Consider the following 284,881-nt stretch of genomic DNA (forward strand, 5'->3'; position numbering starts at 1 on the left):
CATCCCTTTTGATTTTTTTTAAAAAAGATTTATTTATTTATTTGTGGCTGTGCTGGGTCTTTGCTGATGTGCGGGGGCTTTCTCCAGATGCAGGAGCAGGGGATACTCTTCACTGCTGTGTGTGGGCTTCTCATTGTGGTGGCTTCTCTTGTTGCACAGAACAGGCTCTAGGCACACACGCTTCAGTAGTTGCAGCTCTAGAGTGCTGGCTTGTTAATTGTGGCACATGAGCTTAGTTGTTCTGCAGCATGTGGGATCTTCCCAGACCAGGGATTGAACTCATGTCCCCTGCATTGGTAGGCAGATTTTTTAACCCCTGGATCACCAGGGAAGCCCTTCTTGCTCTTTTTTCAGGTAACCGCAACTCTTCCCCCACTTGCCATTCTCAAATGGGTCTGGTGTAATTGCCAACTCCCAAACCCTGTACCCATTACCAGGGGTTTGGACCCATGACTTAGGCTCAGCCAAGAAATGAGTATCCTTTCCCTGGTCACAGTAATTGTTTCAATGAGCATGTGACCCAAGCCAGGCCAATCAGATTCCTTCCCTGGGATTTATTATATAGAGCTAGAAGGGAGAGCTCCACCTTTGGATTTGCTAAACTGGGCTGATGTGCAGAACTCTCTGTGCGACACCAACACACACATCAAAGTTAAAAGTGAAAAAAAGACTGAAGATACTATTTGAGTCCTTAGATCTAGCTGGCCTTGAGGCCAGTTCCACTTCTGTTCTTCCCTGTCAGTGTCCCTTTATAGCTTAATCTAGTTTGAGTCTGCTGCTACTGCTGCTAAATCACTTCAGTCGTGTCTGACTCTGTGCGACCCCGTGGACTGCAGTCCACCAGGCTCCTCCATCCATGGGATTTTCCAGGCAAGAGTACTGGAGTGGGTTGCCATTGCCTTCTCTGAGTTTGAGTCTAGCTTCTGTTAATTCCTTTCTCAAATTCATGGATTCTTTCCTCAGCTGTGCTACCTATTGACAAGCCCATTGAAGTAATTCATCTTTGATATCATGTGTTTTTTATTTCTAGCATTTCCTTTTCACTTTCTTTTTATTTTTTATTTGGCTGCGCTGGGTCTAAGCTGCAGCACATAGAATCTTCGATCTTCATTGTGGCATCAGAATCTTTAGTTGCAGCATGTGGGATCTAGTTCCCTGACCAGAAACTGAACCCGGGCCCCCTGCATTGGGACCATGGAGTCAGCCAGGGAAATCCCTCCATTTGGCCTTCTTATAGTTTCTGTGTTTGTGCCAAAATTCCCCCTTTGTTCATGGAAGCTGCCAACTTTTTTCCAACAGACTGTTTAACATAACTAAGTTGTTTCTATTTTTAAAGTTCCTGTCTGATGGTTTCAATGTCTGTGTCATTTGCGAGTCTAGTTCTGTTGATGTATCTTTTGACAATGGATTTGATTTTTTTTTCTTTGTTGACTTTTTGTATATTTTGTAAATTCTTATTGAGTGCCTATCCTGTGTAGAACAGCAGAGACTGAGGTCAGCAGTATTTGTGCCTGGAAATGGTCACGCCTCTTCTGTCCGCAAGTTGGTCTGAGGGGTGGGTGCAAGATGGAATTAATCTAGTTAGGAGTCAGGCAGGGTTTGGATTTTGTTGTTGCTGTCATTATCTCAGTGCATCACAGACAAATCCTTCTAGTGATGGCTGCTTAGAGTGGAGACCACGTGTCAGAAGGTTTTTCTGTATTCCTGCTCCACCCCCACCTTTTCGGCCATCCCAGCGTGCCAGCCCCTCTACTCGGAGGAGATGCCCATCACTTGCTCTTTGGTGCTAGGCTCAGGGGGGTTAAAGCAGGGTCTCTGACATCCTGCTTCCGCTTCAGTCTTAGGCAGGTCCTATGTGAGTTTCGGGAGTGGGGCTTTCTCAGTATTTCTGATCCTGCTCCCAGTGATAGCCAAACTCCACCTCCTACCTGTGGTTGGTTTTGGGTCAATCTTTCTCCCCTTTCCCCCAACAGAGCAGACATTGGCTTGAATTTTCAGCCTGAGATAGTTCCCTGCTTCTCCCCTTGGAGTAGAGGGCTTTTGCTTCTGTTTTCCCCCCAAAATCAATGGGTTTTCAAGAGTCAAAGAAGGACAAGAAGGTTTTTTACCCCTCACCTAGAAGTAGATGAGGGCTTCCCTGGTCGTTCAGTGGTAAAGAATCCACATGCCAATGCAGGAGACATGGGTTCGATCCCTGGGTCAGGAAGATACCCTGGAGGAGGAAATGGCAACCCACTCCAGTATTCTTGCTTTGGAATTCCCATGGATAGAGCAGCTTGGTGGGCTACAGTCCATGGGGTTGCAAAGAGTTGGACATGACTTAGCGACTAAATGAAAACAGTAACAACTTAAGCAAAATTCTGTTGCCCCTCCCTCAGTAACTTAAGGCTGTTGCTTATTCGGAAAAAAGGATTGTGGGAGCAGCTGAGGCCCTTTGCCTTCCCCCAGCAGCTGCCTTAATCAATATATGCTTGCACTACCAAAGAGGAAAGCTCTCTCTCATTTCCTGCCCTGCTCTCACTTTTCTCAGGAACCTCAGCGGGGAGTCGGTAGAATAAAGCGTGCCTGTGAGTATATAAACTCCCCTGTGTCTGGAATGGTCTCCAGCTACCCTAAACTGACATGCTAGCCCATGACACCCTAGCTTTTAAACATTTGTTAAAATTTTTTTGGTTTCATCTTATCCGCTTATAAGACAGCCACCCGTTTCCTGCGCTCTGCTAAAGTTGAAACAGTTCGTGTGTGTGTGTCTCTCTCTCTTGAAGAGGCTTTACTTGGTTGCCTGGTGACCTCAGCTTTCTGAGGGCTCAAGAAAAGCTGTGATTTTGTAGATTATCTGGCTATTCCTCATTGTTAAGGTGGCAGTGATGTTTTCTTGCAGCATTGTTCATCCTCAGCAGAAATACAAGTCCTCAAGTCACTGTCACCTCTTAGGGAACTGCAACCACCTCACAGCTGATGCCTGCACCCAATTTTGTTCCTCTCCGTGCTACACCCAGCATAAGTATTAAAATTTTGTAACCATCAGAAACTAAAAGGGGCTGCAAATTAGCTATAAAATCTGAAACCTAGGTTATGGTGTACACACGTACTCAGTGTCCAACTCTTTGCGACCCTACGTGCTGTAGCCCACCAGGTTCCTCTGCCCTTCAGATTTTTCAAGAAAGAATACTGAAGTGGGTTGCCATTTCCTCCTCCAGGGGATTTTCCCAAGCCAGGGATCAAACCCACATCTCCTGTGTCTCCTGCATTGGCAGGCGAATTCTTTACCACTGAGCCACCAGAGATGCCCAGGTTATGGTGTACCAGTTATCTATTGCTGAGTAACAATCCAACCCAAGCCATGGTGGCTTAAACCATGACATTTACTCTGTTCATGAATCTATAGGGTTTGCAGGGACAGCTTGTCTCTGTTCCACTTGGAGTCAGCTGGGGTGGTTTGAAGGCTGAGCCTAAACTTGTTTGAATCACTGGGGTGGGAAGACTCAAACAACTGGGGGCTAAACTGTGGGAGCCCCTCTGGCTCTCTGCCAGGCCTCTCTTGTATGGAGGCTTCGAGGTTGCCAGACTTCTCACATGCTGGCTCAGAACTACCAAGGAACATTTTGAGAGAGAAAGAGAGAGATCCCAGGTGAAATGTTTTTATGACCTCGTCTCAGAAGTCACATTATTTGTGCTGCGCTCTATTAGCAGGGCAGTTACATAGGTCTAACCAGGCTCCAGGGGAGGGAATATTGACCCCACATCTCAGTGGAAGAGAGTCCACACCACACTGTAAGATGAACGTGTGGGATGTGATATATTGATATGGCCATCTTTGGAAAATACAAGCTGCAGTACATGATTCTATTTGTTCCGTAGTAGTGAAAAAATAACTTCAAAGAAATCAAGCTAGAAAATAAAACACAGAAAGACCACAAAGCCATCTGATTGCATTATTTCATGTCGACAGATCATTGCCAAGTGTGAATTTGTGTTCCCCTCATCAATTTAAGCTTCCCTGGTGGCTCAGACGGTAAAGCGTCTGTCTGCAATGCAGGAAACCCGGGTTCGATCCCTGGGTGGGGAAGATCCGCTGGAGAAGGAAATGGCAGCCCACTCCAGTATTCTTGCCTGGAAAATCCCATGGACGGCAGAGCCTGGTAGGCTACCTTCCACAGGGTCAGAAAGAGTGGGACACGACTGAGCGAGACCTCCATCAATTTAAACATGTCAAACCCATGGCAACTATAACCATCTTTCTAGATGCAATTCTGATCCTGTCACTGCCCCTCTTAAAATGACCCTTTAGCTCCCTGTTACTCCCCAAATAAATTCCAAACTCCTGAACATGGCTTACAAGCCCTTCACACCTGGCCTTGTTTATTAATTTCCAACCTCACCTTTGATGCTGCCTCCCTTGTCCTTTATATGCCAGCTACCCTGAACCACTAGCCAGTATCCAAACTTTCTTTGGCCTTTTGTACTTGCTGTTTTCCTCTTCTGGGACTTTTCTCTGCCATCAGGCTCTTACGCCTCTCGTCTCTCCAGCTGCTATTCTTTTTTCTGGACTCAGCTTCCCTAACTTGATCTTCCTCCTACCTCCCACCTAACTGGCCTAGGGCTCTCATCTCTCCTTCCCATATGCTCTCAAAGCATTCTGTGCATGTGCTGAGGCCCTCCAGCACCAGTTAACCAGGCTGCATCACCCCCTCCATCGACTCACGTGGGAAGATAGTTTTATTTTATTCCCCACTGTGCGCAGTGCTTGAAGCATGGCAGGGGCTCAACAAATATTGGTTAGAGAAATGAATCTGTGCCTTAAATAGCCCAGTAGGTACAAGTAAACAACCCTCCCACAAGCCTGAGCTAGCTACGACAGGGTCCTGCTTGAATGTTATAACTGACATAGGGCCAAAGCTGGTTGGGAGAGTTTGGAACTTTCAGGAAAATATCAGCCGCTTTATATGGCTGGAGCTGTTCCTAACTTTGGGGGACTCATTCCAAGGCAAGGCCAGGGAGTAGCTCCAGGACATCTTTCCTCTTCTCACAACAGTCTTGGTGGGCAGGCCTGCCTGACAGGAACACACCTCGGCAACAGCTGGTAAGATGTTTGTTTACTTGCTGTGCTCCATCCAGAGCCTATTTCTGGAGCAGGTACTGGACGCAAGCCTGTGCCATTCCAGCACTGATCTTGCCAAGCCCTGAGCCAGGAGAGACAGCGGCAGTCACTTACCTTATCTCCCTGGCTCCAACCCAACCTTCTCTGGATATACCCAGTCATGACCTTTTTGCCCTGTTGGGAATTGCCCTTCTCTGCCACTAAGGTTTAGCAGTAAATATTGCTTCATGTGCTCTTTCTGTTTCATTAAGGACAAGAGGAAGGAAGAAAGTAAGGGTGATAAGAAAGGCTCTCTCAACTCATAAATTTTACTGATTTGAGGAAGTCTTAAGTGGAGTTCCTTGGGAGTTCCCAGGGTCAAAGGAAACAGATCAGCATTTTTAGCCAATAGAATTTTTGCCATGGTTAGTCTCATTTCTGAAAGGGAACTGGAATACTAAGAGGTCATTTGACTAATTTAAGTAAGCCACAGCATGGATAAAGATAGCACCCAAGACTCTTGGTTTCAAGTTTAGGACTGATACATCCATTGCCTAAGTTAAATTTATATTAAAAAGGTAGCTTTGGAAACTAATACCAAATTTTTTTTTTTTTGGTAAATAGTTTCACCTTGTTTTTAGACCAATCACTTAAGTTGTCAGCTCTAAACCAATTAAGAAACCATAGTTACAAACCGCTGGACTCTATTCTGTGGAAGCCTGTCTCTGCTGAAGAGTGAAGTAAAAGGGCAGTCAGAGATCCAGGGCCTTCCCCTCACACCAGCCCCCGGTTTTCACCCTGGGCTAAACACCTTTCAGTCCTACAGTTCCTTCTCAATTCCTATAAGTCAACTCCACCTTTTTTAACAGTAAGATTCCTGTTACTTAGGTCGAAAATGGGAGGAAGGGAAAAGGCAAAGTTGGAATCCTGCCTGAATGAGAGTAACACTGTTTTCTGGTTCAGAAGCGTTCTCTAACCATCGATGAGCAGCTGCTCTTTGGGAGAATATTTCAGACCTCACTGCTTTTCTTCTTAAATTGTTGTTACTGATGAAGAATAATTTTGTTTATCATGCAAGGAGAAGGAAAAAAAACTTTTTTTTTCCTTTCCTTTTTAAATTTATCCATCCATCTGAAAGCCGTCAATCAGATGGCTCTGTAGGAAGAGTAAGGGCTGGCACCTGAACCAGGCAGAATCCTTTGCAAGCTTAGTCCAGGACCAGATGATTGTCAGTGTCTGGCTTCCTCCAAGTGTCTGGGGAGCAGAGGGTCACTCACTTTGTCAAAGACATCCTACTAATAAAAGGCAGTAGGAATAAAGTTAACACCAGTAGTCAATGGCAGGAAAAAAAAAGGAAAATCAATCAGGAAATTATGACAAAACTATTCATACAACCTGGTTGGTTCCCATCCTTTTGGACAAGGCAAAACTTCTAATCTACCTGATTTAGAAATGAGCAAATGTTCGCTGGAGATTTTTGTGGCTACCTGTTTATCATTAGGGATTTAGAACCTATTACCCAAAACGAAGCTCCACTGGAGCCATAACCCCAGAGATCCTACCCTCACAGCACTGAAGTTTGGCTTGTCAGAGGGCACGTGTTAAAAAAGGAATCTGCCAGGGCTTCCCTGGTAGTCCAGTGGTTGAGAATCCGCCTGCCAATGCAGGGGACACCAGTTCGATCCCCACTGTGGGAAAATCCTACATTCTGTGGGAAGATCATACATGCCCAGGGGCAACTAAGCCCATGTGCCACAACTACTGAAGCCCACGTGACCTAGAGCCTGTGCCCCCCAAGAGAAGCCACTGCAAAGAGAAGCCCACGCACTGAAACTAGAGAGTAGACCTCTTCTCTGCAACCAGAGAAAGACTGCTCACAGCACAGCCATAAATAAATAAATAAACAAATCTTAAAAAAAAACACAAAACACAGTAATCTGGCAGAGGTTATCAGCTCTCCTGCACTGACGTGCGTTTGTCTTTAACTCCTCACTGCCTGGAAGCACTTCTCTGGCAGGAATCGGGTTAATAACACCACACACACGGCTAGTCTGATGAGAAGAGTTTTATGTGGGCGATACAAACTGAACAAGAACACCATAAACAAGGAAGGAAGCACAGGCTCAGCCAGGAAAGTGGCCACAAGGAGCAGGCGTGGAATTATTCAGGAGTGGTTTCAAATACCAACACCATATTTACATGTCTAATTTGGAACCTGGCTCTTTTTAAGCATCAGAGGAAGTCAGGGGAGAAACCATGCATGAGATTAAAAATATATATACATGTATACACAGAGACACCAACATTTTCACACTTCTTTTGTTCATTTTCCCCACAAGAAACAATCAGACGAAGGAAAAGCCCAGCCTCTTTTTCCTAAAGTCCCTATATTTATTATGGAGTTGGCAGAGAAGCCCCAGCTGGGGCTTAGATTCAAGGAGGCAGACTTCACTCTCTTTGACCCTACACACCCCCAACAGTTTACCAATGGAACACTTGGAACATGGGTGGGAACGTTAGGAAGAGGCAAGAAAAAGTACAGCTCATTTAACTTATGCATTATACACAAGGGCATAAGTTTTTCCAAATACCTTCACACTTCATCCTTTACTAGGTTCTTAGCAGACTTCTCACCTGCAGCAACAGGGCTCAGACAAGCTGTGAGACATAGACTAAGGTGGTACTTTGATCCAGTGAACACTGGGTCAGTCACTTTATTCAAGACAGTCACACATGCCAGGCCCTGGCAAATCCTCAGGGGGCTGTGGCTTCGTGCTTGGTGGAGTGGAAGGCTGGGCTTTTTCCCTCCCTAGATACCTCCTTGCTGTCGCCGTCCCCGCCAATGAGTGCTCCGCTGTTCCCTCCGGACCCAAGACAGCTGCTGGGCGTGTATGTGTGTAATTTATTGTTCTGCTGCTGTTGGCTCATCCCCCGGCGCTGGCTTCTCAACCTGTGACTCTGGAGGAATCAGATACTGGATCTCCTCTGTACTGATGGCCACCTTATCTGGCTGGAGCCACCTCTTGAAATGTTCCAAGGTGCTAGGAAAGAAGAGGAGGGAAGTGTGACTGCATCAGACTTCACTGACTAATTACTTAATGATTATCTCAGATACTCCAAGACTGCCTTCCCACCCACCACCAATTTCTTCCTGCAGTTGTTTTTCAGTGCTAACACGGGGTGGGGGCACAAATACTCCTCTGACAGCTGTGCATCCTGGCAGCTCCATGGTATAATTTACCCCCTAGTGGGCACTTGGGCGATACGCAGCACTAGGCCCCCCTTCAAATGCAGTTTCTGAAGACTTGATGAGAACAGCTGAAGAGCCTATGCCTGTCTGGTCTTCCTCCAAACTGGAGAGAAGAGAAATTTTCAAGAGGAGGAAACATTTCAAATAAATACCAAATTATTGCATGTTAAGTTGCTTCAGTTGTGTCCGACTCTGTGACCCCATGGACTGTAGCCCGCCAGGCTCCTCTGTCGATGGGGATTTTCCAGGCAAGAATATGAGAGTGGGTTGCCATGCCCTTCTCCAGGGGAATCTTCCCAACCCAGGGATTAAAGCCACGTCTCTTATGCCTTCTGTATTAGTAAGGCAGAAACCTGAGCATCTTGGTATCTCTGATACCTGAAGTAGTCTGAGGCTCAATTATACTTACAGCACTTAGTTGCACTAACTATGGTTTTTCAGGTGTTTTTGTTTATTTAGTTCATTCTATAGCAAGATGCCAAGATGGAAACATCTGAATAGCAATGTCCCCCACAAAGGAATGGGCACTACTCCAGGGGTCTCTTTTTTGTTTGGATCTGTGGGAAGGAGGAGGGCTTCCTTGGTAGCTTAGCTGGTAAAGAATCCACCTGCAATGCGGGAGACCCCAGTTCGATTCCTGGGTCGGGAAGATCCCCTGGGGAAGCGGTAAGCTATCCACTCCAGTATTCTTGGGCTTCTCTGGGGGCTCAGATGGTAAAAAATCCACCTGCAATGCGGGAGACCTGGGTTTGATCCCTGGGTTGGGAAGATGCCCTGGAGGAGGGCATGGCAACCCACTCCAGTATTCTTGCCTGGAGAACCAATCCCATGGACAGAGGAGCCTGCCAAGCTCCTCATGGGGTTGCAAAGAGTCGGACATGACTGAGCGACCAAGCACAGCACAGTGGAGAGGGGGAAGTATCCCCGCCTACCTTCCTTGAGCATCCAGAATCCTTCCCTAAAGGTATTAGACATTCACAGTAAAATACAAATGACTAGAAATAATGTAAAGCTCATTCTATGCTCTTCAACAGCAAAAAGTCATAAGCCAAGAAATAAGGCCATAACCAGCAGATTTCAGACACCTACAATGGGGGAATCATGTTGTGGACAGTATAATTTCCCAGCCCATTGCTCCCTTGCCAAAAGCACATGATGAGGAGGGGTCACCTATCTGGTCTTCACATACATGAAGAAACACACAATTCCACTACAAAATGGTCTGTGCTTAAAACATACACTTTTAGGTTTAAAACCAAATGCATATCTGTTTCCTGTGCTTGTTCTGAACAGAAAGAAGCATTCCCACAGATGGAGGCTCGGGACCATACTATGTGGGTATTTAATCTTCATCTACTACACGTTTCATAAAATAGTTCCAATTATTTCTACAAGGAATTATTTTAGGTATTAATAAATACACAGAAACATGAACTTGAGTCTCGGTGCTGATCTGATTTCAGAGAAAAAGAATTCCTATTTGAGAATTATGCAAGAGAAAGTTGTCATTGTTTCTCAGAACTAGAGAGGAAGGAAATACTAATATTAGATGGGAGAGAATATAATACCAAATTATTAGTGGCTCAGGAACCTGTGCATCTTCATCTTTTGTGTTTGAGTCAGTTTACTGGGAAAAGAAAAGAGTAAATTTTATATTATTTTCTGAACCCTTGGATGGAGCTGGCCTGACCTTAGATGCCATCCTTATTTCTGAAGGATCTGGGGCCACCTTGAGTATTTGAGATAATGTAAGTGAAAATACTTTGCAAGTTAAAAAATAAAATGTAACTATGAAGTTCTATTTACATACTGTCCATGATTTCAGCAGCTGTATTCATCTGATACCATGGGACTCTGAAAACCAATGTTAATGATAGGTTGTAAACTTAGGTTAAGTCATAGTCCCCTAAAACCTTGCGTTAAAATTCAGGTTTTTATTTCCCTCATTGACTTTAATTTTGAACAATTTCTTAGTGAATTTTAAAATTCTGTTAGGAAGAATAATATTAGGAATAACTAACACTTTGTACTGACCCTGTGCCAGGCACAAGTTCTAAGTGCTTTATACACAGTAACTCATTTAAGGCTTATAACCACCTTATGAGGTAAGAGCTACTACTCTTGCTTCACAGAGCAGGAAGCTGAGACACACATGGGTTACTCACCCAGTAAGTGGCAGAGCGCCTGTGCCCGGTGGCAAGCACCATGCTCTTTGTGACAGAATGCCCTCTCCTCCTTTCTGCATCTGGCCCACCTGCAGACACTTTCCCTTTGGTACAAAACCAGAGCCCAGAGGGAGCTCAATGGTCTTTCAACTCTTAAAGCACATTGTCACTTCTGCTCATCTGGCTCGTATGCTGCCTCATTTTGTTAGATGTCTTCATATATATTCTTCTCACCCCAAACTAGTTCCAAGGACCAAAAGAAGGGTCTAGAACATCATTACATCTCCCCCTTCATGCCCATGACATCCAGCACAGTGCCTTTACACCAGAGATGCTTAAGAAATTCACGCATTTATGTTACACAAATTTGAGTGTCTACAATATGACAGAAACTCTCTAAGACAGTGGAGATTCACAGGTAAGAAGACTTGGTTCCAGTTGTTGATTGATGACTAGTTTCTCAGGTGCAGTGTGTACTTAAAAATGAAGATGATGGTCAACTCTGTTGAACCTATGATCAAGATGTAGGTGGAGAATTTGCTTTTTGGCAAAAATATCCTTTCTCAAAAATTTACCTCTGGACTAAGAGCAAATAAGGCAACCTTAAAAAGGATGGTATTTAGCTCAGAAAAGTTGCTGTTGATATCAAATTATATCTGGACTCAGATGTCACTCTCCCTGACTTCTTTAGAGGAAGAGAAATGCTTTCGGTGAAACAGACTATCACCTGGAGCAGGACTAGGAATCAATTACCTCTCATCAGAATCAAGTCCATCCACAAAGAACTCAGATGCTAACTTCTCCTGGAGGAACCGGTCCCAGCATTCCTTCTTTGCTTGGGCCAGGGTTCGAAGCATGTCCTTGGAAGTCACTTCCTGATTTAAACCTTTGATTCTTCTCAGTTTCTTCTCTAAAGAGACAGGAAGTTGAGCTTAACAAGGAAATTGAATATGAAACAAAAGTAATCTAAAATGCAAAATGCCAAAAATTCTTATTGATGAATACAAGCACATTGCTCTCATTTTTTTAAGGACAAATGTACATTTTTCTTTTTCCTTCACAACATCTTCACTCTACATTGTATCAAACAAATGTTTAACTCCAGAAAAGGGAAAACCATAGCTTCTCATAAATAAACTGATGGCATATTTTCTTTGAAATCACAGAAGCCCAGCAGGTATCTCTCCAAGGAAAGCATGTTTTCCCTGGCATGTGATGTGTATACTGTTGTCTTTTTTCAACTCCTGAAAATAGTTTCTCTGAGGAGTAAATGGTTGGTTTTTTTTTTTTTGTAACAGTGTCATAAAGTGGTTTTCAAACCTCATGAGAAAGAATCAGAAAAATGGAGAGAGATTCAACGGTTCATTAGACACTAAAATTAACATGATGAGAACACAATAATAAGAGACCTTTAAGATCACGATGTGTGATTAAATTCTTGATTAAAGAAAAGGAATCTCCTAACAGTTTTTTCTGAAAGTTGTTCTACTTGTGGCCTGAATGTTGGAGACTTAATAAAAACAAACATCTTATAATCCCTGTGAGAGCAGTCCATATGGCTTCCTGACAATTCATGTTTAGTTACTCTTTGCAGTTTAAGTAAGAACACAAGAAAGAGGGACTTCTCTGGTGGTCCAGTGGCTAAGGATCCAAGCTCCCAATGTGGGCGGCCCAGGCTGAATCTTTAGTCAGAGAACTAGATCCTACATGGTGCAACTAAGGTCAAAGATCCTGGGTGCCTCACTTAGACCTCGTGCAGTCAAATAAATAAATATCTAAGAATAAAGAATCCAGAATATTACTCAACCATTAAAAAGAATTCATTTGAATCAGTTCTAAGGAGATGGATCAAACTGGAGCCCATTATACAGAGTGAAGTAAGCCAGAAAGATAAACACCAATACAGTATACTAACGCATATGTATGGAATTTAAAAATATGGTAATGATAACCCTATATGCAAAACAGAAAAAGAGACACAGATGTACAGGACAGACTTTTAGACTCTGTGGGAGAAGGTGAGGGTGGGATGTTCTGAGAGAACAGCATTGAAACAAGTATACTATCAAGGGTGAAACAGAACACCAGCCCAGGTTGGATGCATGAGACAAGTGCTCAGGGCTGGTGCACTGGGAAGACCCAGAGGGATCGGATGGGGAGGGAGGCAGGAGGGGGGATCAGGAAGGGGAACACATGTAAACCCATGGCTGATTCATGTCAATGTATGGCAAAAACCACTACAATATTGTAAAGTAATTAGCCTCCAACTAATAAAAATAAATGGGGGGGGGGGGAGAATAAAGAATCCAAGAAAGGGTATCACCATTTGTCTTATGCCTTAATTTAGTCTTGCCTCCAACTATAATAAATGGGTAAATGACGGCTTTTTGGTGCGGATAGGTGGCCATAAAGCCCAGGACCAATAGAAACTTTATGATTCACAATCTGATTTTCATTTCTAAGCAAGCTGCATCAACTAGAGCCCACTTATCAAAACAAACACCTTTTGTTGCTACAAGTTACCATCAAAAGCTCACCATGTGAAAAAAAAAACAAAACCAACCTACAGTTGATAAATGTTAAATATTTGAGGAGTTTTTTCTCTCCAGGAGGATGTAAAAAGGATTATGTATATCTCACGTTGAATTGGTTAAAAGTTTTTAATTGTTGCTCTTAGTGGATTCTCTGATATAAGTTTATTTGGCAATAAAAACAACCTTTATATTGTCAGACCTTGTCAAGGTGGGAACTAGTCTTTGGGGCTGGAAAAAGTCTCCCCCTTTCCATGGGCTGAGTCCCTAGTTAGGTGTGATCAGGCAGAAACAGGCACCTTGCATCCTCCAAACCTGTCCTCCATTGTTACCCAGGCTCTGCCATAGGTAACAGAAATGCCTCTTTCTTTCTTCAGGGAAGGACATTTTAATCATCATGTTAACTGATTTTAGAAAAGATGAATGGAATTTTAACTTTCTGAACCAGTCTTCACCAATCAAAGATGTGACTGATTCCATGAAAGATTCTTCTTTTCCCAGGACACAGAGCCACAACAAGCCAGAGGATCTGGTTCCCCAGCTTCCTCAGACTGTTGCTTCTTCTCTTTACCATCACTGAAGACAGATTCTGGCTGCCATAACACAACTGTTAACCTCTTTGGCCATTGCTGCATTGATGACTATCCTATTTCTGGTGGCTTCCCAACAAATTTCACATTACACCCTCATCTTTTTCACTAGCCATCATTCCACATGTGTTTTTCTCATATCTTTTTTTTTCTTGCATATCATTAACCAAAGGCCTTTTGTTTTTCCAAGACATTTCTTAGCAATATATAAACTCTATTCTGACTCTTCTTTCTGTCCTTCCTCAAAAGCTTCTTCCAGAACTGTCTTTTCTTCTTCAAATAATTATTCCCAGGTTTGGCTTGTGACACGTTGTGATGGGTCTCATGTTTCATAAAACAGGATATCACAATTCTGAAGTTTGGCGATCCTGTCCAAGACTGGATATTTGTCTTTCCCCTTTCAAGGGACAATCTGAATCTCTTTCCTGAGTTAGGAGTCTCTCTAAATACTTACGGCCACACAGATAAGTTGTGTTCAGGAAATATTATAAAAGTGAAATGGCTAACAAGAGGAAGAATGAACTTTATTGTAAATATGTTGTTGTTTAGTCGGGAAGTTGTATCCAACTCTTGCAACACCATGGACTGTAGCCCACCAGGCTCCTCTGTCCATGGGATTTCCCAGGCCAGAATACTAGAGTGGGTTGTCATTTCCTTTTCCAGGGGATGTTCCCGATCCAGGGATCAAACCTGAGTCTCCTGCATTGGTAGGCAGATTCTTTACCACTGAGCCACCAGGGAAGCCCATTATATCTATATACGCCCATCCCAATAATCATTCTATTAAATATAACAGTTTCTCAAACTGTAGCATCAGAAATAAAAATGGAGCTCTGGGGCCATGACCTTTTTCTTTCAGGAAGGCATAAGCTTTGACACTTTTAGGTAACCTGAATACATGAGCCACTAAGAGTAGGTAAGAGTGTTCTATAGAATGCCAACAAATAAAGCAAAATTTAGATGAAACAGAGGCCACAAATGACAAAGACTGTTTTAAGGGATGTACTGGGAAAAGGGGGCTCCTTCCCAAAAACCGAAACCCCCTGTAGAATTACATCTGACAGATACATGTGGTAAGGACAAAAACAAAAATTAAGAGTAGAAAACCAGATTTGATTTAATAGAACTTCAACATGCTTCGTTAAAACTTCCAGCTTCAGATTTAAAACAACAAACAAAAAAGCCATCTAACTTACCTAAAGATGCTAAATACACTTCTGAATCCTGCAAGGGAGCCCAAGGCTTTACAGCTGGCTGTGCTGCGAAGTGTGGGGCCTCCCTCTGGCCTGTGCCTGCAGGGTAAGAATCCATAAAGGAGTCTGAGAAGGCATTACTGGCACTGTCCTCTTGGTCAGGATGTGGCAGGCAGGAACAGATTTCAGCCCAAAGATCTGGGCCAGATCTTGTGGTTGTAGAGTCAATGCTTTCAAACATTTTCATTTGGAATCTGAGCTGAAAAACAGAACCTCAAGTGAATAAGAACTGACTTGGGAAGAAGGTTATAGCCTTTTAATTAGTTTCTCCTAACAAAATTTAAAATGTCTTCTATTACATTCTTATGTTATAGATAAAAAGATGACAAAAGGGTAACTGGGTTTCTCTTCTGACTTTGCACTTGGGTTGTTTTCATAATGAAGTTTGTCTTTTAAAATAGAATTGCTATAAGCCAGACACAAAAGACTGAATGATTGAACGATTCCATTTTCATGAGGTCTCTGCAGTCAAACTCACAGAGACAGAAAATAAAACGGTGGTTGGGATGGGGATGGTAATGGGAGTTACTGTTTAATGGTGACAGAGTTTTAGTTTGGGAAATTCTAGAAATGGATGGTGGTGATGGCTGTGTAATAATGTTAATGCCCTGAACAATACATCTAGAAATGGTTAAAATGGTAAATGTACATTATGGATGTTTTACACATACGCGAGCACACACACAGAGGTATTTCTACAACATTTCCAGTGAGGACAACCGTCCTGCACTTTCCTCCAAAGATCTCCAAGATGCAACCACTTTGTCCTCAACCAATTAAGTTTTGAATGGAAAAAAAAAACAAAAACAAAACAAAACAAAAACCAAAAATTCCATTAAAAAAATTAAAAAAATAAAGACTTAACAGCAAAAAAAAAAAAAAAAATTAAATTTTGTTTTCAATAGGACACAGACTAAAGGTCCTGCACAGTTCCATACACAGTACACCAGGATAATAAAAATGTTGCTGATGAAGCCTGTCTGTCAGAGTACTGGCCCATGGGCTCATTGTATGGAGAAGCTGAGTTATATGCCTCATGTTCTTATTTAAAAAAACAAAACAGAAATATAGACATTTTCATCATTTTACAGATGAAAAAAATGAGGATCAGAAGCATAACTTGCCACAGACACATTACTGGTATAGAGTGAAACCCCTGATTGGAAACCAGACCCCCGCCGCTCCAAAAGCCATGTTTTTACCCAATAAAACTCAGCCTCTTTGTGACTATACTGAAAATAACATGAGCAGAGCTAAGAGGGAACAGCGACGCACAAAACCTGGGGGCTTTCATAACTATCTAGTCTAGAAGGATGAACTGACACCTTTCAGGAGGGACCTCTGAGATTAGGAAGGCTGCTTAGGAAAAGATCTGAATAATTTCAGGAGCGAGAACCCAGGAAGCTCAGGGCCCGGAAGTAAAAGGCCAGATGTCACGGAGGCCCAGTATGAACTGATGCCAAGGGTCACAATGAGGCTCCACTCCCATCCCGAAGTCGTTTGAACCCACCCACACCAAAACTTTGCTAGCATCAGAGCCCCGGTCACCCGGTCCCCACTAGAAAGTACCGTCCAGAACGGAGAAAGAACCCTCGTGTCCAGATCCGGGGCCTCAATCACTCCAGCCTCAAGGACTGGCTAGGCGGGACGACTCAGGCCCCGAGGCACCTCTGTGGTATCTCGGAATGCGGCCGGAGCCAAGGATAGAAAACGCTACGCAGCCCTGCGCCTCTTCCCCTTACCACGACTGCCAGCCAGCAGCCCGCAAACGCTCAGCTCAGCTTCTTTGCAGGCAGCAGGGAAGAAGTAGGGAGGCGGAGTCTCCAGGTGACGGATCCCGGGAGTCCTCCAACCACCGCCCAACCTAGCGATGTTCTGTGCGTCGATTGGTCGAGAGGAGCTCAGCTGGGTAAGGAAGTGAGCCGCATAGCGCTTCGGAAACGATGGGCGGACTGTTGTTGCCTGGATACGATAGAGAACACACCCTCCGCCCCTGTTTTCCAGGGGGCCAGGTTGATTCCACCTATATCAGGGCGTTCCAGCCGCGCGGACACCGCTTTCCACGTGTTTCCTGCTCGGATAGGGAAGCCCAGTCTCCAAGCCCTGACTTTTCTTGGTTCCCTGAGCAAGTTAGTCTCCTCAGCAGTTCTCTGGACTGGTGTTGGTCCCCGAAAATTTCAGACCTTCGACACGTAAATTAGAGAACTTATGCACCTTGAATGGGGGACGGAGGCGATTACTTTCCTTACTCCCACAGGAGATCCATGTCCTTTTCACCAGTTATGACGCTGTCCCACATTAATTTAGTCAATAAGCATCAAGCTCTGCTGTGTTCCAGGCATTGTGTAAAGAGGGAATTCAAGACAGGTAAGACTTGGTATGGATCCCAGCTTTATGGCTTAGGAGGAAGCGCCATGGAGACAGACACGTTTACAAATCACAGCAAAGAGTTAGAGAGATATGACGGAAATGTGGCCAGAGTACATAAAGGAGCCAGTGGTCATGGGAGGTGCGTGTCAGAAAGGCGGTTTTTTGTTTTTTTGGTTTTTTTTTTTTGAGAAGATGACCTTTGATATCCTTGAGGGTTTCTCTGAGACATAACCCTCCCAACCTGATCTCCAATTTCCAGGGCTGATTACTGTCTCACAAAGATATATGTGAGAAAAGACAGTAGCCACCCATCTGTAGAGGTAGCTTGGCTGAGGGTATAGTCTCTAGATGTGTCTGAAGCTACTCAGTGTGGCTATGGTGGTGATAACTACCACCATGTGAAAGGCAACTACAGGGTACTCTTTTACTTACATTTATGACCATTCTGAGAATATGCAAACAGAAGGAAGTGGAAAGCAAGAAAGTTAGAAAACAAAGGAGCAAATAATAGGCAAGATTTTGCCAGTGCTTATTCACAGAGAATATATGAGGATGGGCAGTTTCCCAGAGTCCTCCAACTGCTGCCTGACCTGGGGACATGAATCTTGTAGCATCTGATTCATGGAAAGGATGACTGTCATAGATTTATGGGTGCTTCATTGAACTGCTGCATAGCCTTTCAACTCACTTATGAAGTTTTCTCTAATTTCCCGCTCACCAAAGAATACCCTCTTGATTTCAAATTTGGCCACCCGTATCTTACATATCTTGATATACCAGTATGAGGGTTCCTTTAACGTTAGGCACAAATAGTGGCTGATGTAAAATTGAATACACCTTTCAACTTAAAGTGACAATTGTAAATTAACAAATGGTCACCTCTTCTGATAGGGCTGCCCAGGTGGTGCAGTGGTAAACAGTCTACCTGCCAATGCAGGAGATGCAGTTTCAATCCCTGGCTTGGGAAGATCCCCTGGAGAAGGAAATGGTAACCCACTCCAGTATTCTTGCCTGAAAAATTCCATCAACAGAGGAACCTGGCAGGGTACAGTCCATGGAGTTGCAAAGAGTTGGACACCACTGAGCACAGCACACCCTTACTGATTCATCCATGTCGTTTGAGTTTAATTAGTGTGTGTGCTGAATAAATCCAAACCAGATCCCGGACTTGCAAAGCTGAAACCATAAGCCCTGATGATCTTCCTCTTCCCAAGGACTGCTCACACTTGGAAGCCACATGACAGCAGTCAATATCCTTCTATCTTAGGTATCTGTTTTCCCACAGTGTGATTAGTACAAATATGTTTTTTATTTGTATTCTCAACCAGTCTAGGCCTTCACTGAGGTCAGGAACCATGTCTTTTTTACCTTTGTATCTCTGAAGCCAAGTAATGCTTGGCAAATGTTAAAAATTTATTTGGTGTCTGAATGTTTAAATTAGAAACCTTTTGGTCAAAGACTACACTGAACTGGACCTAGACCTTGTGATTCACTCTTCAGTCTCTTCTCCAAGTGGCAACCAGGGTAATCTTTTTGGAATGAAAATTGAATCATCATCACACACACACACACACACACACACACACACACACACACTGGATCATCACACACACAAACACACACACCAGAAATTCTTTGATAATTCCCCATTGCTCTTAAAGGCTTAAATTCTTATCATAGTAAGTTAGCTAGAGTTCTTAGTTCTAACAATAGAGCTCATTCTAGCCAGTTTAAGTAGTAAAAGGGATGAATTAAAGCTGCTCTGTATAATAAAATTTCTGTAATGATATAAATGTTCTGTATCTGAGTTGTCCAATAAGATATCCACTAGTTTTATGTGATTCTTGAGCACATGAGATGCAGCTTCTGTAACTGAATAACTGAATTTTAAATTTTCTTTCACTTTAATTAATTTAAATAGCCACATTTGGCTAATGACTATTCAGTTGACCACAGGATTAAAGTATGTTAAACAGTTCACAGAATCTCAAGAGGGGCCAGAGTCAGACTCAGGGTCTATATAGCCAGGAGTTTCTAAACCTCAGTGAAGGACTTCTCAGGGAACACCGCAGTGCCACTCAATGTACATACTGCAGCTGGGCACTGGACACAGGAACTTCCCCCATGTTAGTCCCCAATATAACTCCATATAGCAATATACAAATCCCTCGAATGCTATCTTGTCAGACATGAATTCCACACTGCCTGCTTGCTCTGCTATTATGCCTCTGAACCAAAGGCCCTGCCTGATCAAAGGAGCCCAGGTGATGGATGCCCAAGTTGCTAGGGAGTCTGGGAAGGCCAGTTTCTAGATCCTACCTCTTGGAAACAGTATTTAATGTAGGAAATTCCCCACACAAAGAAGAGTGTTGAGAACACGCTAGATGTCCAAAGGGTATGAGAACAGTCTACTTTGCTTGGTTTATGTCAGTGCTTTCCAAACTTTAATATGCAGTCAGATCATCTGAGGATCTTGTTAAAATGGAGATTCTCACTCAGGGGCTCTGAAGGGAAGAGGAAAAAGATTTTGCAGTTCCAACAAGTTGCTGGATGTTTCCCACGTTGCTAATCCACAGACCACATTTTGAGCAGCAAGGCTTTATACAATTCCACAAGGACTCCCTCTCTAGACCTCTCTTATAGCTTTCTTCTTGTCTGTGTTTCAGACACATTCTGAAAGACACTCTTTCCAAAAACAAACACAAAAAACTTTATTGAAATATAATTCACACTCCATAAGATTCACCCTTTTGTCATGTGGCTGGTTCTCAGAGGTCTTGGCTTATCTTGATTTGGCTGTTTCTGAGCCTGTTCTCCAGCTTTCTTATGAATCCTATGAGGCACCAATATCCTTTCAATAATTCCGTCTCTTATGAAGTTAACTGGAGTTGGTTTCGGTATTTTGCATTTAAGAATTCTGACAAATACATCTTCTGATCCACTTGGAGCTTTAATCTCAGGACAGGACCATGTGGGAAGGCAAATGGGAGATCTCTAGTCCTCATGCTGTTAAGGAGAAGGACAAATGTAAAAATATTTTTTCTGGGGTGTGTGTGCTTAATTACATATATGACAGCTTTGTTGAGTTACAAAAAGTGGAAGTTAGTCGCTCAGTAGTGTCCGACTCTTTGGGCGATCCCATGAACTGTAGCCTGCCAGGCTTCTCTGTCCATGGAATTCTCCAGGTGAGTGTACTGGAGTGAGTTGCCAATTCCTTCGCCAGGGGATCTTCCCAACCCAGGGATTGAACCCGGGTCTCCTGCATTGCAGGCATATTCTTTACTGTTTGAGCCACCAGGCAAGCCCTTATTGAGTTCTAAGTCACAAAACATGCTTACCCTTTAAAGTATACAACGCAGTGCTTCTTAGTACATTCAGAGTTTAGCAATCTTCATTTTGTTTTGTTTTGAAATATTAGTAACTCTTTCAAGAGTTTTTCCAGAGTAAAGGAACTTCGAGTATATCGACAAGGAATCTACACTTTTAATGAGTCATTCTTACAGCTCTCAACTCATTCAGCTACCTCCTTCATGCCTGTTCTCAACGCGGTCCCGCCTCGGCACTAGGTCTCACTGATTGGTTGGTGCTGAGTGACGCCCTCAGATCGCGACCCAGAGGCCGCGGCCGCTGGGTCATGTGGCTGGGAGGCCGGTCGTGGCTACCGGTTCTTGGGCAAGTGTGCTCCAGTCTCCGGTGCCTCGCATTTGCCAGGACTTGGGGTGCCTGTAGGGGACCCATGGCGGAAAGACTCTCGACCGGGGCTGAGGCAGCGAGCGGGCTGGGGGCTCCAGCTCAGCAAAACGGAGATGCGGGCGGCGACGCGAGGGGTGAGCAGCCCCCTGGGCACCCGGAGCCGGCGGGTTCAGAAGTGGAGCCGGTCTCGGGGGACGCGAAGCAGCCCTCAGGAAACGGGGAGCGGGCCCCGGCTGCAGCCCCGGGCCCTGGCAAGCGGAAGAAGCGGCGTGGCGCGGTTGGAGAGCGCGTTGTGCCGCCCCCGAAGAAGCGGCGGGCAGGGGTTAGCTTCGGCGACGAACACTTTGCTGAGACCAGCTACTACTTTGAAGGCGGCTTGCGCAAAGTGCGGCCCTATTACTTTGACTTCCGGACTTATTGCAAAGGCCGCTGGGTGGGCCACAGCTTGCTGCACGTCTTTGGCACGGAGTTCAGAGCCCAGCCCCTGGCCTACTACGAGGCCGCTGTCCGGGCGGGACGCCTGCACCTCAACGAGGAGCCGGTACAGGACCTCAGCATTGTGCTCAAGGTGGAGTCCTGATGGGGCCTGCCGGAAAGGGGGCATGTTTTTTTCGGTTACTTGGGCATAGGTACCGGAGTAAATTCGGGGTCATTCTGAAGTGTTCTTGTTTTAACTTGTAACACTCTTTTACCGCTCCATTTCCGCAGGTAGACTGCCCATATGTTTCAGATCTCAGCCCCCTTATCCCTTCCATCAAAGCGACTTTGCTGTTTCCGAGGCACAGAAGTTGGAATTCTTGTGAAAGTGAAAGTTAGTCGCTCAGTCGTGTCTGACTCTGCGATCCCATGAACTGCCAGGCCTCTCTGTCCATGGAATTCTCCAGGCAAGAGTACTGGAGTGGGTTGCCAATTCCTTCTCCAGGGCATCTTCCCAGCTCAGGGATTGAATCCTGGTCTCCTGCATTGCAGGCATTCTTTACCGTTTGAGCCACCAGGGGAGCACCAGGAATTCTTACCGCTCCTTTTATGCAGTCCTGTGGCACTGGCACTGATGACTTTCTGCCTTGCATTGTAGATCTCTGTACAAATAGTAATAATCGAGACTATCATTTATATCTCCTGACTGTGTGCTGGGCACAGCATTAAGCATTTTATGTACTTTAACATTTAATTCTAATGACAACCCTGTGGAGTAGATACTGCCACCTCATTTTACCCGTGAGGAAGTCGAGGAAACTAAGATCAACCTCATAGAGGTAAGACACAGTGCCACCTCCAACACCTGTGTTCTTATAAGTGAAGTGAAGTGAAAGTCGGTCAGTCATGTCCGACTCTTTGCAACCCCATAGAGTATATACAGTCCATGGAATTCTCCAGGCCAGAATACTGGAGTGGATAGCCTTTCCCTTCTCCAGGTGATCTTCCCAACCCAGGGATCGAAGCCAGCTGTCCCACATTGCAGGGGGATTCTTTATCAGCTGAGCCACAAGGGAAGCCCGTGTTCTTATAACTTCCACTTGATGTATTTGTCCTAGAGCCTGATAGGATAGAACTGTGAAATGACAGAGATTGAAACTAGAATTGTGTAGCCCAGTGCTTTGACCCTACTTTAAATTTCTATCACAGCTAAGAGGTACCAGACACTGTCATTAACTGCCTCACCATGGTTGTGAAGGGATGCAAGGCATTTGGAGAATGAGTGGTTTGAATCAGTCAATTTTGAAGCACAGGTCTGGACTGATGCTCACATTTTACAGATAAGGGAACTGAGGCCTAGAGAAGTTAAGTGACTTCCGTAAGAGCATGCAGTAAGCCTGTAGCAAATCCAGGTCTACAGCCGAAATCTCTGGACTTAACAGCTTGGTGTTTGTTCAAGGTCACAATGAGTGATGGTGTATGGAGGATTTTCCCCTTCATTTTAGAAGACTATATTGTTAAATATAACTTTCTTGTAGAGAAAATATGAATAATCAGTACAGCAAAATCCATAATCACACTATCCAGAGATATATGACATTTTAGGTGTATCCTTCTAGCTTTCTCAATGCCTGCTTCTGCCTGTGTGTCTGTGTGTTTACAAAATAAGAATACACTGTGTATATTGCCTTTTCTGCTTAAGGATGTACTGTGACCATTCTTTCATCCAGTAAGGAAGATGGGGGGAAGTTGTGTGTGAAGTTGACTGATCATAGGTGGCTGGACCCTGGGCTGACCAGTTGCCTGTGTCATTGGCAGGACAATGACTTCTTACGGAACACAGTGCATAGGCATGAGCCACCAGTTACAGCAGAACCCATCCGCCTGCTAGCGGAGAACGAAGATGTGGTGGTTGTAGACAAGCCTTCTTCCATTCCTGTCCATCCCTGTGGCCGCTTCCGACACAACACTGTCATCTTCATCCTGGGCAAGGAGCACCAACTAAAGGAGCTACACCCATTGCATCGGCTTGATCGCCTTACCTCCGGGGTCCTCATGTTTGCCAAAACAGCAGCCGTCTCAGAGAGAATTCATGAACAGGTTCGGGACCGGCAGGTGAGCCAAACTGAGTTTGCCTCTTGCAGGCCACTTCTAGGCTCACAAATGCTCTGCATTGAAAGGGTATCACCGAGTTCTAGATCTGAAGTGAGCCTCTGTGTTTATCTGTTCAAGCTTCCCATCTTCAGGAAGGTCAGCACTTAAAGTGCCAGAGACACGTTATTTTCTCTGAAGTTTCAAAAGATCTTTAGAGATAACATATAGTACCTGTCTTGGTAATTTGCTGTTTTGAAAATTTTAAATGCTGACAGGCTGAGCAAGGTTTTTAAGACTGTGGAGAGAGTCTCCTTGGTGGAAAGATTCTGGATAGAGTTGTAAGAGGTTTGGGTAGAAGAGTTAAATAGTGGTGATTGTGGTCTTGAGACTTGTAATTCTGGATCTGGTTATAATATATTTATTGTTTACTGTTTACCAGGCTCAATACCAAGTATGTTAGAGCCCAGCTGACTAAATCCTTGGAATAGCCCTGTTGAGATAAATGCTTTTCTAAGCAAACATTTTCTAGACAAGGGGTTTTAAAGAAGCTGAGTACTGTAACGTGCCTAGGATTGTGCAACTGGCAAATGGTGGAGCTGGGCTTTGAGCCCTCTCTGTCTGATACGGGTGCATTTGTCATCACTGAAAAGGGTTTGGGCTTCACACACTGACTTTCTCCCTCTTCCCTCCTGTGTAGCTGGAGAAGGAATACGTGTGCCGGGTGGCGGGGGAGTTCCCCGCCGAGGAGGTAACCTGCAAGGAGCCTATCTTGGTGGTGTCTTACAAGGTAGGGGTGTGCCGTGTAGATCCTCAGGGCAAGGCCTGTGAGTCAGTGTTCCAGAGACTGAGCTACAACGGCCATTCCAGTGTGGTACGGTGCCGGCCACTTACAGGCCGCACCCACCAGATCCGAGTCCACCTCCAGTTCCTGGGCCACCCCATCCTCAATGACCCCATCTACAACTCAGCCGCCTGGGGCCCCTCACGAGGCCGAGGCGGCCACATCCCAAAGACAGATGAGGAACTACTGCGGGACCTTGTGGCAGAGCACCAGGCCAAACAGAGTCTGGATGTGTTAGATCTCTGTGGGGGAGACCTGTGCCCTGGACCCCCAGACTCTACAGCACCTTCCTCAGAGCTCAGCAAGGACTGCCTAGAAGAGATGGCTATATCTGCCCAGAAGATGGATGGAGCAGTTGAGGCAGCCCCTCGGGATCTGGACGGGGTGCCTGTGGCATCAGGGAAGGCAACCAAAACGGGTGTTGTGAATCAAGAGACAGACCCACTCTGTTCAGAGTGCCGGAGAGTGCCACAGGATCCCTCGCCCCAGGACCTTGTGATGTTCCTGCATGCCCTGAGCTATAAAGGGCCAGACTTTGAGTACCATTCACCAATGCCTGCCTGGGCACGAGATGACTGGCAAGAACACTGAGGGCTATGGCCAATGGAGGGATTATTTATTGGATTGGAACACGAGTGGGCCATGAAGTAGGAGCTGACTACATGGGCTGGTACTCAAGAGTTTCCCGGGGGTGAAGTTGCTCTTAAAGGACCTGCTCATACTTGCTAACTTCTTCCTTCCTTTCCCTCCAGCTAGAGTTTGTGAACTTTCTGCTTTGTAAATAGAGCTCTTTTTCTAATACCTTGTGTGTCTAGTTTTCTCACTACTTGTTTCTTTTTTTCTTTTTTTAATTGAAGTAAAATTCACAGCACAGTTCCCATTCTAAAACACAATTTAGTGGCCTTTCTTACATTCACAGTGATGTGCGGCCCTCACCTCTTAATTAGTTCCAAAACATTTCATCACTCAAAAGGAAACCCATACTCATTAAACAGGCAATCCCCATTTCCTCTTCCACCTAGCTCCTGATTCCATTAGCCAATCTTCTGTCTTTAGGGTTTTGCCTATTCTGGACATTTCATACAAATGGAATCATACAACAGGTGACCTTTTGTGTCTGTCGTCTTTTGTTTAGCGTAATGTTTTCAGGCTTCATCCAATTTATAGCATGCATCAGTAAGTAGTTCATTCCTGTTTAAGGCTGAATAATATTTCATTGCATGGATATACCACATTTTGTTATACCCATTCATTGGGCATCTGGGTTGTTCCCACTTTTTGGCTATTGTGAATAGTGCTGCTATGCACATTTGTGTACAGATTTCTGTTATAATACATGTTTTCTGTTCTTTCAAGTATATACCAAGGAGTGGAATTGCTGGGTCATATGGTAATTCTTTAATTTTTAGGGGAATCACTAAACTTTTCCATAGTAGCTGAACCATTTTACATTCCCATAGGAAATACACAAGGGTTCCAATTTATCTCCATCCTCACCAACACTTGTTATTTTCCATTGTTTTGATTATAGTCATCTTAGTGGGATTGAAGATTGTTGTGGTTTTGATTTGCATTTCCCTTGGGACTAACAATGTTAAACATCTTTTCATATGCTTGTTGGACATTTGTGTACCTTTGGAGCAATGTCTATTCAGACTTTTTGCCCATTTTTAATTTTGATTGGCTTATTGTTGAATTATAAGAATATATATTCTGGATATAAGACCTTTAAGAGATATATAATTTGCAAATATTTTCTCCCATTCTGTAGGTTGTCTTTTCACTTTATTGGCAGTGTCCTGTGACTCGCAAAAGTTTTTTTTTTTTTTTTTTTTATGGTGAAAACACTTAATGTGAGATCAGCCCCTTAACAAATCAGTGTGTACAATATGATACTGTTAACTATAGGCACAGTACAGCATCTCTGGAACTTAATCATCATGCATAACTAAAACCTTATACTTGTTGAATAGCAGTTCCTTATTTCCCCCTGCCCCCAACCCCTGACATCACCATTCTACTCTCTGCTTCTGTGTTTATTTTAAATACCGGAAAAGAAAAACTCCCTTTTCTTTATTCACCGAATACTCTATACTTTTAAAATACATGGTGGTTTCCCCACATCAGGCATTTCTCTAACACAGGCTGGGTATCCTACAATCTGACTCACCTCTGACACCATCTACCCAGAGATAGGGTCAGATCCCACAAATTGAGGACTCAGTCCCACAAAACTTGTCCCCACTTCAAATGACAATGGCAGGTCCAGATTGTTACCTGTGAATCAAAGATTCCCACAACCCCCTCCTCGGGTTCAACCATTTATTAGGATAACTCACAGAATTCAGGAAAAGTTTCCTTTCTTGATTTGTGGTTTATTACAAAGGATATTAAAGGCTAGGAAAGACCAGCAAGATGAAGAGAGATGTAGGGCAAGGTTTGGAAGGGTCTGAGCAAAGGAGCTGCTGACTCCATAGAGTTCAGGTGGGTCACCCCCCGGCATGTGGATGCTTCTTGTTCACTGACTCAGAAGCTCTCTGAACCTAGTCATTAGGGGTTTTCTGGGCCAATGACCTTTTATTTAGCCCAAAGAGAAGTATGAAAAACTTTCTACTCCACAGTACCACAATCAGAAAAGGAATTACTGCCCTTGTTTCTAAATCTATGGATTACCAGTCATGTCCTCAGGTCTTGCCATCATCATTAATTTCACCCTACGGAAGTTGAGTTTGACCCAGTTTTACTTCATTCTGAAGATCTCAAATTGAAAATTTTGAAATTTGAAATCTCGGGCATTGCTCATTCTCACTATGATGAGGAAAAGTTTAACTGTTCCTTGCTGTCTATTCATAGCTATCTTTGCAGAAGTTACAAAGCATGGGCTATAGAAAGTGTTATTCCCCATTTCCCCAATTCTATTGGCATTTATTCATTTGTCTTCCCCAAGCAAGTTTACTATAAGCTAGATTTCAATCTTTGCTCTATTGATCTTCAATATGACATACTGTTTAGTTTTCAGCTTACTAGGCATTCCCAGAAGTTATTTTGGCAAGGTAGATGTTTTCATATGATAGCATGAAGCTAAGGGAATGATTTGAGAAAAAAGTTTTGAGTTGGTGTTGCAGACTCAGAGAATTCCTGGATTCATTCTTGAACCTCTTCAGGCCTTGTTGGAGCTTCCCTCATAGCTCAGTCAGTAAAGAATCTGCCTGCAGTGCAGGAGACCCAGGTTCAATCTCTGGATTGGGAAGATTCCCCTGGAGAAGGAAATGACAACCCACTCCAGTATCCTTGCCAGAAAATCCCGTGGACAGAGGAGCCTGGTGGGCTACAGTCCATGGGGTTGCAAAGAGTCGGGCCCGACTGAGCGACTAATGCATCACATCACAGACCTTGTCATGACTGTCTTCCCAGAGATGGTTCCCAGTGGGATTACACTTCCTAATGGTAAGGAATAGAAGGATTTAACTTACATCATTGCCTACCTCTCAAAACCAACCTTTGCAAGTCTTACAGCCCTGGGTCTGGGTTTTTCTTGTAAGAGTTTAAGAAATGAACTGGAGGCGTGCACGTGCACACACACACACACACATACACATTTCACTTCTTCCTTCAGAACTTTGTCTGTGAGGGAGGCTGACACATAAGGGCCTGCCCAGGCAGCAGACCATCACCAACTAAACACTGGACAATTTTTTCCAGAGCACCTCATTCTCCACTGAGAATGGGTCTTCTTGAAGCTGGACTCTGAAGATTCATTTCCTGGCACTGAAATAATAAAGAGATCTGGAATATCTTGGTAATGCAATTTGGCTGTACAATAGTTCTTTCTTTTCTGGTCTTCCAGAGGTTGAAGGGTCCTGCAACAGTTCAGGATAGGACTTATGAAGAACTAGTGCTGATGGAGAATGATTTCCTTGATCTGTGGCTTGTGACAAATTTGGGGCAGCAATGGGAATCTTTCAAAGTGTATTAGCAGATCAGGCAGAACTATCTTGTCCAAGTCTTCAGTTGCAGCTCCTCCAGTAGATGGCGCCTCTAACTCTTACTGCCTTCATTTATTATAAATTTCTTTTTCCATTACTAATCCAAGTCCCCACACCACCACCCCTGGGCTTTTAAATAATCTGGCATGTTGTTAATCCTTTTTTTTTTTTTCCAGCTGTGACTCCAGACAGAATCCAAGAGGAGATTTACAATCTTTTCTCTGGATTTTAGAGCTTATTCTACCTTTCTGTGTTAGCCTTAATCCTTTTGAGTCTTGTAGAAAGAGGTAAAATAAGCACAACTCTTATACATCAAAAGATCACAGAAATGCAAAAAAACTGGGACCATCATAGCAAGACTTACTGCAATTTCATATGAAAGAAACCACAAATGAACTAAGCATGAAAACAGTAAAGAAATGAGGAATAGAAAAGTGAACTTCCACTCATGATTTCTTCTTTTTAATCTCAAGACACTTGCAGTGCTTTATAGTTTCAGAATTTTTACAACTGAAGATCTTCCTTTGAGAAAACAACCCACTCACTTTTTATTTATAGAGACTGGACACATTGATAGACCTTATCAATTTTCCGTAGGATGTCATCACTGTGAGAAGCAGGTAAAACTCAGAAAAATGATGCAAACGTGCCACTCTTTGGAGAGGTCAAAGTACCAATGAACGATTTAAATACCATCTGGCAAATGCTGAGGAAGACACACGGAGCTCCAGGAACATCTAGGAGGGGTACAGAGACCCAGAAGCAGAAGAGCACGGACTAGGCGAGAGAAATCTAAGAAGGAGCTGCAGGTTGCAGGGCTAGGAAAGTCTTCCTGATGGGGAATGACGTCAAAGCTGAGATCTGAAGGAGGAGCAGGAGCCAGCCAGGACGGGGTTGATGGGAAGGAGGTGCTGGGCAGCAGGAGCATAATCCAGGGAGAGGAGTAAGTAAAGCGTCTGCAAAGGTGTCCGGGAGACAGAACAAGGCCTCATTTAGGGGAGGGGTTTTAAGACTGATGTGTTGAGGACACTTCAGAAAATCCCTCAGGAGCTCTTAACCTTTTCTTGTGACACAGATCTTGGGCAGTCTGGTGAAGCCTATGGGTCCCTTCTCAGAATACTGGTTTTAAATGCGTAAGATTAAAAATAATAATAATGCATGATTAAATTTGTTGTAATATAAAGTCAACCAATTATGTTGGAATACAGTTATCAAAATAGTTTTAAAATCTGTGATTTAATTCCAGATGAAGTCAGAAAGAGAAAGAGAAATACCATATGATATCACTTACATGTAGAATCTAACCTATGTGTGGAATCTATGACACAAATGAATTTATCTACAAAACAAACAGGCTCACAAACATAGAGAACAGAGTTGTGGCTGCCAAGAGGGAGGAGAGGACGGAAGGATGGATTGGGAGTTTGGGATTAGCAAATGCAAACTATTATATATAGAATGAATAAGCAACAAGGTCCTACTGTATAGCACAGGGAACTACATCAATATCCTGTAATAAACCATAATAGAAAAGAATATGAAAATGTATGTGTATATATATATATATGAATTATTTTGTTATACAGCAGAAATTAATAAATTATAAATCAACTATAATAAAATTAAAAATAAAAAAATTGGTGACCTAATAATACAATGCATACACTTCCTTATGAATGCTTAAGTTTACAAGATCTAATGGTAGGTCCAATAACTACCAGTATCTTGAAGTACTATAGCAGTAATGAGCATAAAACAATAGCAGTAGTGCATATTGCTAATATGATACAACAATATCTGTTATTTCAGTTGGTGACAAAAATCACAGGCAAGGTTAATATTACTGTATTTTGTTGCTTACCTTTATTAATAGAAGGACATGCTTTCAATTAGAGATTAATGAAGATAAAGCTGCAATTTTTTTTCTCTCAACCAAATGACCAATTCAATTCTATCCATGGACCCCTTGGGAGTGTGTGGAACCCAGGTTGATATGCTTTCAAGCAACAGGGTGGTAAATGGATTAGAAAGCCAAGTGCTTGGGTGACCCTCAGCCCTCAGCTCTGGGAGCTATCTACATTCCTAAGGGATTTGGATTGATGTGGGAGGAGTCACTGGAGCCTGATTTCCACTCTCAGGGCTGAAGATATCTGCCCAGTGTCAGGTTCTGGGGTACCTTTTACTTATTTTTTTTTTCTGGGGTACCTTTTAATGCAGAGAGAGTGTGTAAACCATGACCACAAAGGATTGATGAGTGCTTTTTACTAATTTCCAGCACCATATAGGGTGATGGTTAAGGGCCACCAGAATTTGATAGACTTAAGTTAAATGCCTTTTCTGGAATTAACAAAAGCTGTATAACCTTGGACAAGTTTATCTTTCAGTGTCCTCATCTGTAAAATGTAGTAACAAACATGTCTATCGTGATCTATTGTGAATTAAAGTGCTGTAATTCATTGTGGTGCCTGTAGATAAATACTGGATAAATGACGTTTGTTAAATGTGAGTTGAAAGATTCTGCCTGATGACCTTTCAGGAGAATCTCTCTTCTTTTTCTATTCCCTCTCTGCTTAAATCCAAGAGAAGAATTAAAACTTTCTTCTCTGGGAAGGCAGCTATGTCTTCACCTCTGTCTTCTAGATAACTACCAAGTTTCCAAGTGCTGTCAACATCTTTGTTTAACGTTGAGTACTTTTCTTGAGCTCCTGCAGCCTGCCGGGGACTGAAAGAGAACTCACGGTAGCTTTTGAAGTAAAATCTGATATTTCATAGTAACGACAGGTATGAAAAACGCTGGGGTCAGAGTCCAAGATAACGGAAGTTCCTCAATCAGGAGCTGGGTTAATTAATACTGAGCAGACCACCATTGGAACATATATAAATAGCCATAATCGTGGAATTCTATGCACTGTTTTTTGCTACATTAAAAATACACTAAATGCATTATTTAATTAAACTCTGATTCCCAGAAAATGTCTCTTTCCCTCCTTTTTCTTTCTACGTGAGGTAAGAATGCTCCAAAAGCCGTTTTTCAAGAGTCAAACTGGACGTTTCAAAGTCGACTAGTAAATCACACTTTGCAATGAATAATCACCTCTTTCCATTCTGCAAGGAAATTTACCGTCATCGGTTCAAATCAGTGGCCAAAAACAAACAAAAAAGAAAAACCTACATCCGACGAGGATGGGATTCGAACCCACGCGTGCAGAGCACAATGGATTAGCAGTCCATCGCCTTAACCACTCGGCCACCTCGTCCCAGAAGTCTACTCCTTCCTGGTAACTATAGGGAGTAAAACTAGGGGGATGTGACGCAATGCTATGGGAGCCGCCATTTTGTACGGAAGCAAAGCTCCGATCTTTTTACAGCAAGAAATAAAAAGAAGATGGCCGCTCCTATGCAGTGAGGAATCTGCAGTGGGGAGAGATAAAGGAAAATTCCGTAGAAAATGAGATAACCTTGAAATAAATAAAACTGGCATACAAACTGGGAAAAAACTTTGATTGAAGAAATCTTAGGGAGGGTCTGCAGCCTAAGGGGCGGGGCCGACGCGTTGAGCGGCTTTGCGCCTGCGCTTCAGCTAGGCGGTTAGATTTGAATGCTTTACTGAGGTCCTCTAGGCGTTATGAGCAGACGTGAAGGGGTGGGAGTGAGCTATCTGAGAAGCGTGCGGACCACAAACAAGTCTGAGGAGAATTTGTGAAGCCGTTGGGGCTTCACAAATGAAGCGGCGGGTAACTTTCGTCCTGGTCTTCGCCCGCGGGATTTAGGTTTTGTTAGAGCGGATTGAAGGCCTCACGCTGGGAGGAGAGGGACGCGCCTACAGCCAGACTGCCTCGGAACTCTCTGGGCTCAGGTACGGACGCTTCTCTCCCGGTGCAGGACTCCCTCTTTTTTCACCTCGGCCTACACTTGGGCCACCTCTCACCCCCCTAGCAGTCTCCACACCTGGGCCCCACGAGCGGCCCTAGGTCGCTGGCCCGCGGCTCTCCGCGTCCCGCCCCGCCATCTTCTGTCAGGGCTCCAGGACTGTCCCTAGAACCTACCTCCTTTTCCCTTCTTTGGGGAACTCACTGGTGTTTGCATTTCTTCTTACTCAGTCTTTTCTTAGCTATAAATGAAGTGACAGAAATGTGATTTTGAACTCTCGGTTTATGGTTTATTTACAGTGTCTGATCCGAGTGCTAGCGGCACTGAGCAGATTTTGAGTTTTCTGCGGATGTAATAACATAAATAAAGCCAGTATTGGTACGCCACAAAGTTTTTAAAAAACCTTCGGTGCATTATTAAGCCAGAGTTAAGGAATCTTTTCTTGCTGTTTGCCTTAATAGTAGAGTTTAAGAAAAAAGTTCTAAAAATATATGTTTTGTCGATTGGAATCTTAAAGATAGTTTTATAGAGATATGACAGAGAAGACCAAAGCAGAGCTTACTTTAGGTATTAAGATTGAAGTTTTCAGTTGAATTGGATCAGTCGAATGAATTCCTCAGATATGTATTGGATTCCTTGTTGTCTTGTGCGAGGGTTGGGAGGAGATGATTCAGTCCCTCATCTAGAATTTACAGTCCAGAACGGGAAGGAATTAATATACACAGATAACTGTAAAGCAAAACACTGTAAAGGATTACAGGACATTCTAAAGGAATGTGGGAACCAGACCAGCTTATTTGGTGCTTTTCGGCAATGGAGACAGAGGAGGCTTCTTGGAGAAAGTGGTATTTGAGGTGGACCTTGAAGGAAAGAATGATTTGAGATGAGAAGTTAATGTACCGTAAAGGTTGGATTCCAAGTGGTATGACTTTTCTTGACAATGTGAATGGCTGGAAATGTTTACAAGGTGACAAATAGATGTAAACTGAGTGAAAAATACTTGGATTGGTAATATTAATGATGTGTTTGATGCTAAGTAAGAGACAGTAAAAGATACCCTAGATATTGGTAGTAGGACAGTGCTGTCCAATAAAACGTCCAGTGTTAAAGGTAATGTTTAATTTCTGCATTGCCCAGCATGGTACTCATTAATTTCATATGACTATTGAGCACCTATTAGCATCAGGGTGGCTAATTGTGACAAGAATGGTATTTAAAATTTTATTGCATTTTAATTAAATTTAAATGATATAGACTTCAGATCTGTACTATCTGATATAGCACAGGTCTAGAGTCTATATCATTGGACACTATGAAATACATTAACTGTTGTTCAGTGGCTCAGTCGTGTCTGACTCTTTGAGACCCCATGGACTGGAGCAAGCCAGGCTTCCCTGTCTTTCACCATCTCCCAGAACTTGCTCAGAGTCATGTCCATTGAATCGGTGATGCCATCCAATCATCTTTCTCAGCGTCAGAGTCTTTTCCAATGAGTGGGCTCTTTGCATCAGGTGGCCAAAGTATTGAAACTTCAGCCTCAGCACCAGTCCTTCCAATGAATATTCAAGGTTGATTTCCTTTAGGATTGACTGGTTTGATCTCCTTGCTTTCCAAAGGATTCTCAAGAGTCTTCTCCAACACCACAGTTCAAAAGCATCAATTCTTCGACGCTCAACTTTCTTTATATCCAACTCTCACATCCATACATGACTGCTGGAAAAACCATAGCTTTGACCATGTGGACCTTTGTCGGCAAAGTAATGTCTCTGCTTTTTAATTACACTGTCTAAGTTTGTCATAGCTTTTCTTCCAAGGAGCAATCGTCTTAATTTCATGGCTGCAGTCACTATCCGCAGTGAATTTGGAGCCCAAGGAAATAAAATCTATCACTATTTCCATTGTTCCTCCATCTATTTGCCATGAAGTGATGGGACCAGATGCCATAATCTTAGTTTTTTGGATGTTGAGTTTTAAGCCAGCTTTTTCACTCTCCTCTTTTCACTTTCATCCAGAGGCTCTTTAGCTCCTCTTCGCTTTCTGCCATAAGGGTGTTGTCATCTGAATATCTGAGATTATTGATATATACATAAATTGAAAGAAAAGATATTTTATTCTTAAATAATCACAATTATTTGATTAGATATGTGCACCTGTTTATAACTGAAAATAGTGTCCAACTGCTTACCGCTCAAAAGTCAATAAAGAGGCAAGGTTGGTGGAAAGGAAAGTTTGCTTCTTTTTGGATGCTGGCACCGGGCAAGGAGGGCAGACTTCTGTTCAAACCCCAACTCTCCCCCACTGATGATCAGTGGGCAACAACTTTTATAGATATAGGGAGAGGCTACTTGCAGAAACAGCACAGTTAGCTCTGACAGTCATCTTGAAATTGATCATGTGGTGGTCTGATCAGCATCATCTTGATTGTTTTAAATACAATTGATCTTAAATTCTAGGATGGGCTTGTTCCCCGTTTCTTTGAGGCTAATTCTCTGAACAGTGGCAGCTTTTGTCACGGCTACAGCCTAGTCATCATGTAGTTCACTTCTTCCACCTGGTGGGGGTTTCAGTATCTATAAGAGCTCACAGGATATGGCCTAGAATAGTATCTATAGCCCTTGAGAAGGAATTAAAGGACCTTTACTATGCTTGAGGACTAAACTATTATTACGTGGTCTCTTTTGCGGTTTTCCTTTGTTTCTGCATTTTCTCACTTCTCTGATTATGCTTATTCTTTGGGTAAAGTTTTTCCGTAGACAAAGGCAGGTGGAGAACATGGGGAACAAGGTCCATAGTATCCTTCTCCATTTCATGTTGAACACTACACAACTTTCAGATCTTAGAATTGGATACGGCCATGCTCATTTCAGGGACCACATTGATCAAAAGTACTTGCTTTATATCACAGCAACTGCCAAAAATCCAGCTTTGCAATAATATGTAACCAAAACTAGTGAAAGGTCAATGAGTACTCTTTTGAACTAGCAGTAGGTAGATGTTGAGAATTGTTTCCCTCAGAAATTTAAAACATTCCAGAACCCCTTTGTGAGTATGCTGTAGCACCCCTCTTTACATGCCAGGTGCACAGTTTTGGAACCAATTAATAATCAATGAATGTGATGATGATCAAAAGTTCAACCATAAGAGCATTTTACACATGAAGCTTAATGTGAGAGTCTGGAGTCTCCTATTTCTGTTGGAAGTGGAACTTACAGATATGTAATAAATAGAGTATTTTTAAAAGAGGACATCAGTAAGCTTTGACTCTTATCACTTAAGTGGTAACTAAGTCTGGCAGAGAGACAGGGATTATGCACAGTGACTTCAAACCATGAAGATGTTTAAATGATTCAAGGCTATGGTTTTTCCAGTAGTCATGTACAGATGTAGAGCTGCATAGTAAAGAAGGCAGAGTGCCAAATAATTGATGCTTTTGAACCGTGGCACTCTTGACAGTCCCTTGGAAAGCAAAGAGATCAAACCAGTCGATCTTTAAGGAAATCAACCCTGAATACACTTTGGAAGGACTGATGCTGAAGCTTCGATACTTTGACTACCTGATGCGAAGAGGTGATTCATTGAAAAAGACCCTGATGCTGGGAAAGATTGAAGGCAAAAGGGGAAGAGGCTGACAGGGGGTGAGATGGTTGAATGGCATCACTGATTCACTGGACATGAACTTGGGCAAACTCTGGGAGGTGGTGAGGGACAGGGAAGCCTTGTGTGCTGCAGTCCATGGTGTGAAGAGTTGGACACAACTTGGTGACTGAGCAACAAGAGTTTGATAGTACTTTAAGTTTTAACTGTGAATTTTGAATATAGACTTGAAAATATTTCCAAAAGGAGAAAAAAATATGGAAGGCATTGATCATAAGGGTAACTTTAAAGCATTATTAATATTTATTGAGCTCGTATTATTTACTAAGCACTGTGCCAAATTCTCAAAATGTGACAGTAAACGTTAAGAGACACCAGCCCTATTCTCATGGAGTTTACTGTTCAGGCAAGGATATGTTGATGCAAATAATAGTCAATCTATAAATAAGAACAGAAGAGAGTTTTATTTGAGCCAAACAAAGAACTATAGCCTGGGAGACAGCCTCTCAGTTTGGAGGAACTGTTCTGGAGAAGCATGATTTTCAGTACAGCTTTTTATCTTGTCAGAACAAAGAACATCAAATATAACAAGGGTTCCTTCCTTCGGTGTTTCTTAAAGAAAGATTAACACATACACAGCCAGTCAATATGGTCTTAGAGCCTGGGAAGGGAGCCTTATCGTCAAAGGAGTACTAGCATTGACGTCCCAGAAAGGGAGGCTTTTATGTCTATCTTCAAAACAGACATTCTTTACTTCTGGACAGTGTACCCTCTTCTTTAATGGCTAAAACACATGTATAGTGTATGTTAGATAAGCTATAACACTGGCTGTTCTAATTAGAGTAAAGTCCAAGCCAAATCATGTGTAATCTGGCTTGATTACAATGGCTTCACCATACTTCAATATGTGAAAATTTCTTCCATCAGTTAATTTGGGAAGATAAAAGGAATAATAAATTTACATAACAGACTTAAATTGCAGTTGTGGTAATGCTACAAAGGAGACACATATAATGATACAAAGAGTACTTTTCTTGGCTTTCTTGCCAAGAAATAATAGCAAATAAAAATTTGATGACTTGAGAAAGAGCTTTGTTTGTGTGGGAATAGAAATGCCAATGTATCTAGCATAGAGCAAGACACAGTGGTATGAGATTTAAGTATGAAGTCTGAGAGGCAAGCAGGATCCAGATCTTGTAAAGCTTTGTAGGTTCTGGTAAAGAGTTTATTTTCAGTACAATGGTAAGCTTTTAAGGGGTTTTGCATAGGGAATATCTTAAAGGTGATTTATGTTTAAGAAGATAACTGCCTACTATGTGAAGAAAGGACTTCAAGGGGATAAGAGTGAAAGTAGGAAGACCAATGAGATGGAAATTGTAATATTCTACTTGAGAGATGAGGGCAGCTGGAATTATGGTGGCACTGAAGATACAAGGGAATGAATTTGGGATATATATTGGAAATAGAACTACTAAGACTTAGTGCTAGATTGAATAGAAGTGGAAACATTTATCATACTTGGTTGATCTTGAAAAGTTTTCAGTTTTACTGTTAAGTTGATGTTTGCTGTTTTTAAAATAGATACTGTTTGTTAGATTAAGGAATTTACTTCCTGTTCCTAGTTTGCTAATTTTTTTAATTTGAAAGGATGTTAAAAATTGTCAAACTTTTTTAAATCTGTTGAGATAATTTATGATTTTTCCCTTTTAATCTGTTAGGATAGTAAATTGTAAAATTGATTTTCTAATGTTGAACCAATTTTGCATTTCTGGAATATAACCGACATGACCATGATACATTCTTCTTTTCACAAATTGCTTCTTTTTGCTATTTTTTTTAAGACCTTATATTTATTGTAGTAAAATTAGCATGTAATCATTACTTTGTTGTACTATATATATCTGGATATGGAGTGTCTGTGTATGAGATGGAGATGGTTGCAGGTAAGAGAGTTTTCTTTAAAACAAAATAATTAAAGTAGTGCAGCTAGTTGCTTCTGGGAAAGAGGATAGTATGTAGTATCTTAAAACTTTAAAAATATTATTTTAAGTAGATATGGCTATAATCTGTGAACGAGAGACAGGTAAAACCAGAAAAATGGATAAACAGGCTGAGAAAGTGAAGGAAGACAAAAGGAGAGAGAGATCAAATCCTAGGTGATTCCCATTGCCTTATATACCTATATTAACAGCTAATTAAATAAATTGATACTGAAAAATAAGCAGACTTTTACTTCAAGTTCAGGTTCATTATGGAGTTTTGTTCTTTAATTTGGCTTCTGTTATATATGATGAAAGCATGTAAAATAAGATATCTTTAAAGCATCTGTTTGGATTTTTGTTTCGGTTTTTTATGTATTGACAAAAGTGTACAAACATTGATCCTGAAAGTTTATGTATATGATATTAATTTAGTATTATGGTTGTTGTTGCTGTTCAGTTGCCAAGTCATGTCCAACTCTTTTCTACCCCATGGACTGCAGCACACCAGGCTCTTCCATCCTCCACTACCTCCCAGAGTTTGCTCAAATTCATGTCCATTGAATAGGTGATGGTATCTAACCATCTCATCCTTCTCCTTTTGCCTTTAGTCTTTTCCCAGCCTCAGGATATTTTCCAGTGAGTCAACTCTTTGCATCTGGTGGCCAAACTTCAGCTTCAGCATCAGTCCTTCCAGTGAATATTTAGGATTGATTTCCTTTAGGATTGACTCATTTGATCTCCTTGCTTTCCAAGGGACTCTCCAGAGTCTTCTCCAGCAGCACAATTCAGAAGCATCAGCTCTTCAGCACTCAGCTTTCTTTATGGTCCACCTCTCACATCTGTTCATGACTACAGGAAAAATTACAGCTTTGACTGTATGAACCTTTGTCAGCAAAATTATGTCTCTGCTTTTTAATATGTTGTCTAGGTTTGTCATGACTTTTTTCCAAGAAGCAAGCATCTTTTAATTTCGTGGCTGCAGTCACCATCTGCATTGATTTTGGAGCCCAAGAAAATAAAATCTGTCACTGTTTCTATTTTTTCCCCTTCTATTTATCATGAAGTGATGAAACTGGATGCCATGATCTTTGTTTTTTGAATGTTGAGTTTTAAGCCAGACCTTTTCACTCTCCTCTTTCACTTTCATCAAGAGGCTGTTTAGTTCCTCTTTCTGCCATTAGAGTGGTATCATCTGCATATCTGAGGTTGTTGATATTTCTCCCAAAAATCTTGATTCCAGCTTGTGATTCATCCAGCCTAGGGTTTTTCATGAATTACTGTGCATAGGAGTTAAATAAGCAGGGTGATAATATATAGCCTTGTTGTATTCTTTTCTCAATTTTGAACCAGTCAGTTGTTCCATGTTTGGTTCTGTTGCTTCTTGACCCACATACGGGTTTCTCAGGAGACAGATAAGATGGTTTGGTAGTCCCATCTCTTTCAGAATTTTCCACAGTTTGTTGTGATGGATCATCGAAAAAGCAAGAGAGTTCCAGAAAAACACCTATTTCTGCTTTATTGACTAGCCAACGCCTTTGACTCTGTAGATCACAATAAACTGTGGAAAATTCTGAAAGAGATGGGAATACCAGACCACCTGACCTGCCTCCTGAGAAATCTGTATGCAGGTCAGGAAGCAACAGTTAGAACTGGACATGGAACAACAGACTGGTTCCAAATAGGAAAAGGAGTACATCAAGGCTGTATATTGTCACCCTGCTTATTTAACTTATATGCAGAGTACATCATGAAAAATGCTGGGCTGGAAGAAGCACAAGCTGGAATCAAGATTGCCGGGAGAAATATCAATAACCTCAGATATGCAGATGACACCACCCTTATGGCAGAAAGTGAAGAGGAACTAAAAAGCCTCTTGATGAAAGTGAAAGAGGAGAGTGAAAAAGTTGGCTTGAAACTCAACATTCAGAAAACTAAGATCCTGGCATCTGGTCCCATCACTTCATGAGAAATAGATGGGGAAACAGTGGAAACAGTGTCAGACTTTATTTTTTGGGGCTCCAAAATCACTGCAGATGGTGATTGCAGCCATAAAATTAAAAGATGCCTACACCTTGGAAGGAAAGTTATGACCACCCTAGATAGCATATTAAAAAGCAGAGACATTACTTTGACAACAAAGGTCTGTCTAGTCAAGGCTGTGGTTTTTCCAGTGGTCATGTATGGATGTGAGAGTTGGACTGTGAAGAAAGCTGAGTGCTGAAAAATTGATGCTTTTGAACTGTGGTGTTGGAGAAGACTCTTGAAGACTCTTGGACTGCAAGGAGATCCAACCAGTCCATCCTAAAGGAGATCAGTCCTGGGTGTTTATTGGAAGGATTGATGTTGAAGCTGAAACTCCAATACTTTGGCCACCAGATGCGAAGAGTTGACTCATTAGAAAAGACCCTGATGCTGGGAGGGATTAGGGGTAGGAGGAGAAGGGGACAACAGAGGATGAGATGGCTGGATGGCATCACTGACTCAATGGACATGAGTTTGAGTAAACTCCGGGAGTTGGTGATAGACAGGGAGGCCTGGCGTGCTGCGATTCATGGGGTCGCAGAGTCGGACACGACTGAGCAACTGAACTGAACTGATACAGTCAAAGGCTGTATCACTTTAGTCAGTGAAGCAGAAGTAGATGTTTTTCTGGAATTCATGGTAGAAATGCTCAATGTTGAATCAGATTCTCTAGATACTCTGTTTTTTGAAATCTGCAGCGGAATTTTTTCTTACCCAGGAGTACAGTTCTAAAGTTAAAATGCATAAAGTGATAATATAGTTACGGATAGGTAAGAGCTAAGGCCAATTAAAGAAACTTCAGGTTATACATCTTTTTCACACTCTTTCCAAGACAGACAGATGAGTGGGATTTTAAGCATAATCAAATACACTTTATTTTTTTATGTAATTTTATCGATTGATTGATTTTTTTGGCTGCACTGGTCTTAGTTGCTTTGCGAGGTAAATGGGAGCTTTTCTTCATTATGGTGCATGGGCTTCCCATTGCGATGGCTTCTTTTGCAGAGCACAGGCTGTAAGCTCATGGGCTTCAGTAGTTGCAGCTTGCAAGCCCTAGAGTGCCTGGGCTTCAGTGGTTGTGGCACATGGGCTTAGCTGCTCAGCGGCATGTGCAGTTTTCCTGGACCAGAGATTAAACCCGTGACTCTTGCATTGGCAGGCAGATCTTATTCACCCACCACTAGGGAAGTCCCAATTACAGTGTTTACAGTGTGATTTTTATGTTTGTTTGGTTTTTTTTTTGCTGAGTAAAGTTAAATTTTCATAAGATTAATATGCATTTTGTGCAGATTTTATTAAGCTGTATTTTGATGACTGATTGACTAGATTTTGAGATTGAATTATTATGTAATCCATAAACTCCTATAAACTAGGACAGATTTTTATTTGAAGCATTAAAGTCCCTATCATCCCAATCAGTATTAGTCACTGATTTCATCTTGAATATGAGAATTTTCCAAGAGTGGCAATTATAACAGAGTAGTGTAAAGTCCTCAAAATTTTTCATATTTCGTATTCCTATAATGAAAATTTTTCCTCCTTTCCCTTTTTTTGGCCCTCTCACAGAAAGTAATCCTAAAATCACAATTCTGTTCTTAATCTCTTCATTCATTACAGTTTCTCTTCCTTTTTTCTCACCTTTTCTCTTATTGTGTATTTGTTACAGAAAAATTTTTCTTCAAAAATGGATGGGATATCTTCAGAGGCTAATGAAGAAAAGTAAGTTCTTGAAATGCAGCTAAAAACATTAACTCCTTATCAGAGAAAGATATTTTTCCACTTGGTAAGACATATTGATAACTTCTGAAATGTTTTCCCAGTCTGCTCCAGGGAAAAGAAGTAAATGTTACAGAATCACAGCACTTCTTGTCATATCTTTGTATAAACTCATCTAGAGTCAAAATTGAGACAGATTTAGAGACTACCTCCCATCTCTTCAGTTTAAGGATGAGAAAATTGAGGCCCAAGGAAATGATTTATCTAAAGTTGGCATCACAAACTAGCAGCTGTTTACAGCCTATAAGCATATGTATATATGACAAAGAAAAATATTGTTTAAACATTGTTTTTTAGTTTTTGAATTAGTTGCCAAAATTTCATACAACAGTTAGATTTTCAGTTTTTTCTGAAAAATCAAGTGTTACGACACTGGGCTCATATTCTTGGTTGGCAGCAACTAACCTAGTGGAGTACATAGTAGCTGTAGCTGATCAAACCAGGCAGGAAGGAACTCTCTATAGTCTCAACACCACTTATTTTTCTTAACATCTGCTAAATTATCTGTTTGGCTTTTTCAGTATTCAAAACCTGGTCTAAAAATCACACAGCAGTAAAACCAGAGCTAGAGGCTTTTGATTATGATCCATTTATCTTTTGGGTTTTTTTTTTTTAGCCCATACTGCTTCTTATAGACTCTTAGTTCCCTGACCAGGGATTGAACCCATGCCCCCTGCAGTGGAAGCTCAGAGCCCTGACCACTGGACCACCAGAGAATTACCTTTCTTTTTTTTTTTTTCCTTAAAGTCCATATATCTTATAATCGTACTTATATTTATATGGTAAACTATGTTGTGCTGATTGTTTTTCAGGAAATAGTTGTATGATATACCGTATATATTTTAAAATGCTGACTTCCTAAATACTGAATTTAAGTCTTGTAATATAAATTTTATTAAGTGAAAGTGATAACTGATTTATAAGCATGGAAGGGATATTGTAATGATGGGTTTTAGAATTCAGTCTTTTACCACTGTGTATGTAAATTTTTTTTCCCTTTTTCAGTGGCAATGTGGAGAGACCTGTTGGAAGACGACATTCTTCAGTAAGAAACACTTATTTGAGCTATTGTTACCTTTTATTGATTGATGACTATATACAACAGTAATTTTGTTTTTTTTTTTTTCCTGTGACTTTATTTATTTTACTTTATTTTTTTTTAGTGGTTTTTGCCATACATTGACATGAATCAGCCATGGATTTACATGTGTTCCCCATCCCGATCCCCCCTCCTGCCTCCCTATACGACAGTAATTTTGAATGACATCATCATCCCAACCCTCCTGGCTTCTATTACTCTCTGGATAAAGACTCAAATATTTTACCTGAATACACAATTCTGTAGATATACTAAAATTCCTATTTTATGGATTTCATGGTAATTTAATACGTCATGTTCTATGTAAATTATTCTTTAATAAAGCTGTTTAAAAAATATATAAAAACTACTGTACAGAGCTGCAGCAAAACACAAAATAATCCAGCTAAAATCTATTTAAGCACAAAACTTTTTAAGTTATGAAATTGAAAAAAATCCAAAGATAGGGATGATATTCGGCACAAGTTAACTGACAAGGGGTTCCAACAATAGCACCAGTGGTTTTGTGGTACTTTTGCCGTAAGTGTCTCTGCCACAGGCACTCTTGCCACATTACTAATTGGCAGCAGTATTATCATCGTGGAAGGGTTTTATAACACAATACAAAGCTCAGTTACAAGTATGTATCCTAGTGTTTGAAAACTGATAACCTATCTTAGTAGAAGAAATTTTTAGTGAAAAACTATGATGCCAAATGAAAAGAATGAATCAATAAATTTTTTTAAAGATGTATTAAATATACTATGAGCAAAAGATAAAAGGCAAGTGCTTAGGTACAACCCACAAAATAAAATCAGTTATTTATGCAGTATTGCCATGAATTTACACACATTTTAAATGTATTCAAGTATTCTGTATCTTGCAATAAAGTCTTTAACTTTGCTATTCATTTTTCATGTTTCATTATGTCCTTTTTAATGTCCCTCTTTTATCTTTTATAGCAAAATTGCATTCTGGTCAATTAGTTATGCAGCAAAAGTGTTTGTAGGACAGATGTCTGTGCAAGGACACTTATGGTGAAAGTACTGGACCCAATTAGTACTTGATTTCCTTTCATTTTTATACTCTAATCTCTTCCTCTGGGTAATGAACAGCTCTCTCTCTATTATTACCACAATACAGCTAGCTCTCCCAACTTCCAGGTTCAAGTTCTACATAAAAAATAATGTCTGTTTCCTCAGGATTAAAAAATAAATAAATAAACCCAGAATACTCAGGGTTGAATCATGTTGGCTCTATTATTTTGATATGGGTCAAGTCCTCATTCCCAAACCAGACACTATTGATGAAAGAATGTTTGTGCAGATTGATCTTGGCCCCGGGTTACCTGTTGAACCCTAGAGCTGAAGTAGAGTTTTACACAGACCACATGGGATTAGAGTAAGCAAAATAACTGGGAAATGTAGGCAAGGAGAACAGAATGGAGCCAAATATTTAAAACAGCCACAAAGTACAAAGCAGTTTGAATTTGTGGTGTTTTAGAGGTTTCTACAGGAATTTTAGCATCTTTTCCTTTCTGCTCATGATATAACTTGAAGTGATTTCAAGTTATATCATGAAATAATAATAGATAATAGCAGACTTTCTTGAATATTTCTCTTCTAGATTTTGAAACCCCCAAGGAGTCCTCTTCAGGACCTCAGAGGTGGAAATGGGAATGAAACTATTCAGGTAAGTTTCTGGTACAAAATATGTCATAGATGATTATTTCCAGTGATACTTTCAATAAGTAGAAAATTTTCTAGCTATTGAAGGGAGAGCACCATAAATGATTCTCAGTTGAATATGTACAAGTAAGCATTCCATGGCCCTCAGGTTGTAATCCAAACATGTACAAGTAAGCATTCCATGGCCCTCAGGTTGTAATCCAAACATTTGAGCAAGCTGGCACTCTTGATTTTTAACCCCTATTTACTTTTCCAGACTTATTGCCACTCATACATGTATCTCACCCTTCAGAATTGCTTACCATTCCCCAAACAGACATGAACTGTCAAGGCTGCGGGTATTTATATGTGATGTTAGCTCTGTTAAGATGGCTAGTCCCTCATCCTTCATTTACCTGCCAGTATTTTATTAAAAATTTTTCCGAACACATGGAAAAGTAGAAAGAATTTTGTAGTGAATGTTCATATAGTTATTACCTAGGTTCTACAATTAATATTTTATCATACTTGGTTTATCATATATTTGTAGTCCTCTTTACCCCATGATTCCCGTTTGATCTCTAAGACTCAGCTTCGGTGTCGCTTCTATCAGAAAATCCTCCCTTAACATATTCTCTTGTAGTTGTTTACTAATGTCTGTTATAAATTAAGAACTCTCTTAAGATTAACTTTGTTGTGTGTTTTTTTAGTGTATTATATGTGGTATATAATTCACTTTCAGTACATTTTGTTGAATGATGAAATGTGTATAGCTTTGGAGACCATTTAATTCTGAGCACTTACCCTACTTTATAGCCTCTGTAAATAAATTTTTCTGTTTCTCAAGTATAATATCAAGCCTTTGCACATGATCTGAATCGAATGCTTTCCTTCTGTTCAATCCTTCATCTGACTACTAACTAATCCTTCAGATCTCAACTTAAATGTACTTCCTCACAGAAATCTTCCATAATTCTCAGGCTAAATTATTTTTAATGTAGTTTTTGTTCATATCACTTATTACCTTTTAATTTTATATTTGTGTAGATTTTTGTTTTAATGTCTGTGTTCCCGTTAATCCCCAGTAGAGCAGGGACTGTATGGTTTCCTTTACCTTTCTTTTGCTGTCACTCAGCATGGGATTTGGTGTGTGTGGTTTTTTTTTTTTTTAGTTTAATGAATGTTTGAATGAGTAAATAACGGATCCATAGATTCATAGAGCTTTAAAACCAACAGGACCTCAATAGTAATCTTGAACCTTATTCCTTAATTTTATAAATAAGAAATAGGAGGTCCAGAGAGGTTAAATGTTTTGTCTAACCCCACACAGTTAGTGACAGACTTCAGATTGGAGCTGTAATCTCTTTAGTGCTCTTTCTAATATACCACACAAATTTCAGGGTTTTTTAAAAGGTAAGAAATACATTAGTATTTATTATGTCCATATTGTTGTTATTATTAAGTTCAAGGCCACCTGTGGTGTCTGCCAGGATCTTAACAGAGAGGATGAACATTCCTGGTTCTTTGTAAAAAGATTTATGCTCAGGTATCCAGAGCATTAGGAAATCCAGAATTAGGAAAGTAAAATTCTCTATGGATTTCATTTGGTTTTGTGTTTGGTATCTATATGAGTAAAACTGTTCATCCTTGTTAAGGAAGATGAAGGAAAATAAAAATACTGTAATGAAAATATGTTCAGCATCACTAATCATTAGGGAAATACAAGTCAAAACCACAGTAAGATATCAATTCATATCTGTTAGGATGGCTACTATTAAAAAAAAAATAACAGTCGGCTAGGATGTAGAGTAACTGGAACCCTTATGTACTATTGGTGGGAATGTAAAATGGTGCAGCTGCTATAGCAAATAATGATTCCCCCAAAAACTAAAATAGATTTACCATATGATCCAGCAGTTCCACTTCTGGGTATATACCCCAAAGAATTAAAAGCAGAGTCTTGAAGAGATGTACACCACTGTTCATAGCAGTGTTATTCACAGTAGCCAAAAGGTGGAAGCAACCCAGAATCCATTGACAGATGAATAAACAAAAGGTGGTATTAATGGAATATTATTCAGCCTTAAGAAGGTAATTCTGATACATACTACAATGTGGATGAACTCTGAGGATATGATGTTAAAAGAAAGGAAAAAAAAAAAAGCCACAAAAGACAAATACTTCTATGAATTACCTGGAGTAGTCAGAATCATAGAAACAGATAGTAAAATTGTGGTTGTGGGGAGGTTGGAGCATATGAGGGAGTTGTTTGTTGAGTATAGTATCAGTTTTGCAAGATAAAAAGATTTCTGGGGATTGGTTACACAACCATATAGATGTATGTAATAGTACTGAAGCGTACACTTAAAAACAGTTAAAAGAGGCTTGAGTATGTTAGGTCAAATACTCACAGAAGGACAAAAACTTGATGATTCCACTTACATGCAAAGTCCAAAATAGTCACATTCATAGAATCAGAGAGGAGGGGAGTGGTTGTCAGGGACTGAAAGGAGAGGGAAATGGAGAGTTGCCAATCAATGGGTATAAAGTTATACATGATGAATGAATTCTAGAAATTCACTGTATAACACTATGCCTATAGTTAACAACATTGTATTATACACTTAAAAATCTGTTAAGAGAGTAGATCACATCAAGTGTTCTTACCATAATAAAATTAAAAAATTTTAAAGTGATTTTATGTTAATTGTATTTTACCACAATTTAAAAAATTCTTTTAATCTTAAAAATAGTATAGTAAGGTTACCATGATAGGCAATATATCACTTGTTTCCAGTCTTTCTTCTACTGGATAGCAAAATTATCATTTATTTAAAGGAGAGAGAAAAGGTTAAGGACAGTAATCACCTTCCTTAAATATATGTTGTTTGTGTCAGTAAGCTTATTATTATTCACATTGAAAATCATATTCATGTTAAGTGCTTCTGTATTGGAATTCTTTGAAGGATCAAATTATCAAAATTAATAATATCACATTAATTTAAAATAAGACCTGGTATCTGTCTCATCATACTCTTGGAGACATACTTCTTAGTGGTTTCATTAAGAACTTACCATACATTCTCTGCTCTTAGGAATCCAACGCTTTGAGAAATAAGAAAAACTCTCGTCGAGTCAGCTTTGCAGATACTATAAAGTAAGTTGAAAAAAATAAATGTTACAGGTAATACTTTTTTGTGTGTTAACACCAAATATGTTGGTACTAACTGATTTGGATAATTGGTATGTCAATTAGATAGATGTTAGAAAATTGTTATTTAAAAGTCTGTTATGCTTAAAAGAAACACTGAAAGCATCCCCTCTTAAAGTCCAGAAGGAAAACAATTACGTTTCACTGCTGTTATTTAACATTTTTTTTTGAGGTGCTAAACAACAAAAATAGAAAAAAAATGGGGTTATAAAAATTTTAATATATTTCTTACATAATAATAATCAGAAGATAAATGTCTTTTTTTCTTTATATTACACTTTGTTGCTGTAAATTTAATAATAATAGCATATAAAGAATAAAACATCACTGAAGAACACTAAGTTAAGAACTGTACAGGGAACTCCCTGGTGTGGCCAGAAAACAAAAGAAGAATTGAACAAATGCAGACAGGTCCCTAAATAAAAAGGTGTGACATCATGAAGATGTCACTTCTCCCTAAGTTATTAATCTAATGTGATTCTTGCATGTAGTATTTTTATGATTATATTCTTGATGCTCATCAATATGTTTGTATTTCCTCACTGAAGAGTTATTTGAGAATTTTAAAATTCATATCTCGTAAAGGCATTTTGTGGTCATTTTCAGTTATATTGTGGTGAGAAAATGCTAATCAGTATTATTTTGATTTTTATTGAAGTTGTGTGATCTTATATATGATCAACTTTTGTGAATGATCCATAAGTACTTGGGAAAGAAGATAATATTTTGAATATTAGGGTGTAGAATTTGGCATATCAATTCTATCCATTTACTACCTTTTATTATTTGGGTCTTCTTTAATCTTATATAGTTTCAGTCACTCTAATTTCCATGAATTATGACAGGTAAATTTGTCTCTAATTGATAGTGCATCCCACTCTAACTCTCTTTATCCAGTAGTTTTTCTTTGTAAATGTTTATTCTATGTTCATTGGTGCATATTATCATTGTTAATCTTTATTTAAGATTGTACTTTCTGGCATTACAAACTAATCATCTTTGCTTTGTTTATTGCTTTTTGATTCAAATTCTACCTAGACTGCTGTTAAGATTTCTTTCTCTGATAGATTTTTGCTTTCATATTTGTGGTACACCTTTTTATATTGTCTGACCATGTATGAGCAATTGTAAAGTTAGTCTGTTCCCTCCCTTCCTTGTACTATTTGGTATGCTTAAACTTCAGTTAAAACTTCATTGTTTTATATGATATCCTTTGGCATTTATAAAGGATGAGGTAGTTAGCCTACTTCTTCCCCTCATTTTTCCCCCATCCTCATTCCTTTCTTAATTTTTTTTTGAAACGTTTATCATGTCTCTTTGTCCTCTTCCCTCTCTTGTATCTCTCTCTCTCTCTCTCTCTCTCTCTCTCTCTCTCTGGGTATTTGGCATTAGGGAATCTGTCACATTTGTGTATCAGTTCTATTATATATATTTAATTGTTCATATCAGTTCTGTCACTATAGTTGCCCTAATTATCTCTTGGTTGGTTGAAGCTTTTTCCCTTATGTTTGAGGGCTCATTGGAACAATATTCTCTGAGTTCTTGGGTACTCAAACTGTTAGTTACAGTCTTTATATTTGACAGTTTAGCTGAATATAAAATCTTCAACTCACTTTCTCTTTAAAGAACTTGTTAATGTGGTTCTGTTCTTTAGCATTGAATGTTTCTATGAACAAGTCAGAGGAGAGTCTTTTGTTATCTTTGACGTTTATTGACTTTACCACAATGCATCTTCATTTTGATTGCTTTGGGTCTTGAATCTTGAATCAACCTTTTAATATTTTTCCTATTCCATTATGTAAATTTCATTCAGTTCACTTCAGTCGCTCAGTTGTGTACGACCCTTTGTGACCCCATGGACTGCAGCATGCCATGCCTCCCTGTCCATCACCGACTCCTGAAGCTTGCTCAAACTCATGTTCATCCACTTGGTGATGCCATACAACCATCTCATCCTCTGTCGTCCCCTTCTCCTTTTGCCTTCAATCTTTCTCAGCATCAGGGTCTTTTCAAATGAGTCAGTTCTTCACATCAGGTGGCCAAAGTGGTGGAGCTTAAGTTTCAGCATCAGTCATTTCAATGAATATTCAGGACTGATTTCCTTTATTTTTTAAAATTTTTATTAGTTGGAGGCTAATTACTTTACAATCTTCTAGTGGTTTTTGCCATACATTGACATGAATCAGCCCTGGATTTACATGTGTTCCCCATCCTGATCCTCCCTCCCACCTCCCTTCCCATCCCATTCCTTTGGGTCTTCTCAGTGCACCAGCTCTGAGCACTTGTCTCATGCATCCAACCTGGGCTGGCAATCTGTTTCACACGTGATAATATACATTTTCAATGCTGTTCTCTCAGATCATCCCACCCTCACCTTCTACAGAGTCCAAAAGTCTGTTCTATACATCTGTGTCTCTTTTTCTGTCCTGCATATAGGGTTATCATTACCATCTTTTTAAATTCCATATATATGCATTAGTATACTATATTGGTGTTTATCTTTCTGGCTTACTTCACTCTGTATAATGGGCTCCAGTTTCATCCATCTCATTAGAACTGATTCAAATGTATTGATTTCCTTTAGGATGAACTAGTTGGATCTCCTTGCAGTCCAAAGGGCTCTCAAGAATCTTCTCCAACACCACAGTTCAAAAGCATCAATTCTTTGGCACTCAGCTTTCTTTATAGTCCAACTCTCACATCCATACATGACTACTGGAAAAACCATAGCTTTGACCAGACAGACCTTTGTTGGCAACGTAATGTCTCTGCTTTTTAATATGCTGTCTAGGTTGGTCATAGCTTTTCTTCCAAGGAGCAAGTGTCCTTTAATTTCATGGCTCCAGTCACCATCAGTGATTTTGGAGCCCCCCAAAATAAAGTCTGTCACTGTTTCCACTGTTCCCTATCTATTTGCCATGAAGTGGTGGGACCAGATGCCGTGATCTTCTTTTTCTGAATGTTGAATTTTCAGCCAAATTTTTCCTCTCCTCTTTCACTTTCATAAGAGGCTCTTTAGTTCTTCTTCATTTTCTGCCATAAGGGTGGTGTCATCTGTATATTTGAGGTTATTGATGTTTCTCCCAGCAATTTTGATTCCAGCTTGTGCTTCATCCACCCTGCATTTCTCATGATATACTCTATATATAAGTTAAATAAGTAGGGTGACAATATACAGCCTTGACGTACTCCTTTCCCAATTTGAAACCAGTCTGTTGTTCCATTACCAGTTCTAACTGTTGCTTCTTGACCTGCCTACAGATTGCTCAGGAGGCAGGTCAGGTGGTTTGGTATTTCCATCTCTTTAAGAATTTCCCACAGTTTGTTGTGGTCCACACAGTCAAAGGCTTTGGTGTAGTCAATAAAGTAGAAGTAGATGTTTTCCTGGAACTCTCTTGCTTTTTCTGTGATTCAGCAGATGTTGGCAATTTGATCTCTGGTTTCTCTGCCTTTTTAAAATCCAGCTTGAACATCTGGAAGTTCTCTTTCACGTACTATTGAAGCCTCACTTGGAGAATTTTGAGCATTACTTTGCTAACTTGTGAGATGAGTGCAGTTGTGCAGTAGTTTGAACATTCTTTGGCATTGCCGTTCTTTGGGGATTGGAATGAAAACAGACCTTTTCCGGTCCTGTGACCACTGCTGAATTTTCCAAATTAGCTGGCACATTGAATGCAGCACTTTCACAGCATCATCTTGTAGGACTTGAATAGCTCACCTGGAATTCCATCACCTCTACTAGCTTTGTTCGTAGTGATGCTTCCTAAGGCCCACTTGATTTCACATTCCAGGATGTCTGGCTCTAGGTGAGTGATCACACCATCGTGGTTTTCTGGGTCATGAAGATCTTTTTTGTACAGTTCTTCTGTGTATTCTTGCCACCTCTTCTTAATATCTTCTACTTCTGTTAGGTCCATACCATTTCTGTCTTTTATTGAGCCCATCTTTGTATGAAATGTTCCCTTAGTATCTCTAATTTTCTTGAAGAGATCTTTAGTCTTTCCCTTTCTATTGTTTTCCTCTATTTCTTTGCATTGATCACTGAGGAAGGCTTTCTTATCTCTCCTGGCTATTCTTTGGAACTCTGCGTTCGGATGGGTATATCTTTCCTTTTCTCCTTTGCCTTTTGCTTCTCTTCTTTTCTCAGCTATTTGTAAGACTTCCTCAGACAACCATTTTGCCTTTTTGCATTTCTTTTTCTTGGGGATGGTCTTGACCACCACCTCCTGTACAATGTCATGAACTTGCGTCCATAGTTCCTCAGGTACTCTATCAAATCTAATTCCTTGAATCTGTTTGTCACTTCCACTCTATAATCATAAAGAATTTTATTTAGGTCATACCTGAATAGCCTGGTGGTTTTCCCTACTTTCTTCAATTTAAGTCCGAATTTTGCAAGAAGGAGTTCATGATCTGAGCCACAGTTATCTCCTGGTCTTGTTTTTGCTGACTGTATAGAGCGTCTTCATCTTCTGCCACAAAGAGTATAAGCGATCTGATTTTGGTATTGACCGTCTGGTGATGTCCATGTGTAGAGTCTTCTCTTGTGTTGTTGGAAGAGGGTGTTTGCTATGACTAGTGTGTTCTCTTGGCAAAACTCTGTTAGCCTTTGCCCTGCTTCATTTTGTACTCCAAGCCCAAACTTTCTTATTACACCAGGTATCTCTTGACTTCCTACTTTTGCATTCCAGTCCCCTATGATGAAAAGGACATCTTTTTTTGGTGTTAGTTCTAGAAGGTCTTGTAGGTCGTTGTAGAACTGTTCAGCTTCTTCGGTATTAGTGGTTGGGGCATAGGCTTGGATTACTGTGATATTGAATGGTTTGCCTTCAAACAGAGATGATTGTATCATTTTTGATATTGCACCCAAGTACTGCATTTTGGACTCTTTTGTTGACTATGAGAGCTACTCCATTTCTTCTAAGGGATTCCTGCCCACAGTAGTAGATATAAGGTCATCTGAATTAAACTCGCCTGAATTAAATTCACCTTCCGGTGAGTTTTAGTTCACTGATTCCTAAAATGTCGATGTTCACTCTTGCCATCTCCTGTTTGACCACTTCCAATTTACCTTGATTCATGGGCCTAACATTCCAGGTTCCTGTGCAATATTGTTCTTTACAGCATCGGACTTTACTTCCGTCACCAGTCATATCCACAACTGGGCGTTGTTTTCGCTTTGGCTCCATCTCTTCTTTCTTTCTGGAGTTATTTCTCCATTCTTCTCCAGTAGCATATTGGGCACCTGTCAACCTGGGGAGTTCATCTTTCAGTGTCGTATCTTTTTGCCTTTTCACTAGGGACTCAATAATTTATAAATACAAATAATGTTTATAATCTTTGCTCTTCTTCTGTGTTATAGTCTCTCTTAATTCCTTTTATTTTCTTTTACTTTGTTAAGTATTTCTGTCCTTTATCATATTTTCCAAAGTAGTTACTCACTCTGTGTCTCTTCCAGTTTCACCTTCTTTCTGCTGATGATTGTATTTTTTCTTCTGCTTCTTTCATTAATTTCATCTATTTGTGTGTCATTTTCTGTCTTCTTATCTTTTCCTTGAATTCTTGCATTTCTGCCTTTCAGAGAGATGATTGCTTTGTTATGCTTTTTAAATCCATAGTAAACTGCGTACAGTTTTCATCGTCTTTGGGACATTTTTCTGAGTTTTTTTATACATTAATAAAGTATATTATGCTTTGCTTTACTTTAATCTTTGGTGTCTTTATGGATTGTATGCTTTTTCCTCATCATTGAATATGTTGGGTATTCCTGAACCAGTTATTTTCAAGACATTTCTGTGGAGGAGGAGGGGATATAGTGGTATTCCAGGGTAGCTGTTTTTCTATAAATAGGCTCTCTTTTTAGCTATCATAAAGATAAACTGTCTATTTAATATCACCACCTTCAAATTTTATTTTCTGTATAACTTAGACAGCTTTAACTTGGCCTATAGTGAGATGAGCTCCTAGATCAATTTAACCTTGAATTTAAACAGTTTTGGATGAGACTTGATTGTTTCATGTCCAGAAATCTTCTAGGAAAGTCCTGGGCTTTAATCTGCATTGTTTCCCATTCCTCATTTGTTCCTCTGTCTCCTCTGAATTCTTTACCTTAACAAACCTTTAGGATCAGGTAGATTAAAGAAATTCAGTTCTGCAGTTGCCACATAAAACATGATTTTACACTAGGATGCCCAGGATTTCAGTTGTGGGACTGTTGGGAAAATGTTTTCTTCTTTTCCTTAGAGGAAGAGTAAGTAGATGTTGGTAAGGGGTGAAGTAGAGGGTTCCCTCTTAGCAGACACTGTGTGACATCTTTCTGTTAACTGAGTAGTTCCAAACAGTAGGTGCCTTCTGAAATATAAATTTGTTGTTGTTGACTGATAGTAATTTTAATTGTTTTACTGCTCTTTTCTGTTCATCTTTTATCTGTAAGTCAATTAATGACTTTCTGGATAAACATGTGTTGTCAATATTTTATATGTATTGAATTCCAGGGTGGGGAGTGGAAGAGACATTATAAGATTTGATATTACTGGGGAAGGCTAGCTATTGCCTGCTAGTAGGTTCCCTTGGTGGTATATTCCTTGGTGAAGTTGCCACTATCTTCTTAGATCCTGCACTTGGTTTTGCAGACTCTGATTTTTTTTTTCACCTGTACCAAAACTGGGTGGATCTTTTACAAATGGGCTGGTATTAAACAGATTCACTGGAGATTTGTTTATAAATAAGAATGCTACTACTAAATATGGGCTTCCCTGGTAGCTCAGATGGTAAAGAATCTGCCTGCATTACAGGAGACCTGGGTTCAATCCCTGGGTCAGGAATATCCCCTGGAGAAGGGAATGGCTACCCACTCCAGTATTCTTTCAGAGAATTCTGTGAATAGAGAAGCCTGGCAGGCTACAGTCCATGGGACTGCAAAGAGTCGGACACGAGTGAGTGACTAACCATTTCTTCACTTCACTACTAAATATATCATGAGAAACAAATCAAATGAACCAGAAGCCTTACATCAATACATTCCTCAAAGCCATTCTACCTAAGAAAGTAAATTATACTGTAAATATGGCTTGCTGATCATGGAATCTTTACTATTAGTTATGAATCTGAACTATTAGTTATGATTCAGAATGTTTAAAGGCACCAGGCTATGAAACCTAATGAATCTACCTCCACAGTAGATACATACACACCTATTATTGCATGTCTTAAAAGATTCTATTTGTATACTCCTTGTATACTCCCTGAATAACTGCAGCCTAGGTTTGATTTAGTAACTCATTTTCTCCAGTTTGTTTCAGACTGACTTTTCCTTCACATGTTGTTGCTGCTCTTGTTGTTGTTGTTGTTTTGTCGGCTTGCAAGATCTTACTTGGTTCTCTGAGGAGAGATCGGACACGGGTGATTTTACTTAATTGCGTGCTAAGTCACTTCAGTCGTGTCCAGCTTTTTGCAACCCTATGAACTGTAGCTCACCAGGCTCCCCTGTCCATGGGATTCTCCAGGCAAGAATACTGGAGTGGGTTGCCATGCCCTTCTCCAGAGGATCTTTCTGACTCAGAGATTGAACCCTCATCTTTTAATGTCTCCTGAATTGGCGGGGGGTTCTTTACCACTAGAACTGAATATTAATGTAAAAATAACTATTTTAATTTTTCTGTTAAGCATTTGTACTGTGTTAGATATTTTTGTGTAAATTAACCTTTTTTCTTTTGAGTTACTTCCTTGGAATTATATTCCTAAAAGTAGAATTCCCAGGTTTAAAAGAAGCAGCAATTACATAGTCATTACATTTTTGTTACTGGTTTTAGTAACTTTAGTAATATACCTGTTTTCCTCAGGCACTATAAAGATTATATTTTAACACTTAATTTTAGCTGATTTGATTGATTTTATTGTCTTAGTTATTTTAATTTGGTTTTTATTTGTCATTACTATTTTTTCTATACTTTGTTCATTTGGGCTTTTTTTCTTCTCATTTTGAAATGTTTTATTTTTCATTTCCTCATCTACTTAGACAATATTAAAGAAAATATTTTAAAGTTTTTGTGTGATTGAACTCTTTAAATTTTGTTATTAAAGCATGTGTCTTTCTTGGTTCATAAATAATTTTTGCAACATATTGTACCTTTGAAAGCTTTCCCTATATCATAGATACTATATAGGTTGAAAAAAAATGAGAGCAAGGGATAATATAATTAAGATAAATTTACAGGAAAATGGAGGAAAGAACTATTTTGCAATTTCAGTTAAGTGTCTCCATATGTTTGCTAAATATGCTTTATTTAGTAAATATGTTTTATACATTTACAACTTACTCTTTACCTACTTAATATGTGATATTCCAAGATTTGGATCTTATATATAAAATAGATAACTAATAATAATGTGCTGTATAGCACAAGGAGCTCTACTCAATACTCTATAATGGCCTATGTGGGAAAAGAATCTTAAAAAAAAGAAGTAGATATGTATATAGGTGTATATATATATAATTGATTCATGTTGCTGTGCACCTGACCCACAGCATTGTAAATCAACTATACTTCAGTAAAAAATAAAAATTTGGATCTTGAGGTGTCTAAATATATTTCTGCATTTTCTTGTTTATATTTCTTTCATTTTTTTCCCTCTGACTTTTTACATGTAAACTGGGTTATTCATTGTAAGTTTTCATTGATAACTTCCCTCTTAGTGTATAATAGCAACCTGTTTAGTTCTAATACTTTTTTGCTATGAAACTTAATGTGTTGAATTACTTCATAGTTATCTTCACTTTTCTGTTGTTTGTCCATAGATAATTTTTCAGCTGTGGAATATTTTAATTTGTAACTTGCAGGTTGTAGACTGAGTTTAAAATTTTTAAAAATTTAGTCAATAGCCATTTTTAATAGGGTAGTTCAACCTATTTACATTTGTTAAAATTAGTATGCCTATTCTCTCTGTATTATTGGGTAAATTTAACTTTATTGTTGCAGATTTTTGGTTTTGTTTTTTGATTTTTATTGGAATATAGTTGATTCACAATGTTGAGGGTTTTGTTTTTAAACAAGAATGGGTATTGTAAATGCTTTTAGAGCAATTATTGAAATAAGAGTTTTTAGTAGTTTAATCTTTAATATGATAAAATAAATTTTTGGATGTTGCATTATCTCTGCATTCCGGGATAAATCCAGTTTAATCATAAAAATAACTTTGCTAGAGTTAGTTTGCTAATATTTTGGGTTTTCTGCACTAATACTCATATATGAGATTGGCCTATAGATTTTGTTATGTGGTATTCTTACTTGGTTTTACTACTGAGGTTCTGTGAAGTTTTATAAATAATCAGAAAGATTTATCTTACTTATCTCAAAACATATTGTAAATTAACATCATAGTGTTCTAATCAGAATTTGAAGATTTTGGGGAGTTCCCTGGTTGCCGAGGGATTAGAATTCCAGGCTGTCACTGCTGTGGCCTGAGTTCAACCCCTGGTGGGCGAACTGAGATCCCACAAGCCATGCAGTTCAGTCAAAAAAAACAAAACTTGCAGATTTTCAGTAATCTTTATTTTCTTTTCTAGAATATTCCAGACAGAGTCTCATATGAAAATAGTGAAAAAGTCAGAAATTTCAGGTAAATTTGTTCTGCAACCTCTACTAAGTCTGTTTTCTATATGATTATGCTGTGGTTATGTAACCAGATAACTGGTATAACTTAATATCTATCTTATTGCTTAAAAAGTGTAACTTGAGCTGTGAGGGGCCAAATGTAAGGTGTGGCATTAGTATTTTTTTATTGTTGTTAATGTCCTTATGTAATTTTTCTAATACTTTATTACTGTATTTTTAAAAAACTTTAATAACCTTTTCTCTATTTATAGAAACAGAGGCAGGAGAAAATACCCTATTTATACAGTAAGTAAAAAAAGTGTGATGCAAATTATACTTTAAATGTTTATTTCTATTATTTAAAAGTGCTTTTAAAGTTAATATTCTTTTTTTTATTTTAATTCCCTTTTGTGTAATACTTAAGATTAATTCTCAAAACATGTTATTAACATAATAATTTAATATAGTGCCATGGCTGTTGAGTATAGCTTATCCTCTTATGAGGGATGAAACATTCTACTTTCATATGTAAATCCTTAAAATACATCTGCTAGTGGAAAACAGTAAATACCAGGTCTTCAGATTTTTTTCATTAAATGTTTTTCTTATTATAATATTAATTCAAAAATTAAATAGCCATAGAACTTGAACAGATGGAAAGATGTTTATCTTCCTCTTTAGCGAACTATAACTTAGGCTATATTGAGATATAATGTTTACCTAATCAATTAAGAATCTAGGTAAAAAGTCATTCATTGCTAGTAGGTAAATATTATAGAGGGCTTCCCGGGTGGCACTACTGGTAAAGAATCTGCTTGCCAGTGCAGGAGGCACAAGAGACTTGAGTTTGATCCCTGGGTCGGGAAGATCCTCTGGAGAATAATATGGTACCCCACTTCAGTATTCTCACCTGTAGAATCCCTGTTGGATTACAGTTCATGGAGTCAGACATGACTAAGCATCTGAGCATATACTGTAGAAGACAATTGGCAGTGTTATTCCAAATTTTAACTTCACATGCTCTTTGGCACAGAGATTTCATGTAAGATACGAAAGATTCTAAAGGTCTATCACTAAGAAGTTGGTTAAATAAATACCAGTTTTTCCATGTAATTGACTAGAATTGAGCTAGAAGGAAAAGATTCTCTGTATATACTTATACAGAAAAATCTCTAGGCCATATTACTCAGGCTTCTCACAGATAAACACTATTGATAATTTTGGATGTCCTTGCAGAAATTTTATATATATATCTAACTACATGTTAATCTTTAGCTTTAAAAAAAAAAAAGACAAAAATGGGGTCACTTAATGTCTTGTAGCACTTTCCATGTTGTTACATATAGGTCTACCTCAGTCTTTTATAATATGCTGTATGTCAGCACCAGTGTTTAGTCAGCTCCCCATTGATGGACATTTGGGTTGCTTCATTTTACTTACCTTTTTTTCCTAGAAAATGAGCTGCTTTAAAGGTCATTCTTTTCCCAAAAAAAGGGAATTCCCTGATGTTCAGTGGTTAGGACTCCATGCTTCCACTGCAGGGGGCATGAGTTCAATCCTTGGTTGAGGAGCTAAGATCCTGCAAGCCACAAGGCACAGCCAAAAAATTTAAGGGAAAAAAAAAAGGAAATAAAAAGCAAGCAGCATATGTTAAGCATATTTTTATGGTGTTCTTGATATTTAAATTTCTGAAAAAATTTAATGGTAAGTTCCTTTAATTGCCTTGTCATTTTTTCTGCCAGATTAGCTGTGCTCAGTTGCTAAGTCATGTCCAGTTCTTTGCGTCCCTGTGGACTGTAGCGTGCCAGGCTTCTCTGTCGATAAGAGTTTTGAGGCAAGAATAATGAAGTGGGTTGCCATTTCCTTCTTCAGGGGATCTTCCTGACCCAGGGATCAAACCCACATCTCCAGGGGCATCTCCTGCATTGGCAGGTGTATTCTTTACCACTGATCTACCTGGGAAGCCCACTTATTAGAAGAGTCTTTTTTAAAAGATGTCTTTGAAGTTTTCTGCCAGTCATCCTATGAAAACATTTCACCTTCCCTCCTCTTTCAACTGTTGGGATTCTTGGTAATTGTCTGGAGTATAGATTTTTAAATTACTTATTAATTTTTAGGAATAAGAATCCAGAAGATAACTACTGTGAGATAACTGGTGAGTATGATCAGAATACTTTTCTTCTCATCATGTGTTTTTCTCTTCATCTAGATTCCTTAAAAAGTAATATTTAAGAGTACCATGAACAAAAAATGTAGAGGGTGTATTCATCTTTACACAAGCTCTTTAATTTAAAATTTAACTGACTTAACTAATATTTCTCTCAAACCTGCTATTCCTCATTTCTATGTTGAACTCCCACTCAGTCACTCACTCAAGTCAGGAATTGAGTCGTTTTTTAACTTTTCCTTCTTTCCATATATCCTTTTTGACCTATCCTCTTTCAGTTCTGTCTTTGAAGTATCTTGCCTATCTGTTACTTATCCTCTGTACCTTCTGCCAGTATTTGAATTCAAATCCTCACTTGAATTATTTTTTGGACTATTGTATTTAGTTTCTTATCCTTCTAATTCATTCTATGTATTTTGAAATCTTATTGTATTACTGCCCATACTAAAATTGTTCAAAAGACACTATTTTGCTTACAGGATAAAACCCATACTCCTTAGCATAAACTTAGAAAGCCTTTTATAATTTCACTTGTCTTTTTCTCCAACTTTATCTCCAGCCCTTTACAGGCATATTTTGCTCTGGCCCATAAATAACTACTTGCATTTTCCAGTGTGGTCTTTTTTCTGACTGTGTCCATTTGTAAATGCTATTTCCTTTACCTAAAGAGATCTTCCTAATCCAATTTGTCTAACAGTCTTCTCATCTTTCACTTAACTTAGCTTTTCCCTTAGCTTAAGTGCCATTCAAAGTAGCCAGTCCACAAACTGTTACAGTCCATGATAAGAAAGAAACTTGCACTATGGTAGTAACCTACTGTTTAGTTAGTGATTTTTTTTTCTTAGTAAAGCTTTACTGATGAAAGGAATTTTACAGTGGCTGCAAGCTCCTTATATTAAATTAATTGATATTAAACAGTTCACAGACTGACACCATACATTAAGTGGTACTGGCTTAAATTGAGCCTTCTCTATCAAAACCAAGCAGTTACTCTGATGTGTGCTCTCAAAATACCCTTTTTATTTTTCAGTCTACTGTAGAATTTATCATATTGTATTTTAGGTATTTCTTTTTGGCTCTTTTATTAATCTAGAAATTCTTTGAGTCCAGAAACTTTGTCTTGTTTTTTTGTGCTTTGGCATATAGTTGAGTTTTGGGGCACATATATGTTCTGAATCAATATTTGTTAAATAAATGACAAGAATGCAAGCTTGATATGTAAATAAGGCTTTAATAAAAAGCACATAATTACTTCATTATATTCAGTCACTGTTGCCATAAACTATTGAAAATACTCTAAAGATTTGTCTTCAACGTTAAGTGTTTTTAGATATATTTCTTGTTTTATTATAGCATCTTCAATCACTTCCTTTTTTCCAGTTTGTCCCCCAAAACTTTATATTTCAGTTCTAAAGTGTCTTGAATCTAATCTCTTGTTTCTGTTCTTACTCTCTGTTGCCCTAACACAAGTTCAACTCTCTACAGTATTACATCTGAACTATTAGAGTAGCTTCCTCATTGGTTCATCTTCTCTTGAATCTATTTTCTTCCCTTGAATTATTTTTATAAATGTACATCTCATCTGGGAACATCTAGATTCCTTAGCATAAAATAAGAGATGCTTAAAATCTTACCCTAACAGGGACTTCCGTGGTGCTCCAGGGGCTAAGACTCCATGTTCCCAATGCAGGAGGCCCAGGTTTGATCGCTAGTCAGGAAATCAGGTCCCACATGCTGCAACAAAGATCATGTGTGCCATAACTAAGACCCAGTGGAGCCAAATAAATACATTTTTTTAAATAAAAATCTTACCCTAACATTTCAGTCTTAGCAGTTGGTACTCTTTAGTGTGTAACTTCTACTGTCCAGGAAATAAAAATGGAGATGTGAAGGAGGAAAAAAATTAATCCATACTTTCCATCTTTAGAATCCCACCTTTAAAAATTTCTACCATGTTCTAAAAATATTTCAGTATGCAGAGAATACAGTAATCACTGGTCTGTCTGTTTCTAAAGTGGGACAATTTGAAAGTATCAGTAAAATTTAATACCTAAGTCTTTAGGAAGGACTTAGTAACTGAAAAAACTTTAGTAAATACTTGTAACTGATGAAACTCCTACGAACAGAAAAATTAGGCTCTTGGTGATAAATACTTTTGTCATGACTATAGTTTTTCTTTTTACTCAATAGGAATGAACACATTGCTTTGTGCTCCCATTCAGACCCAGATGCCCCAGAGAGAGGTATGAGTTCATTCAAATGCCTTCATATTTTAATTTTGTTTGATAGTTGAAACTTTTAAAACACAAAAAAATTTAATGTTAATGACATGATTTAGAAATTACTTACCAGAATGGACCAACATAGACTGGAAAAGCTACCTACCTTTCCAGTTAACTTGCTCTTCAGTTGCTAAGTCACGTCTAACACTTTGCAACCCCATCAACTGCAGCACACCAGGCTTCCCTGTCCTTCACTATCTCCCAGTTAACTAAGTATAGTTAAATCACTTCTAGTTTAAATAATACAGAAATATGTTAATTATATCAGGAATTCTCAAACTTTATGAGGCATATGGATAATCTCAGAATTTGGTTAAAATATAGATTCTTATCCCCTAGGTCTGGGATAGGTCCTGAACTTCTATACTTCTCTCCCAGGTGATAGTAATGCACTGGTCCACAGACCATATTTTGAGTAGCAGAGTTAGACCATGTCTTTACAAGTAAAACCACTGCATTCAAAGGGAACTCAACCCCGAAGAACTTAGAGTGTACTATAATTTAGCCATCATGCACTTACTCCTTCTAAGTTTTTTTTTTTACTTAGAATGAGAATGACCTATCTAATATAATTTTCACTTCAGTTACATTTGGTATTGTCAGTCTTTTCATTTTTAGTCATTCTAGAGGGTGTATAATTAACCTTATAATTAATGGTTAATTATAATTAACCTTCAAAAACTGCAAGTATTCATAGACTTTAAAAAAAAATTTTAATAATAAATTACATGCTGCTCACCACACCAATGATTCACACAAACCAATGTATCATGAAACCATCATTTAGGATTGCTCATATAATCTTTCTGTATAGTACATGTTATAAAATACCCTTTCAGAAGTTTGCACTTTATCTGATCTCTTATATTTTGCTTTTGCTGTAGATTTCAATTACAGAATACAGCCATGAAAGGAAACATGCAAATGACCAAACAGTCATCTTTTCAGATGAAAACCAGATGGACCTGACAGCAAGTCACACTGTGATGATTTCCAAAGGCCATTTAGATTGTACCAAAAGTGAGAAGTCCACCAAGATAGATACTACATCATTTCTGGCTAACTTAAAACTCCACACTGAAGATTCAAGAATGAAGAAAGAATTACATTTTTCTGTAGATCAAAACACTTCTTCAGAAAAGAAGATAAATTTCAATGACTTCATAAAAAGATTGAAAATAGGAAAATCAAATGCTTCTCCTTTTATAGGACCTGATAAAGAAAATTCTGAGATGCCTATTCATTCCAAAGAAGCAAATAAGACCACTTCTGTCCATCAAATGCATGTATCTCTTGGTGTAGATGAAAATACCAGTAATATGACTAGACTCCTTAGAGAACAAGATGATGGAATGAATTTTACCCAGTGTCATACAACCAATATTCAGACTTTTGTTCCCACATCCAATGAGGCCAGCTTACGGGAATTTAAAGGTGATGATATTACAGTTTATGGCAATGACTTCATGGACTTGACAATTAGCCACACTGTACAGAAGTTACCTTCAACAGATAATCTGTCTGAAATAGAAAATCAAACTCAGGATGTCATGATGGATGTTTCAACTTGTTATGAAACTAAAGCACTAGAACAGAAGACAGTCTTTAAGGATAAACCAAATGATGCTTTCCAAGACCTTTCCTTAAATCCTAAAGGTAACATACATATGATCAGAAGTCATATTGCAGGGACAGAAATTCAAACAGTCACACAGGCTACCAACCAGGATATCAGACCATTGGCCATGATCCCAGAATCTAAATGTTCTGATCCAACTATTCAAGATGATAAGACATTTTTCTATTCTAGTTGTAATGATGCCATGGAACTGACCAAGTGTCACTCAAGTATGAGAGAGGAGAAGAATTTGGTAAAGCATGACAGTAATTATTCTAAAATGTATCCCAATCCAGATGGCAACTCTCTTCTCAGAGAAAAAACTGTTTATTCAGGAGAAGATAGCATGGACATTACCAAGAGTCACACAGTTAAAATAGATAATCAAATTTTTAAACAAGTTCAGACAAATGTACAGAAAGCAACTGCACCAGTATCTGAAAAAGAAATGATGATCCAAAATCACATAATTGTGTCAGAGAATTGGGACATAAATGTAAATTGTCGTTCCGTTCCTCTTGTATCTAAGGAAAGATTACAGCAGAGCCCGGAAAATCCTTTATTTATTTCATTGACTGACAAAAGGACTGAAATCTTCATAGATGAAGATATGGATTTGACTAAAAGTCACACAGTTAATTTAGGAAGTCAGTTTCCTCTTGCATCTTGCAATGTAACATCTGAGAATACCAGTAAATCTCACTGTCACAGCAAAAGCCTTTCAAATGAATGGGGAAAAATGACCAAAGATCATATTGACCTATCCCAACAACAAAACATAATATCTAAGAACATCCCTGCTAATACCTGGGAGAAAGAAAAAAGTCAAGTTTTGAAGATTTCACCCTATCTTGATAAAGATTCTCCTCAGTCACCTGATATTAACCAGGACATAGCAACAAAACATAATATAGTATACTTTTGTGAAGATCTTCACAAACAGGTACCACTGGGAAATAACAGAAATACAATTTCATGTGAGCAAGCTTTGTTTCCTACTACAAAGCCATTATTTTCATCAAGAGGACAGCCTGCCATCAGAAATCATAATGTTGTTAACAGTCAAACAGTAAAATCTGTACTAGGCCAGAATTCTAAACTGCCTGAGCCACTAAGGAAAAGTTCAGGTAATCCCATTCCTGACTGTTCTGACAAGACAGTTATTTGTTCAGAGAAGGAAGAAAATATGGATCTAACCAAGAGTCACACTGTTATTACTGGATTTAGTCCTTCTGAAGTACTAGAACTAAGTAAGACTAATTTAGAAAACACTAACAGCCAGTTATCAACAGTAAACAGACAGAAAGCTCTAAAAGTTGAAAAATGTAATGAAAGTCCTATAGAAAAAATGGGAGTGTTTATTTCTAATGGTATCATGGATGTGTTGGAGGACAAAAATGTGCAGAAATCCGGAATTCTGAATGAAAAACAAGATGTCAAAATTTGTGGAAGAAAAAGTCTTGGCAGACTAAAAGTTGATAAGACTGTTGTATTTTCAGAGGGAAATGAGAATGATATGGATATCACCAAGAGTTGTACAGTGGAAATAAGTCATAGACCTTTACTAGATGAACATGATTCCCATTTGGTGCCTTTGACAGGAAATTCTAACACTGTTTTGTATGCATGTGGGCAAGATGACATGGAGGTCACCAGAAGTCACACAACTGCTATAGAATGTAAAACTGTCTCACCAGATAAAACAACTACTAGGGCTGTGGACAAAACTGTAATGTTTGTAGATGATCATGATGAACTAGAAATGACAAAGTCCCATACTATTTTCATTGACTGCCAAGCAAAGGAGAGAACTGTGCTTCCAGACAGACCAAACTTTGAACTATCCAAAAGAAAAAGCCTCGAAAAATCAAAAGTGACCCCTACTTCTACTGAGGAGAGTGTTTTTTTCCCGCAAAATGTCAAAAGGGATCATTCAGTCGCAAAAGTCAGCCAGCTAACACTACCAGGGAAATGGTCTAATCATGGTCCTTTAGAGAAAGCTGAAGCATTTATAGCTGATGATAACATGGAAGTGTCTAAATCAACCATTTGGAAAAATGACAGAAATGTACAAAAGCCTGTATTTCTGAATGAACCTCTATCATGCAAAAATCAGAGAAGGAAAAGCCTTAGACTCAGAAATGACACGACCATTGCATTTTCAAAGAATGATAAAAATGATATGGATGTCATCCAGTGTTGTACAGTGGAAATAAATAACAAAAGTGTCCTGGAAGATAGAGAGGACTCCCATTTGCTGCCTTTGGAAGGAACTTCTAATACTGTTTTGCATACATGTGGACAGGATGATATGGAGATCACCAGAAGTCACACAACTGCCTTAGAATATAAACCTCTCTCACCAGATAAAATAACCACTAGGACTACAGACAAAACTGTTATGTTTGTAGATAATCACAGTGATCTGGAAGTTACTAAGTCCCACACTGTTTTCATTGATTGTCAAACCACGGAGAAAATACTTAAAGAGTGCTCTGCATTTGGAATAGCAAAAGAAAAAACCTTGGGTGTTTCTTTTCCACAGGATGGTAATTCTATTCAAGAAGTCACTAAAAAACAAGCACTGGCTGTAGAAAACAAAATCATTCTTCACAGTGAGCAAAAGCATAATGTGATACCCTTTGTTCCTACTAATACATTGTCTGGCCGTCAAGGTGAGACAGATGTCAGATTCCATAGCACTTCTGTAGATGAAGAAGTCATGAAAGTTGTAGGCCAGGCCTATACATTGGAAAAACCCAAAATTGAAAGCTGTCAGTTAAATAGTACAGATAGAAGAAATGTGGATTTTACAAGCAGACCTGCAACTGCTGTTTGTGGATCTGCTGATAATTATTCTTGTTTACCTAATGTTACTTCGTTTTTTGGTAATTTGGAGAAGAACGTCATGTCCTTATGTGATAAAGATGAAGATTTAAAAGCCAGTCATTGCCCAGTGCAAAATGATCTTCCTTATGCAAACAATTCAGCCAGTGATGATGATTTGAAATCTGAGGGACTGCCTCTTTCTGCTCCTTGCTTGTTAGAGAAGGAGAAAGTTGTTCAAACCAATACCCAAGGACAGTTACATTGTGTCCCCAAAATGCTAAAAGATCAAGATCTGATTAAGGAGCCCCCAAATCTAATATCAAATGAAACTTTAGTATATGGTGAAGATTTGGGGGAGATGACTAAACTTAACTCAAAGCCAGTGTCTTTTAAACTTCCAAGGGATCAAATGGAGCCCTCTGTTCATAAGGCAGAACAGAATTTAAAGAAGACTTTTGTTGATGATGTTTGTGTTGCTTCTCAGCATCATCTATTAACCCAACTACCTCCATTACCTCAACAAGGACAGAATATTGTCAATAAAGATGAAGCAATATTGTCTAAAGCTGGAAATAATTTAAATATTGTTAGAGGAAATTCCTCTGAACCCACATGTGAAAACGATTCCACAATGCTCTATAATGGGAAACAGTTTACTGTGGCCTATAGAAAAGAACCAAAGAAAAATATTCAAACAGCTAAATGTAATACAGCTATAGATTTCCACAGTAACTCAGCCTTGACTAAGCAAGTTACTCAGACTCTTATCAATCCTCGAGAAGCATCAGATCCTGTAATTGCATCCAGTGTTGCAACTTGTAGTGTCAAACCAAATCTGAATAACTTAAATGGAAAAACTGAAGAATTTTTAGATTTCCAACCAGTTCATTTACCACCTTCTCCAGAACAGTTACTTAAATTAGTAAATAAGGCACACGGTGATATGAGTATAGTGCAAGCTACAGAAATACATAATGTTAACATAGTGTCTAGCAATGTTAAAGATGATAGAGATGAAGAAAATAAAGTTCCACGTAATGGAGCTGAAACCACCTCTGTATCATTAATGACAACTGTAAAAGATAAAATGAGGAGATGTTCTTTGGGAATATTTTTGCCCAGATTGCCAAACAAAAGAAATTGTAGTGTCACTGGTATTGATGATCTGAAGCAGGTTCCAGCAGACACAACTGATTTAAATCACTTAGAAACTCAGCCGATTTCCAGTAAGGATTCAAGCATTGGAATTGTTACAGCTAAACTGAACTTAAGTCCATCTCAATATATAAATGAGGAAAATCTCCCTATATGTCCTGGTGAGATTAATTCCTCAGACTCTATCAGCATAGATACTGAGGAAAAGGCTTTGACTGAGACATACCAAAAAGAGACTTCACCCTCTGAAAATAAAATGGAAGAAACCTGCAATAGCCAAAAAAGAACCTGGGTACAAGAAGATGATGATGATATTCAGAATGAGAAAAAAATCAGAAAAAATGAAATTGGGTTTAGTGATACTGCCCAAGATCAGGAGGTAAGCCCTGTCTTGAACTAAGAAATGTTCTTGATTGTCCTTTTTTAAATTATGAGTATTCTTGAATTTTAATTTTAGTGTTAGGTAAGCAGGAATTGATTATTTCCAGTTATAGGCCTGGAGAAATATTCCTGTATAAAATCTTAAAGAAGTTAATTGACTAACAGGTAGACTTAAACACAATGACAAATGGTCACAAAAAATGAAATGGGAAGTAGAAAAAATTAATATTGATTGTGTAATTATACATATTCTGTCACTTCTAGGGGCTTACCTGGCAGTCCACTGGTTAAGACTTCACCTTCCAATGCAAAGGATGCAGGTTCAATCCCTGGCCTGGGAGCTGGGGTCCCATATACCTTGCGACCGGAAAACTAAAACATAAAACAGAAACAATATTCTAACAAATTCAATAAAGACTTTAAAAATGGTCCACATCAAAAAAAATTTTTTTAAATAAATACATATTCTGTCACTTCTAGTGATTTGTCATTGTGACTTTGCCTATAAAAATCTTTAGGCAGGGTACATGGAGTTTGATAAGTCATCTTCAGTGTTAAAATGTTTGGAGGATAAAAAGATTTATTATGCAGATTGCATAAAGAAAAGATGGACTGAATATTCTTGACTAATAAAAATAAGTAGAAGCTGAGAGTCCATTTCTTTTGAGGATGGGAGAATGCTTAGATCAAACCCAGTACCTCAAGGTGAAGTAAGATTTTGTGTTTATTTAAAAACACTGATTTGGATAACTTGGGGAGAATACAGGCTTCCCTGGTAGCTCAGCTGGTAAAGAATCCTCCTTGCAATGCAGCGGACCCCTATTCGATTCCTGAGTCAGGGATATTCCCTGGAGGAGGGATAGGCTACCCACTCCAGTATTCATGGGCTTGTAATTTAAACTGAGTGGAGAAATAAAGACTAGAAAGTATCATAAATTCATAGAAACAAAGTTTAAATTCTGTTAAGTTTGTAAGTAAGCTTAGAAGATGATTTCAGTTACATGAAAATGGCAGATAGAAGATGGTTTCAGATAAATGAAAATGACAAGTCTGTAAAGTAAAATAGTTAAAATGGTAAAACCAGGACTATGTGACTTATTTAACTTCAACCAAAGGAGTCTTGGTCATCTGGGGAAGGAAATACTAAAGCCTAGAAATAAATTTTTTCTCTGTACTCTAGATAGGGCTATCTTGTATAGTCAGTATTCTCTTCTGTTTTCTACAGTGTGGTAGCCCTGACCCTCATGTCTAATAGATGAATAACTGGATAGGTCAACATTTGGTAGCTCATAGGATCTGGTTATAACCTGGATACCGCTGAGAAAGAGTTTTCTTATATAGTATAATGCATGATGTTATTTCATTATATTTTTAAATAAAATTACTTTGAACTCTAAAAGCCTACTAAACTGCTTGTTACTTATTCTAATTCTTTACTAAAGTATTTTATATGGTTACAGATAAATTTAATGTTAGAAGTATTTCTCTTAGCACTCAGCATTTAGTCATTATAATTAATAGTGTCATAACTTTACTCTTATGATCTTCCTTTATTGATGATTTCAGATTTCTGACCTCCATGCTGAAGGAGATATGGATAAAAATGCTAACAGTGTATTGATAAAAAGCCTGAGCAGAACCCCATCTAGTTGTAGCAGTTCTCTGGATTCAATCAAGGCTGATGGGACCTCTCTGGACTTAAGCAGTAAGATTTTAATGAAGGCTAAATAAGAGAAATCATCTGTTACTTGACTAATAATACATGTATTTCAGTTCAGGAGATATTTGAAATTTGTATAAGCTTTTTGGGAGTTATAAATAGTTGATAAGTAAAATAATATTTAGCTTATTTTTAATTCTTAGTTGTTTTAATAAATTGAGAAGTGTTATAGTACAAGAGTGATTTTCTTAAGAAGCTTAAAATTAGTAGAAAAACATATATGGAGCCTTAAAACTAATATACTTTACCCTACAAATGACTGTCTTCCCAGAAGGATCCTAGCAGATAGCTTCAAGAGCATGAACCACACATAAACCTGAACAATAATTAAAATTAAGTTTACAATTTAACTTGTTCATCACTTGAATTTGCTTTACTTTTAGCACACCTTGGTAGTCAAATAGAATCACAGTTTCTCAGAGATACCGTTTGTGAAGAGAGCTTGAAGGAGGTATGAAAGTATTTCTCTTTTTTAAAAATAATTTTATTTATTTATTATTTTGGCTGTGCTGGGTCATCTTTGCTTTGTGCAGGCTTTTTTCCAGTTTTGGCAAGCAGGGGCTACTCTCTGGTTGTGGTGCACGGGCTTCTCATTACGGCAGTCTCTCTTGTTGAGCACAGGCTTGAGGATGCGCAGGCTTCAGTAGTTGTGGCTTGTGCGCTTAGTTGCTTCGCAGCATGCGGGATTGTCTCGGATCTGGGATAGAACCTGTGTCTCCTGCATTAATAGGAGGATTCTTTACCACTGAGCCACCAGGGAAGCCCCTATTTCTCAAATGCAACTGATTTTCTCATTTTATTTTCTCTTGTTTAATTTTTTTGAATTATGAAATATTTCAAATATACAGAACACTAGTTTTCATTTTTTTTGTTAAGGACAGGACATGGCAATTATGTGGAGTAGAATCACAGTTGGAAGGCCTACATTTTGTTGTTTTTCCCCCAATTTTACTATTACTGAATAAACTTAAGAATATTAGATGAAATCTGCTTGTGTATAGGCTACATCAGAATAATATTTACACAAATATGCAAAGTACTTTAAGCTATATAGAAACAAAGGAGGTGGTTCTAGTCAAAATTGCTCGTACAAACTTTGAGCAGTGGTCAAAGTTTGAGCAATGGTCAAGTTTTACCTTGAATGGTCATCCTTTATTGATGATTTTTTTTCTTTTTCTTTTCTTTTTCTTCTTTTTTCTTTCCTCAGAAACTCAAAGATGGAAGAATAACAATAAAGGAGTTCTTTATACTTCTTCAGGTCCACATTCTGATACAGAAACCCCGACAGAGCAATCTTCCAGCCAAAGTAAGTACAATTCCTTGGCAAAATAGTCATCTCAGTTAAAATATATTGTAATTGTTTACTAAACTGTATCAAAGCAAGTGTTTATTAAAAAACAAAAAAAGAATCTAAGGAAGCAAATTTTCCTACAGAAAATTTTGCTATGGAAGGTACTTTTGGGGTTAGCATAAAAATTGATTTTTTAAAAATACAAATTTTTAAAAGGTGGAGGTTTTTTTTCATTTCTTGCCATCTGTTTTGTTTTTTATACTTTTTCCTGAACATATGCTTTCCCCCATTATTATAGAAACCCAAGTATAGCAGAGGTTTTAATAAACATTTTTCAATATAAAAAATATTTAAAATCATAGAATACTTAAATAATGCAACCAAGAAACTTAGTTTAAAAGATTAATAGAAAACTCATCATTTACATATAAAATTACATAGTATTTTTTTTAACTTAAGTCTGTTGAACATTTACAAAAATTAGGTATGCCCTTGATCACAAAGAAAAACATGAGAAATTAAAAATGGAGATTTCCTGGACATCATCTGATCTTAATCCAATAAAATTAGAACTATTAAAAACACAAACATCTTGGAAATTAAGAAACACATTTCTAGATAATTCATATCAAAGAGGAAAGCAAAACTATTTAGAAAGCGAAGGAGAACAATCTATAGGATATACAACAAAGCATACACTTAGCAGGAAATTAAAAGCCTCAGATACCATTGTTAGAGAATCTAAAAATTAAGGACTATTTAATACTTTAAGAAATTGGAAAATGAACAATAAAATGACATCTGTAAAAAAGGTAGGAAGACAGAATTCAGGTGAATAGTAAATTAATAAAATTGAAAACAAAAACTAGTAGAAAAGATAACAGATCTAAAAATTGGTACTTTGGGGGGATTCCCTGGTAGTCCAGTGGTTAGGACTCTGTGTGCTCTCTGCCAAGGGTTAGGGTTCCATCTCTTGTCAGAAAGATAAAATGAAGCATTTAGTGCTTCATTTATTGGTGCAATGCAGCTAATAAAATAAAAACTGGTACTTTGAAAAGACAATTAAAAAAACTCTTAAAGAGCTTAGTTAAGTCAAAGGAAGGCTTCTCCCTGTGGTCCAGTGTATAAGAATCCCCCTTGCAATGCAATGGACACCGGTTCAATCCCTGGTCTGGGAAGATCCCATGTGCCTCAGGGCAGCGGAGCCCCTGCGATGCAACTACTCTGCAATGCACTACTCTAGCCAGTGCTCTAGAGTCCATGAACTATTAACTGCTGAGCCCATGTGCTACAACTACTGAAGCCCATTAACCTTGAGCCCATGCTTCCCAACAAGAGAAGGAAGCCACTGCAATGAGAAGTCCATACTCGACAACTAGAGAAAGCCTGTGTGCAGCAGCAAAAACACAACTCAGCCAAAAATAAATCTAAAAAAAGGGGAGAGAGAAAGCTAAAATACATATGATTGAGAAAGACACATCCACAGATTAAAGGGAAGATTAAAAGAATTTTTTTAATCCTTCAACTGTGATGACAACTTTTAAGACCTAGATGATTTTTTAGAAAAATACAAATTACCAAAATTAACCCAAGAACTGGATAACTCTCATTGACTACCATTGAATATTTGTTTTGGCTATACCACCTGACTTGCAGGATCTTAGTTCCCTGACCAGGGACTGAACTCACACCCTTTGCCATGAAAGTGAGGAGTCCTAACCACTGGACCACCAGGAAATTCCCACCATTGAAATTTTTAGTTTGCAATTTACCATTAAAATTGTCACTAGGGCCAGATGACTTCTAACTTTTAAAGACATTTATGACAAAGATGCCCCTGTAGAATAGTGGCCTTTCCTATAAATGGTGCTGAATCAGTTGGCTATCTACAGGAAAAAAATGAACCTTGATCCATACTTCACATTATACATTAAAAAAAAAAAGTCAATCCTATACAACACCAAAGCACAAATGCCAAAATTAAAAATTGGACTTCATCAAAATTTAAAAATTGTGTGCAAATGATACCATCAAGAAAGGGCATACGCAACCCACAGAACAGGAGAAAACATTTGCAAATCACACATCTTAGCCGTGTATCCAGAATATTTAAAGAACTCTTAGAACTCAAAAAAATAACCCAATTGGGGATTTCCCTGGTGGTCTAGTGACTAAGGCTCAGCGCTCCCAACTCAAGGGGCCTGGGTTAAATTCCTGGTCAGGGAACTAAAACCCATGTGCTGCAACTAAGACCCAGTGCAACCAGATAAATAAAAATAATTAAAAAAAAAAAAAGATAACCCTATTAAAAAATATCAAAGGATCAAAATAGACATTTCTCCAAAGAAGATATGTGAATGGCCAATTAGCAAAACAGTGATAAAGGAAGTACAAATTAAAATAAGTTACCACTTCACACCCACTAGGATGCCTATAGCTGAAAAGACAAAATAACAAGTGCTGGCAAGGATGTGAAGCGGCTGGAATTTTCATACATTGCTGGTAGACTTGTAAAGTGGGGTAGCCACTTGGGAAGAGCTGGATATTTCCTCAAAAAGTTAAACAGAACTTTTATATGATCCACCAATTCCAATTCTAGGTATTTACCTAAGATAATTGAATATGTACCTCTGCACAGAAACTGGTACATGAACATTATTCATAATAGCCAAAAAGTGAACTGATTAGTGGTTACTTGAGGCTAAGATAGGGGTGGAGGAGCAGAAAGGTTGCTGTCAGGTTAGAAGAGTGGAGGATATCTGGGAAGCTAATCTTTGAGGGATGAATCAAGGGAATATTAGTATGAATTAGTATGACTCTTCCCCTTTGGTCTCAGGCTTTGTAGAGGTCAGGAAAGGCAGTGTTAGGGAAATATATCTGGGAAAGAACCATCAAGAGGGTAGGACAAATCAACCATACTTCAGTAAAATAAAAAAAAAAAAAAGACGGTAAGAAGAGTTCATGCTATCTCAGGAAAGAAATTTAAAAATCCCAAAGTAGGGACTTCCCTGGCAGTCTAGTATTTAAGACTTCATGCTTCCAGTGCAGGAGGCACAAGTTCCATCTCTGGTTGGGGAGCTAAGATCACACATGCTGTGTGGTGCAGCCAAAAGAAGTATTTAAAAAAAAAAATCCAAAAGTAGGGAAGGGCCAAAGAAATGGGTATTGTATGGGCTGTGGAAAAGGAGGTTCACAACTATGGGCATCTGTTACAGGATTTAGATGACCATGAATCTCCTTTAGTGTGGAACTGGGGAGGCATTCTTGAGGCAGACAGGGAGGTGTATGTTTGGCACCCATGTGTGTATGCAGTTGCAGGAGTTCAGCTGGTAGCACCAGCTAAAGATACTATGTAGAGATACCATATCGCTATATTGTGTAAGAAGAACTAATAACATAGTATTGTAGGTCAGTTATTTTTCAAAAACAAACAAACTCATAAAAAATGAGATCAGATTTGTTGTTTACCAGAGGTGGGGATGAGGAGAGGGGGAATTGGATGAAGGCAGTCAAAAGGTACAAACTTCCAGTTATAAAATAAATAAGCACTAGGGATGTAAAGTACAACATGATAAATATAATTAACACAGTTGTATGTTGTATATGAAAGTTGTTAAGAGAGAAAATCCTAAGAATTGTCGTCACAAGGAATATTTTTTTCTGTTTCTTTAGTTTTGTATCTGTATGAGGTGATCATTCAGTCAGTTCAGTCACTCAGTCGTGTCCGACTCTTTGCAATCCAGGGACTGCAGCACACCATACTTCCCTGTCCATCACCAACTCCCAGAGCTTACTCAAACTCATATCTATCTAGTTGGTGATGCCATTCAACCATCTCATCCTCTGTCATCCCCTTCTCCTCCTGCCTTCAATCTTTCACAGCATCAGGGTCTTTTCCAATGAGTCAGTTCTTCGCCTCAGGTGGCCAAAGTATTGGAGTTTCAGCTTCAGCATCAGTCCTTCCAATGAATATTCAGGACTCATTTCCTTTAGGATGGACTGGTTGGATCTCCTTAGAGTCCAAGGGATTCTCAAGAGTCTTCTCCAACACCATAGTTCAAAAGCATCAGTTCTTCTGCATTCAGCTTTCTTTATAGTCCAACTCTCACATCCATACATGACTACTGGAAAAACCATAGCTTTGACTAGACAGACTTTTGTTGGCAAAGTAATGTCTCTGCTTTTTAATATGCTGTCTAGGTTGGTCATAGCTTTTCTTCCAAGAAGCAAGTGTCTTTTAATTTCATGGCTGTAGTCACCATCTACAGTGATTTTGGAGCCCCCCCCCCAAAAAAAAAATCTCTCACTGTTTCCATTATTTCCCCATCTATTTGCCATGAAGTGATGGGACCAGATGCCATGATCTTAGTTTTCTGAATGTTGAGTTCTAAGCCAACTTTTTCACTGTCCTTTTTCACCTTCATCAAGAGGCTTTTTAGTTCTTCTTCACTTTCTGCCATAAGGATGGTTATCTGCATATCTGAGGTTATTGGTATTTCTCCCTTCAATCTTAATTCCAGCTTGTGCTTCATCCAGCCCGGCATTTCGCATGATGTACTCTGCATATAAGTTAAATAAACTGGGTGACAGTATACAGCCTTGATGTACTGGTTCCTGATTTGGATGGTTCCATGTCTAATGTTCCATGTGATAGATGTTCACTAAACTTGTGGTAATCACTTCATGATGTATGTAAGTCAAGTCATTATGCTATAAATCTTAAACTTAACACAGTGCTATATGTCAATTATATCTCAATAAAACTGAGAGAAAAAAAGGTTCTATGTTAGTGTCCCATGACTTCCTGCATGCCCAAGGAGTGCTTCATACCAAAATACTCCCTTTCAGTGCAGCTGTGAAACTACTGCAGGTACCCTTACCAGGCCTGAAATATCTAAGAGCTGATAGTGCATAAACTGGGCACTTAATCAAAATAGATGAGGCAAGGGAAGGGAGTGACTTGTGCATGTAGGCCTGGATGCAGGGAGCAGCAGTTTAACCCATGTGTTGCATTCCAGCATCGGCAGTTGCATTCAGCTGTATCCACAGCGCATAAGCCTGATATCCTCTGCATTTGGCCTTCCTGGTGAATCTGGGAACATAGTCCTGTGTTTCACTTTGTGGTTATGAAGGTTCAAGAGAAACCTTACTCTTTAAAGAAAAAAACTTAGCTGTTATAGGAATTTTCAAACATATACAAAAGTAGATAATAGTTTAATGAACTTCGCATGTATCTATCACCAAACTTCAAAAATTGTCAACTTCTGGGACTTCCCTGGCAGTCCAGTGGTTAAGACTTTGCCTTCCAATGCAGGGAGTACAAGTTTGTTCCCTGGTTGGGGAGCTAAGATCTCACATGCCTCAGGACCAAAAAACAAAAACATAAAGCAGAAGCAATGTTGTAACAAATTCAATAAAGACTTGAAAAAAATTAACAGCCCTTGTCTCTATATTTCCCTACCTCCCCATCCTGTTGTTTTGAAGGAAATCCCAGGTATCATCAATTTATCTGTATTTCAGTGTGTATCCTTGAAAAGATGAGGACTCTTTAAACTATGTCCAAATATGATAATCTTATCTTTAAGTGATTAATTATTCAGTCAGTATTAAATTTCCCTAATTGTCTGCATTATTTTCCAGTTTGTTAAACTGCAACCCAAATGAGATTGATAGCTCTTTCTTAATTATCTTTTAAAGTATAAGGTCCCCTTTCATAACCCTCTCTTCCCCCATCTCCCATCTTTCTCCCTCTTTTTTTTTTTTTGAAGGAAACCAGATTTTTCCATACTCTGCTAAGTATGTGTTTTGCCCATTATGCATACCCTAACTTTCATTTTAATGTGTCCTGTCCTTTGTATTTTCTGTAAATTGGCAGAGGCTTTATCAGATGACATGTTTTTGTTTTCCAAGTTTACTTTATACTTGTCCTTCCATCAGGCGTTAATGTCTGGTGATGATCACCATTAAGTTATCGTTATCTAGATCTAGCAATTTATTAGGAGTTGTAAAGTAGTGATATTGTAATTTTGTTCATTTTTTCATATTATGTCCAAATACTTATTGAAAAAAAAATTCCTTTATCAAGTATTTGGCTCCTATATGAAAGTCAGCCATTTTCCCAAGGAGGCCTGATTTCTTTGAGAAGTATAGAGCTTTGATTTTTTTTTTTTAATATAAATTTAGCCCTAAAACTACTTTTTAAGAAAGAGAGTCATCATCAGTAATCATTGCCTTTAGCACCTTTTTATACTTTGACAACATGTTAGAAAACGAGTTACAGATAGAGAAATGAAATTAAAACCTCATTTGTATTTCCTTTTAATTTATCAACTGAAAGGAGAGAATGAGAGGAAACTAAAGTTTGTTAGATTATTTAGCAGGCCCTGAGCTTTGATACCTTTTTAAAAAAACTTTTTGCTTTGATCTTAAGGTCAATATTGTGCCTATTTTATAGATGAGGCCAAAACCTAGAATGCTAAAATGACTTATTCTGTGCCATACTGCCTATAAATACTGGACATTTGTAGGGTTTTCTTTGGATTTTATATGTAATAGGCTAACTTGGTTTTTCTAACACTGCATTAGGGACATCAGAAAGTCATTGGGTTAGAGCTATAAGACATTTTTTAAATGTCCAAAAGACATTTTAAGACATTTAAAAAAATAACCAGATTTTTTTACTGCTTCATTTTATGTATGCCAGAAAAGTCTGAGTTCAGCCTGGGACAAAAGTAAGGATCAGGGCTAGTGAATGAAAATAGAAAAGAATAATCTTGGAAACTGGCATCTTTTATTTTTTTCTTTCAATAAAGAGGTTTTTTATAAGTTTGAATGTTCAGATATTGATAGTTTTAAAACAATGTGTAAAACTCAAGCAGGATCTCTGTATCAATCTAGAAGGGTGGGATAGGGTGGGAGATAGAAGAGAGGTTCAAAAGGGAGGGGATATATGTATACCTATGGCTGATTCATGTTGAGGTTTGACAAAAAACAACAAAATTCTGCGAAGTGATTAAGCTTCATTTAAAAAATGAATTAAAAAAACCTAGCCAATGTATAACCATTTTTCTCTCCCACCCAGGTTTATTGAGGTATTTATGCAAATAATGCATAAACATTTTCAAATCATTTTTAGGCCTATGTGTAGAACTTCCACAGTTCCTCTAAACATCTGTGGGAAATGGACTTTGATGTCCAAGACTTTATTTCACATTCCAACTGTAGCTTACTAGGTATACGGATTTAAAGTTTTCCATTTTTCCTTTGTAGAACTTGTAAAAGTAAGCACTCACGTTTCAAGCACTGTTTGAGACTCTTTAACAGTCCTTGCACATGGTTTGGTCCTCACAATAGCAGTTTTAAGGGGTTTTTTTTTTGTTTGTTTTTTTCCAGTTTACTGTAAACACATCACCTACTCTGGAAGACCTGATGTTAAGTCAGTATGTTTACCGACCCAAGATACAGATTTATAAAGAAGATTGTGAAGCTCTTCGCCGGAAGATTGAAGAGTATGAAAGTTTCCATTTTTGTGTGTGTGTGTTGTTGGATGGGTGAATAATCTGTGTGACAAGATTTTGATTAGAATAACACTGGCATAGGAAAAGCTGACAGCATTAATTGGCAGTGTAATATAGTATATGGGAAAGAATTTCAGGTTTGTAGTCAGATGGAAGTTCAATTCTTGGCTACTTATGTAAGTTATTTAACCTTCATTTTCATGTTCATCAATTGAGGATAATAATACCTACTTAGTAGTGTAGAAGTGGTGTATATAATGAGCAGTAGAAGTAGTATATATAAGAAGTTTGCATGCCATTCTTAGCAAAGAGTGTGTCCTTAATAGGGATTCCCAGGTGACTTAGTGGTAAGGAATCCACCTGCCAAGCAGGAGATTCACGTTTATTCCCTGGGTGGGGAAGATCCCCTGGAGAAGGAAATGGCAACCCTCTCCAGTATTCTTTCCTGGAAAATTCCATGGACAAAGGAGCCTGGCAGGCTGTAGTCCTTGGGGTCACAAAAGAGTTGAACATGACTTGGTGACTAAACAACAACAACAAAGGTCCTTATAAGCAGTAATTATTAGATTATGATATCATAAATTCCGAAAGAACATGTTTAAAAGAAGATAGTACCCTTTAGAGATTTATATAGTGCCTAAAAGTAAGATTGCCTTTGGGTTTATAGTTTTATCACATTTACTCTTAATTTACATTTATAAAAGAACATGGTTTTAATCAAGACTGTTGCTCAGTGGTTTGGTGTAAGTAGATGCAGCAGACTAATTTAAAAATTAGGTATATCTAGATTTTCACAGGTAAACCAAAACTTGCAACTCAAGGCAGTGTTTATATCATACTTATCTAGAACTGTCAAACTGAATGTGAACCAGTTTAACAAACAGAAAAGAAATGAAGTAATCTTTTAAGAATCATGTAGTTTTAAAACTTTTGGTGGTAAACACACTGTAGTGTACATAGATGTCAAAATATAATGTACACATGAAACATATAACCAGTGTTTTAAACCAGTGTCTTAAACCAATGTTACCTCAATAAATAAAAATAAATTAAAGGGAATTATAGTTTTAAAGGGCTTCCTTTGTGGTTCAGCTGGTAAAGAATCCACCTGAAATGCAGGAGACCTGGGTTCGATCCCTGAGTTGGGAAGATCCCCTGGAGAAGGGAAAGTCTACCCACTCCAGTATTGTGGCCTGGAGAATTCCATGGACTGTATACTCCATGGAGTTGCTAAGAGTCAGACACAACTGAGTGACTTTTACTTTCACTTTTCATAGTTTTAAAACTAGAAAGTTAGGATGCTATTAAATTATAGTACTGCAGATTTGGCTGTTTCCAGCTTGTTCATTGAACGAACGAATTGATCCCCTACTGAGTGCCAGGCGCAGTACTAAATCCTGGGGTTCATCCCTGCACAAGACAGGTTTCTTACCTTCATGTTATTTAAAAGAGTTGGGTGTCTCAGGGTTTGTCTAAGAATGTTTTATTTTGAATAAAATAGATTCATTGCATACAATGAAAAGTTTGTTTAGATGTGCTCTACTGTTTGATTTTGTACCTATGTGCCTGTTTATAATATCTTCTAACTCTGATAAAATTTTATTCCCTATACTTATTAACAAGGTAACTTTGCTACTTTTATTAATGCTAATCTATAAAGGTGAGATAAGACTGAACTGAAAAAAAAAAACTGAAAAAAAAAAGACTGAACTGAATTGGAAACTTTAACTTAATAGTTAACAACTTTCCAACAATTATGCATTCACAAGCCCTTAAAGGATTCTTTATAAGCAACGTACTGAGTTGACCAAAATGTTTGTTTGGTTTTAAGTAAAAATAAAAGACATATTTTTCATTTTACCAAGAACTTTATTGAACAGTGTATTCATTAACCAAGTAAGCTTCTTGACCAAAACAGTATTTTCATTTTGGAACAAGTTGATGCATTGAGATCAGAGTTCTATTTGGGAGGGAAATTTTTTTGAATCATAACATTCTTGAACTGTTCTACAAGTGTTGAAATAGACTGGCCACTATTCCTGAGTGAATTTCCCTCTTTATGTAGAAAAGAACTAGGAAGAATTAAGTATGCCTGTAGATCTAAATTGAATCATTCGGGTTGACTTCTGAACTCTGTGCTAATTAACTTTTCTCTATTTAGATTAAAGCTTTCTGCACTGAACCAAGATAAACTGTTGACTGATATAAATAGAAACCTGTGGGAAAAAATGAAACACTGCTCTGATGAGGAGGTACTTTTGTCTCATTTTCTGAATGGGAATCAGTATAGACATTACAATGTTTATTGTGAAATTAGTATCTGTTACTTGATAATTCGACTTCGCTGGTAGCTCAGCTGGTAAAGAATCCATTTGCAATGCAGGAGACCTCACTTCAGTTCCTGGGTCGGGAAGATTCCCTGGAGGAGGGCACGGCAACCCATTCTAGTATTCTTGCCTGGAGAATCTCCATGGGCAGAGGAGCCTGGAGGGCTACAGTCCATGGGGTCACAAAGAATAGGACACAACTGAGTAACTAAGCACTCATACACACACACACATACACACACACACACTTGATAATTAGTAGTGAGTTCTTTACTTCTCAGGTATAATATGTCAGTAAGGTTTTATTACACATGAATGATTGTTAGTATAGAATCTTACATTTCTTACATGATCAATTTAATATATGAAATACATTTGAAATTTAAAGTTCCCTTCTTGTTTGCTTTTCACTTAGATTTAGATAGGGAAGAAATAGACTTTAAATGATTAAACGAGCAACTCATTTTATATTTGCCCTGATTGAAGTTTTATTAACTAAGAACATGTCTATTTTCTAATTTGTAGTATAAATGAATTTTGTACTGGAATTACTCAACTGGAATCAAAGTTGAAATCTTTGGTTCTGGACTTAAGCTATTAAGTGAAATTAAATTTGCAAATAAGAAGCCTTAGGAATCCTAGTCTAGGATGGGCAAATCTTAGCACATAGCAGCCTTCCCAGACCATTTGCTTTTCTAACTCATTTGTTTTAATGCAGTGTAATCTTTGACTTTACAGCTGAAGGCCTTTGGAATTTACTTGAACAAAATAAAATCACGTTTTACCAAGATGACTAAAGTCTTCACTCACCAAGGAAAAGTGGCTCTATACAGCAAGCTGGTGCAGTCAGCTCAGGTAATCTGAGACCATTAAGAGCTTAGAAAGATCTATTAAAGTTACTTTATAGTGATTGTGGAATATGAAGAATGTTCCTTAGGAGACATGTGAATGCGAGTTGGGCAAAAACTTAAAATTGTTCATAAGAAGTGAGGTTCAGTTTAACAAAAGTTGTAAATCCTGGCATCTTGAGTAGTTCTAGAATATATTTACTAATATGGGTATATGTCTAATCTCAAGTTATACATATTGAAATAAAACAATATAGAATTATGATCTTCCTTTGCTAAGGACTGTGCTCTGGTGTTATCTTCCTCATAGTCCATACTCAGCTATGTATGTATATGCATGTATTTTTAAAAAATGGCATTTTCCAAAATGATCATCCTTGAAGAAAGGTCCTACATAAAAAAACTTTTCATTGGCAAATAAGTCTGGGAAGTGTTACATACAGTGTCCCCCTTTTGGAGAAATACAATAGCTAACGTATTAAAGTCTAAGATCAGAAATCTTTTTTTTTTTGTCTAAAAAGAAAAAATGCTATATTTATATTTGATCTGTTTCCCAAATTTATTTAACCATAGATCATTTTTATAAACTCTAAGTTATATATATTAACATCTTATATTAATAGAAATATAAAATAAAGTATAAAATATGAATTGATATTAATCTGTTATGTATGCTTAAAAAACTTTTTTTAAGACAAGACTTGAAGCTTCGATCTTTTAGATTTGCCTGTTCATGGGACTTCCCTGGTGGTCCAGTGGTTAAGACTCTGCACTTCCACTGCACAGGGCATGGTTCAATCCATGGTCGGAAACCAAGATCCTGCATGCTGCACTGCATACCCAAAACAAAAATAACAACAAACAAACAAAAAGATTTGCTTGATCATAAATTAGACGTAGCAGTTATGTTAGCAGTTTGAACCGTTTATAATGTTATAATGTTTGTTTTGAGGTTTAACTTGACAGTCTTATGATATTGTGTGTTTAGAGTGAGAGAGAGAAACTTCATAAAAGGATAAATGAGATGGACAACATACTTAAGAAGATTGATAACTCTCTCACCGAGGTGGAAATAGGTAAAATATCTTGAATACTTTTTCAAAAGAAAATTCAATTGTATCTAAATCCTTCCCTACTTTGCTAGTAGCACTATGCTGAAGCCTGGTATTTAGCAGCTTGAGACATTAAATTATAGAAACTCCTTTACTGTGGTCATTCATAACATAATCAAGAAATACCAACAATAATAAGTCTCTTTGGAAAACTCTTCATAACCTAGACCATAATCTTGTGTTGTTTTTTAATAAACGAACTTATTTATCCTTTTAGTTTGGTCTCTCATTATCCTGACTTGTTAGTTTTGTCTTGAAACTGCTTTTTCTTTTTTTTTTTTGAAACTGCTTTTTCAGAGATCACAAAATTTCACATAATCATCAAATTTGGTTGCTCTCAGTCCTTAGCCATCTAGATCTCTTTCAGTATTTGACACCGCTGATGATTATTTTCTTCCGAAACGTTCTTCTCCCTGAACTCTATGATATTGCTCTATCTTGATACTATTCTTTTCTCCTAACTGTTCCTTTTAGCTCCTCTGTTGTCCCTTATCTAACTAACCCCTTGTGTAGCATTCATCTATTCATTTCTATATTTTCTCCCCTAATACTTTCATCTGCCTTAACAATTATTTTTATCTGAATGATTCCCAAATTCAGTTAAATTCATCCAGCATTTGTTCAGCACCTACTACCTGCCAGATACTGTGCTTAGTGTCAGAAAAAATATATACACAGACTTTTGCCCATTTTAAAATATTTATTTATTTAGGCTGCTATGGGTCTTCACTGCAGTGTGCAGGCTTCTTTAGTTGTGGCATGTGACATCTTAGTTCCCTAACCAGGGATGGAATCCGAGCCCCGTGCATTGGAAGCTTGGAGTCTTACCCACTCGACCACCCGGGATGTCCCAGATTTTTGCATTTAAGTGACTTGTAATCATTTTGCATGAGGGCATCTCTTTCTTTCTTTTGAGTTCCAGACTTAACATTTCCAGCTTCTTGCTGAACCTTTCAACAAAAGTGTCCTTTAAGCACCTTAAACATTATGTGAAAAAATGGAAGCTATTGTCTTCCATTTTCAAAATAATATCTGAAAATTTGTTGTCTATGATACTTCTCATTTGTATTAACAGTGTCATCATTCTTATAAATTGTAAAACGCTCATGACTTTTATTGTCTTTGAGTTTCTCTTATCAAATCCTGTTATATCCGCTTCAGTATCTTCTGTATTCTTCCCCATTCCCATTAACACTATCATTAATTCTGACATGTGCTATTTCAGATCTTCTAACTAATCTCTCTACACTCTTAATTTCATCCTATCTCTTTCCAGTCCAACCTGTACATTGCTGCAGGTTTAATAATTATAAAGGACAGTATTCATTATGTTCAGTTCAGTTCAGTCACTGTCCTGTCCCTATTTGCCACCCAGGGACTGTAGCACACCAAGCTTCCCTGTCCATCCCCAGCTCCTGGAGCCTGCTCAAATTCATGTCCATTGAGTTAGTGATGTCATCTTAACATCTCTGTCGTCCCCTTTTCCTCCTGCCTTCAATCTTTCCCAGCATCAGGGTCTTTTCCAATGTGTCAGTTCTTCTAATCAGGTGGCCAAAGTATTGGGAGTTTCAGCATCAGTCCTTCCAATGAATATTCAGGACTGATTTCCTTTAGAATTGACTGGTTGGATCTCCTTGCAGTCCAAGGGACTCTCAAGAGTCTTCTCCAACACCACGGTTCAAAAGCATCAATTCTTTGGCTCTCAGCTTTCTTTATAGTCCAACTCTCACATCCATACATGACTACTGGAAAAACCATAGCTTTGACTAGACAGATCTTTGTTGGCAAAGTATTGTCTCTGCTTTTTAATACGCTGTCTAGGTTGGTTGTAGCTTTTCTTCCAAGGATCAAGCATCTTTTAATTTCATGCATGCAGTCATCTGCAGTGATTTGGAGCCCAAGAAAATAAAGTTTGTCACTGTTTCCATTATTTCCCCATCTATTTGCCATGAGGTGATGGGACTGGATGGAACCCATGATGGGACCGGATGCCATGATCTTCATTTTCTGACTGTTGAGTTCTAAGCCAGCTTTTTTACTCTCCTCTTTCACTTTCATCAAGAGGCTCCTCAGTTCCTCTTCAATTTCTGCCATAAGCGTGGTATCATATGCATATCTGAGGTTATTGATATTTTTCTCGGCAATCTTGATTCCAGCTTGTGCTTCATCTAGCCCAGCATTTTGCATGATGTACTCTGCATATAAGTTAAATAAGTAGGGTGACAATATACATCCTTGACGTACTCCTTTCTCAACTTGGAGCCAGTCTGTTGTTCCATGTCCAGTTTTAACTGTTGCTTCTTGACCTGCCTACAGATTTCTCAGGAGGCAGGTAAGGTGGTCAGGTATTTCCATCTCTTTAAGGATTTTCCACAGTTTGTTGTGATCCACACAGTCAAAGGCTTTGGTGTAGTCAGTAAAGCAGAAGCAGATGTTTTCCTGGAACTCTCTTTTTCTATTATCCAACGGAAGTTGGCAGTTTGGTCTCTGGTTCCTCTGCCTTTTCTAAATCCAGGTTGAACTTCTGGAAGTTCTTGTTCACATACTGTTGAAGCCTCACTTGGAGAATTTTGAGCGTTACTTTGCTAACATGTGAGATGAGTGCAATTGTGCAGTAGTTTGAACATTCTGTGGCATTGCCTTTCTTTGGGATTGGAATGAAAACAGACCTTTTCCAGTCCTGTGGCCACTGCTGAGTTTTCCAAATTTGCTGGCATGTTGAGTGCAGCACTTTAACAGTATCATCATCTAGGACTTGAAATAGCTCACCTGGAATTCCATCACCTCCACTAGCTTTGTTCGTAGTGATGCTTCCTTAGGCCCACTTGACTTCAGACTCAGAGTGTCTGACTCTAGGTGAGTGATCACACCATCGTGGTTATCTGGGTCATGAAGATCTGTTCTGTATAGTTCTTCCATGAATTCTTGCTACCTTTTCTTTCATGTTACTACCCTGAAAAACTTCTGCCTTTCCATTTATTACAAAATAAAGTCCAAACTCCTGAGCTTGACATTTAGTGTTCTCAACCATCATTTTCAGATATTCCCTTCTTACATGATTTTTACTATTATTCCCTTACACATCCTAAATTCCAACCAAATCTTGTCATTTCTATGCAGTTCTGCCACTTTGTGTTTGCCTAATACATTCTCCTTATATTTTTTACCAAGGGATAGTGTTCTATCTCTTGAGCTGCTTTGGCTATTTTATTGTACCTATCATGTCTAATTGTAATTATAGTTAATTCTATATAGTTTACTTTCCTAATTAATTTGTAAGCTCCATGGGGACAAAGATCAGCTTTTATTTTTCTCCATATCCTTCAAAGTTCTTAGCACTATGCTTTGCACAGAAAAAGTGCCTGGTGCATATTTTCTGCATTGAACTGGTAATAAATATGTGAAGTCCATAGTCTTAGACTATCACACCCCTTTGTTCATTACCTTGCTTTTTCACTTCATGGAAAAAAAAATAGAAACCATTAAGGCCAGAATTTCTAAACTTTCTGCTACAAAACAAATGAAACTTTTATATATCTGTATCCATTCTTTCATCCTTCCTTTCTTTTCCCTAAGATCAATCTCTCCACCTAAACTTTGAATTGCAGCCTCTCTTCTCAGGAATCTTATTGCACTGACTTCCCCTTATCTCTTGTATTTACAACCTCTCTGCCTCCTCCACTGAATATATTCACTTCTCACCTTTAAAAGTACTCCTCCACTGAATATATTCACTTCTCACCTTTAAAAGTACCAACAATCACACTCTTTCTCTAGCTGCCACTGAATGGCTCTCTTTTTCTGTCTTTCTTCATTATTCCTTGAGCAAATTACTAAGTACTATCATGTGCCTTGTATAGTGCTTGGTGTGAAGACTACTGTAGTGATTAAAAACAGAACTTTATGCCCTTGTGGAGTATTTATTTTTATTTGTCAACTCTCCCATTACTATCTTTTAATTCAAACATTCATACATTAAGAAAGGCTTCCATACTTTAATTTTTTACAGTACTATACAGAGCTCCAATACTATTTCAGTTTCAAATTATAGGAGATCACATTCAAATATGTTTGGATTTGACAATTTGCTTTTACAATATTGAGGAAAGATTATAAGCATTAAATAGTTTTATGGTAACTGCTATGGAAGAGTAGTTCCGTGGTGCTGTAAGTTCCTGAAGTAGAAATCTTAACTGTCGGGTCAGGAGAGGCTTCCCTTTGAGGAAGTGGCATTTAAGCCAAGATCTGAAGAATAAGTCGGGGCTAAAGTGAGAAGGGAGGGAAAAGCATACTGTTCAATATGAATAACACAGACAGAAGCCTTTCTTTGGAAAAGAATATACCAAGTAAGAGGATCTAAAATAAGGCAAATGTGGCTAGAATAGAAAGAACAAAAGGGAACATAGTCTGAGATAAAGCTGGAGATGCCAGCTTTAGGGACCAGGTTAAGGAGGGCCTCTTAAGGAGTTTTGACTTTTTCTGAAACCAGTGAATAGCCATTTGAAGGGTGTTAAGCATTGGCTGTAAATTAAGAAGTTAAGCAGTTATTAGATGGTATGGTTAATAAAGGACAATAACTTATATAAATGGAACTTGGTAGTGGTGAAGGAAAAAAGTAGATTCAGAAAATATTTCTGAGGTAAAAGTCTAAACTTGGTTTGGATGTGGAGAGAGAGAAGGCTTTTAAGGATGATTCCAAGGTATCATAAATAAATACTTAAGTATGTGTGTGTGCATTTATATATGTGTATGTGTTCCTGCTTAGTCCATGGGGTTGCCTAACAATAATTTTGATGTATGCAAATTACGTATAAACAATTTCCATCTGCCACTAGAAGCAAGTCTTCTTATGAAATTATTATTGTATCTCAATGCTTTTTTGTCAAGGAAAAGTGGGTTAAGATAAATGCTTGTGAAATATTCTTAACACGACATTTTGGGACCATCTCTTCTTTTCATCTCTGGTTGTTTAATTATTTTTGACTGAGTTATTTTACTCCATGGTCTACTTTAGAAACTAAGAATTTGGAGGATGAACAGAAAGACAGTCCTGTGGAAGAACTGAATTCTGAAGTGAGAGCTGCAGAGAAAGGTAACTGATTTAATTAGGGAGATAAATGGGGAAAAAGTCTTCTATTCTGAAGTTTTTATTTAAATGAGATTAATGAGATAGATTTTTCAATAAAACATGATTTTTATACCAGTATTTTAATGTATACATTCTGATAAATTTGTTTTTGTTTTTCTTTTCAAAGAATTGGAACAGCTGAAAACTGAGGAAGAAAAGCTTCAAAGGTTAGCCTTCAGTTTGAGTGTTAGAAAATATGCTAACCTCCACATGGTTAAGTGATTTCCAACCTCCAGAAACTGACAAGGTTGAGAACATGAATATTGACTAAGGTTGAGCCAGGACGTCTACTCCACTTTGAACTTGACCTTGGAGGCCATCTTAGCAGTATACTCTAAGCATTTATTGCTTACAAAGCATTAATCCAAGGTAGTAGTTCTCAAGCTTGTGTAATATCAGGATCCTGTTAAAGAAGATCTAGCATTAAACTGCTTTTATATGACAGTTAGGTGTAAATAAATATAAAGTAAGGTATGTGTTTCTTATACTCTGGATCTTATTTAACTGTAAGACTCAAAGAAATCAAATACAAATAATGACAAAGCCAGTAAAATTCCAACTGGAAACATTAACTTGATAGGTGATAATAATTTAGCTAAAATTAAATTGATGCTAGCAAAATGACTAACAAAATATAAATTCTGTTTAGCTCTAATAAGCTAAACAAAACCAAATGCATGCACCAAAATTATGGCATGTTTCATTTTTTTTTTTTTTAATTTTTATTAGTTGGAGGCTAATTACTTTACATCATTACAGTAGTTTTTGTTATACATTGAAATGAATTAGCCATGGATTTACATGTATTCCCCATCCCAATCCCCCCTCCCACCTCCCTCTCCACCCGATCCCTCTGGGTCTTCCCAGTGCACCAGGCCCGAGCACTTGTCTCATGTACCCAACCTGGGCTGGTTATCTGTTTCACCCTAGATAATATACATGTTTCAATGCTGTTCTCTTGAAACATCCCACCCTCGCCTTCTCCCAGAGTCCACAAGTCTGTTCTATACATCTGAGTCTTTTTCTGTTCTGCATATAGGGCCATCGTTACCATCTTTCTAAAGTCCATATATATGTGTTAGTATACTGTAATGGTCTTTACCTTTCTGGCTTACTTCGCTCTGTATAATGGGCTCCAGTTTCATCCACCTCATTAGAACTGATTCAAATGAATTCTTTTTAATGGCTGAGTAATATTCCATGGTGTATATGTACCACAGCTTCCTCATCCATTCGTCTGCTGCATGTTTCATTTTTAAGGTGGGCATTCTTATGGTCTACATTATGCTTACATTTTTAACATCAAAATGAAAAGTAAATTTTTTTGAGGTTAGTTTTTGTTAATTTATTTTTAATTGGAGGATAATTGCTTTACAATATTGTGTTAGCTTCTGCCATACAACAATGTGAATCAGCCATAAGGATATATGTTCTAGTGAGGTGGACGAACCTAGAGCTTGTTAGAAAGAGTGAATTAAGTCAGAAAAAGAAAAGCAAATACCATATATTAATGCATGTATATGGGATCTAGAGAAATGGTACTGACGAACCTATTTGTAGTGTGGGAATAGAGACATAGAGAACGGACTTCAGACACAGCAGACGAAGGAGAGGATAGGATGAATTGTGAGACTAGCATTGAAACATGTACATTACCATATGTAAAATAGATCGATAATGGAAGTGCTGTATAACACAGGGAGCTCAGTGTTTTGTAACAACGTAGAGGGGTGGGATGGGGTGGGGGGAAAATGTAAATTTTAATAATAATAGACCCACACTTCTAGTTTAATGTTTATTTTAAAAAAACTAAAAATGCAGAAATATACGTCATTCACCTCACTGGGGAGCCATTTAGCACATGGCTTGTTGTCATAAACTTTTATTTTAACAATGTCTGAATTCTCTAGCAGTGACCTTATCTTTCTGTGAATACCTGGTTTGATTTGCAGAGATGTTTTAGAGCTGGAGATACAGAAAGGGCAGATCCTTGCTCAATTAGAGTTTGTGCAAAAGCAAACAAAGAGAACTGAAGAGCTGCTGGATCAGTTGAGGTAAGGGAAAACATTAATTAAGGTAGCATTAATTTGTGTTTTATCCTGTACCTTTGTGGTTGTCTCAATCCACAAGTGCAGTTGACATGTGTTTGTAATGTCTATCACTGTTTTTAACCTATAATGCAATGTATTCTCAGAAAGAAGAATTAATATACTCAACAGTAAGCTGAAAGTATACAAGGTGGGAGAGCTATGAAATTTGTAATGTTAAAATATTTAATATTTTATATTGCCTAGACTTGGCTTTTCTCTGATATATAACTCAAAATTGAGTCAGTTCTTATTTCTTTCAAAAGCAGAAGTTTGTACATTCACAGTATTGAAATTAAAATAATGACTGTCTCCCAAGCCAGTAGAAAACTCCAGTAGTTACTGATGGTACTATTCAGATGGTAGAAGAAGTTAACTCTCTTCTTTTATCTTAAAAAATGTTTTTTTGTCTTCTCTTTCTTTAGCTTGTCTGAATGGGATGTCATTGAATGGAGTGATGATCAAGCTGTATTCACCTTTCTTTATGACACAATAGAACTCATCATTACCTTTGGAGAGCCAGTAGGTAAGTAGCAAGAATAAGATAATTCCTCTGTAGATAAATGTATGGATAAACTTACTAAAGATTCATATCTTTGTTTTAATACAATATTAACATGTATTGACATGATGAAAGTACTGCTGAAAATCTTAAAAGAGGCAATCACTTTAATTAGTGATAATAGAATTTTATTTTATTAAATAAAAAGTTAAAAAATTCAGCTAGTGAAAGTTGCCCTTTGTTGAATTACATTAGATAATAGAAATTTTACCTATTCAGAAAAATGGATCAACATGCTCTTCACATCTATTTACTCTGATTTCTTTTTTTCCATCTGTCTGTCTGTTGTGATAGAGGATTTGCTCTAATGCTGATGATTCTTGACTGGGTTTTTGATGTACATAAGTTAACCCAAAAAAGTAATTGGAAATTCTCTGTGTATTGATTGGTAGGTTTATCAAAATAGGTAAACATCACTAGATGGTAACTTGATAGCCTCCTAGCTATTTTGTTATAATCTCCTGTCAGTATCTTTAGGTCTCTTCTCTTGAAACAGCTTCAGCATGACCAGCCCTGGGTGAACATGGCCAAATTGAAACTTTGATTCTTTATAATTTCTCAGCCTCCAAGCCCAATTCTCCTTAAAAGTTCCTGGGAATTCCTTGTCTGTCCAGTGATTAGGACTTGCACTTTTACTACCATGGCCCCAGGTTCAGTCCCTGGTTGAGAAACTAAAATCCTGTAAATCGTGTGGAACAACCCCCCCAAAAAAGTTCCTTTTCTAAATGAATACTATCAACTTCTGTTCAGGTCCTAAATTAAAAGTTAAGAATCACTCTATACCTCTTTCTTTTTTACCTGGCATATCTAAATTATGAGTAAGACTTACTGATTCAGATTTAACATTCATCTACTTTTTTGTGTCTCTTCTGCCAAGAGACACCTCCAGTCTATACAATAACACTATAGGTAGTCTTTCTGGAACTTTTTCTTTTCCCCTCTATTTCTTTCTCCTTCCTGTAGCTGTAGTAATTGTTGAAAATTTTATCATGTACCTCCTACTCTTAGACTGATGATCAAAATGCTTATAACCTGTAAAGCCCTGAATGAAATGAATTTTTCCTTCTTTTCCTGCCTCATCTTACACTGTTCTCTGCCCATCAACCACAGTGAATTTCTTTCGTTTCTTTAAAAGATCATGGTCTTTCATGCTCAGTCATATTCCATCCTACCTGAGGACATTCATCCCGATGTTTCTTTTTTTTTTTTCCATTTATTTGTATTAGTTGGAGGCTAATTACTTTACATCATTGCAGTGGTTTTTGTCATACATTGAAATGAATTAGCCATGGATTTACATGTATTCCCCATCCCGGTCCCCCCTCCCATCCCGATGTTTCTTATGCCTGGAAACTTTTGCCCTGTCTTAGTCCTTCTGGGTTGCCATTTTAAAAATACCATAAACTGGGACTTTCCCTGGTGGTCCAGTGGTAAAGAATCTGCCTTCCAGTGCAAGGGACGTGGGTTCAATCCCTGGCTGGGGAACTAAGATCCCACACGCCTTGGGACAGCTAAGTCCATGCACCAAAACTACTGAGCCACCGGCGCATTCTAGAAGCCACGTACCACAACGTACCACGTACGTAGTTGCAGGCCTGTGTGCTGCAACTAGAGAAAACTTTTACATACCATACACTGAGTAGCTTATAAACAACAGAAATTTATTTCTCACAGTTCTGGAGGCTGGAACCTCAAGATATGGGTGCCAGTATGGTCAGGCAAGGGCCCTCTTTCAGGCTTCAGACTCTTCATTGTATCCTCACGTAACTAGCTAGCTCTTCAAGGTCTCTGTTTTAAGAGCACTAATCACATTCATAAGGGCTCCATCCTTAGGATCTAAGCACCTCCCAAAGGTCCCACCTCCTACAACTATCACAGTGGGCATTAGGTTTTCAGCCTATGAATTTTCAGACCATAGCACCTCCTCTTCACTAAGTAAATGTCTACTAATAGTCCTTAAGAGCTCAACTAAGTTATCACTTTCTCAGGAAAGTTTTCCTTGACTCTTCTTTTACTCACTCCCTCTGCTATTTGCCCTCCTGGTATATGTTCTCATTGCTTCATGCAGTTTTCTTTATTGTGCTTATTACAGTTTGTAGTTCTTGGTGTGTTTATTAGTGCAATTATCTGTGTGTCCCCCTGAGCTGTCATTCTTTAGAGCATAGGTTGATCATGTTTGTTTGTCTCACTAGCATATCCTCAGTGCCTAACACATAGAAAATATTCAGTGGAGTGCAAAGAATCAGAATCTTAGAGACAAGAGATAACTCTTGTGTATGGAAGAGCAGTCAGCTCTCCTAGCTACCTAAAATTCATTGCTGTTATTTAGTCGCTAAGTCACATCCAACACTTAATGTGACCCTATTCACTATAGCCCGCCAGACTCCTCTGTCTATGGGATTTCCCAGGCAAGAATACTGGAGTGGCTAAAATTACTGTGGCGCTAAAAGCATAAATTGTTTTCACTGTATTTGTGCAAAGATAATAGGTATGGGGAGGTTGTAGTCATCTTCTTTATATGATTCCTAAAAAGAATATTATTTTTGCACAGAAGTTAGGGTTCAAAGGAGGAGGCCCTGATAAATTTACAAAAATGTCCCACACCTTAAATTTCCTTAAAGACCTGACAGTTAATATAGTTCAGTGTTCTCAGGGGAAACTTTACATACACAGAGAATAGTATGACTCAGGGATAAAGCTTCAACTGTTTATGAAAAAACCCTGCTACCCAGAAAGAATAGGATTCTAAAGTACTGAGTTGTATGTGGCTTTAAATCAGATGTTAAAAAGAAATACTGTTCTTATGCTGGTTTTTCCTAGTTGGTCTCCCTTTCCTGGACAAGGCTTATAGGAAGGTTGTTGATCTGAATTTTCAATCTCTATTAGATGGTAAGTTCAGAACATTTAATCTAACAAAACTTTGTTGGAAATTTATTTAATATTAATTAAATTATTTAATAAGTGTAAATTGTTCCTTGAGAACTCTTTTACATACTAACTTAAATATAAACAAGAATAATAATTAGAAATGTGTATTGGACCAAAACCTGCTTGAGAATTGTTCTAAATATTGTGTGGGCTTTAAAAGAAATTTTAAAAAATTATTACTAAATCTGGAGTAATAGCTATTTCCATAATTTAAAAATTACCATTATGGGTACTTACTCTGTATCAGACATTTTTTTTACTTACATCAACACTATTCTCCATTTTGCAGTTAGAGAACTATAGCTCAAAAGCAGTTAAGTATTGTGCTTAGGATCACTCAGGTAGTAAGGAGAGCCAGAATTTAAACTCAGGGTTATATTACATTTAAACCTACACATTTATGTCAGTTCAATGTCTTATGTTCACTGTATATGATGACTTATGTGTTTGAGAATAAAATGGAGATGATAGTTGGATACCTAGTTGTTTGAAGGTATTTCTACTTAATATTTCTAGTGTGTGTGTACATATATAAAATACATGAATAATAAGTAATACTCTGCTTTTAATTTTCTTTTTTTTTTTTTGCTTCCTCAGAGGATAAAGCTCCTCCTTCCTCCCTTTTAGTTCATAACCTTATTTTCCAGTACATTGAGCAACAGGAATCCTGGAAGAAGACATGCACAACACAGCATCAGGTACCCAAGGTAAATTCCCACTGAAATATTTAAAGGAAAATTATGTCAACTGTCCCAAAAAGCAGAACTGAAATTTTATGTATGTAATAGTGAATCCTGAAATGATATATATATATAATAAGATATACTAAACTGTTTAACTTTGGGGGATTCTTTATAAAAGAGTCACTAAACCCTGAAATGTTTTTATACTTCCATCTTTTCTTTCTCTGTTTTTCCCAGATGCTTCAAGAAATCTCACTGGTAGTGAGCCATTGCAAACTCCTTGGAGAGGAGATTGAGTTTTTAAAGCGATGGGGACCAAATTATAACCTAATAAGCATAAATGTGAAAAATACTGAGTAAGTGTATTAGTTTCTGTAGAGCTGCCATGACAGAGTACTACAAACTAGATGGTTTACACAACAGAAATTCATAGTCTCACAGTTCTGGAGGCTGGAAGTCTGAGGTCAGAGTGTCAGCAGGACCAGTTCCTTCTGATGGCTGTGAAAGAGAATCTATTCCATGCCTCTCCTAATTTCTGGTGATTTGCTGGCAGTCTTTTGGCATCCCTTGTTAGTAAATATGTAATCCCAGTAGCTTCTTTTATCTTCACATGACATTCTTCCTGTATGTATGTCTGTGTCCAAGTGTTCCCTCTTTGTTAGGACACCAGTCATTTTGGATTAAGGGCCCACCCTACTCTGGGGCGATCTCATCTTAACTAATTAATTCTGCAATGATCCTCTTTACAAATTAGGTCACATTCTGATGTACTAGGGGTTAGGGCTTTAATACATGAATTTTAGGGGACACAACCCATGACAGTAAGTAGTTAGTCAAAAACTTATTAAAATAATTTAATTAATAGTTTCATGACTAATGATGAAAATACAACCATAAGCTTGCTTTGTTCCAGATGTTTTACCCTCTGTTCATTTGATAAGCAATGATGTATACCAAAGGTTCATTATAAAAAGAAAATGTATTTGTGTTTCATTCTATTTTTGTTTTGTATGTTTAATTGAGGATCTTGTCTTTTACAGATTGAAGCTTTTATTCTCCAGCTCAGCAGCATTTGCAAAGTTTGAGATAACTTTGTCTCTCTCAGCCCACTACCCATCAGTCCCATTACCTTTTTCTATTCAAAATCACCTTGGAAACATTGGGTGAGTAAACAGCAAGCAAGAAAGGGCTCCCAACTACTTTTTTACCTTTGTTCTTTCTTTTGAAAGATTTCTCAAAGTGGTCAGAAAATGGATAGACCATAGTGAAAGCCAGAAGTCACCTCTCTCTCTGATTTCATTTTGAAGAATTTGTTCTTTTAAAATCAGTGACCTTCATTGCTATCTCCAGTGAATACTGGAGATCATTGGTCTATTTTTTAATACTTGCTACATTTTATGGTCAATCCTTCCTAAAACAGGAATCGAGAAGAAAAAAAAATCCTGCTTAAGTTTAGCCCAGATCATATCTGAACAACTTTTATGGCCTTAAAAACAGAGTAATCACTTTAAAAATTGTGTAGTCATAGTGCTTTTCTCAATTAGTTTGTGGAACAGACTTAAAAGTACTTCATTTCTACTCTATGTTTTGTGACTTTTTGTATACACTGTGGACAGATTGCAAGGTGATAGAGTTTAGAATATGTGCACCCCAAATCTGTCAGCAAACACCAGTAGTTTAGTTTTTATAGCCAGAGAAAGCAGCTAAGTCACGATACCTCACAATTACGTACATAATTGGTACTTAGACCTTATTTTTAGAATCTCAGTTCAAATTGGACAGTCTGATTATTTCCAGAAATGGCTGTTTGTGCTTCCTAGTAGATTCAGAAACCCTACTCAAAAATATGAATTTCACTGAAATGAAGACAAGTTTCCAGAAAAATTAATTAACCTTTTGTTCTTTCCAGCCAAGATGAAGTCATTGCCATTCTATCTAAAGTGCCACTGGAAGACAACTACCTAAAGAATGTAGTCAAACAAATTTACCAAGATCTGCTTCAGGACTGACTGCCATTTCTACCACTAGAATCATGGATTGCAGTTATAACAGTCAAGCACAGTAACACTTAATAATAATACTGTGTCAGCATTTCAGTTACTGTTTAATATTCATCTTTAGGTCATAGACGCCTAGTAAAGTTTCTTCTGATGGAAATTTCTCCCATTAAGAATTAACTTTTAAGTATAAGAGGAGGGGTCACCACAAACAAAAATATTAGCCATTTTCCCATATCTAGGGCTGTGATTTTTAGGTTTCTGGCTTCTGCCTACTAGATATGTCCAGGGTAGTCAAGTCTTATCTACAAACCACTCATCCTCCCTTTTTCTCCATTCCAGAGATGTTATTAAGAGAAAGCAATAGCACTCAGCTGTTGGAGTGGTTGCCATCTTCTCTTAAACACCTTGTGTTCTTTTATATAGTGTCTACTAGTATTTTCCTAATAAATATAATTTGTAGGGAAAAATTAATTTTTGGTCTGGTACATATCTGTAAATATATTAATACTGTTTTTGTGTTTGTGATATAGTAAAGAGATGTATATAGAAGTACATAGAGATGTATAGAGAGACATCCCTCTACCTGGGCAGTTTCAAAACATCTTCCTGAAGTATGCTTTACAATAAGATTCTCAGTCTCCTTCATTTAATAACAGCTTCAAACAATATCACACCCAAAACACAGGTTTATCAAGTTTTGGTAATGGTAATGAACTTTTAAGTATTGGTTTCTGAAGCCAAACACTTTCTTATACACAAAAATAGGCACATCCACTGATATTGAATAATCAGTATTATCTGTAAGATAGACAAATGTGAAAAAACTTCATCCAATCTTTAGTCAACTCCTAATCATGATAGTTTTTGTTTCCCTTATATATTTCTCAAGTATATTTACATTTTTAAACTAATTTGTCTTAATATTTTGCTTTATATTTTGGGATCAGGTTAAAGTTTTATGGGTCCCATGAATGTTATCTGCCCTCTTGATTGGCTTTTACTCCTGAACTACTAGTCAAAATAGTAAATGGTCTTTTAAGCTTCAAAAGTCAACATAAAACTCATTTGCCATAAAAATCAATATTTAAATGTTCCCTATTTCTGTAAACTCCTTGAAAAAATTTTAAGGTCATCAATATGGTGTTTCCCCGAAACTTCCCATGAAATTTGTTTTCTTACTGGAGTTGTTTTATTTCTTTCTGTAAACCTAAAAAGTAGAAGTTTTGTTTTATGCATTTTGGCAACCTGGAATGACCAGTTCCAAGGATGATTTGGCTTGTAATGATAATCTCTGCTTTCTTGGGTTTGGAGTACATAATTGTATTATTTATCTAGTTATTTGCTTTTCTATTTGTTCAAAGTATTGGCTATTTTTATAAAATTCTTTGGAAGTTTTTTCACTAGTGATTGGAAGCAGATTATTTTTTGCACGATTAAAGTAAGTTCATTATGTAAGTATTTTTAAAGCAGTATCTCTTTATGAAGTTGTTTTTTTTTTTACCCTGTATCTGATATATCCCTGAAGATATGCCTAAGCAAGCTCCCTTGAGGAATACTCACCTATTTGAAAACTCAGATAAGATTAAAGTATGTCAGGACCTTAATAAAAGAACCAGGTACAAACCGTAGTTATCCCTGTGTCTCTAAGGCACAGTAAAAGAAAACTATTTTGAAGTCCCTTAGGAAACTATCATTTCTTAAGAATTAATGTAGTGGTTCTCAAAGTATAGTCCCTAGACCAGCAGTCCCCAACCTTTTTGGCACCAGGGACCGGTTTCATGGAAGAAAATTTTTCGACAGATCAGGGGCCAGGGGAGGGGTATGGTTTAGGCAGTAATGTGAGCTATGGGGAGCAGCAGATGAAGCTTGCCCACCACTCACCTCCTGCTGTGCAACCTAGTTCCTAACATGCTGCTGACTGATAACCAGTCTGTGCCTGGGGGTTTGGGACCCCCGTTCTAGACAACCTCCCTTAGCTCTTCACAAGTATCCATTGTTGTTGACCTAAAGTCTAGACTGCCAGATATTTCTCCAACAAAAATGGATTCAGGATCAGAAGAAAACTGCAATTCATGGTCTGCAACCATGGTGGGCCACATGCAATTTCCCACTCTACAAGGAAAGAAAAACACTTATAGAAAGGAAAGGAAAGCCAGGAGTAAACAAAGGCTTTTCATTCGCTGAACCCGTCCCAGAAAAGGAGTCTTTCTTCTTTTTGTTGGACTCTGCCAACAGTACAGGCCATGAGAATTCCCCTTTCTGCTCTTCTTCCTCTACTTAATTGAGGTTTTTGATTATTAATTTTTTTAAATATGAAATCAAAACAAAACAGAAAGGCAGGGAAATGCTGCTAGATTGCAGGAGACTAAAGAAATTTTGAAAAGTAATGCTTGATCCTTGATTGAACCTTGTATTAAATTCATAAAGGATATTTTGGGGACATGGAAATTTGAATATTAAACTATATATTAGATGATAGTTTTGTATCTGTTAAATTTCTTGTGTGATAATGGTATTATGTAGGAGAATGCTCTTATTAGGAAACACATGTCTGCAATTTACTTTCAAATGATTTTTTAATATATATAATTTTATTTATTTATTTTTGGCTGTGCTGGGTCTTTGTTGCTGAACAGGCTTTTCTCTGGTTGCAGCAAGCAGAGGCTACTCTAGTTGCAGTGCATTGGCTTCACTGTGGTGGCTTCTCTTGTTGGGCAGCACAGCTCTGGGGCGTTTGGGCTGCAGTAGTTGCAGTGTATAGGTGCGATAGTTGTGGCTCAGTGTTCTAGAACACAGGCTTAGTAGCTGTGGTGCAGGGGCTTAGTTGTTCCATGGCACATGGGATCTCCCCAGTTCACGGACTGATCGAACGCGTGTGTCCTCTATTGGCAAGAGGATTCTTTACCACTGAACCACCAGGGAAACCCTCAAATGTTTTTTAAAAGTATGTGTGCATGTATGCATGTGTGTTAGAGATGCAGGAAAAATGAGAGAAAACATACAACAACATGTACATAGGTGTTTAAATGCACTGTTCTTTCAACATTTCTTTAGGCTTCAATTTTTTCAAAATGAAAAATTGGAGATGAAGAGAGGTTTGCTTGGGGACTTCCCTGGCGGTCCGATGGTTAAGGCTCTGCATTCCCAATGCAGGGGGCACAGGTTCTATCCCTAGTCAGGAAACTAAGATCCCACATGCTACACAATGTGGCCAAAAAAAAAAGGTTTTCTTGGTGGCCAGGCATGAGAGGTAGTACAATTCTAAGATTTCATCGAGGCTCTAGTAAAGACTGATGAATTGTTTTTGTTCCATAAGGAAGTATATCTTCCTACAGCTGTTTCTGATGCCAAATTTTATTATTATTTTTTTTTTTTCCAAATTTTATTTCTTTCCTCCCTAGACTATGCCAAATTCTTTCTGGTGATGTTTCCCCATCCTTTAACAATTTTCCAAAATGAAAAATTGTATTGTGTTCTTTTTTAAAAATTGTGCTTAAATCACAAGGAAAGTAAACATTTCTCTTTTATTCTGTCCCTAGACACTCAATTTCCCTTTTTAGAGACAACCAGTATTACCTGTTTCTTATCTGTTGTTCCAAAGCTGTCTGTATACAAAAGTAAACATGTATGCAAGTAGGTATGAGAGTGTAAATATATATTTTTTTTCTCCTTTTTTACACAAATAGCCCATCAATACACACTGTCCTTCACTTTACCTTTTTCACTTAAGGACATATCTTGATAGGTTCAGATCAATACATAAAGAACTTTCAACACATATTTTTGCTTTTAGTTAAATTGTAGACCATTGGATGGATGTACTATATCTATTGATAAGCATGTAGGTTGTTTATCACCTGCTACTGTAAATTATGCTGAAATTTTGTATATGTGTAAGTTTATCTATAGGATAGCTTCCTAGAAATGGAGCTGTTAAGTCAAAGGCTAGTTGCATTTGTAACTTTAATAGATGTCAGCAAACTGCCCTTTAAAATAGTCAAATCAATCCTACTAGGAATGAGTACCACAAACTTGCTAATACAGTGTGTCCCAAGCTTTTTGATGGTTATCTCATATGTGCTTTAGAGCAATTTGTATGTCCTTTTCTGTGAATTGTCTATTGATAATCTTTGCCCATTTTTTCTGAGTTATCTTTCTCATTGACTGTAGAATATGTTTATAAAAGAACTCTTTTTAACATAGGTTGCCAAGTTTCCCCCATTTGTTGGTTTACTTGACATTATTTATGATGGGTTTTGCCATTTAGAATCTTAAAGATATATATAATGATGAAATAAACATTTTAAGGCAAGACAAGAAAAATTTTTCACTGCCCTTTCAGGCCTCCTCCCTTCCCTCTAGTGTGCAGTGCGCATCTGCATTATGCATTAACCAAACCTCCCCAACAGCAAAATACCTGTTCAAACATAGAGACCAGTTTCTCTTCTGGAACCAGCCATGTAGTCCTTAGAAAAAAACATTCTTTTCTCAGTCCTGTAAGAGGTCTCAATGAACTACCACCTACCTTGTATATGTGGACATCTTTGGTGAACTTATGTATAAAGATTATGACTGGTATGACTGGTACAGAACAGACTTGGTCAGGTGACCTGGCAACACCTAATGGAAGAAAGTTCTTATCTTAACTACTTAATGACTCTATTAATGTTACTAGCCATGTTACTTGTATTCTGCCTATTTTATAAGATTACTGGGTTGTTTAGTTGGTTTGTTTTTTGTGTGTATGCTTTTTTTTTTTTTACATTACAAAATGTGTGACTGAGCCTCCAGTAAAATAATAATGACTAGGGGACTTGAAATGATTGACCAAATATATAGTTGGTGGCTCAGGCAGTAAAGAATCTGCCTGTAATAACAGGAAACCCAGGTTTGATACCTGGGACAGGAAGATCCCCTGGAGAAGAGTGGCAACCCACTCTAGTATTCTTGCCTGGAGAATTCCATGGACAGAGGAGCCTGGCAGTCTACAACCCATGGAGTCACAAAAAGTTGGACATGACTGAACGACTAACCCTTTCACTTTTCAGGGGACTTGAAATGATTGGCCAAATGTATAGTTCAATAAGATCAATGTTTATAATAGTGTAGGTATGGGAATAAGCCATTTCCTGGGCCATAAGAGACAAGGCAGACAGGCAATCCAGAGGCTTTGGGCAACTATTAATTGGCCTGAGTCCAGTAATAGCACAGTGAGTGGCATATCAATGAACTCCTCGCCTGACCTGGGGATGAATATTCCTAATGCTGTGGGACAAATTGGTCATGAAATGCCTCCCAAATCTTTGTCAAAATTAAGACACAAAAGGAGGGTTTTGTAAAAGAAAAAATGTTGGCCACCATCCAGTTCTATAAGATGCGAGTCATTAGTGTAGGATGACACACAGTACATCCTAGAAAGGAATTCAAGGCGAGGAGCAAGATGAGGCATTTCATGCTCTGGCAGAACTGGCCCTCAGATATTTTCTGGAGAAAATTTTATGAACCCAGTTTCTTGCATCTTTCCTTACTTAGAAAAGTGCTAACACCATTAGCTAAGATATCTATCCTTTTTGAATAGTAGTCAGCTACCAAGATGTGTGCTTGGTTGCACATACCCCTTCGTCAAAAGTCACGTGTATACCTGGCTTTCCCCTTTATTTCTATGGAACCTGTAAAGCCCATGGTTTCTCTTAGAATTTTTATGGTTTAACACTTTACATTTATATCTTTGATCCATTTAGAAATTTATCCTAACAGAGTATGAGATAAGGATCAAAATTAATTTTTTTCAGATGGCTATGTGGTTATCTCAGCCCCATTTAATGAACACCATTTTTTCCCCAGTGGTTCATAATTTCTCTCTTCTCATATACTAAATTTCTCTATATATTCATATTTATAGCTGAGTACGGTAGACAGAATAATAGCCCCCTAGAGATGTCCACATCTTAATTCCTGAAACCTATGAATGTAACCTTACATCACAGTAGGGACTTTGCAAATGTTCTGAAACATCTTGACATGTGGAACGATCCTGGATTAGCTGGGTGGATCCAGTGTAATCACAATCATCCTTATATGAGGGAGTCAGGATGTCAAGAGTCAGAGAAGGAGATGTGATGATGGAAACTGAGATCACAATGATTGTTGGCTTTGAAGATGAGGGAAGAGTCTACGGCCATACAACCCTGAACGCGCCCGAACTCTTCTGAAGATGGAGGAAGGGACCTCACACCAGAGAAGGCAAATGCCTCTGAAAATTGGAAAAGGCAATTTTTGGAAAATTCACAAAAGGTCCTCTTCTAGGACCTCCAGAAGGAACACAATCCTGCCAACACCTTGATTTTAGTTCATTGAAACCCAGAATTTAGGAATTCTGACATCTAGAATTATAAGACAATACATCTGTTGTTTTAAGCCACTACATTTGTGGTAATTTGTTACCAGCAGCAATAGGGAACTACAACTCTGGGATAACTAGTCTGTGCCATTGACGTACTCTTGTGTACAAGTACATTTTAATTATTATAGTTTTATAATTTAGTTTATTGGCTGGTTGGTTCAGACCCTTTTATTTCAGGATGTCCCTGGCTCTTCCTGCTTTTTATTTTACCAGATAAAAGTGAGAATTAACTTGTTCGGTTCCAAAAAATTCTTGTTGACATTTTTACTGAGATCATGTTGTATTAAATTTAAAGATCAACTAATGGAGGACTGCTATCTTAAAGATGCTGAGTCTTCCATTACAAGAAGATAGTATGCTTTTCTATTTTGTGTCCTTTATTATCTTAAAGTTCCTATTAATGTGTACTTTTCTTGTTTATTCCAAGACATTTTATATTTTGTTACAATTTAAAACTATCATTGTAAAGTCAAATTTGTACAAAAAATTCAAACCATACACAAAAGAATATGGATGAAGACAAACTCATTCATATCTTACTAGAGAGCATCCTTCCACATAGTAGGGTTTTTTAGCCATAAAAAAGGGCAATGACTATTGGATAGGCAACTGCCAGTGATTGACACAAATCCCACTGGGATTTCTATTGGAAATTCTGCCATAAAGGTGGTGTCATCTGCATATCTGAGATTACTGATATTTCTCCCCAGCAGTCTTGATTCCAGCTTGTGCTTCATCCAGCCCGGCGTTTCACATGATGTACTCTGCATGTAAGTTGAATAAGCAGGGTGAAAATATAGAGCCTTGATGTACTCCTTTTCCTATTTCGAACCAGTCCATTGTTACATGTCTGGTTCTAACGTGCTTCCTAAACTGCATAAAGGTTTCTTGGGAGGCAGATAAGGTGATCTGGTAATCCTAGCTCTGTAAGAATTTTCCACAGTTTGATGTGATCCACAGAGTCAAAGACTTTAATGTAGTCAATGAAGCAGATGTTTTTCTGGAATTCTCTAGCTTTTTCTCTGATACAGTGGATGTTTGCAATTTGATCTCTGGTCCTCTACCTTCTCTAATTCAGCTTGAACATCTGGAAGTTCAAGATGTTCACATACTGTTGAAACTTAGCTTGGAGAATTTTGAGCATTACTTTGCTAGCATGTGAAATGAATGTACTTACATGCAGAGTACATCATGCGAAATGCCAGGCTGGATGAAGCACAAAATGAAATTAAGATTGCTGGGAGAAATATCAATAATCTCAGATATGCAGATAACACCACCCTTGTGGCACAAAACAAAGAGGAACTAAAGAGCCTCTTGATGAAGGTGAAACAGGAGAGTGGAAAAGCTGGCTTAAAACTCAACATTCAAAAAACTAAGATCATGGCATCTGGTCCCATCATTTCATGGCCAATACATGGGGAAACAATGGAAACAGTGACAAACTTTATTTTCTTGGGCTCCAAAATCACTGCAGATTGCAGCCATGAAATTAAAAGACACTTGCTCCTTGGAAGAAAAGCTTTGACAAACCTAGACATTATATTAAAAAGCAGAGACATTACTTTGCCAACAAAGGTCCATGTAGTCAAAGCTATGGTTTTTCCAGTAGTCATGTATGGATGTGAGAGTTGGACCATAAAGAAAGCTGAGCGTGGAAGAATTGATGCTTTTGAACCGTGGTGTTAGAGAAGACTCTTGAGAGTCCCTTGGACTGCAAAGAGATCTAAAGATCACTCTTGCACTACTCAAATTGATCATTTGAACATGACATGGGATTTCCTTTTCTGTGCTCCAGGTTGATTATGCTGATGAGATCATATTCTTGAACAAATGATCTGATTTCTGCTGATTAAGTTTTGGTTTTATTAGAAGTTGCCTCCTTGAGATTTCAGATTGGTCACTTGTAATTTAGGATATATATATTCAAAACTTCAATTACACATTAATAGATATTTTCATGAATTGCTAATTGAACTGTTAGTAAGAAATCTACTTTGTCTTACCTCCAGCTTAGTTGGTTGTCTTGGAGGAAAGGAACATAAAACTACTCAAATTTGTTTAAACTGAAAAAAAAAAGATGATTGGAATGTAGGGAGATTATTGTAATGTAGAGCTATCTCATGGACCTCAAGAGCATTAAGTGCTACTGGGCCCCTTAGAAATTGGAAAGATCTGGGAAGCAGTCAGATTTCAAAACAGTTTCTGTTTGACTCTCTCCCACTTCCTTATCTCTCAATTTCTTAACCTTTCTGCAAATGGGTTTTCTCTGGTTTGGTCCACACAGCCACAGGAATTGTATTTTAATGAAAGGTCAAAGTCATGTATCATCACACAGCCAAGATGGGCTGTGGGTTTGCAGGTGTTCTAAGGAAAGTATGTGAAGAATAGACATGAAGGTGTGTATCTCTGGTATGCATGGCAGGTCACTATTATCCCCAATTACTATCTAGAATCACTAGTTAGGTTAATTCTACCTCCAGAATGCTTCCTGAATTTGTTCTGTTATTGGTCTAATGCAAACCTTCATCTTGAGAAATGGAGTTATTTCCTGCCATGTCAATTAACAAGGATCTCACCAGACTCTTGCATCTTCCCAGACATGGAAAATCACCAAATTTCTTAACTTGGGATATCTGGTTTCCTTTAACAATAATCTCTGATATTCAGTCTGCCTGCCCTTTGTTGTAGAACTTCTATATAACCTGGCTCCTCCCCTTGCCTCCTCTGAGCAGTTCTCTCAAGGCTACTTGAGATGCTGCCTCCTGGGGATAAGTCCTAAAAATTCCAGCCAAATAAAACAACTCTCAACCTTTAGGTTGTGACTATTTTTTAAATCGACAATCTCTTGCCTGAAATATTTTAAGCACTGCCTAACAGTTTCTGTTGTTTTTACTCTATCCTGAAATCTGTCCTTCAATGCCACAGGGTAACCATGTGAGGATCAAATAAAAACTTCAAATTTTAAAGCACTCCACAAATACAAAGTGGTGCAGAACAAAAAACAGGTCTAAAGCATGAGATTCATCGTATTAAAAACTTTCAGATGTACCCATTACCTAAATAAAGATAAAAGTTCTATAATGGTCTATGTCTCTTCATGCTGCTGCTGCTGCTGCTAAGTTGCTTCAGTCGTGTCCGACTCTGTGCGACCCCATAGACGGCAGCCCACCAGGCTCCTCTGTCCCTGGGATTCTCCAGGCGAGAACACTGGAGTGGGTTGCCATGTCCTTCTCCCTACGTCTCTTCATAGAAGTGACATAAACGTAAACTCTCAGCACCTGGTAAGACACTTTTCCTCCCTCATCAGACAGTACTCCTTAACCACACTGTTAATTTCCATACCCACACTGCGTTATTTGCTTTATGTCTTCTATCTCATCTCCGCCCAGTAAACGCTAATCACCCTTTAAAACTGGAATCAACTTTTAATAAACTACGAAAAGATTTACATTCCTTTCTTTCTCTCCATTAGCTCTTTGTTCCAGTTTCACCCATGTACTTCAGCGTCATCAGTTCCACCATCTACAAGAGCCTAGAAAGCGCCTGAACTCCGTAATTGGTCTGAGTTAGAGGCTCAGCGCAACCTGAAGGGCCAAATCCCCAGGTTAGACCCTTAAGAAACAAATTAAGAGCTCTCGGGGCTGTCCGACTCTTTGTCACCCCCATGGGCTGTAGCCCGCCACTCTTTGTCCATGGGGATTCTCCAGGCAAGATTGCTGGAGTGGGTTGCCATGCCCGCCTCCAGGGGATCTTCCGGACCCAGGGATACGAACCCACGTCTCCCGCCCTGTAGGCGGATTCTTTACTGTCTAAGCCACCAGTTCCCAAGAGCCTGGCTGTTTCGGAGAGGGGCTGAGGAGCTACAGCTGCGTCGCCCGCCCGCGGTGCATACTGGGATATGTGGTCTCGGGCGGCCCACAACCTCTTGGGAGTTGTAGTCCTCGATCTGGTAAAGGGTGAGAAAAACGCAACTCTCAAGTTTTGGATTAGTCCTGAGGGAGAAAAAGAAGACGGAAACCCATAACATCCTGCAAGCTAAAGTTCCTTGAGCCCAACTCGGTCTCACGAGTGGTCGAAGCGGCTGGAAGGCGGGCCCGAGAAGGGTGGGGAGACGTTACGTTGACGCGGGCGTGAACTTGTCCTGTAGGATTTGGCGGGATTTCCGAAAGCTGTACGCAGAGCGCGCGCTGCGGCTTGAGACCGAGGCGTAGGAGGAGGCGAGTGGCGCCTTAGGGGCGAGGTTGGAAGCTGAAACTCGTCTGGGTTTCGTGCAGAAGGCCGAAGCAAGGGAGTAGAGAAGCGGGGCACAAGCGAGGGGACCTACAGTCCGTCCGGGATCGGGCGCGGGCGGGCCCAGCAGCCGGTAGTCCGAGTGTGCAGCCTGCCCTAGCGAAGCACGGCAGGTCCAGGTGAGTGTGAGACGCCGCCCCGGCCCCTTCCCACCGCCCTGTTAGCCCCGGCATACGCCGAACCCAGGCTTAGACCCAGATTCGGGCCCCAGCTCCGTCGCAGGCTTACGGGCCCCTCCGTTTCTCCGAGTGAGAAACTCGGAAATGGCGGGGCGAAGCCGGGACGTGTCCGGGCTGCTTCTGTCGAAGGGGAGAAGTTCGCTGAGGGGAAAATAGAAGCGCACTCTAGCGTTTAGAGCTGGGAGGAACCTTGGGAGGCCTTCATTTCCAACACCTACTTAATGGGCGTCCGCGAGGAATCCAAGATCCAGAGACGTGTAGTGACAGAGTCACAGCTCTTAAGCCAGAGCCACGGTTTCCAGGTTTCTGGTCAGTGCGCTTTCCGTCGCACAAAATTTTGCTTACCAGAGTACCCACCTCCAATTGCCAGTAAGATAATTGGCTTTTTCTAATGCGGAAGACCGTTCACGTGATGTCTAAGTAACGATCTGTAGTGACGGATGCTGTTTTTTTCTTAAACTTGTAAGCCAAGTGTAGTATACAAATAGAAAAATGCACAGATCAAAAGTGTATACAGCTCCATGAGTCATTACAAAATGAATATACCACTCAGGTCAAGAGAGAATGCTGTCATCACCCGGAAGCCTCCCTTGTGCCCCCTCCTCTAATACTCTCCCTTCTCGCCAGAGGTAACCACTGTGTTGACTACTAATACCATTGATTAATTTTGCCTGTTTCTGAATTTTATATAAAGAAAGACTGTTTTTGTGTCTGGCTTTGCTCAACATTCTGTAGATTCTTAAGTGTCTTTGCATTTAGCAATACTTTCTATTCACTTGTATTCCTATTCATTATACCTATGATGGATATTTGGATTTTTTCTAGTTTTTAGCTTTCAGGACAGAGGTGGCTGAGAAAATTCCTGCATACAGTTTAGTGCACACGTGTATGCTTTTCAGTGGGTTAATAATAGAGTGGCAGAATTCCTGGGTCAAAGCATTTGTCTGTCTTCACCTTCCATGTTTAATACAGTACCAGTACACTCAAACCAGCGGTGAATGAGTGTTCAGTTGTTCCACACGTTTGCTAATAGTTAATGTTGTTGATCTTTTAAAATTTTAGCTATTACCTTGTGGTTTTAATTTTAATTTTCCTGATTATTAATGTTGAGTGTTTGTTGATACGTTCATTAACCATCTGAATATCTTCCCTTGTGAAGTGCTTGTTCAAATCTCTCTTGCCTATTTTTTCTTGGGTTGTCTTTCTTGCTGATTTGCAAAAATTCTTTATATATTCTCGTATCAGCTCTGAGTTATATTTGTGGTAAATATTTTTCCCCCTCACTATTGTTCGACTTTCCTTCTTGCAGTGCTGTCTTTTGATTAGATGTGCTCAGTCACTCAGTCATCTGGCTTTTTTTTTTCTTTCCCAATTTTATTTATTTAGCCACACTTGGTCTCAGTTGCGGCATGTGGAATGTAGTTCCCCAACCGGGATTGAACTCGGGCCCTCTGCAATGGGAGTGTGCAGAGTCTTAGCCACTGGACCACCAGGGAAGTCCCAGTCCTCTGACATTTTGTGCCGCCATGAGCTGTAGCCCTGCAGTCTCCTCTGTCCATGGAATTTTCTAGGTGCATTTCCTACTCCAAGGGATCTTCCCAACCCAGGGATTGAACCCACTTCTCTTGCATCTCCTGCATTAACAGACAGATTCTTTACCACTGCACCACCTGGGAAGCCATAGCTTTTTTTTTTTTTTTTGGCTGCACTGGGTATTAGTTCCTGTATGTGGGATCTAGCTCCCTGACCAGGGATCGAGCACCAGCCCCCTGCATTGGGAGCTTGGAGTCTTAGCCACTTGACGATCAGAAAAGTCCCAGCCATAGCCTTTTTTTTTTTCCCCAGCCGTAGCCTTTTAATGGATAGAATTTCTAAATTTAAATATAGTCCAGTTTTTCAGCTTGTTGCATTTTGGTTATTGCTTTATGTATACAGTTCAAGCCATCTTTTTCATAAATTATGAAGGAAGACACTTTAAGTTGCCTTCAGATGATTCTGATATTTGGAATTATATTGGAATATACTCATATTATGCTAAGCATGCCATCTAAGAGAACTACACCTGAACCAGTCAAGAACAAATGGTCACCTTCTGTCAAGCCTCTAAGACTGGAGATTCCTTACCTGTTATTTTTTTAAGTTAAATTTATCTTGATTGTTAAATTGTCCAGATTATTTTGATGTGACTTAAGCATATTTATCCTTGTAGACATCAAGACTTGTTTGCTTTTACTAACACCTCATGAAGATAATTACAATTTTTTGTTCTCCATTCTTTCAATCAGTACAATCTTAACTGTTAAAATAATCTGACTTTTGGTATTGGCCTTATATGGAAGATTTCAAACTGAGCAGGATACTTCCATGTTACTTATTCATTTGTGCATTCAGTGAAGTCTGGAATTGGTTAAAATGGTGATCTTTAAATTTCATACACTTTTATTAAAATAGAAGCAAAATGTGGGACTACAAACTATGATTCTTGCCTAAGGTGGGAAGAATTCTCATCTCAGTCCACTGTTTCGGTATCAGGAGTGGAGATTTATGGCAATGATTCTGTACCTTCATTTTGCCCCTTTGCCATCACCCCCAAACCCTGCTTGCTTGGAAGGGAACAGTGGAACTGAAACGGTTTAACCCTAAATCAGTTTTGGGGTTTTTTTAAGTAGAGTTCTAGAAAATCTGCATTCAGTTGCCGAATATTTAACAAACACCTAACATTTATGATGTTATCATGAGTTATATACAAATAAGACTTGGCCCTTACCTATAAGAAATATGAAGCAGGAGAACTGGGGGACATAGTTTATCTAGTTAAGCTGTCTAGGTGAAAGGGAAAGCTGGTGAGGGATTTCTTTTTCCTGCCATGGGTAAGTCAGTGATTAAACCAAAAGCCTAGTAGTCTTTTTTTTTTTCTTAATATATATATTTTATTGAACTATAGTTGACTTACAATGTTTCAGGTGCACAGAAAGGTGATTCAGTTAGACATATAAATATATATTATTTTTCACTTTATTTCCCATTGTAGTTTATTATAAGATATTGACTATAGTTCCCTGTGCTATACAGTAAACTTTTGTTGCTTATTGCGTATCTATTTTTTTTAAATTAGAAATCTAGCATTCTGTTCATACTAAGTCAAACAAGTAGAATCAAAATGCCATAAATTTTTTAGCTAGATATAAATTCATAAATTTTCTAAAATATATTATGCATACTAAATCTCCCCAGAGGAAAAACCTAGTAATTCTTTAAGAGATTTACTGTAAAACTATGTTTGCACGTCTGTACTTTCTCTAGTGTTCTTCCTGATGGCCATCTGTGTTTTTCAGTATTGCACACTGAGCAGTGGCTATGGAGATGCAGCTTGAAGCAAATGCAGATACTTCAGTGGAAGAAGAAAGCTTTGGTCCACAACCTATTTCTCGATTAGAGGTATGTGCTTGGTTGCTAATTTTAAAATTATAATGTTGGATAAGATTGTTCTACCTACTGGGAGGAATCACAACCTTTACATAAACTGAAATCCAAATTAGAGTTTTCAGGAGGGTCGTCAAGGATCCTATGGGAAGACTTAAGACAGTTGCTAAACATGTCTGCCAGGTCCCTTTTTTGTCAAGAATTCTTCCCCTACTTTTTCTTTCTTAGAACCTTATGTCAGAAACTAAGAAGCCCTAGGATCCCATGGTAGAACCTGTGCTGTTTGTACTAAGTATGAAATTACCATCCAGGGAATTGCAGTGGCCTGGGCCAGCTATGCAGGAAGTGGAGAGGAGCAACATCTCTCCACCAACCTGGATCTGTGATGAAGTTACTAAGAAGACAGCTGTCATAGACAGACTGGCTTGGGGTTAAGATGTGAGAGTTCAAGACTGCACAAGAACACCAAGCACCAAACCTGGGACCTTTCACTGTTTCTGCACATTGTACAGAGGTCCCAGAGTGAGTACCATTGACTTGGGCTGAAAGAATTAGGAGAGTATACTGAGAAAGCCTTCATTCTTGTCTCTTTATGCATATTCCTCCCATCCCCCACCTAAGCTTCAGCTTTTCAGAAGATACTTAAACAGGTTTGTTAAACACATTGGAGAATTCAGAGTCATAACTTTTGGTTTCAGTGAGCATCCTTATAACCACACATGTGAATTGCTTATTGCTTAAATCTTTATAACAGACCCGGTTCCTAGGGGTAGGTACTATTTCTCTCCCCTCTCCCAAACCTTCCCTGACCCCAGATACATACATATCTCGCTAATAATGCATGCTTTCCCCAAAGTCATGGTTTTGGTGGCTAATAAAACCAAAGCTGACTTTGTTTATAGGGAGAAGGAAGTGCCTTTGGGTGGTTTGTTTTTGAGAAGTGGCATGTAAATCCCTGACCAAAAATTTTTTTCCTCATTCTTAATATCAGTTGTTAAAGCAGAGCTTTCCAGTTATTGGGCAACAAAGAATGTATGCTAAGATATGCTCCCCTTAGCTCTGGGACAGTCTTATCTGTTTACCCAGCTTAGTGTAAAATTTATTATTCTTTATGTGTGCTTGATGTAGAAAACTTTGGGAAGCACCAGTTTAAAGTAGCCTTTTAGGGCCCAGGTCTCAAAGTTCATTTAGAGTTCCAGTCAAAAGCTTACAGGTTTGATCCCAATTCATGAGAGTCTTTTAATATACATAGTGCTCGTTTAAAACTACTGGTTTTGATAATGAATGAAAAATTTAAAAAAAAAATGAAAGTAAAGTCACTCAGTCATGTCTGACTCTTTGCGACCTCGTGGACTGTAGCCTTCCAGGCTCCTCTGTCCTTGGGATTCTCCAGGCAAGAATACTGGAGTGGTTTGCTGTTTCCTTATCCAGGGGATCTTCCCAACCCAGGGATCAAACCTAAATCTCCCTTGTTACAGGCAGACTCTTTACCATCTGAGCCACTAAGAGAATACCTTTGATGATGAATAGATTGGTAATTTGTTATGAGATGCATCATATGTAGGGCATACTTTTAGAAGCTTTTGCATATAATATCACAGTTAAAAACAGCCTTGTGAAATAAGTAGGGCCAATATCCACATTCAACAGATGAGGGAACCAAAGCTTAGATTTATCCGTAGTTTTCTTCACTTGCAGCAATGTGGTATAAATGCCAATGATGTGAAGAAATTGGAAGAAGCTGGATTTCATACCGTAGAGGCTGTTGCCTATGCACCAAAGAAGGAGCTAATAAATATTAAGGGGATTAGTGAAGCCAAAGCTGATAAAATTCTGGTAAGTACCGCTTGTGTGACCAAGAGAGGCAGCAGTGGGAGTGGTAAAGAGTATACAGTGAAAGACTGTAGTCTTCCTTCTTCCATCCCCTGTTGTGTCACCCTCTTCCTCTTTCCAGAAGTGACTGTATTACCAGCTAGTTATCTTTCTCCTTGCATAAACTGGGATTTTTCCTAGAGAACTGCAATATCATGGGGGTGTGACATAAATACTGCCAAATTGACTACCAGTTTGCACTCCTATCAGCCATGAGTGATGTGTGCCTTATCATTTCTGGATGTTATAATTTCATGTCTTAGAAATATACTCATTAGTATGTAGCCACTGAAAATAGTTTTGAAGAACATTCATTGACATATGAAAATGTTCCTGATATAAGAAAGCAGGTTAAAAAATGTGTTTGTGTGCTTATGTCTTTATCTTTTTAAATGTGTGTATTTATATACATATAGCATATACACTGGGGATAACTACAGTAAAATACTAACACTGTTGTTTCTGGATGGTGAGAATGTGAACAGTTTATTTTTGCCTCAATTTTCTGAAGTTTCTGCAGTTTCTATAATAGACTTGTATTACTTTTTTTTAATATATATATATATATTTATTTATTTGGCTGTGCTGGATCTTAGTTGCAGCATGTGTGATCTAGTTCCCTGAACAGGGATCAAAACCAGACCGCTTGCATTGGGAGGATGGACTCTTAGCCACTGGACCACTAGGAAAGTCTCCTAAACATGTATTACTTTAAATAGAAAAGTTGATTTTATTCCTTGAATATTAGAGTCATGTTAATTAGGCTGCCAGTGTGTACAGTCTATTAATTAACTAGTCATAAGCAAGATTCTTTAATCATAAGAAAGTGTGATTACAAATCATTAATGCTTAGTTTTTTTAACTTTAGTAAATGATGTAAAAGTGATTTTACAGGCTTAACCAAAATAAGATAATAATCCTTTATATTATATTGCACTTTAACTTTTTTAATTGAAATTTTACTTTAGACTATAGTTGGTTTATCGTGTTATGTTTCAGGTGTATAGCTAAGTGATTCATATGTCAATACATATACAATATTTGTTCTTTTTAGATTTTTTTCCAGTACAGGTTATTGTAAAATATTGAGTAGAGTTCTCTTATAGCACTTTAACTTTGAAATCCCATCTCTTTTGTATACACAGTATTCTCACTTGCCTTGACACTGGGAGAGAGAGGTAGGACCAGTGTTATCTCTGCCTTACACATAAGGAAACTTAGACCCAGTGGTTCAGTTATTTATCCAATGTTATGTAGTTGATCACAGAACTAAGACTAGAATCCAGTTATTTTCATCCTGATATACTATGATACTTTCTTATTTCCCTCCAATGTCTTGCAGCTACTATTCATTTTTCTTACTTCATATATTCCTTTAGCACATATAGTACCCAATGATTACATTTTATTTCATGTATTTTATCCTTTGGTATTTATAGGCTATACCTTGGAGATAATTGCAGGTTAGGTTCCAGACCACCACAACACAGCAAATATCACAGTAAAGCAAGTCACACGGGTTTTTTGGTTTCCCGTTGCCTATAAAAATTATGTTTACACTATTTTGTAGTCTGTTAACTATACAATAGTATTAGAGCTACAAAAGCAGTGTGTATACCTTAATTTAAAAATACTTCATTATTAAAAAATGCTAACCATCATCTGAGCCTTCAGCAATTTATATTCTTTTTGTTGGTGAGAGTCTTGCCTTGACATTTATGACTGCTGACTGATCAGGGTGGTGGTTGCTGAAGGTTGGGGTGGCTGCAGCAATTTCTTAAAATAAGACCACAGTGAAGTTTGCCACATAGATTGAATCTTCCTTTCAATTGTAATATGCAATGCTATTTGATAGCATTTTAAATTTTTTGTTTCATGTTTTGGCTGCCCTGGGCACTTGTTGCTGCCTGAGGGCTATTATGGTTGCAGTGCAGGGACTTTTCATTGGCTTCTCTTGTTGCGGAACGCGGGCCCTAAGTGCATGGGCTTAGTTGCCCCATGGCATGTAGAATGGTCCCAGACCAGGGATTGAACCCGTGTCCCCTGCATTGGCAGATGGATTCTTAACCACTGGACCACCAGGGAAGTCCTATTTTATAGCATTTTATCCCCAGCAGAAATTTTTCTAGATTGGCATCAGCCCTCTCAAACACTGCCACTGCTTTATCAACCAAGTTTATATCACATTCTAAATCTTTTGTTGCCATGTCACCAATCTTCACAGCATCTTCGCCAGTAGATTCTCTTTCAAGAAACCACCCTTTGCTTATCCATAAGAAGAAACTCCTTATCCATGAAAGTTTTATCATGATATTGCAGTGTTTCAGCTGCAACTTCAGGTTCCAATTCTAGTTCTTTTGCTATTTCCACCACATCTGTATTTACTTCCTCTGCTAAAGTCTTGAATCTGTCAGAGTCATCCATGAGAGTGAAAATCAACTTCTTTCAGGCTCTTGTTAAATGACAGTTTGACCTTTTCCCATGAACCACAAATTTACTTTTTTTTTTTAATACTTTCTTTTTTAACAAATGTACTTAATAGCATCTAGGATGGTGAGTCCTTTCCAAAAGATTTTCAACTGATTTTTCCCAGATCAATCAGAAGAATCACTGTCTGTGACAACTGTGGTCTTACAAGATGCGTTTCTTAAATAATAAGATTTGAAAGGCAGAATTACTCCTTGATTCACAGGGTGCAGAATGGATGTTGTGTTAGCAGGCATGAAAACAACATTAAATCTCATTGTGCATCTCCAAAGCCCTTGAGTAACCAGGTATGTTGTCAGTGAGTAGTAACAGTTTGAAAGGATCTTTCCTAAGGAACTGGTCTCAACAGTGGGTTTATTTATTTATTTTTTTTTTCATTTATTTTTATTAGTTGGAGGCTAATTACTGTACAATATTGTAGTGGTTTTTGTCATACATTGACATGAATTAGCCATGGATTTACATGTATTCCCTATCCCGATCCCCCCTCCCACCTCCCTCTCGACCCGATCCCTTTGGCTCTTCCCAGTGCACCAGGTCTGAGCACTTGTCTCATGCATCCAACCTGGGCTGGTGATCTGTTTCACCCTAGATAATATACATGTTTCAATGCTGTTCTCTTGAAACATCCCACCCTCGCCTTCTCTGAACAGTGGGTTTAAAGTATTCAGTAAACTATGTTTTAAACAGGTGTGCCATCATCCAGACTTGTTGCATTTATAGAGCACAGGCAGAATAGATTGAGCATAATTCTTACGGGCTCTAGGACTTTTAGGATGGTAAATAAACATTGGCTTCAACTTAAAGGCACCAGTGGCATTAGCTGCTGAAAAGAGAGCCAGCTGATTCTTTGAAAACTGTTGAAGCCAGGCATTGACTTCTCTTCTGTAGCTATGAAAGTCCTTAATGGCATCTTCTTCCAATATAACGTTCTTTTGTCTACCTTGAAAATCTATTTAATGTAGCCACTTTCATTCTTTATCTTAGCTAGATCTTCTGGATAATTTGATGCAGCTTCTACATTAGCCCTGGCTGCTTCACCTCGCTCTTAAATGTTACAGAGATGGCTTTTTTCCTTAAACCTCATGAACCAATCTCTGCTTGCTTCAGACTTTTCTTCTGCAGCTTTCTCATCTCCCTTAGCCTTCCCTGAATTAAGAGAGTAGGACTTTGCTCTGCACTAGGCTTTGGCTAAAGGGAATGTTATGGCTGCTTTGATCTTCTACCCAAACCACTAAAATTTTCTTCATATTAGCAATAAGGCTATTTCTTACTATTCATGTATTCACTGGGGTAGTGCTTTTAATTTCCTTCAAGAAGTTCCTTTACATTCACACCTTGGTTAACGGTTTGACACAAGAGGCCTAGCTTTCAGCCTATTTCAACCTTTGACTTGCCTTCCTCACTAAACCAAAGCATTTCTGGTTTTTTTCTTCAGAGTGACAGACGTGCAGGTTCACGCCTTTCACTTGAACACCTGAAGGCCATTGTGCTGGGCTGTGCTTAGGTGCTCAGTCATGTCCGACTCTTTGCGACCACTTAGACTGCAGCCCGCCAGGCTCCTCTGTCCATGGGGATTCTCCAGGCAAGAATACAGGAGTGGATTGCCATGCCCTCCTCCAGGGGATCTTCCCAACTCAGGGATCGAACCCAGGTCTCCCACATTGCAGGTGGATTCTTTATCATCTGTGCCACCAAGGAAGCCCATTGTAGGGTTATTAATTGGCCTGATTTCAGTATGGTTGTGTCCTAAGGAACAGGGAGACCTGAGGGGAGAGACAGATGGGGATATGGTCAGTGGGTAGAGCAGTCAGAACACACACATTTATCAGTTAAGTTCACTGTCTTCTATAGGTGTAGTTTGTGGGACCCCAAAATAATTATAGTAACATCAAAGATTGCTGCCCGCATATCACCACTATGTAGTTACAGAGTTTGATTAGCTTTGCTGTTGAAGTTTTCTATAATGTAAAGCAGGTATTTAATTTATTAAATTATATTTTGTAGTTTTGTATTGATGGCTGTTATAGTTTCACAGAAATTTTCTCTGAAAAAAATCATCTTCAAAAGCTAAAGAATCTTCAAAAAATGCTTCCTGCAGCTTCAGTGCATGTAGTTCTACCACATAACCTAGTCTGATGGACAATATCTGAGATTTAATATCTCATACAATATTATATATACAACCCAGTAAATTCTGTTTTATCAGGTATTATACTAAGAGCTATGAATTTTTAAGCACTAGCAAGGCTGTTATTTTATAGTATTAATTCATTCAGGGCTCAAATATCATGAGTAATTCTTAATTTAAATCCTTAAAGATGTTGCCATCTATGGAAGTATGAAGTTGTCATTTATTAGATTGCTCAAATAAATAAATTTGTTGAAGTGGTGACATAATTGAATAAGTAAGAATTCTGAATACCTAATACCTCTTTGAAAGATTATGATATTGTTAAGCCAGTAGGTGTCCCTAAAGTCTGTTTGTTGTTTCTTTCTGGGTATCTGTTTTTGTGACTCAGTCAATCCTGCCCTTTGCTTATGCCTTGTCAGACATTTAAAAAAACTCTTTGTCAGACATTGAAAATTCTTAACAGGTATAAGACAGATGAAAGCAAGCTTATTATATAAACAAAAGAAGTCAAGTTCTGCCAGACTAGGCAGTCGGCATGGTTTTTACTTCCAATTTCATACTGGTTATAATATGTTCCTTTAAGAGCTCATAGACTAGAAAATGTAGGGGTTAAATGACAAGAAGGGATAACATCTCCTATGAGTTTGATATTTTCCTTCCACATGTTTGAGTAAAATTTTTGAACTTACTGTAAAGTTGAAAGGACGTTACAGTGAACACTCATTTACCCACCACCTGGACACAACTATTAACATTTTAATATACTTGTGTTATCATCTATCTGTTTATCTCTCTAGCCATCAGTACATCTTGACTCTTTTTGTGCTTTTTAAAGTTGCAGTATATTTCCCCCTAAATATTTTAGCATTTATTAAACTAGAGTTCCATATTGGCTTATAGTTTCTTCTCCCCTTTCTTTAGTATTCTTATTTTCTAATTTTCATTGATCTTCATTCATCCTAAAGATTGGTAGAAGTTATGGGAAAAAGAAAGAAAGAAATTCTCAAAAAAATAATGTAAGGTTTCCCAGAGCTAAAGGAAAACAGAAGTCTAAGGCCCCACAAAACATCAAAGACCCTCACCTGGACCCCTGAGTGTGAAATTTTCAGTATACCAGTTGTAAAGAGGAGACTGAACGATTTCAGAGAAAAAAAAGTAAGTGACCTCTAAAGGAACAAAAATCAAAAAGATAGCACGTCTCTTATTAGAAATCTGGGTGGTAGAAGATAGTAGAGCAATCCCTTCAAAATTCTGAGGGTAGATGATTTTAAACCTATAATTCTATTGGTAACAATATTACTCACCCAGTGTTAGGGCAGAATACAACAGTTTCAGAAATACTAGAATTCAGAACATTTTGCTCTTATCTATTCTTTCTTAGGAAATTATCGATACTTGAGGATATGCTTTACTAAAATCAGGGTAGAAAACATAGGATCTAGGTTGGAGTGGCTCTATGTCAGGTAGCCAGTGAAAGAGAGAGCAGAGAGCCCCGTTTGGAGAAGGAAAGGATGTCTTTAGGGGAAAGGAGTCAGTAGAATACAGTAAGACTGAGAGACTGGAGATTTTGAGAAATGATAAAGTCAGAGAATACTAGAGAAAGATATGGCTCAGACATAAAAGCAAGGTAAAATGGAGCATGATTTTGAAACTAGTGGCATTTAAAGAACTTTATTTGAACTTGACAGATAACTTTGAGAGACATCAGTTGTTAACATTGGAACCTTAGTGAAAGAATTGTATTTCTAGCACACCATTTGGTTCTGCAATAACTATAATACAAATGTTATAATCAATTTTTAAGTGAAGTATTAATATAGAGAAGTTTAGAGAATAAAGCAAGTCCAGTATTCACCTTTTCATTATTTTTTTCCCCTTTGTAGAAAGTTTTTAAATTACAAGTTTAATCTCTACTTGCTGTAGATTTATCCAGATTTTTCTCCTCCCTCCCTCTTTTTTTCTCTTCCCACTTTCTTTCTCTTTCTCTTCCTGTTTCTCTTCCTTTCTTTTGATTTCCTTCCTTCCTTCCTCCCTCCCTCTTTTCTTTCTTTGTTTTGTTAGACTCTGTTTATTTTACTGAATTTAGATTCAAGTTTGGCTAATTAGTTGGGGCCTGGACTTGGATTCTTTTTCTACTTCAGTGAGTTTTGATAGTTTGTGTCTTTCTAGGGATTTCTGTGTTTCTTGTAAGTTATTTAATCTGTTGGCGTAGATTTATTTTTGTGAGGGTTGTAGTAATGTCCCCTTTGTCATTTCTGATTTTAGTGATTTGACTCTTTTTAAATCAATTTTGTTGATTTTTTTCAAAGAAGCAACTTCTGGTTTTAATGATTTTTCTCTGTTGTATTTCTATTCTCTATTTCATCAGTTTCCACTCAAATTTTATCTTCTTCCTTCTGCTTGCTTTATGTTTAGTTTGCTCTTTTTTCAATAACTTAAGGTGGGAAGATTAGGCTATTGATTTAAGATCTTTCTAATACAGGTGTTTACAGCTATAAATCTCCCTTTATGTACTGCTTTTGCTACATCCCATAAGTTTTGGTGTGTTTTGTCTTCATTTCACATATCTCAGTGAATCTTCTAAATTCCCTTGTGATTTCTTCTTTGGTTCATTGCTTATTTAGGACTATAATGTTTAATCTCCATGTATCTGAAAGCTTTTATTTTTAAATTTTGGAATCAACCTATAGACTGATCATTAATGGCTTATCAGTGACTATAAAGTAGTATTAAATGTTCTCAACCTGACAGGGTAAAAGAAAATGTACAGTTGACAGAGATGGAAAAGTAGGTGAGGGAGCAAAGATCAAAGGACAAATGTCCTCATTTAACAAAGTAGAAAGTTAAGAGATACATTCTATGGTTGATGGAACAGGAAACAAAGGTTTAAATATATTGAACTTTGTACCATATTGTCAGGCCAACTGTGTATGTGTTGGTTTATCAGTTTGTTGTTTTTAACTACATGAATGTATTATTTGAATTGACAATTAAACAATTGCCCTTCTTCTTGGAGTCTCTAAATTAGTTTATCCTTTATTTGCCAGAGAGAGAAAATAATCCTAGAACTAGAACTTACGAGTGTTTTGATAACTTTTTAAAGAGAAATCATTCTGGAAATTTTGTTAGATGTTATCTCTTCCCACTACATGCCTGATTCTTGTTTTACTAAGTGTATTTCATTAGTTTGACATTTCTTATTTTTCCCCAGACTGAGGCAGCTAAATTAGTTCCAATGGGTTTCACCACTGCAACTGAGTTCCACCAAAGGCGATCTGAGATCATACAGATTACTACTGGCTCCAAAGAACTTGACAAACTGCTTCAAGGTATCGTAATCTCTTATCCTATGTCGTGAACTACGGTTAGATTATAGAACATAACTGAAATATTTGGTTCATGTTTGTTAGATAGAATTAAGAATAAAGGAAAGTATTCACATTGAAGAAGTAAGACTGAAGGGTGAGGTTTAACTTTAAAAATACTAAAATTATCTGCCATTTCATTAATTTAATCTCCAATTAATAATTGCATTCTTGAGAGTCAGCTCCCTCTGCCTAAAGAAATAATATAACCTTTTAATCTACCACAAAGTAGAAATCAAATATTTGATCATTTAAGTTTCTTTTTGCGGGGGGCACAAAATAGCATGTGTTCAGGAATCACACTCAGATTTGAGCGTTTGTTTTCCCTCCTGTTCCCCCTCTTAGCATTTACTGGCCTTATTACATGGTGCAGATTACTTATTATATTCTATGCCTCAATTTTCTTATCTTATTGAAGAAGATAAGGGCTTATCTTTGACCTCATAATGAGGTAAAAAAAAATATATACCTTATATTATTGGAGTTAAATGAATTGATAGCACAATGTCAGATATACAAAAGATATTTAGTAAACATTGGATATTATCTGTAATTTATTTTTTAAATGACTGCTTATTGACTTGTGATGGTATTGTTCTATATATTGGTTATGGTGATACTTACGTGAAGCTACAAATGTGATAAATTGCATAGAACTACACACACACACAAATGAGTGCATATATAGCTGGAGAAATCTGAAGAAGCTCTGGATTGTATGGATGTCAATTTTCTGATATTTATACTATAATTATATAAAGCATTAACATTGGGGGAAGCTGGATGAAGAATTCATGGAACCTCTATATTTCTTTGCAGTGGTCTATGAATCTAGAATTATTTCCAAATGAAGTATTTTTAAAATTACTGCTTGTTGAAGATTGGATCTCTAAATTATGTAAACATCTTTCTGATGAGCTACTGGGGTGTTTCTATGGTTATGTTTCTAACATTTGTATTGTGCTAAGAGATGTTTCTTTTTTTAGGAGGAATTGAGACTGGATCCATCACAGAGATGTTTGGAGAATTCCGAACTGGGAAGACCCAGATCTGTCATACATTGGCTGTAACATGCCAGGTGAGCTGTTGGGGCTCTGCCTAATCATAGCAGCAAGAATGAGTTGATTCCTGTTACTGGCAAGCATCTGTTAGCAAGGACAAAAAAAGTACATTCTCTGTCTTCAAAAATGCTAGGGGGACTTTCCTGGCAGGTCCAGTGGTTAAGACTCTGAACTTCTACTGCAGGGGGCACAGGTTCGATTCCTTGTTGGGTATTGAACCTGTGCATGCTGCATGACTCAGCCAAAAAAGAAAAAGAATGCTATAGCTAGTTAGAAGACAGATTGCTACTGTAAGACTTCCAAACAGCTTAGAAACTTTCAGATTATTAATTTCACATACTTTCTTGCTATCTACTAGGCCTCTCCTGGCTTTTGCTGCCCTCTTCACTAGTTTAGATTTATGATTCTTCATTAAAGTAATTCCTTTACAGATACCCTCATATTTACATTCCCCATCTGAAGAGATGCCATTCTTAGATGAACCCTATCTATGTTTTCAGTGCCTGATTTCCCCAATAGCTGATCATACTAGAGAAAATCTTAACATAAAGCTGACCTCACTTTAAATTTAAGATGACAGACTTTAGCATTCAATACTGCTTGGCAGATCTACTGAAAATTTTTCATTCAGGCAACATTTTCCCCCACTCAGTAAGAATCTCGTAATTTGTCCTTTTTCCTCTAACTTTCATGCTTCTCTTCAGCCTCACTCTTAGCCAAATAATCTAAACTGTTCTTCACATCAAAACTATAAACTCACATAGCTTTTATAAAAATTTTATTTTATGAAGTATAGTTGATTTACAATGTTATGTTAATTTCTGCTATCTAGTGAAGTGATTCAGTTATACTATATACATTCTTCTTCATATTCTTTTCCATTGTGGTTTGTCACAGGATTTTATTATTTATTTATCTGGCTGCATTAGGTCTTAGTTGCAGCATGCGGGATCTTGTTTGTTGCATCATGTAGGATCTTTCATTGTGTCACACAGACTCTCTAGTTGTGGCACTCAGGCTAGGTAGTTGCATTGCACAGGTTCCAAAGCATGCGGGGTCTAGTTGTGGCTCATGGGCTTAACTGCCTCACAGCATGTGGGATCTTAGTTCTCCAGTGAAGGATCAAACTCATGTCCTTTGCATTGCAAGGTGGATTCTTAAACCACTGGATCACCAGGGAAGTCTCTTGTCACTGAACATTGAATGTAGTTCCTTGTACTGTATAGTAGGACCTTGTTGTTTATCCATTCTGTATAATACTTTGCAACTGCTAATCCCAAACTCCCAATCTATCCATCCCCACCATCCCCCTCCCCTGTTCTTTATGTTCTGTTTTGTAGATAGGTCCATTTGTGTCACATTTTAGATTTCACTTGTAAGTGATATCATATGGTGTCTTTCTCTTTCTGACTTAGTTCACTTAGTATGATAATCTCTAGGTCCATCCATGTTGCTGCAAATGGCAGTATTTCATTCATTTTTATGACTGAGTAGTATTCCATTGCATATATGTATGCTAATCCATGGAGTAGTATTCCATTGTATATATACACATCTTCTTTATCCATTCATCTGTCAGTGGACATTTAGGTTATTTTCATGTCTTAGCTATTATGATAGTGCTGCTGTGAACACAGGGGTGCATGTATCTTTTAGAACCAAAGTTTTGTCTGGGTATATGCCCAAGAGTAGGATTGCTAGAGCATATGGTAACTCTCTTTTTAGTTTTTTTGAGGAACCTCCATACTGTTTTCCATGGTGGCCACACCAATTTACATTCCCACCAACAGTGTAGGAGGGTTCCCTTTTCTCCACACCCTCCTCCACACCCAGCATTTGTTACTTGTAGGCTGTTAATTAGGGCCATTCTGACTGGTGTGAGGTAAATCCATGTATCTATAGCCACCCTTTCTTATCTTGGGTTACAATAGAGGGTGTCTCTTTTCCTCTCAAAGGCCCTACCAGTGTGATCTGGTTACCATGCCTTGCCACCTTTCCAAGGACTCTGCTCCTTCTGTTTTCTGGTCTACCTCTCTATTAAATTATTTTCATTGTTATACAAGCATACCTTGTATCTCCTACATTAGGGAAAAAACTTCCCTGGACCCCTTCTGTTTCTTCTTTGTTTGCTTTGCTCGGATAGATTTGGAAACAGACACAGTGAGTTAAACAATTCCTAAGATCATATCACATTTAAGTAGTAGCTACAGGAATCAAACCCAACTTCAGAGCCCATGCTCTTAAAACTCTTTAAAGTAGTACCTGGCTTGTAGTAACTGACTTGTTCTCTACTGTACTGCTAGTGCCTAAGTCAGTGCTCAGTAAATACTTGAATGAATGGAGATGATTGAATTAGATGTCCTAAGGCATACCTGATATATTGTAAAATTAAAAATACAGGGGAAGTAGCATAAGTATTTAAGGAAGAAACAGGATTCCATCACACTAGAGTAATCATTGAATACTTTATGGAAAAAAGAGATTAGACCAGGATCTTGAAGAATGCTAAATTTGACCAGGTAAATAAACTAAAAAGCATTTAACTATAGGGAATGGTATGAACAGAGCAGGGGACCATAACATAAGACAAAATAAGCCCATTTACCTTTGGACAAATTGTAGGAGACAGACAGACCTTTGAGAAGGACACATCAAGACCATTTTACCACCATGGAATATTACTCAGCCATTAAAAAGAATTCATTTGAATCACTTCTAATGAGATGGATGAAACTGGAGCCCATTATACAGAGCGAAGTAAGCCAGAAAGATAAAGACCATTACAGTATACTAACACATATATATGGACTTTAGAAAGATGGTAACGATAACCCTATATGCAAAACAGAAAAAGAGACTCAGATGTATGGAACAGACTTGTGGACTCTGGGAGAAGGCAAGGGTGGGATGTTTCAGGAGAACAGCATTGAAACATGTGTATTATCTAGGGTGAAACGGATAACCAGCTCAGGTTGGGTACATGAGACAAGTGCTCGGGCCTGGTGCACTGGGAAGACCCAGAGGGATCGGGTGGAGAGGGAGGTGGGAGGGGGGACTGGGATGGGGAATACATGTAAATCCATGGCTAATTCATATCAATGTATAACAAAAACTACAAATTTTACAAGGTCTTGACCAAAGTATAAGAAGTATAGACTTGATTCTATAGAGAGTGGGGATCATTCAGCATTTTTCAATGGAAGAGAAGCATGAGCAACTTTTCAGAAATATTCTGGTAGCAATTTAATGAACTGAAAAGAGAGGCAAGAGCTAAGGATAGCTGAGGTATAATTATTATAAGCACTAGCTGGTCAGGACTACACTAAAATAATGACACTGAAGGAATATAGACAGAAGATATAAAGTATAGTGCTTAATGATTGACAATAAAAATACCCTTCAGCCCAGCATATTACTTTGGCAAACTCTAAAAAGTATTTGGGAGAGAGAGACAGTTTTGATGGAAAGATGAGTTTCAAAATTAGATGTGGTAGGTTTGAGGTGATGAGATGACCAAGTGAAATTTTCTAACAGTATTTAGAGATGTGGAACTAAGTTGTCTACAGAGAAGTAACACTGGATTTCTGAAAATAAAAGATCTGTGAGAGAGAGAAAAATAGAAGAGTAAACTTTTCACTGTTTCCCACCTCCAAGCCCTGTTTTGAAGAGCACTTTTTCCTCTTTCAGGAGGGTCCCAATTTTTCCTCGCCTCAAGGGCGGGCTGCTTACCCTCAAAGCAGTGACTGGCTGGCCCACAAAGTACTCTGGAACCTGACCCATTCCCATGGGCCAACTCTTGTTTTAATCTTTTGAGGTTTTATTATAGTTTTAGGTATTTTGAACCAAATGGCATTACAGATCTTCCTTGACACATCATGGGGTAAACCCTGATAAACCCTGATATCACATCCTGATAAACCCATCAGAAGTTGAAAGTTTCACATGTCAGCTCAGTCGTGTCTGACTCTTTGCGCCCCAGGGACTGCAGCATGCCAGGCTTCCCTGTCCATCACCAACTCCCAGAGCTTACTCAAACTTGTGTCCATCGAGTTGGTGATGCCATCCAGTCATCTCATCCTCTGTCCTCTTCTCCTCCTGCCTTCAGTCTTTCCCAGCATCAGGGTCTTTTTCAAGGAGTCAGTTCTTCGCATTAGGTGGCCAAAGTATTAGAGTTTCAGCTTCAGCATCAGTCCTTCCAATGAATATTCAGGGTCGATTTCCTTTAGGATGGACTGGTTGGATCTCCTTGCAGTCCAAGGGACTCTCAAGAGTCTTCTCCAACACCACAGTTCAAAAGCATCAATTCTTCGGCACTCAGCTTTCTTTATAGTCCAACTACTAGAAAAACCATAGCTTTGACTAGACAGACTTTTGTTGGCAAAGTAATGTCTCTGCTTTTTAATATGCTGTCTAGGTTGGTCATAACTTTTATTCCAAGGAACAAGCATCTTTTAATTTCATGGCTGCAGTCACCATCTACAGTGATTTTGGAGCCCCCCAAAAATAAAGTCTGCCGCTGTTTCCGCTGTTTCCCCACCTGTTTGCTATGAAGTGATGGGACCAGATGCCATGATCTTAGTTTTCTGAATGTTGAGTTTTAAGCCAGCCTTTTCACTCTCCTCTTTCACTTTCATCAAGAGTGAAAGTTCTCTTAGTTCTTCTTCACTTCCTGCTATAAGGGTGGTATCATCTGCATATCTGAGGTTATTGATATTTCTCCCGGTAATCTTGATTCCAGCTTGTGCTTCATCCAGCCCAGCATTTCTCATGATGTATTCTGCACATAAGTTAAATAAACAGGGTGACAATATACAGCCTTGACGTACTCTTTTCCCGATTTGGAACCAGTCTTTTGTTCCATGTCCAGTTCTAACTGTTGCTTCTTGACCTGCATACAGGTTTCTCAGGAGGCAGGTGAGGTGGTCTAGTATTCTCATCTCTTGAAGAATTTTCCACAGTTTGTTGTAATCCACACAGTCAAAGGCTTTGGTGTAATCAATAAAGCAGAAGTAGATGTTTTTCTGGAACTCTCTTGTTTTTTTGATGATCCAACAGATGTTGGCAATTTGATCACTGGTTCCTGTGCCTTTTCTAAATCCAGCTTGAACATCTGGAAGTTCACAGTTCATGTACTGTTGAAGCCTGGCTTGGAAAATTTTGAACATTACTTTGCTAGTGTGTGAGATGAGTGCAATTGTGCGGTAGTTTCACAGGTCAAATATGCATTTAATGCACCTAGCCTACTGAACATCATAGCTTAGCTCAGCTTACCTTAAACATGCTCAGAACACTTACATTAGCCTGCAGTTGGGCAAAATCATCTAACACAAAGCCTGTATTGTAATAAAGTGTTGAATTTCTCATATGTAGTTTATTGAATACTATACTGAAAGTGAGAATCAGAATGTTTGTAAGTGTACCAGCTGTTTACTCCCCAGCTCAAGTGGCTGACTGGCAGCACAGTGTGGTTGCCCAGTACCATGAAAGTATCGTACAGCAAATGACTCACCTGGGAAAAGACTGAAATTCAGATTTTTGGTTTGTACTAAACTCGTATCACTTTCACACCATGGTAAAGTCGAAGGATTGTAAATCAAGCCATAGTTAAGTTGGAAACTGTCTAGATAGATTACACTCACTTCTCCCAAGGACACAACTTACCCATGGAGTTAGAGAATAACTGAAAGGAAATATGCCTTCTTCAGTCAGTATGACAGAGGGAACTTCGTGGTATCTTAACATCCAGTGTGAGTTCTTATCCTCTCAACAAAATAACATTCATTCTTGGAACTTATAAATTTTAACATCAAATATAAATTGTTCTCTTTTGTGTATTTTCCCTTATGAAACAAATTATGAACTTTTATAATTTATTCTGTATTTAAGAGCACTTTATAATAATGTTTGTTACATCACTGTAGTGCTATGTTATAAAGATGCTATGTGCCATTAAAAAATATGGATTTTTTTTAGGACTCTGTGTCTTGGATAGAGATCACATTTAGTGAAACATATATATCTGCAGAGGCTTATGAGACTGATTCTCTCAAGTCACCCAAGAAAATCTGTCCTCCTTTTTTTTCCCCCCATTTTACAGATAATGTCCATTAGTCAACACTGCTGTCTTGAAGTGGTCATTTTAGATAGGAAAATATTTTCATTCTGCATGAATAAAAGTTTATCTAATAACAAGAGACCCAACTTAATGGTCTCCTGTTTTTCTCATCATTTTTCTTTCTCATTTGTCATTTTGATTGTGTTTCTCTCCTCAGTAACTCTGCTGATCTTTCTCATTACAACCAAAATGTCACTACTTACAGCCACATTAGGATTCCAGTATCAAGTACACATAAGCTATGTTGATTCATCTCATAAATAACTCCAGGGAGAAAAGAGGGGGATATAAGAACTTTTAGGATAGAGGGGAAGCATTGAGAAGAGGAACAGTGGTACAGTCAAGCTGCAGGAGCTACAGTTATTGCCCAAGCACCATTAGAAAATTTTAGCCAAAAGGAAATAAAACTATTTAAAATATCACTCAGATATGGGTCATCTGATACGATATGTGACCTTTATAAATAGAAATGTTTTCCCTATGTTGTTTTGACAGGGATTCACATGGAATAAATATTTAGAGTACATTACACAATATCTGTAGTTGCCATTGGCAACTCAGCGTAGCATGCTGATGCTCTTAAGTTGTACAGACAGACTCCTATCTCGGGAATGTTTATTAGTAGTCAGATAATGCCTGTTAACAATAAACTGAAGCTAAATTCTAAAACATACCCTCTCTATAAAAACAACTGAGCATTCACAGTTGGCTGAATAACTGGATCTTTGATATTTTTGTCAGAGAAAAAAAGTTCTAATTCATTAGTAATGGAAAGGATTACATGTCACTACCCTAAGAGCTGGAACCAGAGGTATAGAGAGGCTGTTAGATTAGTATTTAAATCTAAATCACCTCTTATTTGTTCAGATTTTCTTGACTTAATGAAGTGAAACCCTGTTATGTATCAGATCTGTCTAATAGTGAAGTTATATAAAGTTAAGAGTCATACTTAGGTTATAAAAATGAAGAGCCTGTGTTTGTTCACAGTACTAGAATAATTTTAAAATCCTGAAAGGACAGTATTAAGTACCAATTTTAAATGCACATGCCCTTGACAGAAAATGTGTCTTACAAAACTTTTTGCATACAATCAAGAATATATGTAGAAAGAATTTACACCATAGCATTATAAAATGGTGAAAGTTCGAAACAACTTGCATCATTACGAAATAAGAGTTAAATTATTGTTCTTGTGGTTGTTCAGTCACTAAGTCATGTCTGACTCTTTGTAACCTCATGAACTGCAGCACGCCAGCCTTCTCTGTCCTTCACTATTTCTGTGAGTTTGCTCAAACTTATGTTCATTGAGTCAGTGATGCCATCCAACCATCTCATCCTCTGTCACCCCCTTCTCTTGCCCTCAGTCTCTCCCAGCATCAGGGTCTTTTCCAGTGAGTCAGCTCTTGGCATCATGTGGCCAAAGTATTGGAGCTTCAGCATCAGTCCTTCCAATGAATATTCAGGGTTGATTTCCTTTAGGATTGACTGGTTTGATCTCCTTGCTGTCCAAGGGACTCTCAAAAGTCTTCTCCAGCACCACAGTTCAAAAGCATCAGTTCTTCAGCACTGAGCCTTCTTTATGGTCCCACTCTCACATCCATACATGACTAATGGAAAAACCATAGCTTTGACTATATGAACCTCTGTCGGCAAAGTGATGTCTCTGCTTATGGTACTAAGCAGTTATTGCAAATAGCTACCTTGGTGGTCAGCCCAGCAACACGAGATGGCTGAGGTGACACTGAAAGGGTGAGGTGGAGGAGACAAAATGAGCAGGGGTGTACAGCACATAATTTTTCCCCCTGTGACTGGGCCAGCAGTCCACTTCTCTGCTGGGACCGTGTCCATATCTGCTGTCAGTCTGCCAGTCTGCCAGACATTCATGGCCTCCCTTCTGCCCAAGGAGGTCTATATAGCTGGAAAAGAACTCCATGCTAGTACTAAAGATGCAAGAAAGTGAGAGAAGGGAGAACCTCATTCATTTTAATTCCTGTGGACTTAGCCCCCTGAATGTCAAGATTTTCTCCTCCCCAAAAACCGAGGCAGTTTCTGCTTTCTGAAGACATTCTTCTGTTGTATATATATATCCTTTGTTCTTTGCACGAATTCCTATGGTTTGAAAAATTTTATCTGCCAACCTACCAAATGACAACATAATCATTTTCCCCTTTCCAAATTAACGAAGCCTTCTGTGAGTATATGCCAAAGTCAGTGCCCTAGAGGTGGAGGATAGCTTGAGTCTTCCAGATGCCTTCTATATGTGAGGCACTGTGCTAAACACTTAGCATGAATTATCTAATCTTCAAAATAGTGCCATAGGTAGGTTTTATTACATTTTACATAAAATGTAAAAACTGAGAATAAATATTCTCAGGGTCACATAGCAAGTGGCAGAATCACATATATAAAAAGTATTTGTATGAAAATGCACAGAAAATGATCTGGGAGATGACTCCTGGGAGATGGGAGTTTTTAAAGAAGAAATTTTCCTTTTTTTTTTTTATTCACTCTACTTATTTCTGTATTGCTTGAATTTTTAATACAAGCATGTAGTACTTTTGTAATTTTGAAAAAAAATCCTTTTTCTCAGAAATAGGAAAAGACAGAATTTTGGCACTACCAGGCACTTAATGTAAACCGTTGTAAGGGATTTTCCTCAGAATTTAAAGGTTCCAAAGTAGATTTCAGGGGTGGAAACTAACATTTAGCAACATTCACTTAAAATTTGTAGAACTTAGTATCTGGTATGGGATAGGTAGTCTAAAACGGATTTCCTTGAACAGCTCATGAGACAGTTTTCCTGGCACTCCTCTCCATTTTCTTTCTTTTTTTTTAAACTCTGATTATTTTTCCTTTTCTACATTTGTTTATTTTCAATATCTTATGTGTATTATTGGAGCAAACACCTATTAAATGTGCTAGGGATATCCCTGGGGTATTTGCCAGTCTCCTTCAGCAACCCAAAGGAATGAACTCTGCTTGGTAAATATGAGCTCTGCTCATTTAAGTGTGGTCTGGATATGATAAAATGAATTGGGTATTGGATCAGAGTCTCTTGCTTATTAAAGCTAAGTAAATGATCTTCCAAATTGCCTTGAGAGACTTGATCATTCTTTTGCTGGTATACAATGATAGAAGCTTTTTTTTAATTGGAAGAAGTGTATGTGTTTAAAAAAAGGAATTTTATCACCTACTTTGGTATATATTTCCAAGCACTCTTCAACTCTGTCCAAACTCTAGCCTCACAATTAACTCTATACCTATTACTAGATGTACTTCTCTCAGAAGTGAGTGTCTCCTCCCTAGATCTTATTGTCACTTTAAAGTATTTTTTGTTTTGCTTTACTGGGAGTGGAAGCAATTATAGGTCCATCAGGAGGAAGTTGTTCAGTTATATGAGGTACAGTGTCATTTCTACTGTTCTTTTTCTCTCTAGCTTCCCATTGACCGAGGTGGAGGTGAAGGAAAGGCCATGTACATTGACACCGAAGGTACCTTTAGGCCAGAACGGCTGCTAGCAGTGGCTGAGAGGTAGGTTACTGGATCAGACAAGAGAAATATGGCTCCATCTGTCACTGTAGTGATTGCCAGGGTTAGTCTGGCTGAAGAGTGTCTTTTCCTCTCTCTTATTGCTCCATATCCCAGAGTTGTTTGTGTGTTTCAAAAGAATAACCTTCCTTAGAAAAAAAACACACTTCTTTAGTCAAAAACCTGTGAGTTCCTGTCAAACTGGATAAAAAACAAGGTCAACTATATGCTGCCTTCCAGAGAACCAGTTTAGATTCAAAGACACAAATAGACTGAAACTAAAAAGATGGAAAAAGATATTGCTTGCAAATAGTAACCATAGAGGGCTGGAGTAGCTATACCAATACCAGACAAAACAGACTTTAAGACCAAAAAAAGCATTAATTGAGGCAAAGAGGATCATCTTATAACTAAAAGGTCAGTTCAGCCAGACAATATAACAAATATATATGCACTTAATAGAGCCCCCAAATACATGCATAATTACTGGGGACTAATACCTCACTCTCAGTAATGGATAGAGCATTTATCAGATGCCCTGATAAAGAGCATCTACCAAAACCTACAGCTGGCATTTTAATAGTGAAAATCTGAATGTTTTCTCCTTAAGATTGGGAATAAGGCAAGGATCTCCACACTCACCACTTATATTTCCCATTGTACTAAAGGTTCCAGCCAGTGCAGTCAGGCAAGAAAATGAAATAAAAAGCATCCAGATTGGAATAGAAAATATAAACTATCTTCATTAATCAATGACATGATCCTATGTGTAGAAAATCGTTAAGAAGCTGCTGCTGCTGCTACTAAGTCACGTCAGTTGTGTCCGACTGTGTGTGACCCCATAGACAGCAGCCCAGCAGGCTCCTCTGTCCCTGGGATTCTGCAGGCAAGAATACTGGAGTGGGGTGCCATTTCCTTCTCCAGTGCATGAAAGTGAAAAATGAAAGTGAAGTCGCTCAGTCATGTCCAACTCTTAGCGACTCCATGGACTGTAGCCTACCAGGCTCCTCTGTCCATGGGATTCTCCAGGCAAGAGTAATGGAGTGGGTATTAAGAAGCTACATACACAAAAAACTACTAGAACTAAATTAGTTGAAAGGATGCAATCTCAATATGCAAAAATCCATTGTATTTCTATATACTAGCAATGAATAATTCAAAAATTAAGAAAATAATTCCATTTACAGTAGTATCACAAAGAATGAAATAGTAATAAATTTAACAGAAGTCCAAGACTTGTACACTGATAGCTAACATTGCTGAAAGAAACTGAAGAAGATCTACATAGAGAAACATGTCACATTCATGGATTGGAAGATGTGATATTATTAAAATGGTAATGATCCCTCAAATTGACCTACAAATTCAATACAGTGCCCATTGAAATTCCACCAACCTTTTTTCCAGATATTGACAGGCTGATTATAAAATTAATATGGAAATATCAAGAAAAGCCAAATATCAGAAAAGCCAAAACATTCTTGGAGGAGAAAAAAAAGAACAAAATTGGAGGTCTCAGTTTTCCCAATTTTAAAACTTACTATAAATAATAGTAATCAAGACAGTGTGGTGCTGCCATACGGATAGACATATGGATCAATGGAATAGAATTGAGAGTTGACAATAAAAACTGTGTGACATTTAAACATAAACTTGCCATATAACCCAGCAATTACATTCTGGTTATGTACCCAAGAGGTATGTAAACGTCCACACAGAGACTTGTTTGTGGATGTTTATAAGTATTATTAAATAGCCAAAACATAGAAACAACCCAATTGTCCATCCACTAATGAATGAATAGATAAAAGGTGGTTTATCCATACAATGGAATACTATTAAATAGCTAAAAGGAATGAAGTAATGATACATGTTATAACATGGATAAAGCCCAACAACATGCTAAATGACAGAAGCTAAACAGAAAAGACCAAATATAATTCCATTTATATGAAATTTCCAGAAGGAAAATCTGTAGAGACTGTAGACTCATGGTTGCCTGGGGCAGGCAGTAGGAACAGAAAGTAACTGCAGATAGATTGGAGAAATCTTTCTGAGCAATGGAAAAGTTCTAAAATTGAATTATTAAAGTCACTGAATTTTATACTTAAAGCACATCGATTTTATGATATATAAATTATACCTCAGAAGAGCTGATAAAGAATTTGTACATTTTTTCGTGACCTCCCTAGTGGTCCAGTAGCTAAGACTGCACTCCCAATGCAAGGGGGACTGGGTTCAGTCCCTAGTCAGGGAACTGTTAATAGATCCCACATTCTGCAACTAAGACCTGGTGCAGCCAAATAAGTAATAATTTACTTTAATTAAAAAAAGAATTTGTAATTTTCCTACATCCCCTAATAGAACTTTCAAATAAACTTTCAAAATTGTTTTCCTTAATTTTCCCTTGTCAAGGGTCAAATATGATAATTTGATCCCTACCACACATTTTACTGAAACTTAGTGATTAAATGGAATTTAATTGCATGTTGAGATGTTAGACTCACATTGGAACCTGCCATGCTAAGTTAAGGAGAATTCTCTAGTTTTATAATTGTAACAGAATTCTCTTTCCCATTTTACAATTGGAGGAGTCCAAGTCATCAGATGTACACCACTGAGGCATAAAATTAGGTTGGAACAATAATTGTAGCCCTTTGCTTCTTCTTACAAAATCCCTGTCAGGAAAAATTACTTTCTTGCAACCTGATTTTAGTTTACTAGAGATTAATATATTGAAATGTAGATTCCTTCCCAAAGTTGATTTTGGTGTTCTACAGAAAAGTATGCTATTTTATTAGTTGAAGAGTTCTTTTGGATTAAGTCACTAAGATTTTGTCCAGTAATATAAATGAGTGTTCAGATAGGATATATGAGATAATAGAATGTTATGAGGACTGGGACTTTGACCATTCACTGTATGCCCAAGCCCTGGAACAGAGCATTCGATGTTTGTTAATGAACTAATATTTACTAGAGCCATGTTTATGGCTGCTTTGTCAACTAAAAGAAAAATGTTTAGAAATTTAATTCATTTTAATCACTTCTATCAGGAACATTTTTATAATTGAGTTTATACTTAAGTATATTGCATTTAAATTTATATATCTGAGAAAGTTAAGGACAGGGCCTCCTAAGATAATTAATACCTAATTTCCTTCCACAAGAGAACAACTCTTATTGATAAATTTTTGCCATGCTCTGTTGAAGAATATTATCCAGGTGACTAGCTCAGAGGTTTCTAAGACTCTAGTCCTCCCTATAACTTCATTAGCATCACCTGGAAAATTGAAATGCAGATCCTCTGATTACACTACAGATCTACGGAAATAGAGACGATCAAGAGACTCTGAGGATAGGGTCCAGCAGTGGTGTGACAAGCTCCCCAGGTGATTGGGATGCTTGCTGAAGCTGGAGAACCATGGCCACAATTGCTTGCTAGAGTGTCCCTACCTTTTTGGAATGTATTTAAAATACTATGAAAGAGAGAAGGACAGAACTCCCTTGAGGCAATACAGCCGAGTTTTTCAATCTTACATGTTAATCACCTGAGGTTTTTTGTTTTTACTATGAAAATTCCCATTTTTTTCTTCCAGTTTTATTGAGATATAATTGACATACAGCACTATATAAGTTTTTATATGTGTATAGAATACTTGATATATAGTTGATTTTTTAATATTTGGTTGCATCTGGTCTTTTTTGCTTTTTATTTATTATTATTTTTAAAATATTTCATTATTTGGCTGTGCCAGGTCTTAGTTGCAGCATGTGGGATTTAGTCCCCTGACCAGAGATCAGACCCAAGCCCACACATTGAGAGATCAGAGTCTTAGCCACTGGACCACCAGAAGTCCCTGCATCTGGTCTTGGTTGTGGCACAGGGGTTCAGTAGCCCTGCAGCATGTGGGATCTTAGTTCTTCAACCAGGGATTGAACTTGTGTGCCCTGCATTGGAAGGTGGATTCTTAACCACTGGACCTCCAGGGAAGTCCCACATATAGTTGATTTACAATATTATATTAGTTCAGGTGTATAACACGCTGATGCAGTATTTTTATAGATTATACTCCATTTAAAGTTTTTACAAAATATTGGCTATATTACCTGTGCTGTACAATATATCCTTGTGGCTTATTTATTTTGTTAATATATATAATAGTTTGTACCTCTTAATCCTTTACCCCTATTTTGTCCCTCCCCACTGGTAACTACTTGCTCCCTATATCTTTGAGTCTGTTTCTGTTTTGTTATATTTATTACATCCCACATATAAGTGATAACATACAGTATTTGTCTTTGTCTGACTTATTTCACTAAGCATAATGCCCTCCAGGTCTATCCATGTTGTTACAAATGGCAAGATTTCATTCTTTGTTATGGCTGAGTAATATTCTATTGAATATATATACCACATCTTTATCCATTCCTCTGTTGTTGGCAGGTTAGGTTGCTTCCTTATCTTGGCTGTTGTGAATAATGCTCAGAACATGGGGATGCATATATCTTTTTGAATTAGTCTTTTTTTCTTTAGATATATACCCAGCAGTGAAATTACTAGATCATATGATAATTTACTTTCCTGAGGAACCTAAACACTATTCTCCATAGTGACTGTACCAATTTATATTCCCACCAGCAGTGCATGAGGGTTCACTTTTCTCTACATCCTTGGCAGCACTTATTTTCTTTTGGAGAACAGCCATTCTGACAGGTGTCAGGTGATAAAATCATTGTGATTTTGATTTGTATTTCCCTAGTGATTAGTGATACTGATCATCTTTTCATGTGCCAGGTTATTTGTTAAATATGCAAATTACCATGACTCTTCCATGAACATTGTAATTCAAAGTTTGGTTTAGGTCTGGGAATTTAGTTTTTTTACAGGTGTTCCAGATTATTCTTACCCTTATGGAGGTTCTGGAAAAACTAAGAGAAGTTGCTTATTTCCAGCTAAGCTTTTTTCCAAGCTGTAGGAATTGAAAATTCTCTACTACTTCAAGAATATAAGCACAGAGATCCCCACAATCACCTTTATGAACTCTGCTGAAAGAAGGGCCAGGATGACTCTTGTTTTTCTAGTAATGTCTGTATTCTGACAGCAGAAGGTAGTTTCCATTCCTGATAGTAGATTGTATCAATGTTTCTTGAGGCAAGACTAGAAGGTTTATCTAGTATAGTACTTAGGCCTCTTCGGTCCTTTGTCTATCTTATAGTTATGATTTAAATACAGAAAATTTTATCTTTTTATTCCCATTTGGTCATGATCCTAAGGTAAAACTGTCTTCGCTTCATCTTCTTGTCTCCATGCCTAGACTCAACAAATTTATCGTCATCAATCCACTTTAAAAAAGAAAAACAAAAAAACTAGCTAAACTTCCATTTGTATTGATAATAGCAAAGAATAACTGGTGAACTGTCCAGGAAAGTGCAAAGACTGGGTTTGCCAAATATGATGAATCCATTGTAAGATGTAGAAAATTCAGTTGGTAGAGTGGCACCTCCTGATGTCGAGGCTCAGCTTATTGCAGGATTATTTCAAGGGCTAGAACATTCTTTTGTTTTTCTATTCTTTTGGGTAGGAAAACTGAGAGGAAAACTGCTAAAGCTAAGTCTCAGAAGAGTAGGTTTGACACAGTGTATGCTTTTGTAATGATCAGAATCTTTACACAGAGTAGATTGCTTCTCTTAAAAGATAAACTCTTAAGCATAGAAACTTTTGGATCTCAAGAAATTATAGCACATAGATTTTATTTCAACAGGCTATCTTTTGAACTGTTACATAAGGGAGTCGGTATTATACTTTTGAACTATAATGATTTTAGGTAACATATAAAAATATTACTTGAGTTAAAGTGATGACATATGATTCTCTTTTTGTTTGGATTATGGTTAAAAACTTCGTATTCAGCAATAAAGTACTGGCATTTAGCTGAGTCTTCATAGATGAATAAATCAAACCACTTTTGAAGAAATGGGATCCTATTAGGATACATTTAATGAGAAGTTGTCTAAACTGTCTTGAGTATTTATATCTTAGGTAGCAGTTACAAAGGTAAGGAAATATAAATTGTTCTAAGAAAGGTATTTTTTAATGCAAAAGTGAAAAATCATTATTGAAATATAAGATGAATTAAGGTATTACTTATTTAACCCTACTAGATCTGTGTCACAGATTCTATAACTTGTTACTAGCAAGAAAAAGGGAAGAATAGATGGAGTATACTTATTTCTCTTAAGTATAGGACTCTTACAGTTTTGAGTCCTTAGGTTTTTTAATTTAGGAGGTTTTATTCCTATACAACAATAGTTTATATGATTTTGTTTAATTGATCTTTGAGTGATTCACTGTTTTTGTTTCAGTCCTAAATCTGTCATGCTACACTTTGTTTTTCCAGAACATGGATTGTTTCCTTCTATTTGGAAATTTCTCACTCTAGTTCAGGAGTCCTCAAAGAATAGGTTTGGTTTATTCTGAAGTCCTGCCAGATCTACTCTAATGCAGTTGCTGTTCTCTCTTTCTCTGTAGTTGCACTGGGCTTCCTAATAGAAAGGGAATTATATTCTTTAGCCTTCTTACTATCACTTCTTACCTACCCATTCAGGTAATTTCATTGCCTTAGTTTTGTATGCAGCCTCAAAATGCTCTCTCTTCTAGATATGGCCTCTCTGGCAGTGATGTCCTGGATAATGTAGCATATGCTCGAGGGTTCAACACAGACCACCAGACCCAGCTCCTTTATCAGGCATCGGCCATGATGGTAGAGTCCAGGTATGTGGGCAGTAGAAGATACTGAGCATGTTTTCCCAGAGCCCTTGACTAGGATCTTGTACAGGCTGTGGCCAATTTGATAGTAGCTTGAATTAGAAATGGGGAGATTCAAGTTTTAGTTCCTATTTTGACACCCTTGCTTTGTGATTTAGGTTAAGTCACTGTTAAAATATGAAACTATAATTCACCTGAACTTGTTGGAAATTTTGCTATAGGATAACTCAAATGCATGTTGTATAAATAAGTGTAGCCATAAATATAAAATGTTAGGGTAGTGGGAAAGGGAGCAACATCTGACACAGACTTCTAGAAACAGGCTTCAGAGAATCTGGGTTCCCTGTAGGTATGCACTGCTAATTGTAGACAGTGCCACCGCCCTCTACAGAACGGACTATTCGGGTCGAGGTGAGCTTTCAGCCAGACAGATGCACTTGGCCAGGTTTCTGCGGATGCTTTTGCGACTTGCTGATGAGGTAAGTTTTGGGGTAGGGACAGAGTGCCTAATTTCAGGAGCTATGAATTCTAGTAGCCTTGCCAGGAGGCCAGGTTACTGGGGTCTGGTATCATCAAGGTATCAGTTAGATATAGAGACTTTAGTCATTCATTGCTTTGGGGATGGGGTGGCATCAGTAAGGCTCTTGGAATGTCTGACCACAAACAATGACGTTTATGCTCTCCCTGTCAGTTTGGGGTAGCAGTGGTAATCACCAACCAGGTGGTGGCCCAGGTTGATGGAGCAGCCATGTTTGCCGCGGACCCTAAGAAGCCTATTGGAGGAAACATCATTGCTCACGCCTCAACAACAAGGTAAAGTCGACAGGACAGGCAGGCTTCACTGTGCAGTGTCATAGTAACTGTGAGACAGACAGGAACATAACATTTCCATTTAAACCTTGTTAAAGCCGCTAGTCTGTAATTAGACACAGGAGCCTTGGCTTAACCTAATTGTCACGCTCTGGTTAAAACTAATGTTTGCTTTTAGTTCATAAAGGAATTAAAAGCTCAAGTGTGGAGGAATACATTTGAAGAATTGATAATGTCTCATTTTTTTAAAAAAAGGTTTCAATATAGGAAATCCAATGGGAACAGGGGGTGAGCAGAAATGGATTTCTCTGGATGGGAAGTACCCTAAGGAATACAGCAAGATCCCCCAAAATCCTTCTAGGAAACATATAAGTCTAAAAACCTTTTAGATACACCATAAATAGATCAGGAATAGAATTTTTTAATTATAATTTTGGTGCTTTGGTCTGTCTTTGCCTCAGACTGTACCTGAGAAAAGGAAGAGGGGAAACCAGAATCTGCAAAATCTATGACTCTCCTTGTCTTCCTGAAGCTGAAGCTATGTTTGCCATCAATGCGGATGGAGTGGGAGATGCCAAAGACTGAATTGTTTTTCCCTTGTGATAAACCTTAAGCGCTGCAGACTAATGGAAAGGACTGCTCCCTGGAGTTTTTCACAGGCTTCTTCCTGTTGTGACTGCCAGCAAGAGGCTTTCAGGAAAACAGCTATTATATTGGCTTTTCTTATGGTGTAAACATGAGACAGGTCAGTGGTCACAAGCTGACCTGAATTGTTTATTCCTTCTAGAGTATATTAATCTCTATGTGATTTCTTTGGTTTGGGGGGTAGGTATGAAATACCTTTGACATCATAGTGCCTTGGGATTGACTCAGGACTAACTGCTATTGGCCACTCTTATGTCTCCAAGAGAACTAACTAAAGCTGGAGAGACCTGACTTCTCTGTCTTAATAATGTTAGGAAAAAATACCTGAGCTATGTAGCAAATGGAGTGGGTCGTCTCACAGGTTCTTTTCCCTCCATCAGTAAAAACTGTTAAATCAGAAGCAGGTTTTTAAGTTTGTGTGTCTGAATTAGCTTACGTAAGAATTTTGTTTTAATATTAAGAGCAATTCAAGATAATCATTTCAGACACTCTTTAGTAGATTCGATGTGGGGCTATTAATAAAGTAGTTATTTGTAGGGAATGTGCTGTTTATAGGAGTTACTCTGTACAAGCTGAATATTTCAACATAGGGCCTTCGTAATACTGTTTTGGCTCTGGAAAGGAATGATCAGTTTCTATTACTTTAAAACTGAAAATGTAAACGGGAAGTCCCACCTTCAGGTGATTCACTTTATTCTCCTTTAAACTCATAGAAAATATCACAAGATAGCTACTCCATAGCATTCCTGTGGCCTTTGTTTCTATTAAGGTTTGTATTGTATAAATCTGGTACTTGCCCAGATTATTCTGCTTTTTAGGGGTTTGAGATACTCCTTCCCCTTCATGTCTACTCAGCGTGAGTTTTAAGCAACTCTTCCAATTTCAAAGGGCCTCTTGGCTAGAATTGGGTGGAGAGGCAGTGCAAATCACAGGCTAGTGCCTGTGTTGATCCTACTGTATGTAAGGAGATAGGAGGACAAAATTTAATGCAACTTTGTTTTAAAAACAGCTGTTCCCTGACTATAGACCAGAGTGCCTCCTAAGTCTTCTTCCTTTTTTTTCCATCACAAAACAAACCTGGAATGATGTAATAAACCCACAGTGACAGACTCTGGAATGAAAGCTTCATTCTTATATAAAAACATCTCTATCTTTTAGACCTATAATGTATTTTAAGTGACCTTGACCTACAAACTTGTCTCAGTTTTTCTTTAACCAAAGCGCTTATCCTAAACTATTTGGTACTGTTTTTCTACTTGTCTGCAATTGCCTCACAGTAAGAAACAATTATTTAAGTGCCAAGAAAAAATAAGGAGCTGAAAACAAACATAGAAAGGGGATTATAATCACTTCTAGTTAAATTTAAGTTTTGGATTTATTTCAAGTTTGTACCAAAATATATTCCAGGCAACTCTTCAGATCATCATTTTCAGTCATAAGCCTTATGCACTGCTGTTCCAAAAGCTGCCAGGACTCTGGGAGTCAGGTGGTCCAGCCCTCAGCCCAGGAGTACAGTTGCGATCCACATGATAGATTGAGCAGAGGCAACACCCACGGACTCCCTGACCTTCCACCCTGGTAGGTTGGGGTGTGTGATCTTAGGACTGTATATACTTTGGTTCTGGATATTAATCAGTGAAAAAGAGAGTACACATTCTGTGTTTTGTTCCTATAGCTCTCCGGAGTTCATCCAACTCACCAGCAGTTGAAAGGCAGCCTTCAGTGTTCTATCCACACTCTACCCTAGGGCAGGTGTATACTAGTCTTGATTTTTTGAGAACTCACTTTATGGAAAAAGTAACAGAAACCTAGGTCTCAAGTACTTCCCCAATTTCAGATTAGGTAAGGGATTAGAATAAATTAACCAGTAGGAAGAAATTGGGGAATCGTACCAAGCAGCAGTCAGACCTAGGAGTCAAGACACTCCCTTAAGCAGTCTTGCTCAGTTTCCTGATCTAAGCAGGACCTAAGGGGAAAAGACTTAATTTTTTTCCTTCCTCAAGTCATGAAGCCCATTGAAATGTGATTATTCTCCTAAAATTACTTCCAATTCTTCCAGGTCCTTCTGGAAAGCTGAATCCTAGGAAGACAAGAGAATAAGACTAGGACTTTAAATCCAAGCAAACATTTCCTAAACCACTGGTACCTGAGAATAGGCCCTTTGCTTCCTTGCTATTACCAGTCTTTTTCCCACTTTCCCAGGACAACCTGGAACCTACTAACTCGGTCTCCTCCCCAGGTGAGATGTATAAGAACAAACCCATATGCAAAGTGAAGACTCTTTTTTGGAGGGAAATAAGAACCATGGGAAGATATTCTTTCCTGAAAAGTCACATAATGACTCAGTGAAAGAACCCTGTGTTAGAAAAACTTTTAAGTATTACCTCTTTAGTGACATTTGGCAGCTCCAGGGCCAACTTCATCCACTGTTTAGCTTCAGCATTTTTCCCTAGTTCTTTGTAGCACTGAGAAGAGACAACAGTGAAAACCTGGGAGAAATACCACCAGGAGACTAGAAGGGAATGCATGTATGCTTTCAAGAACATACATATATTTCATCTATGTTGAAATGGGCAGATGAGTTTACCTTACAAATATATATCCTTCCTGCTTTGGAAAATCCTGGCTGTAGTTCTTCAGCCTGGAGAAGGGAGAATGCATTTCAGTAAGAGGTTCTGAAATCCAAGTCAGGCTAAAGTTTACTAGAGTTCCAGTATCCAACCTGGAGATTGATTCAGTGAGTCTACATTTTTTTAATAAGCCCTTCCAGTGGTTTCTCATTTTCCATAGAACAGGCACACATAAATTTGCCCTCTACCAGAAACCCCTCCCAATTCACTAATGTCCTTAGGGAAAACAAGGTCACCCTGGCCTTTCTGGCTGCTGTCCACCCTTCCCTTCCCTCCCTGATACCTTTAGGAAGCTTGAGAGGGCATCCTGCACAGTAGCACCAAGGGGGCTTTCACTCAAGGCTGTCGCAGTTTTTTTTTCTAGCCAGCTCAGGTGAGAGACCTGCCACCAAAAGATCAAGGTGTAACTAAAAACTTCTTTAAGAACAATGAATGTTCTGTACTGAAAGAAAAAGGGGCCAAATAGGACTGCATCCAGTCACCACTACCATGACTGTTTGGAGGAAATGACACATAAGCCAGACCATGTTAAGGACCAAGATCTTCCCTGCAAGGTGATCAGTGTCTCAGCATAGTTTGGGCCCTTGTGTCAAGCCCTGAAATTTAGCTCACCTGGTAGCACCACCTGCCAAGGAGAAAGTGAGCCATGGGGTTTTCTGGCTTGAGAGCAATGGCTTTGTCCACATGCTCCTAGAGTGTAAATATAAACAAGGTAACATCAGAGAGCAGAATTACCAAGGAAAGAGAGGCAAGTCACAGAGCTGTCGGGTAGGAACACCTTTGCAAAGAGCTAGGTTGGAGCAGGTAATCTGCACTAGACCAGCACCAGGGGAGGAGAAGCCTTTCTCACCTTGAAGCTAAAGCCACTCTGGATGCGCCTCTGGATGCCCTCATGCTCAGCCAGCTGACCACAAAGCACTGCATACCTAGGGGGGAAGCAGCGGCACGCTCAGGCACAGGACTGAGGACCATCCCTGCCAGGAAGGGGCTTCCCACCCATGGCCAATGGCACTGCCCAATACTTCATCTGTACATAATTCCTCTTTTCACAGACCTGGGGTCCCAATTCATACTCTTTAGCAAATATAGTGGTAGGTTCACAATCCCCCAAACTACAGTGGGTACAAAAAGGTGGACTCTTTTATACTTAGACAAGGTCTCAATCCAAATGTCCCCTCATGATCAGTATAGCCATAGCTGTCATAAAAACTTAAGCAGGTCTCTAAAAATCAGCATCAATATGTAAGAAACCTGAATACATTATGTCTGCTTAGCCTGGCAAGCATACTGGTACGTCACTGGGAAGCTGTTTGGGAAGGGGATACTCCAGAATTACCAACAGAAGCAGAGGAAGAAAAGGCCTCCAATTTCAGCCCTCTCCTCCACACCCTCTTAGGGGAACAAAGCCATCCAGCTTCCCATTTTCTGTCTTCAAAAACAAAGGGTCTTATGACCCCAGCCCCCTAGGGTTGTTTCTGGACGCAGAGTTAACGAGGCTCTAAAGGCCCAAATTGCTTTTTTGTGTACTCACTAAATATTGACGGGTATTTGTATCTAATACTTCCAGAGGCTTATTTCCACTTTAGTCCAAATAACTGTTTCCCAAGAAAAAGCTAAGAAAGGATGAGGTCAGTTTCCATCCTTGGGACCCCAGAAGCCCCAAGAGTGTGCACAGGGAAGCAACACCTATGACACCTAAGAAACAGTTACCTGGCATCTAAAAAGAGGCACTGCAAAGTTTCAGCAACAGATGGGGAAACATAGCCTCTCCAGCTCACAATCTGAGGACAGAGTTATGGAAAGCAGCAGGGAGGTGGAAAAGGAACACTTTTACTAAAACCGAGGTGCCTAGAACCAGGCCTCCAGGCCACAGGTTGGCCCTGACCCACACAAGGTGGCAGGACTTTGCCCACACGAGATCACAAACAGGGCTGATGCTTTTGAGGACTAATACTGACTGCCAAACTTCCTGTGGGTGAGCTCACATCTATGTTTCCTCATGCCAGCAAAGCGAAGAAGCCAAAGTCCACCACCAGCCAGGGATCGCAGCTAGGGGAATGAAGAGCTTGTGTGGGAGAGGGGAACTGCCAATGTCCCAACTTCTCTGAGGAGCCAGGAGCCTCAAGTTTGAAGCCAAGGATGACTTGTAACAAAGCTACTCATTTCTCCAGGTTTCAACAGGAAGCTGTATTACTCTCCATTATCTCACACCCAAGGCACTTCCCAAAGGAAACTCCCCTGGGTCCCTGGCTTGGGGAAGGATGGGACATACAGAAATAAAGGCTAGAGCTTCCTCTTCTGGTGCCTCTGGCAAATGCCTGTTTGGCCAGGGCAGAGAAGAGAAAGGGCTGTGCTCCACTCTAACCCATGCTGGCTCTTTCTGGGCCCCTGCAGGGTGTTATTACCACTGATGACACTCTGCGTTCTCATTCCCCTTCTCCAGAGCGACCTCAGCTGCTTCCTTTCCTGTAAGACAGAGGTGATCCAGAGTTGACACGGGCTCCCGTGACCCTTCCACGGGAAAGGCTGTGGGAAGATGGACTGCTCTAGCTCTCTCAGTTCCCACCCAGGCAGGACTTATAGTCAGAGTGAAGAGCTGCAAATAGCTCTTCAAGGATAACTTCCACTTTGCCGTGCTTTTCCTATCTCTGTCATCAGCTGTCCCAGCTATATAACACCCACCTGATGTGCTCAAAGCATTTCAAATATAAAAGGACTCGAAAGCAATCACAGTGTCCCCAGTAGATCATTACCTGGAGAGTTTTTGATTTGGGGTCTGTGGACAGGCCTTAGGGTGTCCATGAATCCCACTGAAGTTGTATATAATATTAGGCATATGTCCATTTTCTTGAGAGGGTCCACAGCTTTGATTGAATTCTCAAGAGGACCATGATCTAGGAACAGTAATCATGGCTCTGGGCCAGAACTCCTCACTAGAGCCAAATGACCTGGCATCTGACCAAGGATGACTTTCATGTAGTCCTTACCCAAGTTTTCCAGACACCAAAACTAACAGAAATCAAGGCCTAAACACATGCAGGCTCTTGACAAGGGTACCCCGGAACATCAAGGAGCTGGAGCCCTCCAGATGAGACCATTACACCTACACACTGGAGAAAACAACACTGTGAAGTGGGACATCTGATTAGAATCAAGAGGGCTTCCATGGAAGAGAATGAAATAATGCCATTTTTAGCAACATGGACAGACCTAGAGATTATCATACTAAGTGAAATAAGTAAGACAGAGAAAGACAAATATCATACATCACTTATGTGTGAAATATAAAAAAAATACAAATGAACTTATTTACAAAACAGTTTAGAAAGCAAACTAGTTACCATGGGGGAGAGATAAATTTCGAATTTGAGATGAACAGATACGAACTACTATATATTAAATAGATAAACAACAAGGACCTACTGTATAGCACAGAGAACTATATTGAGTATCTTGTAATAACCTAAAATGGAAAAGAATCTGCAAAGTATATATGTATAACTGAGTAACTTTGCTATACCTCTGAAATATTGTCAACTATATAATAAAAATTTGAAATAATAAAAAGAATTTTTCAATGGTGAGGGCTTGAAAGGGAACACAGAATGGAACAAAAGTAATGTGTTGAAGTGATAGGCTGGCTAATCTGAAATGTTTCCTCATCTACAAGTGATCATGGTATAATTTTGTATATGCAACAAATACATTTAAAGAGAACAAGAACCCTACAGTTCCCCTATCCAAGCAGAAGAACCATACGGCTCTACCACTGAGGGACACTGTCTCTTAGGGGACTTCACTCTGCCCCCTTCAAAGCACTCACTCACTAGGGAAAGAGCGGTTAAGAATGAGGCAACCAGTTTCTGCAGCCTCCTGATGGTCCAGCTTCTAGAGGCAACACAAAATGAACTTTAGATCCACCAACAATGGTCCTAAAAAGTTAGAATCACAGAGCAGAGCCTTCAAAGACTCTCCATAGTCCCCTGACCTCCAGAAGGAACAGATCTGTCTGGGGGTGCTACAGGGAGCCAGACCAGTGTGGGCACAGCTGCTTCTCTAACCACTACTCCATCTCCACATCAGGGTTCACACTGGCTGTGAGTACTGAGAGATGATCAAAAGGAAAAGGAAAGGTGGTTGTTGCCACCAAGAGTCCAGACACCAGCCCCAAATGCTGGTCAGAATCCTCACCTGAAACACAGGAAAGGTAGCAGAAACTGTTTTGAAAAGAAGCAGACAGTAATTGAGTACCTTCAGTTACAACTTCCAGGGATTTTTCTGAAGATCAAACACTGAACTCAACTGACCTTTCTGTCTTGGCAGAATTCTACAACAGTTTATAGAGTAATGACCTTGAGGTACTGTCAGACTCTACATTATCAAAAATTCAATGTCTGCAAGGCTGTACTTAAAAAAGTGGGGAGGCAGATAGTGAACTGGATAACTGAACTACAAGATGTGGAAGTCCACTGGCGGTGCCTCACTCAGAGGGTGTGTAGCTAGGCAGGACACATCACCTTCCCCGTAAAACCAGTCTTTAAAAATCTCAGGATTCTTAACAACTTCATGACAGTAGAAGACAGGCCATGAACATGGCACAAGTTAGATGCACCCTATATGCCCCCGGGACAGATTTTGACAACAGAGTTGCTAGGTAGACCCCAGGGACTTCTAAGCTAGTGATATTCACCCAAACTACTCCTTCCCGGCACTCACCAAACATACTCCACTCATTACATTCTTAAATACCTGCCCGACAGGCTCCATAACTGAAACTAGATTCCTAAGCAAAAGCAAAAGAAACTCTCCTTAGGTTAAGAGAGGTTTTGCCCTTTGTAGTTAAGGAATTAGGACAAAGAATTGTGCTAATGAAACAACTACAATTGACCCTGAACAACGCACGGGTTACTGGTCCTCTGCCCAGTCAAAAATCCACGTGTAACTTATAGTCAGCCCTCTGGCTCAGCAGTAGAGAATCCGCCTGCTGATGCAGGAGACAAGGGTTCAATCCCTGGGCCGGAAAGACTCCCTGGAGAAGAAAATGGCAGCTCAGTGTTCTTGCCTGGGAATCCCATGGACAGGAGCCACTGCAGAGTCAGACTCAACTTAGCAACTAAGCAACAACAAATCCTCGGGCCCAAGCAACCATGGGCTGTTGTGCGTGCTCGTGCTGCTCAAATCACTGATGTTCAAGGTCAGCTGTACTACAGGTACATACGCCTGTGTGACTCAAGCCCCATGCCATGCAGAAAAGCAGGGACTGCTCTCTGTCTCCAGGAGCTAGTCTGTCCCTGGTGAGTACCTGAGCCCCAGCTGCCCTGATAGTCTGCGTCTTGGTGGGTCCCCTGGGCCCCAAGCTGGGCTGGCTCCACCCTCAGAATCAGTCAGTTGCACCAGGAGGCTGTCAGCACTTACCACTTAGGGCATAGGACCTCTTCTCACTCGCCTCCTCAGCAAGCTCACACATGTCACTGTAGGCCCGGGCCAGGCGCCAGAGAAAGTCCTGTCGGCTTCCATGCTGCTACCCAAAGAGAGAGATGAGGCTCCCTTCTTTCAGCTACAGAGAACCGGGGCCCTGACGTCCTCCCCACATTCTACCTTTGAGTGTCTTGTAAACACTGCTATCAGGCCATCCCACATACCTCTCACCTGCAGTTAGCTGGTGACATTCTCTCTAGTCATTAGATTGCACAACCCACACAGTGAGGGTATCCTGGCCTCCTAATGCTGTGAGGAGGAAAGGTCAACTCCAACATGGAATGAGTCACAGCAAGAGTGTGGAAATGCCCAAGAAAAGGGAAATTCTAACTTTGAGGGCATTTATAGCTCAGTTCAGTCACTCAGTCGTGTCCGACTCTGCAACCACATGGACTGCATCACCAACTCCCAGAGCCTACTCAAACTCATGTCCATTAAGTCAGTGATACCACCCAACCAAACCATCTCATCCTGTCGTCCCCTTCTCCTCCCGCCTTCAGTCTTTCTGCATAAATTCTGACTGAACTTGAGAAGGGAACTGTGATTGAGTGACCCACACACTTGTCACTGGTGATGAAAACTTCAAATGGGGCAGGCAGCTGTGGGTCTGCCTCAGGGAAATAAAAGGGGAAAAGTTCCAGTTCTTTCCACATTTCTCGCTATGCCGAGAGGAGCTCTTGCAGTTGCTCTACCAGAGCCAACTACCCAGGGGATGGTGGGGGAGGAAGCGCTGGGACAGGGAGTACACAGGCCCCTAGGGGTGAACTCAGCCTCCCTGGAAAAGGGTGTAGGACCCTGAGGGCAGATGCAGAAACTCGCTGAGTCACCCTCATTTCCCTTCCCATGTCACCTGGCAAGGTCACTGACAGACTCATGGGAGTTAGCAGGGGGAGGCAAGGTACAGAGGCCGTCGGAGGCTTACCGCCAGCTTGTTGTTGAGCAGCAGCTGGAAGCCCTCCCGCTTGCCCTGCTCACTGCCCTGGTGCAGCTCGTCTGCCTGCTGCAGGAGGGGCAGCACATCTTCCTGGCCAGGGGAGCCCCCAGCCTCCAGGGCTTCAGGCTCCGGACCCAAAACCACTTCCACCTCCACCTCCAGGTCCAGGGAGTCCTTTCTCCCCATCTTCACAGTCTCGCAGCTCACTTCATCTTCCCCATCACCGTCACTCTCCCTTTCAGAGTCCCGCTCATAGTCAGACTCAGCATTGGCTGTTGTGTAACTGGCAGGGAAACAAAGTGACAAGGTCAAGGGAGGGGATTACTTACCCTCAGATCACCAGGGGTCTAGCCTCCTCCACAAAGAGGGGCTCTGCACGGCACTGCGGTCATCAGCACTGACCATGAGCCATGCCCCTCGCTGAGGGGGCACTCAGTCCTCAGAGAATGCTTCCTGGGGAACCATGGGGAAATGATCTGGGAGGGGAAGAGTGACCAACTCGGAGCCCTGTGACAGTCAGAGGCCGATATGAGAATCCCCTGCTTACCTACCACCACGTCTGCCAGAAAACAGAGAAAGCCTAGAAAGGTATCAACAAAATGTCAGTGGACCTCTCAAGGCAGAGGAATTCATATCTCCCCTATATTTTAGTATTAGATAGGATTGCTTTAGGGAGCGTATATTCTTATAAGTTATAAAAGTTTAAGATAAAAACCTTAAGTAGGTGGAGCTCGATGGCTCATGAGGGGAAGGGTTTGTCAATCATTTTTGCTTTATCAGCCAAATGCACTTGCCAGAACCAACATGGGTGGATGCCAGCCTCTGTGGCCATGGGTGGCCACAGATATACATATTTTCTTTCTCAATTCAATGTATACCTCTGTCCCAAGTCAGTAACCAAACCTCAACCACAACAGGAGTGGCCCTTGGAAACCTTGGGAGTTGGTGGGGGGGAGTGGGGGAGGGCTGCAGCTGGAAGCAGGAAAGGCAGAAGATGCAAACAATCCCTTAGGAAGGTGTCTGTGGGGCCGCCATCCAGGTGTCTCCTGGGGAGCCCAACTCTGATTGCACCCACTGTTTCTCTTGGATCTCTGCCTCCACCAGCAGCTAATGATAGTGTTTTCCCCAACTGCCAACTGAGTCAGACAAAAACTGAGCAGAGCAGGAGATAAGGCTTCCAGGGGTCACAACCAGACACCAAAGAGCCCCCAGGTTAAAAGCAGGTTCTGTGTAAGCTAGCAGGTTCCAAGACACAGGGAAGATCCTTGAGTGACAAGGATAAGCCTTCCTCTGTCCTGAAATTAAAGAGAGGTAGGATCCCTGTGACTGGAGCAAATCAGACCTGAAGGAGAGACACAAACAAAGTCACAACAAGACAGTCTAAGGTCAGGGGGGCTGACTACTGCAGACGCAAGTGCTGTCCTCCTCATCTGGAAAGCCAGAGAGAACAAGGGAGCAAGCAAGTAACCAGACCTGGGGTCCAGTCCATCCATCCTATTTCTTTATAGAGGAGCTTTCAGATGCATTTAACAAAGGTGCTCCAGAAACATCTATTACAAGAAATTGTAAAGTATTTAAAACCTTCCTAACCTTGCTTTTTAAAGAGGTTATAGAAGTATCTCCCCCCTCAAGCAATTTGCAGTAAAAACTTTAGAAATTAAAGGGACAAGAAAAAGTGGTATCAGATTTCACAACCAACCTGGGTGGTGATGAGAGCAAGACCACACAGGGGCAGCCTAGAGAAACTGTCCTAGGCTTAGACAATAACCTGTCCCATCCAGAAACTCAAATCAGTGGCTACCAGAGCCCCTATTCAGCCCAGACAGGCCCAGAGGCAAAATGAGTAAATGGATTTTTGGTGGGTGCAAGCTTGAGTCTCATCACTTCACGTTGCAAAAAGGAGAGGAGACCCCACTCATTCCCTGCTCAGCTGAAGGCTGCCTTGGCACATGGGGAGCGACCCCTGCTCTCATCCTGCCTGAACTCAAGTCTCCAGGGAATGGAGCCAGGAGGAAGGTCCTTCAGTGCTATGATCCCGCTGGGCCCTAAAGGCTGGAGAACTCACATGGGCAAGGAAAAGGAGAGGTCAGGGGGACCTTGCTGCTACCCAGTGAGAGCTGGTGTCACAGCATTCTCCCACATTTCTTGGACCACGTACCCAGCCACTGGTGAAATCCACCAGAGAAAAAGGGGTGGCCCTTTTGTTCACCATGCCTGGCAACTTTTGAGATGAGTCACAGGCCTCTGAAAAGGTCCTTTGGTCCAGTGCACTCAGGCTAGACACACTGTTCCCACTGTGGAGCAAGGACTCAAGGCTCCCTTGCAGCAAGCAGGCCAACTCCGCTCCTTAAGGAGAGCCCCTAAGTCAGGGATCAAGGACTCATACACACAGCCCTCCCAGCAATTACATTTCTTTCCTCCAACTGCTAAGCCCCATCAGAGGTGCTGAGCTGAGGCAAAGACAAGCAGGCCTGGGCCCGGACCCCGCAGTGGTGGGGAAGATAAGACCAAGAGGAACGAGGTGATAAGCGAACGCCCGAGGAGGAGTGGCAGTGAGGCTGCAGGCAGTGGCTCTTGGCTGGAATGCCTGGACAGGTTTGGCAGGGGAGCTGGTATTAGGGCAAGCTGGGTTTTGCAAGGAGGGAACTAAAGCTGTGTTTGGAACAAGGCTCTGGGAACAAGCTCACAGACCCACCCAGTGATTCGGACTCTGGCACATTCAGCTGATCCCCTGGGAGCTGTTTTATTTGGAAGAAAGAGAGAACACAGCTTTCAATGGAGCAGAGCTGCCCATCAAATAGTCTTATTGTTTCATCCCTCAAAGCTCTCCTTCCCCAGGGCCCACATGTTTAAAGCCACTCCCAAAACTTGGTCTCCTCTCCCTTGACCATGACCCTGACCAAACGAATGATTCACCACGGCCACTGCTCCAGACAGGAGTCGGCTAACCCAGTCTTGCACCATGCACGACCATCGGCTTCCACATGCCACAGGATCGGTCACAAGGTTGAGCCTGCTGGAGCTGTTATCCAGGAAGCCACCCTTTCTCTCCAGCTGCTAGAGGCAGCTGGCAGCCCTGTCTGCCCTGTACGGCTGTGGGAGCCCCAGTGAGCACCCCAAGCTACAAAGCACCCATAAACTTCCCTGGTTAATCACTCTGGCTCGTGCTGCTCCCAGAAGCTTGTACAATTTCTTAAAATTATCATGAAGGGGTTTGAGTTCTATTATCCTAGTCTTGGGCAGAGCTGTGACCTGTCCTTAGGTTCCACACTCATAAAGCTCAAATGTCAAGTAACTGGCTTCCTTGGGTTGCTTAGAGATGCTCCTTAAGTTTCAGGGCCCACTATCGACTATTTTATCCTTTCTTTTTAATCCAGATGTGTCAAATATTAATTTCCTTTTTGCCCTCTCTAATACAGTCTTCTGGAAGCATGTCTCAGCTCACAGGTACTAGGTAAATCGAACAGAAAACGGCCATTTCTGTGAGCCCTTGAGATAATAGGAGTCAGACCATCCAGGCAACAGGACCAAAGCTCTTCCCCAAGACTTCACTGTTTCAAGAGGCACCTCAGCAATAATCAAATTCAGCACAGATGCCCAATGGCACTGACACGGAAAAGGACTAATACGTCTCTTACTTTTCTTAGAAAAGCAAATGAAGAAAGATAGGAGAATATATTGTTTAAACAAGAACACAAAGCTGAGGGACTTTCCTGGTGGTTCAGTAGTTAAGACTTGAAGTTTCCATCAGGGGCATGGTTCCATTCCCGGTTGGGGAACTAAGTGCAGAAAAAAAGGCTGACACTTCTGAAGAAGATTTACTGAACAGACCACACTGCTCTGGGCAGGTCTCAGTCAACAGGAAGAACTGTCCCGGGCTGTGGGTGACGTCTTCCCGTGAAGGCCCTTCTGTGCTCTGATAACCAAACCAGGCCTCAGAAGGCAGATGAGCCTGGCTGAGCCTGCGCTTAGGAGCTCTGCAACCCTGGGCCCACATGCATTAAACCTCACTAGGCCTCAGGTCTCCATCTGAGAAGCAGGGCAAAGAATATCACCTACTCCATAGGAACTTTGTGAGACTGAGGAAATACCTCTGAAGTGCTTTCCACCGTGTCTGTCACATGGGAGGAATAAACTGTAGTTAATATTATGAAGTGTTTCAGCTGAAGCGGGACATGCTGCAAAGATTATCATGAATGACTAGTTTAGCTTCTAGTTTCCATGTACACATTTGTAGCTACACCAGTCATTCTGCCCTGACAGGTCAGGCCTGACTGCTCACTTCACCAGTCTCTTCCTTGAGGAGGAAAAAAGGTCAGCAAAGGCCACAAAGAGAGACCAGCCTCTAGACCTCACATGAGCCACCTGGATGACTGGGCCTTGAAGCAGACAAGGGCAGATACTACTATTAACAGCATCAAGCACTGCAACAAAGATGTTCATTCAGACTCCATTCGTGGGACAGAAGTTTCAAAATGGCACCAGTGGTTTAAAACCAAAAAGCCCTCAGCCTGACCACCCTGGGGGTTCCACCAGACTCCTGCCTGCAGCCCTATCTCACAGTAAGGCCTATGGCCAGACCTGCTGGCCCACCAATTATTCAGCTGAGTCACTGCCCACCTGTGAAGAGGGCAGGGGCGCACAAGCAGACCTTCCCCTGTGGGAAGAGAACTTCCCGACGGAGGGAGCATGCTCAGTGCTTAGACAGCTCTGTAGACCTGGCCCGGTCACTCAGTGAAGGAAATACAGTCATTAAGACAAAGCTTACAAAGTCCTCATGATAACAGGAAACCACCCAATCAATGTTACAGTAAAACAAAAATAAAGGATCTAATAACTAGGTAAAAAGCAAACCTACTCTGAGAAAAATAACAGATGCAAATACTAACTGCTGTTAACATTTCCATTTGTCAGGATGACATATGGTGGATGGCTTTTCTTATTTCAACTGTTTTGTATTTCATTTATTTATATCCTTACCTTGTTCTAAAAATTATTTACAGCAGCTTGGTGTGAATTTTTCATTCTAAACACTACTTTTACACAATGTAACCTGGCTGAAGCCACAGCTGTCTCCAGGAGAGATGACTCACCCGCCTTCACTCTCGGCATCCGTGAACGTGGCTCCGGAGGCGGCCGTGAAGTAGACAGAGCTGGAGCCGGTGGAGTCACTCCTCTCCCGGGCAAATGGGAACCTTCGCCGCCGAGCCACTTTCTGGTTCTCTTCCATATGCGATCTGAAAAGCAAGCTTCTTTCCAGAGGGTGCCATTAGGCCCTTCCAGCCTGCCTTTCCCCTCACCATGAGGGAGCCTCTTACTACTGCTGCTCATTAAAGGGCCAAAAGCAGAGAAACTCTGGGGTCTCTGCCCTCAGGAGAGCAAGAAGGGCAGATGGCGGGACCCAGCCTACAGAACAGACCAGGTTAAACAGGACAAAGTATTTCAGCTGCTGCAACAGACCCCGAGAGCCCAAAGGCAAGAACTCAGGCAAAGCAAGGAATCAAGCACATGGCTTCCCTGCCAGTGAGGTGAGAAGCCAGAAAACTGGCTGTGTCCTTACAGACAGACAGCAAAGGCTGAGAAAGCTGTCGGGGCAGGGAAATGCTAGGGTGCAAGGGCCAAGGCAGGAAGGAAGGCTGTAATACTCACCGGACCTCCCCCACAATCTGCCCAGCAAGCCCCTGCAGGCTGCTCCTCAGCTCTTCTACCTCCCGCCGCAGCGCCACCAGGCTGGTCAGCACGAACTCCAGGCGATCCAGGACCTCCTCCTGTCCTCGTGGAAGGCTTGGCAGCACTGCAGCATCGCCAGCCTCACCCGGGACTGCCCGCAATGGCCTGACTGGAGGAAGGAGAACAGGAGACAGTGAGGCCCCTGGGATAGAGGGACGAGATGATCCTGCACCCAGAATTCAAGAACACTTGCTTCTCACTGGAGTTCAATTTACAAAGATCTTTGAGGCTCAGATATTCACAAGTCCCAGGTAACAAACCAGGGGGGAGGAAAAAAAAAAAATCAAGGTCCCAATCTTTAAACAAGAGCTCTCCAGGGAATTCTCTGGTGGTTCAGTGGCTAGGACTCCATGCTTTCACTACCAAGGGTCCATGTTCAGTCCCTGGCTGGGGGACTAAGATCTTGCAAGCATGGCCAAAAGGGAAAAAAAGTCTACAAGAGATCTCTACTCCAAAAACCTTGCACCCAGGGCCCTTCATCAGCACTGTACACCTTGACAGATAATGTAGAATGCTCACAAGAGTGCGATATCTAGAAGGCAGGATAGCTGCCCTGCTGCCCAAATCCCAGGCAGTCAATACCACACAGCAAAACTGAAACTGAGCTTACTCAAATTCTGATCTTGCACTTCACAAAGAATAGCAAAGAACACTCTTTTCTCTCAAGAGCTTCATTTAGTATTATCAAAGAGTGGCAAGGTAAACAGGGGAAGTTACTGAGAGAAAAGGTACACCAGGAAAAACCCACCCAAACCCCACTGGAAAAAAACATCATTGCCAAGCCCTGAATTGAGATCTAAGTAAATTCTAAAAGTAAACGGTAGAAAACTGATACCTAAGACAAGTGGACTGAGAAATGTAAAAACAGGAAAGAAACCCACAATCCAACAAGCATAAAGCTGTTAAAGGAAATCTAGTAACAATAAAGGCTGAATTACTGTACAGACCCAACAATGTTCCAGTATGTAAAGCAAGAAAGATCCCTGGGAGTGTGGCCACCATCTCCCAACCTCAGTAGAACAAAGACTACAGCTAAGAAATTACAAACCAACAAATAAAATACGAGGAAAAGAAAGGAAGGGTAAGCACATTTGCAGCACTAGGTTACCACCAGCTTATAAAATGCTGACAAACAATTGCAATCTAAGGTGAAAACTCTTAAGACTCTTCAAAAACTAACTTTTCCGAACCATCTGGCATTCGGTCATCAGAGGAAACACGTGTTCCCAATGAACATGAGGCAAGATGACTTGAGTGCTCTTCTATCGCACACACATGAGGGGAGTGGTTTGGCCGAGCCCTAGATGCTTTGCTCTGATGGGTTAACATTAAAGTTTTCCAAAATTGAAAGTACTAACCATTTGTGGCTGGCTCCCAGCCATATTCAGTTTCAACTGCAGTAAGTGCACTCCCGACCCCATGCTGTGGGAACTCTACTGGACCAGGTGACCAGGCCCAATCCTGCCACTTACTGTGACAGCCTCGGGAAAGTTACACAACTTTTTTCAATCTCAACTTACTCATAAGAAGGATTAAAAAAAAAAAACACACACAACTTGAACTATACAGTCTCCAAGGTGCCTTCGAATGTTAATGTTCACCTAATTTAGTACAGAAGCCTCAAGAAATTTTAATTCCTCCAAGACTAGTTTCTCTTTTCACTTTCTTTTGGGCCTTTCCTCTACTTATTAAACACCTCAACCACACTAAGCAAGTAACTTTAATACATACACAGCACTTCTGCGGCCAGAACTAAAAGTGAAAGCTAAGCCTTTTCACTATATACTTTCCTGCGATTACAGGAAAAAGACGACAGTAGAGGAAGACTGCTTTTCCTTTTCAATAAGCTTTCCTCAAACTTGAAAAGAAACTCTTGGGCCCCGCACCCACCCCCCCCCCCCACTAATTTTTCCTCTGTTGTCGGGCCCCGCAGGTTCTGCTACAAGCAGCCCCGACCCCAAGCCCACCCCTCAACAGTCCCTGAGGCCTCAATAGCCCCGCTCCTACCTTGGCGTCCAGGCTCTGAAGTCTGCGTGTAGTCCAGAGAGTTGGACCGACTCTGGCTCTGGCCGCGGCGCTGGGTCCGTTTCCACCGCTGGCTGTAAAGGGCACACAGGAATCCAAGGCCCGCGGCGGTGCCCAGCAACAGTCCGAGCCCGGCGCGTGCGCCACCCAAAGTCCCCAGACTAGACATGCTACACCTGCAGCCCGCGTGAGCCACCAGGAGCAAGCGGGCGAAAGAAAGGAGAGAGATTCGTTGACTGTGGTCCACCCATCGCCAAAGCCGAACCCTTGAAGATAACCTCCCTGCCCAGACCCCAAGCATTCGCCACCCTCACCCTAGTTCCGACCTTAAGGTTTCTGCTAGCCCCCAGGCCGGACTACCACGCCGCCCACCCGGCCCTTCGCAGCCTACCCTCCAACACGCCCCCTAACCTTGATACCGGAGTCAGATCTATGGGTTTCCAAACTCCTCCTCCAGCCTCACGACACTGCAGACCGCAAACCCGCCGCCCAGGCTACAAACCGCCGGTCTTCCCGCCGCGCCCTTTGAAGGCGCCCCAGCCTGTCTGGACCAACTCAGACTCTTACCCTGCCGCTAGCTACTTTGGCGAAGGCCGCGGCTTCTCTGTCAATGCCCGTGACGTCATCAAACGGTGCCAACTAGCAGCCTCGCGCGCCTATAAGAAGGCGGGGGTGGTGAGCAGACCTTCGAGACTCCACCTCAGGGCCAGGGTTTTCTCTAGGGGGCGGGGCCACAGGCACAGTCAGAGGGGCGGAGCCAGCAGAGATCTGGAAAGGCTAACCAAGAATGGGTTAGAAGCCGAGTAAAGGGGGACAGGGCTTCCCAGCTGGCGCCGCTAGTGGTAAAAAACCTGCCTGCCAATGCAGGAGATGTAAGGAGATGTTCTATCCCTGGGTTAGGAAGATCCCCTGGAGGAGGGCATGGCAATCCACTCCAGTATTCTTGCCTCGAGAATCCCATGACAGAGGAGCCTGGAGGTCTACAGCCCATAGTGTCGCATAGAATCGGACACAACTGAGCGAATTAGCACGCACAAACGGGGGAAAGCTGAGAGATTCCATGGAATGGATGCTCAGAGCAGTAACTCCATGGTCTGGCCAGCTGAGGTTCCATTTCCCTCCAGTCACACCAGGTTACAGCTGAGGTTCCATTTCCCCAATCACACCAGGTTACTTAGTGTTCCCGGAATGTGCTCCGCATACTCAACGTTTCTACCTTTTCCACTACTACTCTTTCTGTCTTGAACCCCTACCTGGAAAACGCCACCCCTCTCCACCTTTCCTTAACCCTCGGTCAAAACTCAGACTTTATTTGATTTCAGCTCGATTTGTTTACGTATTTTTACTCAAATCATTTACTAAGCTCAACACAATAGTGCCTTTGGCAACTCAATTTAAAACAGGTAAGTTGTTGGTTATCCACAACAGGCCCTGAGTCCCCTGGGCCAGCTTCTGCCAGTTGACATCTGAAAAACTTACATTGTAGATGCACACCCCATCATTTTAAAAAAAATCTTAAACCTTAAATTGTCGTTGTAACATTAAACAGGGACAGGCTTATAAAAACTGTTTTTAATATCCAGAATGAAAATTAAATTCATTAAATTAATTCCTCTAATGATAACATTTTAAATGTTTGCATGAGGCTGAAACTTGGGTTGATCTCTGATTGCTTAAATTGGTTGATAGCATTTCAGATTTTGTTTTAACCATTTTTTTCTACCACCTGTGACTTGTACTTTTATAAATCTATTTTACTCCTGTGGTTTTACGCAACTTGTAGTTTTAGAAACTTAAAAAAAGAGAATCACCTGCAGTCCAGTTGTTATGACTCTGTGCTTCCACCGCTGGGGGCTCAGGTTCTACCCCTGGATGGGGAACTAAGATCGCACAAGCCCTGCAGTACAGGTCAAAAATTAATTAATTACTTAAAAAGTAAACAACACATAGGGACTTCCCCAGTGGTCCAGTGATTAAGAATCTGCCTTCCAATGCGGGAGACATAGGTTCCATCCCTGGCCAGGGAACGTCTTAAGATCCAACATGCCAAGGGAACCCTCTTACACTGTTGGTGGGAATGCAAACTAGTACAGCCACTGTGGAGAACAGTGTGGAGATTCCTTAAAAAACTGGAATTAGAACTGCCATATGACCCAGCAATCCCACTTCTGGGCATACACACCGAGGAAACCAGATCTGAAAGAGACACGTGCACCCCAGTGTTCATCGCAGCACTGTTTATAATAGCCAGGACATGGAAGCAACCTAGATGCCCATCAGCAGACGAATGGATAAGAAAGCTGTGGTACATATACACCATGGAATATTACTCAGCCATTAAAAAGAATTCATTTGAATCAGTTCTAATGAGGTGGATGAAACCGGAGCCCATTATACAGAGTGAAGTAAGCCAGAAAGAAAAACACCAATACAGTATACTAACACATCTATATGGAATTTAGAAAGATGGTAATGATAACCCTATATGCAAGACAGAAAAAGAGACACAGATGTATAGACAGACTTTTGTACTCTATGGGAGAAGGCGAGGGTGGGATGATCTGAGAGAACAGCATCGAAACATGTATATTATCAAATGTGAAACAGACTGCCAGTCCAGGTTGGATGCATGAGACAAGTGCTCGGGGCTGGTGCACTGGGATGACCCAAAGGGATGGGATGGGGAGGGAGGTGGGAGGGGGGTTCAGGATGGGGAACACATGTAAATCCATGGCTGATTCATGTCAATATATGGCAAAAACCACTACAATATTGTAAAGTAATTAGCCTCCAACTAATAAAAATAATTGAGGGGGGGGAAGGCTTAATCTCACACACACACACACACATACACAAAAGATCCCACATGCCTTCGGGGCAACTAAACCTGTACACCAAAACTACAGAGCCCATGCATCTTAAGGAAAGATCCCTGGTTAAGACAAAATGCAGCCAAAAATAATAAATAAATAAATATTTGGAAAAAATTAAAGACAAGATTTTTTATGGATTATGGTTCTAATTTTATTGTCAGCATTTCTTAAAAGTTGAATTTTAGTTTAGTGGGAGTCAAAATATCTAAACCAGTCTTCCCAAATCCTTGACTAGATATTATATTTATTTACTTTTTAATTGTGAGATATTTTACACACAGAGCAGTACATTTGGGACTTCTCTAAGTGGGCCAGTGGTTAAGAATCCGCCTGCCGATGCAGGAAACATGGGTTCAATTCCTGGTCCAGGAAGATTCCACATGCCGCAGAGCAGCCAAGCCCTGTGCAATAACTACTGAGCCTGCACTAGAGAACAGCTCCTGCTCACCACAACTAGCAAAAGCCCTCACAAAGCAATGAAGACCCAGTGCAGCCAAAAATAAATAAAATTAATAAAATTTTTAAAAATTCCAGAGACTGTGGTGAAGGCCTTTAAATAAAAAGCTTCACCAATATCTGCTACTGATTTTTTTTTCCAGTTACTCATTTTTAAGGATTCAGTTTCATTAGTATTAGTACCTCTTGAGATACACTAAGAGATTGAGTATGTTGTATTGGTGGTGAGAAAGGAATGCTTTTAATATCTTTTCCATATTTTTCCTCATTTTTCTGAAATAAGCATGTATTTCTTTTGTAATAAGAAAAAACTTAGTATTTTTACTTTGGAGGGAATAAAAACCTGTTTAATTAATTAATTCCTTAGTGGAATTAATCTTTTCTTTCTTTGTCTTTGAGGCTTGGTTACCTCTATTACAATTGGTTCCATAAATATTTGCTTTCTAGACTCTCTACCCACTGGACTGGTTACTCTTCCAGGATGGAGTTCAAGCCTGATCCATTCCCTATGCCTGCTACTGCTAAGTCACTTCAGTCGTGTCCAATTCTGTGCGACCCCATAGACGGCAGCCCACCAGGCTCCACCGTCCCTGGGATTCCCCAGGCAAGAACACTGGAGTGGGTATTCCCTATGCCTAGTACAGCTCTAATGCAAAGACCATCCATAAAAGCTGCATGGAGGAAGGAAGGAAATAAGGAATGACCAATATCCAGCCCCTGCCACATTGATAATGCTTTTGTTACCAAACCAGATTTGTTTGCCCAAAGCATGGCAAGTCAAATGCTAAGACACAGAGGTTTGCAGCAGAAAAAGAATTCATTAACAAGGCAGCCAAGCCAGGAGACAGGAGAACAAATCTCAGATCCACTTCTCTGAAGGCTTGAGATATAAAGAAGCAGGGTAGGGGACTTCCCTGGTGGTACAGTGTTAAGAATCCGCCTTCCAATGCTGGGGACATGGATTTAATCCTTGGTCAGTGAACTAAGATTCCACATGCTGGGGAGCAAATAAACCCCTCTAACCACAACTGGAGAATCCCACCTGCCATGACAAGAGCTAGCACAGCCAAAGTTTTTTAAAAAAAGAAACAGGGTGATCTTAGGCATGGGGGAAGGTGATTAGAGATAGGAAAAGTTAAGGTAAATGGTGTTCTGTGTGGCCATATTTCAGTTATACACTTCTTCATGGGATGTATGTTGAAAAATGCAGGTGCTTAGCATGATCTGATGGTGGAATTTTGACCCTCTTACGTCAAAAGGCTGCTCACTGGACACCTGTGTGGGCCCAGTTTTAGGGTCAGTGGTCCCAACCAGTCTTAGCCAGCTTGAACAGAACATGAACTCATTCCAAGTTCCTAAGAAACAACTTGAGCTCCCGTTGCTATAGCAACCCACACTTCAAAGGTGTTATCTGTAGGGGTGGTTAAGGAGTCTTGTGATATATTACCCAGGCTATGTGATGCTTGCAGGGTATGAAATTAAAGAGAGGAAAAAAAAACACAAATTAAAGCTAGCTTTTAAAAATAAAGCTTGCTTTATCAGTGAAGGGAGTTTACAAGCAGAGGGGGTTTTTAACAAGCTGTTTCTTATCTACTGTTCTGTAAAACAGGGTAATAATTTGCTAGTCATAAGCCTCTGTTAACCCTGTGGACACAGTTTCATTTTCATAATGAAAAGCTGAGTTGGAGAAGAACAATTTCTCCTCCTTTTATAGGGGAGGAAGATCTGCCAGATAAACTGATTGTGGCAAGAGGTGACGCTAGACCAAGTAGGGGAATTCATTTCCTCCTGGATATTAAAGATGTTATCTGGTGTGCGTGCCTCTGCCAGGGCAATCAGCAGTGGGGTAGGTGATTCTGGATGGAGAGCTCTTTCTTATGCTGCATCTGCAGACCAGTTTTGCAAATTTAATAAATCCCTGGCAGTCTGAGATAGGCACTGCCCTCCTGTTTCCTCCTCGCCCCTCCACAGTCCCGCCTGAGAGAGTAGAGCACACCCCAAATCCCTGTCTGGTCTCTGCCCAGAACATGAGAGCCTTCTGTACCTGGCTCTTTCAAGAAAGGTGATATATGCCTTGGGATGGTGGCCTTACCTCTAAGACACCTGACATTTAAAAAAGATTGTTCTTATAAAATATTTAATGGCTACAAAATAATACTTATAATATAGGTATAAGAACTGAGTACATTTATATTCCTCTGCACCCATATCCCAGTGTAAGAAGGAGAGCATCACTTTTGTCTTTTTTTTTCCATTTATTTTTATTAGTTGGAGGCTAATTACTTTACAACATTGCAGTGGTTTTTGTCATACATTGAAATGAATTAGCCATGGATTTACATGTATTCCCCATCCCGGTCCCCCCTCCCACCTCCCTCTCCACCTGATCCCTCTGGGTCTTCCCAGTGCACCAGGCCCGAGCACTTGTCTCATGCATCCAACCTGGGCTGGTGATCTGTTTCACCCTAGATAATATACATGTTTCGATGCTGTTCTCTTGAAACATCCCACCCTCGCCTTTTCCCACAGAGTCCACAAGTCTGTTCTATACATCTGAGTCTCTTTTTCTGTTTTGCATAAAGGGTTATCGTTACCATCTTTCTAAATTCCATATATATGTGTTAGTATACTGTAACGGTCTTTATCTTTCTGGCTTACTTCGCTCTGTATAATGGGCTCCAGTTTGATCCATCTCATTAGAACTGATTTAAATGAATTCTTTTTAATGGCTGAGTAATATTCCATGGTGTATATGTACCACAGCACTTTTGTCTTTTAAGAACCTGCATTTCTGTCCTGCTCCATCCCTTTCTCTTCTCTCAGAGGTAACCACTACTCTGAATATTACATTTATCATTTCCTTCAAATTGTTTAATTTTGCATGTTTGTGAGCTTTAGATAAATAGAATTATTCTGTATTTTTCCCAATATTTGCTTTTTCATTCATTTTTATTTCTATAGTTTCCATTGTATGAATCAAGCAAAAACTTGCTCTACTTCAGATGGCAATAAAGACTGTTTCCAGTTTTTTGCTAATTACAAACAGTGCTGTTATGAATATTCTTTTTTAATATTCTTGATGCAGTCAGTGAGTTTTCCTAGGTTTATCGATGAGAGGTTTGATGGGTCACAGTAATGAACATCTTAAGCTTTACTGGATGATGCCACATTGTTTTCCAAGGTGATTGTATCTATCATAACAATTTGTAATCCCAACAATAATGTTTCATGTTTCAACTGTTAGACATCCCTCACCAATACATGATGCTCGCACATTTTGGTTTCTTTGCAAATCTGTAAAGCATTATCTCATTGTGGTTTAATATGCATTTCCAAATTTCTAATGATATTGAACATCATGTTTTATGTTTATTGCCTATTTCCACTCTCTGTTTTGAAAAGTGCCTAATCAAGTCATTTGCCCATTTTTCTTCTTTTTCTTCCTAATTTGTAAGATTTCTTTATATATCCTTAATATATTAATTTTTAGTTTAACAAATCCTTTGTTAAGCATAAATATGTTTTATCTCTCTAGCTAAATTTCTAGTCCTGGAGGTAGAGAATAGGGAAAGAGAGTGCAGAAAAATAGATTAGACCAGGAAGGATCCTAAAGGATTGTTGTTTAGTTGCTAAGTCGTGTCTGACTCTTTTGTGACCACACAGGCGTATCCCACCAGGCTCCTCTCTCCATGGGATTTCTCAAGCAAGAATACTGGAGTGGGTCGCCATTTCCTTCTCCAGGGGAAATTCTCAACCCAGGGGTCGAATCCTCGAATCCGAGCCTCCTGTGTCTCCTGCATTGGCAGGCAGATTCCTTACCACTTCCCTGAGCTTTCAGGAAAGTCCCTTCTTTAGGGTTACAACTTGCTATTTATCCCTTGTATTTCTCTCCTCTTTGGTCAAAGTGCTGGAGGCACAGAGAGAGCCCTGTAAGTGCCCTTCAGTGAAGTGAAGATTTTTCAAGAGCCTGGGAGGGAAGGTTACAGGCTGCCTTTGTTTTGCTTTTCTTTTTTTAAAAAACCAATCACAGCAAGGCAGATGTCATGACAAGGCAGATGAAGAATGTTGTCAGATTTTGACACCTTCAGACGAGGGCGTGAGCACGTGGAGGTGAACTCGCCGCCCTCATTGGTGGCTGGTTCGGGGAGTTTCTTTTGTCCCAGGTGTTGCCTGTGTTCTCCTGCACGTGCGCCGTGTCTCTCCGGCTTCACGGGAAGCTCTCTGAACGGCCAGATTCCACTGGTTTCTGTTTCTCTAGGCCTGGCACTCAGTGGAGTGCTCAGGTCTCTTACATACTTACCTACAAGGCCACGGAAATGCAAGGTTCCGCCGCTGCGCTAGGAACTACAGTCGGGGAGGCGGGAGTGCGCAGCGCACGGGAAGGGTCTCCCGTCTGTCTGCCGTGCGCTTAAGGAATCTCCGGAGAGTGTCCTGGGTCGGAAGTGGGGATCCGATAAACGTTTTAGAGGAGTCTTTGGGTGAGGTGGGCAGGAACTTGGGAGACCTCAGTGGGGTCGCCCTTTGCTCCTTGTTGGGCTTCACAGGGGCTGCGACGGGGACCAGCAGGACTTTGGAACCTGTTACTGGAGGTGTTGCGATAACAAGGAGCAAGGTCAACACGCGCACTGGGCGCCACGGCCCAATGCAGCCAGCAGAGTTCGGGGGCCGCTCCCATCTCCGGCGCGCCGGTGCGGAAGCGATCCCCCCACTACCCAACAGAGGTCCCTCCTCGCCGCCGGACGACCCTCGGAAGCGGCGGGTGACAACACAGGGTCCCAGTGGGCTGCCCCAGGGCTGGGGGCGGGTCTCGAGTCTCCGAGCTCCGGGCGCGTCAAGGGCGCCCGCTCCTGATTGGCCGGTCGAGGGGCTCACGGACCAGGCGCTCAAGGATTGGCGCAACCGGAGGCCAGAGTCGGAATAACTGGACTCTAGGTTGCTGGTCGCAGTCCCGGAGCCTGAGGGGCTGGCGTCGGCGCCCAACACGAAGTCCAGGAAAGGAGCCTGGCCGGGACGCGCGCACCATGCCCTACCTGCTCATCAGCACCCAGATACGCATGGTGAGTACCCGCTGCCCGTCCCTGGGAGTTGGCGTTGGGCCCCGGGCGGGGGGACGCTGCCGGCCGCACCTTGGCGCCTCCCTCCCGGGCAACGCCTGCGGATGCCCGGACGCGGAAGCCGCATGGGACACGCCTCCCGCGGGCGGCGGGCAGGGAGGTTGGAGCTTGGACCCTGCCTGGATCCAGGGACTAGGGAGCTCCGGCGGCCGGGCCCCTCCTGCGCCGGGAAGGGGGGCCACGTGCTTGCGTCCCCGCCACCCAGGAGTTTCGGGCGCCTGAAGCTCGGGTCCTACCTGCCTGCGGGAGGTCGAAGCCTCTGAGAGGGACCCAGAAAGTCCTGCTCTCACAAGTGCAGCACCCACTGTCCTACACAGAGCCGCTCCGCCGGGCGGTGAGGGGTGGGAGGAGTGGACTAACCCAAGGAAAAGAGGTTTGAAAAAGAAAAGGATGTGCTACGACACTGAGACCCCTGTGCCAAGTGGCTCGCCTACAGCTACGAGCTGCGCCCTTAAGCACTTCCAGGAAGAGCCCTTCTGAGACCTTAGAAAAGAAAGAGAAGAAAGAACCCGGAGACGGCCAGGAGGGTTAGAGGTGTAAGAACATCCATTCAGCAGTCAAGCCACGCCCCTTTTCCTGGGCACAGTTTCCTCTGCAAAAAGAAGGTGCTGACTGCTCAGAATATGACTGGGTCCCCTAAGTAGGCAGCAGGATGCTCGTCTGCCCCTTACCTCTCCAGTGCTCCGGTGATCCATCAGGAGGTACACGGTTCGCTAGAGATGCAGGAAATAGCGGACGAGCTCTCTACTGGATGGGAGAAGTCTTGGCAGTGGTTTAAGAGCCAGTCAGCTGTGCAGATGGTAAAATGTAGACTCCTGGGTCCCTTCCCAGATCTCCGGAAGCACTCTGTAAGCCTGGAGTTTGGGAATTCAGTGCTCCTGAAGCAGTTTTTTAAACTAGCAGTTTCATTGGTATATGATACATATAACCACAGAATTCACCAATTTAAAGTGTACAGTTCAATGGCAGTGGGTTTTAGTTTGTTTTGGCTTATTCAGAATTGTTCAACCATCACCATAAGCAATTTTAGAACATTTAGAACAATTTTTGTCACCTTAAATAGAAACCTATACCCAAACCCTGAACCTTAGCTGTCACTCATTTCCCCTGGGCCCCTCAGCCCTGGGTAACCACTTGCCTACTTTTCATCATAATATATGGTCTTTGGCCTGTTTCACTTACATGATGTTTTCAAGGTTCATCCATATTGTAGCATGCATCAGTACTCATCCCTCTTTATTGTCAAATAAAATTCCATTGAAAGGCTATATCACATTTTATTTATCCACTCATTAGTTGATAAACATTTCGGTTGTTTCTACTTTTTGGCTACTATGAACAATGCTACTGTGTGTGCAAGTTTTTATGTGGACATACATTTGCATTTCTCTGTTCTCTGGGTGATTCTGATACACAGATACACGCATTGGTGCCTGGCATGAAGGTGCCAATGTTGGGCACTGCCTGGTCCAGCCTAGAGGGGCCAAGGAGCCCCCACATTGCTCAGTCTGATGACTGATGGACTCCACCCCTTCCCAGCTTGTGTTTAGTCCCCAAGACTCCTTCCCTCTCCCTCCAGCCTTTATGAAGTGGGCTCAGATAAAGGCTAACTGCACACCTCAACCTGGCAGACAGCCAAGCAGCCTCTGTGGCTTATCTTGCAGGAGGTGGGCCCCACCATGGTGGGCGATGAGCACTCAGATCCAGAACTGATGCAGCATCTGGGGGCCTCAAAAAGAAGTGTCCTGGGAAACAACTTGTAAGTAGTAGCATTCCTAAGACTCTTCTCCCTGCCAGCCCGGAGGCCTGTCTTTGTTCCATTTACACAAGACAATGCCCCTGCCCAGCCTCAGGACCCCTATGCCTGCATCCTGGGGATCTGTCCTCTGTAGGGTGGGTCCCATCTGCAGCCTCACCACAGCCCCCCAGACTTGTTCTGAGAGCTTTTCAATTGGCCCTTCCTTCACAAGGGAGCCCCTGGACAGAGTCCGGTCCCCTGAGTATAGACTTCTACAAGTGGACTGCTCCTTGCCTTACCCTTTCATCTCTAAGCTGAATCCCATCAAAGCCAAGACAGACACAGAGAAAGGCTCTGGCTTGAAGAGCTGACTAACAAGGCTCAGCCCTAGGAACAGGATGCCTGGGTCCTGCTTCCAGTTCAGCTGCTGCCTGGGGACTAAACCACTTCCCTCGGCATCCTTCGCCCCAGCTCCAAGTCTAAAGGGTGATCATTACTTCCTCTTCTGCCCCTCATTCCTTCCTACCCAGTGGACCCTGTCCACACAGGCTGGAACTCCTAAGAAAGGTCACCAGAGTGTACCCCAGTTAAAAGAAGGTAAAGAGGAGGTGAGCTGAAGCCAACCCCATCCCTTTGCCATGAGGCTTTTGTCTTTGAGATGCCCAGCCTGGGGCTTGAGCTCTTTATCTACCTGATGGCCCTTCAGAATCAATTAACCCTGAAAGAAGGGAAACCAAGCATTCTCCATCCTAAGGAACAGCACCCACAGCCAGGAGCTCTTAAAGGCCAACCTTATTGCTCCAGGTCTGCAGGACAGTCAGGCAAGAGGACAGAGGCCTGGAGGATAACCCTGGGGAAAGGAGGCTGCTCCTTCCAAATTGTCAGTGACCCAGGGTATATGGGCTTTTTTCAGGCTAATAGGGGTGTTACTATCTGGATGACATCAGAAAAGCTGCTTTATTCCTCTTGATTCTCTTTCTTATAAATATAATGGAAATAACAGTACCTCGCTTAGGTTGTTGAGAGGAATAAATGAGATGGTGCAAAGAGCTAAGCAGGTGACGAGGCAGGGAACATTTGCAGAAGGCAACCTGCAAACAGCAGTCCTATTAGGAGTGCTTGTGACAGGCCGAATCTGCAGCAGACCCTAGGCTGTACGCGGGGCTGTGCTGTGTACCCTCTCATGCCACTCTCCTTCTCTTCGCAGCTCTGAGTACTACGTGAATGACCCTCCTCGAATAGTCTTGGACAAGCTGGAGCGCAGGGGCTTCCGTGTGCTGAGCATGACAGGGGTGGGCCAGACGCTGGTGTGGTGCCTGCACAAGGAGTGACCCTCCCACACTGAGGAGCGCCAGTCACCCCTTCTTTGGAGTGGCTGCCATGGGTCCCAACCCCAAGACCCTGCCTCACTCACCACCCTGCCCCTTCTTCCCAAATCGTCCTTCTCCTTGGCCCACCACCACTGGGCAGTGAATGAATGGCCTTCTCTGAAAACTGTCTTAGACAGTGTGGAAGGGTAGGGCCCCTGGCCTTGGTGCCCCCAGCTGCCCCTCCAGCTTCAGGCCTGGCACAGGCCCTGCAGGAGGCCCTATTCTGTCAAAAACTGAGGGGCTGACGAGCCAGGCTGCCCCTGGCAGGGAGCTGGGTGCCCCTGTGGAGCAGGGCTCCAGGACTGGGTGGGTGGGGCCTGCGTAGCTAGTCCAAGCCAATAAAGGGCTGAGAGGTTGCTCTTCTGCTCTGCTGGCCACTGACTCTCACCAAGTGGAGCGCCCCTGGGGTCAGCCCACTCCCTGCTCGGGAGAGCCAGGCCTGGGCAGAGCCCAGAAGCCAGGGCCACGCTTGGGTAGGCCCACACCCTATACCTATGTATGCAATAGAGGTAGACTCTTAAAAAACAGGAAGTTTATTGGTGATGTTTAAGAAAAGGGTTGTAGGAGGGGAGGGCTGGAGGCAGGAGGTTACGTGGGCTGCCCAGCCTGGTCCTCCTGCTGCATCTGGGCAATCAGCTGCTGCCGCTCAGCTGCCTGGCGCATGCGCATCATGACGAGGCTCTCGTAGTCCCTCTCGGACACCACCGAGCCCTGGGGACAGAGGGAGACAGGGAGGGATCAGGGTGGCAGGACAGTGTCCCACAGATTTCAGACTTGGAGGACAGGGCCTAGGCAGAGCCACTGCCAACGGTCAAGGAGGGAGGCTGCCTGGGAAAGGAAGGACCCTGGAACATCCCACAATCCCAAGTCACCCATATTCCCTCACAACAAGCAGGCCTTTGGCCCCAGGCCAGCTGCTCAGCTGCCTCCCTCCAGCCCATCAAGCAGCTGTCACCCCACCACACCTCCCCCTTTCCCAGGCCCTTCACATCTGCAGTCAGCTCGGTGAATCACTTGCTCATGCTCCAGCCAGGCCCTCATCTCCCTTCATGCCCTCCACCCCATGGTTTCTGCTTTTCACAAGTTCCCAGGAAAGAGGGCTTGTTGAAGGTGCAGAAATATACGGGCTCTGCCAGGGGGAGGTGAGAGCACTGCCCCCTCCCAGTTGCCCACCATTCCTGTGGTCTGGCTCCTGCTAAGGACAAAGAGGGAGCCCCACCCTAGGAGGAGACGGAAACAAGAGGCCAGCCTGCCTCCTAAAAATACACTCAGGGCTCCCGGAGGGCAGGGCCCTGGCTTCTTCTTTTATGATCTTGCCAGCACAGTGTGAGGGATTAAAGAGTGCAGTATTTTAATAACCAAAAGAATAATAAACAACCACCTCAGTAGGCCAAGGCTGTGGGCTGGAGAGGCAGCTCTGCAGGAGAGCCCCAAGCCACCGACCTTATGTCCTGATAAGGTCTGCAGTGGGTCTTAGATCCACTTCCTCCCTCTGTGCAGCTGAAGCTGTGAGAATACGGGCGAAGCCCACCAGAGGTGGCACAGAAGCGAGCCAGGCCAGAGGGGGCTGCACAGCAGAGAGCTTTTCATAGTACCCCAAGCTGGTGCACCTTCACGGAACAAGCCAGGAAGAAAGTTTGGTGGTCAGTGACCCAGGGAATAAGAAGGGAGTGGCTGGGGTTAAGATGCGAGGCCCTGGCCAACTGGTTTGGAGTCGGGGATGTACGGAACCAGGAAGTGTTACTCGGCCCAGATCCCCCTGTTCCTCCCAACAGCCCCACGCCTCCTCCTCTCTCCCAAGCTGCAGCAACTTCAAGGAGAGTTGCCCTCCCCACCAGGCCCACCGCTTAGGCTTGGCCCAGCCCAAGCCTAAGGACAGACCCCAGATGAGGCCCACACAGCCTGACAGGAAGGTAGGACCCTGGCCCTCAACTGTCCTTTCCTGCCGTGAGGCCACCTGGGTAAATCAAGGAAGGGTGAGGAAACAGCAACCCGGTTTGATGTCAGGCCACGGGGAGGTCAGTTCCTTCCCCAAGGTAATGCTGCTCTGCTGAGAAAACCTGAAGTCACCCTTGGCACGCCCCGGGGAGGAGCCAGCACTTTATAGGTGCAGGGCTGCTCACCCTTAACACACCCTCTGCCTCTTTCCTCCTCCCCATCCCTGTGGGTTCTGCTAATGAGGGCCTGTCACTGGGCCCAGGTCTGAGTCACCCACACCAGTGACAGGTCCCTTCCTTCCCCAACAGTCATTCCACACGCCTTTCAGTTAACTCCCACCTCTGAGTTCCTCACTCCAGACACACAGGAGCTGGAGAGCCAGGCTGCCCGCCAGGACCCAGAGCACTGAGGCTGTGGGGGAAGAGGAGGTAGCGTGGCGACACAGCCACACTGCAAAGCTGCCCCGGACAGTCCCCAGAGGAATCCTAAGCTCCCTGGGGCCCCAGGGTGTTGGCTGCACAGCCCAAACCCCAGCCTGCAGATGCTGCAATTACCTCAGAGCGTGAAACGCGACTTCCCACCTGACTGACTCACCTGAAGACAACAAAACATCGCCACCGCCACACGCGGTCACAAACAGCCAAGCCACTAATCACAGTCCGGGAGCTACCAGCAGAGAGGCCGGTCCCCTGCCAGGGCCAGGGAGAAGCCAGCCAAGCCGGTGAGAAGCCCGGCCCGGGGAAGACAATGCAGCTCTCATCTACCACAGCTGCTAGAACTCCAGCTCCGTAAGTGCTGTTTCCTCCTCCTGGGGTTTTTCCATTACCCTATGGAATAACCGGGCCACTCCTGCCCCTCTGGGAAACTCCTGTCTTGGCTCTCCTGGACTGCCCTGCACGCCCTCTCATCATCCAGGATGCTCGCCCACGCTCCGTGCTGAGCAGAAACCCGGAGGCCTCTGCTTCTGCCTGCAGGGCTGCCCGATTCTCGCTGTTTAGGGGCCCGATGGTCCCCAGCTGCCCTTGACCGGGCTTCTGAGGTACCAAGCTGGCTTGCGGGCTCCCCAGGGCCCCATGGAGACTTGGCGCAAAGGCTCCTTCCGCAGCCCCTCCTTCTTCAAGCGGCTGAGCCTGGGGCGGCCGCGGACACTCCGGCGACAGGGCAGCGTGCTCAGCCAGGCCAGCACGGCTGCGGGGGACCATGAGGAATACAGCAACCGTGAGGTCATCCGGGAGCTGCGCGGGAGGCCGGACGGCCGGCGCCTGCCGCTGTGGGGGGACGAGCAGCCCCGGGCCACCCTGCTGGCCCCACCCAAGCCCCCGCGTCTCCACCGGGAAAGCTTCAGCTGCCCCAACATCCTAGAGGCCCCCTCCGCAGAGTACGCTGCCGCCTACTCTGCCACCCTGCCCGCCGCGCTCTCCGTGGCAGACACCCTCCACCGATCCTCCGAGGAGGACCTTACGGACACGCCCCCCTTCCAGAGGACACCTGCTCCGGACCTCAGCGATCCCTTCTTCTCCTTCAAAGTGGACCTGGGGATTTCACTTCTTGAGGAGGTTCTGCAGATGCTAAGAGAGCAATTTCCCAGTGAGCTCAGCTTCTGAATGGGGGGAGGGTGGGTAGGGGTGACTGAAAGAGGTGGGAGCCTGGGGACCCAGAGGAGGGGACAGTCGGGGATTAAGTTAGGGATAGAAATTCAGGTCCCTGCCTGCCCGCCCCCTCCCCCCCCAGGGTCCTGAACAGTTCTCTGAGTCACCCCAGGGTGGAGGGACAGAGGTACAGAGGCAAGCCAGAAATGTGAAGGGGGCACCTACTGGCAGGAGCCCTGAAGACAGCTAGCTAGGCTGGGAAAGGAGGCCACGCCTGCAACCACAGGGACCAGGCAGAGGCCTGGGTGGAGGCAGAGGGACGGTGGCTTAAGGGGCAAGTCTGGGAGTGGAGAACACAGACGGGGCTCAGAGATGGGTGTGCTGTGCCAGCTCCTACATGTGGCTGCTTCATGAGTAAAACTAAATACAATAAAAAATTCAGCCCAGTCACACTGGCCACATTTCAAGTGCTCAGCAGCCACATATGACTAAGGCTTACCACCCTGAACGGCAAATGGTGAACGGTAACATTACTGGAGAAAGTTCTATTGGGCCACACAGGCCTAGACCACAGCCTGGAGGGGGCAAGGGAAGCATATGGGACCTGCCAGGGAAGGGAGGGGCTTGTGGGGCAGGAAGAGTGAGGCCAGTGGAGATACAGAGTGTAACTCAGGAAAAAGTCCAAAGAAATCACTAGCAGGAAAGGGGGTGTGAGAGACTCAAAGTGCCAACACAGCTGCCCGGAGCACTCCCTGGAGCCCAAGGAAGGAAGGAACTCAAGGGAATGTCAGGCACAGACAGCTTGTGAAGAGAGGCTTTGGGGAATTCTCGGAAATATTAGTGATGGGAGCCCTGGGGAAATACAACAAAATATAGTGGCAGTTTTCCCTCCTTCCTGCACCCATGAGAATATGGGAGGTCTGATCAGGGGACAGACACAAAGCTCAAGGCTGTTACAGTGAAGGGGCACAGCTGGTCTCCAGAATCCCCACCAGGACCGAGGAGCTTTGCTCAAAGCCTCTGACGATGGGGGTTGCAGCGCTACCCTGACGCCTGGCCAGAAGACCTGGAACCGGAGCCTGGCTGGCGGCATGTGGTTCTGACACACACTGCCTCCACAATGCAAGCCTTATGGCCTCCCCCTTTCTACTCCTGTGTGCATGTGCCGAGCGGAAAGCTCCCCTGTGGGTGCAGATGATAAATAAAGTTCTTTATCACACAGCCTATGCAGTGTCATCTGGGGCTGTGAAATGCTGGGACTTAACGGGGATTGAGGCAGAAGAAACAGTCTCTAAAGAAGAGTCCCAGGTCGGGCTCAGAGCAGTTCCTTTTCCTCGTCTGTCCAGGGTCTAGGACACACTCCAGAGAACACCCCATCCTCACGGGTGAGGGCTGTGTCAGAGAGCAGGGGGACATGCCAGAGGCAGTGGGAGCAGAGCCCTTGCTGACCTGCTGAGGGGCACTCTTCCCCACAGAGGGGCTGGAACACATCAGCCTGAGGCACAGACCCCCAGACGCTTCAGAGAAGAGAGAGCTCTTGCCTCACCAAAGTGGGGGCAGGTGTGACCTGGGCCAGGTATGTGTATATATTCATGTATGGGGGGGGGGGGAGGTAAACACAAGCCTTCGTGGGGCCGTGGGGACTAAGAGCTGCTGTGTGTCAGCTCAAGTCTGTGCTTCCCCCCGAGAGTCAGGCACCAGGTAGCACCTGTGTCGGCAGGGTAGCCAGTGTTATTTCTAAAGAGGAGATGTTGCCTCTTGACAGTAGGTCCCTGTCTGGGACAGCCACAGACACGCCTGGAAGGAAGTTGGGGGAAGGAGGCAGCTACCCTCCTCCCCAGCCCTTCCCTGAAGTGCTGGGTCATCTCAGCACCAAATGCTTCACACAGCAACCAAGCGACCCACAGGCCAGGGCAACACCTTTGGATGATGATAAGAGCTCCCAAAGGAGACCAGAATACAGAAAGTAAGGTCTAAGAGTTGTGTGTAGGGCAAGCCAGCCTGGAAAGAGGCAGCAAGGAATCACAGTCCTCCTGCTTGGGTGGGCAGACCTGCCCATCTCTCTGTAGTCCCGATGACTGGGGTTTGTGAGGAAAGGGCCCTGAGAAGAGCCCAAAAGGAAGAGGCACCCCGAAGCTTGAGTAGGCCCAGGAGGGTGAGGCCCGGCTCCTTACCTGGGACAGTCCTGGGTGGTGGTGGCCCATCGCGCTCTGGGGCCGTCCCTCCAACCAGGAAATCTTCAGAGGGTTATCGACTAGGCCCACTTCATTCTGGACAGCCAGCTCCTGTCAAATACAACAGCCAGTCCCAGTCCCATCAATCCAGTCAGCTACACAGTGGCTCTTTCTACCCTTACAGAAAGAACCAGAACCAGCACTCTCATCCTCCAAGCAAAGTGGAGCAGCCTTCATGTGATGGTGTGCTGAAGCTCTCACCCTCCTCACGGGAAATGTGAGTCTTCTGACTGGGCAGTGGGGGAGGGGAGAAGGCTCTGTGAGGGTCCCCACCTGGAGGCACACTGGCTTCCAAGGGAAGGTGAGGGGTGTGGAGCCAGGCAGTAGGAAATGACACCATCCCTGGAACATTCTCCGATCCATCCATTCACTGTGTCTCCTCTCCCAGGACCTGGGGGCCTCGGGGAAATCTTGGCTCTGAGCTGACCCAAGGAGTGGGGACACCTAAGCTCAGAGGGCCCACAGAATTGAGTTCCTCCCCTTGAATGGCAGAGCTGCTGGTGGCCCCCAAAGCCCCACAGAGCACTCACCGCAGCCTTGACGGTTGCAAACTCTACCACAGCAGTGCCTGCCTTCTTACTGGAAAGTACCAGGTTGAGCACCTCTCCGTACTGTGAGGGTAAGGGGTCCCAGTAAGCATGGCCCAGCCTTCAGGATGGCCCAGCTCACACTGGAGATAAGCCTAGGCTGCCCAGAGGCAACCAAGTCATTTTGGGTTGGGGATAACCTCTTGTTGCTAGGTTCCCAGAGAGGGGTATCAGAGATGGGAAAGAACGGTTTTTGTGCTGTGTTTTTTTTTTTCCTCCAGGAATGCAGGAGACAGCAAAGGAGAGCTGGGCAGACATGGGGATTCGGACCAGCAGAGACACACAGCTGCCTCCATGATTGAAGGAGATGGAGAGGATGGAGCTTTAGTGTCAGGCACCCACCTCCTCTCTCCCCATACACCCAGCCAAGCCCCTTACTTCTAAGGATGACAAGGGCTAGATCTGGCTGGAGGAGGCACATGGCAACACAAGTGACTAGAGGGCCATGGCTCGAGTAGAAGTCTTTAGACTATCCTGTGGTTTATGGCTTCCCTGGTAGCTGAGCAGTAAAAAATCCGCCTGCAACGCAGGAGCCACAGGAGATAAGGGTGCAATCCCTGGGCGCGGAAGATTCCCTGGAGGAGGGCGTGGCAACCCACTCCAGTATTCTTGCCTAGAAAATCCCCATGGACAGAGAAGCCTGGTAGGCTACAGTAAATAGGGTCGCAAAGAGACCCAACTGAAATGACTTAGCACATAGTTTATGGCACAGGAAAAAAAAAAGGGGGCAGGTAGAGATGTGAAGGAAGGTTAGGCCTGGGGATCCTGAGGTTTGGGCTGACGTGGGGACTGAGATGATGGGTAAGAGGGAAGTCAGCAGAGCAGACCTTCTGAAAAAGCCGCAGGAGGACATCTCTGGAATAGCCGCCTTGTGACTCAGCTTCCTTCTTGCTCTTCCACTTGAGCTGAAAAGACAGCAGTGTGGGCCACCATTAAATACTGACTTCTCAATAGGACCAGACCATGCACCTGAGCTTTACAAACTGAGCAGACACCCCTCTGGTCTTCAAGGCAGTGGTAATCTAGGAAGCACTCCCCAGAAAATGCATTCCCCTTGAAAAATGGACAGGCAGGAGGCCTGCTCGGCCACAGTCTCAGGGCTCTTACAGAGCCTATAAGATGCTCTCCTTCTAGGGGCCTCAGGGAGGGCTGCCCTGCAGCCTTCAGGGCTAAGAGCAGCCTTTCACGGCCAGCTCTTATGGGCCATCCTGACGCCCAGGATGGCATGTGGGCAGTGGTGTGGCTCCCAGAGATCCAGTGTCCCCACCACAAGTCCTGGTGTCCCTGGAAGCATCTCTTCTTGCTGAGAGGAGGCAGTATGAGGTGGCCTGTGGGCCCTGCAGGGCTCACCTTTAGCTTGGGGGTTTCTTTGTTTTCAGGATTTTCTGCCATTCCTAGAAAATTTAGGAAAATTAGCAAGGTAGGTTATGACAGAGAGGTTCCCCCAGGGGAGACAGAGTCTAGGGCCACAAGGACCTAGAAAAGATCACTCCTGTCCAAGGCCAGTACTTGCTCTGCCTTGCTGTGGAGCCTGGGAGGGCAATTAGAAGCAGTCCCACCCTCACCCCCAGGAGCTGCCACCTTAGGGTAGCAGCCCAGCTGCCTGCTGGAGGCCATGATCAGCACTCTACCAACGAGGGGCTGTGAATGTCTTCTGGGGGCAAGAGACAGAGGTATAGACCTCACAGTTCTACTGAAACAAAGTGTCCCAGAGCCTTCCCCACCCTGCCCTGGTGATCTGCTCCAAAAATAGAGCCAACATAAATGGGGCCAGGAGATCTCAGGCAGAGTGAAAAGCCAATAAGCCCCAGAGAACTGTAAGAAAGGACAGGTGGCATGTGTCCAAGTGGGGTACCCAGAGGGTTCCAGCAGGTAGAAGCTTCCAAATCAACTTCACCGAGCAGCCAGTGTGGCCACCGTGAGCCACCTCAGAGTGGGAGGCTGGTGTGGGGGCCGGACTCTCACCTCTCAACCTCTGCTCCTGTTCCTGACGTATCTGCTCCCGGATCAGCCTCTGCTGTTCCTCTAGCTGCCGGGAACCCTCTTCTCGCAGGCGTTCGATCTGCAGAGCAGGGGTTGGGGAGGGTGACAATTCTGTGCAGATCCAATTCCAGGTTGGCTCACCTTGCAAAGGTCCCTGGGACGTTCCACCTGCAAGCTAGGCTCAGCAACCTGCGGGTGGGACAGACAACCCAGATCCCACAGGGGAAGGTGGGAAGGGCACGCCCGCCACAGCAGCCTCGAGTTCCACCAGCCTCTTCCTCCTGCAGAAGGTCGCAGGGGCTGGATGCTCACCTCCTGCTCTAGTGTCCTGGCGCTCCCGCTTTCCTCCTCCTCCTCGCTGCCGAGGGCCTGGGCCTGCCGCTCCCGCGCCTCCAGGTCTAGGCACAAGGGTTGGATGACCCAATGTCTGGTCTAAGCAGTTTCTACATGGCCCCAGCCCACCTGGCTCTGGCTGCTACCCCAGTCTCATATATCATGAACCCATCCAGTAATTCTGCTCCTTCCCTCCATGCCCATGTGCTCCCAGATTCATTTCCATTGAGAAAAGTTGTCACAAGGAAGAGTATAGGCTCCAGCTGAGTGGCTGGGGTCTGGAAGTTACAGCAGCTCCCGCTGACCAAGCTGGTTCTCTGAACAGTGAACAAGGTGTGGGTGGGTGCTGATGTCAGCAGCCCAGGGCCATGGGTCAGGGCTGCCAGTGGGTGGAGCCGCCGGCCTCTGTTCCTGCGGTTTGGCACCACAGCCTGCGACCTTGCCTCGGCTTCGATGCTCTTTCCCACCATTGTGCTTGAGTTTCCACTGTCTCCTCTACCTGCCCCTCAACTCACATTTACCAAGCCTCACTGCAGACCCAGCTACAGGGACAGCAGCCTCCATGAAAGGACATCACCCCAGGGCCTGGAGCCCTTCCCACCTTCCAAGAGAAACCTGCCTGTGGCTCTGTCCCAGGCCAGCTGCTGTGGCAAATGCTTCTCTCAGGTCTGGGACTCACTGCTTTCTTTTCTCTTCACTGTACTTACATAAACTCCAGGTTTGTTTGTTTTTGATGGAGGTACTAGGATGGTATATGTACATAATAAATATATGGATGTGAAACAGGCAAGATGAAGGGGAGAAAAATTGAGTGAAGAATGCCTGAACCAATCTTGTAGGGGTAATAAAAATGCTCTAAAATTGATTTAGAGTCATAGTTGCACCATTTGTTAAATTTACTAAAAATCACTGAGTTGTTCACTTGAAATGGGTAGACAATCGGATATACAAAATAATGTCAATAAAACTGTTTTTCAAAAGGCGAATGTCTGGCTCTCTTCGGATCCTTCTGAGGGGATTTCAGAGTGAAAGCTGTGCAGAACTGGGACAAATGAAACAGAAAACAACAGCTCAGCCAACAAGGACACTGATTGTACTCGTGCTGTGTGGGTTCAAATCCTGGTTCCAGCACGTTCTTATCTTTTTGGTGCCTTAGCTTCTTTTGTTTATAAAAATAGGTTTCGTAACACCCAGCTCTCTGGATAGTTGTGATAATTAAAGGAGGCAGTAAAACATCTGTCATAATGCTTGGCTAATAGCACACCTAGTCATTGTTATTATTCCTAAGACTGTCCTGCAGGAGCCACCCCTGAGAACAGGGTTCTCTGACCGGGACTGGGGCCCAAAGCTCTGAGTGGCTGGAACTGAAGCGACAGGAGCAAAGGTGGGGGAGCTGCATAAAAACAACCCAGAGAAACTGCAGGGCACCAGCACCACGATGCCACCTACCAAGCTTTACTTTCTTCCTTCTCTCATCAAGTTTCTGGGTCCTCTCTGCCGCCTGCTTCTTGGCTTTTCTGACCTTGTCATACGCAGCCTGGCAGAAGGAAGGAACACAGAGGAGCAATCAATGGGCTAACTAACACACACAGAGCCAGGCCTCCTCCCTGGCCCCACCACTAGCCCTAGAGCTAGTGAGGCAGTCTGGTGACAGTCTCCAGGCGAGGACAGCATGGCTGAGCATAGAGGATGAAGCACGCCGTGGTCTCTAAATGTGGGGGACAATTCAGACAGAGGAGGATGAGCTTACCCTGGCGGCAGCATCGGTCAGTACCTCCAAGGCCTGAGAAAGCTGGTGGAAGAGTTCAGCTAAACATAGAGATCAAAAAAGAGAGAGGAGAAAAGTAAAGTTAGACTTGGTGATGGTGTGCTCCCTCAGAAAAGCACCTCAAAGAAGCCACAGGCTGCTGGAAAGGAAGACATCAGCAGATGCCCAACCAACAAAGAAGGGTGAGTATATCAGCAATTGATCAGATGCCCTTAACATGTGAAGTGCAGCCACGGGCCCAGTGCCCAAAGTCAGGCTGCGTGCGTTCACCTCCATGGCACTCACACCACACCCAGGTGGGTTGGGTTCCTTCTCCCCATGCCTAGGAGAGGCTCACCTGCTCTCGGATTATCCGGATTTTTGTCTGGGTGGCAGGAGAGGGCCTTCTGTCTATATGCCTTCTTCACCTGGAAGAGTCAAGATTGGGTTATTCATTCTCTCACCCCAAGACAGACAGGAAAACACTTCTAACAGGATAAGGGAAATCCAGGGAGGGCTCTACATCGCTACAGGAAGGTTGCCACACTGAAATAGTCATCTTGCAACCACAGTAGAGATCTTCAGTGGAAGCAAAAGCTATGGATGGAGCTGAAGGCTGCCCAGCATCAGGGTTGGGCCTGCTTCCTGCCAAGCGTCCAGTCTCACCACTGTGGATGTCAGAGGCTCCTGGCAGGGGCAGATTCCCCCTAGCTACCTAGAAACAGGCACTCAAACAGTCTTAGTGTAATGGAATGTATACCAGGGCAACATTTCCACAGGGAAACTTAGCCATCAAAATTTTAAATGTACTTTCTCTTTGACTTATTATGGAATTTGGACTTGTAAAAGCATGCTAAAATAAATATACAAGGATGCCTACTAAAACATAGTTTATATAAGCCCCAAAGTAAAGCCAACCAAAATCTCCAACAACAGAGAGACTCATTTAAGAAATCATCATAGACAAAAGTCTATATGTGCTGTCCAGAAATATCTTCAAGTCCTCATTACAAGAAAAAAACTGATTAAGTATGATGACAAACAGCAAATCATTTGTACACCTGAAACTAATCCAATGTGATGTGTCACTTATGCCTCAACTTAAAAAAAAGAAAGAAGTATCTTCAAGGTATAGTGCATGAAAAAAACAAGGCTTAGAACAGTATATATTAATATGATAATTTGGGGGTTAAAAATAAATAAAAATAAAAGAAATGTAAATAGTTAGAAACACTCGAGCATGTGCAAGCCTTTGTTTTCCTTTTTTCCCTCGAAGCAATCACAAGAAACAGTGGTTTCTTTTGGAAAGAAGCTGAAAGTGGAGGGAAAGAAACATTCATTTCTCATTGTATACTTTTCTGTAGTTCTACTTTTCAAACCTTAAACTAGTGTTTATTATTATTATTATTATTTTTTGATAACGGGTTATCTTGGTGGGGAAGCTATGGTCTATTTTTAGTTTTCATCTTTGCACCTCTCTATTAAAAAGAAAATAAGTATTGTTTCTTACATTAGTAAAAATAAATAAACATAGCTACCAAGATTCTCTTTTGTATATTCCCCACTCATAAGGTAAGGCAGAGCACAAAATCGCAGAAATCCTCTGCTTTCTGAGGCCTTGCCCTCACTCTGCCTGTACACGGTACCTACTGCTCAAATCTCTTGGGAGGAGAAGCCCCTAGCCCAGAACCTCTACCAGTAGCTGAGCAGACCGGCTCTCCAGGCTTCCTACGGGGAACCACTAAACATTTCAATCCAAAGTGTGCTAAAAAAGGGCCTTCAGAGGCAAGCAGCCAGCACCCCCAGGGGAGGGCCCGTGGCCCAGGGCCAGCTGCACCTTCAGCTACACCTAGCCCAGGACCTCTGGGGTGTGCTGCCACCTGCTGGGCACAGCTAGAACCACACCTGCACTTGCCCGGGCAAGCAAGCCCATCTGTTAATAGCTCTCCTGGCTGAGCCCGAGGAAGCAGGAACCACTCCCAGCACAGGCTTTGGGCAGAAAGAGCATAAAAGTTCCTCCCTGCCCCCCAACCTTCCCAACTGCCAGCCTATGTTCACCTCCTCACCCCAACCTAGGTCTTCACCAATAATAAGTAATGACAACAATAACAAAATCCAGCTTTTTTTTTTTTCACTATTTGTTGTTCAGTCATTCAGTCGTGTCTGACTCTTTGCCACCCCATGGACTGCAGCTAGCCAGGCTTCTCTGCCCTTTACTATCTCACACTCATGTCCATTGACTCTGATGCCATCCAACCATCTCATCCTGTCGCCCCCTTCTCTGCATTAACAAATAATAATAAGGGAAGAGGCGGTGACAGTTTCATATATAGTCTTACATTTGAAATGTCATCTTTTACTCTTGAGGCAATGTATCATTTGTCATTCCGCCCTTTACTCTTTCTTTTCCCTCCTCCATTTATGCCCAGGGCCTTATTTCTTTTTTACTTTAAACCAAGCCTTTATTACATATTCTTTATATTTGCAGGCTTCCCCCATGGCTCAGTAGTTAAAAAAATCTGCCTGCTAATGTAGGAGGACCAAGTAAGTGTCTTTTGTTTTTTCAATAAGTAAACAATGCAAAAATTTATAAAGAGAGAGAGAGAACTAAAAAGCTAACGTTCTTTCCCTATTTCCCCAGCCTTCTTTTCAAAGTCCTTCCCCCTGATCATTCCAACCAACAGAAGTCTTTGGGGTCTTGTTTCTGCCTCTCTGCCCCCAACTCGCTGCTCTCTCTGATCCCGGGCGCTATGTCTAAACTGGTTGAGAGGAAGAGGAAGGGAGAACGGGGGGTCTATTGCCTCAATTTACAACACTGCCCTCAGGACCAGAATTAGCAGGCATGCCCTACAGAGGCTGAATTTTGTGGAAGATGGTTTCTTTTGTATCATGGAGTTTTTTAAGTGTTACACGTTCTTTTTTGTAAATGTGAAAAAGGACAATAAGAGGGAGGGAAGGAGTAAGAAGGAATAGTAGGAAAGCAAAATAAGAGGGAAGAGGGGGCTGGGTGGCAGAATACTCTTCATTTTCTTTTCTTTTTTTAGAGAATGCTTTATAGTTTTTTATTCTAAAGGAATGATATTAAATAGCTTTGTGTTTTATATTTCATTTTAATGCTCTATATCAGAAAGTTGTTTTTTTTAAACTTAAACAGGAAAATTGTTCAAACAAAAAAACTAATTATATAATAATGGGAAATTAATCTACATATATTAGTTTGTTTTCTCATCAATTCTCTTTCCAGAATATGTTCCTTCAACAAATGTCTTTAACAGTCTCATCAGATTTCATTTGAAGCAACAGTATAACTAGACCAAGGTCACCTCACTCCCCATCTGGGTGGACCCACATCTTACTCCCACTCCTCCAGTCTCCCACACACTCAACATCTATAACCAAACACAACTGCCCCAATCAACTTGATGTATACTGGACCCCTATCCCCTCAAGGCCTAGCCTGGGCCTCCATTTCCGAATCACCCCTTAAAGGCGTGAGGAGTCGAACATCTGTGTTTCGAAATCCTACTGGAAAAAACTACCAGTCTCATGAAGTGGCTTGATGAGTAAGGGGAGAGGTGAGGTGGGAAAGTCAAGGTCATGCTGGTATTCATTCTTAGAGAGGAATGTCTATAGGAGGGGAGCTCTCTGAGAGCCCTTTGGTACAGCACCAAATCTACCCCACCTCCTGGGTCTACTCACGGAGCATCGAGGATACAGAAGGATTAAGCTGAAGCTGGGGATACAGAGAATAACTGGGAATTTCCCTGACACTGAAGAGGAAGGACACTGCTTAGCAATGAAAATGGCTGTGAAAACAATGAATTATACTACAGCTGTAAGATGCCTGTAAGTGAGGGCCCTAAGAATGGGAAAAAAAAAAAAAGAGAGAAGTTAATTTTAGCCTTAAAGGCCTCACACAGGAGATAACATCTGAGCTGGATCTGAAAGGTGAGTAATAATCCTCCCAAGCAGAGCCAGAAAGGGCATTCAAAACAGAGGGTGTGGAAGAACCTGACTTCCCTTCAAGCCCCAGACCAGCTCAGAGGAGAAATATGTTTTCCTTTAATGAGGAAAAGGTACTGAGAACAGAAAAGGACATGAGAAAGCAGAGATGTAGTTGCAATAAAACATGGAAGTAAAAATAATGTTTTTGTCAAAGAATATTTTGATTAAAAAAAACCTTCAACCAAAGAAAAGTAACAGAAGAAAACCAGGAGAAGAATAAAATTCACACAAACAAGTTTTAAAAACACAAACTTGGTATGAAGAAATGCTAGGGAGTGAGAGCATACATGAAGGCAAAGAAATGCAAAACTGGCCTGAGAAGAGGAAAAAAGTTAAAGTTAACTCAGGTGTAATACTGAAAATACAAGAAACTTAACATGATTCATAAGGTTATGTGTGATTCAGAAAACAGAGAGTAGACCAATTAGAAGGAGAAGCCCCACAGTGCATATGAGCAGGGCCAGATGTGGAAAGCCTTCTAAGATCAAAAGTAATGAATCAGGATGAATGACTAAAGAGGCTTTTGGGGTCTTCAAGCCCAAAGAACTTGAACCCCAAAGTTCTCTTTGAGCTAATGAAAGTTTGTCGTGAAGCACAAAGACAAGATTAATGGAACATATAAGCATGGCCAAGAAACAAACAGTAATAAATGTAAAAACTCAATGTATGGTAAAAAGTATTGCTAAAATCCAACACAATGAGTGAAAAAAGTTAGTTCTTCATCTTAAGCCATATACAAAATTAATTCCAGATAGATTTAAAAAAAAAAAAAAACTAAATACAAAAATGAAACTAAACCTAAAGAAAGAAAATGATGGGACTATTAATCTACTTTTAGTGTGGGGAAGAAATTCCTAAGCATTAAAACAAGGGAAGGAATCACACATACATGCACACATATGTACATGTACACAAAATGAATGGATTTACAATGAAAATTTTTTAATTTATCTAAGCAAAAAATCATAGACAAAATTAAAAGATGGGGGGGTGGGAGGGAGGCTCAAGAGGGAGGGGACATATATATATATTCACACTGATGTACAGTAGAAATCAACATAACATTGTAAAGCAATTATCCTCCAATTAAATATAAAAAAGAAACAAGTTAAAAACAAAAGGACAAGGGAAATGATAACTGAGAGAAGTATGTGCATGAAACACGACAGACAACAGTCTTTACTATACAAAGAAACCATGCAGGAAAAAAACACAAGAAAAAAACAAACTACAAGAAAACAGAGAACATGAAGAAAGAATTCATAGAATATAAATGGTTGACATGAAAAATGTTCAGCCTCACACATAAAAGTGCAGCCCTGTGATCCAGCAAGGCCTTTTCTAAAGAAATACTTAGAAGTTTATACAGTATTTATAAACATTGCTGTTCATTATAGCATATTTATAAAAGAAAAAGTCAGAAATGATCTACATTCCAAAATGGTTGCTAGCACCTACCACGTAGCAAGCTCTTTTTGAAGTGCTTTATATACAGTAACTTACTTATTAACTCTATTTTTTTTAAGTAGGATTTCTCTTCTTTTAAAAAAAATCTATTTTATTTATTTAGCTTTGTCAGGTCTTAGTTGCAGCATATGGGATCTCTTAGTTGGGGCACGTGAACTCTTAGTTGGGGCAAGCAAACTTTAGCTGTGGCATGAGAGATCCAGTTCCCTGACCAGAGATCAAACCCGGGGCCCCTACATTGGGAACACAGAGTCTTAGCCACTGGATCACCAGGTAGTCCCAGTAACTTACATAACTCTTAACAAGTCCCTATGAAGTAGAAATTATTATCCTCATTTTACAAATGAGAAAACTGTGACATAATGAGGCAATCATTATGATACTGAAAATCTATTCAATGAAATACTATGCAATCATTATTTCAGACAATAACTGTTCTATTCTAGCCATATACCATAGGAAAAACTGTGGCTCCTGATCACCCCCTTCAAAGAAGGAACTGGGAGTCTAGACTTCCACCCTCACCAGCTGTAACAAAGCACCCCAAACCTTTTGCCAGAGTGGTGTCAAAGAAGGCCAAGAAGGGAATTCATGCTCACTAGATGAAAATATAAAAATATTTCTGAAAGACAGCATTATAATTGACATTTACTTTTCACAGTGAGCTTGTATTACTTATCATATCAAGGAAAAAATTTGTTAAAAAAAAAAGATACATAATTAGCCAGAGCAATGAGACAAGGTAAAGAAATAAAAGGCACCCCGGACTTCCATGGTGGTCCAGTGGATAAGAATCCACCTTGCGATGCAGGAGACATGGGACTGATCCCTAGTCAGGGAACTAAGATCCCACATGCTGTGGGGCAACTAGGCCTGTGCACCACAACTACTGAACTCACACAAGATCACAAAAGATCCTTGCATGACACAACAAAGATCCCAGTGCCACAACTAAGACCCAAAACAGTCAAATAAACAAAATTTTTTTAAAAGAAAGAAACAAAAAGTATCCAAATCAAAAAGGAAGAAGTAAAACTGTCATTACTTGCAGATGACATATTATATATAGAAAACCCTAAAGAGTTCACCAAAAAAAACTGTTAGAATAAAAGAATTCAGTAAAGTTTGCAGGATACAAAATCAATACACAAAGGTCTGTTGAATTTCTATGCACTAACAATGAACTATTAGAAAAGAGAAATTAAGAAAACAATTCCATTTACAATTTCATCAAAAAGAATAAAATATCTAGAAATAAATTTAGCCAAAAAGGTGAAAAACCTGTACACCTAAAACTATAAGACACTGATTAAAGAAGTTGAAGAAGACCAAGTAAGAGGAAAGATATTCCAAGCTCATGGTTTGTAAGAATTAATATTATTAAAATGTCTTTACTACTGTAAGCAATCTATGAATTCAATGCAATCCATATCAAAATTCCAAGAGCATTTTCACTGAAAAATTTTAAAAAATCCTAAAATGTTTATGGAGCCACAGAAGACTCCAAATAATCAAAGCAATCCTTAGAAAAAAGAAAAAAGCTGGAAGCATCAGACGTCTTGATTTCAAACTATACTACAAAGCTATAGTAATCAAAACTGTATGGTACTGGCATAAAAACAGACACCTCAATCAATGGAACAGAATAGACAGCCAAGGAATAAACCAACACATATATGGTCAATTAATTTACAACATAGGAGCCAAGACTATACTATGGGGAAAGAACAGTCTCCTTAATAAATAGTTTTGGAGTGGGGAGGAATAAACTAGAAGCTTGGGATTAACATACACACACTACGTACATAAAAAAACAACAAGGAGCTACTATAGAGCACAGGGAACTTATTCTGTAATAACCTACATGGGTAACGAATATGAAAAGGAGAAATATATGTATATGTAAAATTGAATTATTTTGCTCTCCACCTGAAACTAACACAACATTTAAATCAACTATGCACCAATAAAATTTTTCTTCAATAAAATTTAAAAAAATAAAAAATACTGTTGGGGAAACTAGGTAGTCACATGCAAAAGAATTAAACTGGATCACTATCTTACACATACACAAAAATTAACTCAAAGTGGATTAAAGACTTGCAAGTAAGACATGAAATCATAAAACTTCAAGCAGAACACATGGAAATTAAGCTCCTTAACACTGGTCCTGACAATGATTTTTTTTTTTCCTGGATTTGACAGCAAAAGCAAAAGCAACAAACAAAAGCAAAACCTGAACAAGTGGGACTACATCAAACTGAAAAGCTTCTGCAAAGCAAATGAACAAAATAAAAAGGCAAACTATGAAATTAGAGAAAATATTTGCAAATCATATATCTGATAAGGGGTTAATAAAAAGACCCAAAATAAACAACAAAAAAACCAATCTCATTAATAGATAGGCAGAGGATCTGAATAGACATTTTTTCCAAGGAAGATATATAGATGGCCAACGGGTACACGAAAAGATGTTCAACATAACTAACCATCAGGAAAATGCAAATCAAAACTACAATAAGATACTATTAATACCTTACACCTGTTAGTATAGCTTTTATCAAAAAACAGAATGTGAGGATGTGGAGAAAAGTGATCCCAGGTATACTACTGGTGCAGCCACTACAAAAAATTGTATAGAAATTCCTCAAAAAATTAAAAATAGAACTACAAGAAATTCCCCGGCAGTCCAGTGGTTAGAACTCCACACTTTCACTGCCAAGGGCCAGGGATCGATCCCTGGTCGGGGAACAAAGATCCCACAGCTGTGTGGTGTGGCCCAAATAAATATTAAAAACATAAAAACAGAACTATCAAATGATCCAGCAATTCCACTTCTGAGTATTTATCCAAAAGAAGTGAAAACACTAACTTGAAAATACAGTGCACCCTCATGCTCACTGCAGCATTATTTACAGTAGCCAAGACATGAAAGCAAACTAAGTGTCTTCTGATGGATGAACGGATAAAGAAGATATGAGATTATACATTCAGCTGAGTTCAGTTCAGTTGCTCAGTCATGTCCAACTCTTTGCGACCCCATGAACCGTAGCACGCCAGGCCTCCCTGTCCATCACAAACTCCCAGAGTTTACTCAAACTCATGTCCATCGAGTTGGTGATGCCATCCAGCAATCTCATCCTCTGTTGTTCCCTTCTCCTCCTGCCCCCAATACCTCCCAGCATCAGGGTAATTCCAATGAGTCAACTCTTTGCATGAGGTGGCCGAAGTACTGGAGTTTCAACTTCAACATCAGCCCTTCCAATGAACACCCAGAACTGATCTCCTTTAGGATAGACTGGTTGGATCTCCTCGCAGTCCAAGGGACTCTCAAGAGTCTTCTCCAACACCACAGTTCAAAAGCATCAATTCTTCAGCACTCAGCTTTCTTTATAGTCCAACTCTCACATCCATACATGACTACTGGAAAAACCATAGCCTTGACTAGACGGACCTTTGTTGTCAAAGTAATGTCTCTGCTTTTTAATATGCTGTCTAGGTTGGTCATAACTTTTCTTTCAAGGAGTAAGCGTCTTTTAATTTCATAGAGATTGTACATACACGTACCCAAACACACACACACACACACACACACACACAGAGATATACTCAATGAAATATTACTCAGCTATAAAAATGGAAATCTTGCCATCAATGACAATATGGATGGACTTTGATGGCATTATGTTGAGTGTCAATGAGTCAGAGAAAAATACCATATAATCTCATTTACCTGTGAAATCTAAAAAACAAACAAGAAACAACTCATAGATATAGAGAACAGATTGCCCCAGAGGCAGGCAGTTGGCGGAATATGGGTGAAGGGGATCAAAAGGTATAAATTTCCAGTTATAAAACAAATAGCCATAGGGATAAAATGTATAGCATGGCAACTATAATTAGTTGTTGTTGTTTACTTGCTAAGCTGTTTCCGACTCTTTGGGACTGCTTGGACTGTAGCCCACGAGGCTCCTCTGTCCATGGGATCTCCCAGGCAAGAATACTGGAATGGGTTGCCATTTCCTTCTCTAGAGAATCTTCCTGACCCAGGGATAGAACCCGAGTCTCTTGCTTTGGCAGGTGGATTCTTCACCGTTGAGCCACCAGGGAAGCCCCGTGCTGTATATTTGAAAGTTACTAAGAGAGTAGATCTTAAAATTCTTATCACAAGGAAAAAAAAATTGTAACTATGTACAGTGATGGATGTAATTTAATTAGGCTTATTTTGGTGATTATTTCACTATATATATATATATATATCAAAGCATTATGCCGTAATCTTAACTAATATAATGTTACATGTTAATTATATATTTAAAAAAAAACCAAAAAGCAAAAAACCAGGGATGTTTAGCTTCTTTCAACTATTCTAAGCTAGAAAGCAACATGGTTCACTGAAAGAAAGAAGGTTCTGGAGTCTAACAGATAATGTTTAAAAATTTTGAATCTCCTGCATGCTATGAGCACAATCTGGGGCAAATTACCGAATCTCACTCAGCCTTAGGTTCTTCAACTACAAAGTGTGGGAAGTATCCCCTACACATAGAGCCATTGTGAAGATTAAAGAAAATAATCCATGTGAAGTACCTAACAAAAAGAGGTACTCAATATAAGGTCCAAACCTCTTGTTTATCCACTCCTAGGAGGGAGGTAAATTGTGACACCAGCCTAGGACGATGCCAACCCGAAAGAAACTTCAGGAAAGGACCCAGGTCAATCCACTATGAATTCTCAAGGTATACAAGGCTGGTTTCAGGAATGCTGGGGGCAGTTCTCAAATTCTATCCTTGGTCAGCCCCCAAGGGCTCTGAACTACCCTCATTCAAAGTGTAGGGAGCACAGGTAGGTAGCCTGAGATCCTCCAGAGTGGCCATCAACAAAAACCCAATGCTGGTCAAGTGTGTCTGTCCTGATTAACTAGTTATTACAATCTTTTTGCCCTGATTAACTAGATATTACACTCTTTAGCTGCTAAGCCTGCCCTGGGCAAGGCCCATTGCTGGGTTTTAGCCTGGAAGGCCAGTTCTGACTTTGAATCAGTTGGCCTGCAGTTTGGTATTCTGTGCTATAAACAGGACTCCCAGCTCCGCCCAGCCCTCCTGGAGTGACTAGTACCTGAAAAATTTCTCATCACATAAACACAACTCTCCTGCAACAGGCCTCTGAAAAGCTTCAGTATCAATATTGTTTATTATGAAATAATTCCACCTTACCAGCAGCTCAAGAGGGCAAAAAGATGCAATAATATTTTTCTTAACTATGATAAGTTGAGAAGGAAGAGGGACTTTCAGAAGAATAAAGAAACAGAACAACTTCTGTGTTGTTATGTGAGAGAGCCAGGACTATCTAATCCCAGGGTTGGCAGCTCCTTTATGAAACGGAGTCTGCAGGTGCTCGGACACCCAGGGAGGGTTGAAGCAGCCACTAAAAATTGCCAAAAGCTACTGAATATCTCAACACTTGCAGTATTCCTTCTTCACCTATAGGTTTCTCCTAAAAACTCGGGTCTCCCTAGCACTTGGAAATAGTCATTTACACTTCCCGAGACTTCACAGAAAGGACCTAGGTGACAATTGAAGGGCTTCTCACCCAAAGTCCCTGCCCAGACCATGATTTTTCAGAGAATCAGGCTGTATCCAAGACCCAGCCCCAGAATGACAGAGATCTCAGATGAACCTAAACTCTATGAGGACTTTAAACTCCAATTTGCAAAAGTGTGGTCTTTTCTCCTAATGCCTTTCAAAAATAAGACAGGTTACTCCCTTCCCCTCTCCATCCTAGGACACTACTTGAGTTTGATCAGTCTTCCATCACGCAGGATCATCAATCAGAACATAAACTACTGAACAGCAAAAAAAAAAACAAAACTACTGAACAGTACAAAATGTTCAGATGTTAAAAAAAAAAAATGTTCAAATGTTACTGAGGGCAGTCAGGCTTTTCCTATGCTTCCTCGGGTGGTGATGATCTTAAATTCTATTTTTAAAAAAAGTATATTTGACTGAGCTGGGTCTTAGTTGTGGCATGCAGAATCTAGTTCCCTGACCAGGGATGAAACAAGGGCCCCCTGCATTGGGAGCACAGAGTCATAGCCTCTGGACCAACATGGAAGTCCCTTAAATTCTACTCTTTTATAGAAATATCTCTTCCCTACTAGACTGTGCGAGATACCAGCATATCTTTGGAAGTGCTTATAAATCTGCTGTTTCTTTTTTGGTATGGCCTGGAAAAAACAAGACACACTGGTTATGATTGTACTTCAAATGAGAGCACACAAGTACAGGAAATTATGGGGGTTCTTAGAAATAAAGGGAACGTGCTTTAGGGGACAGGGAGTTTTGCTTATCCCCAGGGCCCAGAACAGTGCACTGGGCAGCGCCTGGCACTCAGTAGGCACACAATAAATGTCTTTCGAATGAAAGGGGCAAACATCCATTTGTTCTCAACCAAACACAATTAGGAAAACTCAACTATGTCAATTGCTTCTGGCCTATTGAAGAGCAGAAGGAAGTGGGTGCTGTTCCAAGCCTTGGAGATCCTCCCACACTATTTCATAATTTCTCCTTCTACCTGCTAACACTTCCTCTTAAGAAGAAATCACTATAACAGACTGATAAAAGAACCACAGTGGGAGCTAAATGTTATCCCCTGCATCACAGAGGGGAAGAATGAGTTATGCATTAGCCCAGTCCTTCCTGGGGGCTTCATAACTGGTCTGGCCACTTGCAGCAACCTAAGCCCAGAACAGGGAAAGGAGCTTGGAGCTGGGTCTCCCGCCATCTCCACTGGGCTTGGTGCCAGGCACACAGCAGGACCTCTGACAATCCACCTGCCTCCAGTTTCACCTCTTGAAAGGAATGAATTCCCAACTCAGACAAAAAAGCCAGGTGCTAAGGGGCCCAATAAATATAAAATAGCCATCATTAACTTAAAAGAAAGGTGCCCTACAAAGAAGAGATCATTATTTTTTAGAAGGATGTTATCCTTTCATATAATAAAACTTGGAGTCAAGTAAGTATTAATAGTACAAGTAATTAAGTCCAGTTCTCAAAAGCTCAACTCACAGTGTTAGACTCAGCTACAGAGGACACACAGGGAGGCCACTCCATGTGACAACAGATACCGAATGAACAAATCATGCTGGTGAGTCAGCTAGGAAGTCATTACAGGCCCAGTTCCAGAAGGAGAAATAGTTAGTAATCTTGGCCTGGGCAGTATTTTCTTGCCAAGTTTGGGGGAGGCAGACATCTCATCAACCCTGCACTAGCCACAACCCCAGAGGTTATGTTACCGCCTGATGTCATAGGCAGGAAGTAAACCACAGAGCTCTAGGCACTTACCTGGAAGTCCCCTCTGCCTAAAAGATTGGTCACTTTCATTTCATACAGCCTATGGTTTACACTGCAACAGCACTACAGAGAAATTCCCAAATTTCTGTGGAAACGGGACTGCTCCTAAGGCTCCAAGCAAACAGGGTGCCAGTCACTGCCCAGATCAGTGCTCTCAGCTCAACATTTCCAAATATGGGCCTGCCAGCAGAACTGTGAGATGATTGAGGGGGCACCTGGACCTCACGCCAACATCTGTCATAGTCTGCTAACCATGGTCCATGGTCCAGACTTAGGACAGTGACCCGCGCAGCCTGAACCAACCAAGACCATGCACAGGGCCTGGGCTGCTTCTGCCCATGCTGCCCCTGTGCGCCTTAAAGGATCCGGGTCCCCAGCCCACCCCTGAGGTCACTCCCCTGGTCCTCCCGCCCCTCAGGCTCTCACCTCTGGGTCTCCCTTTAGTGCTCCCAGGATCCATTCCTGGGCCTCAACCCTGGCCCTGTCCTCCTTCTCAGCCCACTTCCCCAGACCAGACTGGTCTATATCTGGAGCTCAGTCTCCTTTTCCACCTCCACCTCCTCAGATGCCCTCTTCTCTCAGGCCAGCCTCTCCCTCCCTAAGCATGCTTACATCATGCTCAGACTCTAAAATCCTCACCTGCCTTCTTCTCTCAGGTTGGAGATTCCCACCCCTGGATCTGACAGATACCCTGGATCTGGTGACCCCTCACCTCACCCCCATGGCCTGCTGTCACTCTCAACCCCTAGTGTCCTTGGTCCCTAACCCCAAAGTCATTCTCTCGGCCTAGGCACAGAATTCTTTCTCTCTGGGACCTGGTACTTCCTCCATCTCATTCTTTTTTCCCCTTAATGCATTGGTTTCCTTCATAAACAAAATTACATTAGTAAAAGGAAGAGAGTTGACTTAAAAAAAATAACAATGACCAAATAAAAGTATTCAGGAGCAGCAAAAATAGGGAAAGCAGTTATGCAAATAGAGAATATTTTGAATTCTACCTTCACTGAGATGAAAACTCCACTATGGTAGTTTTAACACAAATTTTAATACACTACCTCAAGTTGTCCAGGTTGGCTTAATATCCTTCAAGTTAACCCAGGTCGGGCAGCTTTACTCACAGAGTCAAATCTCTGTGTCAAGGATGGGAGTGAGAGGCTTTCTGGGGCCATCTCTTGTTGCCCTAATTGCTCCTAAGTTGTGGGTCATGGAAAACAGCTCTGAAAGAGGCGTACAAATGCAGGTTTGGGCAGGTGCTCTGCATTTACTAGCCACCTTATGCTGGCCAAATCAATTAAACTCTGCAGGGCTCAGTCTTCTCATCTATAAATTGGAGCTAATAGTTCTTGCATACCTCACAGGCTTGTTTTGAAGATCACATCAAATGAGATAATTTATGTGAAAGCACTTTAGTGTCATATAAATGTGAGGTATTATCTTGAACACTAATGAATAGCTTACAAACACAAATGAATCATTCCTTTAGACTTAACAGGTAGCCAAGTAACTTCAAAACTTCAGAGCTTCAGCCAGACAGCCAAACCCAGGAATGAGTTAACTCTCAGAGAAATACCAAGAAGACTTGGAGGTCGGGCTCCTGGTCCCACCCAGTGTTGCTCAGGCCCTTAGTGAATGAACAAATGACAGTCGTCAAGTGAAACCAGGCTCAGTGCCCAACCTGAGCACCTCAGTGCCTGGTCTGGAGGCAAGAGGCTTTAGGAAAGGCACCCATTTGGAGGCAGTGGACTGAGTCCGGCACACCTCAAATCCAGAAATGGCTCCCAGACGCCCACAAAACCAAGTATAGCCACCCAAGGGCCTAGAGGCCCAGAGATACCACATTTTTCAGACTCATCTCCTGCCACATCCTCAACAAATCCTAGGCAATGCCCCAATCCTTGTCATGCCAAGCACTTTAACTTTATACCATTCCTTCAAGTCCTACTCTGTCTTACTTTTCTTAAATCAGTAACAAACAATGGATGTCAGTGCATCACATTCTAAGGTATAACCGAAACAAGTGATTTAAATAAAAGTATTAGCTAGCAAACAGGTAAAATAGCATTTTCCTTAAAGCAATAATAAAATATAACCTGAAAAGGTCAATAATAAGTTTCCATGGTAGTTTTCCTGGTAAATACATTTAAAACTTGAGTCTTCAAAGGTTTGATCAAAACGAATTTTCAAGCACCTAGCTTTACCAAGTAATACCTGCCAAGATACAGTGAGTTACGTACCCTGCAAAGGGCTTCAAATGAAAAGCAACGGCTGTTATAAACAGGACAGAAATTCACATGTCAGCTTCCACTGATATGTGCAGGGCAGTGGAAGAAACACTAAATTGGGGCTCCAATCTGGCCCAACACTCACTCACTGGGTGATCTCAGCGAGTTCCATAACCTCCCTGGACCTCCATCCTCCTGTCTATAAAATGAAGAGAGTAAATGACCATGATGATCTTTTTAAATCCTGCTGTGAAATAGTCCTTTCTCCCCTCAAGGTCTTGCATAAGAACACCTCCTCAGGGGAAGTCTTCGTTGATCCTACCAATCACATGAATCATGCCTTCCTCTTTATTCTGACAGTTTATATGCTTACAGCTTATATTTCTCATATGCTTTTTTAAAAAAATTATTTATTTTCGGCTGCTCTGGGTCTTCAGTGCTGCACAGGCTTTTCTCTAGTTGTGGCATGCGGGCTTCTCATTGTGGTAGCTTCTCTTGTTGCACAACATGGGCTCTAGGGCACACAGGCTTCAGTAGTTGTGACTCCTGGGCTCTAGAGCACAGGCTCAGTACTTGTGGCGCATGGGATTGGTTGCTCCACGGCATGTGAGGTCTTCCCGAACTAGGGATCAAACCCCTGTCTCCTGCATTGGCAGGCAGATTCTTTACCACTGAGCCATCAGCTCTGAAGTCCCACCATGCCCAAACATTTGAACTGAACAGTGAACTCTGCTGATCTTCAATCTTCTTCTACCTGATGCCTCACCTCCCTTCTACTCTGACCACTGCCTTGGTTGAGAATCACTGGTGTAGTGTGAAGTGAATCAGGGACTTTAATGAATGAGAAGGGGTGAGGAGTGAAGGGCAATCTTAGACATGAGCTGTGGGAAACTGCATTGGACATTAGCACTTACAGTGTAGGAAGGTGAAGCTACAATGATAACAGCATGAATGAACTTGCAGTGAGTCTGTGCTAAGTGCCTTCTAAGCGCTTTGCCTGGACCGAGCCATACAACAAGGCTGGTGAAGAGGGACTGCCATCATTCCCATTTTGCAAATGGGGAAGCCAACGCACAGAGAAGTTAAATGTTTGCTTCAAGGTCACAAACTAAGTAAGTAAAGGAACCAATATGCATAAGTCTGACTCCAAAGTCCTCTTTCTTAACTGCCTGCGGTGATTAGTACAAAGATGATTATAAAGGCACATTTACAATCCCAACATTGCTCAATGTTGTATTATGATTTCCATCCATTCTCAATACAGGATGTAACAAGCAACGATTCTTGGCTTCACTTGTTAAGATTAGTTATAAATGCTGTCATTTTCTACACAAGCTACACTCTCTAGGAAACCACCATCTGATTAGAAAGCATCACCTTCTAGAATGATCAACTTTTGATTTCTGCATTTCTAAACGATGAACTACAAAAGCAAGAGACAGAGAAGCTGGAAACAGACATGATGAGGTAACCCTCCAGGGACTGCTCTCCTCACCTGTAGACACTTAATAAGTTTGTGGAATCAAATGGTGTCTGGGGGAAAAGTTTCTACCCTCTTCTAAAACACAGATGGAAGGACTTTCCTGGCAGTCCAGTGGTTAAGACTCTGTGCTTCCACGGCAGGGTGCACAGGTTCGATTCCTGGTCAGGAAACTAAGATCCCACATGCCATGGAGAGCTAAGCCCACATGTGGTAACAACCACCCATGTGCCCGCACCCTGCATGCTGCAACTAGAGTCCATGCGCCACAACGAAAGATCCCACATGATGCAATGAAGATCCTATGTGCTGCAACTAAGACTGAGTACAGCCAGTGCAGAGTCTTCTCACCTACCCCTTGCTTCACCCGAGTGAAAACTGAATCCCAGCCTCATTGCCCTGCTCAGACCTCAGCCTCGTGCCGAGACAACAGCCTCACCGGATCCCCTGGTGGCAGCTCTACCCGTCGCCTACTATGTCCTTTCTGCAAACTGACTTTGAATATTTTCTTTAAAATCCAATTATGTCACTCCTCTGATTAATATATACATCAGTGGCTCATAATTGCCTTCCTCAGGAGTTCTCAGCGTCAAGGTTCCAACACATTGGCTAGATCCAGTGTGAAATGTCCACTAATAATGAAGTACTAAACAATTTATAAATATAGAATACTTAAAATAGTGTCCAGCACACAATATTATATAAGTGATGCTGTGCTGTGCTGAGTCATGTCTGACTCTTTTCGATGTTATGGACTGTAGTCCACTAGGCTCCTCTGTCCATGAGATTCTCCAGGCAAGAATACTGAAGTGGTTTACCATTTCCTCCTCCAGGGGATATTCCCAACCAAAAGATCCAACCTGCATCTCCTGCATCTTCTGCATTAGCAGGTGAATTCTTTACCACTGAGCCACCTGGGAAGCCCTTATATCGGTGTTATGCATTACCAACAGTGAAAATTTAAGACTTATGAGATAGGTGTAACAGATGTTTCTGGTGCTCTGTGTACAACCCCACAGCCCACTTCTGATTCAGCTGCAGCTGCAGGAACAGTTCTGTACTGACTGTATCACTCCTCAAGGGCCCTGTGGTCTCCCTGCTTTTCTGTGCCAGAGCTGCTTCTTTCCACAAGCTCACTCAGACAATGAGCAGAGCAGCCTGGAAGTACAGGAGCATCTGTAGGGACTAATTTTCTTTTTTTCTAATTTTTTTAAATTTTTTTATTTTTTTATTATTTTTTATTAGTTGGAGGCCAATTACTCTACAATATTGTAGTGGTTCTTGTCACACATTGACATGAATCAGCCATGGATATACATGTATTCCCCATCCCGATCCCCCCTCCCACCTCCCTCTCCACTAATTTTCATTTTATGACTTATCTGCCTCCACTTCCTACATTGCTACAGCTACCACCATAATCCTGGGGAAAGTAACAGAAATCTGAGTTACAGCTTGATCAGTGTACCACTTCCTGGCACATTTATCAACCTGGAGTTTCCTGTGACACACCAACTCCAGGTCATCTGCCTACCCTTCTGATCCTCCTGCTTCTGGCCACTAGCACACGTTGAGAGGGCAACACCTGAGCATCTGCCTCTCGAAAAGAGTCAGTGGGCTGAGGTGTAAAAGAAAACAGAGACGGCAAAGTCATAGGTCACACTGCCACGGAAGGTATGAAAAAGAAATGGAGGAGCCTTGAGACCTGGTCTTTCTTCCGCCCTAGGCTCTTAACGTAGTTAAATCAGCCAGCAAGAGAGACAGAATGAAGCACCTCTAGCCGCAGTCTAGACCGAAGGGGCATCAGAGGCTGACACTGCGCAGGCGCAAGACGTAGGGTAGGGTTGCCTCCCAGGCTCACCCGGCGGCCTCTGCTACACAAGGGCCACCGGAGAGCACAGTACAGTGCCCCGCGGAGTAACCTCTCGCTCGTGCTCCCTCTTCCTCGTGAGGCCCTCTGACCATTGAGGTCTGAGGAAGGTCTGGGAATCCCCCCACCCCCTTCTAAGGCCATTGGGCCGCCTCTTGTTCCCCACTCAGGGCCCGGCCGAACCTGGAAAGATGGTGGTGCCAGCCTCAGGCGAGGCGCCAAGGCTGGAAGGGCCGCCAGGTCGCTCAGGATCGACTTTCCTCACCCCCGTTCTCACCTCTTTGTCCTCCGCCTTCTCTTCAATACCTAATAGCGCGTACAGGTCCATTTGTAAGAGCTCCTTGGTCACCGCCATGGTTCCAACTCTGATTGAATTAGTACTACAACTCCCAGAAGTCTAAGCGTGTGGGGCTTCCCGGGGACTGTCGGCTCCAAGCCAGCTGAATGGTGAACGAACTACGACTTCCGGCAGCCCTCGCGCCCGCCGCTGCTGCCTTCCGGCTGGGGTGACTGTCGTGAGTCTCCTGTCGGAGGCCTTGGCTGGCCCGCGCGAGTGGGCGTGGTAGGCAGGGGCGGGGCTGGGTGAAGGTGCAAGGGGACCGTACCTGACCCGCAAGAGCTCTGCTCTGCGGATCCTGCCGCGCCGCACCGGGAAACGGGATGGAGAGTAGGTGCTACGGCTGCGCTGTCAAGTTCACCCTCTTCAAGAAGGAGGCGAGTCTCTCTTCACGGGCTAGAGGGAGGACGCGAAGTGGAGGGAAATACACGGGACTTACAGTCCTAGACTTGGTTTTATGGCCCCTCTCCAGACGTGTGGTTTTGATGGAGCCACAGAGCCTCAGTTAACATTTCTATAAAACGGGGCTAACACTCCCTTGCTTTCGGGGTTGAGGTGCTGGATGTGAGTTCCCTGTAAACTGTAAATCGGGCTCTTGTCATTTTCGGAAAGCTAAGCTTTTCTGTCCGCCAAGTGTAGGATCTGGCTGTTTCTTTCCCTCCACCCTGCTCCTCCGCAGCCCAGTCTTAGTTAATAGTCTGTGACTACTCTCGACCACACCATGCCCCTTACTCTTTCTGCTCTGAAGCCCTCACCATCAAGCAGCCTGCCCTTTCTCGTCTCCAGGGCAACATAGCAAAGTCTCACTTGCCCTCAGCACAAACCTGCCAAGTTCCCATAATAAACAGCAGGCTTCCTCTGCCTCAGTGTGACCAGGAGAGAGCAACCAGATAGGAGGGATGAATAGCCGGTAGGGAAGCAGATCATGGAGCCCTCAGAAGCCTGGGTTTTGTAGTCAAAGTGGTCAGAGTTCAAATTGGGGCTCTGCTATCATTCACAGGGGTGACCTTGATTTGAGCAAGTCTAGTAACGTCTCTGATCCTGTTTAAGAATGATAGTGGTTGTCATCAGGATTAAGTATGATAGTGTGTATAAATTGAGGATTAAATCAAGTGATGAATGTTAAATACTGAGTTTAGTGTCTGGCTCAGACAGTAAGGAATCTGCCTGCAATGTGGGAGACGTGGATTCAATCCCTGGGTTGGAAAGATCCCCTGGAGAAGGGAGAGGCTACTTACTCCAGTATTCTTGCCTGGATAATTCCATGGACTAAGGAGACTGGCAGGGTACAGTCAGTGGGGTCACAAAGTGTCCAACATGACTGAGCGGCTTTCACTTTTCACTCACACAGTAAATGCTTAATAAATGGAGGCTATTACTAGCATCCCATCCTAAGTCAAGCCTCCTTCCATCTGTGCTAGAACAGAGAAGGCATGGGCCCTGCATTCTCTTTCTCCTCTGTTGAAGAGTCTGACCTGAAGCATGGGACTTTGCCTATTTGTTGTTTACACTTCTGTGTCAGGGAATTGAAGACCAAGTAGAAAGCATGCAAATTTTGCATGAAGTTTTATGAGATTTGAATCGAAGACTAGAGACAGGAATCGCTTTGCCCTCCACCCCCCATCTCTCCCCAGGCCTTAGGGGCCCCATTCCCCATCCTCCTCCCAGCAGCTGGTCACAGCTTCAGTGTCTGCTCTGTGTGTGTGTTCAAAGAGTCCCCGTGAGGAGCCTTCAGGGGTGGGTGAGAGGTAGACTCCTTGCTTCATGTTTCTTGTAGTATGGCTGTAAGAACTGTGGCCGGGCCTTCTGTTCCGGCTGCCTTAGCTTCAGTGCAGCAGTTCCCCGAGCTGGAAACACTCAACAGAAAGTCTGCAAGCAGTGCCATGAGGTTCTGACCAGGTGAGAAGCCAACACGGGTGACGGTTCAGCCAAGCTTGGCAGCTGGCAGCTGGCCAGGCCTCTCAGCCTTGTGCTCTGTGTCTAGAGGTCGACTCGGGAACTGTTTGGGGTGGAGGGCACTGATAGGCAGATGGTGGGTGACTTCTGACACCAGATTTCTTCTCTGTAGAGGATCTTCTCCTGCCAATGCCTCCAAGTGGTCACCACCTCAGAACTATAAGAAGTAAGTGCTGAAGGGACAGAGACGAATGGGGAGAGGAAAGGACACAGGAGCCATAGGATAAGAGTCTCTTCCCAGCCTGTAGCTTAAATGAGCCCAGGGTCAGGAGGATAGCTGCCTCTCCGGCTCCTGACTGCCCTCCTGGGCTCAGAGAGCAGCTCATCAGTCCATGCCCCAGAAAAGGTTCTTGGTAGACCTCACCCTCTCAGCTGAACCCTTCTGCCAGTTGGCTGGGTTGGAGTGCAGGGTGACATGAGTGATGGCCCCAGAAGATTGTCCATTGGAGGCCTGCCTAGCTGCCTAGAAATGATTTGAATGGGAAACAGTGAGAGGGTGCCTTCACCCCTCCCTTCTGCATCCATCTAGAGCCTCTGTCTCATATCCTGCCAGGCGTGTGGCAGCGTTGGAAGCCAAGCAGAAGCCCAGCACTCCCCAGAGCCGTGGACTGACCCAGCAAGATCAAGTCATTGCTGAGCGCCTAGCACGGCTCCGCCAGGAGAACAAACCCAGTGAGCAGGCCCAGAAAGGACACCATCCAGGGCTCCTGGGAGGGGGATCCCTCTGGACCTTACAAGGCTTCTTTGTGCCAATTGCAGAGTCAGTGCCCTCACAGGCGGAGATAGAAGCCAGGCTAGCCGCACTCAGGGGTGCACCCCAGGGTCCCGTCCCTTCCGCCCAGGAGATGGAGGCGCGGCTTGATGTGCTACAAGGCAGAGTTCCTTCTTCTCAGGGCTCCCAGCTGGTGAGTGCTGTGACTTTGGAGGGGTGGAGGTCCTGGGGCGAGGACTCGGCAGAAGCCCAGATACATGTATGCTTAGATACTTCGCAGGAGTGCCTCCTGCTCCTGAGGCCTGCTGCCAGGCCAAGGAACCAGGGACAAGCAGCAGGATTGGATGGGGCAGCAAAGAGTGGCCCCTGGGTTCTGTCAGGGACTGCCAGACCTACTTGATTACGTGCGCTCTTGGTTAGTCCCCTTTCCCTGAGTTTCCAGGAGTTCCCTGAGGGAACTCCTCAGCACTCAGCCCTGACCTGAAGTGCTCTGAGCCTTATGATGCGGCTTCCCCCCTACCCTGCTCCCCACTGAGGTTCCCTCCTCTGAGCAGGCACATCAACCACCGGACCCCAGGACCCAGGTGCAGCAGGCGGAGGATCTGCTGACACAGCTAACAGCGGAGGTGGCTATTGATGAGAGCTGGGAACGAGAAGGCCCAGGTATATCCTCCACCTGGCTCCCCCAGGGACCCACCCCCTACTCTTTCCCCAGGTGGGAGAGGCTCTGATGCTGACACTCTGGGAGGTGAATATAAATTAGAGAATATCAACATTATAAGGATTGCCATTTATTGAATGTTTACTCCAGTGGGAGCCAGTGTAAACCTAGTGGATTAAGCTCAGACAGTGATTCCCTGTTCTACCACTTAGTAGCTGTGTGACCCTCAGTGTGTTACTTGACCGAAGTCTCACTTTCCTCATCTGTAAAGTGGAAAGATGTGTGGTAAGACCTACCTCATGGAGAAGTCATGAGGAGTAAATGGGCTATCCAGGAGTGCTTAGGATCCTGCCTGGCTCATAGTAAGTGAATGTTCTCTGTGATGATGATGATAAGAAAGAAGAGGCTATTTACTGAAAATTAAAGTTAAGATTGAGTTCCTCAGTGGTACCAGCCACATTTCAAATGCTCAATAGTCACAAGTGACTCATGGCTATGATCTTGGACAGCACAAATACAGATCATGACGTGACATGGAATGTTCCCATCATCATAAAAAATTCTTTTGGACAGAGCTCTTCAAAATCTTCAAAGCAGTGGTTCTCAACTATGGTGATGATTTTCCCTCCAGGGCCCAATTGGCAATGTCTGGAGACATTTTGGGTGTTGCAACTCAGAGGGTACCACTGGTATCTAGTGAGCAGCAGCTAAGGATGCTGCTGAACATCATACAATACACAGGACAGCCCCCACTACAAAGAATTACAGGCACACCTCAGAGACATTATGGGTTCAGTTCAAGTTCACTGAAATAAAGTGAGGCACATGAATTTTTTGGTTTCCTGGTGCATATAAAAATTATGTATACTATACTATAGTCTATTAAGTGTACAATAGCATTATGTTTTAAAAAATGTACATACCTAATTTTAAAATATTTTATTGCTAAAAATGGTTAACCACCATCTGACAACATAGAGTTGCCACAAACTTTCAATTTGTAAAAAAAAGAAAAAGAAAAAGCAATTATCTGTGAAGCACAATAAAACAAGGTATGCCTATATCCTGTCCAATATGTCAGTAGAACCAAGATTAAGAAACCTTGCTTTAACATGGAACTCTGCTCAATGTTATATGGCAGCCTGGCTGGGAGGGGAGTTTTGGGGTAGAATGGACACATGTATATGTATGGCTGCATCCGTTTGCTGTTTACCTGAAACTATCACAAATGCATGCATATCCCAATACAAAATAAAAAGTTTAAAAACCTGAAGAAAAAAAAAAAAAAGAAACCCTGCTTTAGGGTAATTCCCGGATAGTCCAGCGGTTAGGACTCTGCACTTCCACTGATGGGGGCATGATGCCTAACTGGGGAACTAAGATCCTGCATGCCATGTTGTGCAGCCAAAAAAAAAAGAAACTCTGCTTTAGAGATACAGTCTTATTGAATATCCTTAGTAATCCTATGATTATTATCTGTATTTTATAAATGAGGAAATTAAGGCCTGGTGAGCTTAAGGAACTTGACCAAGGTCACACAGCTATTAAGTAGTGAAGCTGGGACTTCAGCCCAAAGCTGTCTAACTTCAAATGTCTTGTACTAAAACTCTGAGCTAAAGGGGACCATGTCAGAGCCACACCCACTGAGGTAAAATTCTTCCCCCCTAGTGACATTCAAGACCTCAGCTTCCCTCATATCCTCCCTGTGGTGCTCCCTAGAAATGCTGATTCCAGCCTGTGAGGCAGAGAGCCTGGCTGGACCCTGGCCTGCCCATCTTCTGCTCCTTTCAGGGAGTGATTCTCATACCATGGGGCACCCACCCTAAGCGCAACATGTTAAAGTATCAGGTGGGTGGGGATGAATTTAATTGAAAAAAATGTCTAAGATTACTAGTTTTTTATATTTGGGAAAATGAATTAAATAACTAATTTTATTTGTAATATAAGTGACAGGAACTATTGTGGAGCATAAAGCTGATAATTTGTGGGGTTTTGTTTAAAGTTAAGACATGGGCTCAGTGGTTTCTGATGAGAGATCCCGAAATGTCTTCCTCCCTGAATGCATCACTCTATCTAGCCACGTCTATCCAGAACGACCTCAACCGGGGGGGCCCAGGGGCCCAGAGCACCAGTTCCAGGGGGCAATCCACCTGGTCCCTGGAGGAGGAAAAGAGCAGGTTGCTGGCTGAGGCAGCGGTTGAGCTTCGGCAGGAGAACACACGGCAGGAGCGCATCCTGGCCCTCGCCAAGCGCCTGGCTGTGCTGCAGGGACGGGACCCTGATAAAGGTAAAGGCTGGTAAATCAGCCCCTCACTCGTGTCCCTTGGGCAGGCCCCCCAACTCCCATCCCCAGGCCAAGCTCTGCACAGTGGCTGTACTCTCTGCCAGGCTGAGTCTATCGAGCACTGCCTAGAACCATGAGACAAATGGTAGGGCAAAACAGTGGATGAAGAACAAGGGGCAGCCCTCAGGGGGCAGGGGCCCTGGGTCCCTTCAAGTGCAGAGCCTTCTGTTCATGCTGTCCAGCCCAGCAGAGGGGGCATAGTGGGGGTCAGAGCAGAGGGGGGTCAGAGCCACTCTGATCAGAGTGGCTACAGAGGCGGCTTAACTCTGGAACGAGTGCCGCTGGGAAGCACAGCACTCCTGGGGGCAGCAGTCCAGCCGCTCCGGTGAGCTCTCCACCTCAGTCCTCTTCCCCTGCTCCCCGCCCTCCATCTTCAAGTGACCCTCCAGGACTACCACCTTCCAGACAGCGATGATGAAGAGGAGGAAGAGACGGCCATCCAGAGAGTCCTGCAGCAGGTTGGCCCTGCCTGACCCACCTGACCACCCCTTGTCCGGTCCCTGCTATGCTGCCCCACCATGCCCCCTGGCCCCATTCACTCTGCCCACCCCCACTCTGGGGCTCGCTGGCCAGTCATTCTGCAGCTCCTGTTCTAGCTGGGGTCCCTCTGCCCCCGTGACCCACACCTGCCCCCGGGGCCCTTGAGATGGGACATCAGCAGCCACAGACAACAGATCAAGGAAGATGGGTTGAGTGCTTAGGCCACAGAGCACAGAAATACTGTGCATTGGGTTGGCAGTGGGGTGGTGGTGCCTGGAGCTAGGAGCTGTACCTCTTCACTCTGTCCACAGCTCACCGAAGAAGCTGCCCTGGATGAGGCAAGTGGTTTTAACATCCCTGTGGAGCCAACTCCCCAACCCCAAGACCAGTCCTGCAGGGCAGAGCCTAAGGTGAGAAGAACCACAGACACAGCCCCCCAGGCTGCCATCATAGCCTCCCTCCCACCTCCGTCAGGTACCTGATGTCCCCCATCCCTCCCTGGTCCTTAAAGGCCCAGGCCCTGGCTGCCCGGCCCGAGGAAGAGGAAGATGAGCTCCCCTGGTGCTGCATCTGCAATGAGGATGCCACCCTTCGCTGTGCTGGCTGCGACGGAGACCTCTACTGCATCCGCTGCTTCCGGTGGGTGCAGGTGGAATGTTCTTTGGGGCTGGGAGAGTTCCAGGGCCGCCTGTGATCTCTGACCTATATCGATGCTCCACAGGGAAGGCCATGATGCCTTTGAGCTTACAGAGCACCAGACATCTGCCTACCAGCCCCTGCATAAAGGCCGAGGACACTGAGGGAGCCCTGGTCCTCCCGGGAAGGTCATCCTACAGGCAAGCACACGGGCTGGGGTGCCCTCCGGGGCATCTGATGGGAGGACATGTCAGGCTGGACTGCTTATGAATGTGCCCTTTCCTAAGCCTCCATTCCTGGAAGGAGGAAGGAGTCTCCATTGGAGACAATGACTGGAGGAGCCAGAGGGAAGGCAGAGGTCAGGAGCCTTCCAGCATTGGAGTCTGGATTGGAAGTGAGCGACAGGGCAAGACCAGTCTGAATCTAAGGAGAAGCCTTGAAACTTGCTCAAGAGCCCAGGGCCCTCCGCTGGCACTTGAAGGATTTAATAAAGTGTGTGATTCATTGGACCAGCATCTTTTATCTATAGAACCCTATGGATCCTGAGCGTGGGCCCTCAGAGAGGTACAGGAGCAGAGTCCTGTGAAGTGAAGAAGAAGGAAAAAGTTTCTCCAGGCAGGAACAGTCCCACCCCTCCTGGTGGCCTCACATGCAGTGGGCATGCCCCCAGGCCCCACCATCTTGGATTACACAACCTTTCTAGTACTCAGACACTGCCTACACACACAGTGAATGCATACCCTGCTTCTGGCCTTACTCCCAAAGGATGCCACCTCCAGGGCTCCTATCCCCACCTGCCTGCCATTCAGACCCAGTGTCAGTTTTCAGTGGCTCCCTCCTCACCTGATTACTGGGCTCTCAGCCTATACCCTTTACACCCCTCTGCTTAGTCCCTGTTTTTGCTCTTTTGGCCTCTGGCTTGGAGCTGGTTCAAGAAAGAGTCCTCAGCCTGAGGCCTGCTGAATCAGTTAGTTGGGGAGGAAGGTTTAGCTTCTGATGCCCCCAGACCCAACTAAGTTTTTCCAGTTAACTCTTCTATTGGTCTTTGCCACTTAGGCTCCTGTTGGTGGTACCAGGATGCTGTGTGTCTTAGCCAGGTGCCTTCTGCTTGGCCTCTGGGACCTTGCATGACGGTGATTTCTCTGACACAGAACTGTGACCTCTATCTTTGAATTCTCAAGGCATGTGTGGATGGGTGGATGGACATGTAGACGGGTGAGGTATATGGGTGAGCCTAGTGACTTGGATGCTGGCCCTCTGGTATAAGACTTCACCCTCTCCCTCCCCCGTCCATCAGCACAGATATGCTCCACACTCCATGAAGCTGGTGCTCCTGAAGGTTTTATCCACTTGGCTGATGGGAAAGCACTGGGCTACTGCCATGACTGGCTCCCAGACAGTGCAGCTGACAGGAGCCAGCTGTGACTGCACATAGACAGTGGTGTTCAAATGTCCCTCCTCATTCTCCATGTTCGTCGTCTGGGTCCCAAGGAGCTGTTTCCCACCCAGCCGAGGATCCAGGGGTTCAGGGCAGACTGGGCAGTGCTGAGGCTGATGAAGCTAGTCTCACAAGGCTTATTTCTGAGGTCGACTGAGTCTCTGAAGTTTCTTGAGTTGACTGAGCAGCTCAGAGATAAAAGGCTGAGAAAGAAACAGAGAAGCAGAAGCAGGGATGAGATCAAGTTATGGGGTCACACCCACCACAGTGCTCTCCCTAGTCTCCACCTGACCCCATGGCCTCAGAGTCAGGGAAGGGGAGAAGGACCCAGGACCAAACCTTCCTCTTCACTAGCTGCCGGCCCACTCTGCCTCCTCTTACCCCCAGACCAGCAGAGCATCCCTTACCTCTGTGGGGCGGGGGCAGTTTTGGAGAATAGCCTGGTGGAAGAAAGCAAAGAGTGGGTCTCTGAGCCACACCACTTTTTCACAAGTCCCCAATCTCCCAGGGATTTTCCCCTCTGAATTGGTTCTCCCCACACTGGATGGGGAAGCAAAATCTGGGTTCTTGGGTTCCCCTTGGTCTGAGCCCAGCTTCCATCCCCCAACCCTGGGTCTGGGGCCCATCACCCATTCTACCTCCAACTGAGTCTTCTGCTCCTCTGTGGATAGTTCCATGAGAGCCTCCAGGTCGATCTCAGGCTCTGAAGAAGTTGGTTGATCCTGTTTGGGAATCACATGGGGCTCAGAGGAGCCCAGCCAGCTGGTGCTGGAGTGAAAGGCACTGTCGGATTCACCCATCTCCCACTATTTTCTATGTTCAGTTCCTCTCCTTACTCAAACCACCCATTCATCCTTCCATTCAACAGTTACCAAACACCTACTATGTTCTACCTGAAAGTCTAGGGTTCTTTTAAAAGAGTATCTTTAATTTCAAGAGTTATAAACATTGTTAGTAGGGATATAAAATGGTGCAGCTGCTTTGGAAAACAATTTGGCAGCTCCTTAATATGTTAAATATAGAGTTATCATTTGGCCCAACAATTCCACTCCTAGGTCTGTTCCCAAGAGAAGTGAACATATATATTCATGTAAAAATCACATATGAATGCAGTTCATAGCATTATTCGTATTCAAATGACCATCCAAATGGATAAATAAAATATTATGTAGCCATACAGTATTTTTCAGCAATAAGAAGAAATAAAGGGATGTGTCATGCTACAACAGGGATTAACTTTGAAAACATGTTAGTGAAAGAAGCCAGTTAAAAAGGCTTCATATTATATGATTTGATTTGTATGAAACATCCAGAATAGGTCAATCTATAGAGACAGAAAGTAGATGGGTGGTTGCCTAAGGCTGGGAGTGGTGGTGGGATGGAATGGGGTGTGACTGCTAACTGGTACAGGGTTTCTTTTATGGATAGTAAAATGTTCCAAAATTAGACCATACTGATAGTTGTACAACCTACGAAGATAAAACTATTTGGATTTTACACTTTAAGTGGGAATTGTATGGTATGTGAATCATCTCAATAAAGCTAACTTTGAAAGTTATTATAGTCATTGCAAAAATTTAAGCAATACATAGTTTATAAAATTAAAAATGAAAGAAGGTAAAGAGAGTAAGAAACCAAACCATGTCAATGGGGAGAACATATTGGTAAAAGATATATCTGATAAAGAATATCTAAAATATACAAAGAACTCTCAAAACCAACAATAAGAAACAAATAATCCAATTTAAAAACAGGGAAATTTTGTATATCTGCCTCACCAAAGAAGATAATGAAGATAGCAAATAGCATATGATGCTAACATAATATGTTATTAGGGAATTGCAAATTGAAATAACAGTGAGATACCATTATATACCTATTAAAATGGCAAACAAAAACAAACCTAAAATACCAAATGCTGATGAGGCTGTGGAGTGATAAGAATACCTGTTCATTGCTGGTGGGAATGCAAAATAGCATAGCCACTTTGGAAGACAGTTCGGTACTTTCTAACAACACAAAACATACTCCTGTCACACAAAACAGCACTTGTGTTCCTTGCTATTTATCCAAATGAGTTGAAAATATATCTGCATGGAAACCTGCACATGAGTGTTTATAGCAGTTTTATTCATAACTGCCAAAACTTGGATGCAACCAAGATGTCCTTCAGTAGGTAAATGAGTGAATAAATGGTGGTGCACCCAGACAATGGAATATTATTCAGTGCTAAAACAAAATGAACTATAAAACCATAAAAAGACATGGAGGAAGCTTAAATGCATGTTACTAAGCAAAAGAAACCAACCTGAAAAGTCTGTATACTGTACAATTCCAACCAGATGACATTCTGGAAAATTACAGAGACAATGAAAAGACCAGTGGTTGCCAGAGGTTACAGTGGAAGAGTGGTGAATGGGTGGGACACAGGATTCTTAGGGCAGTGAAACTACTCTATGTGATACCAGGAGGGTAGACACATGTCATACATTTGTGAAAACCCTTAGAATGTATAACACCAAGAGTGAATCCCAATATAAACTCTGAGTTTTGGGTAGTTATGATGTATCAATATAAATTCACCAGCACTAGTACTCTAGTGGGGGGATGTTGATAGTGGGATAGCTATGCATGTGTGGGGACAGGGAGAATATGGAAATTCCCAGTACCTTCTGCTTAATTTTGCTGTGAACCTAAAACAATAAAGTCATTAAAATTAAAAATAAAGTCATTAAAAGAGAAAAGCTGCACGGCAAAAGAAACCATCAACAAAATGAAAAGGCAACCTACTGAATAGGATGAAGTATTTGCAAATCATAAGGGGTTAATATCTAAGATATATAAAGAACTCAGACAATTCAATAGCAAAAAAAATCTAATTTTTAAAAATGGACAGAGTATCTGAATAGACGTTTTTTCAAGGAAGACATATAGATTGCTAACACGTAAATGAAAAGATATTCAAAATTACTCATCATTAGGGAAATGAAAATCAAAACCACAGTGAGATATCACCTCACACCTGTTAGAATAGCTATTATCAAAAGGACAATAACAAGTGTGTCTATAAGTTAGTAAAGACATATTTTTCATTTTACATCTTTGTGTACCATTTTATTATTTTTTAAAAAATTTACCATGTGCATATATTTTTAAAATAAAAATAGCAAAAAATAAATAACAAGTGTTGGTGAGGATGTGAGAAAAGGGAACCTCTGTGCCCTGTTGGTAGAAATGTAAATTGGTGCAGGCACTATGGAAAATGGTATGGAGGTCCCTCAAAAACTGAAAAATAGAACTACCATATAACCCAGCAATTCCATTTCTGGATATTAATCCAAAGAAAATGAAAGCAATAATTCAAAAATGTATATGAACCCCCATGTTCACTACAGTGTTAATTTGCAATAGCCAAGATATGGAAACCACCTAGGTGTCCATCAGTGGGTGAACAGATAAAGAAACTGTGGTGTATATATATGCACTGGAAAACTATTCAGCCATAAAAAAGAAAGAAATCCTGCCATGTGCAACAACATGAGTTACATTGACAATATTACGTTGAGTGAAATAAATCAAAGAAAAACAAACACTGTATGATCTCACTTATATGTGGCATTAAAAAAAACATCAATAAAAGAACAGATTGGTGGTTGCTGAGGTGGGGATGGGGAAAGGCAAAATGGGTGAAGCAAATCAATAGGTACAAACTTCCAGTAATAAATAAATCATGGGGATCTAATGTACAGCATGGTGACTAGAATTAATAATTTTGTACTGCCTATTTGAAAGTTGCTAAAAGAATAAATCTTAAAAGTCCTCCTTGGGACTTTCCTGGTGGTCTGGTGGTTAAGAATCTTCCACTGCAGGAAGCATGGGTTTGAAAAAAGAAAAAAAAAGTCCTCCTGTCAAGAAAAAAAATTTGGTGGCTCAATGGTAAAGAATCTCCCTGCCAGGGACTCTCCTGGTGGTTCAGTGGTTAAGAATCTTCCTTCCTACCTTCAGAAGCAGAGGACATAGGTTCAGGTTTGATCTCTAAGGGGACTAAGATCCCACATGTCACAGGTACCACAACTAGAGAGAAGCCCATGTGCTGCAACCAAAACCCAACACAGTCAAAAAAAAAAAAGAATCCAACTGCCAATTCAGGAGGCAAGGGTTCCATTACTAGTCCAGGAAGATCCTACAGGCGTCAGAGCAATTAAGCCCGTGCACCTCAACTATTGCACCACAACTATTGCCCCACAACTCTAGAGCCTGGGAACCACAACTACTGAGCCTGCACACTGCAACTACTGAAGCCCAGATGCCCTAGAGCTTGTGCTCTGCACTGAGAAGCCACCACAATGAGAAGCCCTCGCACCACAACTAGAGGGAGGTGCGCATGGCAGTGAAGACCCAGCATAGTCATAAATAAATAAAATTATTTTTTTAAAAAATTGAAACTATGTATGAAGACAGCTGTTAACTAGACTTATTATGGTAATCATTTTGCAATCTACACAAATATAAAATCATTACATTGTACACCTGAAATGAATGTTGATTACACCTTAATAAAAATGTTTTTTAAAAATTTAAGGTGTAAACTCAAGGTTTTGTAGAGCTTCATCAGGGACTTTCTTAAGTGAAAATTGTCTGATGGGGAAGATCATGACTTCTAAAACAGGTTGGTGCAATTTTCTTGATTCATGGCAAGGTCCACCACTGCTTCTGCATCATCAGTGCGTATATCAATATAGTTGAAAAGACAAACAACTTCTTGCATTATTTACGAAAATAGTTGTAGACCTGCTGAAAAGGTTCTGGTGTCACCAGAACACACTGCAAGAACTGCTTTCTTCTCCATTTTTCTATGGGGTTGTTGAGGGTTTTTTAAAACTGATTTAAGAAGCTTATTTGTTTGTTTTGATTCAGACTATCCCTAGCATTCCATGTGTCATGGATATATTATTTGGGGGAGGCATTGGAGAAATAGGTGTATTATATAATTGGAAATAATGTTTTTTTCTCCAGCTTGAGTTTTGCTTCCTTTTTAAAAAAATTTTTTCTATGCCTAGGAGGATCTTCCTATACTGATTTGGGTAAATATTTGATATTCACCTTACATTTTTCTAGATATTTGATAATTTCACCTTTTCTATCTGAGTATTTAATTCTCTGGAATCTATTCATTCAACAAATGTGTCCAGTGGCTACTATTAACCTGGCACTCTGACCTTGGGAATTTCGGTAAACAAAACAAAGTTCCTGCCCTCAAAACCTATCTTAGGGGCAGTTGAGGAAACATAATAAAAACAGATGCATTAAGTAATTTAGTTGTATAAATTGTCTAAAAGTAAGTGCTATTGGGGGGAACTTTTTGGGTGGTGGAAATGTTCCATATCTTGATGAGGTAGTGGTTACCCCCTACTTTAAAAATAGGCAAATTTTATTGTCTGCCAATTATGCTTCAAAAAGTTGATTTAGAAAAGAAAGAAGGAAAAAAATGCCACAATTACCTTCTCGTTCCTTCCACTGCCAATGGTTAATCACTAACGAGTTTTGGTCTTTGCATACCCTTTTAAAAGTAAATTAGTGCTAGGATTCTAAGTTAGTTCTTTCACCCTAAGCTCTAGACTTTCTCCTTTGCTTCCTTGGTTTCTAGCTCATCTGATTTAGCGTTCATTCATTAAATGCATCCTTACTGAGAGCATGTTGTGCACCAAGCATTGTGATGAGTCCTGGGCCATAACAGCAAGACGGGCAGATATGGTCTTACTCTTGAGAAGCTTATCTTCTCCAGAGGGATACAGACAAGCAAAAGGGTAGTTATAATACAGGGTGATAAGCACTCTGATGAGATATTATAGGAGCACAGGAAAGGGGAACCTAGCCAAGACCGGGGTTTAGGAAGGCTTCCAGGAAGAAGTGACCTCTAATCTGAGACCTGAAGGCTGAGTAGGAGTTAACAAGATGTTTATACTTCTGATGATGGGGTAACAGGGACCAGATTTATTCTCTCAACATAAGTAACTAGTCAGAAAATAATTAGAAAACTAGATAAAAATAGATGAACAGTGTTCTCAGAGTAACTCAGCACTACCTGGGAAAGAAGGGAAATGAAAGAGATAAACTCTACAATTGTCCTGGGTTTCATCCTGAAGGCAGTTTCCCAGACCTCAGAGCAGAGAGGCAGATCCCAAGCAGAGCACAGTGGTCATACTAAATTGATATGACAGAGATCAGAGTTTGGGGTTGAGGTGGCTGTAAACTGACAAGTTCTAGAGAGGAGGGAGTTATGAAGAAAGAGACCTCCAAAAACCTGCATAAGGGCTCTCCTGGGCTTTTGTTGAACATAAGGTACACATTCAGAAGGTAAAACTTCACGAGGCAGATACTATGAGACACCGCAGGCACAGAAATGAACAGTTCCCTGACCTCACAGAGGACTGATAGACAAATCAAGTTCCACTCAGACAAATCAAGTTCCACTCAACCAGAGTGGATGGTCATCCCTGATCACCCAGGAATTCAAGAGAGACCTTACATTTTTACAGTTGTAAGTTGAATAGATTGTTTTTTAAAATGTCATCACATCAAAAGGGCTGCTTCAAAATGCATGGTGTCATGGAAACTACAGAAATGTTTCAAAACTCTGGGGTGGTCAACAGTGTCCCCTGCTGATATGTACACTAGATTTAGCCCCCCAGGAAGTGATACTTCACTTTGCCAAGCAGTCTCAATAGAGTGGTGGGAACAGAAGTCAGGTTGCAGCAGTTTGTAGATTACAGTAGTTTGAATAGTGATAGGAAAGGAAGGGGGAAAGTTAGTACAGGCTCTGCGTGCAAATCCATTAAGGAGCCTTGTAAAGGAGACAGGAAGTAGGGAATGGTAACCAAAGCGGGGCATAGTGTTAAACAGGAGTCTCCTTAAAACAGAAGAAGCTCACGCATGTTTAAGTTCCTGCTTAGAAGCCGAATCTACACAACCATTTCTGGACAACAGGAGCTCCAGGGCCCCAAGTCGTTTGCCTTGTTGAACCCAGACTTGGCTCTTCTCAAGACCCTAAAACAGGCTGCACACCCAGTGAGAAGAGGTGGGGCCCTCCAACAAAGGAAGGTTGGGTCCCATTAAACTAAACTAAAAACAAGTGATGCAACCTACTCCCGGAACCAATCCCAGCAGTGCTATCCAAGGTGGGCATGTGGCCGGGGGTAGGGGGGCAGCTGGTAGAGAGGGGCTCTATGAAGACAGAACTGAAGCAGGGTAAGCTGAAGACTTAGTTGCCTCAATCTCTGCCCAAGGTGACCAGCCTCTACCTAGGGCTTCCCACCCACTTGCCTGCTTCCTGCTGAAAAGAGGAGAGATTAGGACAGGAACTCCCACCTGACACCTTTGGACAACTGCCATGGCAACAGAAGGTCAGGTATTTTATTCCAGTCATTTCCTGGGAGCGGTCTTCCCTATGAGCTCATAATTCTACAGCTTTTCCCCTGCCTTGATCTTGCAAAACAAGATTCTTTGGCTATTGTCTCTCTCTAATGCCTGGAAGGATTTGCCCTGAGGTGTCTGAAATATGAGACTTTTTATCCAAAGGTATAACAATCTGAAATTGAAACAGGTCCAGAGAGGGAGGGTGCAGGCAGGAATGAAGGGCAGGGCAATGTCCTGCAAAGTCAGAGTAGTCACAGGCCAAGAAAGTTTGCCTCTCCTGCTCCCAGCTCTAGGCCATCTCCTCCCCTCCACAAGTGCGGCCAGGGACACGGTCAACACCTGGACCAAACTGATATGTGACACAGTGAGTCTGACAAGACAGCCTGGGCCACATGTATCACTCTTCCCCACCCTCACTGCAGGACCACTGACACGGCTCTTACCTGGGAGAGTCACAAACCCTTGCCGTCCCCCAAGAAAAAGACAGGACCTGAGTAAGGAAGGAGAGAAACAAGGACCATGGCGTGTGGACAAGGAGGACTCTGGTCTCCGACTTGGTGCAGAGGTTCTTGCTAGCCTCACACTAGGATCAGCAGTGGAGCTTGAAAAAGACCAGTGCCTGGGCCCCACCCTAGTAGACTGAAATTCAGTTGAAGTGCAACAGGGGCATTGGATTATTTCTGAAGAACTTTGGGGAACCACAAAGCTACTTGAATAAACATTCAGGTGCTACAGGCAGAGCCCCAGCTCAGCTCCTGGTCCCAGGGCTCCCTAGTGGTGTGACCCTGGGCTAGTTATTCAACATTTCTAAGCCTCCATTTCCTCCACAGTAAAACAGTATCTGGGCTTCCCAGGTGGCCCAGTGGTAAAGAATATGCCTGCCAAGCAGGAGATTTGGGTTGGATCCCTGGTTGGGAAGATGCCTTGGAAGAGGAAATGGCAACCCTCCCCAGTATTCTTGCCTGGGAAATCTCATTGACAGAGGAGCCTGGCAGGCTCCAAAAAGAGTCAGAAAGGACTTTGTGACTAAAAAATAACAAAATAGAATTTACCTAATGGACTTGTCGGGAGGGCTGGACACTGTGCTTAGGGTACGGTTAAGTGCTCAAAATGTTATTCTTGTTGTTGAAGCAACCTTTGTTACTACACTAGGATCTCTATTTGGAGGTATCTAGATAAAAAATAAAATGCTGCTCTCCCAGGATGTGGTTGAGGGGAATCAGTCAGAGCCCGGGCCAAGGCTAGGTCAGGCGCTGATATCAGTGGTCACTATTGGTCACTCTGACATTCTCCTCCAGCACTATCCGTTCTGAGATGATGGAAAGGTTTTGTATCTGTGCTGGCAACTCGGTAGACACTAGTCACCTGGAGGTATGGGACACTTGAAATGTAGCTAGTGTGGCTGAAGGACTGAACTTTTAATTTTATTTAATTTTCATCAGTTTAAAGTTAAATAGCTACACATGGCTGAGAGCTACAGGAGTGAACAATGTTGCACTAGACAGGTATGTGTGTTGAGGATGAAAGTAAATACAGACCTAAAATAAAAATAGTTCCTCTACCATCTCATCTGAGCCTCAAAAAGTGCCACAAAAGGGGTACAACAGGCATTGATAGCCCCATTTTATAGATAGAAAACTGAGTCTCAGAGATGTTAAAAGACCTGCTCCAGATTATATAGAGTGGGAGGCAGAGCCCAGACCAATGGGAGGCCGGTTTCAGGACTGCAAAGCCATGCCTCACCTGTGGGAAAAGCTTCCTCTCCATAGAGCACTTCTCTTGTGCCCTCCAGTCCCCAGGCCCGCCAGGTCCTACCCACCTGGAAGAGCTCCTGAACCTGGGTGTCCACCCACTGCTCCATCTCCACCCAGCGCTGGAGCTGCCCCCGGTCATACTTCACCGTCAGCCGGCTGGGTTTCCGGGACCGGGGTCGGAAGGGGTCGGACTGGGACTTTGACTCGGAGTCCGTGGATGATGTCCTCCTCCTCCTCCCAGAAGCCCACTGGACCTTCTTACTTGGATTCTCCTTGTCCGGGTTGGGAGATGTGCAGGAAGTAGGGCTTGAAGACAGCATGGAAGGACTGGTTTGGGCAGAGCTGGGAAAAATTGCCAGTCGGAGCAGGAAAGCCAGGGAATGAGGAGCGAGGGCAGAGGGAGAGGCCAGCAGGGAAGAAAGAAAGGCGGGCGGAGTCAGGGCCAAGGCTTCTGGGGGGGCGGGGGTCAAAGATCAACTGGCCTTTGTCTGGTGCTGGGAATGCCAGGCTCCTGGCTCCAGGCTGCCAGTAAGTGGCACTCCAGAGCTGTGCCCTGGCCTCCCTTTCTGCAGCTGCTGCAAAACAGGGATATAAACTGCACAGGAACAAAGGTCAAGAGGGTGCCATGCCTCGGAGGTGGAAGAGGCCCTTGGGTCCTGAGGGGTGCGGGGCTCTAACCTGAATCACACTCACCAGAGAGACCTCAGCAGCCGCTTTCCTGGGACTAGATCCACTGGCCTTCAGAAGCTACGCTCATAGGGATCCTGCAGGAGGGGGGGTCCCTGGCTGGCAAGTGCTCCTGCTCAGAGCGTGGTGCTGCCCAGAGCAGAGTCGCATCAGGGATAATTAGAGGGGTGGTGATCTCTGGCCCTCATAGGGGCAGCACCCTCTGGTGTCTGAGTGTGAGCTGCCTTTAGGACTGTGAGGGAACAGGACTTCCCTGGCCCTGTGTGTTTGCAAAGGTGAACTTGTCTCCCAAGCCCATTCCCCAGAGGCAACTGCTTAGGAAGCCATGTTGATCACCACATGACCCTCCCCTGACTGAGGCCCCCTGACTGAAGTCCTGCAGACCTAACTTACCCAGGTGTCAAGGACTATTACTTCTAGACAGACTTGCATTCTAAAGGAAGGGTGTTTTTGTCTCTTCAGTCTTTTGTAACAAAAATTTCCAAAAATTTTAGAAAAGTTACACAACAGAAGAATATATATATATATATACACAATATATATATATATACACACACACACATATTTAATGAAGAGCTAAGAAGGACAAACAAAAAATGAAAGTTACTCTGTTCTCCCCAGCTCCACTCCCTAGAGGCAGTTTCTGTTCTTAGTTCTCCTGTGATCACCATTATCTCTTTGTGTAATAACACAAGTGTGTCCAGTTTATTTTATTTTTTATCTTCTTCACCGTGCCACGTGGCATGTGGGATCTTGGTTTTCTGACCAGAGTCTTAACCACTAGACTGCCAGGGAAGTTCTAATTTGCCCATTTTAGACAGTATCTCTTGTCTCCTAATATGAATGATAAGAAATTAGCTCCCTCACTCATACTCCCTCATCCCCTTTACTTCCTACATTCCTATTTTTATTTATGTATTTCTTTTTCATGAATTTCTTTTTAGGTCTTAGAGTGGTTGCCTTTGTGATGCTGCATTTCTGTTTCTAACTTATCAATTTCAACTGTCATACGTGACTCCTACAAGAGAGTTTTAGACAAAAACCGATTGATGAGTCTTCAATGGTGATATTTTAGGCCCTAAGTTAACCCAGTTGGGGAGGTGTTTGAGGGTTGGAAGCCAGGATGGTAGCCTAGAAACACCCAGGCTTCAGAGGAAGGCTGACAGATCCCAGTTCAAACTCCGCTTTCCCCCACCTTGGTCTAACAACCCTCCAGTTTCACAACCTGAGTCTGCTTTCTCATATGCAAAATGGAGTTTGGAGAAGATTAAATGAGATGCTGGGAACTTGCCTGGTGGTCCAGTGGTTAAGAATTCACCTTGTAATTCAGGAGACATGAGTTCAATCCCTGTCGGGGAACTATAGACCCCACATGCTGCGGAGCAATTTAAGCGTGCGCTGAAACTACTGAAGCCCTCAACTGCTAAAGCCAGAGTACCAGGACAGATAGTCTGCGCTTGGCAAAGATTCCATGTACTGCCACTAAGACCCGAGGCAGTCAAATAAATATATATGTAAATATTAAATGAGATGATGTGTGTAAACATTTAGCACGATGTTCTATACAGAGTCCTTTCTCAACAGACATCCTTTCCCTTCCTTTCTTTGCCTTATCCTCCCTGCTTTCCCGGTGAGGCTCTGTCCATCAAAAGCTGGCTCTGGAATTTCTCTGCAGTGGCTTCCTTCCTGATCCTCTGGAAGAAGATGGCAATAAGAAGGGGGTAGGGAGGCCTCTAAAATACAGCCTGTAGACTCAGTTGTTACCTTGATGACATGTTACACAGTGTGATAGGCATTATCATAATGCCCTCCCCATTTTGTTTCTGTCTCCTGAAGGGTTCAAGAGCCCTTTCAGGAAAAGGAACCAGAACAGAAGAGGCCATGGTTTTGTTCATTCATTAACTCATTCATTTAACATAGATGTTATGAACTCCTCTGGTAGGCAAACATTATGCTCAATATTGGAGACTGGTGATCCAAAAAAGACACAGTCTCAGCCTTAATGGAACTTACAGTCTAGTGTAAAAATAAACATTAATAAACTAATCAAATAAATGTAAAACTACAACTATATTTCTTTTCTGAAGAAAAGGTAAGGGGTGATATAGAATGTCTAGTGAGGGTATGACCTAACAAGTGATAACATTTGGACTGAGTTCTGAATGATAAGTAGGAGTTCACTAGGTACAGGGGAGAGGAGGGAATTGGCAGAAGGCACAGCATATGCAAAGGCCCTGTGGCAGGAGGAAGAGGGTAAGTATCAGGGACTGGAGAAGGTTAGTAGAGCTGGAACTAAGAGAGGAGGGAGGGGAGCTCTGCTGGTGGTCCAGTGGTTAAAACTCAGTGCTTTCACTGCTGTGGGCCCAGGTTCGATCCCTGGTCAGGGAATTAAGATTCCACAGACTGTGAAGTGTAGCCAATAAATAAAAAATTTTTAAAGAGATGAGGGAGGCAGAAGTGAGACTTGAGGCAGACAGGGTGGATCTATCCACTTAGGGCCCTGTGAACCATGGTAAGAAATTTTGTCTCTATCCTAAGAGCATTGAGACTCACTGCAAAATCTTAAGCAAGGGTGGTTGGGCAGACTGACATGTTCAGATTTTGAATAGAGAGAGGATCAGAGGGTGCAGAAGTCCTGGAGGTCAGTGGGGAGACCACTGCTATAGGGCTTGACTGGAGGAAGTATTGCTGGTGATAGTGAGAAGTTGTGGATTGGAGAACTATTTAGGGGGTAATATTTAACAGAACTTGGTGATGGATTGGGACATGCAAATTTCATGAATGCCAATACAGGAACACATGTTCATACATGGGACCTCTCTGAGCATATTTCCTCATCTACAAGCTGGGAATTGGTAAGACTCTGCAGGAGCACACAACACAGCCCCAGAGACACTTGATGGCACACAAAAGAGTAATGCCCATTATTTATGTATAAGTCTCCTTATTTACATTCTTTTTGGGGGGGTATTTATACTATCTTTTATTTATTTATTTATTTATTTTCCCATTTATTTTTATTAGTTGGAGGCTAAATTACTTTACAATATTGTAGTGGCTTTTGCCATACATTATTTACATTCTTTTATCTCAGCATTGACCTATGCGTGTCACCACTCATCAATAAGTTTGCCCAAGATAAGGGAACTCAAGTTTCAAGATAAGAAAAACCACCAGGACCACAGGTTCATATCAGGGTGGGGAAATAAAGAGGGTGCAAGCTTGGGCAGAGGCAAGGATGTCTGCCCTGCTGTCCCAGCCAGGCCTGGGTCCGATGGTGGAATAAAATAAGCAGCAAGCAGGCCCCATCAGAACTAGATGTTTTCTTTCTTTCTCTTATTTTTAAAAAAAAATTTTTTGACCATGCCTCTTGGTTCTTAGTTCCTCAACTAGGGATGGAACCCTTACCACCTGCAGTGGAATGCCCCCTGGGCCACCAGGGAAGTCCCTAAAATATTTTACAAAAAAAGAAAAATAGCGGGAGGGAGTTTCAGGAGGGAGGGGACATATGTAGACCTATGGCTGATCCATGTTGATGTATGGCAGAAACCAACAATGTAATTATTCTTCAATTAAAAATAAATTAAGGAAAAAAGAAAAAAATACGCATTCATTTTAGAAACATTTCTAAATTTTCTAAAACATTTAAAAATTCCCATAATCCTGCCACACAAAAACCACCACTGCTAGCATTCTGGCAAGTTTCTTTCTAGTCATTTTCTATGCACATATATTTAACATAGTTGAGAAAATGCTACATATAATATATAATTATTTAGAAAACATTAAAAACTATTATCATTATTATTCAAGAAATAAATTCAGCAGAAACAGACTCAACAGATACAGATAACAGACTTGCAACTGCCAAGGGGAAACAGGTAGGAGAGGGTTGGACTGGGAGTCTGGGGGTAGTAGATGCAAACAATTACATTTAGAATGGATAAACATCTAGGTCCCACTGTACAGCACAGAGAACTATATTCAATATCCTGGGATAAACCATAATAGAAAAGAATATAAAAAAGAATGCATATATGTGTATAACTCAGTCACTTTGCTATGCAGCAGAAATTAACACAACATTATAAATTAACTATCAACTACACTTCAATAAAAAAACAAGTTTAAAAAAGACACATTCATTGTAGAAAATTCTGAAATATAGATACAAGAAGCATAAGTTATCTGTTTGGTATATTTTCCATTTCTTATATGCATTTACTTATTTAGGATTTTCATGAAGTTAGATAATTTTGTAATATATGCATGCTATTTTATAACAATTTATTTTGAATAGTTTTTGTATTATACATATCTTTTTCAACACTGCAGCATTTTTAAAAATTTAGACTATGACTCGAAGTAAGAAATTCATTTAACTTCATGACAGATACACATACAAACATGAAATGAATGTTTCTTATGAAAAAAACTTATTTTTATTTTATTTTTTTCAAATGCTCATGGTGAGTCACGTTGTTTTCAAGACTCACTAATGGATTCCAACCTGTTAAAGGCAGTTCCATGATCTAGTTACTCAGTCCTCTGCTAATAGAATCAGGGATTGCTATCAATTTTTTTGTGTGCCATTATAAATATCGCTACTTTGAACATCTTTGTACTATTCCTTTTTTTTTTAGCACCCTGTGTTTCCCCACCCCACCCCCAGTCCCCCTTTTAGGGAAATTCTAGAGGCTCCTTGAAAGGTTGTACCAATTAAACTGTTTATAGTTTGATATCCTAATTTTTTCAATTAATGAATATGTTAGGGCTTCCCAGGTGGCTCAGTGGGTAAAGAATCCACCTACAATGCAGGAGACACAGGAGACTCGGGTTCAGTCCCAGGGTCGGGAAGATCCCCTGGAGGAGGGCATGGCAATCCACTCCAGTATTTTTGCCCAGAGAATCCCATGGACAGAGGAGTCTGGCAAGCTACAGTCCTTAGGGTCACAAAGAGTTGGACACAACTGAAGCGACTGAGCACACAACAGTTATATATTACTATATAACAAATTACCCCCAAATTTAGCAGCTTAAAACAATTGTTGAGTTGCTAAGTCATGTCAAACTATTTTGTTACCCCAGGACTGTAGCCTGCCAGGCTCCCCTGTCCAAGCGATTTCCCAGGCAAGTGGGTTGCCATTTCCTTCTTCAGAGTATCTTCCCAACCCAGGGGTCGAACCCATGTCTTCTGCATTGGCAGGCGATTCTTTACTGCTGAGCCACCAGCAAAGCCTGCTTAAAACAATGGGTACCTATCATATCAGTTTCAGTAGGTGGCTTAGCCGACTCATCTGGTTCAGGGGTTCTCAGAGGGGTGCAAGCCAGCACAGGCCAGTGTTGTTGGTCAGACACCTGCTCCCTGCCATGTAGACCTCTCTAGTGGCCTGCTCACCACGTGGCAGCTGGTGTCCAACAGAGACAGGGGCCTGAGAGAGGGAGGGGACAGGTAAGATGGAAGTCACAGTCTTTTTGTAACCTAATCTAGGAAGTGACATCCCATGACTTGCTGTGCTGTATTCTATTCATCAGAGGCCAATCACTAAGTCCAGCAACACTGAAGGGAGGAGATTACACACACAGGCATGAATACAGGCCGGTATGAATCACTGGTGATCATTTAGAGGTTATCCACCACACTGAACTATTGTGAACATTTTTGACATTAGCAGAATTCCTCAAAAATGCCCCTTTTAGGAAATTCCCTGGTGGTCCAGTGGTTAGGACTCCACACTTTTACTACTGAGAGCTGGGGTTCAATCCCTGGTTGGGGAACCAAGATCCCACAAGCTGGGCAGCACGGCCAAATAAATAAAGCCCTTTGAGGATTGCAGCAGTATCTGAGGGGACTTGTCTCTTTTAAATGAAGATTAAACCAATGACAGTAGCCTCACCTTGAAAATATTGCATTACTTTCCTCAAAATTCCTTGGCCCTGCATTATCAAGGGAATTATTGGGCTTTAGATCATTAAAATACAACTTATTCAGCTATAATCACTAGATGTGCTAGTGCTGAGTCGCTCAGTCGTGTCCGACTCTTTGCTCCCCTATGGACTGTAGCCCACCAGGTTTCTCTGTCCATGGGATTCACCAGGCAAGAATACTAGAGTGGGTAGCCATTTCCTTCTCCAGATAATCCGATAGTTAGTACTAAAAATTGTTCTGTAAATATACTGTCCCTTTGTTTCAGTTATTGCCACAAAACAGTTATCGGAGAAATGGGTTTTCTCAGTGCGTGTCAAGCCAACAGACACAATCAAGCCAAAGATTGGAAGAAGGAAGGATTTATTATTATCTGCAGCAAGTCAAATTATTACTTGCCTTGGGGATTGCCAGGTGGCGCTAGTGGTAAAGAACCCACCTGAGCAGGAGACTTAAGAGATGTGAGTTCAATCCCTGGGTGAGGAAGATGCCCTGGAGAAGGAAATGGCAACCCACTCCTGTATTCTTGCCTGGGAAATCCCATGGACAGAGGAGCCTGATGGGCTACAGTCCATGGGGTCACAAAAGAGTCAGACATGACTTAGCGACTAAACAACAGCAATAGCAGCAAGTAAGGAGGAGACCAGGGGACTCTCTCAGAGCAGCCTCTCCCCTAACAGCAACATTAGGGACGTTTTGAGCTAAGGGTATATGCACATGCTTTATCACAGGGCTGTTGTTGGACTGTCTTCTCTCTTCTGACATTTCTTTGTTCGTTCAGGATCCTTGTTACCTACACCTGTTCAAGGACAAGCACTGTGGCCATGGGGTCACAAAGAGTCGGACATGACTGAGCAACTGAACTGAACTGAAAGTGTTGGTCGCTCAGTCGTGTCCTATTCTTTGCAACCCCATAGACTGTAGCCTGCCAGGCTCCTCTGTCCATGGAATTCTCCAGGCCAGAGTACTGGAGTGAGTAGCCTTTCACTTCTCCAGGGGATCTTCCCCACCCAGGGATCGAACCCAGGTCTGCTGCACTGCAGGCGGATTCTTTACCAGATGAGCCACAAGGGAAGCCCAAACTGAACTGAACTGATATGCATATTCATGAAGAGGCTTGAGCAGAAAATTCTGCATAGAATTAGGGCAGTTTCAGGAGTCCAAATCTTGGTGGATTGAAGTCAGGTGGGTCAGTATCATTCTTCTGTCCTCCACCAGGGTGGGGGCCTTAGCACGAGCTGGTGTCAAAGATATATTATTATGTATATTCCTTGAGGAGGAACTAGGACTCTGCTTTATCACAGGACTATTGTTTGACTGTCTTCTCTGTTCTTTCTTTGTTCCCTCAAGATCCTTGTTACCTAGACCTGCTCAAGGGCAAGCACTGTGGCCAGGTTTAGGTCACAAAATGAAAGTGAAAGTCGCTCAGTTGTGTCTGACTCTTTGCAACCCAGGAATTCTCGCCTTCCCCTTCTCCAGGGGATCTTCTTCGAACTGGGGTCTCATGCAGTGTGGGCAGATTCTTTACAAACTGAGCTATCAGGGAACACAAAATAACTTCAGCCAAAATGATCTCTCTCTCTCTCTCTCTCTCTCTCTCTCTCTCTCTCTCTCGCTCTCGCTCTCTCTCTCTCCCCTTCCGCTGCTCTGCACAGCTTGTGGGATCTTAGTTCCCTGTGTAGAGATCAAATTGGTTCACATTTGGGCCCCTGGCTGTGAAAGCCAGGAATCCTAACCACTGGGCCACCACAGAATTCCCCCCAATGGCTTCTTTTATGTCGAGAATGCCATTCCTGATTCTCTTTCTTCAGGGACTCCCTAACTTATCTGCTTACAGATATCAGCCCAAAATTTAAGGCTTAAAACGAATACATTTGCTCATGATTCTGCAACGTGGGCAGGGCTTTGGAAGTGTAGCTAATCTCTGTTGGACAGAGTCAACTGGGGCTAAGGGTGAACAACGCTTTAATGAAGCTACTCAGCTGGGGTGGCTGGGAGGTAGCCAGACACCTCTTTCTCCCATCACAACCGCTCATCCTCCGGTCTTGCTCTCCTCTGGTGGCCTCTCTCTCCCTCAGGGCTGTCAAACCTCTTTATCTGACAGCTGGTTCTGAGAGGGAAAATGCCAGCCACAAGGCTGAGGTGGGAAAGCCACGTGGAACCACTTCTCTGTCCTGTTGGTCAAAGCAAGTCACAAATTCAAAGGGAAGGGAAAGGTAGACACCACCTCTTGGTGGGAGGAGCAGCATGCACTTACAAGGAAGGTGAGGTCCTGTCTGCCATCGTTGATAGCGGTCTTTGTAGATAGTTCATGAAACCTACTTATAGAAACCACCAGACCACCATCCAAGACAAGGCACTCAGTGTTCCTTTTCTAGTATGGTGTTAAGGACTGCATGTTCTCACCAAACCAGCCACTCCTAACATCAGTGGTTGGTACTGGAGGTATTGCAAATATGAAGGAAGCCTATAGCATAAACCCTGGCTTTCTCTTCCCCAAGTTCATATAGGGAATGTGAACCACATGGCCTAACAAAAGAGCTAACTCACCTGGACAGCTCCCTTGGGGCTGCAATGTACAATCAGAAAACAATATCATCCGGGGGAATTCCCTGGTTGCTTAGTGGTTAGTGTTCTGGCCATTCACTGCTGTGGCCCAGGTTCAACCCCTGGTTAGAGAACTGAGATCCTATAAGCCACACAGCATGGCCAAAAAAGGAGAGAGGGAGAAAAGAAAATATCATCTGGAAATGCTTTGTAAGCATTTGGAAGGTAAGTCAGAATCACAGAAAGGGCCCAATATTGGCAGTCAAGAGACCTGAAGCGTAGAGATGGCCTCTGCTACATACTAGCTCTGTTTGTCTCTGAACAAACCAACAACCAATCTCTGGGTCTATATATAGAACATACAGCTTCCTATATATAAGGGGAAGGGCTTTAACTGAGACCACCAATAGCTCTGACGCTCTCTCCCTCTCCATAAACCAAATTTTATGAGCCCACCCAGAGGCTAGCTGGCTCTGTACACACTGTAAGAGAGGCTCTTGGGAGTCACTGAGGACCTGAACAGATGAAGGGCAGGGCTGGAGGAGGGAACCACATGCCATGTGCAGGGTGGCCTGGAGGACATCTGCAAGCTGGTACAGAGCCCAAGACTAGGGCAGCAGTGGCAACAGACAAGACAGGATGGATGTGAGCAGTTCCTGAAGAAGATTGCCGCCACCCAGGGCTGGCTGGATGTTTGCAAGGGAAGCCCAAGGTAAGGCAGGGGGCACAGAGATACTGGGACAAAGTGTCTGGTTCAGTGAGATGAGGAGAGAATGTGGAAAAAGAAGTAATGCGGGGCTAAATATGATGAATGTGAAAGCTGTCATGATGTATTTTTCTTTTTCTCATGCAAACACTCCATGTTCACCAAAGGAAACTTTGGTAATAATTTCTAAACTAGAAAAAAGAAAATGTTATCCCATATTTTCGTCATTCAAATGCCATCACCTTTACGGCTTTGGTGAACTTAGTCTTTTTCCCTTCATGTGTAGTTTTTCTCTTTAGGATGTTAGAACCAGCATAAGGTAGTGTGAAAAGTGTAGGGTTGTTTTTTTGTTTGTTTGTTTGTTTTAATACATTTATTTGACTGTGCCGGGTCTTGCGGCACTCAGGATCTTTGATTGTCCCTGCAACATGTGAAATCTAATTCCCGGACCTGGTATCAAACCAGAGCCTCTTGCATTGGGAGCGTGGAGTCTTGGCTACTGGACCACCAGGAAGTTCCCAAAGTGTAGTTTTTGATGTCTGAGATACTTGAGACAAAATTCTGACTCTGTCACTTTTTTCAGGTAACATTTATTGAGCACTCAGTCAAATGTTTTCTCTGTATTAACTCATTTAAGTCGCATACTAACCCTAGGAAGTCCCACATTGTATACAAGAAGGCTAAGGCACAGAGGGGCTAAATAAGTTGCCAAAGGACACACTGACAGTAAGTGGCAGATGAAAGAGTTAAACCCTGTAATCTGAGTCTGAAGCCCACAAGCTGAACCCCTATAGCCTCTTGCCTCCCGCTCTTCACTACCTTACCTTGGTGGAGGTTAGTGAGCCTCCCTGCAAAGTAGAAACTATTCTCAGAGCTGTTGTGAGCATCAGAGGTCACAGATGTCACACGTCTGGAACCCAGCAGGCATCTCAAATGGTAGCTGATCATCACTTGAAAATCTGTTGATTTTCAAGGCAAGTTGATCTGAGCTGAGTGTGGAATTTCCAGCTGAAGTCAGAATTGAAAGTGCAGTAAACGCATAGTGTTTAGGTGCTGAAGCAGTGGATTTAGCCTGCCTGAACTCCAATCCCGGTTCTGCCACCTATCTGTCACGTGACCTAACAAGTTTGTCCACCTGTCTGAGCCTGCTTGCTCATTTTTAAAATGGGGATAAAATTGGTACCTACTTTCTAGGTTTGTTTTGACTGAATGGGGCAATGTGTGGGAAATACTTGGGAACAGGTTTTGGGCATTATCAGATGTAAGTTTTTGTAATAGTATATATGATGGAAGTAATGATTAATCCGTAGTAATATTACCATAGGGTAAGTCTTATCTGTTAGGATTTTTATATGTATAAGGTATTAAAGAAAGCATGGATCAAATATCAACAAAATTCTTTCTTTCCAGTAACTACACAATCATATGCTTCATTCCCCAGCATACCATCTATGTTCCCCACCGTGCCTGGGGCAGTGGAAAAAACCCAGAAAATTCAGAGGGGAGACAGACTCCAGATTCCCACACCCAATACCCATACCCATAATGTGTGCAGCTAGGGAATGTTGCAGTTAAGCTGGGACAAAGACTGAGGGTCGGCTACAGGACCTAGTGGGTAAGACTGTTTCCATTGGGCTGAGGTTTGTTAAGTCATAGTGAAGGTGTGGAATCTCTCTTTTTTAAAAAAATTATTTAGTAACTTATTTTTGGTTGCGCTGGGTCTTCATTGCTGCGGGCCACTCTTTGTTGTGGTGTAAGAGTTTCCTACTGCTGCAATTTCTTTCGTTGCAGGGCTCGGACTCTAGGTGAACAGGCTTCATTAGTTGCAGCTCATGGGCTTTAGTTGTTCCTGGCATATGGAGTCTTCCTGGATCAGGGCTTGAATCTGTGACCCCTGCATTGGCAGGCAGATTTCTGTTCACTGTACTTCCCCTGGTGGTATGCAGTATGGAATCTCTTTTGAGGAGAACATCAACAGGACCAACATTGTTCTGTAAAGAATGGTCTTTAAGAGGAGTTCTTCACTCAGGAAAAGCAATGAGCCTGGTTTCAAGGAGTCCAGGGCTCAGTGAAGGCTCAGCTGCTTTGGTGATCTGGAACCTCTGGCTTCCAAGGATGCTATTTTACCGAAAGAGCCAGCTCCTAACCAGGAGCACCCCAACTGGTGAGAGAGGAGAGAAATTCTGTGCTCCAGAGAAGGGATCGGCTGACCAATGAAGCTAACTGAGCTCCAACAACGACCCGAACGGAAACGTTAGTACAAAATGAGGAAGGGCCTCAAAACAAAAAGGAACCACTGAGGATCAAGCAGGGAAACCTGGCCCGGGGAAATCTCTTGGTTTCTCAACTGTAACAGAAAGGAGGGTTTCCAGAGCTGGCAAAGGTGGTAATAATCCAGCAGGCATCCGGGATTCCAGTTATCAAAGGTGCAGCCACACAGCTCCTGGGATCTCTTCCCGCCACAAGATGGAAATGACTTCCCGAGGGCTGACCACGACAGCGAGATCATTTGCATCGGGCTTTCCCCCGTTTCCCCTCCCCCAGCCCCTTCCCTAGCGCCTCGGGCCTGGGTCTGGGAATGCTAGCCCGGACCGGAAAGGGAGTCGGCCCCCTCTGAGCATCTGACCCACCTTCGGGTGTCAGACGTCGTCGGCGCTTCCCGAAGTGTCCGGGCCTCCAGGTATAGGGGTGTACTTCTGGGGCGCATGGAGCACCGCGAGGTTGGGATCGGGGCAGGGCGCGCCGGCCCCTGAGCCTGTTTGGGCACCAGGTTGCAGAAGCAGGGTGGAAGATAGCAGGGATTGGGGGTAGGCGGCCCGGAAGCCCGGGCTGCAGGGGCGCATCGGGCGTGGGCGGGGCCGGCGACGCCTGGGTTAATGTTCGCCCCGCCCCGACCGCACTGACTCAGTTTCACCAGAAACTAGACGGGGGGAGGTGCCGGATCTCCAGCGCACCGGACACCTGGACGGAAACGGCGGTCCGAGCAGGACAGGAAACCTGAACCGGAACCTCGGCAGGCCCGGCCCCACCCCACTCACCTGCGCAGGTAACCCGGGCCGAGGAGAGCTAGGAGGAGGCGGAGCGGGTTCGGAGCATGTCTGGCCCTTTGTTCTGCGCCGGTGCGTGTGTCCGGGTACGTGAGCTCTTTAGCCGTCCGACCGGCTGCGGGGTCACCGAAGTGTGCGTGGGAGGACCGGGCCCGCCTGCCCTTCTTCGCTCCCGGGGTGTTCGCTCTCCCCGGTCCTCCCCTTCACTTCCTCCCGGCCGGCCCTCCTCCCTGGAAGTCTCTCGGCTGACCCGATGTCTCCTCCTCCGTCCCCTCCCTCTCGCAGGTGGCTAGCACCCTCGGAGCCTAGAGGTCCTCTCTGTGAAGGTGACCCCGGCGGGGAGGAGGGCGACGATCCCCGGGAGGACGATGGCCGGGGGCCGCCTCTCCCAAGCCCGCATCCCAGCGGTCGCCGTGTGGCTTCTCTGCGCGCTCGTCCTCCGGGGCGCCGAGGCCGGGCCGCCGCCGGTGACCCCCGGTTTGCTCACGGCCGACGGCTGCTTGAACCGCTTTACCCCCGGGGTGCCTGATTTCGTGCTCGACACGGACGCCTCGGTCAGAAACGGGGCCACCTTCCTGCGCTCCCTCACCGCGCGCCGCGGCCGGGACTGCGTGCACGCCTGCTGCAGCTCCAACGACTGCAATCTGGCGCTGGTGGAATTGCAGCCCGACGGCGGGGAGGACGCCATCGTCTCCTGCTTCCTCATCAACTGCCTCTACGAGCAGAGCTTCGTGTGCAAGTTCGCGCCCAGGGAGGGCTTCATCAACTACCTCACGCGGGAGGTTTACCGCTCCTACCGCGAGCTGCGGACCCAGGGCTTCAGAGGTGAGGACGAGGGTGCCAGGATCTGGGGAGACTCACAAAATGGACTGGTTATAGGGTTCTGCGCGAAGCATCAGAAAGGAGTTTGGAGGAGAGTCCCATTCGATCCCAACTCATCCTTAGAAGTAGTCATGGTATAAACAGTAAATAAAGAACAGGCTACAAGAGGGGCGAGGGGGGACGTCCTAGAGCCCAGGTTGGCTCCTGAATTCAGGATGTTGAGTGGGTGGGTGCTCTGGGATGTGTGAGTGGGAGCAAGCTCCTCGGGATTCCTCCTTTGACCCCAATGGGCCAAATCAGGGAATGAGCTGTCTGGAGGCCACCTGGTGACTAGATAGAAGATAGATAGATACTCCAGGCCAAGCACTGTGCTAGGTACCTTGGGGACCTGTTAAGTGGACCTGGTGAAGGCTGGGCTCCTCACTGCTGGGTCTGGGATTGGTTCTAGCATTTCTTGTACTCCTCTCCCCAGGTACTGGTCTTTAGTGGTTTGGGGGAAAACTGCCAGACCACCAGAGTCTAAAGAACAAGCCCAGTTGGGGGTGACCCAACTGGGGAGGGGGCGGTATGGTGGACACAGTAGCCTAGAGGCCTCTGGGGTCCAGGTGAGGAGGGTAGCTGGATGAGTCAGTCCACTGGTATGTATACCTGGTAGGGGAAGGAAGTCAGCTGTCCAGACAAGTGTGTGTGCGTGCGTGTGTGTATACTCGTGTGGCTCATAAGCCTGGCAGAGCTCTTCCTGCTTAAGATCTAGTAGCCAAGCTGTCTGCTCACCTTATTTACTTCCAGGATAAGGGCAAAGTGGGGCCACGGCTCCTCCTCTTTCCTCCTGGGCCTGAGCAGTTAGCTGGGAATGGGGTTCCTCCAGAGACCTTTGTTCCCCATTCTCTCCACATGTTGTTCTGGCCAGGTGGGGCTCCAGGGCAGGGATGGGTCACACTGATAACCTCTGTTAGTACTTTACTGTTTGCTAACTGCTATGCCACTCAGCCTCTCACTTAGGCATCATGATAACCACCTCTGAAAAGGGTGCTATTAGTAGTCACTCCACTTTTTAGATTAGGAAACTGACTCCCATCTTAAATATACACTGTCCACAAATGGGACTCAACCCCAGGCAGGACCTCCTACAGTGCTGCGCTATTTCTCACACAAGACCATCTTTCTGGTAGAAACCTGTCTCTGATCCAAGACAGCCCAGTGAACAACAGAACCAGAGACTAGGGAGCCCAGGGGCCAGGCTGGGGCTGGTCGGTCTCAGTTCTGGGAAGTAGAGAAAGGAGTTTCCTCTCTAGCCTTTCCTCTTCTCCCTATCCTTTCAGAAGCTCTGGATCTCTGAGAAGAGGTTGAGTGGAGATTCTGGGAGGGGAACACTGTCTCCAGGCTAGGCTGGGCTACTGAGTCCCAGTGGGCCAGGGCCTGAGCCTGTTTCACAAGGAAGCAACAGGGAGTGTAGGTGGTGATGACCTAAGTGATCTGAGCTGCCTGCCCTCCCGGCTCTGACAGGACCCATCGGAGGGCCAGCATGGCAGGGCCGACACCTGAAACTCTGGGGTCTGGTCAGGAAGCTGAGCTGGTCAGAGCCATCTTTATCTGGGAACCTCCCCACCTCCTGACTTGCCTGGTTGGCACAAGACAGGACGGAGTGGGGATTTCCTGTCCCATGGGGTGCTGGGTAGAACTTGGACTTGGTCTGGCCCCGGGGCCATTTTGGGCACCACAGTGTTTGGGGGAATGGGGGCTACTGTGTGCATGTGTCCAGGAGTCCATTCTCACCTGAGTCGCACTAGAGAAGTTGAAAGTACAAACAGGATCAAGCCATCATGGCCTTCTGGAAGCTGGGCTAGGGTAGACCGAGGCAGGCAAAGTGGGCAAGTGCTCAGGGCTTCTGAACCTTTGGTTCTTGTACTGGGGGAGCCCTTCCCAGGGTGGGTTGACCTGTTCCCCTTTCCCTGCCTGTGGCCAGGCCAGTCTAGTCCAGATTACTGGGGCCTTCTAAGCACCCTGCTCTTTCCTCCTCCTCCCTCCCCCTACCTTCCCCATCTTTGCATTGGAAGAGTGGCTTGGAAGATGGAGACTGTGTTTCCCTGGGGAGTTCTGAGGCCTGACGGCTGGGGGAGGGGCTGGCTTTATTGCTTCTCTGGCCCTTTGCTCTCTGTGGGTGGGAAATAAGGAGTGGTATCTGTCCAGACATCTGCTCCTTGCTCCTGAGAACTGGGGCTTGGAGAGGACCAGCCTTGCATGTGTGGGTACACATTGCTGATTTGGCCCGAGGTCTGATATGTCACTCTGTTTGTGACTTCTACCCTGGGGCCAGTGGGGCTAGCCTGTCTTTCTGCTAGGTAGACTGCCAAGCAGTCTGTCTTGTTTCCCCTTGTGGACTGCTGGTTACTTTCTGGAAAATGCAAGGAGGGAGGGACAGGCTCCTCCCAGTTCACTGCCCCCTTGGCTTGGCCTCTCACCTCAGGGCCTGGGCTAGCTCTCAGTGAGCCCTCAAGCCACTGGGTTGGGGTTGGTTCCTGGCCCTGCTCTCCTGGTCTTCTAATGGAGGTTTCCTTTTCTCATTCCTGCAGCCTCTGCACCACTTGGCTTGTTTCTCTGTGGAAGTTCTCCCCTCCCATCCCTTTGCTGTCACTGTGTGTCCTGGTCTTTTTGCCTCTGGGACCACCCTCTGTGACTGCCCTATTGGCTGTGCTTTCTCTGCCTCATCAAAGAGAGGCAGAGACGCAGCCCTGTGATTCAGCCTTCCATCAGCTGTTCTTATCTCTTTACCTTCTCTCCTCCCTTTGAACTCTTAGACTTGACTCACCTTCTGTGGTGCCTCTGTGAAGAGCAGATTGGCAGTATCCACCAAAAGTGTAAATGCACATAACCCTCATCACAGTTCCACTTGCAGGAGCTCATCTTGTGGCTGTGCTTAAACATGTGTAAAACAACTTACCAGCCAGCCAGTCACTGCACCATTGTTTATAATAGCAAAGAATTGGAAACAATCTCAATGTCTGTCAACGCATCCTATAATTGGATTCCGTGGTGCTGTTTTAATCATAATATTAATAATAAACCCTGAGGCAGCATGGGTTAGTTTTTAGTAGGGAGGGAGGAAGGTAGAGAAGAAGGATGTAAATCAAGAGGGACTGATGGACTGGTTAAATGTGTTAAAATTGCTATGCAACCAAAAGTATGTATTACTGTGAATGATTTCCAGTATATATTAAAGGAAAAGCAAGATGAAGAACTTGTATGCTTATGAATTCAATTCTCTCCCTCCTGATATTCACACATACACACGCCCCCAAACTAGTAACTGAGAATACTTCTGGAGAGAAGGTTCGTTCATGTCCTTATCCTCAGTCATGTCCAGCTCTGCGACCCCATGGACTATAGCCAACCAGGTTTTTCTGTCCATGGGATTTTCTGGACAAGAATACTGGAGTGGGTTGCCATTTCCTTCTCCAGGTCCATGTATTACCTAAGCTAAAAACAAAATTGAAGATTATAAAAGTAATAATGATAATAAAAAGTCATCCTTTTAAGCAGGTTTGACCTGCAGCATGGTGTTTTGATGTTTTGGAGAGAGTATGAGTCAGAACAGGGTTCAAATCCCAGCTCCGCTGTTTAGAAACTGAGCGACACTGGGCAAGTCATTTAACCTCTCTGAAGTCAGTTTTCTCATCTGGAAAGGTGAGCAAGAATGCAGTTGTGGCAGGATGGTTAGGAAGGTAGACGATATAGATGGGGGCAGCAAACCTCCTGTGAATACTCATATAGTAAATACTTTAGATTTTGTGTTGGTTACAACTGCTCAGCTGCTGTTGTAACATGAAAGCAGCCATCCACAATTTGTAAACAATTTGATAAGGCTGTATCTTAGTTTATAGACACAAATTTGAATTTTATGTGCTTTCACATGTCATGAAGAAAGAATTTAAAAATTCTTTTCAACCGTTGAAAAATATAACAGGTTGGACTAAATGTGGCCTGCAGGCCATAATTTGCCAGCCCTGATAAGATACTACAGATAGAGTACCTAGTGTGTGCCAGACACACTTCCTTTTTTTTTTTTCTTTTAATTTTTATGTATTTAATTATTTTATTTTTGGCTGTGCTAGATCTTCATTCCTGTGCATAGGCTTTCTCTAGTTGCCAAACGGGGACTACTCTCTAGTTGCAGGGTGACAGCTTCTCACTGTGGCAGCTTCTCTTGCTGTGGAGTGTGGGGTCTAGAGCCGACGCAGTAGTTGTGGCCCAGGGGCTTAGTTGCCCCAAGACATGTGGGATCTTCCCAGACCAGGGATTGAACCTGTCCCCTGCATTGGCAGGCAGATTCTCAACCACGGGACCACCAGGGAAGTCCTCTGGGCACACTTTCTACCAGCAGCAGCTTTGTTAGTATGACTCTGGTCTTTCTCCACCTCTGGCTTCTCTGGATCTCCCACTGTACTCCTCCCCTCCCTCAAATTCAACTTCTCTATGGCTGAAGCCACATGTTCCTGCTAGATCTGGTTTCCCTTCTGCCTGTGCCCTGGCTCTGCATTGCCAGTTCCCCAGAGCCTGTCAGGCACAGCAGCCTGAAGTGTCTACCCAGCATTGTTTCTCATCCTTTCCATCCCTGTCGTCATTCAGTCGCTAAGTTCGTGGCCCCATGAACTGCAGCATACCAAGCTTCCCTGTCCTTCACTGTCTCGCAGAGTTTGCTCACACTCATGTCCATTGAGTCAGTGATGCTATCCAACCATCTCATCCTCTGTTGCCCCATTCTCCTCCTTGCCTCAATCTTTCCCAGCATCAGGATCCATCCCTAAGTGAAAGTGAAAGTGAAGTGAAGTCGCTCAGTCGTGTCCGACTCTTAGCGACTCTATGGACTGCAGCCTACCAGGTTCTTCCGTCCATGGGATTTTCCAGGCAAGAGTACTGGAGTGGGTTGCCATTTCCTTCTCCAATGCATCCCTAATCTATCCCTTAATTCAGACTGCTTCTGTTGCATCTGCCTTGAACTACTGCACTGGTCCACTTGCTGGCCTCCTTGCTCCATATAAATAACTCTATTCCAGACAGATGGGTAAATAGCTGCTGCCAGGAGCTTAGGAATTCACCTGCTACCCTGGCCCTTGGCCTTCCCTTGGTACTTCTGGACCTTGATCAGGCTTTGAGGGAGATCAATGTCTACTGCAGACTGGGCCTCCAGGACTCTGTGCCAGTGTCTGTCCCCTTCCTGTACCACCAGTTGTTAAGTATTTGAATGTCAATCCTGCTGTGTCCACATGCCCTGACCCAGTGTCCAGGGCCCTTGGGGATCTGTCCCAGCCCAGCTGGTCTCCTTAATGTCCACCAAACCAGCCTTGCAAATTCTCTACTCTTTGTTTTGGCTCATCATGTTTTCTGCTGTCATCAGCAACACAGAACATTCTTCCCCACAACCAAACAAATAAAACTAAAAGAATTTTAAAAATCCTTTGTCTCAAAACAAACAAACAAAAAATCCTTTGTCTCTTCTTCACAAAGCCTTGCCTTTTTCCTTTAACTTGCTGTGGTCTTTCCTTTCTTTAAACATCCACTTCCTTGTCTTGTACATGAACCACAAATGCCTTCATCTTGGTGGCTCTTTTCTCTCATTTTGCTTTCTATGGCTGGGTCTTAACCTGCCTAATTGGACCGTAACACCCTCAAGGGCAGTGTTTAGCTTTCTAGGGCTGCTATGCCAACGTACTACAAAGTGGGTGGCTGAAAACAATAGCAATGTATTATCTCAGTTCCGCAGGCCAGACGTCCAAAATCAAGGTGTCCACAGGGCCACACTCTCTCTGAAGACCCTGGCTGAGGGAGGGTATTTTGTGTCCCCTTGTAACTGGAGGAGGCACTCTCTTTATGTGCCCAGTCATCATGGGACACCAAGGCTTGACACAGTGCTGCCCGGGAACTTTGTGCTTAAGGCTTCTGTCCGGATGGACTTCTCAGCAGTGATCTGGGCTGCCAAGAGAGGGGTGATGGTGGTAATTACACTTAACTTATCTGGCTTTTCAAAAGTGTTGTTACTCTAACTTAAAAAAATATATGTTTGTTTGGTTGCGCCATATCTCAGTGGTGTCACGCGGGTTCTTTGATCGTCCTTGCAGCATGTAGGTTCTTTAGTTGTGGCATACAAACTTAGTTGAAGCATGTGGGATCTAGTTCCCTGAACAGGGATCAGACCCAGGCTCCCTGTGTTGGGAGTGCCAAGTCTTAGTTGGACCACCCCGGAAGTCCCCTGACTTTTTAAAGCAATTAGCACAAGTACTTGCTTATTGTAGAAAATAGGAAAATTCCTCCTTCCAAATATATGTGTGTATATGTATGTATATGTATATATATATATATATATATATAATTTTTTTTCCCTGAATGGGATCAGATGGCAATGCACTCAGTTATTTGCTTCAGAAAGTGGCTTTACAATATTAGAATGTCTTTTTATTTAAAACAATAATATATTTATTTAAAAGAAAAACATCTACCTTATATTTAAATATGTATATATAAATATGAACCCATTTTATAAAAATTTACATTTATAAAATTAAATTCTATAATGATATAATTGCTGTCATTGTTAGCTGCTAAGTCCTATTTGACTCTTTTTGCCACCCCATGGACTTAGCCCACCAGGCTCCTCTGTCCATGGGATTTCCCAGGCAAGAATACTGGAGTGGTTTGCCATTTCCTACTCCATAGAATGTCTTAAGTGTAACATATCTAAATAGAGGACAAGAAGAATGGTTTCATTGTGAAATTGTAGCTGGGTCTTACCAGGCTGCTGAGCCCTAGGTTGGTCTAGTTGCCACCCATAAGGCACCAGCCCCTCACTTGAGGAGGGATCCTGCCCATTCAGTGAGAGTTCACCTTACCTCACCTTCCTCCCAGGGTCCCGGATCCCCAAGGCTTGGGATGGTATAGACTTGAAGGTACAGCCCCAGGAACCCCTAGTGCTGAAGGGTGTGGAGAACACAGACTGGCATCTCCTGCGGGGTGACACAGACGTCAGGTTAGAGGTGAGACCCGGGACTGGCTCTCGGACCCCAACCTCAGCTCTCCAGGGCCCCTTTCTGGGGCCATAGGCCCAACTGCAGCTCCAGGTGGGATGGGGTGGATAGAAGCCGAGGATCCATTTAATACCGAGACCATCTGTCTCCCCAGTGGGGGGGAAGGGGGGACGCTTTTTGGGAGGGTCTGGAGCAGCCCAGGGCCTGATGGCCATTCCTGTGCTTAGAGGAATAGTCCAGACCAGGTGGAGCTGTGGGGACTCAAAGAAGGCAGCTACCTGTTCCAGCTGACGGCGGCCGGTTCAGACCAGCCAGAGAGCACGTCCAACGTCACAGTCACTGTGCTGTCCCCTGAGCAGACGGAAGGTAAGGAAGTGGGGTGAGGAGGCCACCCTGGGAGCCATCCCCCGCCCGAGTTGACTGGCCCTTCAGACCCCCCTGACCAGCTTCCCTCCCTGCCAGAACACTGCCTTGCATCCAAGAAGGTGGGCCGCTGTCGTGGTTCCTTCCCCCGCTGGTACTACGACCCCACAGAACAGATCTGCAAGAGTTTTGTTTATGGAGGTTGCCTGGGCAACAAGAACAACTACCTATGGGAAGAAGAGTGCAAGCTCGCCTGCCGCGATGTGCAAGGTGGGCCTTTGCGAAGCAGTGTTGGGGCTCAGGTGACATTCCCCCAGGGTAGGTGTTCTCTCTTCACGGATCAGGGAGGTGGGCTTGGGAATACCCCCATCCCTAGGCCCTCTATCAGCTCATCCCGGCTGGGGCCTGGCCCTGCCTCCTCTCACTTCTCTGTTCTTCTCTCCTAGGCCCCTCAGCAGAAAGGCATCATCCAGGTGGGCTTTGCTTCTTTCCCTGTTCCCCTGACCCCTGCCCGCTCTCCAGCCGGTATCAAGTCCAGGTCCCTGCCCACACTGTCCTGGCTCCACAACTCATTCCTACCCTCAGAAAGAAGGCCCGCAAGTGCCTCACCCCCTGCAGCTCAGGATCCTCAACCTTTGCCTATTTTGTGTGTAGGAGGGTTTGAGGAGCAGGGGTGGAGAGGGAACAGGGGCTGTGTCATGATGCCGCCTGGGGGTAGAGAGGGCCAGGGAGATGACGGACTCATGGTATTTGCTGGCTTCTGCACCCCCACCTGACCTCACCCTCCCCCCGGCCTCACCCCTCCCCAGTGTGTTCTGGCAGCTGCCACCCCAGCAAGTTCCGCTGCGGTGATGGCTGCTGCATCGACAGCTTCCTGGAATGTGATGACACTCCCGACTGCCCCGATGCCTCCGACGAGGCCACCTGTGAGAAATGTGAGGCCTGGGGGTGGAGGGCGGTGGGCAGGGCAGGGCAGATCCAGACCACTCACCCCACACCCTGCGAGGCCTTTGTCAGGTCTGCACCTCTGATCTTTCATCTTTGCAGACACCAGAGACTTTGATAAACTCCAGAGGATCCACTTCCCCAGGGACAAAGGTGAGCTCCTGCCTTGGTCTCCTGGGTCAGGGCTGAACTACTCTGCTCACTCATGCCATCCGTGTGCTGAAGGGGCCTGCTGTGGGTACCAGGCTGTGGGCACAAAGCTGGGGGCAGGGGTGTCCTGCGCTTTTCTTTCTGTGTTTCCCAAGCATCAGACATCCTCTTAACACCTCCAGAAATTCTTTTTATTTTTTTTTATGCCATGCCGCATGGCATGTGGAATCTTAGTTCTCTAACCAGGAATTGAACTCGTGCCCCCTGCAGTGGAAACTCAGGGTCTTAATCACTGGATTGCCTGGAGAGTTCCAACACCTTCAGAAATTTAACCATGCCTACATATCACTGAGATGTTACTGATTTAACTTAATATATTAAAAAGTAAATTTCAGGGACTTCCCTGGCAATCCAGTGGTTAAGACTCCACACTTCCAATGCAGGGGGCATGGGTTTAATCCCTGGTCAGGGAACTAAGATCCCACATGCTACGCAGCACAGCCAAAAATAAATAACTGAAATTGGAGATTAAAAAAAAATAAAGGAACTTTCATGTCGGTACTGTAAATGAAAAGCCACTATTATATGCCACAATTTGAGATCTGCTTTTAAAATAAGTATAATAAAACATGGTAACAAATTTTAGCTGGACGCTGTTGCCTGCCAAGGTTCAGACTCTGAGTCTTCTTTGTTAAAAGGCAGACCATCAAGTGCTGGGGAGAAAACCAAGACCTTGATACAGTCGGGAATGCTGAAAGAAAATTAAGAAATAGTTATATGAGTCAGCCTAGGGTAATTCTGGACCCAAACTTACTCTCCTGCATTTATCTTCCTTGCTTCTAACAACACTGCAAATGGCCCAGATATTTCTGGGGCCCCCGGGGCCCTCACTGAATCACAGCCATCCCCAGCCTAAGGAGGGTCAGGGGGTGGCAGGCAGCAACCATGTGGAGCCTAGTGGTGGCAGGGAGGTCCCGTGGACATTCACACCTTCGTCTGCTCCTTACCCTGCAGGGCACTGTGTAGACCTGCCAGACACGGGCCACTGCTCAGAGAGCATCCCCCGCTGGTACTACAACCCCTTCACTGAACACTGCGCCCGCTTTACCTATGGTGGTTGTTATGGCAACAAGAACAACTTTGAGGAGGAGGAGCAGTGCCTTGAGTCCTGTCGTGGCATCTCCAGTGAGTGGGGCAGAGTGGGGCTGGAAGATGGGGAGGTGAAAGGCTTAGCTGGAGCATTCAGCTCTGTCCCAAGGCGTGGACTGGTCATACCTTGTCCTCAGAGCAGCTGAACTAAGGGTGGGAGAGGAGGGCAGTGGGGTGTCTGGGGCACTACTGATGAGCAGCTGTGTCTTCGACCCCTTAGTATTGACTTATGTCCCCCGCCTCCATTGTGTTGTAGAGAAGGATGTGTTTGGCATGCGGCGGGAAAGCCCCGTTCCCAGCACAGGTAAGCCCCCATCTGTCTGTCACCACTAAGTAGGCATCAACTCAAAGATCAACTCCACTCAGCTGGTTGTGGCAGCCTAAGCCTGTTTGAGAGGGTCCTGAGGTTGGCTAAAAGGACAATAGTGGTACCTGCCGGGGCAAGGGAGAGAAGGACAGAAATACATGCCAGGTCTGTGGGCCGTCAGAGTCCTCCCCACACTACCTGCAAGTCGAGTGACCTGGAGCCAAGACTCGAAGCCCATCAGAATCCCTCCCACCAAGCTCCCAACAGGGCAGTTTCAGCTGCTCACATGCCCAAGGTCCTTATTCCACCCCCGCTATCACCCCCCACATCCGTTTGCCGCGGTCCCTTTGATACAGAGCAGGGGTGGGCGTCAGAACCCAGCAGGCTCTGGGAGTGCTTCATCCGGCCTTTCCTCCCCCAGGTTCCGTGGAGGTAGCCGTTGCAGCGCTCCTGGGTACCTGCATCGTGGTGGTGGTTGCCATTCTGGGTTACTGCTTCTTCAAGAACCAGAGAAAGGGCTTCCACAGACACCGCCACCCCCCGCCTTCCACCCCCACCAGCTCCAAGGTCTCCACCACCGATGACATGGAACACCTGGTCTATTACCAAACGACTAGACCCCTCTGAGCCTGGGCTTCTCCAGGGCGCTCGTCGTCTCTCACCTGGCCCTGCTTCCTAGCCAAGATGGAGGCCTGGGCTGGGTGAAGACTTTGGGACCAGACTTCTCCAGCCTGTTTCCCAGGCCTGTTCTGCCTCCAAGGCCAGGGCTCCAGCCCCTGTTGGAGGGATCTCAGCTAAGTCCAGGCTACTTGTTCCTGAGAAAGCTCACGGTCTGCAAGGAGCAGAAAACCTTTGAGCCAGGAGTCCCACAGAAATGGGCCTCTCCATGAAGGATTTCAGAGGAAGTTGGAGTTTTGCTTCCTGTTCCAAGCTGCCTGCCCCCATCCCATGACCTTGGGAAGGGGCCTGGGACAGCATCAGAGGCTGGAGGCCCCAACCCTTTCTTCCACAGCTGCCCCTCCCACTCTGCAAAGTCCAGGGCTCTGGTGGGGGGCAGCCTGGGGGGAAGGACTTCCCTGTATATTTTGTGTTGTACAGAGTTCCTTTTTGTTTATTTAATGCCATGGGGTGGGGGGCGGTGAGAGGAGTGGGAAGTGACTCTGTGGCCCCACATCTTCCCCTGCCCCCCACAGTAAGCCCCAAGCCAGCCCGGCCCGCACACAGAGCCAGATCCTCCGCACCCTTTGGGGCTCCCTTGCTTCCACAGGCCAGAGCCCACTCAGTGGAATAAAGAGATTTATTCTGAGTCTCCTGCCTCTGCGCTGTGGGCCAGGAAAGGAACAGGCTGCTGGGGGGAGATGGGACTGTCCCGTCCAACCGGTTCAGGCTTTGGTCATCCTGTTCAGCAGGTTTTCCCACCCTTCCCGAAACTGTCCTAGCCCCAGCCCCTGAGGGTGGTGAGACTTGCCAAGTCTGACCCCCCGGGGGGAAGGGAGAAAGAGCCCTGGGAGTAGGGACCTAAGGAGGCCATGGAGCCCTTTCTTCCTGGTTTGGGCCTGCAGTACGTAGTCGAGGACTAGGGGGTGGGGGGTGCATAGGCTTGAACCCTGGTTTGGTTTTTTCCTTTTGTGGCCGAGGCTTTCAGGATCTTAGTTCTCTGACCAGGGATTGAACCTGGCCCCTGCAGTGGAAGCAGTGGAGCCACTGGACCGCCAGGGAATTTCCCTGAACCCTGGTTCTTATCTCTACGCCCTTCGGTGTAGGGGCTGGAGACAAGTGGCCCATCTGGTCACCCACAGAAGCCTTTGCTTCTCACAGGAGTGTAGCTGCTCCCCAGGCTCTGAGCTCCTGCCTTTAGTTCAGGTGCTCGCCTCCAATCCACACCCCTCTATTTGTTTGAGCTACCTACCTGCTTGTGCCAAAAAAAAAAAAAAAAAAAATCATTCCTTTAATTCATTCATTTATTCAACCAATTATTTATTGAGCTATGTACCAGGCACCACCAATCCTTAGAAATTTGGTATTTTTAAGCATATCGAAAGCACTGTGTAAGTGCTTTACATATCTCAAGTGATTGCCCCAGCACACAATCCCGGGATGAAAGTATTATCATTATCCTCATTTTACAGGCAAGGAAACCGACGCAGCAAAGATCATTTCCTAAGGTCTTAGAGCTGGTACCGGAGGATTGATTTAAACATTTACATTACAAAAGAGAGACTTTTTTAAATTGTGGAAAATGCCACACAGAAAAATCAAATAGCAGTGTGAAAGATTGGGGACTACTTTTAAAGGGTTGAAGAGCAACTGAGGTTAATGTCCATATTTGAGTCCTAAGTGTACAGTTCAATAAATTTCCGTAACTGCACACACCCAGGAGCCAAGCACCCAGATCAAGAAGCAGAACCTTGGGACTTCCCGGCTAGTCCAGTGACGCTCCCAGTGAGGGGGCCTGGTTTTGATCCCTGGCCAGGGGTGGCACTGGTGGTAAAGAACCTGCCTGCCAGTGCAGGAGATGGAAGAGAGGGAGGTTCGATCCCTGGGTTGGGAAGCTGGAGGAGGGCACAGCAACCCACTCCAGTATTCTTGCCTGGAGAATCCCCTGGTCGGAGCCTGGCGGGCTACAGCCCGTGGGGTCACAGAGTCGGACAGGGCTGAAGTGACTTAGCACACAAAGTACCCTCACAGGGAATTAGGTCCCACATACCACAACCAAGTGTCCACATGCCACAACTAAGACTTGGTGCAACCAAATAAGTAAATTAATTTTTTTTTTTTAAGAAGCAAAACCTTATTAGCAGCCCAGGACAGGCCTCTTTTTGATGGCTTTCTCACAGCCCTTGCACTTGTGGTACTGAACTGGCCCATCTTCACCCTTCTCATGAGTTCTCATTCCTGAGATCCTCTCAAGGATACTCCCTGCTCTACATCCCTGTGTCTGCTAACAGGACCCTCATCACCAAGCACCCCCTTTTCCATTTACTTTCCTGTCTTCCCACAGTGCTGCAGACCCAGATGGCATCTTAAATCACCTCTGAGTCTGCAGCTCGCCACACCCCCTCTATGACTTTAGTAAATGGTAGTGGTTCAATAAACATTGAGTAGATGGCAGGGGTGGGGCCTCCACTGAGCTTTGGCTGTTTCCATTTCAAAGGGCACTGTATTTTGCTTCCTACCTTGCCAGCCACTCATGCATCCTTCAGGTTTCAAAATGAGCTTGATTCCTCCTCTGATCCCCACAGCACCAGGAAACTTCCATTATCCCTTGGTTCTCTATGAGCCTTCCAGGCTGATGTCAGTGCTGTATCTCAATGCCTAGAAGAGTAATTAACACAGAATAAGAGCTTAATAAGTGTTTGTCGGACCGAAGGGAGCATCCTCCTCTTAGGGAGGGTGGAGATGAAGTGAGATGACAGCAGACAAAGTGCCTTCCCTAAGAAGAGCTGCTGGGAGGCGGGCAGGGCCGAGTCAGCCGGGTGACAGGAGGTGGGAGCACAGAGGAGCCACGAGGGGGCGCTCTTGGCACTGCCAGGAGCTGTCTCTGCGGCAAGAGTTGGACCCAGAGTACACAGTCCCAGACAGGTGTCAGGTGTGGAGCAATAAATGTTGACACGCAGCACCTGCTTTTCTGGAGCGTACACACTGGAGTGCAGGCGGAAGGAATGCAAATACTGTACCTAAACAATTTGGTCCCCCAAATGCTGAGACATTCCCAACTGTTCTCTGCTCTGTCCCTGGCCAATGACTCCTTTTCTCAGAACTTTCACACCTCCCTTTCTTTGTATAGGCAGTTGCCTCCACCTTGAATGTCTCTTTGCCTCTGGAAAGCTCCTACTTCATGATCCAGCTGAAAAAGCCACCCTCTCATAGCTGCCCTGCATACACATGACCGGGTGTTAGCATAAGTGGGACAAAGCTCCTCCACGCCTGGATGGAGACCGGGTCTTATTTACCTCAGTATCCACCGTGCCAGGATCCCCTTGGATACAAGGTATCCCACAAACGGCTGTTGAATGAAACAAAGGCTGGTCAAACCACAGAGAGTAAGAAAGAGGTTGGGAAATGGCTTCATCAGTTCACTTCAGTTGCTCAGTTGTGTCCGACTATTTGCAACTCCACGGACTGCACATCAGGCTTCTCTGTTCATCACCAACTCCTAGAGCTTACTCAAACTCATGTCTATTGAGTTGGTGATGCCATCCAACCATCGTATCCTCTGTTGTCCCCTTCTCCTCCCGCCTTCAATCTTTCCCAGCATCGGGGTCTTTTCAAATGAGTCAGTTCTTCACCTCAGGTGGCCAAAGTATTGGAGTTTCAGCTTCAACATCAGTCCTTCCAATGAATATTCAGGTCTTATTTCTTTTAGGATGGACTGGTTGGATCTCCTTGCAGTCCAAGGGACTCTCAAGAGTCTTCTGCAACACCACAGTTCAAAAGCATCAACTCTTCAGCGCTCAGCTTTCTTTATAGTTCAACTCTCACATTGATACATGACTACTGGAAAAACCATAGCCTTGACTAGATGGACCTTTGTTGGCAAAGTAATGTCTCTGCTTTTTAATATGCTGTCTAGGTTGATCATAACTTTCCTTCCAAGAAATAAGCATCTTTTAATTTCATGGCTGCAGCCACCATCTGCAGTGATTTTGGAGCCCAAGAAAATAAAGTCTGTCACTGTTTCCACTGTTTCCCCATCTATTTGCCATGAAGTGATGGGACCAGATGCCATGACCTTAGTTTTCTGAATGCTGAGTTTTAAGCCATCTTTTTCACTCTCCTCTCTCTTTCATCAAGAAGCTCTTTAGTTCTGCTTTCTGCCATAAGGGTGGTGTCATCTGCATATTTGCATATCTTTGGCATTGCCGTTCTTTGGGATTGGGATGAAAACTGACCTTTTCCAGTCCTGTGGCCACTGCTGAGTTTTCCAAATTTGCTGGCATATTGAGTGCGGCACTTTCACAGCATCATCTTTTAGGACTTGAAATAGCTCAACTGGAATTCCATCACCTCCACTAGCTTTGTTCATAGTGATGCTTCCTAAGGCCCACTTGACTTCACATTCCAGGATGTCTGGCTCTAAGTGAGTGATCACACCATCATAGTTATCTGGGTCATGAAGACCTTTTTTGTATAGTTCTGTGTATTCTTGCTACCTCTTCTTAATATCTTCTGCTTCTGTTAGGTCCATACCATTTCTGTCCTTTATTGAGCCCATCTTGCATGAAATGTTCCCTTAGTATCTCTGATTTTCTTAAAGAGGTCTCTAGTCCTTCCCATTCTATTGTTTTCCTCTATTTCTTTGCACTGATCACTGAGGAAGGCTTTCTTATCTCTCCTTGCTATTCTTTGGAACTCTGCATTCAAATGGATGTATCTTTCCTTTTCTCCTTTGCCTTTCACGTCTCTTCTTTTCTTGGCTATTTGTAAGGTCTTCTCAAACAACCATTTTGCCTTTTTGCATTTCGTTTCCTTGGGGGTGGTCTTGATCACTGCCTCCTATACAATGTCACAAACCTCCATCCGTAGTTCTTCAGGCACTCTGTCTATCAGATCTAATTCCTTGAATCTATTTGTCACTTTCACTGTATAATTGTAGGGGATTTGATTTAGGTCATACCTGAATGGTCTAGTGGTTTTCCCTACTTTCTTCAATTTAAGTCTGAATTTGGCAATAAGGAGTTCATGATCTGAGCCACAGTCAGCTCCTGGTCTTGTTTCTGCTGACTGTATAGAGCTTCTCCATCTTTGGCTGCAAAGAATATAATCAATCTGATTTCGATATTGACCATTTGGTGATGTCCATGTGTAAAGTCTTCTCTTGTGTTGTTGGAAAACGATGCTGGCTATGACCAGTGCATCTCTTGGCAAAACTCTGTTAGCCTTTGACATGATTGTTTTGTACTCCAAGGCCAAATTTGCCTTTTACTCCATTATCTCTTGACTTCCTATTTTTGCTTTCCAGTCCCCTATAATGAAAAGGACTTCTTTTTTGGGTGTTAGTTCTAGAAGATCTTGTAGGTCTTCATAGAACCGTTCAACTTCAGCTTCTTCAGCATTACTGGTTGGGGCATAGGCTTGGATTACTGTGATACTGAATGGTTTGCCTTGGAGATGAACAGAGATCATTCTGTCATTTTTGAGATTGCATCCAAGTACTGCATTTCGGACTCTTGTTGACTATGAGGGCTAGTCCATTTCTTCTAAGGGATTCTTGCCCACAGTAGTAGATATAATGATCATCTGAGTTAAACCCACCCATTCCAGTCCATTTTAGTTCACTGATTCCTAAAATGTTGATATTCACTCTTGCCATCTCTTGTTTGACCACTTCCAATTTGCCTTGATTCATGGACCTGACATTCCAGGTTCCTATGCAGTATTACTCTTTACAGCATCGGACTTTACTTCTATCACCCGTCACATCCACAACTGGGTGTTGCTGTTGCTTTGGCTCCATCTCTTCATTCTTTCTGGAGTTAGTACTTCACTGATCTCCAGTAGCATATTGGGCACCTACCAACCTTGGGAGTTCATCTTTTAGTGTCCTATCTTTTTGCCTTTTCATACTGTTCATGGGGTTTTTGAGGTAAGACTACTGAAGTGGTTTGCCATTTCCTTCTCCAGTGGACCATGTTTTGTCAGAACACTCCACCATGACCCGTCCATCTTGGGTGGCCCTACACGGCATGGCTCGTAGTTTCATTGAGTTAGACAAGGCTGTGGTTCATGTGATCAGATTGGTTAGTTTTCTGTGATTGTGGTTTTCAGTCTGTCTGCCCTCTAATGGAGAAGGATAAGAGGCTTATGGAAGCTTCCTGATGGGAGAGACTGACTGAGGGGGGAACTGGGTTTTGTTTTGTTTTTTGTTTTTTTTTAGTTCTACCAGTTTATTGCTACCAACCCATCTCCCTCCACCCTCATGCACACATCCTCAGTCATGTAACCCCATGGACTGCAGCCTGCCAGGCTCCTCTGTCCATGGACTTTTCAAGGCAAGAATACCAGAGTGGGTTGCCATTTCCTTTTCCATGGGCCTTGCTTTGATAGGCGGGCCATGCTCAGTAAATCTTTAATCCAATTTTCTATTGATGGGCAGGGCTGTGTTCCCTCCCTATTGTTTGACCTGAAGCCAAACTATGGTGGAGGTAATGAAGCTAATGATGACCTCCTTCAAAAGTGCATGCACTGCTGCACTCGGTGCCCCCAACCCTGCAGCAGGCCACTGCCAACCCATGCCTCCACCAGAAGCTCCTGGACACTCATGGACAAGTCTGGGTCAGTCTCTTGTGGGGTCACTGATCCTTTCTCCTGCATCCTGGTGCATACAAGGTTTTGTTTGTGCCCTCCAAGAGTCTGTTTCCCCAGTCCTGTGTAAGTTCTGGTGGCTCTATGGTGGGGTTAATGGCGACCTCCTCCAAGAGGGCTTATTCCATATCCAAGTCTACTGCACCCAGAGCTCCTGTCCCTGCAGAAGTGCACTGCTGACCTGTATCTCCACAGGAGACACTCAAACACTCTGGCTCAGTGTCTGTGGGGTCTCTGGGTCCTGGTGTGCACAAGGTTTGTTTGAGCCCTCCAAGCATCTCTGGCGGCTATGGGGTTTGATTCAAAATGTGATTTCTCCCCTCCTACCATCTTGCTGGGGCTTCTCCTTTGCCCTTGGACATGGGGTATCTTTTTTGGTAGGATCCAACAGTCTCCTGTCAATGGTTGTTCAGCAGTGTGTTGTAATTTTGGAATTCTCACAGGAGAAGATGAGCACATGTCCTTCTAGTCTGCCATCTTGGAGACAGCTTCATTAAGAAGGTATAAAATGAGATGAACAGGTGGCCGTGTGTGCTGCAGGCATAACAAAATCAAAGTGAGCAAAAGCTGGGCAGTGGAGATCATGGCTCTTGTTTCGATGGGGGTCCAGCCAGCTGCTCAGTTTGGCTCAAGCACTAAGAGGAAAAGCTAGGAGGCTGGTAGGTAGAGATCACATTGGTGGGCCCTTTGGGATTTGAGCAGAGGGACAAGGGAAGGGAAATCTAAACTGAACTTTAAGGAGTGGACATATAAGCAAGCTAGATCATTAGAGGTGGAAACCCAGAGAGAGGGAAGGGAGGAGGAAGCCACACCAAGTAAATTAGGCAGAGTGACCTTTGTGAAGTACATGGTAGACAGGCAGTAAAGCCTAGCTGGAAAGGTTGCATGCTGGCAGTCAGTTGGGCTGTGACCCAAACAGTGCTTTAATTTCTTCAATTAGTTATTACATTTAAAGAATCGGGAAACTTTACTTAAAACACACACACACACATATCTAGCTTGTGAAAACTGAGGACACTGGCAATCGAGGTCCACATTCCTATAGTGATTTAGGCACTAGGTCCTCTTGATCCCCTCAGGCACTAACTGCCCCCATCCCCCATCCACCCTACATCTCCCTAGGTTAGGTGCTTGCCTGGGCCCTCCAGGCATTCAGCTTTGGGCATCCCTAATAACCCATCCTCCTTCCCTCATATGGGCGTGTTTTCTCTAGAACTTACTGGTCCTAACAGCTCACATGAGGTGAGGTGAAAGTCACTCAGTCATATCTTTGCAACCCCATGAACTAGACACTTCATGGAATTCTCCAGGCCAGAATACTAGAGTGGGCAGCCTTTCCCTTCTCCAGGGGATCTTCCCAATCCAGGGATCGAACCCAGGTCTCCCACATTGCAGGCGTTTTTTTTTTTTACCAGCTGAGCCACAAGGGAAGCCCAAGAATATTGGAGTGGGTAGCCTATCCCTTCTCCAGAGGATCTTCCCGACCCAGGAATCAAATTGGGGTCTCCTGCAATGCAGGTGGATTCTTTAAAAACTGAGCTATCAGGGAAGCCAAATAAACAGTGACAAAAACTGTATTGCTTCTGGGGACTTTCCTGGTGGTCCAGTGGTTAGGAATCCATCTGCCAATGCAGGGGGCCTATGTTAGAAGATTCTGGGAAGATTCCACGTGCCATGGGGCGACTAAGGCACGTGGGCCACAATTACTGAGCCCACTCTCTAGAACTGATGCAGTGCAACAAGAGAAGCCACCACAATGACAGAACCCACACACTGCAAGAGAGTAGCCCCACTCAGGGCAACTAGTGTGTTGTCCTTGCACAACCATGAAGACCCAGCACAGCCACTAAGTAAATAAATAAGTTTTAAAAAAGAAAACAAAACAGGGTTGTTTCTCTGGAACCCATCCCTGCCCCTTTAAACAAACAGCCCTGAATGAGGAGTGGTTTGTCCTATTGCACAAGACCACTCCCTTCCCCACCTTCCCAGGCTTCAGCTAGACTGAAGCCTGGGAAGGCACTTCTCAGCCCACCCCCACCCCCCACCCCCAAGGTCAAGAGTGTCACCTGGAAACCGCAAACCCAGAAGCTGGCTTCAGCCCCGGGGTGGCTGAAACTCCCCCACAGTACTCTCCTCCCCTACCTGCAGTAGCTCCTGGGATTCCATCAGCTGAGCCCAGAACCAGGAAGACCAAGAAAATACACTGGGAAAGAAACTGAGAAGAGCTTAAAAAAAAAAAATCAAAAACTCTTTTACATAAAACTGAAAAAGATTTTTACCCATATTGCTTACAGTGTTTTCTTGTTGATAAAATTATAGGCGGTTTTCACATTCTTCTTTTTGCTGACTTGCATTTTTGAAAATTTTCTACAGAGAGTATCTATTGCTTTGGTACTGAGAAAACAATAGTTTCTGAAGAGGTATTGAGGTCTGTTTCAGAAAGAAACAAACAATTAGATCAGGAGTCTCCGAGATGGGATAGGGACTGAGGGGCTGGTAAAGGAGAGAGAAGCTCCGAGGCTTGGTGACGGACTGGCTCGTGCAGACAGAGAAGCCGAGTCAGCGGGGCCTTCAGGTTTTCTGTCCCAGGAATCTGGCATTGCCACCAATAGAAACAGGGCCCAGGAGAGGAAGGCAGCTTCAGGAGAACCAGGCAGAAGGTGAGGGGCCGTCAGGGACCAGATGGAGGCTGGTTTTGTTGATCTTATTGTGGGTCTCTGTGGCTCTTATTGTTGATCTCAGTTTTTGTTTGCCTTTGCCTAGCCTTACTGGGGAAACATTTAAAGGCAACTTAAAAGGGTCTATAAACTATGAGATGAGTACAAAGGAACAAGATTTAAAAAGAAACCTGAGAAGGAACATAAGATAGGGCTAGGAATAAGGCAAAAACATGCGAGTGTTGTAGTCTTTGGGCCATGCACTTAGCTCTGTGTCCCAGCTGTGGGTGCCTCCTGGTGAGACCCCCAACACCCTGGAGGTGAGTGTGTGTGCCTGGTGGAGAGAACAAGCCATGTGAGGGTGAAGGGGAGGAAGGAGGAGACTACTTATGAAAAGAGTGTAAACCTAGAGGGGAGAGCGGTAACTGAGGACAGAGCCTCTTGGAAGAAAAAGAAGCTGAGGAGGAACAGTCGGAGGGGCAGCAGGAGACAAAGGAAGAAAGAGGCCCAAAGGTGAAGGGTTTCAAAGCCTGCCGGGGTCAGGAAAGGAGGATGCTGGAAATGAGTTGCCAGCTGATCATCATGAATGGCTGAGGAGCCAGGTGGACTCCTAGCAGGTGGCAGAGAGCAGTGTCGGAATGAAATAGTGGGGAAGGGGAGGAGAGGACCAGGCTGGGTTTCAGGCATGGATGGAGAGGCTGAGAGGACTGGGGACTGTCGAACACTGATGGAGTACAAAAGATTACCTTGTTGACTCATCAACCCACTTGGAGTTGTCTTGCCAGTGGATTTTCTCTTATCCACTTACCATCTCCTGCGCCATCCTCTTTGCAACCAGTTTATGATCTTAGGTTAGCCAGGACTAGTCTGTGGCCCCCAGAAAATCCATAGTGCTCTATGAAAAGTGAAGGACTTGGACTAGATGGCAAAGTCCTTTCTAATCCCTAAACTATGGTTACAGGTTACAGATTCGAAGGCCCCCTGAATACACGACTGGTGGAGGCTGTCAGAGCCCAGTTGTTGAGGCCCAGAGATGGGCAGTGACTTGCCCATGGTCACACAGCCAGTGTCTGGGGACAGAATAGGCCAGGAAGTCTGAGCCCCAAACTTTTTGCTCTGAGGTCTCATCTTCTCTAGATGCCCAGGCTCCTGGGCTAAGTGTCTGTCATTTCTCTGGAAGTGGGACAAAGGAGCCAGGCCAAGGAGCAGTCAGGGCTGTTCCCAAGCCTCAGGAGGCTGGGATCCCAAGGCCCACACTCATGTAAACACAGGCCAGAACTGCTGCTTCACACACTGGACAGCTTCCTCCAAATCAGTTCCCCATTCTTATTGCTTCTCCCTGCAGGTCTCCTGGGAGCCAGGGAGGGGCAGAGTACTAACCCCGCTTCACAACTGGGAGAAACTCAGACAAAGAAGAAGGCAGTAATTTGGCCAAAGTCGCCCAGCGAGTTGGGGATAGAACTGAAACTGGAGAACCCATGGGAGATGGGGTGGTCTGTGGGACACATGGCCTGTTGGTCAGGGGTGGAAAGGTGCCATAGGTAGAAAAACACATGTGCCCTGGGAAATAGAGGGTCCCCTGTCTCACCAGGGGGATGATCTCGCCGTCTCCAGCAGGTATAGGGTGCTGGGGAGGGAGAGAAAATGGGCAGAAGCAGTGGAACATGACCACAACGAATACAGATCTGAGGGGGAAACACACAATGGGTCAGTTGTCCCTGGTTGGGGGCTGGGGTCCTCACTTTTCTGCCAGTTTCAAGGGGCCCCAGGGAATCACTGCGCCCCACCTGGCCCAAAGACCCCCTGCTGCCCCTCACCGTCCAGGGGCCAGAGAGTTTGGTACAGACTGGTACAGGCAAGGGTCAAGGAAGCTAAGAAGCTGACCGAGCAAGGAGACTGGTGACTGGCTCTGCCTTCCAGAAGGGTGTGAGCAGGGTGACCATAAGCGCAGGTTAGAGTTCCCATTCCATCTCAGAAATATCCTGAGTCTGACAATGAATTCCACGGTCATTCTAGTTAGGGGACTAATCTGTTCAGTGGAGGAAGCTGTCTCCCTCTGTCCCACTCTGAGCCTAGGACAACCTAATCTGTCCCATCAACCATGCCTCCCAGCCCTGCCCTCTGAGAGGTCTATTTCAAGGGGGCAGAACCTCCAGGAGGCACACTGGAAAGAAGCCTGGACGCAGGGCCAGAGCCCAGGTCCTGAAAATCAGAGCTAATAAGAGCCCTCTGGCCCATTTGGAAGTTCATTTGTAAGAATGGAAGGCAATACTGGAGCAGACCAGGCTGTCTAAGCATCACCAAGGCCAGGGACAGAAAGCAGTGGTTTCCTGGGACAGTCAGCACTGCCCAGGCCTGGGAAGTCACTCCCTACTGTTGCCACAGCGTGACTAATGTGGCCTCTCGGCTGGCTGAGTTCCGCTCACCAGAGGATTTGGCCTGGGCCCAGGGAGGGCGCTGACAGCGCAGCCCTGCTGGGAGCGGGGTTTCCTGGCAGCCAGGCACAGTGGGCAGGGCTGACCTGTGAGAGCCTGGTTACCGCCTGGGGCCTGGGCTGGTTGCAAAAGGGGCCGGTGCTCCTGACGCAGTCTGCTCTCGGTCTCACTCACTCTCCCAAGCTGGTTCCCAGGAGAATGAGGAGATCGGAGGGCGTGTCACCTCTGCCCTGGGCTCCGTTCTGCTACCTGGGGGAAAGCAAGCAAGGCCCAGCTCCCTCAAGTGTGCAGACACTCACACACCAGCTCAGCACACACACCCAGCACAAAGATGCTCGTGGAGGAGATCCCCCCCGACACACACACACACACACAGACCCACTCAGAATTGAGCCTGGGCACATACAGACACAAAGACATACAGTCCCGAAGAAACAAGGCCCAACCTAGATGTACACACACAGGCACAGAGGCCAACACACACCCAACACACCTGTGCATGCGTGCTAGGTCATTCAGTCATGTCTGACTCTTTGCGACCCCATGGACTGTAGCTCACCAGGTTCTTCCGTCCATGGGGATTCTCCAGGCAAGAATACTGGAGTGGGTTGCCATGCCCTCCTCCAGGAGACCCTCCCAAACCAGGAACTGAACCCAGATATCCAGGTCAGCAGGAGGATTCTTTACTATTGAGCCAAATGGGAAGTCCAACACACACCCAGATGCGCACAGAGAATTGTGTACAATACACACTCCTAAGGGCAGGCATTATGTGGATACACAAACGTACACATGTGGAGCTACACACATCTCACATGAAGACAGACATTCACATTTACACATGTAGATACACAGACTTGCATGTGCATGGAAGGGTTCAGAGGTCTGCACAAAGGTAATACCCACTTGAAATACACAAGAGCAAAAACAGGGACACAGAGGGATGTACATGAACACCAATATGTCATATATACATACCTTGTCATCATGTAGTATTTATTGAACACCCACAATCTGCTAGTCATGCTTCAACAGAAAGAGCCTCTGACAAGTCAACAGGCAAAGAAACCCAAGCTCCCTCATAGGCCCCATTCACGATCATATGGTGGCCCAGTCTTCAAGCCAAAGATGTTAAGGATGCTTTTTCTGTAAATGGTCACCAATCCATGGTGGAAAAAATAATCAACTGTGGATTTAATCTCATTTATAAAAGAAAAAAATGTTTAAAGGAAAACAAACTGAATGCACCCAAATGGGGATCTAGTTGAAGAAATTATGATCAGAGTGAAATAGTAAACAAACATACATAAATGGTTACAGATTCTAATCAGAGTTTGTAATAACATGAAAAAGCTATAAAAATTTCAAACGGAAAATACAAAATTATATCTATCATAATCACAAGAAATATTTCAAAAATATACAGAGAAAACCAAAAGGAAGTAACATCAAAATGTTACTATGGATTATCTTTTGGAATTAAGACTACTAGTACATTTCAATCTTTGGATTTTCCAGTTTTTCTATAAGCGAAGCATTGATTGTGAAAAAAAAATAGGTATTTAAAAACATCAACTAAGGGTTGGTTACACAGATATTAAAATAATTTTACATTGATAAGCACTAATTTAAGACTGTATATGTAAGAAACATACACTTCTTTCCAGTTAATATATTCAATGTTCCTTTAGATTCAAGAGCAGAGAAAATAGGGGAAAAGAGGCAAATGAAAGAAAGATAAAGAGAGAAAAACAGTCCCAGAAAAGTAAAGAGAGATCACATTGTAGGGACACAGCAGGTGAGACGGTGGGTTTGGAACAAGAGGTAAATCCCCTTTTGCTCTGTACAGGCATGGGCCCCAGTGCCACAGAGGGCCTTTCAAGCAAGCCATCACTCTTTTTAAAAAATATTTACCTCTACTGTATCTAGGTCTTAGTTGCATCATGTGAGATCTTCATTGTAGCATGTAGGATCATTTAGTTGATGCATGAGAGATCTTTAGTAGTAGCATTTGAACACTTAGTGGTAGCATGTGAGATCTAGTCCCCTGACCAGGGATCAAACCCAGGCCCCCTGCAGTGGCATCAAGGAGCCTTAACCACTGGATGAAGATGGAAATCCCAAGCTATTCCATTACTCTTTAGGCCTATGATAAGGCCCCTGGACACAGACCTGGAGATGAACTTTATCCTCAGGATCTCCTGCAGGGCTCACTGCTTGGCTTTTTTATCTCAAGCACTTAATGAAACTGAAAGTGAAAGTTGCTCAGTTGTGTCCAACTCTTTGTGACCCCATAGACTGTACAGCCTATGGAATTCTCCAGGCCAAAATACTGGAGTGGGTAGCCTTTCCGTTCTCTAGGGGATCTTTCCAACCCAAGGATCAAACCCAAGTCTCTCACATTGCAGGCAGATTCTTTACCATTGGGGCTTCCACAAGGGAAGCCCCAAGCACTTAATGGCCTGCAGCAAATGTTGCCTGAGCCCATGATCCTGTGGGAACACAGGGGCATGAATGGGACTTATTCCCTCTCCATTTAGCTGAAGATGGTTGGGGTGGGGGCGGGGGTGGGTGGTGTAGCCTGAGCAAAGGACTAAATTTAGTGTCTCCTCAATGGGCCAAGACAGCAGTGCAGACCTTAATGATATAGGTCCTAGAGAAGTGAGTATTGACTGGAAGATGGCTAAAGGAGAAACTGGGCATCTGTTTGGGAGGGTAGGTGGGGGGCACTTTCTAGAGGATTTGGCAAAAGCAAAGACTTGGACTCAGAAGTAAAAAAATGATTGGGGATCAGGGAGTGAGGATCACTGGGACAATCTGGCCTTGTTCAGGTTGGTGTCAGATTTGTGGTCTTGAGTGCTGAAATGAGAAGCTGGGAGTTCACTGCAGGCACTGAGAGCGAGTAAGAGTCTTGAGTCAGGGAAGTGCCAGGAGAAAGGAAGCAGCACTAGGGGCTAAGGGTGGGAAGCAGCAGTGGCAGAGATGCAGGTGCGAGGCAGACAAGGCTCAGTGACCCAGCAGGAGGGAAGACAAAGTGACACGGGTATACTAGTACCATTAGAGAATTAGGGAAGAAGCTGGAAGTGGGAGAGACCCCAAAGATCACTTGATTAGGCTTCCTCCCCCAACCCATAGCACCTTTAAGTCACCTTGGAGTGGTTTGAAAATCTCTAATCCAGAGACTTGTTTCATTTTGTGAATGAGGAAACTGAGGCACAGAGAAGGAAAAAAAAACTGCCTAAGGTCATGGTTGATGCCAGAGCCTGAACTTGAACTGGGGTCTCTGCCCCCAGGAAGGGAGTGTGTCAGGCTGTTGAGGTAACAGCCTCCCATGGAGCGGGGTGGGGGTAAGACTCCATCCACCTGAGGGGACAAGGGGCAAAGGGAGACAGGTGGCTGGAGCTCTGGGGGAAGAGCCCAGGTGGGGCAGAAGGTGGACAGTCTTGGCCAAAACTAAACTTGGGGATTATCTGAGGTTTCACTTGGCTAGGATTTCTGTCCCACGGCCACGTTCTTTCTCACACACACACACAACTTCCTGCAGCGGGAGCTGGGCTGGGACAGAGGGCTCACCTGGCCCATTAGTTGCCTAGCAAGTGCCCCAGGTGGGCCTTAGAAATACCTCTCCACACAAACAACACTTACCATGTACCAACTCTAGAGTTTGCAAAGTGCTCTTATGGCCACTTATAATAGTATATTACTTGGAATATTACCTTTTTCCTCTGAGCCTCCCTTTCCTTACAGGTAAAGTGTTGCCCCTCCCACTCCAAATGCACCTGTTAAATGTCCTTCCAGCTCCAAGTCCAGGGAATGTTCTCTGAATCCCTGCTCCTCTCCAAGCCCTCAATCAATGAACCTTCACTCTCAAAGGATTTCTGGGACCAGACTTCTATTTAAATTGTTGACCAGAGTTCCCTTGTGGCCCACTGGTTAGGACACTTCACTCTCACTGCTGAGGGCAGGTTCAGTCCCTGGTTGGGGAACTAAGATCCCACAACCCGCACAGAAGAGGCCAAAAAAAAAAAAAAAAGCAATATAAATTGACACTGGCATCCTGACCTTCACTAGGGCCTTATGTAGCCTTTGAGTGCTAAGTCTAAAGACTGGCTGGGTTCAACCAACCCAAGCCCAAGAAGTTTGGCCAGTGGTTGATGTTTAAGTTGTATGGGGGTCCCTTTGCGTTCAGGGTCTGAAACCCTGGGGCACTGTAGACTGTTGGAAGGATCAGAGCAGGAAGGTTAGAGAGCTCGGGACTGCCCCAGAGCCCCGGGCTGAGCACTGTGCTCCAGAAGGGAGGGGAGAGGGGAGGGGCACCTCCCGCCTGGTGAGGTCATGGGAAAGCAGCTCTGGCGCTGACACCTGGGGAAACCCGTTTCCAGGCTGCTTCCCACGCTAGCTCTCCTGGGAACCAGCTAAGCCCCAAATGGGGCACCCCAAACCCCTCCCCCCAGGCCAGTTCCCATCACGGTCCCATCTAGACCAGCCCTCACCTTTCGATCTAGCCTCAGTCTTTTGGTACCCAAGTTGTCTCTATCCAGACTGTTGGGCCTTGAGGGACCAACATGCTGACCTCTCCAGAAAAAGACACAGAAACAGCAGCTTCAGAAACTTAAGGCTTTATTTGCAGATTCTACACTGCCCTGTCTTCTAGGCTATGACTTTGAAGAAAGCCCCTTCTTACTTTAGGCTCCGATTTGCAGCTCCTCCCCCTCCTCTTGCTGGGCTTTGCCTCTCACTTCCTGCCCCACTCCTGGTCCAGCCAGTTTGGGCAGTGCCTAGGGAGCCCTGAGACCCAGTTCTTCTCAGGCACCGGCCCCGCCCTCCCTGGCCTTGAGGCTTTGAGGACAGCCCAAGTGTCAGCCTTGCTCCTCAGCTGCCCCACTTCTCTACTCTCCTTTCTCTTCCTCGTACCAAGAGGAGCCCTCTGATCTGTCTTCTCCCCAGCCTGCCTCTAGTCCTAAGGCTCCAAGGCTGTACTTTCTGCTCCTTCTCAATCTCTCACAGACCTCTGTCTTACTCAATTCATTCTAAACTCTCCAAATCAGGGCTGGACACCTTCCAGCCTTCCGAGATGCCCAGCTGTTCCTCAGGCTCTTCCTCACCCCTGGGGCCAAGGAACGGATGGGGACCACCACAAGGGGTCCTAATTCAGCCAGCCTGGCTTGAGGGCCCATAATAAGAAACTGGGAATTGGATCCCAAACTGCTTGGACACAGCTGATGCTGTCAGGATCATCCCATGAAAATCAAAGTACTAGGATTTCTCCGTCAGCCTTGACCACAGAAATCCAAGTCAGAGCCTTCCCTCCTCCAGGCCCTAGGCTCACCCTGGCATAGAAGAGCGGGCAGTTAAAGGCCCATGGCTCCACAGCGTTCAGACGGGAACTGGGTCCCATGAGGGTGGCCTGGCCCTGCCCGCAGAGCCCCTCAAAGGCCCCATGTCTCAGGTTCTAGAAGTCTGTGGCCATTGGCCTACTGATCATTTTGCTGCCACAGCTGTTCAAACAAAACAGAAGAACTTCTTCCAGCGGCAGCGGGAGAGGGTGCGCACACCTTTGGCGTTCAGTTTCTTCTCCAGCCGGGCTTTGTGCTCAATGGCACTGAGAATGGCCGAGTCAAACACCTCCTTCAAGTTCTTCTGCGTCAAGGCAGAGCACTCCAGGTAGCAGCAGGCCCGGATCTTCTCAGCCAGACCCTGAGCCTGGGGTTGAGGCACCGGGCCTTCCCGGCCCCCCTGGTCCAGCTGAATCAGTACATTGACATCATCCCTCAGGTCGGCCTGGGTACCCACCAGCAGCACAGGCGCCTGGGGATTGTGAGTACGAATCTCCGGCAGCCATTTCTCTGTGATGTTTTGGAAGGAGCTGGGCTGCACCACACTGAAGCAGGCCAGGAAGACATCTGTATCCGGGTAGCAGAGGGAGCGAAGGCGGTCAAAGTCTTCCTAGGATGGAAAGTCCAGGCCATTATTCCCTGCCACAGGACGCAGGGAATCCCTTGTCATCTGGGTTTAGAGACTGAGACTTGTAACTAAGGGCCCAAGGCCTTTTCCATTCCTGATGGACCCGGGATCCTCCCAGCCTCCAACCCACCTCACCCCAGACCAGTAGAAGATGGTCCAACTTCTCACCTGTCCCGCTGTGTCCCAGAGCTCAATGCGCACCGGGGCTCCATCAACCAGGACTTGCACTGCAGGGGAGAGGCAGGGGAAAGACTGAGTTAGAAAGAGCGTTCTGAGATTAAGTTTCACGTAAATACACTACCTTGTATAAAATAGACAGCTAGCGGGAACCTACAGTACAGCCCAGAGAGCTCAGCTCTGTGCTCTTGATGGGTGGTATGGGGGGAGGGGAGTGCTCAAGAGGGAGACATAGGCATACATATAGCTGATTCACTTCGTTGCAGAGCAGAAACTAACACAACATTGTAAAGAAATTATACTCTAATAAAGAAAAGAAAAAGGCTTCCCTGGGGGCTCAGTGGTAAAGAATCCACCTGCCAATGCAGGAGACAAGGGTTCGAGCCCTGGTCCAGGAAGATCCCACATGCCTCAGAGCAACCGAGCCCATGACCACAACTATTGAGCCTGTGCTCTAGAGCCCGGGAACCAAAACTAAACGTGCGGTAACTACTGAAGTCCGGACGCTCTAGAGCCGATGCTCCGCAACAAGTGAAGCCGCCGCAGTGAAAAGCAGCGAACTACAACGAACAGTGGTCCCCGCTCGCCGCAACTAGAGAAAAACCGGCGCAGCAACGAAGACCCAGAACAGCCAAAGATAAATGAAAAAAAAAATTTTTTTTAAAGAAAAAGAAAGAGCGTCCTGGATCCCACCAAGCCTTAGCAGCGCCACCTCGGGGCCTGCTCCCGCCAGCCTCCCCGGGGGCTTCGGTGCACTAGCTCCTCGGCTCCAGCCGCAGCCCCCGAGTGCACAAACCCACCCCCAGCCACGCGGCCGCCGTGGCCGTTGAACGTACCGGAGAAGGTGTCCAGCGCTGTGGGCCGGTAGCGCGCGGGGTACCCATTGCAGGTGTAGCTGACGATGAGGCTGCTCTTGCCCACCGCGCCGTCGCCCACCAGCACGCACTTTATGCCCAGCTCGGGGGACGCGCTGCCCCGTCCCGGGGGAGGGGTCGGGGACCGGAGCGGGGACGATTCAGCCTCGCTTAGCTCCCGCGGGGGCATGGCCCGCTCCGGGGACAGCCGGGGACCAGGCTCCGCTGTGATCGGTGAAGCACGTTCCGTAGGTTGCCTCTGACTGAATCCGGGAGACCCAGCTCAACCGCCGGCCGCTACCCGCGGGTATATGTGGACCCGCCCACCTCATCTGCATACCCCAAGCGGCCTCGGACCCCGCCCACCCCCCGAGCCTCCTCGAGGACCTCCCACTACAGCACGCCCCAAGAGGTCAGGCGGTCTATAACACCAGGAGGCAGAGATGCGGCCGAAAACTGACGCTCAAGGAATCACACAGGTTCCAGAACAAAGAATTGCCCATATGAGGCAGATCTCGGTATCCTGGCAGAGAAAGATATCCAGGATTTATTGTTAGGAAGAAGAAGCAAATTGAAGAACACATAATGCAACATATTCAAATTAAAACAATAAAAAAAAGACATATTTGAGTATTAAAAAGTCTGGATAATAATTTTATTAATGAATTACTTTTTAAAAATAAAAAGATCATGAAGAGGCAGAAGATAAACTCAAGAGGGAACACGGCAGGCAATAATGTATTGTACCTCTTCCACGCAAGAGCTTCCTCTAGATTCAACCTGAAGGCAGGCTTTAAACACCTTCACTCTGCTCTTCTAAAGGATCTCAGAATGCTGGAGAAGCTAGCTGGGGAGGATCTTCAAGGACAATTCTCCAATTGAATATTTTTTAAATCCCCAAAGTCTCTAATATTATCTTCATCATCATCAAAAGCACATAATAATTATCTACTTGCTGATGCTCTCCTGGGCCACCCATTGTCCTTGCCCTAGAAGGTGTTTATAGATAGAGACATGATATCTCATGTAGCCCTAGAAAGGTCACCAAGAGAGCAAGTAAAGAATAGCCTGATGCTAATTCATCTCTTTATTGCAACCACACCAAGTGACACCAGACCCAGAATCCTTTCTCTGAATTCCAAGCCTATACAAAGATCTCAGCCTATATAAAGATCATTGAAAACACCTCCTTCACGAGTTGTTGAAGGGAGAGTGTTGGGAGTAGGTCAGTGAAGACTGAAGAAAAGAAATAATTGTATTTTTCAAGCAGAAGGTAGTATTAAAATCTCTAAGTCCAAATCTCAAAATCTCTTGAAAAAAGTTTCAAGATTTCTGAGTTTTATTTCTTACTCGCCCCCTCCCCCACCAACTTTGATCAAATGTTGAGGACAACAACTAGAAAGTTGCTAATTTAACCATTAAAAACTTGACTGTGGGGAAATGGTAGGATCCCCAGTATTCACTTGGGTATCCCAGTGTCTACATCCTACATTCCTTACCTCCAAGTATCTGTGGATGCTAATAACCCCTAATTATAGCCCCTATGACTTCTCAGACACATCCACAGAAGATATCCAGCAAGTGAAAGAAGCCTGAAAGTGTTGCCTTCACACTGTGTCACCCAGAAGACCTGAAAGCTATTCTTTTTGCTCTCCTGGAAAGGGAGGCAAGAATGGGTATTTGAAAAGACCTAGACATCAGGAGACCTGCTCCAGTATTCCTACTTCTTCAACTCGTTAGCTGTGTAATTCCTGAGAAATCACTTGCTCCATTTCAGCTATAACATGCTACGTGAAGCTTATTTATTTCATATTTATTTCTTAAATATTTCTTATTTCTGGTGCTAGCAAACTGTGATTCAAGGAACCTCAGGAAATTGCCCCAGTCTGGGTGTCTGGGACAAAATTACTACACACACACTCTTCTTCACAGTGTTCTTATCCTTTTACCCAAGCTATTATTAAAAATAGTTTTATTGTAGCTGTAAATTTGAGAGTAATCATATTTAATTCTTTCTGCAGGTAGAAGGGAGTATAAATAATACAAATGGGGGAGGTATCAGCTGGTCATGGTTAAACCCCAACTTGGCCTGCAATAGGCCATTCTTCACTGGCCCTGTGGGTGGGGACACTTTCTAACCTGGGTCTCTCTGTCTGAGCTGGTTTAGGGACAGTCTTGTCAGCAAGAGGGGGAAGGAGGAGACAACCTGGGGAGCTGATGAGTCATCTATTTCTCACTAAAGACTTGCAATTCTGGTTGCTGCTGCTGGGAAAGTCCCCTCCTGAGTGTGGCCTGAGTCTTATTCCTGTCCACCTGAGAAATTGCCCCAACTTCCAGTCAGATACACATTTGCTAAGATTAAAACGTTGCCTTGACTTTCTCCTTGGAGGGATGATCGAATTTAGGACTGGAGCAGGAAATACACAAGATGAGCCTGGAACATTTTGTAGTATAGAAAGTAAGGAAGTGCCAGACAAACAAGCAACAGGAAGCTGGAGATACGTTAGAGGACACAGGAGCCAGCTGAGAGAGCTTCCACAGGCCAAATCTGGGACAGTTTGAGCAATAAAATAAACCAGTATTGGATTATAACTCCAAATATAAAATAAATAGCAAATCTATTCTGATATAAATGGGGGATAATATACAAACCTCTCGTGAATGATCCCAAATACTGTATGTAGATACTCTACCCTTAAAGAAGAGAGTAAACCACCACTCTTGTGGGCCACTCATAGTGACTTCCTTGCAAAGACTGAAAAGGGTAGGGGAGAAAACAACTTTACAGTGGAAAATCCAAACACTACCTCAAGCAGGTAATCAAGATTAAGATCAACATTGATAAGTCAAGTTGATGGTATGTACCTTTGATGTGATGCAGAGAGAATGACATTTTACCTTTGTGGCCTTCCTCTCAAGAATTCCAGTCTAATCATGAGAAAGACATAGGAAAAGTTCCAACTGAGAGACACTTTACCAAAAGGTGGTTCAGTACTTCTCAAAACTGTCAAGGTCATCAAACAAGGAAAGTCTAGAAAATGGCCCCAGACAAGAGGAGCCCAAGGAGACATGACAACTAAATGTAATGTGGTATTCTGGGTGGGTGTTTTGAAGAGAAAGAGGACATTAGGTAAAAACTAAGAAATTCTGAATAAAATGTAAACCTGAATTAATAATAATGGACTAATTCTGGTTCTTTAATTGTGACAAATGTACAATCAGTTCAGTTCAGTCACTCAGTCGTGTCCAACTCCTTGCGACCCCATGAACCGCAGCATGCCAGGCCTCCCTGTCCATCACCACCTCCCGGAGTCTACTCAAACCCATGTCCATCAAGTTGGTGATGCCATCCAAGCATCTCATCCTCTGTCTTCCCATTCTCCTCCTGCCTTCAATCTTTCCCAGCATCAGAGTCTTTTCCAGTGAGTCACTTTTTCACATCAGGTGGCCAAAGTATTGGAGTTTCAGCTTCAGCATCAGTCCTTCCAATGAACACCCAGGACTGATTTCCTTTAGGATGGACTGATTGGATCTCCTTGCAGTCCAAGGGACTGTCAAGAGTCTTCTCTAACACCACAGTTCAAAAGCATCAATTCTTCGGTGCTCAGCTTTCTTTATAGTCCAACTCTCACATCCATACATGACTACTGGAAAATATGTACAATATAATGTAAAATATTTATAATAGGGGAACCTGAGTGTAAAGACAGGGAAACTCTGTGCTATCTTCTTGATTTTTCTATAAGTCTAAACTGTTCTAAAGTTTATAAAAAAAAAAACCAACAAAAAACCCTGATTTTAAAAGTATGCTATTGGCACAAAAAAAACACACATAGATCAATGGAACAGAATATAGAACCCAGAAATAAACCCACACTAATATGATCAATTAATCTACAATAAAGGAGGCAAGAATATGGAATGGGGAAAAGTCAGGCTCTTCAATAAATGCTGTTGGTGACACTGGACAGCTACATGCAAAAGAATCAAACCTGGACTACTTTCTCACACCATATCCCAAAATAAACTCAAAATGGATTAAGACTTAAATGTAAGACCCGAAACCATAAAACTCCTAGAAGAATTCATAAGCAGTATGCTCTCTGACATCCATCTTAGCAATATATTTTTTTTTTGGGGGGGGGGTTCTATCTCCTAGAAAGGGAAATAAAAGCAAAAATAAGCAAACAGGACTACATCAAACTAAAAAGACTTTGCACATTGAAAGAAACTATCACCAAAGCAAAAAGACAGCCTACTGAATGGGGAAGATATTTGCAAACAATATATTCAATAAAGGGACTATATTGAAACTAAATCCAAAATACACAAAGAACTCATACAGTTCAACAACAACAAAAAACCTGATTTAAAAATGGGCAGAGGACCTGAATAGATGTTTTTCTTCTAAACAAGACACACAGATGGCCAACAGGCATATGAATAGATGCTCAGTATCAGTCATCATCAGAAAAATGCAAATTAAAAGCACAACTGTAAGAATGGCTATCATCAAAAAGAATAATGTGTTGGTGAGAATGTGGAGAAAAGAGAACACTTGCACATTATTGGTGGGACTGTAAATTGATGCAATCACTATGGAAAAGAGTATGACGTTTCCTCAAAAAATTAAAAAGAGAACTACCAGGTGTTGTTAGTCACTCAGTCATGTCCAACTCTTGGCGACCTCATGGACTGTAACCTGCCAGGCTCCCCTGTCCATGGAATGCTCCAGGCAAGAATACTGGAGCAGGTAGCTATTCCCTTCTCCAGGGGATCTTCCGGCCCCAAGGATCAAACCCAGGTCTCCTGCATTTCTGCTTCCCCGGTGACTCAGATGGTAAAGAAGAGCTACCATATGATCCAGCAATTTCACTTCTGGGTATTTATCTGAAGAAAACAAAAAACAGTAATTCAAAAAGATAAATGCACTCCAGTATTCATTGTAGCATTATTTACAATAGCCAAGAAACAACCTATGTATCCATCAATAGATGAATGGAAAAAGATGTTGTATACATGTACCAAGGAATATTACTCAGCCATAAAAAGTGAAATTTTGCCATTTGTTACAACATGGATGGATCTAGAGGGTATTATGTTAGGTGAACTAAATCTGACAGAGAAAAACAAATACTCTATGACCTGACTTATGTGTCAACTCTTAAAAAAAAACAATTAGGGACTTCTCAGGCAGTTCAGTGGTTAAGACTCCACCTTTCCACTGCAGGGAGTTTCGGGTTCAATTCTTGGTTGGGGGACTAAGATCTCAGATGCTGTGTGGCACAGCCTAAAAAAAATTTAATTAAAATGTTTTAAAGACAAACAAAATAAAAACAGACTCATCTATGAATTCTACAGAGAACAAACAGGTAGATGCCAGAAGGGAGGAGGATGGGGGTGAAATACTTAGGAGATTAAGAGGTACAAACCTCAAGCTATAAAATAAATCATGAGGATATAATATACAGTGTAGCATAAGGTATATGGTCAATAATATTGTAATAACTTCGTGTGGTGACAGATGGTTACCAGACTTATAGTGATCATCTCATAATGTATGCAAATGTCAAATCACTTTGTAGTACATCTGAAACTAATTTAATATTTTAAGTCAACTATATTAAAAAAAAAACTAAGCCTTAAGTTAAAAAAAATTAGCTAGCTTAGGCAGAGTGTAAGATTAATAAAAGTTTTATTTAGTGGAAAAACAAAAAAACTGAAACATGGTCCTGACATTGAATCATGGCCATCATAACGTTTTATTTCCAAAGTGTCCAACACAAGGTGTATAGAGCTTTAGACTTGTGAAGCTTTTTTAGTTTGCTCTATCTCATAAGATATCCAAGTGCGATTGCTGAGTGGTTTGAGGGATGTGGGGGGAGTATACAGGGGTCCGGCAAAGTTAGGAAACTAGCCTCAAGATCAAAGAGGCTCCTAAGTGGCAGACCATCCCCAAACTAGCAATCAATAGATTCACCAGAAGGCAATGGCACCCCACTCCAGTACTCTTTTGCCTGGAAAATCCCATGGACAGAGGAACCTGGCAGGCTTCAGTCCATGGCGTTGCTAAGAGTCGGACACGACTGAGCAACTTCACTTTCACTTTTCACTCTCGTGTGTTGGAGAAGGAAATGGCAACCCACTCCAGTATTCTCACCTGGAGGGTCCCAGGGACAGGGGAGCCTGGTGGGCTGCCTTCTATAGGGTCCCACAGAGTCAGACACGACTGAAGCGACCTAGCAGCAGTAGCAGCAGGTGTGGTCAAATTCCTAGGCATTTCTGTTAAGCTCTGATCTTATTTAAAATTACTGCATACATTGGAATACCTCCAGCAAAACCTCAACTCAAAAAACCAAAAGAAATCTACCCATACTCACCACCAGGATTCTCCTATTATTGAAAAAAGGATTAGCAAAAAAGGAAGAGTTTACCCAAAAAGTTCAGTGCTGAGGCCCTTTGTCAGTGAAACATGCCTCTTGTAATCTTTTTTTTTTTTTTTTTTTAGGAGGAAGGAATGTATTGTTTATATTTTACTCTAATAGCAATCGTAACAAGGCATATATGATATAATTTAAAATATTTTGAATTATTATGAGGTTTTTTTTATAAGAGTTTTTAAGCAAGGCTGTGTAAGGTAGCAGTTCCAGGAGTCCCTTCTTTCCCTTTGTAGGTCCACGTTTCTCTGTTCTCAGTTTTTCAATTATCCAATGCTGCTGGCTTGTTTTGAATCTTCTAGAAATTCCTCAATTTCTGGCCCACTGATGGTGATTTTCAAATATGTGTAATTCTTCTGTGATTTCAATAGGACTTAGGGAAAGAGCATGGTTTCGACCCATCAACTTGAACTTTTTTTTTTTTTTCTTCTTCTTCTTCTTGGTAAGGTTCTTCCCTCCACCCTACCCCCCACCCCAAAAAATAAATGACTCGCCTCTTGTAATCTTTTTCTATATCCTCTGCATACTCCACTCCGAGACTTCTGAATCAGGCCTGCTGCTCAGAAGGAGCCCAGAAACTCAATGAGTAGGTCAGAAAGCTTTGAAATAAAAAAGAGGATGCAAGAAAAAGAATTTTATATCCAACACTAAATAAACCTGGGAAAAACTACTTATTTACCAACATACTGATAGCCAACATACTGATGATAAGACAATAACTGGATTTTTCTCTGCTCCCTGTGCTGCATCCTGGGAGGGTGTTGGAAGCAAAATTCAGTGGCCTGCGCTGAGTTAGCCTCCTGGTACCAGGGGAGCAGATCTTGTTCATCTGCCCTCCAGCCTCTCTATGCCATCTGTCCCCAGGATCTGGCTACCTCCTTGGCTTCTGCCCAGTCCTGCCCTTCTCCCAACATCCAGCCTTAGTCTTTTCTTCTCCCTGCTTTTCTCTCCACCTCATCTCTACCCACTTGATTCCACTGCTACCACCTCCTCAAACTTCTCACTCACGCCCAGACTTTGCATTCAAGCCCTGGCCAGTACTTTTGTCTGTTTGTTTTTAACCTCCTGCAGGAGTTTCAGCTAAAAACGTTCATATAAAAGGACTTTTCTCTCATTTCATTAATAGAGATCTCCTCCTAACTTCCTCATTTCTGAAAACGCTAAGGCAATTCTCTCAAGCTAATGAATTGCAAAGAGTTGGAGCCGGCTAGTCTTCAAACCTCACGATGTGCTTGGACTCTCCTCTCCATCTTCAGTCCTTTTTGTGAAGTGATTGACACCCCTCTTCCTTTTGGCATTCTTTGCCCAAAGAATCCCCTCCTGCCTGCCTTCCTGACTTTGTTTTGCTCATTTCTAGTGCAATCAAGCTTCCTAAAACAAGTTTATTCTGTTGCTCTCCCACTCGGAACACTACAGTGAATCCCTATTCACTGCCGGATGGCATATGAATCTCTGCTGTCATCCCCAGCTTCTGATTACAGTACACTCCCAGGATGGGGTAAACAGCCACTAACATAATCCTTAAGAGAACTTCCAATGAGGTAGGAAAGTGTTTTAAAAAATAATGCAAAATGATACAGAATTATATAAACAGTTTGAGCCAAGTATTTTTTTTTAAGTGTACAGTTAGAATAAAAAAGTCCTATAAGAAGGACATAGACCAAAATGTAGAGAGTCATTGCCACTGGCTGGGAAGCCGATTTTGCTTGATGGATAATGAACTCTAAGCACAAGTTAGCTATTAATATTATGTTGCTTTATCATCATTTTATCTCCCTTTTCTATAATGAACATGTTACTTTTATGGAAAAAAAAATGAAATAAAAAATACATGTTCAGGGACTTCCCTGGTGGTCCAGTGGCTAAGAATCTAAGTTCTCAACACATGGGGCCCAGGTTCGATCCCTGGTCAGTGAACTAGATCCCACATGCCACAACTAAGACTGAGAAGGGCCAAATAAATAAATATTTTAAAAAATACACATTCATTGTATATTTAGGAAAAAAGGAAACACGCCAACATGTCAACAATGTCAGAACGGCAGGATCATGAATTATGATTATGTTCTCATTCATCCTTTCATTCCATGAGGTTCTTTTCAAACCCACTGTGGGGTAAGCACTGTGGAAAGTGCTCAGTGCACAGCGGTGAACAAATCAGGGCTCATGTGTTCCTCCACCTTGCTTTATCCTATGTTAACCCTCCCTCTCTGAACTCAAGGTCTGTCTCACTCATTTTGAGAACACTCCGTGTTTCCTGTGTGCGTATCTTATACACAGGATAGGGGACAAGGAGGGTCTCATACAACTTCCGGCTCTTACTGCCCTAGCCCAGTGGCATCCCACTTAAGAGGAGCTTATTAACTCTTTGTGGAATGAATAAAAGAATGGTGAGGCATGATGTGCCAAATGATAAAGAGACTAGCCCCATGTTCCTTGATGTCACAAGCACTTGTCCAAATGGCTCAGCCAATCCTTACTTGCTTCTCCTCAAAGACTGGCTCCGCTGGCCCAAAGTCTCCTTGGATAGAAATTGGGGCCTGAGACCACCAAGGTCCACTCAACCTTCTGCGGTTAACCCTAGAGCATGTGTTTTCCTTTGATGATCAAGATGAACATTAGCAGCTTTACAAAAAAGAGGACCTAATAAAGAAGCATTCAGTTAATAATGATATCCAAATCCTCTCCTTGGCATTGCTTATATAAACTGCATTTTATATAGTTTGAACCAAGGATGGCATTTACATTATTTAACAACTGGTTTGGCCCACAGAGAGATGCTGGTCCTTGGGCTGGAGCAGCTTTTTAGAAAATCTCTAGTGTACTGGAGATTAAACCTTTAATGGCTGGCTCCTGGGAAGGAGTGATGGTGAGAGACACACTCAGGGAAGTGGATATTTTAACCGCTGGTGTGACCACATCGGTGTGTACGTGCCAAATTTCATCAGTCTGGTTGGGTTTGGAGTGAGTGAGAACCAAGCAAAGAGGGCTTGGAAATAGCCTGAAGGAATAGCAGGAATCCGGTGCAGAAGGGAAAGACTCTGGTCCATTTTGTAACTAAAACTAGCTCAGCTTGCCAAGGAAGTGAGTGGTGAGAAATGAGTTGGGAAGGAAGGTGGGAGCCCAATCCGGATCACATCACAGCTTTTCTTTTCCTTTAGGGTTATTTCACCAGGGAACAGCTAGACCTAGGGATACCTCCCCAGGATATAGAAGCTTCAGCTCTAAAACCATGAGGGTTGGTCTTCCTAACCCTGTTAGTAGGGTAGCCTGCTTTTTAGCTAAACCATGGCAATTGAAACTAGAAACAGAGCAGGATTTTCCACACCAACATAAAATTAGCTTTCACTATTTTTTATAAAAGTGTTGATATGAAAGGTATTGTGGGGGACTTCCCTGGTGGTCCAGTGGCTAAGGCTCCATGCTCCCAATGCAGGGGGCCCGGGGTTCGATCCCTGGTCAGGGAAGAAGATCCCATATGCTGCAACTAAGACCTAACACAGTCAAAGAAATAAATAAAAAAACAAATATTATTTTAAAAAAAGAGAAAGGTATTGCGTTTTGTTCACATTTGTTTGTATAAAATTAGTATTTCTAAATCAAGTTCTTTTCCCTGACTTTATCACAAATTATGCTTTCGTCAACAAGAGATAAGTTAACTTGATGGTTAAGAGCACAGATTCTGAGTCAAAGCACCTGGATTGGTATCCAGGTTGTATCCCTTACTAGCTGTTGCCTTTTATTCTGGGCCTCAGTTTGCTTGTCTGTAAAATGGGATTAAGATAGTGACTGCCTCATAGAATGTTGTGGGGATTAGATGAATTGTAGAGAATGCTTGGAATAGTGTCTTGCAGAGACAGTACTCTGCAAGGGTGCACTAGTATTATAATTATCTTCCCCTGGGTCAGGTCAAGTTTTTTTCAGATGAAGTCACAGCCCTGCCTAAGAGTGAACAATACACATTTGTCAGATAAGATAGGTTCGGGGGGCTTCCCTGGTGGTCCAGTGGTTAAGAATCCACCTGTCAATGCAGAGGACACAGTTTAAATCCCCGGTATGGGAAGATCCCACATGCCTGGGAGCAACTAAGGCCCTGGGCCACAACAACTGAGCCCATGCTCTAGAGCCCATGTACCTCAACTACTGAAGCCTGTGCACCCTAGATCCTGTGCTCTGCAACGAGAGAAGCCACTGTAATGAGAAGGTGAACACCGCAACTAGAGGGTAGCTCCAGCTCATCTCAACTAAAGACAGCCCTCAGGCAGCCAGCAGCAGTGAAGAACTGGTGCAGCCAAAAATATATAAATAAATATTGATTAATTTTAAGAATAGGTTCGAATTTTGTCTTCTGTGACCCAGACAGGGAACACAAAAAGTCATCATTCTAATATACTGGTATTATTATTATCTTTAAAGATGGGGAAACTGAGTCTTCATAGAAGTTACATGACTTGCTCAAGGCCTCACAGCTAAGTACAGCCAGGATTGCAGAGCCCCATTTGTTGCTCCACCATCACCTACGTTTCAGTCCACCCCTTAAGGATGATGGGCTAACCCATCAAGAGATACGGTTTAGGAAAACACAATATATAGATACAGACATCACACACAGAGTGGAATATTACTCAGCCATAAAAAATGAAACACTGCCATTTGCAGCAGCATTGATGGACCTAGAGAATATTATACTTGGTGAAGCAAGTCAGACAAATATTATACGATATCACTTATATGTGGAATCTAAAAAATAGTACAAATGAATCTATATACAAAACAGAAATAGACACAGACACAGAAAACAGGCTTACAGGTATGAAAAGGGAAGGTGCAGGGAGGGATAAATTAGGAATATGGGATTAACAGATACAAACTACTATGCCTAAAATAGATAAGCAACAAGGACTTATTGTATAACATAGGGAAATACATTCAATATCTTGCAGTAACCTATAATGGAAGGTTATTTATATTATACAAAAAATAAATATAACTGAATCACTTTGCTATCCACCTGAAATGAACACAATATTGTAAACCAACTATACTTCAGTTTTTTTTAATGTAAAGAAAAATAATTATGGGCTACAAAGCATGCTATCTTCTGTCTTATAAACTCTAATATCCATTCTGATATTTGGGCAGAGATCTTTTTAAAATTTGGTATTGCAGGGCTTCCCGGGTGGCTGAGTGATAAAGAATCTGCCTGCCAATGCAGGAGACACAGGTTTGATCCCGGATCTGAGAAAATCCCACATGCTGAGGAGCAACTTAGCCTGTGCGCCACAACTATTGAGCCTGTGCTCTAGAGTCCAGGAGCCACATCTACTGAGCCCACAAGCCACAACCACTGAAGCCCGCATAGTGCCCATGCTCCACAACACGAGAAGCCACCACAATGAGAAGTCTGCATCGCAATGAAGAGGAGCCCTCACTTTCCACAGCTAGAGAAAAGCTTGTGTGGCAACGAATATCCTGCACAGCCAAAAATAAATAATAAAAACAAATAAATAAAATTATTAAAAAATAAAATAACATTTGGTATAACAACCAACTCTATTGAGATATCATTTACATCTAAGATACACCCATTTTAACTAGTTTAAGGAGTTTCAACCAATGTATTCATCTCCACCACAATCAAGATACAAAACATTTCCATTTCCCCTGTAAAATTCCTTCTTTCTTCTTTCTAGTCAATCATCCACCCCATGCCAGTTCCCAAGGAAACACTGAACAGTTTTCTGTTGATAAATTTTTATTTTTGCCTATTATAATTTTAAATAAACAGAATCGGGCTCTGTCTACTCTCTTATGTCTGACCTCTTAAAACTCAGCATGCTTTTGAGATTCATTCATGCTGTTGTATGTAAGGGTTGTTGTTGTTTAGTCACTAAGTCATGTCTGATTCTTCTGAGATTCCATGGACTGTAGCCTGCCAGGCTCCTCTGTCCGTAGGATTTCCCAGGTAAGAATACTAAAGTGGGTTGCCATTTCTTTCTCCAGGGGATCTTCCCAACCCAGGGATGGAACATGCATCTCCTGCACTGCAGGCTGATTCTTTACCACTGAGCTACTAGGGAAGCCCCATATGTAAGGATAATTTTTTTCTTTTTTGATTCTGAATAGTATTGAATGGATTTACTACTATTTGTTTATTCTCTTATTGATAGACATTTGAGTTGTTTCCAGTTTGGGGCTATTATGAATAAAGCTGCTATAAACATTTGGTTCAAATCTTTAAGTGGGTATATGTTTTCTTTCTCTCAGGTAAACACCCAGGTATGGAACTGCTGAGTCATAAAGTCAGTGCATGTTAAGTGGCTATGAACTGGTTGCACCATTTTATATTCCCACCAGCAATGAGTTCCAGTTGCTTCACAGCCTCACAACACTACATATTAGTGGTCTTTTTGAACAATTTGGATTCTACTGTTTTTGTTCTGTTATTATTTTTATTCTTAATACAAAGATCTCATTATTTTTAAGTTTGAAAACAGTTTCTGCAAGAGGACATGTGGGTGAATACATAGACATATGTAGTGTGATGGTAGCATGTAATTACACATTAATGTGTCAAGTCATGCATTAAGACAGCAGGCACTTCCCAAGTGCTTACAGTGCGTCAGGCCTTATGACCTAAAAGACTGGAGGCAGGATGAGGACTGGTTGTTAGATTTTATTTGGTTTCACATAATCAGAGAAGGCTTCCTGGCTGAGGCATCTTTTAAAATGTATCCTAGACTAAGGGGTAGATAAGAAGCATAGAAACCGGCTTGGAGGCAGTGCTGTGAAAACCATTATTTCCTGGGAGCTGTCCCCAGGTGTCTCCAAACAGACTGTGAGAAGGGTTTGGCTTTCAGAGAACCACGGACTGTTAAGAGATGGCCTAGTTCTACCTTCACCATTTACAGTTGAGGAAATGAGAGGCATTCAGAGGGGCCAGGAGACTCATCCAGCAGCATCTGGCTGAGTTAGGTTCCACAAACTGAGAGGAGCTTCTGGAGAAACAGCGCGGGAGGGTAGTGGTAGGGAGAGCAAGAGCCAGCCTGGGAGCGGCGCCTGGCGAGGTGGTGCTGGGACCAAGCATCCACCTCCCCCCTAAGACTCCCAAACTCCCTAAAACTGAACAAAACTATAGGTGCCTGCGTGCTAAGTTGCTTCAGTAGTGTCTGACTCTGCAACCTTACGGGCTGCAGCCCAGCAGGCTCCTCTGTCCTGACTCTCCAGGCAAGAATACTGAACTGGGTTGCTGCGTCCTCCTTCAGGGGATCTTCCTGACCCAGGGGTCAGACCCCTATCTGTTATGTCTCCTGCATCGGCAAACAGGTTCTTTACTACTCATGCCACCTGGGAAGCCCCCAAACCACAGGTACTGACAACCAAAACTTTTCACCTTAAGACCAAGCAGCTGCAGAGAATGCCACTTCTAGTACACTGTGAATATTGACATTTAAATAAAACTATGCCCTCACTGTTTTACATACACACATTGGAAACTAAAATACCAAACTCGTTTGATATCCTACCACATCCATTAAAAATAATGTGGGGGGCACTCTCCCGTCCCCCTTCTGATGTCTATGTCAGAAGCTTACTCTGTCCCTTTTTCACTTTGATAAAACTCTGTGACACAAACACACACACAAAGAATAATGTAAACAAGCTCTACTTTAACAGTTGGAAAACTTATGTTATTCATTTTCTCTTTCAATATTTCAGTCTTCCTCTCATGTATGTTATGATTGGAAGTTTGTTTTTGTTTTTTTTTTTTTTTTATGATTGGAAGTTTTATTGGTACTGTATCCTAACTGGGTGTAATTAGTATATATATATGTTTTTTTAACATTATGTGAGGCTCTAAGTCTTTACTTGTTTTCTTTTAAATTTGAATTAAATTATCATTACAATCATTCAACATCAAAGCACAAATATATTACACATTTTGATAAAGTTATACATGAAAAGTAAAATTACACTAGAAATACATCTTTTGATGAAATGCATTAGGCTTTTTGGGGGTTTGTTTCCAATTAGTTTATGTATTCATGGATAGAATGCTTGAGCATGACAAAATTCATCATCAGTTCTCTTACTGTTTTGTTTTGTATAATGCAAATGCAGAGAAACCTTGTTTACATACATCTCCTTTCACAATAGTTATTTATTACTTTGGGCTGTGTCAGGTCTTAGTTGCAGCACGTGGGCTATTTGTAGAGGCGCACGCGCTTCTCTCTAGGTGCCTAGCCTCAGTAGTTGAGGCACAGGGGCTTAGTTGCCTCACAGCATGTGAGAGGTTAGTTCCCTGACCCAGGATTGAACCCATGTCCATGGCATTAGAAGGCAGATTCTTAACCATCAGACCATCAGGTAAGTCCTATTCAATGTTTTCTTGTCTTTGTTCTCTTTGTGGGAGAATCAACAATTCCAGAGGTCTCTCTTCTGGGCTCCCTGCAGACTTTTTAAGCTCTGAAGCAATGTATCAAGGGATGGGGTTTCTGTTTCACCATCCAGGTGGGTGTGTGGTACACTTTTCTTCTGAAGAGTCAGGAGCAGCAGAGGTGGAAGCGGACGTGACCTTGCTCCCAGGCACCTTCTCTCCTGCTGGTCACTTTTAGCCACAGATGCTCTGGGCACTGATAAAACTACTTGGTATGGTCTCCTTGGGAGAGACTTCCATACCCCATAAGGACCTGTGAACCCCAGTTTGAGGACCGCTGACCTAGGATGACTTTATTTCCCACTTAGACAGTTGGGAAAAAAATGTACCAACAATTCAAATATATGATTAAAATAAAAAGTTAAATTTATAAATAAATTCCTAAATCTCCCATGTAGAAGAATTCCAAACCATTTGTATAATACTTAACCCCCAAGGAAGCAAAAATCTCCACTCATTAGGTGTAGGCTATGTATAGTGACTTCCATCCAAAGGGTACAGTCTAGAAAGGAGAATAAAAGCAGCTAAACAGTGGAGAAGCCTGACAAACCTCAGTCAGGGATCAACATCAACATCAACAGTGATAAGCAGTGTTGATGGTATGCACCCTTGATATGGGGTGATGATAATGCTCCTTTACCCCTTAAAACCCAACAACCCCAGCCTAATCATGAAAAAAAGATAACAGACAAATTCCAATAAAGAGCATTCTACCTGCCCAGTGTTCCTCAATATTGTCAAGGTCACCTAAAACAAGGAAAGTCTGAAAAGACTGCCACAATCAAGAGGAGCCTAAGGAGAAATAATACCTAAATACAAGGTCAGGGACCTTCTTAGTGGTCCACTGGCTACTGCTGGGGGCCTGGGTTTGACCCCTGGTTGGGGAACTAGATCCCACAAGCCACAACTAAAAGATCCTGCATGATGCAACAAAGATTGAAGATCCCGCGTGCAGCAGTTAAGACCCAGCACAGGGAGGTGGGTGGGAGGTTCAAGAAGGAGGGGACATAGGCATACCTATGGCTGATTCATGTTGATGTATGGCAGAAACCAGCATAATATTGTAAAGCAATTATCCTCCAATTAAAAAAAATAAAGGCAAAGGAGCAGATAAGTGGGTAGATGAGGCAATGGATCTTATATAAACCCTCTCCTGATTCTTTCTTCTCAGGAAGATAGGACACAGATTTATTAGCTGAGAGTTAGGAGGAGGGGAAAGGTTGAATGGTGTCAAGGAAGACAGAAAGATGTGAAATAGTTACCAAAAAAAGTAGGTGAAAGATCAGAGTAGGGAAATGCCACAGAATCCTGGGGCAGGACTGACAGCCCCCATGGAGTCAAGAGTCATCTCCTGGATGCACATCTGAACACTGTGGTGAAGAAGGGGATGTCCACTGGGGTTCAAACCAAACAGAAGTAGGCAGTAATTTTAAAGTCAGATAATTCATAAAGATTAAAGATAGAGAAGCAAATAGGTCCACAGTTCAAATATGAAAAGTGCCTGCCTAGAATCTTAAAGACAATTAGATATAACTGAAACATATTCTTAGAAGTAAAATCAGATAATTTTAGAGCTTTAAAATGACCCTAGTGAAAAAAAAAAGACCCAGCACAGCCAAATAAATAAAAATAAACATTAAAAAATCATTATAAAATAAATGCAAGGTCATCTGCCGAAAGCAGTCCTGGAACAGAAAGGTTATTTGGGTAAAAACTAAGGAAATCTGAAAAGTATGGATTTCAGTGAATAATAATATACCCATATTGGTTCACTAATTTTAACACAAAACACTGCAAGGTAGATTTTTCTCCTTTAACAAAAGTAGAAACTAAAGCATGAGAAAAGTCATTCATGCAACTGTTTAATAAATATTTACTAGTGAGTTAGGGAATGTCCCACAGGTTCTGGGTCTCTTGGAGTAAATGCCCTGCAGGGGCCTCAAATGTAATCATTCAGATTGAGCTCAATCATGTGACCTCTGTCCCACCCCAACCCAGCTCGTCCTCCTCCCAGACAAAGTTGTCACTGGACCATCTGCTAGGTCTCCCAGCAGCCATCCTGCAGGCTTCCTTGCCAGCTCCCCTCCCCCCAGTGCCTAACTTGACACTAAGCCCAGTGGCCCTTCCTCAGAAATGTCTTCTGGGTCTACTCTCTCTTTTCCAGGCTGGGCCCTCTCCACTTCTCTGTTTCTGCCTCAGAGCTCATCCTCTCTGATGTGGACTACACCCAAGCCACCACCCATTTTTCCAGAACCCACATCAGGTGGTTTCATCCCCAGCCAAAACCTTCTGATGGCCCATTCAATAGCTTTCACAATCTGGCCACCACCAGTCCCATTTTACTCACTGCCCTACTCCCAGTGCTCCCTCAGCCACCCGCCACCTCCCCACCAGCATCACACTATTTGCAGGTCTTTGCAGATCCACCTGCTGCTTTCCCTTTTTGGCCCTTGGAAATCACACATGCACTTCAAGTCTTAGCTCAGATTCACTGGTTTTCATACACCAATCCTCTCTCTCACTGGCCCAGCAGTCAGCCCTTACCTGTTTCATGGCAACTACCATATTTCTTTTCTTAATATTTATTTATTTGGTTACACCATATCTTAGTTGCAGCATGCACGATCTTTTAGTTGAGGGATAAGAACTCTTAGCTGTAGAATGTGGGATCCACTTCCCTGACCAGGGATTGAACCTGGGCCCCCTGCATTGGAAGCTCTGTGTCTTAGCTACTGGACCACCACGGAAGTTTCCCACAGAGGTTTTTTGGGTAGAAGCGAGTGGATCTGCATTTCCAGCTGTAAGTTCCCTAAGGCATTTCTGGATTCAGGTGCTCAGGAATATTTGAGGTATTACCCACAGTCAGCATCCATTACATCAAAGCCAAATGCCCGTGCTTCATAAATAGGTGCTAGCAGAGGTCAATACAAGGAAATCCATAGCAGTGCTGAGGGAGACATTGTGGTGCAGGGAGACTTCATGGAGGAGGTGGACTTGAGAGACTCTCAGGTTAAAGCCACATTTAGAGTTTATTGAGCACATGCTCTACGTTGAACATTGTGCTATCACAATGAGCTTTCACCTAGATCACCTCATTTACTCTTCCACACAGACCTACTAGGTATCATTATACCTATTTCTGTAGATGAGAAGATCAACGCTAAGAACATCAAATGTACACAGTGTCACAGCTACCAAGTGACTAGGCATGAATAAGAAGGCTGGTCTCTGACTCTTACTCCAAAGTCCAGCCTAAGGTTGAAGACCGAATATGTGGGGGAAAACTGCTGTAATCAGCTCAACAGGGAGTAGTACTGAGTGTGTAGACCCACTTAGGCTCCACCCCATACATCCCAGAGAGCAGTGGCAGGAGAGGGAGGCTCTGGGGACAGTGAGGGGGCTGGAAGAACTCTGTTTCCCTGAGACATCATCTCCATGCAGGGGGCACACTCTCCCTGCACAGTCCAGACCTGAGGATTCAGCTGTGTCACCCTTTTCTCAGCTTGCTCTGGGGTCATGGAGGGTGCGGTGGTAAACTCTTAAGCATTTGCTTGCATTTGAATATTGCCTTCTGCTTTCCTCACTTGCTGGCCACATGAACTTGAACAAATTGCTCCACCATGCTGAATTTCAGTTTCCGCTTTCCTAACGTGGGGGAAAGAGCAATGCCTATTTTACAGCATTAGTGTGAGGTAAGATGAACTTACACTGAATATTAGGAACTTAGTGTGGTTTTTGGCGCATCCACAGGTACTCAGTAAATGTACCTTTTCTGGTTATTTGACCTTCGTCTGGACCTATTTGTGTTTCCCAAAATGCAGCTGCAGGTGATCTGGGGTGGAGCCTTACACACAAGCAGCTTCGGGGCTGGGATCACTTTTCTCCAGGTGGAAACCTCCCTACTTGGTAGCTTGGGCACCTTCCCTCCTGGGACCTAACCTGCTGCTCAGCGCCCCTGGCGGCGTAGCCGCGTCGCGGCTGCAGGTTTCAGGTGGGAGAGGCCGGCCCGGGAGCTCCGGGAAGTTATTTAATATGTTGGACCGCGAACCTGTCAGGGCCACCCCAGGCCCAGAGAACCTTCGGTGAGGGCTGATGAGGGTCCAGTCCTCTGCGCCTACCAGGAAAGTTTAGCAAGAGAAGCATAACCGCACCATGTACGGTGCACATCTGGACGTTTTTGAGAATAAAGAGGGCGCTCTTAGTCATTAATTGGGGGCTACCGGTTAAAGCCAGGACATTGGTAACCCTGCCTAGATAGAGCCTTCCACTTTAGCAAGGTAGTAAGGCCCATGAGCCCAAAGAAAGGAACAGATTCTTTCTGGGTTGCCCAGGCAGGTGGAAGAGGGAAAACCAAGAGCACCCAAACCCTCGCTGTTTCATTGCTCTGGACTCCCCATACGCCTCCAACATCCCTCATCCCTTGTTCCAGCCAGGCTTTTCGGGCATTTGTGCTTCAACAGCGCTGTAGCCATGTCCCTTGTACACGTCTGGAGGGCAGACATTTTTCTGTTCTGTTCTGTGTGGTGTCCCCAGAGCCAGGAACAGTGTGTGTGTGTGTGTGTGTGTGTGTGTGTGTGTGTACACGCACGCTTGCGTGCTCATTTGCGGAATGAGTGCACTGCTGAACAAATCATAAATTGCTTTTCTAACATTAACTAGGGCTTCCCTGGTGGCTCAGACTCTGTAAAGAATCCGCCTGCAATGCGGGAGACCTGGGTTCAATCCCTGGGTTGGGAAGATCCCCTGGAGAAGGAATAGCTATACCCACTCAAGTATTCTGGCCTGGAGAATTCCCTGGACAGAGGAGACTGACAGGCTACAGTCCATGGGGTCACAAAGGGTAGGACAAGAGCGACTTTCACCTCAAAATCAGCATTAACTACCTATTTATGGGCCCATCACCCCTCTGGATTATGATCTTCCAGGACGGTTGTTATACTTATCTCTGTGACCCCAGCACCTAACTCAAGGCCAGGTAGAGAGTAAGTGCTCAACACGGAGGAGCCACTACGAACCAGAGAAGAGACTGGGTAGCACATAGTTTCCTACTGGCCGAGCCACCAGCTCTGCTACTTTCTGAAAACTGGTGGGTCCCTGGATGTGGGAGAAGAGAGGCCAGGACTGCTTGCCTGTGCCGTGTGAAGGCCGGATTTAGGTGGCGTTTAGGTTGAAGAAAGGAATGCTCTCCTGGGGACCTAGGATGTGTGTTAGTCGCTTAGTCGTGTCCGACTCTTTGCAACCTCATGGACTGCAGCCCTCCAGGCTCCTCTGTCCATGGAATTCTCCAGGCAAGAGTACTGGAGTGGGTATTCTTTTCCTTCACTGGGGACCTAGGGCAATGGACTATTTTTAAATGTGCGAGCGAGAGCTGACCAGAGAGGTTGAGTGGTCTTCTGCGGAAGGGAAGCCTGGGCGTGAAAAATGCTGGGGACCTTCTCAGAGGCTGAGGCTGGATTGCGCTGGGCGGGTCTGGGAAGGCGACTGAGAAAGCCAGGATTGCCTCCTGGTGTCAAAGCACAGAACTGCAGCAGAGTCCAGGAGGGTGGGGCTTGTGTTCAGCGGGTCCCGTCCACCACCTAGGGGCTTCCTTGGTAGCTCAGTCGGTAAAGAAACTGCCTGCAGTGCAGGAGACCTGGGTTCAATCCCTGGGTCAGGAAGATTCCCTGGAGAAGGAAATGGCAACCCACTCTAGTATCCTTGTCCTGGAGAACCCCATGGACAGAGGAGCCTGGCGGGCTACATACAGTCCATGGGGTCGCAAGAGTCGAACACCGTTTAGTGACTAAACCACCACCACCAGCTCGGACTCTTCCCTAGCAGAGAACGGAGCACTCCGCTGGAGAGCCAGCTGGGTCATAGCCCCGCCCGTCCACCACCTGACCCCGCCCCTACCACCCCGGCCCCGCCCACCGTAGCCCTTACTGAACCTCCCAAGGGCCGGCTCCGCGACGTTCCTGCGCCAGCAAACGTGGGCCTCTGAGAACCCGGAAGTTACGTTATAGGCGTGCGTCCCAGGGGCGGGAGTCAGCTGAGCTGCTCGGGCGAGGTTGGGATCACCTGAGATCGGTTTAGGGGAGCCGGTGCCCTCTTGGGGGCGTGAGTTGGGTGCAGGACTACGCCAGATTCAAGGAGGCGGGCTCCCCGATCTTCTCGCTCTATAAGGCGAGAGTGAAAAGATTCTCAGGATTGTAAAGAGGAGGAGTTGGCGGCGGCGGGTTGCCAGGATCTGTCAGATTCCTGTCGAGGCTGGGGAGTCGCAGCTTCCAATCCGGGGAGACGGGGATCCCTGGGGGGAGCCCTGTTGTAATCCCTGGGACGGAGGATCCAGAGGCCGGGCACCATGGCGTCTATCCTGGATGAATACGAGGACTCCCTGTCCCGCTCGACCGTCTTGCAGCCCGGCTGCCCCAGCGTGGGCATCCCCCACTCGGGTAAGGGAAGTGAGGGCGCCGCTGCACCTCTCGGCTCTCCTTGCATCTGCATGGGAGGAGCGGAGGGGGTGGCTCCAGGAGCTCGGGTTCACCTCTTGGACCTGCAGTCTGGATCTAGGCCCTTGGTTCTCCTCAGGTCCTCATGGCCTCCAGGCGGTGGATGGTCGAAGTTTTAAAGAGCAGCAAGCACAGCCGCGTAATCTAGGCCATGCCACTAGAGTCCTTCTAAGAGGGAACTGGGACTCAGATAAGGAAGTGACTTGCTTAGAGGGCAGCAGTTGGGGAAACTGAGAATAGGTTCAGAAGAGAATAGGCTTCATCTGATTGAGTGTTTTTCCCATCAGTCCCCTTCTGGAGGTAAGAGGAAGAGAATGAGTAAAGAACTGGTGAAAGGGGAGTGTTGTAGGGAAGGAGGGATGAGCCTAGAGGGAACTCTGTCACTGAACAGGGGAAAATGAAGTATCTTAAGCTTTTGGTAGAGCTGTTTGCAGCTGGATGGTGAGGGGAAGTTTTTGTAGAAAGTAGTACAGAGTTGGCAGAGGCATCTGAAGTGCTGGAATGTTTTGAGTGGTGATAGAGAAATGAAAGTAAAAGCTAGAGAGAAAGTACCAGCAGTTTGTTAACCAACTAATTGGAAGGGTTTCTCAGGGATCCCTCTGCCCTCATTCTTCTGGAGACTTATTGAGAGCATTATTGCATGGGCAGGGAGGAAGGAAGAAAGTGGAACTAGATGACTTTAGTTGAGCTGGGATTGCTTGGCCAAGGACTGATAAGGGAGAACACTCAAACTTTCCCTCATTACCACCAGGAGCAGGTACATAGTGGTTTAATAGCATCCCAAGGGTTCAAAGAATCAACCCCTTACTGCTTTCAGAGGTGTGGGAAGAGCCCAGAACCTATAATGTAGCCTAGGACTAATGTAGAGGTGGTTAGTAAAATGCTTGATATATTGATATTTAAAGTGTCACTAACCAACATCCTGGGGTAGGAATATGTTGGGAAGGTGGAGAGGAGCAATCTGCCTCTTCTTGCCCTTCCTCTGTTTCATAGTTAACCTTTCCATTGCTCCTTGCCTAGGATATGTGAATGCCCAGCTAGAGAAGGAAGCACCCATCTTCACGAAGCAGCGCATTGACTTTACCCCTTCCGAGCGTATCACCAGTCTTGTCGTCTCCTGCAATCAGCTCTGCATGAGCCTCGGCAAGGATACACTACTCCGGTAAGTGAAGACCCAGAAGGTTTAGGAGTGTAGGCAGTGGATTGGTGGTATTTTGGAACTGTTGACTGATCAGGCCTTTCTTCTATTCTGGGCAGGTGAAACAGTGATTTGAGGTTTGGGGGAAATATCCTATCCTTTCCCTGATGTAGTACAGTAGACCTGGGCTCAGAGCTCAGCTCTGCCACTTACAGCAGTGGAATCTTGAGCAAGTCACCTGGTCTCTCTGAACATGTCCCTTCATCTGTTACAGACTGTGTGTGTGTATGTGTGTATAGTCACCAAGTCATGTCCAACTCTTTGTGATCCCATGGACTGTCCAGGGTTCTCTGTCCATGAGATTTCCCAGGCAAAAAATACTAGAGTAGGTTGCTGTTTCCTTCTCCAGGGGATTTTCTCAACCTAGGAATTGAACCCACGTCTTCTGTATTGCGGGCAAATTCTTTACCACTGAGCCACCAAGGAAGCCCATTATAAACAGTACCAACCCACAAAGTTAGTCATGTAGATAAGTGGAACTGTCTAGAGTCCTGAAATAAATTCACTATAAGTAGAAATAAACTATTTCAATAAAACTGGAAATATCTCAAGTAAATGGAAATAATACATGACAAAAGGTGTTAGCAAAATTTTTTTGTCTACCCAGAATAACCATCTGAGATGAAACAGAGCTAAATCTCTGTATCACAAAAATGAATTCTAAGTAGAATAATTATTTAAATATAAAAAATAAGCAGTGTGAATATTAAAGAATATTTAATAAATTTCTGTGTTCTTGGGCTTAAGGGAGACCTTCTTACTCAAGCTAGAAAATCCAGAATCCACAAAGGAAAAGATAGATTTGACTATGTAGTAATTGCTGGCAAATTACTACAAAATAAAATAAAAATAGAAAAGCATATGAAGCAAGTCAGGACAAAAGACGGTAGGAAAATAATGTTTTTCCACATATGACTAAAGATTTACATTCCTGTTCTTTAAAAAACAAAAAAAAAACCCTTTCAAATTAATAAGAAAAAGACAGTTCAGTAGAAAAGGAAAGGTAAACAATATAAACAAGCAGTTTGCAGAAGAGGAACTCCAAATTTCCAGTAATCATTTGAAAATATTTTAAACCTGTGGGAAATGCAAGTTAAAATAACAGTAAGGGACTTCCATGGTGGTCCAGTGATTAAGACTGTGTGCTTCCAATGCAGGGGACGTGGGTTCAGTCCCTGATTGGGGAACTAAGATCCCTCATGTTATGCGAAATGGCCAGAAAATTTAAAAAATTAAATAAAACAACTAAGATACTATTATTTTTAACCTATAAGATTAGCAAGAGTTTAAAATGGCAATGTATGATGCTGGTGAAGATATACAGAGATGGACTCATATATTGCTGGAAAGAGTATAAATTGCCACCACCTTTTGGAAAAGCAGTGTCTGTTAAACTTTAAAATATCTGTAACTTTCCTGGCAGTCCCACTTTGGGGAATTCAAGTCATAGAAAGAAACCTACCAGTTTGAAAGGTATATATACAAGGATGTTGATTGCAGCCATATTTCTGGTAGGAAAAACTGGACCCAAGCTGAATGCCCATCAGTAGGAAAATGATTAAGTTATGATTCAGCCATAAAAGGAAATATTATGCAGTTATTAAAACAATGAGAGTTGTATCTGTTGACCCAGTGGAATGTTCATGAAATATCATTGAGAAAAGTAAGGTATAAATTATAAAAACAGTGATAAAATAACTTTATGTTGTGAACATGGAGAAAGATGTTACTATCAGTTTTTTCTGCTGGGAATAACAGGAATTTGGAAGGAAAGTCATTAACTTTTTCTTCATACATACTTACTTTTTGTTTTTAAATTTGATTGTGTGGGGTCTTAGTTGTGGCACATGGGATCTTCAACACGGGTCTCAGGCTCAGTTGCCTGGAGGTTTGTGGGATCTTAGTTTCCAGACCAGGGATCAAACCCGCATTCCCTGCATTGCAAGGTGGATTCTTAATCACTGGACCACCAGGGAAGTTCCCCTTCATACAATTTTGCATTGATTCTTTGGTTAGAATGAGCATATCAATTGAAAAGGTTTTAATAAGGAAATACCTTAAATAAGAAATAACCTTAAGGGAATACCCCTCAAGATTATTGTGAAGATTAATTGAGGTCATACCAGCTCAAGCTCTTAGCATGGTGCTGGGTATCTAGAAAGTGCTCAATAACCATTAGCTACTATTTGTGGTTCCCTTTTTACCCCAGCATTCTGGGATGTCCCTGCCCATCTTCCTGGAGGCACTGGGGGTGTGTTGAGCAGAAGCAAAAGACTTCTGCTTAGTGAATTCTCAAAATGAAGCAGCTTCTCAGAACTGAGTGTTCCGAAGGAGGACCCCGTATGTGTTTCAGAGTTCCCTTGGGATTGTATTCAGAATTTTATGTGTCTGTGTAGATTTCAGGGAGGAAAGTTGTGCCTTTCATCTGATTATAAAGAGATCTGTGATTCAAAAAAAGGCTCTGCCCTCCTCTGGAGTCATGCTCTGACTCTTGTCTTGACAGCATTGACTTGGGCAAAGCAAATGAACCCAACCACATGGAGCTGGGGCGCAAGGATGATGCCAAAGTTCACAAGATGTTCCTGGACCCTACTGGTGAGTAGTGATAGAGTTCTGAGGTGGGGGGCGGAGACTGTTGAGGGTTGGTCACCGCCGGGGTGGGTGGGACCTGAGGGTGGGAAAGGCAGCATCCTCTAGGGTGCCATGCTTTGCCCTCCTCTAGGCTCTCATCTGCTGATCGCTCTGAGCAGCACTGAGGTCCTCTACGTGAATCGTAATGGACAGAAGGTTCGGCCCCTGGCACGCTGGAAGGGGCAGCTGGTGGAGAGTGTGGGCTGGAATAAGGCCCTGGGCACCGAGAGCAGCACGGGCCCCATCCTGGTTGGCACCGCCCAAGGGCAGATCTTCGAAGCAGAGCTTTCGGCCAGCGAGGGTGGGCTTTTTGGCCCTGCCCCGGATCTCTACTTCCGTCCATTGTACGTGCTAAATGAAGAAGGGGGCCCAGCACCTGTGTGCTCCCTTGAGGCTGAGCGGGGCCCTGAAGGACGCGGCTTTGTCATTGCCACCACTCGGCAGCGCCTCTTCCAGTTCATAGGCCGAGTGGCAGAGGGAGCTGAGGCCCAGGGTTTCTCGGGGCTCTTTGCTGCCTACGCTGACCACCCACCCCCATTCCGTGAGTTCCCCAGCAGTCTGGGCTACAGCGAGCTGGCCTTCTACACCCCCAAGTTGCGCTCTGCACCCCGGGCCTTCGCCTGGATGATGGGAGATGGCGTGTTGTATGGATCGTTGGACTGCGGGCGTCCGGACTCCCTGCTGAGCGAGGAGCGGGTCTGGGAGTACCCAGAGGGGGTGGGTCCCGGAGCCAGCCCTCCCCTGGCCATCGTCCTGACCCAGTTCCACTTCCTGCTGCTGCTGGCAGACCGGGTGGAGGCAGTGTGCACGCTGACGGGGCAGGTGGTGCTACGAGACCACTTCCTGGAGAAGTTCGGGCCGCTGAAGCACATGGTGAAGGACTCCTCCACGGGCCACCTGTGGGCCCACACTGAGCGGGCTGTCTTCCGCTACCACGTACAGCGGGAGGCACGGGATGTCTGGCGCACCTACCTGGACATGAACCGCTTCGACCTGGCCAAGGAGTATTGTCGAGAGCGGCCTGACTGCCTGGACACAGTCCTGGCCCGGGAGGCTGACTTTTGCTTCCGCCAGCGTCGCTACCTGGAGAGCGCCCGCTGCTATGCCCTGACTCAGAGCTACTTTGAAGAGATCGCCCTTAAGTTCTTGGAGGCCCGACAGGAGGAGGCGCTGGCCGAGTTCCTGCAGCGAAAACTGGCCAGTTTGAAGCCTTCTGAGCGAACCCAGGCAACTCTGCTGACCGCCTGGCTGACGGAGCTCTACTTGAGCCGGCTTGGGGCCCTGCAGGGTGACCCAGATGCCCTGAACCTTTACCGGGAAACCCGTGAGCGCTTCCGCTCCTTCCTCAGCAGCCCTCGCCACAAGGAGTGGCTCTTCGCCAGCCGGGCCTCCATCCACGAGCTGTTGGCTAGCCATGGGGACACAGAGCACATGGTGTACTTCGCTGTGATCATGCAGGACTATGAGCGTGTGGTGGCGTACCACTGCCAGCATGAGGCCTACGAGGAGGCCTTGGCCGTGCTGGCCCGCCACCGTGACCCCCAGCTCTTCTACAAGTTCTCGCCCATCCTCATCCGTCACATCCCTCGCCAGCTGGTGGACGCCTGGATTGAGATGGGCAGCCGGCTAGATGCCCGGCAGCTCATCCCTGCCCTGGTGAACTATAGCCAAGGTGGCGAGGCCCAGCAGGTGAGCCAAGCCATCCGCTACATGGAGTTCTGCGTGAACGTGCTGGGCGAGACCGAGCAGGCCATTCACAATTACCTGCTGTCGCTCTATGCCCGGGGCCAGCCGGCCTCACTGCTGGCCTACCTGGAGCAGGCCGGGGCCAGCCCACACCGCGTGCATTATGATCTCAAGTATGCGCTGCGGCTCTGCGCTGAGCACGGCCACCACCGCGCTTGTGTCCACGTCTACAAGGTCCTGGAGCTGTATGAGGAGGCTGTGGACCTGGCCCTGCAGGTGAGCTGATCCTTGACCCCATCTGGGAGAGAGAACTAGAAAGCCTGACATGATGAAAGTTGAGGGGGTGGGACCGTGGCTAAGGGGTGCTGGCCTCTCTCACAGAGGAACTGTTGTATAGAGGTGAAGAACACAACTCAGAAGTCAGGGTTTGAATTCTGGTTCTGCCTGGTACTAAGCTGTGTGACTTCAGACTGGTTTCTGAACCTCTTTTTGCCTCAGGTTATTCAGCTGCAAAATGGGGATAATATAATAAGCACTTCCCTCACAGGTAAGTTCTGCATACATGCTAGCCACAATTGCAGAATGGGAAGGTGCTGAGTTGCATTGTTCAGATCATGAATTATCACCTGCTTAGGACTGTATAAAGTGCAGTTTAAAATTTGAGGGAATTTCCTGGTGGTCCAGTGATTAGGACAGTGCATTTTCACTGCCGAGGGAGTGGGTTCAATCCCTGGTCAGGGAACTAAGATCCTGCCAGCCATGCATTGCAGTCAAAATAAAATTAAAAAAAAAAATCAAATTCCTGGGTTTGAATCCAAGACTTACTGAATCAGAATGTCTGGGTGAGGGCCCAAAAATCTGTATTTTGGGTATTTCCCCAGGTGATTTTTAACTTCACTAATATTGCAGGTCCACCATCAATAAGTAGCATTTGCATAGCTCTGACAGGGACAGGCCTGTTCCTGACAGGCCTTCCTGTTTCAGGTTCCTTCCTGTCTCAGTAGCCCCTGTTTCAGCCCCCAGAAGCCCGATCTTTCTTGTTGCCAGGAGTGCAGGGCATCCGTTCTCTCGGGCATCTGTCTTTCCCACAGACTCTGTCCTGAGTGGGGAGGGACTTGACCCTAACACTCTCAGCTTCCCCACAGGTGGATGTGGACCTGGCCAAGCAGTGTGCTGACTTGCCTGAGGAAGACGAGGAGCTGCGCAAGAAGCTGTGGCTGAAGATTGCGCGGCACGTGGTGCAGGAGGAAGAAGATGTGCAGACGGCCATGGCCTGCCT

The 284,881-nt window shown here is 42.8% G+C and overlaps 13 protein-coding genes and 2 non-coding genes across 33 annotated transcripts in view; 8 read left to right on the plus strand and 7 right to left on the minus strand.

The window, feature by feature from the left end:
- Positions 1–7,130: 7,130 nt before the first annotated feature.
- On the minus strand, positions 7,131–16,725 carry CCDC32 (coiled-coil domain containing 32). 4 transcript variants are annotated; one of them, XM_020872338.2, is made up of 4 exons: positions 16,612–16,725; positions 14,813–15,063; positions 11,249–11,405; positions 7,131–8,121 (listed from the first exon to the last, which is right to left on the minus strand). In XM_020872338.2, the coding sequence occupies exons 2-4, from the start codon at positions 15,054–15,056 to the stop codon at positions 7,983–7,985; spliced, it is 540 nt and encodes a 179-aa protein (XP_020727997.1). In that variant the 5' UTR covers positions 15,057–15,063; positions 16,612–16,725; the 3' UTR covers positions 7,131–7,982. The 4 variants fall into 4 exon arrangements, with proteins under 4 accessions (XP_020727997.1, XP_020727993.1, XP_020727998.1 ...); XM_020872334.2 differs by having other exon boundaries at positions 14,813–15,068; positions 16,612–16,720; XM_020872339.2 differs by lacking the exon at positions 16,612–16,725 and adding an exon at positions 16,439–16,605.
- A 4,106-nt stretch (positions 16,726–20,831) lies between these two features.
- Positions 20,832–25,644, plus strand: RPUSD2 (RNA pseudouridine synthase domain containing 2). The gene is made up of 3 exons (XM_020872332.2): positions 20,832–21,500; positions 23,168–23,464; positions 24,141–25,644. The coding sequence occupies exons 1-3, from the start codon at positions 20,874–20,876 to the stop codon at positions 24,873–24,875; spliced, it is 1,659 nt and encodes a 552-aa protein (XP_020727991.1). The 5' UTR covers positions 20,832–20,873; the 3' UTR covers positions 24,876–25,644.
- A 2,800-nt stretch (positions 25,645–28,444) lies between these two features.
- LOC139035796 (small nucleolar RNA SNORA26) lies at positions 28,445–28,561 on the minus strand. The gene has a single exon (XR_011488507.1). It is a non-coding gene; the product is annotated as a small nucleolar RNA SNORA26 (small nucleolar RNA).
- Positions 28,562–31,445: 2,884 nt separating this feature from the next.
- On the minus strand, positions 31,446–31,527 carry TRNAS-GCU (transfer RNA serine (anticodon GCU)). The gene has a single exon. It is a non-coding gene; the product is annotated as a tRNA-Ser (tRNA).
- Positions 31,528–31,632: 105 nt separating this feature from the next.
- On the plus strand, positions 31,633–98,176 carry KNL1 (kinetochore scaffold 1). The gene is given in 27 exon segments (XM_020872349.2): positions 31,633–32,126; positions 41,405–41,457; positions 42,520–42,559; positions 44,219–44,284; positions 47,355–47,416; positions 57,036–57,088; positions 57,336–57,369; positions 59,181–59,218; positions 61,421–61,473; positions 62,397–67,493; positions 69,062–69,200; positions 69,599–69,666; positions 70,423–70,521; positions 77,899–78,014; positions 80,185–80,275; positions 81,089–81,205; positions 82,187–82,274; positions 87,325–87,402; positions 87,566–87,605; positions 89,391–89,492; positions 89,951–90,051; positions 92,908–92,976; positions 93,613–93,722; positions 93,936–94,054; positions 94,739–94,861; positions 95,608–95,701; positions 95,703–98,176. Coding segments are annotated over 26 exon segments (7,056 nt in total). The 5' UTR covers positions 31,633–32,126; positions 41,405–41,422; the 3' UTR covers positions 95,727–98,176.
- A 7,847-nt stretch (positions 98,177–106,023) lies between these two features.
- RAD51 (RAD51 recombinase) lies at positions 106,024–139,888 on the plus strand. 3 transcript variants are annotated; one of them, XM_070469018.1, is made up of 10 exons: positions 106,027–106,513; positions 109,909–110,011; positions 111,695–111,832; positions 119,701–119,818; positions 120,841–120,932; positions 130,467–130,561; positions 137,217–137,330; positions 137,674–137,803; positions 138,016–138,137; positions 138,596–139,888. In XM_070469018.1, the coding sequence occupies exons 2-10, from the start codon at positions 109,931–109,933 to the stop codon at positions 138,717–138,719; spliced, it is 1,014 nt and encodes a 337-aa protein (XP_070325119.1). In that variant the 5' UTR covers positions 106,027–106,513; positions 109,909–109,930; the 3' UTR covers positions 138,720–139,888. The 3 variants fall into 3 exon arrangements, with proteins under 3 accessions (XP_070325121.1, XP_070325119.1, XP_070325120.1); XM_070469019.1 differs by lacking the exon at positions 106,027–106,513 and adding an exon at positions 107,022–107,202; XM_070469020.1 differs by lacking the exon at positions 111,695–111,832 and having other exon boundaries at positions 106,024–106,513.
- A 247-nt stretch (positions 139,889–140,135) lies between these two features.
- Positions 140,136–156,241, minus strand: RMDN3 (regulator of microtubule dynamics 3). Of its 4 annotated transcripts, none has more exons than XM_020877555.2 (13): positions 156,144–156,241; positions 155,559–155,752; positions 153,471–153,660; positions 152,915–153,058; positions 147,810–148,104; positions 146,825–146,930; positions 143,815–143,875; positions 142,260–142,335; positions 142,022–142,099; positions 141,693–141,791; positions 141,367–141,420; positions 141,164–141,244; positions 140,136–140,859 (listed from the first exon to the last, which is right to left on the minus strand). In XM_020877555.2, the coding sequence occupies exons 2-13, from the start codon at positions 155,743–155,745 to the stop codon at positions 140,806–140,808; spliced, it is 1,425 nt and encodes a 474-aa protein (XP_020733214.2). In that variant the 5' UTR covers positions 155,746–155,752; positions 156,144–156,241; the 3' UTR covers positions 140,136–140,805. The 4 variants fall into 4 exon arrangements, with proteins under 4 accessions (XP_020733214.2, XP_020733215.2, XP_020733213.2 ...); XM_020877556.2 differs by having other exon boundaries at positions 146,825–146,927; positions 155,996–156,197; XM_020877554.2 differs by having other exon boundaries at positions 155,996–156,197.
- A 7,461-nt stretch (positions 156,242–163,702) lies between these two features.
- On the plus strand, positions 163,703–167,654 carry GCHFR (GTP cyclohydrolase I feedback regulator). Its single transcript, XM_020877605.2, has 3 exons — positions 163,703–163,962; positions 165,684–165,778; positions 166,965–167,654. The coding sequence occupies exons 1-3, from the start codon at positions 163,927–163,929 to the stop codon at positions 167,086–167,088; spliced, it is 255 nt and encodes an 84-aa protein (XP_020733264.1). The 5' UTR covers positions 163,703–163,926; the 3' UTR covers positions 167,089–167,654.
- Positions 167,638–196,354, minus strand: DNAJC17 (DnaJ heat shock protein family (Hsp40) member C17). Its single transcript, XM_020877599.2, has 11 exons — positions 196,209–196,354; positions 177,897–177,966; positions 177,542–177,600; positions 177,241–177,328; positions 175,771–175,856; positions 175,441–175,537; positions 174,826–174,869; positions 174,303–174,380; positions 173,419–173,499; positions 172,829–172,939; positions 167,638–167,838 (listed from the first exon to the last, which is right to left on the minus strand). The coding sequence occupies exons 1-11, from the start codon at positions 196,284–196,286 to the stop codon at positions 167,716–167,718; spliced, it is 915 nt and encodes a 304-aa protein (XP_020733258.1). The 5' UTR covers positions 196,287–196,354; the 3' UTR covers positions 167,638–167,715.
- C6H15orf62 (chromosome 6 C15orf62 homolog) lies at positions 167,832–176,777 on the plus strand. Of its 3 annotated transcripts, XM_020877604.2 has the most exons (5): positions 167,832–169,853; positions 169,981–170,652; positions 172,130–172,230; positions 173,013–173,105; positions 173,697–176,777. In XM_020877604.2, the coding sequence occupies exons 2-4, from the start codon at positions 170,139–170,141 to the stop codon at positions 173,067–173,069; spliced, it is 672 nt and encodes a 223-aa protein (XP_020733263.2). In that variant the 5' UTR covers positions 167,832–169,853; positions 169,981–170,138; the 3' UTR covers positions 173,070–173,105; positions 173,697–176,777. The 3 variants fall into 3 exon arrangements, with proteins under 3 accessions (XP_020733263.2, XP_070325124.1, XP_070325126.1); XM_070469023.1 differs by having other exon boundaries at positions 167,832–170,652; XM_070469025.1 differs by lacking the exons at positions 173,013–173,105; positions 173,697–176,777 and having other exon boundaries at positions 167,832–170,652; positions 172,001–172,230.
- Positions 196,355–196,412: 58 nt separating the features above from the next.
- Positions 196,413–203,566, plus strand: ZFYVE19 (zinc finger FYVE-type containing 19). Of its 2 annotated transcripts, XM_070469022.1 has the most exons (12): positions 196,413–196,645; positions 198,046–198,167; positions 198,337–198,390; positions 198,778–198,896; positions 198,984–199,129; positions 199,491–199,599; positions 201,675–201,884; positions 202,320–202,399; positions 202,733–202,831; positions 202,933–203,060; positions 203,143–203,257; positions 203,345–203,566. In XM_070469022.1, exons 1-11 carry the CDS (start codon positions 196,592–196,594, stop codon positions 203,219–203,221), a joined length of 1,200 nt encoding a protein of 399 aa, XP_070325123.1. In that variant the 5' UTR covers positions 196,413–196,591; the 3' UTR covers positions 203,222–203,257; positions 203,345–203,566. The 2 variants fall into 2 exon arrangements, with proteins under 2 accessions (XP_070325123.1, XP_020733257.2); XM_020877598.2 differs by having other exon boundaries at positions 203,143–203,566.
- Positions 203,567–204,382: 816 nt separating this feature from the next.
- Positions 204,383–226,651, minus strand: PPP1R14D (protein phosphatase 1 regulatory inhibitor subunit 14D). 6 transcript variants are annotated; one of them, XM_020877602.2, is made up of 6 exons: positions 226,570–226,651; positions 213,731–214,007; positions 212,355–212,401; positions 205,134–205,217; positions 204,903–204,935; positions 204,383–204,698 (listed from the first exon to the last, which is right to left on the minus strand). In XM_020877602.2, exons 2-6 carry the CDS (start codon positions 213,983–213,985, stop codon positions 204,503–204,505), a joined length of 615 nt encoding a protein of 204 aa, XP_020733261.2. In that variant the 5' UTR covers positions 213,986–214,007; positions 226,570–226,651; the 3' UTR covers positions 204,383–204,502. The 6 variants fall into 6 exon arrangements, with proteins under 6 accessions (XP_020733261.2, XP_070325128.1, XP_070325127.1 ...); XM_070469027.1 differs by lacking the exon at positions 226,570–226,651 and adding an exon at positions 224,356–225,325; XM_070469026.1 differs by lacking the exon at positions 226,570–226,651 and adding an exon at positions 214,359–214,479.
- On the plus strand, positions 226,087–238,639 carry SPINT1 (serine peptidase inhibitor, Kunitz type 1). Of its 3 annotated transcripts, none has more exons than XM_020877594.2 (11): positions 226,087–226,577; positions 226,864–227,403; positions 234,301–234,428; positions 234,647–234,785; positions 234,882–235,100; positions 235,229–235,255; positions 235,592–235,717; positions 235,830–235,880; positions 236,892–237,062; positions 237,283–237,330; positions 237,755–238,639. In XM_020877594.2, the coding sequence occupies exons 2-11, from the start codon at positions 226,947–226,949 to the stop codon at positions 237,958–237,960; spliced, it is 1,572 nt and encodes a 523-aa protein (XP_020733253.1). In that variant the 5' UTR covers positions 226,087–226,577; positions 226,864–226,946; the 3' UTR covers positions 237,961–238,639. The 3 variants fall into 3 exon arrangements, with proteins under 3 accessions (XP_020733253.1, XP_020733252.1, XP_020733254.1); XM_020877593.2 differs by having other exon boundaries at positions 226,575–226,664; XM_020877595.2 differs by having other exon boundaries at positions 226,575–226,664; positions 234,882–235,052.
- A 15,694-nt stretch (positions 238,640–254,333) lies between these two features.
- On the minus strand, positions 254,334–257,033 carry RHOV (ras homolog family member V). Its single transcript, XM_020877566.2, has 3 exons — positions 256,708–257,033; positions 255,863–255,921; positions 254,334–255,676 (listed from the first exon to the last, which is right to left on the minus strand). Exons 1-3 carry the CDS (start codon positions 256,913–256,915, stop codon positions 255,233–255,235), a joined length of 711 nt encoding a protein of 236 aa, XP_020733225.1. The 5' UTR covers positions 256,916–257,033; the 3' UTR covers positions 254,334–255,232.
- Positions 257,034–277,587: 20,554 nt separating this feature from the next.
- VPS18 (VPS18 core subunit of CORVET and HOPS complexes) overlaps positions 277,588–284,881 on the plus strand; it is an 8,508-nt gene continuing 1,214 nt past the window's right edge. Inside the window, exons 1-5 of the mRNA XM_020877591.2 lie at positions 277,588–278,030; positions 279,108–279,249; positions 281,789–281,880; positions 282,008–283,878; positions 284,748–284,881. The exon at positions 284,748–284,881 is cut by the window's right edge and continues 1,214 nt beyond it. Coding sequence (XP_020733250.1) covers positions 277,940–278,030; positions 279,108–279,249; positions 281,789–281,880; positions 282,008–283,878; positions 284,748–284,881 — 2,330 coding nt within the window. The 5' untranslated portion in view covers positions 277,588–277,939. The remainder of the gene's footprint in view (positions 278,031–279,107; positions 279,250–281,788; positions 281,881–282,007; positions 283,879–284,747) is intronic.

The sequence above is a fragment of the Odocoileus virginianus genome, chromosome 6, assembly GCF_023699985.2.
Source record: "Odocoileus virginianus isolate 20LAN1187 ecotype Illinois chromosome 6, Ovbor_1.2, whole genome shotgun sequence".
NCBI classification, from domain to species: domain Eukaryota; kingdom Metazoa; phylum Chordata; class Mammalia; order Artiodactyla; family Cervidae; genus Odocoileus; species Odocoileus virginianus.

Coding starts and splice junctions, on each gene's coding strand:
- SPINT1 (XM_020877594.2), top strand. CDS start 226,947: ATGGCCGGGGGCCGCCTCTCCCAAGCCCGCATCCCAGCGGTCGCCGTG. Junction 234,429..234,646: donor ACACAGACGTCAGGTTAGAG/GTGAGACCCGGG, acceptor TCCTGTGCTTAG/AGGAATAGTCCAGACCAGGT. Junction 235,101..235,228: donor TCAGGTGACATTCCCCCAGG/GTAGGTGTTCTC, acceptor CTTCTCTCCTAG/GCCCCTCAGCAGAAAGGCAT.
- RPUSD2 (XM_020872332.2), top strand. CDS start 20,874: ATGTGGCTGGGAGGCCGGTCGTGGCTACCGGTTCTTGGGCAAGTGTGC. Junction 21,501..23,167: donor ACCTCAGCATTGTGCTCAAG/GTGGAGTCCTGA, acceptor TGTCATTGGCAG/GACAATGACTTCTTACGGAA. Junction 23,465..24,140: donor AACAGGTTCGGGACCGGCAG/GTGAGCCAAACT, acceptor CCTCCTGTGTAG/CTGGAGAAGGAATACGTGTG.
- DNAJC17 (XM_020877599.2), bottom strand. CDS start 196,286: ATGGCGGTGACCAAGGAGCTCTTACAAATGGACCTGTACGCGCTATTA. Junction 177,601..177,896: donor TCCGGATAATCCGAGAGCAG/GTGAGCCTCTCC, acceptor CTCTATGTTTAG/CTGAACTCTTCCACCAGCTT. Junction 174,870..175,440: donor ACAGGAGCAGAGGTTGAGAG/GTGAGAGTCCGG, acceptor TAAATTTTCTAG/GAATGGCAGAAAATCCTGAA.
- RAD51 (XM_070469018.1), top strand. CDS start 109,931: ATGGAGATGCAGCTTGAAGCAAATGCAGATACTTCAGTGGAAGAAGAA. Junction 110,012..111,694: donor AACCTATTTCTCGATTAGAG/GTATGTGCTTGG, acceptor CTTCACTTGCAG/CAATGTGGTATAAATGCCAA. Junction 130,562..137,216: donor CTGCTAGCAGTGGCTGAGAG/GTAGGTTACTGG, acceptor TCTCTCTTCTAG/ATATGGCCTCTCTGGCAGTG.
- RHOV (XM_020877566.2), bottom strand. CDS start 256,915: ATGCCCCCGCGGGAGCTAAGCGAGGCTGAATCGTCCCCGCTCCGGTCC. Junction 255,922..256,707: donor AGCGCTGGACACCTTCTCCG/GTACGTTCAACG, acceptor TCTCCCCTGCAG/TGCAAGTCCTGGTTGATGGA. Junction 255,677..255,862: donor TCTGGGACACAGCGGGACAG/GTGAGAAGTTGG, acceptor TTTCCATCCTAG/GAAGACTTTGACCGCCTTCG.
- RMDN3 (XM_020877555.2), bottom strand. CDS start 155,745: ATGTCTAGTCTGGGGACTTTGGGTGGCGCACGCGCCGGGCTCGGACTG. Junction 153,661..155,558: donor TTCAGAGCCTGGACGCCAAG/GTAGGAGCGGGG, acceptor TCCTTCCTCCAG/TCAGGCCATTGCGGGCAGTC. Junction 142,100..142,259: donor AGAGTGGCTTTAGCTTCAAG/GTGAGAAAGGCT, acceptor TTTACACTCTAG/GAGCATGTGGACAAAGCCAT.
- GCHFR (XM_020877605.2), top strand. CDS start 163,927: ATGCCCTACCTGCTCATCAGCACCCAGATACGCATG. Junction 163,963..165,683: donor TCAGCACCCAGATACGCATG/GTGAGTACCCGC, acceptor CTTATCTTGCAG/GAGGTGGGCCCCACCATGGT. Junction 165,779..166,964: donor AGTGTCCTGGGAAACAACTT/GTAAGTAGTAGC, acceptor TTCTCTTCGCAG/CTCTGAGTACTACGTGAATG.
- CCDC32 (XM_020872338.2), bottom strand. CDS start 15,056: ATGAAAATGTTTGAAAGCATTGACTCTACAACCACAAGATCTGGCCCA. Junction 11,406..14,812: donor AGTGTATTTAGCATCTTTAG/GTAAGTTAGATG, acceptor CTGTCTCTTTAG/AGAAGAAACTGAGAAGAATC. Junction 8,122..11,248: donor GGACTTGATTCTGATGAGAG/GTAATTGATTCC, acceptor CTTCTTTCCTAG/CACCTTGGAACATTTCAAGA.
- ZFYVE19 (XM_020877598.2), top strand. CDS start 196,592: ATGGAGAGTAGGTGCTACGGCTGCGCTGTCAAGTTCACCCTCTTCAAG. Junction 202,832..202,932: donor CCTGCAGGGCAGAGCCTAAG/GTGAGAAGAACC, acceptor TGGTCCTTAAAG/GCCCAGGCCCTGGCTGCCCG. Junction 203,061..203,142: donor TACTGCATCCGCTGCTTCCG/GTGGGTGCAGGT, acceptor GATGCTCCACAG/GGAAGGCCATGATGCCTTTG.
- C6H15orf62 (XM_070469023.1), top strand. CDS start 170,139: ATGGAGACTTGGCGCAAAGGCTCCTTCCGCAGCCCCTCCTTCTTCAAG. Junction 170,653..172,129: donor GCTAAGAGAGCAATTTCCCA/GTGAGCTCAGCT, acceptor TCTTCCCCACAG/AGGGGCTGGAACACATCAGC. Junction 172,231..173,012: donor GCAGGTGTGACCTGGGCCAG/GTATGTGTATAT, acceptor CTACCCTTACAG/AAAGAACCAGAACCAGCACT.
- PPP1R14D (XM_020877602.2), bottom strand. CDS start 213,985: ATGCTGTCTTCAAGCCCTACTTCCTGCACATCTCCCAACCCGGACAAG. Junction 204,936..205,133: donor AGCAGAAGACTCAGTTGGAG/GTAGAATGGGTG, acceptor TTCTTCCACCAG/GCTATTCTCCAAAACTGCCC. Junction 204,699..204,902: donor ACTGCCCCCGCCCCACAGAG/GTAAGGGATGCT, acceptor TTTCTTTCTCAG/CCTTTTATCTCTGAGCTGCT.